The following is a 288,358-nucleotide window of genomic DNA, read 5'->3' on the forward strand; positions in this document are numbered from 1 at the left end:
TGTAGTTAAAGTTAAATGAAAGTTAAATGAAAACTAGAAAGCGCAATGTATATGAAAAACTAACAGCCAACGTTGTTCAAATCCCGTGCCTACTGCTAGCGCATGCAAAGACCATGAATGAATGACTGGAGCGGGTTTTCATATCACAACTCTTAATTGGCTTTCTGATGCTCACCTTCGCTCTAAAGAACAATATATTACCGACAACTATAGTGAACTAGAAATCATATTTCTAGCTGACTGTGCCGGCAACTTAAGTCAGAATTTCAATGAATAAGAACTCAATCTTTAAGTTCTTTGTAACATATTCGCCTTTAGTGCGCGCTGCCAATGTTTTATCCTGCTCGATTAAAAAGACGTTTGACGTCTGTTTCATCGTACATACGTAGCCACGGTCATTCAAAGGTTAATAGATACATGAAGGCCCGTAAGAATGTTCTTTTTTTTTTTTAGGGGGGGGGGGGGGGGGGGTCTTTAGGAGAGGTGCACGAACGGAAATGCAACGTTCTCCATGATCGCTTGCAGCGAACTTTGCACGATCTGATAAGCTTAGTTTTTTTTTTTTTTAATTTACTTTGAAACTGTTTATTCAAAAGTGCGTCATCTTATCTGCTTATTTTGCACCCCACATTGCCGATTACTCTTTGGGACATTAAATTGCATGTACCATATATGCCATAATTAAATATATCCTGCTTGATCAGAGCTACGTTGTACGTGGATATTTAATTCGTTCGTCAAAATATTAATGACCTTAAGAAAGAAAGTTTCGAGAAATGACGCTGCGTGTCTTTGCCCGGATCCTAACAATGTTTACTTGCTTTCTATAGGGCCGGTGATGAAGTCACATCGTAGAAACTCGCGAAAGTGATATAAGAGAAAAGCTGCTTCACAAGTTCAGGTCTGTTTCGGCAATATCGCGCTGGAGTGACCGGTCAAACTAACAGCAGTTACCTTCGCAGCTACTTTTGTGTCCTTTTCTGTACGAATATATGCACGGGCACAAGTGAATGGAATTCCTCACAGGGCGGGCGGTGTCTTAACTTGATATATTATGTAGAACAAAACGTGCACGAGCTGCAGTCATTTGCTATTGCGCTATTCATCGTGCGGCCGAAAAGCAGTCACGACAATAGAGAGTTGCAAACGAACTGATGGAGTTTCAGTGCAGAATTGTGCAACGCACGTTAGCCGCAAAGGCAATCCGTCTACTTGTCGCGCTCAACGCTGCTGCCCATCGCTCTCATATTTGTCCGACCGCAAGAACATGTGAAAACAGGTGCTATTTTCCTTTTTGTACCTCGTGGCTCAACCGACCGCACCACACATCACAGGAATATCGGGAATTATGCTCGAGAACGCAGCAAGCGCCGCGTATCCAATGCAAACGGCCTATGCTTTTGCCTACACCACGAAAGTCACTGCTGTCGCCAGCGCCGCCGCATCTCCACTGACCTATGCCACTGACGTCACAGGCTGACGCTTAGTCGGACACGACTGAACTGAACGCCATGACTACGCCATTGAATACGCTGTATTGGGTGCATTGGCATGCATTGGCATAGTCACTGGAACATGGAGGAAGGAAACAACTTCCATACACTGGAAAAATTATATTGACAATTGACAGCGTTAACAGCGCTATCTATAACACCGCCCCTACCGGCACACAGAAATAAATCGCGCTTTTCTCGCCGCTCTACAGGCGGCGCGCGCGTCACCAAAAGACAGCGCGCGCGAGGAGTCTGTGAGCGAAGGCGAAGCAACTAGCCGCGTCCGAAAGCGTTCGCTCTCGCTATGAAATCTCAGTAGTGCTGCGGTTGTGTGATGTTTGTCAATACGGCATCATGTGCCCGTTGAAGACAGCATGAAGGTTACGCGGCTACGCTGCGCGTGGTCACTGCTGGCATGCGGCTACCTCATCGTCGGCGTTTGGCGTAAGTGCAGCTCCATTTCTGGTTGCAGCATTCGCTACTGCGGGTAGTATACCTGGGTAAAAGGGAGCAAGGCATTAGCACGCTTTTCTCATTCGTTATTTCTTTTTCCATCGCCGCCGTCGTTTTGTAGCTCTCGCGCTGAGAGCGCGCGGCATAAACAGTACCAAACCTTCGAGGAGCTGCTGTAGCAAAGGAGAGGGGGTTGGCTCCATTTGTATGTGTGTAGCGTGCACTTTCCGTGGGTCCAGCCTTGCGACGTGTTTTGACTCCCGCGGCGTTCCTCATCGCGCCATGAGAGCAGAGCGGCGTTGCAATGCACAGTGCGCTTCTGCAGGCACCAGTACGAGCCCGCCTCGATGGCACCTCAGTCGACGAGGAGAAAAAAAGGAAAAGAAACTGAAAGAAAGCTATCGATTCTGAGCCGCACCGCCTCTACTTCGCGTTTGACCTCCTCTTGGGCTCGCCTTTGATATGATGGCCCGTTCTCCTCACGCTTTTCGACCGCCTGAATGAAAGTGTCGCCTCTTCCTCCCTGCTATCTGCTGTTTTCTTTGGGCAGCGCCTTTAATGTTCGCATGTCCGGCCGAGGCCAGTGAGAGACAATGACTGCCTGTCCCTGCATGCGAGATGCACTTCGCTGCCCGTGTATACTTATCGTCCACAGCGCGCAGCTGTTGTGTACGCGAGTGGCCGATTCATGTGGCGAGGCTCCATTAACGATCGGGCTCGCAACAGTGCGCTGGCCCGAGTCGATGACACCTGTTTTTTCTGCGTAATTCTGCCGGCGACCTGCGCGGCACTCCAGTGACGTGTGTGCATTATCTTGCGATGAAAACAAAGCCGTGTAAGGAAGCTAAACTCGTTAATTTAGAAGCGGCTGTATCCGTGCTTCCGAGCTGAGCGAACCTTCGTACTACAGTTTAGAACGACGCGTCCGGAAACCGCTGCGGTAGCGACGAGCGGTTTCGTTGCTTCACGACACGCTCGAGCGTCACCGTAGCTTGTCGCGCGCGACGCCGGGCTTTCACGCTTGGTCAAGTGTTCCACTGCTTTCGTTCATCCCCGTGTATGTTCAAGGCAGGATATGACGCATTTGGGGTGTCTGTTTTGCCAGCGAGGGCTTGCAATAGGGCACGCTAGTGCCGTTTTTGGCCTTCGCGGATTAACTTGCCATACACTCACGAAGCTCAGTGGGGGTACCATATCTTGCCATGTTATGAGCGCAAAAGGTTTCTGTTGCTTGCTTATTTGACCTTGCACATGCTCTTACAAACTCCTCCCTTCACGCCTGAGCTGGTAGATAGATGAAGCAGTATTGTACACGTGTATCACATTACTTTTCAGCCCGCTTTTACTTCTTGCAGTTTAATGCCTTGTCATTCTGTAGGGGCCCGTGTGATATCCCCCGAAGTGTCATTGCCGGTGGTGACTGGTCTAATGGTTCTAAGAAGGCTCATCTCTGAAGCTTCAGTGCAAGGAGGCCTCGTGATATGTGCAGACTTCTGTCTTGCAGCCCTTTTGTCTTACTTGGTTTTTATATTCAGTAGATCCAGAGCACTAGTCAGGGTATTCCATGCACTGCTTCTGCGCCATCACATCATCTAGCCCAGGTTGTGCACAGGCTTGTTCTTCGCATAACTCAAGGGTGTCCGAAGCAAATAAACTTCACACACCCTTGTAATTTTGACTTCGAATACGGGACTAGGCATATGAATGTTATTTCACAGGCCATGTTTGCATGTGCCTGTACAACCTTTACATACTTGTACAAGCTTTGAGCAAAACAGATTAAAGATCTTTTGTGTTGAGCAATGCAACTTTCAAATATGAAATGCTCCCTCGCCCTGCCAAAGTGACTCAGCGGTTTGTACATAGTCGATCGACCCAGTTTTGATCCCGGCCTTGGTGGCTGTATTTAGTGGAGGCACAACTCGAGGCACTCTTGCTAAGGGATTCTGTGATGAAATTACGGGAACCCTCTTCTGTAGCATCCCTCATAGTGTGGATAACTTTGGGATGGCGAACTCTATGAACTAACCAAAGTACTCTTCCCTTCGCTCGCTTAAGCAGCATTATGACAGTCAAATGCTAGACAAGTAGTGTGCTCTTGATGCGGGTAATTTTCTTCTGTATGTTTTGGGGAGGTTCAAATTGGGTTGTGGCTGTCAAAGAAAAAAATACAAAAACTGCAAGTAATTAAAAAAGAGGTACTGTCATAAGGTGAGCACTGTTGTTTTGAAGTTTTTATACTAAACACTTGAAAGAGAACATTATAATGCTTTTAAAGTATAGATGTGGATATTTTAACCATGCCTAATTCATTCTATTGTTCTTTAAAGCTGTTCATCTTTTCTGGCCCAATTATTACACTAGCCCATGGAATGGCTTTGTGTGAACTTTTGTGCCTTTGTTTTGTGCTGCATTCGACATGTTAATTGTCCACATACCCTAAGAGTTGAAATGGCACCACGCTGGCTATGGGGAAAATGCTCAGCTGATGACGAGAAGGTGCTTTCCAACATTTTTTACTACTCTCTCCGTGTATTGTGTGTGTTGCAGGTGTTCGTCCAGCGATGAAATTGTTTAAGTGGTTTGAAAAATAAGATGCCTTTGAAATTAATTTTCTGGTGTTTAGGTAGGAAACCTACTATTTGTGAGGTGTTAAGGGAATTTTTTCTTTTAGGAAAGTTGATGGATGCACAATGTAGAGTTAACATATTTACTCTCGTATATCTCAAAACTTCATACAGGCTAATCCTTTGGCTTTGGGAACCATACATTTATTAATAAAATATTTGCCCGCCGGGGTGGCATAGTGGTTACGGCGCTCGACTACTGTTCCCAAGGACGCGGGATCGAATCGCTGCCTCGGCGGCAACGTTTCAATGGAGGCGAAAAGCAAGGCGCCCGTGTGCTGTATGATGTCAATGCACGTTAAAGAACCCCAGGTGGTCAAAATTTCCGGAGTCCTCCACTATGGCGTCTCTCATAGCCTAAGTCGCTTTGGGACGTTAAACCCCACAAACCAACCAATAAATTATTTGACAAGCAGAGGCTCCAGCCTGCCATTGGGAAATAAAGCAGCTGAAACATCTCACTGCATGAGAAACTTGTCACTGGCTAGATGCTCCAGCTGCTTACCGCAGTGCACAGTTTTCTGCAACATGGATGTCACATCCTATTGCTCAGCTTGTTTCATGTCTGCACTTCATATCAAATCTGGATTAAATGCTGCTAAAAATGGTAGCCCACATTCGAGAGGCAGGACTTACTAGTGACCATTCGACGGAGAAAAGCTTTTTGTTTTTACCAACACTACTGAGATTGACATGGCGGAGCTTCATTCCTATATTCATATCAGCCTTAGCTGAGTATCTTTTTGTCAGACTTGCTTAAAATACAAAGGCGCGTGTTCAGCTTCAGCTCATTAGCAGAGGCCGCAAATGCTTTAATTGGTGAGGGCTCAAATGTGACCAACTTTTCCAGTAATGGTATTGGCAGTGTTCTCTATTTCTTCACTATCGTTAGCTAATTAAACCAGATAACCAGTTAGTAGCTTATCAACTGCATCTAGGACACTGATACAAAGTGGAACATAGACGTCACAAAAAGATTTTTTTGCTCTGGCTACCACAACAACTAAACAGTGGTTCCATCTCTGCCATCTAAGTGCAGACCATGCCTGCCTTGTCGCTCAGCCCAGTGCAACAACCCTACGATAATGTAGCGACCAAGTCCTTAGAATTGTTTCTCGCCTTTTTCAAATTGTATATATTTAATGAAGATTGCCAATCCTTATGCTCAGCTCCAAGTACTGCGGTTTGAATGTATATTACTGGTAAATAAACTGTTCACGCTGACAAAAACACTGATCTAAACGTTGCCTGACTTCCAACAACATAAGACTGCCACATTAAATCGCTGATAAAAGTTGTATTCTTTTAACGTAGCAGATCTGGGCATGTTGTTTATTCATGTTTAAAATGTACAGCGCAAAGAAAGGCAAGGACACACTGAAGACACGTGTGTCCCTGCGATTGTGTATCCTATGTGTCATCAGTGTGTACTTGTCTTTCTTTGTGCTGTACATTTCCATCACATATTCTTTTGTCAAGCATGCTTGCAAAAAAAAAAGTAACATGCTTTCCGAACGAAATGCCAAAAAAAGTCTGTTGAATTAAAAATATATATATCAAGGACATTTAAGCTCTGGTTTTAAGGATGTGACGCGTTAGCATAGGCTACCACTCCACACATAAAGCCCCGCTTTAACCAAGCCGTAGAACTTGCCTGTGTGGCTTAGGCATAATGTGTATGCAAGGGTTCTGGCAGGCTGAATCTGATGTCACCCTCCCGTATGAAAGGAGAGACTGAGTTGGTAGCCCCTGCCAAACGTGATATCAGGCAAGCCTACGCTCACTCAGTGCGCGGCCACATCAGCTACCAACTACCACTTGCCAACACCATGCTTGTGAGTTTTCATTCACAGTACCAGCACCAACGCCAGATTTCTGGTTCACGGGTCCTTTAATGCAAAATGAAAACAGAAAGATTGGACACTTACTCAAACACAAATCTGCGGGTTTTTTGATGGTTAGCATCCCGAGCTGAGACATCATTAGCAGCCGCTGTCTGTTACCAATGAGAAAGTGAAGTAATGTGGACTGGTGAAAAAGTGCTGCTAAAACTATATGTCACACGCATTGAAACTGGCAGCACTATGTAATTCGAAGAAGCTTGTTGCCATGAGGGTTTCAGGCAGGGGTGTCAAGGCTACCAAAACCCTGTAACTACTGCTGCAATGACCACTGTATGTATTTTTCTCAAAAGGCCCCGTGTTACTGCATGAAAAGAAGCACCGTTTCATTAAAAAAATGTCAGTGACCCTCTAGAAGAGGATGCATGTTGGCACACTCAGCAACATATAAACAAGGTGGCTGAATGAGTAAAAGTAGCTATTAGCATTATGTATGCTACAATGGTGATCGACTTAAATGTTCCATGCCTATTGTGCTTGGATAATGTACTGTGGAAACTCATTAAATGCAGTTTGAAAACATGTTGAGCAGCACTGAGGTTCGCAATGTAAGGAAAATCTCTAAAAAAACAAAGGTGTGTAAAAATAGAAATTATGTTAAAGAAAAGCTTAAACACCCATTTTTTTCTGAGAAATTCTTCTTTGTTCTAAACAACAGGCGCGCAGTTGACAGGGTTTGCCTTTTTTCGGCGTCCAGTCTTGTATGCATGGTATCTGTGGAAAGGGTTGATGGAAGCAGGTAATGGATAGTGTGCAATATATGGTTAAGTTTTCGAAAGTGGTGCTGGAGGTCATGGACAAAACAGGAAGACGCAAATAGGGCCGCACTTATTAGTTCCTTGTATGTGCCCCTTGCATCTCTTTAAGAATGGAAAACCAGCTCACCCAACAAGCTACTGCAGTCTGATCTGTTTGGCTGAAATTATAAATGTGCACCTGAGTACTACATCCTGAGTACTACATTTGTTTACAAATGAATTATTTCTTTTGAGATGTAAATTTCTGGAAATAAGCAATATTTTATTAAAGCTGTTTCCTAATAAGCTGCCTGGAAGGGATTGTGCTGTAGCAAGCTTTGAAAGCAGGATGCAAATTGTTAGCACTGTGGCCCTGCATAGCGATGTCATGCAAGTAGTAGTGTGTCTGCAGCAGTGGTCAATTTTCAGACTAAAGCCTGTAATATATTCAAGAGATGTGTATTAAGGCCTGGCTGATTCTCATAAATGAAAAACTATATCCTTTAGGGCATCACATAGGGATCTCAAGTGGTTGGACAGCGTCATAGCTCATTCTCTTAATGTTTTAATGCAGTAACATCAGACTTGTGAGCCAAAAAATTGAGCTTGCTTCTGGCAGGTGCTGGTTGGCAGGTGACATGACTGGGCTCTGATTGGTTGGCTGGTTGTGTGACATCACGAGAGTACAACATAACTGAATTGGCAGCAGCTTCTTTGAGACAAGTGAGATTGGAATCAAACTCTTGGCTCCTGAGTCACACACACTACTCCTAATCCGCTCATTTTCATACGGCTTGTTAAAAGCGGGGCTTTGTGCCTCTGCCAGGTTCACATAATGTGGTAGCTCATGAATGTATGCTGATGAGCACGTGGGACCTACTAGAGGCACAAGTTATGGAGTAGAGAAACCAAAAGTAGTAGTTGCTGTCTCAGGACTGATGTGCAGCATATTGCAAAGCATGAGCATCCGTAGGAATTGCACGAAAAAGCGGTGAAAATATGATTAAATTTTTTTTCTCATGCAGTTTCAGTTCTGGTTTCAATAGCCAAATGCGGCTGTGATGACACTGATGAGTTCTTGGTCATGTGGGGTATGCAAAAGCTGCAGTATGAGCACTGCTTTTCTCATTTTAGTCCACATCAAACTTCACAAAAACCTGGAATAGGAAGAAAAAAGTGAATAAACAATGATTATATCACAGTTTCCTTATGACCTATGTGACCTAAACTTGTTTATGACGTCACAGCCATGTTTCTGCGACTGAAACCGAATCATTACGAGAAAAAAGAAAAGTCAGTTGTAAATTATTAAGCTGATGTAAGTGATCCAGTTAGGTGGCCGGATGAGGTTAAGAAGTTCGCAGGGGTCAAGTGGATGCAGCTAGCACAGGACAGGGTTAATTGGAGGAATATGGGAAAGGCCTTCACCCTGCAGTGGGTATAGTCATGCTGATGATGATGAAGTGATCACCACATCATGGATTGTATACACTACTACTGTACACAAGGATCCACAAGAGAAACCATAGACAGGAGCTTGAGATGTTGTCAGAGCTTAAATGTCGACCACATTTTTTAATTGATTAATAAAATTTATGTCTGAACTACTCTTAGCCACGGTTGGCTTTAGCAGAAGTGCACGTGTCTGCAGCCACCTGATGGTTTATGGCCTCTAATTTCAAAGTTCTGCAATGAGTGAAAATAATGTCGCATGACACACTACTTTCACTGGGCCTGAGGCTCTGGAAATGGTAATTAAATAGGAAAAGTTGGCAGTATTTCTTCTATTTTATCCTAATTTGCATGGGACAGGGGGTACGGGTTTACGCTAACATCCGAAGAAAACTGTTGAAGCACGGGCTGTGCAGATATAACCTCCTTACTGACCTTGCTGGCTGTACCTATAAAGTCACTGCAGGATAAATGACTTTACTTGTGAAGTCTCGCATCCATCTGGTTGCAGAGGGACTTTATCCATGTGGGCCCCTAGCCTTGGAGGATGCCTGGTTTGGAATTGGGATGCACTTGTTTGAAAGGTCATTTTGGGGCTGGTGCTGCAGTTTTTGTTTTTGCTACCTTGTCCCAGAAAATGGCAAAAAAGAATGTTCTTTTCTTTTGGTGCGGCATACGGTGTTATGCTTAATCAATTATAATGTTGTGTCCATCAAAGCGCTGTAACCAAGGCCACTTATTCAAGCTGATCTAACAAAGGCCAGAAAAGACGTGATGCGGTTGGTGTGTTGAAGCATCGTGTTATGTTCCTTGCACATTGCATTTCAGGAACCCTTTTTTACTGGGCATGCAGTCGTCTTGAGGATGGGTGATACTATGCATGCACCTCTTTTCATTGCCACTGAATCAGGGCCGAGCACTATGTGCTTTATCCTTGGCTACACACCCTTGTACTTGGTCTGATCTTTCACTGCATTGTGACTGCATATATGGTCATCACCAGCTTGCAGCAGGTTTGGCACAAGGTAATATTTCTCCATTGAGGTATCCAGAGCTGCTTTAGTTTTCTTTTATATATGTGGTGCAGTACACCTTGCATTTTGGGAAGTACACGAGGTGTGGTGAAGATATGGCTTGTATTTGGGGTTTGTATGTCAGTGGGTGCCAATTCTAAGGTTCCACACCCTTGAATACAGCCTTGAAGCGGGTCCCCGTGTGCGTTGATGAATTATCTTCTAGTTGTGCTGGTAAAGTTTTTTCTAGGAGATGAAAGCATTTATGTTGCAAAAGAAATCGGTCTCTCTAGCGTCCCCTGCTGCTTTACCCTGTACTTCGACTGATGTCATGTAGTGGCGAATGATTCGTGGGCAACGCAACGCTCGCAGACTTAAATTTGCACCGAGCGTTGCAGCCTGTAAGCATGCTTTCGGCTGATACCTGCGCGTGACTCACACATTGCAGATGCACCTCGTGATGCAATGCTTGCTGAAAAGATGTCAGAGCAGTGACTCACATGATGTCTACCAATGATGGGAGTTTAAGGCTAAAGCAATTACTGCAGGTGGGCTGTTAGTAGTTTATGAGGTTTTAGCCTGGCTGAAACGCCATGGAGAGGAAAAGTGAAATTGCATTGTGCACTTTGTATGGGCCTTCATTTCAATGGTTGCCATTCATCTCGGGGCTAGTCAGGGAGGAAAGAAATCAGGAAGTGAATTTATTGGCTTTACAACCACAGAATGAGGATTGCCACCATAGGTTTGATTTAGACTAGTCAGTTTATTGTAAACAAAACCATGTCACACATTGCTGTTACTTGTTCCGGGACCGGTTCGCTCCCAAAGGAAAAGCAAAAGGCTGAAAGCATTCTGAAGTGGTGTTGTGCAGTAGTACTGTTTATGCACTTAGGATGTTAATTACTAACTCAAACTGCATGGGGGGTTTGTCTTCATTGTATATATATGCACTGATGTAACGACACAGTTTACACTTGATTCAATTTTCTTTTTTTTTTTTTTTTTTTGTATGAGCGTAGCTTTCTTTACTGTACTTTTTCTGTTTTACTGTTTCTTTACTTTTGCTTGCTAAATGTAATAAATTTCATGTAGTAGTATGGAAGCTGTTAATGTGAGCAAATGTTGGTGAATATATTGCATTCTGGCTGCATATAATCGTTGTGAGGGTATGCAAATTAAAACAAATTGTTTTCTTGTTTTTTGTTCTTTTTAACGATAGCATTAAAAAAACAGAAATCTGCCATTATGGATGCCAGCGTAAGCCAAAAATTACGAGCTTGACACTGGGAGGTATTAGGTGGAAGCTGACATGATTAATTATGCACTGATTGGATGTAGAATCGCCTGGCGTTATGTTTACCAACTCGGGGATTCTCCTTTCACATGAAGGATGATATCAAAATCTGCATGCCATGATCATTGCATTCACATTATCCCTAGGCCACGCAAGCACGTTCATTCTGGCTTGGTTAAAGCAGGGCTTTATATGTCAGGTGGTAGCCTACGCTATCACGTCATGCCCTTAAAGGCGCAGCTTAAGTGTCGTTCATAACTTTGTGTATGCTCGAAGTAGGAATCCACTCTTCAAGTATAAGGCATATAAAGAGATTACCAAGGGTAACCCTGAAGGAGTACATCTTTGCAACAGACGTATATCATCAATCAATTATATGCAGCTGTTGCAAACAAGCACTCCTTGAGACCTGTTTGGTTGTTTAGAAATTAGTTTTGTTTTTGCCTGTATGAGGCCATTCTTGTAAGGCAAGATCTCTGCTGTCACTGTTCAGCTATCTGGGTCTTCTTTCATAGATTTTGTGCAAGGCTTCACTTTCTTTGCTGGACATACATTAGATAAGATTCTTTGGAGCACTGGAATCATGTTTATTTTTTTTTTTTTTTTCGGGCCACTTTGCACTCAGCTTGGCTTTCTTGATGCTTTTGTGGGTAACGTTACTTTCTGGTTGGTAGGCTTGTTTAACTGAACCTTTACTGCAAATAACCCAGCATTCCATGTTAGTTTGCAATGTGTTTGTTTTCCTTATGTGTGATGCCTAAGTTAACCAGCTGGCATGAGTCACTTTGCTCTTTATCACTTTCGCTTCAATCCTTGTTGCTCTTTGGGCTACTAAAGGCAGGGGATGCGAAATGCACTCGTGATGTTGTTTCTGTGCACCCTAGCTGGGTTTAATTTTTGTATAAAATTTCCTCAAAGTGGAGTCAAGGAACATGGTAACATGGCACTCGGCACTGGAAGTTTGCTGCATATTGTATTCTGCTGCCGTGTACAGCTGTGTTAATGACTGGCTGCTTTTTGTATGTGAACCGTTGATTATTTTCAAGTGTCACTTTGGTCAGCACTAAGTGTTGTGTAATTTTTCAAATTCTACGTACAACCTATTTGGTTTCCTGTTTTCCATAATTGTTCAAGACTTGAAGGTCATCACGAAAGAGGGGTGAGACGCAGTGCTTTCATGGGAGATCTTTCTGGGATTGTGATGTCGGTAATGACAGTCTAGCCCTTTTGCTGCAAAACATTTGTGAGAGAAGCATTTTGTCTCTTATTTTATTTTCATGGTCTCCTTTCATTATCTCTTTCCATGCACTGTGGCCAGGTAGAGGCATCCGGCTTTGGTATTTGGTCTAGAGTTATATTGCATTCGCAAGTAGGGACAGTTATCAAAATCTGCTGTGCTTGCATGATTGGCGTACCTGTGTCGCAGTGATCACTTTACCGTCATTGCTCTCACCTGAGAATGGCAAATACTCTTCGTTTTCCTTCTCGCTTATCTTCCGTCACTGTGACAGCAGCTTTGTTGTAATCTTGCTACCGGTATTCTTTTTGGCACTCAGGCCTTTTTTAAGCCTGCTTGGTTGGCTCACTCGGCATATTTGTTTACACTCACATGCTGCTTCATGCAGTGCAATCCAGAGGTAATCTTAGTGCCTGTTTGCACAGTAGTTTGTTGAACATGCCATTTAACTCTGCTTCTTACTGTTTTGTTGAGTGCTTGCGCTTACATTCCTTGTCTGCTCGCCACAGTCCCCGACTCATCGCTGGCTGGCTCACTGGCTGGTTCTTGCTGTCTGCAGGCAGTGATGGAGACGTTGCCTGTCAGTAAATCCCCATGGCTCTTTTTGTGGGCATATGCATTAAAACAAGCAGCAGACTCTGCAGTGGCTCGGTGCCTTCATTGTGACACCGTTTACACTGCAAAATGCAAATGCGAGCGGGAATGCTTGGTCGTGCAAATCCCGTTGTTCTCTTCCTCTGTGCAGCTGCGGCATGTGCAGGCATTGGCAAGAGTGGAGATGGCCCCTGGCTGCAGAGGCTCCGAGTTGATAGCGGCACATTGACCTCAACGACCTTGGATGACCTCCTCCTGGGGCCTGAACACGCTGAAAACGTGGTGGGTGCTTCATTTTCTTCGGGACCTCACTGGGACTTAAAGGAAGGAGCTGTGGACATTAAATAGCATTGCCAGCTTTTTGTTAGGTACCAGTTCTTCACTTTGAGCAATGAGTACTTGTGTTGTGAATAAAGGCTGGTGGGTGGACAGTTTCAGTCCAGAAGCAGAACAAAGTTTAAAATGCAAAAGATTTGGCAGTGCTAACACAGGAGTGTTGAAAGATGAGCCAACTAGCATTGCGGTGTAATATACAACATGTTAAAGGCAAAGTAATGCTTGTGAGATGGTGGCACATGCCTCGACAGTGATTCCCTGCTTTTAGCTGCTGCGACAGTTGGAACCTTATGTGACATTGCTGTCATTATCTTCACTGTGGTGAGGTGTACTGCCTCAGATTAGTGTTGAACCCAGGTAGTCTCGTATTGTACCGCCCGTGCATGCAGCCATTTGCTTGTCTGTAGTCACAGTGTTGACGGATAGCAGGTCTACCTTTGCAAGCTATGTAGTGCTGTGCTGACTGCACTGTTGTGTTGGCATTTCTTTTAATAGAGCTTACACTCTCTGTCTCTCAGAACTTCTTTCCTCAACAGGACGAGGAACACTTAGGTTTATTTTCGTTGTGTGTAAAAGATGATGTTGCAGCCTTTTCTGGTTATGCTAATGTTGGTCATAAAATTGCATTGAAAATTTTCTTGCCACATTTTCAGCAATAATTGTACCTTTCATACAGTGCTATAACTGCTTATGGACAGAACTTTCAATACAGGAAAGCCTGCTTAATCTGAGTGAGTGCTCATGTTGGGCTGTCTTTTGATTTCAGCTGCCTCGCACTGTAAAAATAAAGGCACATTAATTGGCATTGCTGATACTTAGCAATGGCACTATTTGCAGTTGGATTCAGTCGAGCCATGTGCACTTAGCTAATCTAATTGGTTCACAGGAAGGGAAAGGCGCAGTATCTGTCACACTTGTGTCTGTGGACACCTGAACCGCGCCGTAAGGGAAGGGAGAAAGGTGGAAGTTAAAGTGGAAAGAGAGAAAGAGGAACCGTAGTGGAGAGCTACAGAGTAATTTCGACCACCTGGGGATCTTTAACGTGCGCTGACATCGCACAGCACACGGACGCCTCTTCGTTTCACCTCCATCGAAACGCAGCCGCTGAAGTCGGGTTCGAACCCGGGAATTCCGGACAGTAGTCAGGTGTCTTACCACTGTACCTCTGCACTGTGCACACATTCTGCACTATGGGAAAAACTTGTAAAATCTTCCATTGCAAATGTCTCAGGAAAGCAAACCTTGCTCATTTTCTCCAAAATTAAGTACTCGATCAAAACACTCAAAAATATTTGCAAAATTAAATGCTCTGAAGGATACAGGCATGTGAAGTGCGAAGAGAACAACCTTTATTGCACTGAACTCAAGTTCTTGTTATCACTGTCACCACACACGTTTTGCTATTCTCCATCATTGAAAGAAGCATCTCTATCATCACAAACATCACTGTCACTACCACTTTCAAACACAAGGTCAAGAATTCGCTCCGCCCCATCACACCACAATTTTTTCCTGACCCCATGCCTTGTGCAAGATGGGAATGTGGGGCATACTGCAATTTCTAAAAAAATGATAACCCACCTCTGGCCTGTCTAGTAGGAAACATATCAAATAAAAAAAATATATATATATATATATATATGCCATTTTAATTGTGCTGCTATCCATGAAGTATTGCCAAAAAACAGCCATTCTGTAAACAGGAGCTATTATGCATAACATGCTATATATGCTATGTGTGGTGCAACTTTCTATATGTCAAGAACAGCTTTTAGTCATTGCTGAGAACATATATAGCAACATGTTTTGCTACCCGTGAACATAAGGCTCCTTTCCGCTGATAACCAGTGCCGACTGACAAGCTTCTCTTATCGTTCCCTCTGTCATCGAGGTATCTGTATTGCTGCCAAGACATTTTACGCAGCGATGACCATTGCATTATCTAATCTGGAAGCGGTGGACTTTGTTGATCTCAGGGGTGTAGTTTTACTTCTTTTTTGGAGTTGTGAGAGCAACTTTGATGATTTATCTTTGCTGCATTTGGCATTTGCGTACTCACTACGTCGAAATAGCTTGCATGCGTGGGAAAACAATTGGGTAGCTGACCATGGCATACTTCATTGTGAGAGTCCTACATTGTTCCAACAACCTTCAGGGGCATATGCCCTAGTTTCTTCCTTTAATCTGATGGCTAGTACACCACAATGAACCTCCTTATTGGGATGTTGTGGGACCGTGACTGCCTGTGCAACCAGTCGTTCAGCTAAACACAGAAAAATCATTCTATGAGAAGTTCAGCCAGTGAGCACAGAGCTGGCTTTGGTTAAATTGCGACCTGCAAACTACACTTCTATTCTCTTGAAACACTTTGTCTGGAATAAGCACAAAAGGCATCATCACAGAATCTGTATCAACAAGGTCTGTTTGCTAAGCAAGATGCTGGACACACAAGCCTGGTGTGCCATTTGTGACAATTTAGTAAGCATTTTGCTCTCCTAAATGGTCTCGCACGTTCTGATGAAAGAAATAGCATGCTAGAAAGTATGTTTCCGCTTGCATTAAATTCTCAATCTCAACCTGTGCACAGTGTTTGTATCCTTTGTTCCCTAAATTGTGACACCAAATAGCCTTGCGAAGGTTGTGCACAGCATTAGTGAAAACACCAGCGGGGAGGAGGCAACTACAAATTACCATACTGATTGAAACCTACCATGCCTGAAACACAGAGGTGAGAAAGAAGTGATTGACATGGGGCTGCTCCTAGTCTGCAGTTTTTGCAGTTTGCTTTGTAAGAGACCTAGCTCGCGCAAAAAGTTGTGGACTGGAAACGTTTATAAATGACTTATGTTCCTCTCTCCGAACTGGTTTGGGGAAGTGCTCGTGCCCAGTTTGTTCTTACACTGGGACTGTTGCGTGTGTGCACCAGTCCGCAGCCCCATCGGACGATGGCTCGGAGAATGGGCCGGCAGTGTTTGTGGGGGCCCAGCGAGACATCCGGCCCACGCCCCCTTGGGACACTCCGGCTGGAGCTCACCCATCGGCACGGACTGCTTGGCTCCTGGTGCTGGGACTGGCTGCCGTGCTACTGCTCCTCTTTGCCGGACTCTGCCCTGTGAGTTGGGCACTGGCTTCTTAAAATGGTGGCGGTGGGGGGGGTCCATGTTCAGGCGCAGTTAGTTCGAGTGTGATGTCACTTTTGCTGCACACCCAGAAGCTACACCTAGAGAGCTGCATAGGCAGGCACCTTTCTTAACTGTATCAGATAGAATGCGCATTTATTCACTTCACCATTGAACCAAACTAGTGTGTCTCGTGAGCTGTGTGGTCTTTACAGTGCTATGGCTGAGGAGATAGCTGTGTTCAGACGTGTGCAGCTTTGTGCCAAGGTGCCCGGAGACGAGAGTGCTGTTGTGGGAAACTGCTGCACACCTCTCATGGTGTAGCTAACACTTTTGTCAGCTTCAGCTCCACCTGCGTTCAAAACATGGTCTCATGGTGGAGTCAGTCTTTGAAAACTGATGTTCTTCATATGTGTGTTTTCGAACTTCCACAAATTTTTTTTCTGCACAGTCACGCACCAAACTAGTCAGCCATGTTGGGATACTCTCGCTGCCGTCAGAGCCTGCCAAGTGTGCCCGCACTCCTTAGTCCAAAGGGCGCAATGCATTTAAAGCCCTTTTCAATAAGGAGTGCGGGCACAATGCATTTAATGCTTTTCATGAGCAAAAAAATAAAAAAATAGAGACTTCCACCTTGTCTAGCCTCAATAGTTTGCCTTCAGCCACGTGGCTGCAGTCAGGCAGAAGCCAGTTTTTTTTTAGGGAACCCATCTTTATGTGTTTTTTTCCCCCGATTAACATATTTAGTGAACAAACTGCATTCAGGTATCTCTTTCTTACAAATGTGCTAGCATTGCATGTGTTGGCAGTAAAGCCGTGGTGCATTTGCTGACTATGAGTTGACATCTATGACTTCAGTCAGTTGTCCCATAAGCACCATTTGTACAGCCCTTTTCCTGCTGCTTCGTAAACGACAGTAAGAACAAGCACTTAAGATTACACTTTCTTATGCCAGGATTGGAAATGCTTCGCACATGTATTACGCTGTTTCATTTAACAGCAGGGGTTGGGCATTTACTGAAGCCGTGAGGCCCAGTTTGTTTCAGATCATTGCAGTGCAATACTACCTGTCTGTACAGTAATGTTTAGCCCTAGAAGAAAAACATAAATAGTATAGAAATATAAAAGTGTAGCCATGTAGGTTTTTTTTTTTTTTACCTCGGGTAGCTAGGTATTGCCCCAGAATGCACCTTAATTTTTATTTTTTCCGAATTGTTTTGCTTCTATTCGTGTTGATTTAGAATGGATTTCCGTAGAGGCTTACTGACCTGCATGGAGCACTGTTTCTTTGGAAGGGCATTGGTAGTGGCTGGTTTTTATGCTGTGGTCATGTGCATGGGTGAAGCTGTCACAATCTGGGGCAGCCAGCATGAAAGAGAGCAAAGGAAGAAACGTACAACAGTGGACGTCGGAAGGAAGCTAACATGAGCTTTCCCAAGTGCTAATTATTTTTCTGGTCCTCATGTACCCATGTTTTCACTCAACGCTGCTTTCAGACGCTCAGTTATACGCTTGCTTTTGGCTCGTTCCTGTCGTGTAGTTGCTACATGCACATTTCAGACACTTCAGATTGGCCAGGCAGGCTAAACTAGCAAGCCACAGCACACTTGAGTTACTAGGGCTGTCATAAAACATGGAGCTTTCATTCACTTTGAAAACAGTTTTTCTGGGTACATTTTTATGTCTGACAGTGTGGTCAGTTTTAATACCAGATTTTTCATATTGTGGTATGTGATGGTTTGATAGTGTTTTTTCCAGTTGTGTCTACAAACTTGGCACAGCACCTGAAGGAGATATATTGTTGGGAAACAGTGCTAGTGTGTGCACTGAGCTGTATAGTAGGCACACGGCAAAGTACGGGTCAGAAGCCGTCCCATTTTCCTGCGAAAGATTACTTTGAGCCCTTCTTAAGATGAAAGCATGGTTTCTGTTTTACCACCACGTAGAGCAGTCCCTTGCAGAGCAGGGAGCAATTTAATCCTCTGGGGGTGGTCGCAGCTTCTTTGGTGGCTTCAGCGTGGCAGTCGCATCAAGTCACCGGGGCTCTTCTTCCAACCGCTAGAGCCACTGTCATCTCACTGCTCACCGGCTCTGCCGCCAGAGCGGGTTATCTGCCAGCCGCTACCCGAGCCCAACATTGTTGCCGCAGAGCAGACGACCATCGAGCAGGCAACACCGCCCTCTGCCACTGAGCACACAGCTCCCATACCCATCAACGGCAGGTGGCCACCACCCTGTGAAGGCAACACTGCCGAAGTCATGCCAGCTGCTTCGCCGAATGCGAACTGTGCGCGCGAGCTGGCTAGCTGTGTGCCAGTGGTGCCACTGTGCCCAGCGGAGACAGCATCCAGTGCCCCTGCGGCAACAACAGCGGCGGTGACGACAGCTGCAACTGCTGCACTGTGGAACAGCTCGCTGTCGGAGACTGACTCGGACCAGGGTCTGAGCCCCACACGTAGTCCACTGCGACGCAAAACACGACGTCTACTGGAGAGGCAAGTGTTTGGAGCACAATTATTTATTGCTTCATTACTTTTTTTTGTTGTTATTGTTGTTCTTAAATGTCTGAGCTGTTTGGCACAAAGAGTCTACTTCTGTACAAGGTAAAAACGCACTGACTCACTCTGTAAGGGAGTTCTAGTAGTCATCGCGTACCGCTGATTCCTTTAATTGGCATGCTGTGATGTGGTGCAAATAAGTGTTTCTCTATTATTGGGGGCTTATCGGGATATGTGATGAAACCAGTGTATGCAACTTTGTGCATCATCACGATTGCATGCAGTTCAGCATAAAAGGAAATGGCTGAAAATTCGATGCACTTAAATAGTATTGGGGATCTAAAGCCTGGTGCCACGAGCATCCTTACTGGCTGGTCTCCCATTTCTAGTGCACTTCTTGTGTGGAACGTGTAGACCAAATCACACTACTTGGGTCTGTTAAAACTCTTTTTCACAATTCCTCATTTTTGAAACGCTAAATTAGGCACCTTGCAAGTCGCACTAGCAGGGTAGGGCCAAATGTCGGCAGCTAAAACATTGCAGCCAACGTCGCTAAGCAGTCAAGCTCACTCTCATTGTTATTTACCTGCGGTGACTAAAGCCATATGCTGTATTGCCAAGCCGAGCCATGACGAATAAAAAAATAGATGCGTTTCTGCTGGAGTTTATTAAGCATGGCTCATGGGGGCATATTTCCAGATAATTCAGTGGCATCATTAGCACCAGGGCAAACATATTTTTTCAGAGTTATTTTTTAGTCAAATAGAATAAGCTAGAAATGGAAGGAAAAGGTGCTGGCAACTACTGCAATTGCTAATTGCAGTTGCTGCCATCAACACAAATAAAGGGGACATGGCCAAGGCCATTTATGTCAAAAAGCTGGTATCTGTTAAAACAGGAAAAAAGTGCCGACGCTGTGCTGCCACCAGTTAAATGCAAATGAAAGATCGGGGTGAGCCATGGCGTGATTCTATGCATGCCCAGCCAGTCAGTTGCACAGATATACATTTATCTTGTGACTGATAAGTTAGGTGTATTCTAATCTGAGTATTACCAGCTCGCCTGTTTGGCTATAGTCTTGCTGAAGGCTCTGGAACAGCTTTCCTGTTGGGAAACCATGCCTGGCAAGCAGCTTGCCACCACAGGTGAGCGAGGCAAAATTTAGGCAGTTTCGCTCAATGTAGAGCGGACACATAGGGACCTCGCCATATTGAAAGAGTTAGCATCATAGGCTAGCACACTAGTTCTGCAGTTCCCGTTTGCAGGGCCATTTATGAAAACTTGCATATTGCCTGCACACTCTTTCATTCCCTTTTTTTTTTTTTTTCAAGTGCTTAGACACTGGAGAAAAATTAGCTGGGGTTTAACTTCACTCAAGGCCGATTAAGATGTGTGAAAGCAGCGTTTGTTATGATTGGCATCGTGCAGCTTGATGATTTAGCATTAAAGAGGCTGGCACAAAGCTTGAAAAAGTGTTAGCTTGGTTTTGAGGGGAAGGAAAGACTCAGTATCTGTCTCACTTATCTGTGGACACCTGCACTCACAATTAACAGCATGCAGTTGGAGGTACATACATTGTCAGTTCAAATCCCTGTCACAAGCCAGTCTCTCATTTGTCTAGCAGGTGGGTGCTAGACGTAAAATGGTATGACACCACCCTGAGTGCTGCACAAGAAATGGTTGCATCACACTTTTGGTACAAAATTATGTCATAGTTTTGTTGCCACTTGCTGTCCACACTTCATGCCTACACTGCCACGGGGGACCCAGTCCTCTTCCAGGGGGTGCTGCAGAATATAACTCTCCCAGTGCCTGTCTCCGAGATAACCAGCCAGTTTTGGTGGGTGCTGTGCAACAAGGAGGGTTAAGTCATCCACAGCAGCGTAAAGCTCTTTCGTAGCAGAGCTTTCTGGGAGTCTGCACTGTTCGTGCTTGGAGGGGTTTCATTATTGGGCCTGTGTGTGTAGTTTGGCAACATTGAGGATTAGTTTCCCATTGCATTCCAGTGGTCCTCCTCACGAAGAACTACCTTGGGTCTTTTTTTATCTTTCCAGGCGTGGCTCAAACGCTTCCTTAACACTGGATCTCAATAAGGCGACCCAGAATGGCCGCATCAGCCCCACTAGTGGCAAGGACAGGTGAGTAGTGTCATGGGGTGTCACTCTTGTTGGTTGGGTCGGTTGAACTTGAACAAGGCAGTGCGAGGTGATGGTTTCGAAGTTCTCGCTAACCCTGTCTCATGCTTAAAGTCTGGAAGAATAATTACTTGTGATGGTTACTTACCTGCACTCTCCTTGCACATGTCATTTAACATCCCTCTAATAAGGCGCGAGTTAGTTGTGACAGCATAGAAGACACATTGGAGCAAAAACCTGGTGTCCGCTTTTGTTTCACTGGTGCGGGGTGTGATGTCCCTCCTGCACCACGTGATAGGTACGCAATAAAAACATGTCAGAAGCTGCGTACAAGTCTCAAACTCACACAGTTGGTAGTATTGCACTCATAATGTAGACAATGAATGACATCACTTTAAAGCCGTTTCAACAGCTGATGTGGTTAAACATTGATGTCAGTAAATTTTTTAATTTTTTTGAATGCATTATGTATCCTTTTTTTCACTTTTTCGACATATAAGAGAACTTGTGTAAGAACCAAAAATTGCTTCAATAAGTATTATGAGGCAGCTGGCTGATGGAAAAGGGTAAAAATTGGGGTGGGCGAATATTCGACATTTTGAATACTATTGCCAAATTCAAATTTCAAATATGTCCATTATTCGATTACAGTCTTGCCCTGTTAATATGGATGACCCGAATTATGGACAGTTTTTCTGGGGACGAAACATTCTCAATGTATTTATGCCTCGTTAATATGGAAACTTGCTGTTTGGACAATGGACAGGGGAAGGATGCACGCACCGCACTTGGGCCCATGTATTTTTGCCTCGTTAATATGGACAGTGCTTGGAAAAAAAAAAGCATAGGAGTCTGAACACAAGTTAGAGCAGGGCGCGCCGCCCGCGAACCTTCGCGACAGCCGATACGGCGGGATGCCTGAACGAGTCCTGTGGGGTTGCAAAGAACCAAAGCGGGCGTGTCGCCGTTCTAAGGGAGGGGGAGCGCAAGAGCAGAGAACGTACACAGTAAACCGAGGGGGGAATCAAGAGATTTCTGGGTGCAGCGGAAGTGACCGCCGCAGTCGGGAAAACATGTGGTTGCAATAAGAGAGGCCGGTAAAAGCGTAAGAAAGAAATGACAGGAAGAAAGACAAGTGCCTACAGTGGCGGTGGCAGCTGAATTTTTCTTTCCCAAAGCGCAATGTTTGTCCTGTGAAGCCGTTAACGCTTTTCGGTGAGAGTTAAGACACACTCGCAAAGTAGAGCGACAAAAGAAAGGCAACGTACGAACACGCAACCGGGACCGGGCGTCCCGTCCTGGACGCGCTTCCCTATCATGCTCCTGGTTTTCGTCCCTGTTGCGCTGCCGAACTGCCAAAGTATGCACACTAGGCGGTCCGTATGTTGGCTTCGCTTTGAGTCAACGATGCGGCCTTGGCAATCTCTGAGCTCTTTGTAGTCAGCTAGTCGTCGTTCTAAACTGTACTTCAGCTTGCAGTGTTTGTTTTAGGGGAACACATAAAAACGGCACCAAGAAGATGGGATGTTCGATAACCCTCTGCATAGCAGCTTGCCAACTTGACTCCCTTGCTTCCTTACAGAAGCAGTACATGGCAAAAAAAGAATCAGAAGAACGAAAAGGCAGAAAAGTTAACTAGGCAAAAAAGTGCACAGCATGAGGAGCCTGTAACTCTAAACTTGAGTCTGGCTTTTGGCATGGCGGGAGTTAAACGCAAAAGAATAGAGCTGAACGCAGGCGCGAAGAAATCTGTGAATATAAGCGGCAAAAGCCATCTCAGTCAATCCAAGCTGCGAAGGACTATAGTATCGACAGCTCAGCTGTTTCCTCGCCTCAGGAGAATCTCAAGCTGCTACTTAGCGGCTACTTTGCTCAGTGAAGAGGCCATTTTGGAAGGGGCGGCGGTGAGTAGAGAATCAGACGCTGATTCATCAGCCAGTGAGGAGTTCGTGCTCGAAAGTTCGACCAACACAAAGCCCAACATCACGGGTGTCATGGTAAGCGAGTCGCTTCAGACTGCACTACAATTTTTTGAAGACAACAAGGACAAGGCTAATGCAGTCAAAATTGCCGGTGTTTTGTGAAATTTTGAGTCCAGTGCGCACCGTTATGTACAAAAGCAGTCGTTAATTACAATTCTCTTTTCTCAATAAAATCCTTTTTGTTTTTATTCATGACTCGTTATTATGGATGACTCGCTCTACGGACAGTTTCGGTCGGAAACCAAAGTGTACATATTAACGAGGCACGACTGTATATGTATTCGAAAATTACCTAATACATCAAAAAGATTTGAATTCACCGCAGTTTAACCCCACTATGCACTTCACCGCAATGCTTGACCCCATTGACTGTGCAGTGAACCATCCTCAAAATGCAAAATGGTCGTTTTGTGAAGAGGAGCTTTCTCTTTTGAAAAGATGGCCTTCCCGACAGTGCGCACAAAACGAAGTGCTTGATGAAATCATGCAAAAATTATTCTCACTTCAGGTTCATCTGAAATGTAGACAACCATAGTGAAGGTGCTCTCCATATAAAATTTACTGTCATGGAAACGAATTACAGTAGAATCTCGATGATACGATTACGCCTGGTACGAATTTCGGGATGATACGAATTTTAAGAATGCTTTGAACGGACTACATTGTATAGAATACGTAAAGATTCGGGGTGATACGAAGAGTTTCTGAACCTGCCGCGGTTGATACGAACGTGCAAACCAGTCGTGCATGCGAGCGGGCCGGCGCGGCTGGCCTCAAGAGGGTAACATAACCGACGCGGCCGCCGCCAACTCCCTCCCCCCCCCCTCCCCCCCGCCGCGAATGATAGGAACGAACGTTGTACAAAGGCACAAAGCCACTGAGCAGCTCAGCGCAAGAGCTCACAGGGGGAGAGGGTACCCACCGCGGCCGCTGCCTCTCCTCTCCAATGCCTCTCACCCCACTAGCCACCCTACTCCCCCCTCCCTTTCGTAGCAAACCGACGAGCACTAGACAAGGACGGCCAAGGCGAAGCACGTGCCCAGTCGTGTACGTCACTCATTCGCTGGCAGCTCATTGGTCTATCGAAAAGTTGTCTCGCCGGCTGTTCCCAGGACGACTGTGACGCTGGCTGCCGCTACAGTAGTTCTCCGGTTCTCCATTTGCCACTTCTTTCTGTCGTTCGCTGTGACGTGAACTGCCCAAACGTTAGAAAGACGCAAGCGTTCGCTGCTGCCGAAATGTCGCGGAAGCGTAAAGCCCTTTCTTTTAAGGAAAAGCTTGAAGTGCTGAAGAGGGTCGACGAAAACCCTAAGAAGAAGAGTGTCGACTTAGCAAAAGAGCTAGGGTTGGCACCGTCAACACTCTGCACCATTGTTGGGTAGCGAGATGTCATCTTGAAGAATGTGCAGCACTTCGGTGCGAACGTGAAGCAGGCTAAAACAGCGACCCATGTCAAGCTGGAAGAGGTTCTGCTGACTTGGTTCCGCGAAGTAACAGCGGCCGGCGTCAACGTGGACAGCAAGGTGCTACGTGAAAAAGCCGACACCGTCGCGCTTTCGCTTGGAATTGAAAATTTCCAAGCGTCTGGGGGATGGCTGCACCGGTTTAAGGAGCGGCACGGACTTGTCTGCCGGGTCGTCTCAGGTGAAGGCAAGAAAGTGATCAGTCAGCTGTAGATGAGTGGCTGAACACGCTGCCGGCGCTGATTTCGGAGTACGCGCCACGTGACATATTTAATGCCGACGAGGCGGGCCTCTTTTTCAACCTTCAACTAGAAAGAAGTTTGTGCGTAAAAGGCCAGGCATGCCAGGGCGGCCAGAAAAGCAAGGAGAGAGTAACAGTACTCTTTTGCTGCAACTCGGATGGATCAGAGAAACTCCAGCTTACCGTCATCGGTAAGTCGAAGAAACCGAGGTGTTTCCGATCGGCGGAGCGTTTGCCTGTCTTTTACAAAGGCAACCGAAAGACGTGGATGACTGGAGATTTTTTCCGCGAGTTCTTGACAAGCCTTGATCGGAAAATGGCGTCAAGAAACCGGAAAATTTTGCTTTTCGTGGACCAGTGCTCTGCCCACCCAAAGGAAATGACATTCAATAACGTGAAAGTCAGGTTCCTGCCGGCGAACACTACCAGCCATCTTCAGCCACTGGACGCTGGGATAATTAGAAATGTGAAGCATCATTTCAAAGGACTTCTAGTGAGGCGTCTGCTGGCAAAAATTGACCGTAAAGAAGCAAACTTGCGGATCAGTCTCCTAGATGCTTTGCACTTTCTAGCAATGTCGTGGGATAGTGTAACTTCAGACACAATCTCGAACTGTTTTAGAAAGTGCGGATTTGCCATCGGACTTGCTGCGGCTTCGGCAGGAGATTGTCAAGAGCCAGACGAAGACCTCACGATTGATGGCTGGGACAATCTGGAAACTGAAGCTTCGGTTCGGGACTTCGTTACCGCGGACGACAATGTCGCGACCTGTGGGCTGAGGTCTATTGAAGACTTGGTCAATGAAGCGAATGATTGCGAAAGTGAGCCTGACAGCGATGGTGACGCTGATGACGAGTGTGATCAGCCACCGTCAAAGGCAGATACTCTTCACGCTTTGGACGTTCTGCGCTGCAACGTAAGTGCCAGCAGCGTGAGCGACGAAACCGCGGCACGGTTTTATACCTTTCAGGCGGAGCTTGTCCTCGACATCAACAGCAAAAAAGTGCAGACAAGCATTACGGACTTTTTCGGCCGCAAGTAGTTCGCCATAATAAACTTTGGTTCATTTTCAATTCATTCCCATGTGGATGTTGACTTGTTTTGAATCATACGAATTCGGGATGATACGAATATTTTGCGTGCTCCCATGCAATTCGTATCATCGAGATTCTACTGTATGGATATTTTTTTTGTTCTGGTCCCTTGAAGGCCGAATTAATGAGAATTTATTGAATATCGCAGCTCCACCTGGTTTCATGCAGGTCCTTCCTCTACAAAAGAAATGGTATATCGAATCCTGCATAAACTATATACTGTTTTTTCTTTTTTTCAGTATGTTATACACTTCTGTGCAATTCTGGTTTAAATATTTGCAAATACCATATGAATTTTGAGATAAGTAAGAAGAAAAATGTTTGCTTTGTTTGTTTACTTCTTTTTTTTTTTAGTGATCACTTATTCAATATTTGGAGGCATTTTTCTCACCCATTTTCGTATTCAACATAGGCTTGAAAATTTGCACATCCTTACTAAAATTTAAATTTTCCAAAATTTTTTCCTGCTAGAGTGGTTCTTATCACGAACTGTACACCCACAATTCTCAAAACGCAAAGAACATCAAAAATGCCCACTAAAAAAAAAGGAAACAGAAATTTAGAAATACTGAATGGTTTGTTTGATATCTCAATGGTATTTTTAGCATGCAAAAAATTATGGCTCCACCCTTGTTCGTCTGGTGGCACCTGAAACTAGAGAGGCAAATATACCCTGTTGTCATATAAGAAGTAAATACTTTATGGATGTAAGCAGGATTCAAACAGGAGAGCTTCCCTGGCTGCTGCACTAGACCGCTATCCCATTGCCTCACCCTAACATCCTACATGTTAAGCTGCTGGCCTCTCGCTCTGTGCTTTGAATGCCGCCGTCTTCATCAACTTCCATCTGTGCGCATGTCACTTGGCACTTGGGAGAACCATCCTGCTAGCGTACAGACAATCGCACAAAATAACAGGAGGCTTGAACCAGCTACTTAATTTATATCACCGGTGTGCATTAACTTAGTTAAAATATTGTCACATAATGGGGGCAAGGCCGATGACAGAAAGGAACAGTCTGGGAGTGCACTGAAGAAACTCTTTATTGAACTGACTTGTGCCCGCAAAAGAGTTTCTTCAGTGCATTTTCAGTGGGTAGTGGTAATTAAGCAACTGTGGGTAATAATTATTGTAGCTTAATAAATATGTATTACCTCTAAGCAGGTAGCAGAGTATTACATGACCGATATTTAAGTTTTCAACTTTGAGTGTAAGTATATGGCTGGAGGCAAAATGCAAAAACACTCATTGTGCTAGGGGTTTTCCATTATGGCAGTACATGTTGGACAAACCCACTTAATCAAAGTTGATCCACAGCCCTCCACTGCATTGCCTCTCATACACCTCTGGAACACTGAACTGCACGCAATGAACATGATTGATGCACCACCAGGTTCCTGGACCCGTACCTGCGACGAGCGAGTCGACGCCTGACCCGCGCACAGCTACAGGCCTGCCTCTCCAATGTGGCTGCCCTCCATTCGGAATTCTGGGTGCGTTGCTTGCCTGAAGAACCTTGATTTTCGTTTCTTTTCTGTTAACCCTTGCACATTGCATGAGTGAGAGGCTAAGAGCACACGGTTGCTTGCACTAAGTATAATCTCGGTGATATGAATCCGATCGATACGAATTTTCAGATCATACAAATTTTTAAAATTCCATAACCGGAACGCATTTCCGAACATGCTCCCACGCTGTTACGGACGATACAAACTCATGAACGAGCCACGACTCGTGTGCTGGCCATATATTGTTGACTCCACAATTGCCTACGCACTGTGAGCAGTTCGCAACAGCACGTGGCCTGCACATTGCCGTTGTTGCAGTTGCCTGTTGCAATCGCCTTTCACACTATATGCGCAAGGAACAGTTTTTTACACAGTGTGGCCCGCACATCGGCTATGTTGCAATCGCCTGTCGCACTTCACATGCTGCAAAATGTTTGGCAGTGCAAGCGGCAGCACGTCGTTCACTTTATGATCGCTAGCTGCGCTATACGAACAGGGATCAGTTGGTGGTGGTGCGCAGCCAGTGCATCACCAAAGTTGCGATCACCTGTTGCTCTAAGCACCGCGAGAAATTTGTGGAGACGTGTAGCCCGCACATGGCTGATGTTGCGATCATCTTTCACGTATGCGGCGCGAATGGTGAGCTGTGGCCGCACAGTCGTAAACATGCCTGTGTGAGTGCCTTTCTCGTGCTCCTGCATGCCGATTCCTGTTCTGTTTGATGATACAAATTTTCCCATGATCCCACAGGATTTATATCACCAAGATTCTACTGTAATTTGTGTACCGTACTCCCAAGACATGCTTGGCACCAACAATAGTGCTGCTGCTACTGCAGCGAAACAATTCCAGAACTGATGACTGGTTCAGAGCTTTGTGCCTTGGTTCAGTATTCACCATTGGTAGTAGTATTCTGTGCTCCTCTCTTATTTCCTTTCTCATGATTGTGCAGTGAATTGATCTCCACATCTCCCAGGGAGTGCAGTGCTATTGCGTATGGCTTTTCAGTATTTACTTTTTGGAAATTTCGTAGACCTTTCTCAGCGTTTATTTCAGTTTTAGAAATCAACTTCTCTGTTGCTTTAGAGAGTATTTTTCTAGATGCTTTTTTTTTTTTTTTTTTTTTTTTTTTTTTTTTTTTTTTTTTTAATGAGCCACATGATGTTCTGTTCAAAATTGATGGTGTATCTTGGCCTCTTCTCACTCTCATACCATTTATATGCGGTTTCAGAAGTTTTCAGTGTCCTTACTTGCAGTAGTGGTGGCAGCGAAGCAGGAAAGTAAAGAGCAGAGTGAGAACAGAACAGCGCAGGGGCTGCTGACATGGCCAAGATTGCACCATCATATAAATCAATGTGTCTGTGCGCGAGGACAACATCCCTTCTTGTGTGTTCATTCTTGCTCTCCAGCATGAAACGAAAGATAAGATTTAATGTTTATAGCAAGTTTCTAGTACCATATTTTCTGGTTTATAACATGCACCTTTGTATAAGACGGACCTCCAATATTTAGAGGCTTTAAACAAAAATATTGGTGTATAAGACACACCCTTGTATAAGGAGCACCTCGATTTATTCAGAATAGGGCAATAGGACTTGACTATATACACTTGCCCAACCATCGGGCGATATGTGCCTGAAAGGAAATCTGTTACATGCACGTCCAAGTGATAGAAAAAAAGATGCAACTCTTATCCACAAAAAATCTCTAGCTCAGTGAGAGCAGGAACATTTATTTTTGCTCAGAGCCTTGAGAGGCTTCATTTTGGTATGCGGTGGCCGATTTCTCGTGACAGCGCTCAGGCGTCCTCTTTGCGCTCATAATTACTGTGCTGATCATCGCTGTGTGCGAGCGCTCTAGCGCACGCGGCAAAGTACATGTAGGAAGGAGAAAACGCACATGCAACAGCCATCAAACAATGTTATAAATCGTAACTGGAAAAGAGATTCGGCTCTATCTGGCTTGTCTTGGCAGCGTGGAAAGGGTGAGGAGCATGAACGTAATCACTTTTTGGTATTCTGCCAGTGAGACAGCTGTACAAATCTAGAACACCATAACGACTGTAAATATTGTAATTTCAGGAGTCACTACTGCTACCGTTTCACGATAAAGTTCGCCTATAAATATTGCACAGGACGTAAAAAAAAGACTTGCATCAGACACCTTGTTGTATAAGATGCACTACTGAAAATTTTGTCAAAACACCGCATCTTATACACCGAAAAATACAGTAAATTTTTTTTTTATTTTTTGACCTTTTTGTGTTTATGTATTAGAGTGCCTTTTGCTTAGGGTTATTAGCAGACTTGTTTGCAGGAATTTGTGTGCATACTTTAAGACATATTGGCTGTTACAAATTTTCATGCTAAATCCAACTTCGTTAAAACGACGTTCGACTGCACAACCAAATCAAAATCATGATGCTCATAAATAGGCTGAAACTTGAAATGAATTGGCATAAGGTTGTGTCTTGGCTTTATGGAACTGGTTGGCCAAGTATTGTATTTATGGACCTTGGAATGGGCTGTGAGTGGAGAACAATGATATTGGTTTGTTTTAGCTAGAAGGATAAGCGTTCATGTTTTTACCTATTATTGAAAGCACGAGCATGGGATAACCCATTGGACGTATTGTTCCCCACAATACATAATGTTGGTTTGGCTGACTAGCTTACCTTTCACTAAATTCTTTTTCATCATTAGTTTGCTCAGCTGTGCCTGCTGCATGTGGTTGGTCACTCTGATTTACATGTTTGAATGGCCAGTCTGGTATGTAATGCCTAATGCCGAAAGGTGCGGTTGGAGATATGCTTGGGAGCTTGGACACCATTGTATTTGTGTGATCTGTTACTGTGTTCATTTTCATGCTTCTTTTCTTTCTTCCTTCCTTTCTTTTCTTTTTTCTTAGTATTTGCCAGTTCAGTTTTTCTTTTTCTTCTCTTCTGGAGGTGCTTTCCACTATCGTGCTGTCTGCATCCTCATAGTTCCATTTGTGCAAGCAAATGTTGTGGAAGGAAAAGCAAAAAATAGCAGCATAGTTTTGTACTTAGTTGAATAAAGGTTGCGGCATTTTCGATGGTATGGGATTGGCTACTCTTCTAGTCTTAACAGTGCAGCATACTACTTATAGCTTCTGCCAGCTGCTGTAAAAGGGGGGCACCTGTTTTTATGTGCCCATGTGTGTGCAAGTTTCCTCATTTTTGGCTCAGTCTGCCACCATTGTGGGCCCTTGACCGATGGGACAGACGAGGCATGATTAATGTTGTAGCGTTTTTGCTATTCAAATAAGACATCATCCTTCTCCTCTTTCCTAAACATTAGGCAGAGTATTACGAGGATGCTGTAGTACACCGATCTCACTGATGTTGCTTCCACTCACTCGCACGCAGGACATTCCCATGAACCACCCTGAGCGTGCTGAAATCGCTGGCTGTGGGGCCAAGAATCGCTACAGGAGCATATTGCCAAGTGAGTTTGGCTAGGCCACAACTAGCCCTGGGAAGCTTAGGTTTGGTTCTGCACAAAAGGGTGCTGCCACTTCTTCTTGGTGCTTAATGCTTGCCTTGCATTCTTGAAATTTTCGCTAGCGCCTGTGGTTTTTCCACTTTTGAGCTTTCTTTTTCTTGGGAAGTGAAGCAATGGTTTTGAAGAGGTTTGCAATGCACTTCCCTCCCTGCAGTGGTAGGGAAAATGCACTGGTGCCAGCTCGAATGCTGCCACATTTGGTGTGTGCATTACAGTCACACTGCTATCGCACTGGGGCCGCCTATGTTTTACGTGAAATGGAACTCTGTAGTCACTGTTCATCTTGAGTGGGACAGGATTGAAAGCACCAGTCTTTCTATTTTCTTTATTTTTGGCTCTATGACAATCCTGCATTGTTGGCGCACAAGCAAGGCTCTTAGTAGTCTGTCGTACTGGTACTGTTTTGTTGTAGACCACATGTAAAGTAAATGAGGCAGGTGCATAATTTCACAGCCCTATGTTGGCATGTCCACACCTCTTCATGGCTTAATCGCAAGCGGCTTGTGGGCTCTTGCTTTGAGGTAGGTGAAGAGGACTCAGGGGGGGCCATGGCTCCAGGGTCACTCTGTGCACATTTTGAAGGCTCCCTCTGCTCACATTGGCAGTAGATTAAATGGCAGCTTCAGTCTTCAGTTTTCGCAGTGACAGAAAGCCTGCTGGCATGCAACCTTCAATGTAACGAAGCAATTGCTGCGACCTAAGGATTCACAGGCGTCTTTTGAATCCATTCATAGCGAAGTCTGGATGTATTTTGCTTTCTTAGTACAATGGGCTGACCTGTCCTTCATAGAGTTGTGTTAAAGATATATATATATATTTTTTTTTTCGTGGTGTCTTTCATGTTGGGTGCAGTGTCGAGAGTTCCTAAGGGGCACTAAAGAGTAGTGTTAATCAAAGCAGCGAGTGACGCAAGCTTGTTGAACCACTCTTTGTGCCTTGAAGCTGTCCTCCCGTTGTGACCCCACCATTTGCAAAGAGCATGAACTGTGTGTACCTTACCTGAAGTTACATCAGGAAAGTCATGCTGGAATTGGTGAATGGCATCGATATGTTGTTCACTTTTACCTACTTTTTTTTTTTTTTTGCATCTTGAAGCCGAGTTCTTGGAGAAAACAAAACAATATGTTTGCAGTCCTGTGACTCTAGTTCCAGTGGGAGCCTTGGCGCCGTCTGCTTTTGTTGCTGCCGTAGACGAGCACAGCCGGGTGCGCCTCCTGCGCGGCACAGAGGAGGAGTACATCAACGCCAACTACCTGAGGGGTTACGGAGGTGCGCCACGGGCCTACATTGCCACCCAGGGACCCCTGGCCCACACGGTGGCAGACTTTTGGGCCATGGTGTGGCAAGAACGGGCCCCAGCCATCGTCATGATCACCAACCTGGTTGAAGATGCCAAGGTGAGGGCAACACGCTTCTTTTGTAGCAGAATCTTATTAACACCTGTGTGCAGAAATTAAACCACAAAAGCAGCCCTAGTTGTGAATGGCTATTTTATCCCAGGGACAAACGCAGAAGAGACGTGTTTGTCTCTTGTTCCTTGTCCTGTCGTCAGTGCTATTTAGATTACTTTTCGTTATATAATTTTTGTCCATAAGCAAAACCAAATATATATTTGATCCTGGACATAAACACCGTACACCCGCCAGGCACCTCCACTGTTGACACTGCGTTCGGCGCCACACTAGTGGCCAGTTTTGCATCCTGGTCAGGATGGTGCCTCATAGGAATGCGTGTGAATAAAAATTACCAAAGGGTTTTTATAATTTCACTGCATGTGCATCTGTGACATCATCCCCACGTGAAGAAAAGCTGGGTGCACCCTAGAACAGATTCCAAAAATATGAATCACCATTTCAGAGGCAGCGTACATTTAGAACACTGCAATTTGTGTGCATCACAGCTGCCCTCAGCTGGAGGTATCGAATTGAAGTGTGATTCTTAGAAACATATGTAAACAAAACTTTCCAAACTATATTTCTCATTTTACCGTGTACTCGCAGAGGCAGCCATTCTTTAAAAGGTTGCAACCTCTGTGAAGAAGGTGGTTGCAGAGTAACTGAGCTCACCCCTTGCTCAGGAAGGCAGATGGTGATCTGTTGGAAGGCATTCAGCATGCTCTGCCTATGCAGAACAATTGCTGGTGCCACAAAGCTTTTGCAGGCTCAAAGATCATAGGGTTTGCTAAAAAATTTTTAAATGCTGCTGACAGTGGTGTAAATTTTTTCGCATGGTTGCTTGCTTCTCACTGTGTGTACGTCTCATTGGGCACGTTCGGCTGGCACTGAAAAACATACCAGAAAGGTTTTCCTCTGTTTCGCATTCAAAAAGAGGCTCGCTGCAGTGTGGTATGTTGACTGCTTAGTACGCAGAAGTTCGTGGGTTTGAGACACAATTGTAGCCTTTGGCAATTTCCTGTAATCACTACAGACAGTAAAGGAAAGGTGATGCTAACCAAGGTCTACTTTGAATGATTGGATGGGTTGCATTTTTCTTGCCTGCCTGTACTATGTGTGGCTCTGAACTGATGCTGTAACTGAAGTCTGTGTGCGCACCTATTGTCCAAAGTGCGTGCCACTCAACGTTCAGCTCTAATTTCTGCAAGCAAGGCAGCATTTCACAGCCTGCTGGTGCACAGACATCACCACGGAGTGTGAACATACATCCTGGATGTATCCAGCATTTTGTGTTTGCGCAAGTGTGTCTACATCATGCAGCACCCATATAGCAGCGTGATGTGTGGCAGATGGCACTAGAAAAGTGCGGAGCCCCAAAGTTCATCCTAGGTCTTTGTTTTCCAACTAGTACTAGAACTTTCTGACTCAAAGCAAGGTTGTGGCATGGTTTGTTCTTAGAGCAGTTCATTGCTTGGTGCGTTGATCTGAACTTCCAAGAGTGTTGAGTTATTATGCATTTCCTACTCTTTCCTGTATATTGCACAATTTGCAAAGCACCAGAGGAGGTGAGAAGTCTGAGATGCTCCCTTTCTTTTTGCAGGTGAAGTGTGAGAGGTACCTGCCAGAAGTACGAGGCACATACGGGCCCTTTGTGGTTGAGGTGGTACGGATGTTGGCACGTGATGGCTACACCTTGCGGGAGTTGACTTTGCAGGTACATTGTTCTCTACCTTGAGGGCAGACCAGCACAACAGCCCCTAACTAAGGCAGTGTACTATTCAGTTTTCAAAGAGCCACTCTTGTTTTCTGACGCAGTGTTTCACTCATCTTAGAGTGAGCACAGGGCGAGTCAAGGGTATATGCCAGCCAGTACTGGCTTTGGTTATTGCATTGTCAAGCGCATAATTCCTATGCAATCATCTTTGAAGAAGTGCGAGACAGATGCATGCAAAAGGTGGGCGAAGCAATGCAAGTGCTTTCTCACAGTCTTAAATTTTTTTTTATCAATGCAAACCAACTGACACTGCTACACCTAAACGTTACTGTTTTTGTACCTTGCTCACGAAGGCTAAATTTGTGCCTTAGGCTGTGTTCATAAACGCTGGCACAGCCTCTATGAGAGGCTTGTATCAGGATGTTCTTCTGGACCACTTGGTGTGGCTAGTGTGCACTTCCAGTCTCACCACACTTCCTGTCGGTGAAGTGCGGGGTGGTGGGGAAGCACTTGTGGCATCCTACTATGATAGCACCATAGTTTTTACTGCACTCGGTACATGGTTGCTGTCTGTAAGTTTCTGTGGAGGCCTGGCAATTGCTTCTGAACTATTCAGACTGTGGTGCTTGAAAATTTTATTGGACATTCCGTTGCACATCGCGTGCTGGCAGGTACAGTAAAGCCCCTTCATAGTAAACTCACTGGGACCAGCGAAAATCTTTACTATATCAGTGGTTCGTGATGACATGGTCCTGAAGATGCTGTCTGGTAGTTAAATGGCCACTTACTGACCACGTCTTGTTGCTTAATGAAAAAGAAAAATCACTGTGATATAGCTTCCATCTCTCTCTTATCATCCTTTCGTGCAATTTTTTTCACTTATAAAAATTTTTTACATCTAGTGGAAGTGCCTCTTAATCACGAGGACAACATGAAATATAACCGAGTGATTTCATGTGAAAATCAAAGCCTTGCATGAACACGGTGTCACTTTTTGCTGTTTTTGTTTTTTAAAAGACAATAAATGATAAATGCGCATGGCAGTCAAGTGCTGCAAGACCGTACACGCCGCACTTCCACTTGTTGTCTCCGCTGCCTCATGCTTTGGGCTGCACAGTACTGTGAATATTTGCCTGTTTCTTCCCCTTCCCTATTCCTTGCTGCACTTTTACTCTCCCTTAATTTCTGAATGGACTGCGCCACCTCGTTTCTATGTTTGCAGACAGCTTTACTTTTTTTTTTTTTTTTTTCTTAAGCACTGCATGCTTTCCCTCACGGCTTCAAGGTCTCCGTAAAGTAGGCTTCTCCAGAACGCTGCTAAGCCTAGTGGTAAAGCCACTTAAAAGGACACTCAGTGTTATTTTTCTGTTTTCAAATGCAAAAAAAAATATTTTCCTCGCGATTCTAGGCAGTGCGTGGGCGGCAATGTCATATTGTAGGAGTCGTCGCCGTGAACAGGTGCACTTTACTATAACTGATTTTTACCAAAAGTGTATTTACTCTAAGGGAGGGGGGATATACAGTTGTCTATAGAAGATGAACTGGGACTTTAGTTTCACTTTACTATATCCGAGTTTATTATAGCAGGGTTGTATTGCAATAGAAGCACTGACAGCATACTGGCATGTTGTGCGACATAGGTAACAGCGCACGTCTGTCACATCATTCTGAACTGATGTGACAGAGATTATGACTGCTTCTATTCACAAATGATCATGGAAGACAGTTGGGCTAGTTGGTGTGTATTCGTTAATGACTGCGACATTGCAACTAGTGTGGAAAAACACAAAAGACAGCGACAAAAGGTACCGATGGGACAGCGTGCTACCTTTTGTCGCTGTCCTTGCAATGTCGCTTCTATTCACAAATGGCAACAATATGGTACACCAGAATTTCTACTGGCAAGGGACTGAGGGCTCTGAGGTAGCATTGAGTGTAGGAATACGTTAAGTTTTAGGGCTCAAAAAGCAACAGTATATGTTGTGCCAGTGCTGTGCACAGGCATCAAAGAGGTGCCGGGATATGTGCCATTCGCAGAGTGTTTGACTTGCCTTCCTTCTCAGACACTGTGCATCTCAGCTAATGATTTGAAAACCGGCTTCCCCGTGTGGAGGGCCCTGTGTTTCACTTGCTCCCTCCTTCTTTCTCGTGCAGAAGAGTGGGGAGGAGCGGGTGCGGCACGTGCAGCACCTGTGGTACACGGCATGGCCCGACCACCGGGCGCCCGAGTCTCCCAACCAGCTGCTGTCGCTGGCCCTCGAGGTGGAGCGCTTGCAGGCCCACTCCCACGGACCGGTCGTCGTCCACTGCAGGCAAGTCTCTTCCTGGTCCATGGTTGTGGGCAAGGGCATGTTTTATGCCAGAAAGGTGCCAAACAAAATGGAGTAGAGTCTCGATGATACCAATTTTTCAGGACTGCAAAAAATATTCGTACCCGAATTCTTTGATCCAAAACAAGCCAAGCTGAATATGAAATGAAACACAGTTTGTTTGGCACTATTATTTTTGGCCGAAAAAGTCAGTCAAACACTTGAACCTCGATATAATCAAGTTGTAGTTGGTAGGAGAAACTTCTTTATATTATAGTGAACTTGCTGCACCAAGGTTTTTGTCTTCCAGTGGCGCAAATGGTATCGCGCATCACTAAAGCCCTCCTGTTGCGCTTTTTTTGCCTACATGCACTAGCAAAGCGATTTTAGAAAAAACGCCTAGAAAAAAAAAAGTGGAGAGAGTAGTACAGCTTCATTGTTAACTCGAAATCGCATATCTCAAAATATTGCATCAACCCAGGTTTTCTATGGAGCCAAGCAGCTCACCACTGGCGCTGTGCATTTAGTGGAGAGAATAGTACAGCTTCATTGCTAACTCGAAATCGCATATCTCAAAATATTGCATCAGTCCAGGTTTTCTGCGGAGCCAAGCAGCTCACCACTGGCGCTGTGCATTTATATATAACCTTCGAAGTACTTTGCGACCAAATTATGAATCTCGAGATCCTCATTCTTGGCTATAGGTATAAACGCCATCACTGAAAATATGCAAATATGAAATATGAAACCAAGCAAATATGAAACCAAGCGATACTGCCAGAATCTGTTGATAGTGTCAAGCAACACTATGACCCGTCTTGTGCTCCCGCTAAACAGCGCGGCTGGTTTGGCTAGCTTAGTCTATCCTTGTGGACTGCGGGCTCGCACACTGGACGTGATATAACAGCCGTCAACTGTTTGTACTGTTAGCGGGGCCAATAGCATCACAATGAGACGGGCGTGGTGGCCCAATTTTGTTTATGCTAGTTTCTAAATTTGTTTGCAAACTTGCTCGGAAACACCACGGCAGCACCGCTGCTTCGTTCACTATTGCAAAGATAAGTGGCCCATGTGCCGCAGTGGTCACTGCGGCACATTCTTACTCTTGCGCGTGCACTGTGCAGTGCTGGCATTGGGCGCACGGGTTGCTTTGTGGCCAGCAGCATCGGCATCCGGCAGCTGCGCGAGGAAGACAGCGTTGACGTGTTGGCCATCGTGTGTGCACTCCGCAGGGACAGGTAAGAAACAGGCCATTGCACATCAAATTCCCGTTTATAAATCAACCGACGACTGCGGTACTTGGTATTCTAACACTGCTCTTTACGTCGGAAAACCTGATGCCTTCGTCATCAGCAGCATAAGCAAAAAGTGTGCATCTGCTCTGTTCACAGTTACAATCCTGCGGTGCTTCCATTGGAGCAGCATCACATAGGGGCCAATTAAAGAAATTTATCTTGGATTATAGCACGGTTCCCACAGCTGGCGGCAAATTGGATAAATTTTACAAAAACAAATGAAAACACAAATACACACACTACTTCTTGGTAGTGTTGTGGCACAGTGTATTTTTCGCTATGTTCTTGAGCAAAAAAGTGGTAGTTTGAAGCCACTTGTAGCCTTTCCGTCTTCTTTTCTTTCTTATTTCCTGTTGCTGTGCAAATATTTTTCTGAAAGTGCAACAAAATTTGGAATGACACTTATGCTTTGCTTTTAAGGACAGGTCCTGAGATCTTTAACCCTTTTAGGGTTTTTTTCCGTAAATGTACGGTAGCGGGTTTCAGTCCCGCTAGGCCTTTGCCATACCGGTATGGTTCCAATCCTCTGTTTGAAATTTCGCACCCTAATGACGATACATGCTCACTGGGAGGTGCTGCCACCTCCTAGGACTTGCAAGAAGTGTTTGAAATTTATTGCAATGCTTTTTTGCGATCATTAACAAAAGTGATTTCTAGTTGCAGCGTGTTCAGCTTTGCCGCGTGATCGCAATGGAGGCGCATGAAACTTGCTTTTTATCTTTATGATCAAACCTGTGCAGAGGCCACAGAAGCCGATTTTCATCTTTAGTGGGGTTTTTGTTAGCTTGTTTATCATCGACGCTCACAAGGTATTCCTGCTTTCCTTGTTTACTGAGTTTCCTGAGCTTCCCGAGTTTGCATGTTGAGCAATGTTGACTCCAATATACGGTTCCTAATATTTTTCTACAACTTTTCCTTGACTTTTCTCATATTGAACTTTCAAAATCTGCAATAAATTAATTTCACCATCTGGGAAAGTTTTCTAAAAAATCTGACCCTCAAAGGATTAAGGCGTCCCTCAGGATCGCTACGATGCCGTTCACCAAACTGCCCAAGATGTGCTGTCGGCTGAAGCCGAGGCATGAAGCAAATATGGTGTTCCCTTCATGCTTGCGCTAGAAAGGTGCTTGTCGGAAATGTTGAATGCTAGCACTTCCTTGCGAGGACGTACCACACCGGGCTAATTTTATTGTTTGCTAGTGATTTTAACACGCAACGTTCATGGGCTCGTGTTGTGCATAAGTATTAATTACCGTATTTACTCGCATAATGATCGCACTCGCGTAATGATCGCACCCCTGAATTTTGAGGTCAAAATTCCATTTTTTTAAATTCCCCGCGTAATGATCGCACCCCGAACATGGAGCCGCCTGGTGGTTGATCTGCAGTCATCCCGCAGCGAATGCATTCCGACGAGTTCCCAACCTAGTCTAGTATCGTTGGAGTTCCCATGATTCCATGCTTTGCGGCGTTCGCCATTTTGCAATTCGGCAGCGTCGTAGCGTGCTTTGTGTTTTTGTGCGAGTTTACGCCATTTCACCATGGGGCGGTATGCCAGTTACACCGCCGCGTTCAAGCTGAAGGCTGTCGACTATGCACTGGAGCATGGCAACCGCGCTGCTGGTAGGCATTTCGGCGTGGACGAAATGAGGATACGCTATTGGAAGAAGCAGCGCGAGAAGCTGATGGCTACGAACAAGACATGGCGGGCTTTCCGTGGACCCAAAACGGGCAAGTTCCCTCGTGTTGAGGAGGCGGTCCTAGAATACGTGAGGGACCTGCGCAAGGATGGTTGTGCAGTGTCATTAGAAATGATACAGACGCAGGCGCGCACAACTGCTAGGAAGCTGGGAATCGCCGCAAAGGATTTCCGCGCTAGCTTCGGTTGGACGACTCGCTTTATGTGACGGAATGGACTTTCCCTGAGGCGGCGGACGTCGTTGTGCCAGCGGCTCCCAGCCGCGTATGAAAGCAAAGTGATAGACTTCCATCACTTCGTCACTAGGCTTCGCGAAAAATGCGGTTACCTCATGTCGCAAATTGGAAACGCCGATCAAACTCCGCTGATGTTCGACATGCCCCGGAATACAACTGTGAACGAGAAGGGTGCTCGGAGCGTCCTCGTGAAGACGTCTGGCGCAGAAAAACAGCGATGCACAGTCATGCTTGCTGTGATGGCCGACGGGCGGAAGCTGCCACCATACGTGATCTTCAAACGGAAGACTATTCCGAAGGGAAACTTTCCCCGTGGCATCCATATACGTGCACAGATGAAAGGGTAGATGACTGCAGACCTGATGGTCGACTGGATCAAGACTGTTTGGGGAAGAAGACCAGGAGCATTTCTGCTTCCCTCGCTTCTGGTTTTGGACAGTTTTAGGGGTCACCTTGTGGACAGCGTGCGTGCCAAGCTGAAAGAGCTGCGCACGGACATTGCAGTCATTCCTGGCGGCCTGACTTCGCTGGTGCAGCCTCTCGACGTGTCTTTGAACAAACCGTTCGAGGACAACGTTCGACGACTTTATGCTGAGTGGATGGCGATGGGCCAGCATGATTTGACGCCGAGCGGAAAGATTAGAAGGCCATCCGTGGAGATGCTGTGCTCGTGGATCACAGAAGCGTGGAGCAGTATCCCCGACGAGGTAGTGGCTAAGAGTTTTAAGAAGACAGGCATATCTAACGCTTTGGATGGAACGGAAGATGACTTCCTGTGGGATTGTGAAGATGCTCCCAGCAACGACACTGCCGTTTCCGATGAGTCGTGCAGCAGTGAAAGCGAGGATGGCGAGGATTCAGACTTTGATTAGAGTACTGACGAAAAAAAAATAAATGAGCATTGTGCACTCCATGTGATGCTTAATGTGCGTGTTTATTGCGAAGGTAAGCCTTACTCAGCTTTTATTTTTGGTTGTAATCGAGATATATGTTCTAAGACGTCTGACTTGCAACTTGTTTGTGTTTTCGGTGCTCAAAAATTTTTTGTAGAAAATTTACCCCGCATAATGATCGCACCCCGAAATTTGCGTCAGTATTTTAAAAAAAAAAGTGCAATCATTATGCGAGTAAATACGGTAATTATTAGTAATTAGCTAATTATGATTTATTTGAACTTTACTGTATAATCAGGTCATATTCGTTGGATAGCTTATGTCGAGGACAGTTTAACTAATTGTAGGCCATAATTGGTTGCATAAGTTGTTAATTTTTTTATTAAATTGAACTTTATGCTGCAGATTTTGGCCTGTATCCTTTGATATTATATGTCTCGTATAATTGCACCGGACTATAATTTTAGGAGTTAACTATAACTGTCGTGAATTAATCTATATTTAACATTTCGCTAAAGCAGTAGTCATATATCATTGGTGAGTTGGTACTGAGTATGATTGCACTGCACTAATTGTATGTCTTAGATACGATAACTGTACTGAGTATGATTGCACTGCACTAATTGCATGTCTTAGATGTGATAAGTGTCCATTGTGATTAAAGATGGAACTTTAGGTTAAAACATCGTCATATTGTTGAAAAGGTCTCGACGAGCACAATGTAAATTTTTTTCCCAACACCTTGTCAGCACGGGGTATTGCTCTCTCCCACTTCACAAGGTGAAGCGGATTGGCGGTGGAAAAAAAAAAGTGTCTCTGTGTCTCAGTGTTGCTCCGGTACTTGCTGGTACATCCTGGAACAAAACAGGTTGGCATACCATTGCCCCGTCCATTGCCCCGTGCATTCTGTATACGATACTACACACACCACCCCATTTTGAGGGCAATAGAATTCAAAGTGTTGCGCTTGAGAACTGTCTGGGTTGTCATTAACACGGCAATATCAGCGCCTGGCCACATTAAACGCACCAGACCACACATCAAAAGTCGCTGATGTTAAGCGCACTACTCTCAAGGACGCATAACCATTCACAGAAAATAAACTAGGTCACTGGATAGTAAGGAAACGCAAAGCAAATGCGCACAGCTGCTGCAGAACCGACAGGGTCTCTATACCGCATTGTAGCCTGCGTGGCTCAAACTTCAACTGCAGCATCATCTCAGTGCCTAGGCACAAAGCGCGGCCCCTTTTAGTGGTGCAGTGCCTGAACTGAAAAGGATCTATAAAGGATCTATGACCTCATGCAGTTGCTCTATGACCTAATGCAGTTGCTCTTGGAAATGGCAGAAAGTTGGTTCCTTTTTTTATTATTCGCCAAGAAAACCATGGCCTCTGTGAAGACTGAAATGAGCAACCATAGTGGTTAATTGCAAAACCAACATTGTACGCCAGTTAGTAGCTAGTCGTATAATCCTTAGCGACAAGTTTGGTTAGAAAGTGAATATATTCCTAATTACTCTACGCGATCATCACTTCAGTGTCTTTCTTGCAGTATGTACATACCTTGTTCTTTGCCGTTTGTGGCTTATGCCTCCAGTGATGGCCTGCAAACATCATCTCCCTTCGCCATTCATGCCTGCATGCATAACATGTATCAACCATGACATCGTCTTGCTCTTCTCTTCATTCTGAACCCAGTTTTCTACGCACATTGCTAGCATTTCTTTCTTGCAGTGGATGCATTTGCGGGTGCCAAAGAGATGTGACTAGGAAACACGGCTCCATCTGATTTGTGGCAAAATTTAAGAGGGAATGGAAGGACCACCATGTCAACACCAGTGATGAACTTGCCAAATTTAACAAATTTCTAATCTTTTTCTTTTTAAAGAGCATTCCTTGTGTATATTACCGGTTACCGGGCAGATTGTGTGAGCCCTCCACGGATCTTCTTTCATTTGTACATACTATGATCTTCTTCTTCCTCTTGTACATACCATCATCATCGTCCCGCGGCGCCGGCTCCGGCATGCGCTTGGGTTTTGTGCATTGGAATAAACGCCAGACACGAAATTCCTTTCCTTGCCGTCTCGACCTGGCCTTCCTCCACAATATTCAGGACAGCCACTTTCTATTTATAACGCACTCTAAATTTTGTGTTTTGTTCTTGGTTGCACAAAATGTGTGCCACTTTGAAGATCAAACAACTGTCAGATACAGACTCGCTCAAGTCTGACCCATGACACAGAATGTATGCCTATCAGTGCTTTGCAAGATACTTCAAAAAAGTATCTTCGATACCGATACTCAATAACCTGAAGAATTGTATCTCTGATACCGATACAAGGTATAGAACCGAAATAGCTTTTCGATGCAGATACTCACTGCTGTATTGTAAATACTTCAATACATCACTTGAAATCCCAATATAATAAAGGCGGTGATATTATTAGTGAATTTAGGAAATTTCACTGTGATTTCTGGAGCATTTAGTGCATTCTTATGGTGCAGTTTTTTCCTGAAAGGGCTTAAACGAATCTGACAGCACGGATTTATTGAACCTGCACTGTCTGGGCAGCTGGCCTTGTCAGAACTTCACATTGAATGGAAGTTGTGGTTACAATGAAACGATCACTTCCACAAGCAGCCTTGCAAAAAATTTCTTCATGCGAACCGACCTGCGAGCACTTGGCTACATGCAAATAAATCTGGAACTTTTTCTGTTTCTTTTCATTTCATACACTACACATTAACTTGCCTGGGCCCGTATTTCGAGTTTGCGTCGTTATTGAAGTGTCGCTATTTCATGTGACCTCGAGCCATCTGATTGGTCGAAACGCCGGAAACGGGTGTGGCCACTACGGAACCAGAAGAGGCGGCAATGTCATGTTCCGGCGTTTCCACCAATCTGACTGCTCGAGGTCATGTGAAATAGCGACACCGATAACTACGCAAACTCAGAATATGGGCCCTGGTGGCCCCTCCGTTTTCTCAGAGATAAAATGCCCGGTGCTGCATGCACTCGGGGAACTGAGCAGTTATTTTGCCATTAGTGCAATAGCAGGCTTTTGAAGCTATGTATTCTTTGTTAAAATCTAGAGAAAAGCCACAAATGCAAAATGGCTGAACGTTTTTATTAGTTACGAAAGAGCCCTGTGATATGTCCGTTCTATAAGCAAGGCAAAAGAGAAAAGCCTCTCTAAATAAGTAGATGAGCACGCCGCATTGTTTATATTTGGTGAAGGTGCCTTTTATCAGATAAGAGTGAAGCATAGCCACATCGACTCAAGGATCCTGGAGGTAGTAAAAAAGTCAAGTTTCACTAGCGTCGCTTGAGAACTACGCCTGGTGGTAGAAAAAATATAGAAGTGGTCTTTTTTTAACAGAGAGTGGCTGATGTGACATCAATCAATTCGCATATTTCAAAATGATTGTAACAGTTTTTTGCTTTAAAATACAAGAGTATCTTTACGAGCTTTGCTCAAATGTTTCTAAATTACTTGTGGCAAGAAATTGTTTTACAACACATTATTTGTTATTCAAACTTATGCGCTGAAAAGGTAATTTACATGATTTTCACATCGTGTATTCCATAAAATTTTTAAAATAATGTGTTTTCTAGAAAAAAACCTAGTGGAAGCTCCTTCCCGGCGCAATTACAGAGAATGGGTGTGTCTCCAATCAAACGTGAACTACAAAAACGGTGGTTAGCCGACTGCACTGTGGACGACTGAGGCTTTAGAAGCTCGTTTTCTTGCCGCCATGCAGTTGACAAGCAGAGAGTTAACCAATGTCTGGCTCACAGTGGCTTCAGTATTTGCAGTCTCTCTTTCTCTTTTATATATATATATATATATATATATATATTTTAGTGTCAAGTATCATTAAAATACACAATACTGTAAACATGTATTTTTGATATCGTATCTAATACTAATACGATACTGCCAATGACTGTTGCCTATCTTCATTGCAGGGGAGGCATGGTGCAAACGGCAGAGCAGTATGAATTTGTCCACAGGACGCTTTGCCTCTTTGAGCGTGAACTGCCACCTAAGGGCGCTCGCTGAGCAGTCCTCAAGACAGGATGCCAGTCCTGGCGGGACTGCCACTCACCCCACCAGCACGCATTGCTTGAGAGGCGCACTGGGCGATGCTGGCCGGACGTAGGCCTCATTCGGCAGCCGATGCATTGTCCATCCAGCAACATGGTGTCAATGTCTCCTTCAGGTGTTGTGCAGAGGAGATGCGCTGCTGGAATGGTGCCACAGTGCCCTCAAGTTGAAGTGTGGTATGAATGAACCTTGCTGCATGAACTTGGACCTTCTCTTGCTCTATGCTTGGAGCGCACTGCAACTGCTCAGCGTCATTTTTGAGCATGCGCCTTTTAACCATTTCAGCCACATCCACTGTTGCGCTTTTGTTTTTTGTTGTCTGTACGGCATGTTTTTTATGGTGTTCATACAGTTGCTGGGGCAAGGGGTTGTTGGGCTGTTAGTGATCGTGGGGTTTGACAACCTGGAAGGTTTTGATTCATCATTGTGAGCTGTATCATCCTCACCCCATCACCAGCCTGACCACACCCACTGTGGGACAAAGGCTTCTTCCATATTCCTCCAATTAATGCGGTCCTGTGTTAGATGCATCTCCTCAGCCCTCACAAACTTCCTAATGTCATCGGCCCACCTCTCCCACCCCCTCCTAGGTCTACCGCCCCTTGGAGACTAGTTTCTTGCCCTTAAGGTCCGCTGTCCAGGGCTTTTTTATTCGATCAGATATCAGAGATACTCTTTACAAAATACTACAACAGTGCGCACAGCGGAAAACATCAAAAGCACAAATCAAAGCTTTCTCATGCTCCCGTTCGGAAAGCCAGCTTCCTCATTTTCTGCGCTGGCCAGACAAGCCATGGGGATGATGTGCAACCGGAGACGGCATCGATTGGTCCTTCTATCTTACTGAGAGGAAAAGAGTGGGCATAGGCCACTAATTGTGTCAGCCACTTGCTACGCGCTTTTCCATTATGCCTTTCATTTTCACACAATCATACAACCGCACAAAATGAATGCTTTTAGTTTCTTTTCCTAGTCTGTGCACGCTTCAGAGTGTTCCGAGACATTACGTTCACCATTCAGATTGTTCTGTGACCGTGAACACAGAAAAGGCAGATGCACACACACGCACAGGCACAGACGTGCACCTGCCTGCTTTTTTAAGGAATACCGGAGAAACCACGATAGGAGGGGAAAGGGCAAGCTCCCTTCTTGGCTTTTGACTAAAGGTCACCTGGAGGTCCCCCTATACATTGAAGACTTGGCCCATCGTGCACGAGATAGGAAAACAGAAGAAAAAAAAATTCCTCAAAACGTGGGGCCACGACGTACACAAGTGAAATACTCCACCAGACACCACGCTTCCTGCCAAACGCTGAGGAGGAAGAGGAATTTACTTTGCAGAGGTTAAACAGCCAGGCAGGGGAGTAAAAAAAAAAACCACTGAGAGGGAACAGAAGGAGGGAAACCTGGCAAAACTGGTTGATTTCATTGGCTGTAACTGCGCTATTAATTAGTAATCTTTTGAAAAAATGTTTGCAGCCTTGCAATCTGGCAGTGAAGGTTCACAGACTTCTCCGAGGAAGAAAATATGTTGGGCCAGAGGGTGGACAGTGGTCCTTTTAACGGCATTTGCTTATCTTGCCTTCTCATTACATTTCCTGCCCGTGCCCAGCAAAACTGACAACAGACAGAAGAAAGAGAAGACACTATGAACACTGACTCTCCTCATGCAACGTGTTGTTAAATTATATTTCTCCTTGGTATCAACTAGAAGGTCAGAAGCTCAAGTTAGTTCACTGATGCACTATGCATACTCCCTAATCTCTTAGCATTGCACCTGTCATTTCTCATTCCATAGCTCACTACATTGCCCCTGTTTAAGTTGGACTCTTTTTGTTAGCCTCCATGTTTTTGCATGCCAGGTGAGTAACGACAAGATCCAGCTCTTGTATAGTACTTCTGGATATTATCTCAGTATTATAGGAAAGCCTTCACCTATCAGTGTCTGGGATGTGCAATATGTTGAGAGCTGGATACCTTTTTGTTGCTTTTTGACATTCAGTATCCTGGGTTGTTTTCTATTCCTGTCCCCCCTCTCCTTTGAGGAGGAGTCACACTTGTGTGGGTTGGGATGCTCTTAGCATACAGAGATTCCATATTGATCATGCTCCTTCCTGCATCTCTGGCAAGCCTTCTGAGTGCAATGCGACAGATGCTCTCACTTGGAAATGCCACTCTGGTAGGCCACCACATCTGGATTGCCAGGGAACAGAGGAGGGAGTGGATGGGTGAGGGGGAGAGAATATAGCACTGCTCTGCACCCTTTGTGTACCAGTTACATTTCAGTATCTCATCTTCCATTTGAGTGGCAACTGGCTGCCATGTAGAACTAGTGTGCAGATTTACAAAGCAATATATCGTAAAGTTGTAGCCCATAAGCATCATTACATGTGGCTGGCCGTTGACTAAGCCCAGCTTGTTTGGGATCCTGGTATATTCCAAGTACAGCCTGGCATGCTGCATTGAAAGTTGAAGAGTGCACATCGCTTCGTGGACTGTTCAGCTGGCTGCTAGTGTGTAGTGCAAATGTGCTGCAACCTGGGAAGTGCTGGGTCATTCAGGGGCGTCTAAAGGCACCGTTGGGTTTATTTCAGGCATTGAATAGAAACTATTGAAAACTGCGCACTAAAGTGTGAGTGAAATCACTGGAAACCATTGTTCATGCTCCTGTAAAGGGTTTTGGTAGAGGTGAGCATTCTTATTTTTGAACTTTCAGTGAGATCGAGGTCCCCAGATGTAGATCAACTAGTTGGAGTTGTGATGCTTGGGCTCTTGTAGTCAAGGAAGAGGAAGAATCGAAATGCAGGTGAACGATACTGGAGGTCTGACAGAGTATCTCCACCTGCAAACCATGAAAGGGCGGATGCTCTTGCTAGCATAACCTAATTTGGTGTGCAAAGGGCATTTTGGCTTCCTTCGTAAGGCTTATCAAGCACAGTGGCTTCATCATTTCACTCTCTGCAATCTGGTTTTTGACCTTTCTGTGGGTCCCTGCACATTTTTTTTTTCTTCATCTTTTTCTAGTATTACAAGAAAGTGACCATGTGCCGTCTTGCTGATTTTCCGCAAATCTTTTGAAAGGCAATCTTTCTTTCTTACTGTGGTTCGCTTAAGGCACAGTTGATGTGTTGCTGTGCGTGCTGCTTTGCTGCTTCTCTAAGCCATCTTTTAGCTATTGCTGTATTCACACCATTGCCCCTTTTGTGAACCTACTGTCTGCAGCATGTTTTGTTCTTGCACATGAATCATCTTGAGGAAGTATCTCATAACCAGCTAGGGCAGTTTGGGTGGTTCGGGAAGGCTGTTAGGGACAGGATCTGCCTAGGTTTTCTGTGCTCGTTCGTGTGCTTTACTGACAGTATATTTTTGGTCGCAACCCTAATGCCTTATCTCCTGCCAGTGCCATTGTTATGGCAAACGTCTTCATTTTTTTTACAAGTGTTCATTGTGCACGCACACCATTGTTCTGGGCCAGGCAGTTTTAGGCTGTACATCCGTGCAAGCTAATCTGTATTGGTGGTGAAGTGTATTTTGTGTTTTGCTAGCTGCCAGAGAAAATTTTCATCTTGACATGCTTCTTCTTGAGTTGTTCCCTCTCAGCAAAATGTATACTCTCAGGTTTGTGTGTGAATATCGAAGCAAGCAGCTGGTTCGGTGTGGTTTAGGGAAAATAATTCACAATCGATTTTACACCTCATTTTGCGCTTCAGTACTACTGCATTATTTTATGCCTTAGTAAGCATTCTCTTTTTTTCCCATGTTATAGTTTTACCTGAGGGGTGTTTTTTCATTTCCAAGTATTGTCTGGCTGTTTTGCTGCTGTCAATGATGCACCGAAGTAAAGGAAGCTGCAGGGTATGTTTTCATCAGATTTGTAAAGCAAGCAGGGTAAAATATGAACATTGGCAGTGAAGAGTGAAGCCTGATTGTCTGAAGAGTATAAGACTGTTGTGCAGTAATTAGTATATGTAATTAATTTGACGCACATCTGTCTAGCCAATGATGTTTCCTTTTATTGTCGTTCAAGTGTATGCGCAGTATTATCCTGCAGGTCTCTAGTCGGACTTGCTTCCGGTGCGACTTTAAGTCATTTATCGTTGGGAAACTTGCCGTAAAGTAGAAACCTGTCTATGACTGCCTGAAGTTCTTTAGGTACTTTATTTTTATTTTATTTTTCACTTCTACTGTTATACTGCCCGGAATTAGAACTGTGGGCATGAAAGCTTATTGCAGTTTCCATTATACATGCATATATATATATATATAAATATATAAATATATATTCTCTTCTTTTGATTATTGTGCTCTTTAACATGTATAATGTCTCATCCAAAAGCTAGCTGAATGCCTCATGCAGCAGCTGTGATGCATATTGTTCATCAGGAAAACCATGTTTTGAAAGGGGCCTTCTCATTAGGCCTCGCCTTACTATCATTCAAGTCACCTGCATACCTTTTGCCATCTATTGCAACTGCATCCTTTATTTCTTTTGTTTTTTCTGGAGTGTGATATGGGTCGATTTCATAAAAAGCATTTGTTCATCAAGGTCTGGATATGGAATGCATCCCTGAAGCCTTCATGATCGCAACACGAAGTGTGTTACTTTGCACATGCACAATGTTTAGTGATAACCACATTTTAAAAAAGAGAGAGAGAGAGAGGAAGGGGACCTGTAGATTCTTTTTCTGAATGTTTTTATTCAGCGTGAGTGAACCTTGTAAATTGTGAACATTTCTTCAGGGCTTGTTGGTGAAGTTCTCTTGTATCTGTGTTGTGTTCTATATAGAGATTCTATTTCCTCTCGGAGATCTTCACTTCCGGATTACTGCATTGAATGTGTTTGCTTGCTTGGCTGAATGGCATGGATGAACTTGGGAGATAATAATGAGGGGACGTTGACACATGCAATCTTGGGCGCCCAAGTTTTCACCTGCACAAGGCGATTTTAATAGACCAGTCTCTCGCTGGCGTTTTCCATAGCTGCAGCACAAATACGCAGTGGGCCAGAGATAACAGTGTACGAACTGTCATTTTCTTTCTGAACATTGTCGTTGCCACCATACAGTGCAAGAAATGTGCTAGATGCGTGTTGGTGGGTGTCTTTGCAGGTGTATCTGAAGCATTGTTGTTTATACCACTCCTTATGTTATTGCGTTATTGCTCCGTCTTTTGTAACCTATTCCTGCCTTCTCATCTGTCAGCTGTGTTGTTGGAATTGCACTGCCTTTGTGCATTCAAGGAGCAGAGTGGTTTCAGGATGGGAAAAGAAGGATGCGCAGTGTATGTTGTGTGGCTTTTTCTGCCACAAAGGAAGAGAATACAATACTTAAGGAAAGTGGCTGCATCTGTGTGTTAAAAGAAGCGGTGCTTGTGAAGGTTAGGCGATCAGCTGGTCTGCATTCATGGCATTGTACTGTCGCCATATTAAGGAGAGCATTCTTGTTCGTTGATGTTAACTATGCGCTTTACAGTACTTGCCCCCTACTGAAATGAACGCCTGCCGTCGACGTCTGCTTTCTTGTGCTGCAGAGACTGTGACAGCATTTTAGAAGAAGTTGGCTTTGGCTAGCCGATTGTTGACATCACTGTTGAGATGTGTTGTTGCAGGCACGAAGAGACAAATTTCTAAGCCTTTGGGACATTTGTGATGTGATGGATGCATGTGAAACTTGTAGTGATGCACTCATCTTTGAAACCTTACAAGTACAAACCCTGCCCTGTTGACAAAATGGAAAGGTTTAAGGGAGGCTGTTTTACAGACGTGTCACAGTTTCACTGTGTAATGGTGGTTTTAGCCACCGGTTTGTTTTTGCCCATTGAGCAGTGAGGTTGTGCAGGAGGCAGGTCAACGACCTTATGGCATGACATCCCGGCTTTTCCCAACTGCATCACTTTCATTGAGCCTCAGTCATCGGTTCTTCGCACCTCTGGATTAAAGAAAGAAGTAATTAGGCCAGTTCCGAATTGCATGAGGGATGTTATTTGCTAATTTCTATGTTCATCCTGGTGTTCTCAATTCACTGATCAGAGCACCATTTCAGAGGGATTGTTTTTTGTTTTTTTTTCTGTTCAGGGAGGTTATGTGAGAATCAAATTTTATGTTTCTTTTTCCCGAAGTCTAAAACATATGGTGTGCCTTTTTTTAGTTGAATATAATTAGCAAAAAAACAACAAAATACTCATCCAAACTGTCCAACCTGGATTGGTTCGTGTTACGAAGATCACATTATCTCAGTCTGTTAACCATATTTATGATTTAGCCTCTTTTGATGAAAAGGGCATAGGAACTTCAAGCACCACAAGTAACCTGTGAAACACTTCTTCCCATCAAATGCATGTCTAGGATAACGCTTTTCAGTCTCAGTATGGGATAGCTTGTGGTGCATAAATTAAGCTTTTTTTTTTTTTTTTTTTTTCTTCTGTTCACCTTGCCATGTTGTTGAGCGAACACAGCCCTACACACCACAAGGAATTGCAGCATTTTGAGGTCAGATGAAACTGGTGCATCCTGCCTTCTGACACCCGCTGTCAGATTGTGCCATAGCTTATTTTCAGTATGCACTGATGGGAGAGGGCACAAGGTCTTTGCCAACTGGAACAGAAGTGATTGTAAGTGTGGAGTTTGGAGAAGTATGCATCGCATTTCAAGAGAGAGTGGCTGCGTAGAATATCTGAACATGTGCTTAGTCTCATTTGTGGTGCAGCCAAACAAACACATGGCTACGGTGCCTAGTTAGCAGACATGCATTGTTGCTGTAGGTAGCGATTAACTATCTGCAACTTGTACAACTCGTCACATTTTCTGAGGCGGAAGCTTTGCTTAATTCTGCAGGTAACTGCAATCTTGTTGCAGACCTACCTCTTGTGGAAAAATTAACATTAAATGCCAACTGCAACGAAATTCTCCACTTCGTATAGGAGGGTTTTCTAGTAGTGCGGCAAGAGAGAGCGAAATGTAGCATTTGTAACTGAAGCGAGTGTTTCAGGAATAACTCACAAAAGTTGTTTCTTAAACTGAAACTGGAAAATGGGCAGCCATTACTAAGAGCTGGAAATGACGTAGAAATGGGTGCAATAGGGCCCTTGGGTGCTTTAGTTATTGCATACTGGCGGCATGTTGCTCCTTGCAGAAATCTCACCGAATGAGCAGGCGCTTTGTTTTGGTGTTATGGGAGATGTGAACGTCGATCGTATGAATTTATAACACTGCGAATGAAAGCAGACTATCGGTATGGACCACAGTTTGTTTTGCCCTATGTTTTCCATACTTCTAAAATGCATGCTATGCACGCATTTCTTGCATTCCACATGCATTCGTGCGCCTGACTGCCACACACTGCATGGTAATTATGATGAAAATTATAACTTTAACACTGACAAATCTAGCCCTATCAAGCCACATCACGTTTCAGCCTCAGGCTCTTGATTGAACGCAGTCCGCAGACTGTTCACGCAGATTAGGCCCAGGTTGAGGAGGCTTCTCGAGTGCCTGTTACTACGTCATATCCAACTCAACATGCTGCCAGGCACACATGTCGTCTGCTACACAGATTTAAAACTCTTGTAACTGCGGAAATAGTTTCCTACGACATATGAACTTCACCTGGATTAGTTTTAGGGCTCTCTGATAACATTGCAGCCAAAATAAAATTTTGTGTCAGTTGGCATTTTAGGTACCAAGGACGAATTCAGATTGAAGCCACCAACGTGTGAACTAAGCGTGTCATGCCTATGAGGACAGTTCATTGGAAGAGCGGCATTGTGGCTTTCTGCGATTGTGCCATCAAGGTTTGAAGTGCATGAATGCGTGCGTGTTTGTCTGAGTGCACAAATGTGAAGACTTTTATGCTAGTCAGGAGGTTGAGACATCCTTGCTTTTACATGAACCACTGCCCCCCCTTCCCCTCATTGTCTTACGTCGTCCTCGAGGCATTGTTGGCAAAGCACAGCAGTTTTTGCACGGCGAAAGACAGTTGCTCAAGAAAATAAAACATGTTCAAAACAAACCAGATGTTATCTCCTCAGTTACTTGTTGTTGTTTCAGCGTGCTTGCACAAACTTGGTTGATGCACCTGTCAGCAGCTGAAGTTATTTTGCTGTTCCTGCTTCTAAGGGTCAGCATGTGTGTGAACATTCATGCACTACTGAGGCCTGTACAAACGACATTGCTTAATCTTGTCTTACAAAATGCCAGTTCAGAGTTCAACCATGTTTTACGAGCAGTCTATCTCTAGCAAGGTCCTCAGTAAATAGGCAATATTCTGTTCTTGTATCAGCCACTTGTAATTGCCAAAAAACAGCTGTTTTGTGTGCTGTGCAATGTCAGTGCAGGTTAAAGAGGTCCAGGTGGTCCAAGTTACTCCATAGCCCTCCACTATGGCACCTTTTTGTCATTCTTCAGGTTTCCAAGGAGGGGTGTCAGATACTGCACATTTCCTTTCCTGTAAACCAATTTTTTAAATATCTCGGCATTTTACAATTGCTAATGTGACTTATCCTGCCACATTTAATTAACATACACCTTGAATGGCAGTCTCCACAATTTGTCATTCACAAAATTAGTCCTTTATGTTGGTGCATACTGGATGTGAACAAACCTTAGGATATCTTTGATAAGCACAGCACTTCATGAATCGACTGCAGTTGGTTCTACGTAAACTAGATGTCCTTGGCTCAAACATTAACTGTATGCACCTTGTTGCAATAGCATGCTGGTGTGGTATCCTTAAAGGATTAACCAGTTGTACAGCTTCTGCTTTCATGCATTTGGAGAACATTACATGCAAATCAATGATGCAGTAGATGTTGGATGCTGTGCCATTTGACTTGACAGCTCCACCTTACCAGCCACAGGATGTGGTGTTGTATATTGTCACTGTGTTCTATCTCGGATATAACGGCACAGTAAGGCATGCATGCCACAAGTTTTAATTGTGTAATCTACAAGAAGTTCCCGTGGAATTAGAAGCTCATGCTGTGTGCATCCACATAGCTTTCACTGCAGGTGACTGCAGGCAAATAGAAACACAATGCTCTCAGGATTCCTCCACCGGGTTTGTGTGTGTTGCTTTTGTAAGCCTGGAAATATTTTGGATGTGAAAAGTGTAAAGATTTCGGCCTCTACGAGGGTTCCAGTGATTTAAGATCTACGACTGCAGTTCCTTACCTGCTTTCAATTCCCTGTTCCATGGCTATTGTTGCTACTTTGCTGAAAAGGCTTGCAACTGTGTGTCATGCAAATCTTGAGGGTCATGCAAATCTTGAGGCAAGATCACTTAGAACAGAAGTGTGCAAGGAAGAGCTTTAATGTCAAGAAAATGGGCATGGATTACAACCACGCCAGTGTGCACTTTGTGTACAGACTTCTTGGCTTCAGGTCGTGGCTATGGTTATCACAGTGGACTCGTAAAAGGACACCAACAGCAGTTTGCAACAAGGTTTTTCTCTTTTTCAGTGTTCTCAAATGTGGCTTTTGATCACACAGATTTCTTTTAAAAGGCCATCCAACTTGCAAAGAGGGAAACACTGGCCAGTCATGTTTCTAGATGAAAAAAAAAATAAAGATACGTGAAGAAAAAAACCACTTCTAATAGTTCACAGTTCATGGCTCTAAGCCCAGTTCTTGAGCACAACTTTTTCACCTGCAGGAAGCTAGAGAATGTAGCCGCTTCCCCTTTAATGCCTCTCCTCTTGTATGCAACGCTGAATTTTCTTGTGACCTGCATCCTTAAATGCACACATTGTAATTTGGAATACAGTAATTACACTTGAGTAGTAGAGTTGAAAATGCCCACGTAGAGCCTGATGTTTGATGTATGGAACTGCGACGACAGGTGTAAAGACGTTGGCACATGTCAAGGGAACATGCCTGCTCAGCCCTTGAGCTGCATATTATAGGCAGTGATACCTTTTTGTTTATTCTAGCCTCTAATTGTAGCTGGGCAGTGTTTACAGGGATAGCCTGCTGTTTGTCAGAGGTACATATTTTTCTGCAACTTGAAGGTATGAATGTTTCACTCGTCCTTTGGCACCCACCCACTGTAGGGCGACTGATCTTTGGAGAAGCTGGGAGTGCCAAGAAATGAGATAATGTTACACAAAGAAAAAAAAGCAACATGGATTAAGGAAAAAAAGAACTAGTTAATGATGTCCTATAAATGTCTTGAGCAGAACCTGAAGCACAGAACATATGGCAACAGTTTACGGTAACGGGCTGGACTCTTAAGCGCGCATGCAGGACAGGCAAAAATAGAAGTTTACTGACTTGGGTAGCTGACCTGCTGATGTGCTTACAAAAAGAAAGCAAGGACCTTCTTCTGCAGACCAAGCTAGTGGGAAATAATGAACAAAACCAGGCAGGCAAGGCAAATTGTACCTGCTCACAGAAAGTGGCACAATAGTCTGGCATCAACGGTGTGTTTTCTGCAATTTTTTGCAGACATACTCTGTGATGGGAAAGGGGAAGCCCGCTACACGCCAAGCTTGCTAAGCGACACACCAGCTGCACCAGGAGTGTTGCTCTATGATGTTCTTTTGAACTGCGAATACATTTTGCATTGGCCAGACAATTCGTTGTCACAATGACAACTCTCGAACATGTGCACGTGGTAGAGAACTAATCTCGGGGGACATAGAGCAGAGTATTGCAAGAGGTGAGAGTGTTTGCTGCTTTCTCTAGATGCAGTGTTCCGTAAATATGTTCCGTAAATGGAGCACAGGGTTGAAGGCTGTGCTTTATAAAGAAAGCAGCAGAAGTGCATGACAGCCGCAAGCATTCTCAACAGTAAGGAATTAAAATTGTAATCAGTGCTAGCACGTACAGTTTCGCTGTATACTACGTAAGCAGTTGCAGAAAGGGGAACTGTAGCAAAGAAAAACAGCTGCCAGTTAGAGCATTGTGTGTCATGCATGTCCGTAGTCCACTGTCCATTGTTAGTACTAATGAGGCATATTTAAGCTAAAATCAAGCACCCTCGAGACTGGCCATGATTCGACCTTGCAAGTCAAAAGGTAAGCGAGTCAACTTTCAGCGAGGAAGATGCAGCCTCTGGGCAACCATGCTTGCAAAAAGCCCTCTGAAATGCTTCAGATTAACAAACAAGATTTTGATGTAGTGCATGCATTTTTTCATATGTGCTTGTTTTCTATGCAGGACTATGGCCTTGAGTTGAAGAATTTTTCCTTCCACAAAAGTGGACGTTGTAAAAAATCACGTAAAACTTGGGCCTGACCAGAACATATTTAGGAGTGAGTTTTCTAAATGCAGCATGAGCTTTGTAGATCTATTATTATTGTTTTTGCATATTTATATATATTCTATTTTCCTTGCCACTTGCAATTCCTGAACTTCTGCTACTGTTCTCAGGAGAACAGTAGCAGAAGTTTAAAAATTTCAAGTTCCACTCTGAAGCAGTACTCTATGAAAGTGGCATAAATTTACTGTAAAATTCAGCCTACAGAGACTTTAAAGTTACAAAAGTTATTGTGCAACACATTTAGTGGACACCTAGATACTTAGAGCAACAAGCAGATTCCAAATTCACGCTATTACTAATCATAGAACCACAGCCAATATATAAAAATTGGCTTCTCCAAACAGTAATTTTTCTGTAGTCGGATACAACTTAAGCCTCCTGTAACTACCACACACAATTGCTCCATAAGACAAAGTAATCTGCTGTTAAGGATTTTCTGATTATTTAAATAAAAAGCTAACCACAAGACCAAATTAAAAGCTAAAAAATTTTGATGCCTCTGGCTTGTTCTGTATGTAAAATATAAGTAGTTATAGAGATTTAAAAGCTCATTCATCTTGTCAACAAGTGTTAATGCTATTGTCTGCTCTTGGCAACCACCATCACTGGCTTCGTTACATTCCCACAGTGTGCGGCAGTTATATTCATCTTTTTTTTTTTTTTTTTTCTCTTGGCTCATAGTACATGGGGCATCTTGAATGTAGAGTGCTCAAATTCTGAGATGTGTAACACAAAAATTTCTGCATAATTGATTTGTTCAGCTTGAGGTGCGCAGCATATGTGAGGTTCTTGCAACTTAACCAAAAACTGAAGGTTGCACTGTTACATTGACTACACAGCATTATGTGTTCCCTACAAGTACAAACACTGGATAATGTTACCTTTACATAAACGCTAGGCTAGGCACATGAGAGGCCAGCCGATGAAGGGCAGAAAAAGTTGAGCTTCCCAGGCAGCGCTACAAAATGGAAAGATGTGCTGCCTGGGTGTACAGCTAATATAACTATTTGTTTTTTTACTTCATGGGCACATACATGTTCACCTAAGGCTCTAAGGTAGTACATTAAATATCAGTGCCCCATTTGAAAGTCAACATGATAGACCTCTGGATGCACCGTGAATCTGGCATATTTACACATCCTACAGCACCAAACAGTGCAGCACACCTGTAGATGACAACTGGCTAGATTTGCAAAATTCCAGGAGTCGAAATAACAGTTGGCCTTGCGGCTATTGGAGGTCAGCCAGTCTAGGTTCATAGTCACACAGCAATATCAGGAAGGCCACACACAGTATTTAGTTGCTGATGCCAATATACTTGGATCGCAATTGATGGACTTCGGTGCTAGTGCATTTGCGTGTCAAAGTAATGATTTTACGCAGCTCCAACTCAAATATATATAGTGTGCTCCTATATTTAGCGTGCAGATATGACAGTTCATTCATTAACAGCAGACTCTTTCCAGTGCATCTGAAATGAGCAACCCAGCTACTTGCATCACTGGCCAGGATCGATCATACACTAGTGTGCCATAACACTGTACGTGCAACCATAGCGAAATCTAAACTGCTACACAAAGAGATAAACCTCTATAGGCACACAGCATGCTAGCTTTTAAAGACTGACTCTCCCACATTATGCACTCAGCAGTGTGCTGTAAAAGCAAGTTAAATGCTCACACTATAGCTGCCTTTGTGATGTGAAAGGAAGGATGTGATCCTCTACTTAGTGTTCGCTCCACTCTCGCATCATGTACTGTCCTGTCTGCAGTTCAGCCTTAATCCTGACCTGTCAATCATGGCCCTATACATGACACTGATGAGTGTTAAACCACCAACAGCCCGCCAAGCATCTCATTTTGGTACTGCCCAATATATTTTCCTGTTGCCTGTTTATTTGGCCACGCACACCTGCTCAAGTCTGACACAAAAATGTAAACACAACAACAGCCTTCTGTGCTCTTTTCCACGCAATGCACAATCACTCGCATTCGCAACCTCTGAAAGTATGGACACAGTCTATAACACAGTCAGGCGATGCACAGCATCGCTCCTTAGCACACATCGAATGGAATGAAGAAAAAGCACTGCGATTTGTGTCACTGCTTCCTTATCTCATGCACAACCATTCAATGTGAAAACGCACCAAGCATTCTGCCACTTAGCACCTCCTAAAGCAACTGGAGAGAAATCTCAGCTACTTAATACAAATGCACACTGCAAAAAGCAACTTGAGGAAGAATGCATAGGCAAGTAACAGAATCAAGAGCTAGTAAACAGGTTTTACTCCTCCTTTTTCTAGCAAAGCAAAGCATGCTGCTGCTTCTATATTCATCGTCTCCATTCATTCCTAAGCCACTTTACAAGAAGTGCAGTGTAATTTGCATCAATGAAAGACAACATACCCCCTTACCCTGCTGCTTGCTTCACTGTGTGTTTTTTTTTTTTCGTGTTTTTTTATCTTTTATGTAAAACTTCTCTGCTAATGGTGTTTTGAAATGAATTTATCCATCTCTCTACATTCAAATGGGCCATTAAATTTCATTCTTCGGCAGTACACAGACTTGCGTTAGGCTCCAGTGCTCAAGTCTGCCATTGTAATCCTGCCAACTAGCTAAAGCAGCACCATATGTAGGCACTCTCTTTCCACAAACATGAAGCCTGAACGAGTGGCAATGCAACTAAAGTTGGATGCGCTTTCACAAAAATTCTCCTTTCTTCGTGCTGCGTTTTTTACTCTGAAAGTATGCATTCATCGTACAAAGACCAACTAGCCCATCTTTCCACATTGACAATCTCAGTAGTATCTCTTTTAAGTCAAAGTGAACGCTCACTTCCCACTCAAATTACAACAGCTTACAGGTGGCACTATCAGTATCAAGAGTGGATTAAATAAAAGAAGGCTAATGTGTCAAAACATTGTGTTTTAGTTTATTGATTCTCAATCGCAGATTCATCTAGAGGTCTGAAAAAATATTATAACCACTGCAGCACGCACAAATTTGAATCACTGGCCACTATGACATCACAACTATGACATCGCTTTTCCTGTAGGCCCCATGCCTTAATCAGTTTCTGCCACTTAACCCTTCACATAGAGGTGAAATGTTTAAATTTCTTGTGTGCTAGTCCTACCTACCCCAACGTCTTCATAGGCATTACACAAACCTGGACACTTCAGCTTAGACAGAACTTTGTGAGCTGTGTTACCTAATAATAATAAATAATAAATCTTTCTACAGATGCACACTGGTATTACTGTGATTAACTGCACCTCCATACTAAATATGGTTAAATGTTTTGTGCCCAATAGGAGAAACACTAATCATTAATTTGTTCCCTCGGCTGAAATAGACTGGTGGTCTTATTCCGAAAGGTTGGTGTAGCTGAATGGCAGTAGCTAGGTTCAACTTCAAACACTGTTTGCTAGAAGGTCTAACTTAAATCAACTGCAGTCGACTACTTTCTATTAGTCCTGGTGCATATGTAGAAAACATGCCTGCACTCAGGCCAACACTGCAGTACGGGACACATTTTGCTGTGCTGTTTGCTTGACTTGTCATCACATTTATTTTCCATCACTCACTAGACAGTACTACACACAAGGCGTGCTGCTGCAAACAATCTTGTCTTTCTCACAGTAATTCCATTCAAACTATAAAACAACGCTTTGTAACAGCCACCAAAATGAGTGCATCTCTGCAGCTGCAGTGAACCTCTCATCCATGAACATTTATTTAACCGGTATGCACAGCCTTCTGACAACTGCACTGCTGCACCTCAAAACTAGTGCGCGTGCACCATGTCATGCTAGGACAAAGTCCAGAGTATTGCATTGACGTGCCTTTTTTATCTTGACTGCTTCTAAATGTATTCATGGCCATGTCATTCGGCACAAAAAACAAAACCATAATATACATCTTTCTACAAAATGTGGATATATCACAGCCTCTGAGGCTTTCGAGCGACACTGTTTCACACGCCATTATAAAAAACAACTACATGACTGAAGAAATAAGTGCAAAATACTGTAAGGTTGCACCAACATATAAACTTATCAAGTACTGCACTTGCGCACGCACATCTAAAAACAGGACGTGTAGAGACAAAAACGGGATCCACTTGTCATTTAACAAATGAATGATGTGCTCAGCAAGTGCTCTATATGCTGGTAAACAGCGACATCCTGACCAGACAATACACAACACATACTAAATGAGCAACTCCCAAAAAGACGGGGAGATTTCAGAGCAGATTCAGTTCATAATTCTGCTTTCTACCTATCCGTCATAAGGGCTCTGAACTATGTGCAATACACAAACAGGATGTCAACAAATAGTACTTCCCTCTTTTGCGCTTCAGTATTTAGCTAAGCACAAAATGCTTGTAGCACACTGCCATTCTGAGCTTAGCAGCAAAGCCCACTGAATTCAGATTCAACGAAGACTGAAGCACAGAAAGGCTGGAGTGTAGCAGTGCCTGCTGTGTTGCATGTTGATCTGAGCAATGCAATACGACCTGACCTTTTTGGCTAACTTGTGTGAACAGGTCAGTGCATGTCGCGAAACTTTCTTGACATAAAGCATAACTGATGAATTTTTCAAATGTAATACTACAAGAAATAAAGCTGCAATATTATAATTTAAAATACTAGAAAAAATATTCGGGTTAACCATATGAGAGCAAAAGACATGTCTTAGAGCACTGTGCCTAAAGTGCATTCAATGCAGCCCCACTGATGCTGCTGTTTGTAGCATGCTTTGTCAGTCATAACAGAACCTAGCAGTAGAAATTAAAAAAAAAAAAAGCATAATTCATTCGGCAGCTTTTTCACAGGCTCATTCTGTGAAATTCCTGTGCTTGTCGCACTGTGCTTTAGCCATCAGCGAATGCGAGCAGCTGCTTGAAATATAAATATTTGTGGACATCCTGTTTTTTGCACACAAGGAACTGAAATAAAACACTGGTGGCACAAAGTGTGCACAGAGAATAAAAGTTTGCACTTGGCAACATGTTCAAAATAAAAACACGCAAGAAACCAGCACGCATGGCCCATTCAATTCACTTGGTCTTTGCAATCGAAGCTTCTGCATACCTATACACATACTGCACGACAAAAAAACCTTCATGAAGAACTCTGCAAGTCCCCTGAAAGCAGAGAGAGAGCCAGCCCTCTCATTCTAATGACGCGACAATACTGTGCAAGGAACACTGGCAGGTTCACTGTGACACGCCAGCGCCAAACACCTCCTCCACTATGCTCTTGACTTTTCAGGCATATGACAAAGGTTTGCTATGAGAAGAAATGGTTCACAACAAACACAAAGAGTAACACACTGTTTCAAGTTGCGATGCCAGTCATTTGGCCAAAGTGAATCTAACAGATCAAGAAGGTGGTAACCACACGAAAATTCTGCGTGTGCCTGAGTAAGGACGATGCCTTTGTGGCATGAGCAAGATTGATTGACCTGGCACACTCTTGCATCTGACACTTTCTGCAGCTCAAAATCCACCTTGATTCGTGACATTGAGCAGAAGACATCTCCTTGGCTTATGGCCACGCTGGAAGGTTTGTTCACCGAAGTGGAAGGAGTTCCCATTGCGCAGTTCCCTGTCACGTATGGCTGTCATTATGGACGCGCGTGAGATTAGCACACAGGGAAAGTGACAGCTCTCTGACACAGAGAATAGTATGGCCTGCTTTGCTGCTGCTGCCTGCTTAAAATACACACAGCAGGTGTGCAGCGTACAGCAAGGCTTGTAGAATTTAATATACAGCACACTTCATCACCGGTAATCAGCGCTGAATCAGCCGAAAAATAGGCTGACCTTTCTTTTTTTAAACCAGCAGCGAGTCTGCATGGGTCCTGTTCACTGGCTGCATCCTGTCAGCAAACTGCAATGTAACACTGAAAGCATCTAGTAGATTCAACCGTCACCAGCATTGGTGGCTGAGTCAGCCATATTTGATGCTGGGCAGACAGTGACAGTCCATCTGCCAAAAGGTATACACTGATAATTTTGTTCATTGAGAAGGAACTGTGCCCCCCAGACATGGTGAAGTACAGCAGCCACTAGTAAACTACTCTATTCTAGCCTTGTCTTGGATGTGCCCGGCAAATGTGCGGCAGACGACGGTGGTGGTGTGAGGGCCGAAGAGCAGGGGCCACCATTACGGCAGGGCACCTGCTGCTCGTTTGCGGCACTGATGGCTGCTATGGTGCGGCAGTCTACGACAGACAACGCTATCCCAAGCTGTGCTGCGTAATAGGAGATCATGATCACGTGCTGGATGTATGTGGGTGGTGCACTCAGGTAGAAGAGGTTGAACGCTATGAGCATGTCGGAGGCGGCGAAGAGGATGCCACCAAAGCAGGAGCACAACTTGGTCCAGGTCCAGAGTTCATCGAAGAACCGCACTCGTGATACACCCCGCCACACCATGACCATGAGCACGAAGCCATATAGTGGCACGGCAAAAAGATATATGCCTGCGATGAAAGAGGAACACATTCAATTACTCAGCTGCTAGACCACTGGAAGAAAATGGCTGGCCATACACTACAGATTGATGATGGCAATTAACTGTAACACTCACATTAACTTGTTTACTATGAACAATATGTGCTACATTGGATATGCAGTGCTACCTTTTGAAGCGATATGCTGCTAATGCAGAATTATGGTCATATAATTACTTTACTCAATCCAAATTAATGCAAGGAACCAATATCCTATCATACCAAAGAAAGCTGAAGGATTTGGCCAATACAAGCAATACAAGATTACTTATACAGTATCATACCAAAGAAAGCTGAAGGATTTGGCCAATACAAGCAATACAAGATTACTTACACAGTCTAGCAATAAACTTGCCACAGAATGCTCACCTGATGCGTATAACAGTTCCGCACAATATTCATTTTCACAACCAAATAGCAGCCAGACCTTTAACGAAGCCTCACCTGTGGTCCTCCCTATACGAGATACTATGTGCATCCTACCAGAGTGCATGTAGTTCATACACCAGAGTGCATGTAGTTCATACCAACTTATTTATTAACCTTATTTATTAACCCTTTCTCTACTGTGCCCATTGAGCATTATTCGTTAGCGCACTAGCATTAATTTTGCACTATGATTTGGTACCATCTGCATTATTTATGAACACGCAGCCATTTGCATGTAGTTAAACAAATAAAGTTTAGTTTTCAATGCACCTTTATTTTTTTCTCACCACATCATTTTTTTTTCAATGCACCCCAAAGACATGAGTCCACTAAGATTTTGATGCATTCCGCATTGCTAATGGACAGGCTGCGCCATTTCGCATGTAATCAAACATCTGGTTTCATTTCCGATGTTTGCTTTTTTTGCTCTCTTGAGGCACCATTTTTTGAATGTGTTCTGAAGTCACAGTAGTGTCCAAGTCAAAAGCAAGAAAGGCTGGCTTGAATAAATTGCAAATCTTGCGACTTCACCTAATCTACCTTTAATTTAGAGCATGAACTCTACTGTTTTCACTGCAACTAGCAAGGTTGCACATTTGACCTTGAGACAAGTTGTCGTAGTGGAGGGCTCATTCAAGGTCATTAATTTGGGCGTCTCACCTTGCGCCCAGAGATGCCATAGTGGAGGGTTCCAGATATTTTGACCACCTGGAGTTTTTTAACCTGCATTGACTACACGACTATAGGTGGGGGCTTAACTGCTTCACCAGCGCACAACTGGGTGCTCAGTCTTGCTGGGGATAAGGTGCATGCCAGTCCGAGTGCAACAACACTTTGGCATTGGCTGATGTGTGGCCAAACAAAGCTCATGCTCGAAGAACTCGGTTCATCATCATCATCATCATCATCAGCCTGATTATACCCACTGCAGGGCGAAGGCCTCTCCCATATTTCTCCACTTAACCCGGTCCTGTGCTAGTTGCATCCACTTGACCCCTGCGAACTTCTTAATCTCATCCGCCCACCTAACTTTCTGCCGCCCCCTGCTACGCTTTCGGTTAAACCAGTATAAACCTTCGCAAATTTTATCCGCACCCTGAGCGGCAGTGAGTCTGAACGTGCTGCCTCCGTTGTCAGAATTCAGTTATGACAGCAACGATTACGGAAACCAGGCTGAAACATCGGCTGCATCGGCGTCCGCACGCTGGTTAATTTCATTTTCACTGTCGGATTGTTTTGCGTGTCCAGTTATTCTTTTACCAAAAATACTATTCAACTCAAAACTAAACATGCTTTTACAAATAGTGCGTAATAAGAGGCCAAACATTTTGTCGTTCCAGAAAAACTGGAATCTTTTAAACTTATTTCTAGGTGCAAATGTGTTTTTGTAACTTTAATTCAATATTCTGTAAAATTTTGCTTCTGGCAATTAAAATTTTGTGTTGCAACACATATTTTGTCATTCAACCTTATATGCTTAAAAAGAACGTTTATTTAGCTTCCATTTCATGTGTTGATAAAATATTAAATGTACAACTTTTGCGCAAAACAAAATACTATATGGTGATACCTACAAAAAGTCAAAGGATGACTGAACATGTCGATTCATGACAGTAAGATAGTTTTGCCTTAACTGCATGTGTACTCATTTACTGCAGTTCCACTAATAAATATATGCTGCATTCATTGTGACTGCTAGCAGTATCACAATGAGTATTTCTATTCAAAATTTGAAGCCAAGCATATACAGCTCGCTTGGCCAAAAATAGAATTAAAATTGGCTTACAGGAAAGGAAACATGCAGTATCTGTCACTTTTTCTGTGGATACCTGAGTCAAATGAAGAAAGGTAGAAATCGAAAGGGAGATGCCATAGTGGAGAGTTCTATAGTAATTCTGACCACATGGGGATCCTTAATGTGCACTGATATCCACAGTCGTTTCGCTTTTCAGCTCCATGAAGCTCAGCCGCTGACGGTCATGTTCGAATCCGGGTACTCCTGAAAAGTAGTCGACCATCTTAAACACTGCGCCACCATAGCAGAGTATGGCCGAAAAGCCGTCACCATTCTCCGTAATCAAATAGAGAATTTGCACCGCCACAATATGTTTCAGTGGTTAAGATGTCCAGCTGCTACACGCAGTACCCGCCCTGATTTGAACCCTACCGCCAGCGGCTGCGTTTTGACGGAGGCGAAATTGAGATGGATCCTCTGCTGTGTGATGAAAACTGGTTTACAGTATCACACTTTTCCGTGGACACCTGAACCGCGCCATGGGGGAAGGAAGTTGGGAGTGAAAGCGAAAAGAGAAAGAAGTGCAGTGGAGGGTTATGAAGTAATTGGGAACACCTGGATATTTTAATGCGTGCACAGACATTGAACAGCCCATGGACGTCTCTCGATTTCCTCTCCATCGAAACCAGTAGCGGGCGTTCAGGTCCGAACCCGGATACTCCTGGGTTTTGGGTATTTCGTCGGTAGTTGGGGCAATAGAGCGGCGGTACCGTCAAAAATCCTCAGGCGGGAGAAAATTTAATTACTCTGTAGACTTCCACCACCTTTCTTTCCACTTTCACTCTCATCCTCCTTCTTTCCGCCCTGCCGCATTTTTTTTTCTTTATTGCCTGGTCTTGACATGAGAACAAAATCAACAAAATTAACTCAAATGCTATTTACATAAGCTATTTACATATGACACACTAAAATTCACGCATACACAACAAAGGCTCTAGTCTTGAAAGCCACCAGGGAGGTTCTGCTGTAGCTTTCTGGATTGCCAAATACCTGTCCACGCTTTCCCGAAAATAAATTCTGGCAGGCCATGCATCTTTATCGCAATGGTAACCTGCCATTCTTCAGCGCCATATACAGTGGAGGCCCAAGAGCATAATTAAATCAAATGGTACTCCATCCTCACTTTCTACGATACCGGGGCGGTGCAGTGGTCAGGGCGCTCGACTACCGTGCCCAGAAATGCGAGATTCAATCCCGGCCGCGCTAGCCATTTTCCATGAAGGCGTTAAAACCCCAGAAACCAAATCAACCTCCCTGGCCAAAGTGGCATCCGTGTGCTGTGCAATGTCAGTGTGCACGTTAAAGATCCCCACCGCTTTCTCTCTTTCCACTTTCACTCCCGCTTTCCTCCCTTACCTTACGGCGTGGTTCAGGTGTCCACAGAAAAGTGTGAATTCGTTCGCATGAAAGGAAAGGCGTGGCATTCGTCAACTGATCTGTGGACACCAGAACCACACCAGGGGAAGGGAGGAAGGTGGCACTGGCATCGCACAGCAGGGACGCCTCTTCGTTTCGCCTCCATCGAAACGCAGCCGCCAGCGAACTCACTGTTTACGTTTCCATGCAACGCCGGGGGCTCCACCCTCAAAGATATAACGCACCCTGGACAATGTTTTTTAAGGCGAAAGCCTTTAATGGCTCATGCTCTCGTGGACAAAGTGTGTCCCGCTTTTGCGGCGTTCTGACTGGCCGAGGTGGGATGCATCCCTGCCATCTGCAATGTCACACTTGAACGCAAGACAAGGAACGCCACTCGACAGGAGCGATGGTGTACCGTCCAAATGCACACTTTGACTGCGCTTTCCCTTTCCTGTAAACCAATTATAATTATAAGTAGTACTTCTTGCTGTGGCTGTAGGAAGAAGGAAAAGAAAATGCACGGGCCTGTTACGCCCGACTGCTGTGCCGGAGTACCCGGGTTCGAACCCGACCTCGGCGGCTGCGTTTCGATGGAGGCGAAACAAAGAGGCGTCCATGTGCTGTGCATGTCAGCGCACGTTAAAGATCCCCAGGTGGTCGAAATTACTCCGTAGCCCTCCACTATGGCTCCTCTTTCCACTTTCATTCCCACCTTCCTACCTTACGGCGTGGTTGAGGTGTCCACAGAAAACAAGTGAGACAGTTACTGCTCCTTTCCCTTCCTATAAATCAATTACTTTTTTCCCTTTCCTGTAAACCAATTATAATAATAAGTAGCACTTGTGGCTGTAGGAAGAAGGAAAAGAAAATGCACGGGCCTGCTACTGGCTCTGTAGCTGAGCCACCTCCGCTGCTTGATTGATTTTTATCATGCGGACAGAAGAGAAAATAGAGAAGGAAAAAAATTGGTCTGGCTTAGCTTATGGTTAAGCCTAGGATGCGAAGCATACTAGCATTTCTTCTGCACGCTGCTCCTTTCGTTTCTCACTTTGCTTCTTCCGGTAAGCACGCTCCTTTACAAGCTGCTGTTCAGGAGTTTCTTCAGCACGCATTTTCCGTTTGGTAGCATTTTGCCGCTCGAACCGAGTTGAAGTACTCGAAGCTCCATCCTTCACCTCTGCATCGGTTGTCGAACGCTGCCGTCTAGCTGCATACTGTGCATGTCGCTTGGTAAGCCGTACTTCTCGTTCTTCTTCCGGCCGTTTCCGTGGCTGTTTGAAACTTGCGCTTTGCAGCCTGGTGAGCCGCCCTCTCCCTGGCCGACATCTCGCTGCTCAACTGACCCAACGAGTGCGTCGCCTTTTATACAATTGCGTGACGTCAGTATCTCCTAGCGGTAGGAGCAGGAGTTAGGCCGCCGGCGGAGGCTGCGCGTCCGCAAGCGAGCGCACGAGTTGAGCCCCAGCTTTCACATATCACGTGGTGCGCCGATGTAGGTCAAGTGGTAGCTACGCGGCCGCGCGCGGCGCAGCAAGGAAGAGCTCGGTTGCGCGGCTAGTAAGCTTCGCTTAAAAGAGAGGGAAAGAAAGACGAGCACCGCAAGAACAGTCGTCGTCCACCACCGAAGCAGTGGCGGGTGCAATGACGGCCTACAACAGATAAAATTCGGTGGCTGGCTAGCCCCCACCGCAAGCGGCGTTGACCTACCGTCCCAGCCCCGTAGGGCCGGGAACTGCCACCCTTCAGCCTAACTGCAACGAATGCCAACAAGAGGCTAACGATGGGAGGCAAATTATAGGATAGGAAGAGTAGGCTTTCGTCATTCTCCTCTTAAGAGACATCTGAGAGACCCTTAATTTTTGACTTTTTATACCTAATTTTTAGCTTTTATTTTTTATATGGAGATACTTGGCATCAGACACATTGGCTTTCCATGACACCTTTGTATCTTCTTTTTCAATTATTTCAATTGATTTATCAATTACACACACTTATTTTTTCTTAATTAGCATCATCAAGCATTTGAAATTCTGAGCATTTTGACACCTTTTATTAATCCTTTTCTAATTTTTCATTTTTATTTCAATGAATTAAAATATTACACACTAAACTTTTATAATTAGCCTCATCAAGTACTGGCTTTTCATACTGAGCATTTCACACCTTTCAACCTGCCTTCTCCAAATTAATTTGTTCAATGATTTCAATAATTAACTGATAAATTGACGCACCAAATTTTCTCAATTATCATTGAGCATTTTGACGCCTTTGAACCCCGTTTTCCCAATTTTTCATTTGTATTATAGCCCCGCCGCGGTGGTGCAGTGGTTAGGATGCCCAACTACAGTTCCGGAGTTTCCGGGTTCAATCCAAGGCCAAAAAGCATTGGTCGAGCGCGCTCGGGCAGCGGCCGACGCCACTGGGGTCTTGTACAAGGGACCCTATCTAGTATCTGTAAGGGCTGGATCTTCAAAGATCCGGCTCATGCGTACCTCCACTCCTTTTAAGTCATTAAACATCACCACCACCACCTGGCATCGAGGCACCCTAATCCCGACAGCCGGCGGCTGCGTCTCCATGGAGGCGAAACGGAGAGGCATCCTTCCCTTACGGATGCGGCTGGGGCAGGCACCGCCGCTTGCGGCGGGGGCTAGCCTGCCACCGAATTTTTATCTGTTGTAGGCCGTCATTGCACCCGCCACCGCTTCGGTGGAGGACGACGGCTGTTGTTGCGGCGCCGCGTCTTTCTCTCCCTCTTCCTTTTCTCTTCTTCTCTATTTTTTCTTGTCTGCACGAGGCAGCGAAGGTGGCTCAGCTACAGAGCCAGTAGCAGGCCCGTGCATTTTCTTTTCCTTTTTCCTACACGGTTCAGGTATCCACAGAAACAAGTGTCACAGATACTGCGCCTTTCTCTTCCTGCAAACCAATTATCATTCATTTGTATTAAGCTCTCCACTATGTCTTTCATTTCTCTCCCCTTGTAATGCGAAAGCAATACTACTTGCACTTTCAAGCCTTCAGCGTAGCGAGGCAGTGCATACTATCGACCTTTAGCTTCACCTCTGGTGTGACGTCATGCCATCTGCGGCAAAAACCGGGGTAAAGTGAATTATAGATCACTTTAACTGGGGTCCCAACGTGCGCCGTCAGCCATGCGAGGCGGTTCACACCAATGCTGCCAATGCGGCCTAACTACCGCTCCTTCCGCGAGGAGTGCTACAGACGGAGTGACGTCAAACCATCTGCCGCAAAAACCGGGGGCCCAACTCGCGCCGTTAGCCATGCGAGGCGGTGCACACCAACGGCGGCCTAACTCCCGCTCCTTCCGTGAGGAGCGCTACAGACGGAGTGACGTCATACAGTTGGATAAATCGGGCCCTGGCTCACGCCGTCAGCCATACGAGTCAGAATCAGCCTGCTAGGACCCTGGCATTCACGGGTGTGTTCATGCGGCTCGGTTGAAGTGGGGCTTTATATGTGGGCTCAGGAAGAGGAAAAAGAGAAGAAGAACGTTCGGTCTCCCGCAGCTGATGCTTTCGCTCAATATTTGGTTCAGCAGCGCTGAACTCTTGTAATTTTTTCTACACTTTCACTCCCACCTTCCTCCCTTTCCTTACAGAGCAGTTCCAATGTGCAAGAAAGCGTGTGAGAAGCAGTAGTGGTGTTACTCCGCTGATGGGGCTGGGACAGGTAGGTCACCGATGCTTGCGGGGGGGGGGGGGGGGCTAACCTGCCACAGAATTTTTATCTGTTGTAGGCCGTCATTGCACCCGCCACCGTTTCGGTGGTGGACGACGGCTGCTGTTGCGGAGCGTGTCTTTCTCTCCCTCTTCCTTTTCTTTCTCTATTTTCTCTTCTGTCTGCATGAGGCAGCAGAGGTGGCTCAGCTACAGAGCCAGTAGCAGGTCCATGCATTTTCTTTTCCTTCTTCCTACAGCCACAACAACAAGGCGTGTGAGATACTGCGCTTTCCTTTCCTGCAAACCAATATATTATTATGTATTATTATTTCAATTAATGAATCATTGTCTAATTTGCACTGGCCTTTTATTCGGGACATTTTGACAGCTTTGAACCTTCATTTTTCAATTTTGTTTTCATATTTTTTATTCATCAATTAATCAATTGCAATGATTTCATTTACTTGTCATCGCCTATCATACACCAATTAATCGTCAATCACATGAACCACGAATTACCATGATACATCTTTTACGCAGACTCCGATTATTCTTGGCTAGAAGAGGCATGATGCAGACTTAAATTTATCTGCAGAATAAATATTTCTTGGTTATTAATACTTTTCTTATTTTCCTGCCCAAAATGCATGGATATATGAATAGGGATTGGATATTACATCCATTGTATAACTTGTATAAATTTAGAATTGAGTGCCCCCCACTCCTCCGCCACTCCGTAGAGGGCGCGCGCACCGAGGCGTCCTTAATAAGCCTTCGATGTCGCCGCCCGCGCGCTCACTTTCCGGGCATCAGCCTCGTCTCCTACCGACCCAACTCTGAACCGAACCCCCCTACACTTTGAAAGAAATAACTCAATTCTATGAATCAATTTGATGCCCAAATTAGGAAAGCATATAAGATCGCGCTAGGACTCCCCCCCCCCCCCCCCCTTTTTTTCCGAGCATCGACACAAAAGCTCATGGAACTAGGAGTATTCAGCACCATAACGAACCAGCGAAGTGGCCACATTCTTTCAGAAAGTCAGGCTAGCACAATCCAAGGCAGGAAGGCACCTAATAACGAGACTTGGCCACCGAGACGCAATAAGATCGAAAATTCGACTGACATACCACAAAAGATTAGGGAAACGTTCGTGGTCAGCCCTATACCAAAACAATGAGCCTCCTGCACAACACAGGGAGGAGAGAGGCTAGGGCAAGAGCTCTAGGCCGAAGCCTGGCAAAGAAATCTAACGTCCTCTATGTGGATGCTTCCAAGTACAGACACGGAAAAGCAGCGGTCGTAGCCGTCGTTAACAACCAGAACAAATAAATATCCAGCATGTCAATTAGGACCGGGGACATAAACACGGCGGAGGAGGTGGCAATAGCTTTAGCCATCACGGAAGCAAACAGAAACAACAAGAGCTACAACAGTAACAGACTCACAGGCCGCATGCAGAAGCTTCCTAAGGGGAAGGATAAGCAGGCATGCCAGGCACCCTCCTCAGGGAGGCGACAAAACTCAAAAACAAGCAGAATGCGGTATGGGCACCTGGGCACGGAGGAGTGAAGGGAAACCTTGAAGTCGACGCGATAGTTCGAGGTTACACCCCTTCCCACTTTGCGGGATAAAGTTTTATACTACTACTGGCTAGTTTGTTATTGTCAGATATTTAAAACTAATTGTGGTTACTGTTCAACGGAGTAATGCACACGCCGCGTACCACTGCCTTTAATTAGCAACTGCTGTTGCGATGAATAGTCGCGTTGAACGAAATTTCTTGCTCCTGATTTCTGCTCCACAGGCTGAACGCCAGAACAGTAACATGTGAAAATATGTGAACTTTATTTTTACTAGTTTACTCTGGATGCTGTGTTAACAGGAAATCTTTAGAAGCAGATAGCTATGAGGCAAAAGTTACGCACGAGCTTTGCTATACAATCATGCTAAAGGCACAGGCTGATTTCCCAAACGATATGTACCCAAGGAAACCGAGCACAAGACTGGTCCGTGGCTTGTACCCATTTGAAGAAACCGGCGGGTATCAGGGTCGCTAGAGTGCTGTGCACGAGTAGTTGGTTCGCCATGGTAAAATTCATGTGAATTTCGTTTTTACTCTGAGTTGCATATCTATAAACAATGCGGATTTATACAGTCAGTCTGATACGTACTACATCATAGCATTTTCTGTACTTTGACACCCTCGCCCACATTGCACCAAAACACAACCCCCCCCCCCCCCCCCCCCTCGTGTTTTGTTTCTTTTTCTTTTTTTTTTTTTTTTTCGAGTGAGCGGGCCACGTGTGCTCACCGTGAAGGTTTGGCAGCAGCAGGGTGGCGGCAGCCGCGATGCACGCGAGGCAGACGGCCCCGGCCCACGGGTTGAGCGGCCGCGTGCCGAAGGCGGCGATGTAGAAGAGGTGCGCGGCGCCGAAGGCGGCCATGCCGGGCAGGAAGCCCCAGGGCCACACCAGCAGGGCGTCCCCGAGGCACGAGAGGCCCAGGCCGAAGAGGACGCGGCGCGAATAGCAGTGGCGGGCGTCGCCCAGCGAGATGCCGTGCAGCACGACGAACACCATGAGAAAGGCCACGGGCAGGCACTTGAGCAGGCAGCCCAGCCACGAGGGCTGCCACGAGATGGCCACCACGAAGTACAGGGCCACCGTCTTCAGGAACGGCACCAGCTTGGGACCCACGCATTTCACCTGCACGCACAGGCCCGCTCAGTCACTGTCTCAGAAATAAGAGAGTAAACGTACAGTGAATTCTGTGTAAGATATTCGCGACATCAGCAGACGTGGTCAGAAAATATGTGAAGGACAGCGGGGTGCACTCTAATAGGCGCAAATACTCAAGGCGATGCATACACGCGCTGTGTCAAGATACTATGCGTCGGGGGAAGGCTGCGACAGCTCACATTATAGTTCCTAGTGGTTAAGCTATGTGTCAAAAAACGCCCTGAATACTCTTGTTATAACACAGATGCGGCGGTCGCATTTCGGTCGAGGCGAAAACAAACAAAAAAAACTTTAGAGGAACAATTCTATCATTGAACCAAGTTTCACGATCGTTATCCATCGGCCACAGCCGCAGTCGCTGCTGCCGCTTCGATTTTGGCTCGCTTCCGCGCAATGGTAAGCTTCCCTCCTGGATTTTACATTACGAACTTTGACAGCAACTCATGTAGCGCAAGATGACAGATTGTTTGTCATCATATCCAGAAGCATTGCGTCGAATGGTGATGCACGCAGTAGAACTTATGCCTTAAAAGCGCCCGTGTGCTCTGCAATTTCAGCGCGTTAGAGCGACCCGTGCAATCGCAATTACTCCGAAGCCTCGCCTCTTTCTCTGCCTGATATCACTCCCTCCACTATTGCCCTCACGGTGTGGGCTGATAGGGGATTAATGGCCTAGGGCGACTGAGGGATGTGAGGGAAGCGCCGTAGTGAAGGGCTCCGGACAATTCGCCAAACCGGTTTTTTTAACGTGTTCTGACATTGCAGTGCTCGGGAGCCCTGCATTACCCTCTCCCAGCTACCAGCTGTCCCACTCCCAACAAATCATCTGCAGGCGTCTCCAGACCCGAACTGCTATCACCCCTCAGCGCACGCTTATCTACTACCGACCCGTTTCCCCTGAGTTGTACGCCAACTTAGAACATATTCTCTTCGGCTGCCCTCATCCCTCGCTGGGACAGCCCGCCATTGGATCATGGAAGGAACGGGAAGCCCTCCTTGCGTCGCAGGACCTGGACATCCAACTTCGCAGTGTGAGGTGCCAATGTCGTGGCCCTATGTGAGCGAATGTGAGGTCTGTGCGGTGGCTCTGAAGGGTGCGAGCTAGCTTGCTCGATAGTTTTTTTCCTCCTCCTCGGTAAGACGCTGTTGCGGTAGTCGGGTGTTTAACAAGAGTGACCCTTCCGAAGCAATACGCTCTCACCTTTGGACCTTTAGAGCAATAGCCCTACTCCGATCGAGTCCAGTTCAGTGGTTTTCTTCTCTGGCTCTGCAATTTGACCTCTAATGAGCCACAGGTGTTTCTAGTCACGTACGCCGCGCGTACACCATCAGCTGTGGAGAATAGGAGTGGAAAGCTTAGTCGAGGAAGTCTCCATACGAAAGCCGTTGTTAGGTGGTGCCAACTCGAATAGGAGTGGCGAACGCAGGCGCCAGATTTGGTGGATTAGCCACACTGTGCGGACAGTGGCCGCTAAATTTAGCGCCCCACAGTCATTTTGTTTCACAAGATTGATTTATAGGTATTCCGCCGGCGGCGGCGTTTCGATGGAGGCGAAACGAAGTGGCGTCCGTGCGCTGCGTGCGATGTCAGTGCACGTTAACGAACCCAAGGTGGTCGAAATTTCTGGAATTCTCCACTACGGCGTCTCTCATAGCCCGAGTCGCTTTAGAATGTTAAAACCTACAAACCAAACCGAACCCTCTTGACTTCAATAACAGCGCAGGTAGAAAGAAGGGACGGGAAGGCACAAGAGAATAGAGCGCTTCTTTCTGCCTGCGCTGTAATTGAAGTCAGATTAACCAACTAACCCAACGAGCATCAATCAAACCTTCTTTCTTCTTACACTCCCGCCTTTCTTCCTGCCCTTACGGCGCGGTTAAGTGTAGCAGAAACGAAGAGGCGTCCGTGTGCTGTGCGATGTCAGCGCACGTTAGATCCCCAGGTGGTCGAAGTTACTCCGTAGCCCTCCACTACGGCTCCTCTTTCTCTCTTTCCACTTTCACTCCCACCTTCCTCCCTTCCCTTACGGCGCGGTTGCGGTGTCCACAGAAAACAAGTGAGACAGTTACCGCGCCTTTCCCTTCCTATAAATAAATCAGTTTAAATCAGTGTAGCAGATACTTCGCAACCTTTCCAATAAATCAACCTATAGTTTTGTGAAACACGGTGGTGTCTCGCAGCGTGAAAGAAATTCATAAAATAAACCATAGAGACAAGCATTGCGTCTTATATCCGGATAGCTATCGTTGATATAAGAACTATAACAGACCTATCGACGCGAGCGACAAAAAAAGAACTACGGCCGGTAGGTAAAAGCTGTCCGCAGAGCCAGTAATAGTAATCTTGTCCATTCCTTCCCACATCTCCTCCCTCTTAACCGTCAATCCCCTGCCTAAAAATATGCATCCCGAACACCATCCCTCCCAGAGAGAAGCGTCAGCCTCCGCGCTCTGGAGTGAGCACGGACGGCAACGAGTCGTGGCTTATGTGGATGCCGTCCCGTATCGTTGCCACCCAGCCCACGGCCTTGCAGTCACTGGAAATACTCTCCGACCCACGCTAACTGCATCCTTAGCTATTACGCAAACTTCAGCGGAATAGATTTTCAGTGACTCAAAGGCTGCGATCTACAACTACGTAGTTGGACGGGTGGCACCCCCAGCCATTGGTATCTCGTGTTCCGGTATCGTCCCTTCTCGTCCAATCCAAATCATCTGGGCGCACGCACACGCGGCCCACCCTGGCAACGAAGAGGCAAATTCCATCACTCGCGATTCGACTGACCGAGCAAGCCCGCCGGGAATGGGTACGCGCTCCTCACGTACCACGATATCACCTTACACTACCGCCTTTCTCGCCTCACCTTACCCCCTCGGCACAAATCTCTTTCACAGCATCACCATAGTCACTACATCATCAACAATTGTGGCGCCACCTTCAGGCCCACATCTTCCAGCTCGTCTTGCCCTCCTCCACCCTGGGACGCAGGCATGCCGTTTATGCGACAGCTCCCGCGCCAATTATTCTCATATCCTATATTCCTGCGCGGCCCACTTGCCCTCTGCCTCTTGGCACAATTACCAGTCCGCAGCTGTGGGAGGCTGCTTTGTCCAGCACTGGTGACGTGAGCGGAGGAAGTCGCGGCTGCGCACCCCCTAGACGCCACAACCGGCATGTTCGCATATTTCTGTCCACAGACCGCGTCCGCAAAATCGTGTCCGCAGCAGTTGCAAATAATTGAGCTATGATAGAGATTAATGAGTGGTGTAAATCGATAGAGGCTGACCTAATGTTGCTGCAGAAAATATAATTAGGCCAATAAGATAATTAGGTAATTAATTACAGGCAAGAAATGTAAAAGTTGTCCGTAGCAGTTGTAATTGAGAAGTCGTACAGGTTATTGAGTGGTGTCAGTCGATAGAGGGTGACGTAATGTATGCGGAAAAATAATTAGGCCAATAAGTTAATTAGGTAATTAATTAGATGCATAAAATGGAACAGTAAAAGCGAAAATGACCTCATTAGCGAATGGCTTGGAGCCACATTTGAATGTATCAAATACCAAAATAGTTAATTAAATCAGTCAATTAAGGTGACGTCAAGGATTTGACGTGACGCAACCTGAAGTTGAGCCGAAAAAGGGCATAGGAAGGGATTGACGCGCAATTTGAAAGTACCAAAGACTGAATTGAATAAACAAGTGAATGAATGTGACGCAGAGTATGTGACATCACGCAACCGGAAGTAGAGCCGAAAAAGGTGATAGGAAGGGATTGGCGCGCAATTTGAAAGTACCAAACACTAAAATGAATAAACAAGAAGTTAATTAATGTGACGTAGATGATTAACGTCCCGCAACCGGAGGTAGAGCTGAAAAAAGGCATAGGAAGGCATTGGCGAGCAATTTGCAAAACCGTGTCCGCAGCAGTTGTGAGTAATTGAGAAGTTGTAGAGGTTAATGAGTGGTGCCAACCGACAGAGGGTGATTTAATGTGTGCGAAAAAATTATTAGGCCAACAGGTTAATTAGGTGATTAATTATAGGCAAAAAATGAAAAAAGCGAAAATTGTCTCATTAGCGAATGGCTTGGCGCCACATTTAAATGTATCAAATACTAAAATTGTTAAATCATTCAATTAGGCTGACATCAAAGGTGTGACGTCACGCAACCTGAAGTCGAGCTAAAAAGGGCATAGGAAGGGTTGGCGCGCAATTTGAGAATACCAAAGACTAAAGTAATTAATTAAGGCAGTCAATTAGAGTGAGTGACGTCAAGGATGTGACGCCACGCAACCGAAAGTAGAGCCGAAAAAGGCCATAGGAAGGGATTGACGCGCAATTTGAAAGTACAAAAGACAAATGAATAAACAAGTGAATGAATGTGACGCAGAGTATGTGACATCACGCAACCGGAAGTAGAGCCGAAAAAGGGGATAGGAAAGGATTGGCGCACAATTTGAAAGTACCAGACTAAAATGGGTAAACAAGAAGTGAACTAAGCAACTAGAAGCAACCAACAGCAGCATCAGTGCTTTTGGATTACTCCAATGCTGATTCTGCAGTGCTCTTTAATTTTTTTGTAGTTTTTTTGCCCCCCGCCGCGGTGGCGCAGTGGTTAAGATGTCCGACTACTGTGCCGGAGTGCCCGTGGCGTGATTCCGTTCCAACGGTAAGGTCCTCTGAGCAGCGTTACCTGGCGACAGATAGCGGAAATATTGGTTTAAAGCGTGCCGTATTCGTTGCTTCAGTGGCGCAATGGATTGACACTACTTACCTCAGCAATAAGCGATTAAAGGGTCTGTTCGAATTTTGTAATTTATTTTTTCGTTTATTTTTTTTTACCGCAACATTACAATAAGTTACCAAGCTCATTCCTGGGGAGTGTACCCCTTTAGGCGACAATATGTAGTGTTTTTTTTTATTTCTTAATAGCCGCTAAACCAGCCTTGAACAGAGCCACGAGGTGACGGCATGACAATGGTAACACTAATCAATTACCTTCACCGTAATCATTTCCTGCTTTCAGTGAGTGTATGTTACCGTTAGGTTGCGTTCAGAGACACCTTTCGGTAACTATCGCCGTTTAACCCGCTAAGAGGTAACCAGTGAGGAGAAAGAAGTTGCGGGACCCAACCGTTGAGGAGACGGAATTACGCGTGCCCGTGTTCGAACCCGACCACGGCGGCTGCATTTATTTATTTATTTATTTATTTATTTATTTATTTATTTATTTATTTATTTATTTATTTATTTATTTATTTATTTATTTATTTATTTATGGCGCTGAGTTTGCCACACGGCATAAAAGGTGGTGGTATAGCGTCACAGGAATGTGTGGAGTGCAGCCATGTGCAAGAAGTCACACAAACTGCGTGCATAAATGTTGTTTGTTGTCCATAAGTGGAAATGAGAGTCATTACTTGGTGAAAGTCCAGCTTTTTGTAGAATGGTGTTGCGCATATGCGAAGTTCCTGGGCATGTCCATATTAGATGCCGTACAGTGGTGTCGCAAGCCGGTTCTTCGCAGTGTGGGCATTTGTCGGGAACTGGAATAGCTGCTGCATTTCGATGGAGGCAAGCGTGTGCTGTGCGATGTTGTTGTGACTGTAGGAAAGAAAAGAAAATGCATGGGCCTGCTACTAGCTCTGTAACTGAGCCACCTGAAGGTCCTCCTCTGATGGGGCTAGGACAGGTAGGCCACCGCCGCTTGCGGCGGCGGCCTCCCACCGAATTTTTATCTGTTGTAGGCCGTCATTGCACCCGCCACCGTGTCTGTAGTGGACGGCGGCTGTTGTTGCGGCGCACGTCTTTTCACCCTCTTTCTTTTCTTTCTTCTCTATTTTCTCTTCTTTCTGTCTGCACGAGGCAGCGGAGGTGGCTCAGCTACAGAGCCAGTAGCAGGCCCGTGCATTTTCTTTTCCTTCTTCATACCGCCACAACAACTGAGCCACCTCCACTGCCTGATTGATTTACAGGAACCGAAAGCCGCGGCAACTGTCTCACTTGTTTTCTGTGGACACCTGAACCGCGCCGTAAGGGAAGGGAGGAAGGTGGGAGTGAAAGTGGAAAGTGAGAAAGAGGAGCCGTAGTGGAGGGCTACGGAGTAATTTCGACCACCTGGGGGTCTTTAACGTGCGCTGACATCACACAGCACACGGACGCCTCTTCGTTTCGCCTCCATCGAAACGCAGCCGCCGAGGTCGGGTTCGAACCCGGGTACTACGGCACAGTAGTCGGGCGTCTTACCACTGCACCACCCCGGCGGGGCTGTGCGGACAGAAGAGAGAAACGAGAGAAGAGGGAGAGAAAGACGCGCGCCGCAACAGCCATCGTCCATCACCTAAGCGGGGGTGCAATGACGGCTCACAAGATAAAAATTCGGTGGCTGGCTAGCCCCCCCCCCCCCCCGCAAGAGGACCAGTCCCAGCCCCGTAGGGCCAGGAACAGCCACCCTTCACCCTGCCAGCGCACGTTAAAGATCCCCAAATGGTCTAAATTACTCCGTAGTCCTCCACTACGGTTCCTCGTTCCCTCTTTCCACTTTCACTCCTACGTTCTTCCTTCCCTTACGGCGCGGTTTAGGTATCCACAGAAACAAGTGTGACAGATACCGCGCCTTTCCCTTCCAGTGAACCAATTAATAAATAATAACAATAATTAATAATCAAAATAAAAGTTTTTCACCACCACCACTACAAGTCCGCGCAGGCTAGGGGCATTTTGCATCAGAACGCTATGCGGAATGCGTGTACCTTAAAGGTTTTGAGCCCGCTAAGACTGCGTTCAACAGGCATTTGAAGCGGGTCCCGCCCGTGGAGTCAGCCACTTGAACGAGGTGCAGCTGTCAAGAGGGAACGGACTATGTTACACATAGAAAAAAGAAAGCTCGGATAGAATATGTCACTTCAATCAGTACTGGCCGTATACGGTGTGGGATTCGGGCTTGCTGCGGCTGCCCTTTGCGCGGCCGCCGCCCGCTTCCCAGTTGTTCTCCCCGTTCCCTTTCTCCCGCCTGAGGCGGCGGAGAGGGGCTCGAGCGACTTGTCACTGTCGTTCGGGCCACAGCTCCGCCCTGGCGTCCCAGTGGCTGTTCTCATTGGCGCCTTTTGGCGGGAACACGGCACCGCTTCGACAGCCGCGCTCGCGCGACTGTCCGAGCGGAGCCAAGAGGGAGACCCCTCCGAGACATCGCAAGGTGCGTACGCAACTGTTCTTGTCTGCCGGCCTTTGTCCGCGCAGACCAGTGTGTACTCGAGTTCGTCTGCTGCGGGTCTTACCTGAGAGCGAAGCTCGAGCCTGTCGATCGTGATCCAACGATCCGCGACAGGCGTACCTTGCGGTGGTTGCCCAATCTCTCTCAAAGGAACCCTTTGGTTACTGCGAGAGAGAGATCACAGCACGCCCTTGCGTGCTTGCGGCGCGCACTCCGTGTCACTTCGTGCGCGCAGGGGAGCCTTGCTCCTCGCGCGCTCCCTTGACACGGTGACTGCGTGTGTGTGTGTATGTGCGTTTGTAAATATGTGTATGTGTGTGCGTGTGTGTGTGTGTGTGCCGCTGGAGGATGGCGTTTCAATAAACGTCTCCTTTGTGAACTTGGAGGTTGGTGTCCTTGCAGCGAAGTGCTCTCCTCCCGGTGGAGGTTGAGTGCGCGCTGCAGTGTTTCAGTGCGCGCGCGGTGACGGCTGATCGGGGCTTCGGCTCGCGCGACGCTCGAACCCGCGGTGGTTCGTGGCCTATGTCCACGTGGAAACCACAACTGGCGCCCAACGTGAATTGTCCCTGGCTCCATGAGTCGTTGGACAGCACATCGGCCGAGCCGGTCGCCTTGACGATCAAGCTCATGCGCCATGCCTGCCGCCCCCTGCGCGGCACTCGGCAAAGGCACTGAAACACGCTACATGGTTCTTCGGACCCCCTTGCGGTGCGAACGTTGGCCATATGCCTCCGCTGTTTCAGCTTTACGCCGTTGCGGAAGCAATGTGCGCGACGCCGCCGCTGCCGGCATCTCCGCACAACAGCACCCGTACCCCGCTTGCAGTCATTTCTGTTCGGGGAACGGCGAGGCGTCGGCCGGGCTCCCTCTGGAAACCGGACCGAAAGCGCGCTCAGTTGGCTGATGCGGCTACTTGAACTTGCGAGCCGGCTGGCGCGCCATTCTCTCTTGGTACAGCATTTCGACTTTTCGGTGCAGTATCTACAGGGGAGAACGAACGTGGTAGCTGACGCGCTATCCCGTGCCCCACTCGCCCGCGGCGGCGTCTTTGCGGACGGCGGGCGAAGGGGGCGAAACAGCGGACGAGCCGCAGAGCGGCACGGAGGGGACGCCCGCAGACGGGTTCCCCATTCCGCTATCCGGGTAAGCAGCGCTTCGCAAAGCAGGCGAGGGTGAAAGCTCTTTGTGAGCACATCTGAGACGCCGATGCTAGCGGAAGTTTTGCTGCGAACCTGCGGGGGGACGAAACCAGGCTCTCCTTTGAGATGACTGGGATCGTTTTCGGCCATGAAGAGCTACGACGGTCCAGCAAAATGACCCGTTTTGTGTCGCGATGTCAGCGACGGTCTCTGGGAGACGAAGCGCCGTTGCGCTGCTTGTATTGCAGCGGGCGCAGCGCCGTTACGCTACTTGTATTGAGCGGGCGCAGGGGGGCACGAGCCAGCGTGTGTCGCGGCGTGCCCCGGGGATTCATGTTTGCTGGGCCATGACGGGCTCGCGCTGAAATACATAGCCACGGATGATGAGTCCATGAACCATTTGAAGTGGCTATTCCCCAATGTCTGGGCGGCGCTCTGTTGCGTTTCTCTCATGACAAACCATTGGCTGGTCATCTGAGTGGCTCCAAGGTTTCAAGAAACTGAGTCAATCGGTGACTGCAGCCCGGCATGAAGCGCGACCTTTTCCGCTGTTGCCGTTCCTGCCATGTCTGTCAAATGGATAAGTCAAGGGGTGGCAAGCCACCGGGCATGACGACACCAACTGACAGTGTGCGTCCATGGCAGATGGCCACCTGCGATTTCATGGGGCATGTCCTCAGTAACAAGCAGGGGCTCATTGCTGGAGAATCCCCCTATGGGGAATGCCAGCCGTGCCTACATTGCAGACCTGAAGGCCTATGCGTAACGGTCTGACAAGCTTGCGCTGGTGCCCATTGTCACCACAAGCAAGCGCCGAGGCACACCCGATGCGGTGGAACGCAGCCGTGCCCCGCACCGGTACAAGGTGAGGCGACGTTCACCTATGTGATTGATGCCGGACGGCGGGCCTTTTCCGCAACCGAAGGCATACCGCTTCACCGAGCGAGCTTGCTCGTTCAACCCTACCCGGAAGCAAGGTTGGTCTCTACCTTTTCTAGCTCGCTCAGTTCCAGCCTTTGTATTTTATTTTGTTTTTGTGTCTCTTTTCCCATTTTTCGCTTTCTTCTGTTTCCGTTCATGCTTCTTATCTTGTAAATATTGTACAGTGAGTGCCTTATTTTGTACAGCGTGTCTTCACTCATCTTCTTGAAATTGCGAGGGCTGCTCATTAGGCAGCCCCGACGCGCGGTTTTTGCTGTGTGTGTGGAAATGAAGTTGGGGCCGTTTGGGGACGGGGAGCATGACGATGCCCCTTTCACCCAAGGCCGCCGCGGTTGCGAAGGTGCTCGGGACAGGTTCGCCGCTGAAGGTCGGCATCACCCTTTGTTTGGTGTGTGAGTGGCTGTGCGTGTGCGTGCCTGGGCGTGGAGGCGACGACGTCGCGCCATGTGTGTTTGCCGGCGTGTGCGGAGCGTGGTGGAAAGGAAGCCCCGCGCGGTCTTCCCATGTGCGCCTTGGATCGCCACGGAGTCACGGACTTTCCACACCCGGGGCCCCTTCGGCGTGTTCGCTGTCCCTGCACCTAACCTGTACCACCACCGACCGAGATCGTTTGCAGCCAAGGATGAACGTTGGCCACCCAGAAGTCAACGAGCGGTGAGTCACCGCAGGCTCCCTGAGCTGCACCTACGAACTTTGGAACTTCTGTACAAAGTTGTGTTTGTACATAGTTATTCTGTACATAGTGGTGTTCTGTACATGATTGTGTTCTGTACATAGCCGTTGTTACTTAGCCTCCGGAACTTTGTACATTATTCTTCATGTCATCTTGTTCATTTTTTTTTTTTTTTGTGCGCCTTGCTAATGTTTGTCTTTCTTGAGTGTCTGTCTTTTCGAGATCTTTCTTGCTGGAACTGAAGTGTAGTTGACTTGTTGCGTGAGGATAGCATTCTTTTCCTCATGCTGGGGACCTGCCGCGTGCTTTCACTGATGGGTAGGAGGGCAATTAAGGAGAGGAGGATGTGGGATTCGGGCTTGCTGCGGCTGCCCTTTGCGCGGCCGCCGCCCGCTTCCCAGTTGTTCTCCCCGTTCCCTTTCTCCCGCCTGAGGCGGCGGAGAGGGGCTCGAGCGACTTGTCACTGTCGTTCGGGCCACAGCTCCGCCCTGGCGTCCCAGTGGCTGTTCTCATTGGCGCCTTTTGGCGGGAACACGGCACCGCTTCGACAGCCGCGCTCGCGCGACTGTCCGAGCGGAGCCCAGAGAGAGACTCCTCCGAGACATCGCAAGGTGCGTACGCAACTGTTCTTGTCTGCCGGCCTTTGTCCGCGCAGACCAGTGTGTACTCGAGTTCGTCTGCTCCGGGTCTTACCTGAGAGCGAAGCTCGAGCCTGTCGATCGTGATCCAACGATCCGCGACAGGCGTACCTTGCGGTGGTTGCCCAATCTCTCTCAAAGGAACCCTTTGGTTACTGCGAGAGAGAGATCACAGCACGCCCTTGCGTGCTTGCGGCGCGCACTCCGTGTCACTTCGTGCGCGCAGGGGAGCCTAGCTCCTCGCGCGCTCCCTTGACACGGTGACTGCGTGTGTGTGTGTGTGTGCGTTTTGTATATATATGTATGTGTGTGCGTACGTGCGCGTATGTGCGTTTGTAAATATGTGTGTGCGTATGTGCGTTTGTAAATATGTGTATGTGTGTGCGTGTGTGTGTGTGTGTGTGTGCCGCTGGAGGATGGCGTTTCAATAAACGTCTCCTTTGTGAACTTGGAGGTTTGTGTCCTTGCAGCGCAGTGCTCTCTTTCCTTTGGAGGTTGAGTGCGCGCTGCAGTGTTTCAGTGTGCGCGTGGTGACGGCTGATCGGGGTTTCGGCTCGCGCGACGCTCGAACCCGCGGTGGTTGGTGGCCTATGACCACGTAAAAAACCACAACGGTAACAATAACGCCAACGCAGGCGTTCTTTATTTTCTCTTCTGTCTGCACAAGGCAGCGGAGGTGGCTCAGCTACAGAGCCAGTAGCAGGCCCGTGCATTTTCTTTTCCTTCTTCCTACAGCCACAACAAACGTTAATGCGAACTGCGCCACAAGTCGCGCGCTATATTGACGCATGACAAAATGGAGAAAGAACAGCTTATCGCTGAACCACGCGGGCGCTCTTCTATGTATAGATAAAGATTTTCTTCAGCCGCGCATAAGTTCATTCCCGTTCATGCGCTTGCGCGGGCTTTACATTTTTCCATTGTTTTGCATATTACGTCATCATGCAACCAAATATTAGTGGTAGTCTAAGAAAAAGCAAGGTGATATATAATCCCATAGATATTTTTTTTTCGAGACGGTGGCATTTATTGAAGCCCCGGTGCCTATTATCTGCGTAGTATTTGGCAATATACTTAGGAGCGCGCCCTTTCATTTCGCCTATTGTTCGTGGCGCACGTACTTTCTGTTTCTGAGACAGTTCGTGCTGAAAACCGTCAGAGAAACGCGCAGCTGCGCGATGAACAACGGGGACAGCAGTAACAGCTGCTCAGCGGGAACACCACTTTAACTTTCGTTCAGGCGGTCGTATAATAAATAAGCGAGCACGAAATGACAGGAGTGTTTATCTCTCCCAGTTTAGCCTCTGGCTTGCGAAAGACGCGTATTGTCGCGCGAATCTGCTGGCTCTCGCGGCGTTGAGTCGTATGCATGAAGGGCGACTCAACAGATCTGAAATCGTGCAATTAACCACTTTCCGAAGACTCATGGGAGTCTGGGAAGCCATTTTCTGGTCTTTCAGACGTGTTGGCAGAAGCGCATAGCGCGATATACCGGGTAATTCAGACATCCGAGGGACTTGGGCATATCTGCACATGAAGCTACGCGATCTAACCCATGATTTCAAAGCCGATATCACAGACTAGCTTCGGTTTCGTGGTTTCGGCTCCGAATTTGAGTTTTTTTTTTTGTGACTTTATTTTTCAATTCACTATTCCGGACTGTTTGGAAAATTTCCGTATTGCTAACACATCCCATGAATTTCTTAAACTCGAAGAGGTTGGAAAGCCACAGGAGTTACTCTTTATAACATATCCCCACTCAGGCTAGAACGTGTCTGTGCCGTCATTGGGCCATAGCATCATATCCGAACTGAACAAACACCACTACGCCGACTTGTCCCATGAGCTTTCTCTTACGTGTGGCATGCTGCGGAGGATTGGAAACAAAAAAATTAAAGATCAAGGAGAAGGACCACCCTCGTGATCCCCAGACAGACCGACAGCCAGCCGTATATCTCTCTGCGACTGGAGAGAAAGAAGGGAAAACCGAAGCGAAAATCACAAAGGCACACAAGATCACTCTCGGTTTACCGACATCCGCCCCAGACGAAAGAGTCACTGTGCTGGGCGCTTCCGTGACGCATAAATAACACGGAGAGGCCATCCCGTTCTTCCAGAGGAGCAGGCCAAAAAACATCAAGGAAGACGGTCTCTATAACACCCAGGATATGAAGCCGAGTCACCAGGAAATCAAAGGAACGCTGCAAGCTCAGCAGACCGAAAGAAAAAAAAGAAAAGAGTTGATAGCAGGGTCCCACATATTCCTGTAAAATACGGATCCGAAACATTATCACGGAAGAGAGGCTCACAAAAAAGCAACAGAGGAAAACTTAAACGAGCTGGTGTCCAAACTCTTCAAAGACGCTAGAAAATGAAGAGCTAGTAAAATGCCGCAGTAGCAATTCTTGTGAACGAGAAAGGCGAAGAAATAACAGACGCAACAATCCGGACTGACCAAACTGCGGCAGGAAGAATAGGTCACAATCGTAATCGTAATACAAATAAAAAAAAGGCAAATCGAATTGGCACAAAAACAACAGTCATCTATGATTCTTAGTCTGCCAGCAGAGCCGCTCAAGGAGAGAAAATTAGGACGTAGGTCTGCCGGGTAATGCAAGCGAACGTCAGGGATGTCCCTGAGAGGTCCTGAATACGTCCTGCAGCCATAAACTCACCCGAAGGAACGATGACGTGCCTTCAAATGTAAAGGAGATAAATACGGCCACCCGACGGAAAAAGCAACAGGGATCAAGCAGCGGCATGGAGGGGCCTATACAGGCGGGCGCCGACACCAACTTATCAAGAAACCACGCAATTTGGAAAGAAAGATACAATAGGTTACGCCCGTAATGCTGAGAGGTCTCGAACCTTTAGCACGCAGACTGGGCATTCAGCGAGGCAAACTCAAATATTGAGGAAATCGAGCAGTGCGAAGCGGTACATGCTCTGACCCCTCGACCCAGCTTCAGCAGGTGAAGAGGGCTTGGCAGGCAACAGCCACTCTTGGACTCCTAGACTTGGGAGAGCTAGTCTTCCAAAGTGAAAAGATTAAAAAAAATCCCTCTCTTTGAATGACCATCAACCGTATAGAGTCGCGACAGTATCCCTAACCAACGCCTAGTTGAAGGTGTTCTCATCGCACCAGCATCTAGATCAGCTGGCCATAGTGAAGAACTTTGCGGCTGACACAAAAATTGCGTAATAAAGTACTCTCTCTCTCTCTCTCTCTCCATCACGTGGCGGCAAATGGTTGACAGCGAGCCAGGCCCAGAGGCACTCGCACATTATCGGACTGCGCTCAGACCACGTTAATCACCCCTGAGGACACAGTCAGCGGGACAATAGCGCCTGTTCCTGCACGGCATATACTGCATTGTTTCGGAGAAAGCTTGTGCCGCGCTATCTCTGCGCACGTTTATCGTACTTTTTTTTTATTCGTTTCTTCCCTTTTATCAGCAAAGTTTGAGAGAGCAAGCTCGTTAAACCGAAATGGCGTCGCGGGCGGAATCTGCGTGAGGCGTGAACAATGAGTGACCGCAGCTTGAGTTATGCATCGGTACGGTACAAATGAGTCCGCTTTTGGGACGTTAAATTTCAGTAACGTTGCGTTTAAACCGTCTCACGAACGGCCTATAGGCAACGTTGCTATAGGCGTATACATAGGAAAGCAGGAAACGCAAATTTTGTGAAGTTAAAAGAAAAGCGAGATGGAAAGTCATATATACGACAGTTTTGAATCCATGTCGGGAAAATAAAAGGAATAAAGTCGGCCACATGTGAAAGCCCCTCGCGCAAAGTGCAGTTTTCTTGGACATCACTTTCAATTGTGAATTAAAGGACTGTGGACATGGTTTGCACGTTATGTCGCTCGCGCCTAGCGCCTGGCTACGGCGACTATAATGCATGCTGCCGCCGCAGCCTATATCGTCCGTGCTTTGAGCGCTGTGCCGCCCGACTGACACAGAGACGCTTTCGATTAATCTGCCCTCTTTTCGGAAGTGATGCCGCCTTCACGAAGGGGCGCTTACGTTCACTACATGACGAAAAGGTGCGAATGTGCGAGGATGTGAGCACACACACCGCTGGAAGTTGGCACGGCGACGGATGTTGCATGTGTTCCCAGACTTGAATGCAAGGAGACGTCGCGAACTGTCTCTCTGATCGTCAGGGTTCGTTTCAAGACCCGGCAGTAGAAGCGGTTTGGATGCCTCTGATTTCGGCACGAGACAGTGATGGGAGCCCCGCCCAAAGTTTCAACACCTCCTTAGTGTTCTCCCTTTAGGTTGCTTAGTTGCGCTCATCCCGGGCTAACATGTCTATAGATATAAGTGACCCTTGTTACCAGAACCCTCTCTATAATTCTAAAGTTTGTTCATAAAACTCCTCATTCTGGTTCTTCAAGGTAAATGTTAACACGCTAAGAAATCTGTGCTCTCGGCTTTGGCCACATGCATGTAGATATTTATGTATACAGTCGTGAGCAAAAGTGGTATACAGCACACAGCCAGTGACAGAGCTCGAGCAAACTTCATCGAAATGCCATCTAGCGATAGCGTAAGGGACAGCGACATCGACTCAAGCATCTGGATAAAATCGGGCACCGCTTGTCTCGATTTTAGATAGCTGTTGCTAGATAAAATTAGGATCCAGTTTTCTCGAGTTCCGCCATGGACTGAGTACCGTATACCACTTTTGCTAACGACTGTACATAAAGTTGTTTTGTTTAAACCAAAATAACACCGGCAAAGGTGAGGGATTTCGACGACGGAGAAATGCGCATGTCCACGAGTACATACAGCAAACTAAGCTGTACGCACGCGGTTCATACCCGCTTCGTCTACATGCTGCATCATGTAAACTCCATTTGTGAAAAAGTGAAACCTCAGTTTACAATTCCCCAGAACTCGTTGAGTCAGCGACCACTTAGATGGTGGGCAGTTTGTAAAAGTGCAAAGTGCATGTTTGTGTGCCGGAAATCTGCTTTCGCAGAGAAACTGTTCAAGTACGCTCCGTGTACAGCTATATAAATTATAAATTGGTTTACAGGAAAGGAAAGGTGCAGTATCTGTCAGACGTGTTTCTGTGGACACCTGAACCGCACCGCAAGTGAAGGGAGGGAGGCGGCAGTGAAAGTGGAAAGAGAGAAATTGGAGCAGTAGTTGAGGGCTAACGGAGTAATTTGGACCACCTGGGGATCTTTACTGTGCACTGACATCGCACAGTACACGGGCGCCTCTGCGCCTCGCCTCCTGCGAAACGCAGCCGCCGGGGGTCGGGTTCGAACACGGCTACTCCGGCACAGAAGTCGGGCATCTTAACCACTGCGCCACCGCGCCGGGGGTTCCCTTCATGCGACAATATCATTTCTGGGCGTCACAGCTAAAGTCGGGTACAACTCAAGTATGGAAAGTGAACATTTGGGCAGACATCCGCCCGGTCAGGAGAAAAACAAAAGTAGGGGGACATTCCATTAATTTTGGTCTAAATTTGTGAATGCGGGGTGTGGGAGTTTGAAACTCCCGCGCAATGTCATGTAAGTGACGTCATGAGGTAATCCGACGACCAATGGACTTAACAGGATTTTGTTTCATGCTCCACCGCGACACTCCGATCAAAGTCTCGTAAAAGAACCTACGCTTTGGTGTCGACTCAGCGCTTTCTAAAACGCGTTGTAAGCTTCACTGCCAGTATTCAGGAAAAGGGTGCAGCCGCATGAGTCACACGGGTTGGGCAGCAAACAATGGATCATCACAGGGTAGAAGGGGCAGACTCAAGGCTACAAGTGATAAAAGTTGTGTCGTTACAAAAAAAAAAAAAAAAAGTTCAAGTTTTTCTTGTTACCTAATTGAGCAAAAACTGACTATCAGACGAAATTAAAAGCGCGAATATATTGGTGCATCTGGCTTATTCGATAGAGTGAAACACCATAAAGCTTATATCATTAACATGGCTGGTTTGGTTGGTTTGCAGCGATTCAGAATATGATAGATGCCGCAGTGAAGGACTGCATGGATACCGCGGATCACTGTCCACCAGTGGCGTAGCCAGAAATTTTTTTCGAGGGGGTGCTGACGTTGCTGCTCAGCCTCCTCCGTATCGAGATACATACCTGTCACCAACCTGTCACCTCTCAACTGCGCCATAAATTCTGCATGCCGGGATGCAAAGATTGCACGGAAGAATTATACTACTGTCCGGGGCTTTCGTTCCATCGAGTATCCTGTGCATATATTGTTTCAGGCGAAAATCATTTGTTTAAGTTTTACAGAACAGAAAACTCATCATAGCCAGTTTTCCAGCCATTCAATTAACATTAGTTTGAATACGTAATCTTCCTGCCGAACCCGCAGATGAAATGGTTGCCTGCACTCTCTCCAGTGTGCTTTTAACTTTGATTATAATGCAGCATCTGCACTGTAAAAAACTGCATTTATTTATTTATTTATTTATTTATTTATTTATTTATTTATTTATTTATTTATTTATTTATTTATTTATTTATTTATTTATTTATTTATTTATTTATTTATTTATTTATTTATTTATTTATTTATTTATTTATTTACATATACTGCAGCAGAGTGGGTCAGAGAAATAACTCAAGTTACCGACATTCTAGTAGAAATTAAGAATAAGAAATGGACATGGGCAGGACATGTAGTGCGAAGAGAGAATAACTGATGGTCGCTGAGGGTAACAAACTGGATTCCAAGGGAAGGAAAGCGTAGCGGGGGGCGGCAGAAAGTTAGGTGGGCGGATGCGATAAAGAAGTTCGCATGGGTCAAGTGGATGCAGCTAGCACAGAACCGGGTTAAGTGGAGAAATATGGGAGAGGCCTTCGCCCTGCAGTGGGTATAGTCAGGCTGATGATGATGATGATGATGATGATGATGATGATGATGATGATGACTGCAGCCCCATCAGTGGCTATTTCAGGAGTGGGGAAAAGTACAGCATAATCAACTGTTAACAGCAAGCAAACAGTACAATGAGTTAGCGGTAGAGTCAGGAGTTAGCAGCAATCAAACGATCAACAGCCGAAACAGTCATACAGCATAACAATAAACGGCATAATCAGAAATTTCTAACAATGCTCAGAAAGTGTTCTAATGGCAACGAGCGGACATCACCGGGCAGAGAATTCCAGCTCTCAATGACATGAGTGAAGAAGGTAAACTTTAAAGCGTCTGTGCGTACATAAATGGGCGACACATTCAATGAATGGTAGTTCCTTGTAGATGAAGGCTTTGAAAACTGTAAGTATGCAATAATGCAAAACGGGATGAATTAACAATATTGTAGAAATACTTTAAACACTCCTTGTGGCGACAAGTACTCAACAGAGAAAGATTCAGGTCAGGAATAGCAGATGATGGAGAGACGTTCCTATCATACCTTCGGCACATAAACCGCACTGATTTCCTTTGTACCGACTCAAGATTATTGACGTCGGTTTGTCTATGAGGATTCCAAATTATTGACCCATACTCTAAAAGTGGACGGATTAGAGCTTTGTAAGTAATCAGTTTAGTTTCTTGAGAGGCAACAAAAAGAGACCGTTTCAAGTACCCTAGCCTCCGCAATGCATTGTTGCATATTGTGTTAATGTGTTTTGACCACGACAAATTAGATGTAAAAAGAACACCTAAGTATTTGTATGCAGACACCCGTTTCAGGTTCGCCATTGAATAACAGTAAGGTAATGTGGCTTCTCTGTTACTGAATGACATGCAGACAGATTTACGAAAATTTATTTGCATTTGCCGTGTTTCGCACCATGAGCAGAATGACGAAAATGAAGCATTCAGTCGCTCGTGATCATCAGGTGAGTTAATTGATCCGTACACTACATAATCATCTCCATACAAGCGTATTTAAAAAAAAAAATATTTTGTGGCAAATCATTGATGTATAATAAGAATATCAGTGGCCCCAGCACAGATCCTTGAGGCACGCCGGATGATACGTCAGCAGTTTCAGATGAACACGAGTTGAAAGTGACGTATTGCTTCCGATAAGGAAGAAAACTTGATATCCAGTTCACTAGTGAGGGGTTATTAAGTATTGCATTCAGCTTACACAGAAGTTTAGTGTGAAGAACCGAAGAAATAAAGCGTCAACTTGAGAGCAGATGTTAAAACTAGCAATGTCATGTGCGAATTCAACAAGTTGAGAAATGGTGCTAAACCCGCGCCGAAAACCTATACACAAAATGTTGTTAGCTTCAAGAAATTCTGAAATGTGCTTATGAATTATGTGTTCAAGTAACTACGTGACTGCGAAGTTAAGGATATTGGGCGACAGTTGGATAATATCTGGGGACTTCCAGATTTGAACAATGGAATAATATTTGCGAGTTTCCAGGCATCGGTAACAGTGGCGAATGATAGCGATTTCTGATAGCATGAAGTGTTACGAACAGACGAGGAGTCTCAGCAGACCACTTCGACATTTTCCACCGGAGCATACATAGCGGCTAAAAACACCGAGATTCAGTGCAAATAAGAGGTCCGGGAGAGACAAGACGGCGCGGTGTCAGAAGATCGAGTTTGGCCTGCGGAGACTTCTCATGTGGCGCCACGCTCCCTCCTAGATTTTTTTTTTTTTTTTTCTCCACGCATTCCATCTCTGCGTGCTTTGTTAGCTTCTCTGATAGTATGACTTGTCTCCTTTGTACGGTTCGATAACCGATTTTAGAAAACTAAATGCACCTTTCTCTCTTTTTTATTCCCGCCGAAATCTCTATTTGAGCGTGAAAATGACATACTGGAGACAAAGTCCAGATTGATTTCCGGCTCCTACGGTTGTTTTGGTCTGCGGTGTATGACAGTAGAAAAAAATTTCGTGGGGGCTAAAGCCCCATAAGCCCTCCCCCTGGCTACGCCCCTGCTGCCCACTGTGACCAACTCATTTTTTTGTTTTTGCTTTTTAAGTTATGCACAATAGAACTAATTACCAAATCATTCTTTTTTTATTATTCATATTCATTGTAAAACTAATGACAGGCTCGGAAGCACCGGTAGATGTGGCACTATCGTGGGGTAGCATTATGAAGTACGTATTACTCGGAGGAACACGTACGTGCAGTAAAGAAAATAAGCTACTGTAAATAATCGGGCCATTTTGTTACACTGTGTAGAACTCAAGGAGCGCGCGTTCGGGCGAAAAGGAGCCGCCGCCTTCGGAGGAGGAGGAAAAAACTTTATTAAACGAGCGAGTCTGGAGGAGCGAAAACAGGAGAGCTGTTTGAGCCCTTGCAGGCGCGCGGAGGCAGATCGCTCGCGCGCGTCCGCCACATTGATCAACAACGCTGAACAAAAGCGTCCTCAGTGCGCAGCAGAGGCCGCCTCCTCCTCTCCGCGCACAGCTGGGGTTTCGGAAGGCACCGCGTGACGCGCGTGCTAACAATTCCCCGAGCGAGAAATAAACGAAGCGGCTGCCGAGCAGAATTGCAGCAACCGGTGTCGTCAACGGGCGCGAAGGGGTTACTGTAGTCGCGCATGCGCGCCAAGGCGAGTTATCTTCCCGAGAAAAACGAGCGGAGAATTTCCGGCCGCGTCCGCGAGCAGTCATTCCCAGAGCTGCGAATGTATTTCGTCCCCAGCTGTCATGGCGCAGATAAGGCTCAACGATCGAAAAAGAAAAAAAAAAGTAAATAAAGCTTGTGAGGCACAGGCGAGCGCAAAGAGAAACGTTCGCAACTAAGAGGAAACAACGAGAAAAAGTCGCACACCGAAAGCTGGACGATGTTCTTGTTGTAGAGGGCTATCCCGAATGAAACTTTTTCGAAGAGATGATATTTCGACTGAATTCGAGCCCGCGGAACACGTAATCGTATAAGCACCTAAACACTGCATAGATGATATCCCAGCTAAAAAGGACAAGTGAAAAAAACAAATTAACTGATCATCCGTTAGGGTTAATGTACAGGGTATAGACAGTTCTGTTATTTTGTTCCGCCTACACGAACAATTATAGTCAACGATAACTGTAATTAACTTTCTAAATACAGCAATTTGAACGCTCAGGTATGATTAGGGAAGTTGTCGAGCGCCGCGAAAATGGTTCGAGCAAGTTTGTTCCGGAGAGGTAGTTTTTGCGCATGCTTTTTATTCAACAAAAATTAAAAGCCGCGAAGTTGAAGAAATACGACGTCACATCGCATTTTTTTCAACGTGCGCCCGAACCGGGCGCTCTCATCCCCGACATGTGGTGAAACGTAGGCCTTTGGGCTTCGCCTTGCTGCTGGTAGTGAAGCAAGCGTGAGCACACTTTCAGGTGCCAAGTCTCCCTCCTTTCTGACAATGGCAAGGGGCGTCGGCTCTTTCCGGCGGCCCCACTGCACTGAGCCATTACCTCATACAAACATACAACTGAAGTGCACGGTAACCGCCGAACACGATTCATCCTCTCTGATGGGAAGTAGTCAGCTGTTAAAGCTTTTCTTGTTACCTAAATAAAAGGCTAACCACCGCATACCACGTTATAAGCTCAAGAATTCCAATGCCCCTGTTTTGTCTTGTGTTGTCAAATATCAAAAACTAAACTGCTGTTCCTCTAAATTGTGTCCTACTACAGAAACGATTGAGCGCAACGCAGCGGCGGGCGGTTGCGGTTTTCCGGAGCAGATTTCACGACCAAGATATATCGGCATCAGAGGTTGTTGAAGTGAATTTCGGTTACGTTAAAGTAATCTAGCTTATCTGCCGAGCAACTCGGCGCCTTGCGGGCAGTCGTAGTTTCGGGCAACAAAGAACGCAGCATATTCCTTCGCGATTCGTTGACCTCGGCAGTCCAAGTTCCACCTGCCGCACTCTTCCTTTGTTATGCAAAGAAAAGGCGGAAAATTGGGAAAACAGAGTTGACAATGAACTCTCTCTCTAGGAAGACGACCTAATTGTTCGCCCGCCTTCACCTCTCTAGTTCGGTCAATATAGCTAACGTGTTGCGAATCTTGATGTAGGGTTTTTTTTTTTTTTTTTTTTTTTTTTTTTTTTTTTTTTAAGCGCAACAAATACAAATTAAAAAATAATCACAATTATAAGCATCTTGTTGCTCACGTAAGTAAATGTCATGCATGTGTGGCCCGGTTTGAGGAGACGAAGGTTCTTAGCCTATCACATTAAGAAACTTTGGTAACGAATGCATCAGCAAACCCTCTTTATCTCAGTTCGCGGCTGAGATTTTTTTCCAACGCTACTTACTACCTGTTGACTTGTCTTTTCAAGTGTAACGCACGCCCATCCGCTTTTTTTTTTCTTTTTTTTTATTGTTATTAGGTTTCGTTTCATTATCTCACACCCTTTGATCTTGCCTTCCACGAATAAAGTCAGTTGATAGCACTTGTGTGTGTATGTCTCGCCTTTCTTGTCCTTGCATTTGTTTACGCTAAAAAAAAAAAAAAAAAAAAAAAAAAGCCCTACATCAAGATGAACTATATCAACTAGCCCTGAAGAGAAGTTTTAATGAAGTGTTGCGAATGCCACGCTTGTGTTGCCCGAAGGACGGGGTAACGGACAGCATGCTTTTCACGGCTGTTACTGATTTACGCTCTTGTTGGAACCGATTGCTGTTAATCGATATTTGCGTACGCTTCGACGCTGATCTCCACTGTCCATGCTTAAGGTGCTCTTTATGGGGCGATGTGAATAGGATATATCAACAAATGCTCCCAAGTTCTTGGCGGGCTACAGCATCGCAGTTCTTGACAATGCTCTAGGCTTTTCTTTGAGTGACCTAAAACACTACAGACGTATACGCCACGTTTCGGCGTATCTTGCCTATTCTCGTCATGTGGGAAAGCGAATTATTTGGAAATGACAGACGGGCCGCCATCTTGGTCACCAGCGTGTGCCCTGACTGCTTGAGGAATATCGAAGAAGCAGCAGAGCGTCCGCCTGCTGAACACGATCGATCGTTTAGTTTAGATCGGATAGCTTACGTCGAATGCAATTGCGCTTGACTGTTTTCGTCTTAATTATAATTGCCGTTATTGAACTGTGATTGAAAATTTAACTTCAGACTATAGCATCAAGTCACATATCATTGGATAGCTTATACCGAGTACGACTGCAATGCACTAATTGCCGGTTTTCGTTAATAAGCATTACTTTTTGATTAAGAATTGAACTTTAAAATACTATGTCGTCATATATCAAAGGATAGCTTATGTTGAGTACGAGTGCAATACACTAATTGTCAGACATTGTTAACAGTTGTTAATTATTCAATTATGATTAACACTTGAACATTAGACTACAATGTCAAGTCATATATCACGACACAGCTTATGTTGAAGCCAATACTAGTATACTAATTACCAGTCTTACTTAATACCCGTTAATTTATTTATAATTAAAATTTCAATTTTAGGCTACAACGTGATGTCGTATATCACGGGATAGCTTATATCGAGTATGATTGCAATACTCTAGTTACCAGTGCCAATAATAGCCGTTAATTAGTTGTTGTGAGCAACAATTGAACTTCAAGCTCCAATGGTAAATCATATCACGGGATGGTTTAGGTCAAGTACGATTCCATTACGCAAGTTACTGGTCTTACTTAATAGCCGATAATTAGCAAATAATTATGAACAGCATTAAAACTTTGGTTTGCTTGGTTTGGTATGTGGCTTTTAACGTCCCAAAGCGACTCAGACTATGAGAGACGCCGTAGTGGAGGACTCCGGAAATTTCGACCACCTGGGGTTCTTTAACGTGCACTGACATCGCACAGCACACGGCCGCCTTGCTTTTCGCCTCCACCGAAAAGCGGCCACCGAGGCCGGGATTCGATCCCGCGTCCTTGGGAACAGTAGTCGAGCACCGTAACCACTGCGCCACCCCGGCGGGGCACTGAAACTTAGTCATATCATGCGATAGCTATTATCGAGTACGATTGCAGCACACTCATTGTCGGCCTTTGATTATACCCGTCAGTCAGCTAATCATCGCTAACAAAAAAAAAAAAAAAAAAGTTAGAGGGTCTCACGAAAGCCTACCCTTCCTCTCCTTACATTTGCCTCTCATTTTTTGCCTTTAATCGGCGTTCGTTGCAGTGCTATACATATAATTTTAATTGGTTTACAGGAAAGGGAAGACGCAGTACCTGTCACACTTTCTCTGACAAGTGTGCGTTCGGACAGTACACCATCGCTACTGTCGCGTGGCGTTGCTTGGCGCGCGTTCATGTGTGGAAGTGCTTGGCAGGAACGCTAGACAAGATGAGGCTTCTGGTTGGTCGCTTCGAATTTGTCGGCTGGTGACGTCACTTTTCTGTCGACCAATCAGGAGCGCCGTTCGCGAGAAAAGCTTTTGTCGACGGCCGTATATATGAGCCAATAAAAGGGTTTTGCCTTAATACGAGTCATGAGTCATGTTTATGTGTGAGTTGTGATTGCACAATTATACTCCACTAGTTAGAGTATGCTACTTTCCTAAGTGCTGTGTTATACGCTATGTTGCATGTTGCAAATTAGGTGCCAATCGCAGTATCTGTCACTCGCGGAATCCCGCTATCATCCTCACAGCAGACAAGCAGAATTATGAATAGCGTTTCACGACTCGGAGCGTGGAGCTCGGCTGGTGATCCAAGAGATGAAGGTTCGATTCCCGGATAGAGACTAATATATATATATATATATATATATATATATATATATATATATATATATATATATATATATATATATATATATATATATATAATTTTAATGATGAGTCGCATACCTCTTATGCATTGCTAGGCAACGCCGGCAAAGCTTCGCGAGGGGGCTGCGCAGCTGGCCTTGGCTGTGACGTCACGGCATACGCGAAGCCCGGCTCCGACCCTCGTAGTGAAGCTTTTCGCTTCAAAACTGCACGTTCTACAAAAAAAGCTTTTTCCGCACTGTAGAAGAAGTAGCACTATTACACCATACAAATTATTTTTTCGTACAACACAAAATCTCAGTCCTAAACCTCATACTACGTTTTAACTCGTAATTACATGAAATTTCAAACCATACAGGTTTTATGCAAACAATGGCAAACCTAGAAAGCCTAGCACGAAACGCGCGCAACCCGCAACTCCGATCCACGGAAAGTTATAATTCACAGAGCGACATATGGACAACATACAGAGAACAGATTGCCTCGATTATTCAAACATCACTCCAACGAAACTGTCGTTTACAGGACGTTTTGAGTATTTTCTTAATATGACATAACATTGAGATGGCATGAAAAAAAAAACAGCGAGGAGAAATCAATTTATAATGAAAATTTATACCCAATTGTATGCCTTATTATTATCGTGTGTTGTATTTTCTTCTGTGAGCGAAGGGGTGTTAATGTATTTTGCACACGATTTTTTGCTTATGTATTGATGTAGTTTTTATGTTACGTGATGTAAACGGTGATAGAAATAAACGTATTATTATTATTATTATTATTATTATTATTATTATTATTATTATTATTATTATTATTATTATTATTATTATTATTATTATTATCTTTAACGTGCGCTGACATCGTACAGCACATGGACGCTTTCACTTCAAAAATTGTAAAGGTTCAACTATCCTTAAACCAAGTTCACGAGCGTTAATTAGCTTATCGGCCGCAGCCGCAGTCGCCACTTTGATCTTAGCTCGCTTCCGCGCTTGGTAAGCTGCCCGGCCAGATTTTACATTACGAACGAAATTTTGATTATTCCGGGGCCTTCCACTACGGCAGTTTTCTATCTTTTTTTCACTAGCACCTTCCTCCCTTTCCTCACGGCGCGGCTCAGGTGTCCACAAAACTGTGACAGATACGGCCCTTTTTCGTATGCAGACTCCCAGGACTACCAACCGCCTCCACGTGACCTCCATCGCAAAGTCCCGTTGCGGTTGGCCATGACGCGTGCAGCCGGCGCACCTGCCATGTCACGTGGGATCCATGACGTCGCACGCCTCGGCGACCAATTGGCGAATGCCATAAAACGCCGGAGGCCACAATATATATATATATATATATTTTTTTTTTATGTTTCTCCTACGGCGGTTGCAATGCTACCGCGCTAATGAGAGCTCTGTGTCAATACACTGCAATAAAATTAAACTATTTTTGCATAAATAAATGCGCACATTCTGTAGCCAGTGTGGATGCTTGTGCCTCGACTCGCCTCGACCTGTGCCACAGATGGTGCTCCTGCATCACGCTGCACAGCGTATATGTGTATGGGACCGGTAAACTACTGCTCGCATGGGCCTGTGGCGCAACGGATAACGCGTCTGACTACGGATCAGAAGATTCCAGGTTCGAATCCTGGCAGGCTCGGGCTTTTTTTTTTACCCATTATTTATTCTTTTTTTTTTTTTCGTTACGACATGGGACGCGTACATGTGCACCTTGCTAGGGCCACCGACATGGCCACGACCGTTTATCGTGCCGCCGCTGCCTCGTCTCGTATCGCAAGGGGATGCTCAAGCTTCGTGTCGAATGCCTTTTCCTTCCGCGATTTCTTCGATATATTTTTGTTTGGATGATTTCTGTGGAAGGAAGGTGCAGTATCTCTATCTGAATTCTCAGTGGACACATACATTAAATTAGGTCAAGATCACACACCCTTTTCATTCCGTGATCGCGATATTAAGAGATGGATTATACAGCTGGTTCGTAGGAAAAGCCGTCGGAGTGGTGGTGGTGGTGGTGGTGGTGGTGGTGGTGGTAGTATTAGTAGTGGTGGTGGTGGTGGTAATAGTAATAGTAGTAGTAGTAGTAGTAGTAGTAGTAGTAGTAGTAGTAGTAGTAGTAGTAGTAGTAGCATAGTAGTAGTAGCATAGTAGTAGTAGTAGCATAGTAGGAGCAGTAGTAGTAGTAGTAGTGGTAGTAGTAATAGTAGTAGTAGCATTGTCGTAGGAGTAGTAGTAGCATAGTAGGAGCAGTAGTAACAGCAGTGGTAATAGTAGTAGTAGCAGTAATAGTAGTAGTGGTAAAATAGTAGCGGTAGTTGTAGTAGTAGTAGTAGTAGTAGTAGTAGTAGTAGTAGTAGTAGCAGCATGGCAGTAGTAGTAGTAGTAGTAGCAGCAGCATGGCAGTAGTAGTAGTAGTAGTAGTAGTAGCATAGTAGGAGCAGTAGTAGTAGTAGTGGTAGTAGTAGCATAGTCGTAGGAGTAGTAGTAGCACAGTAGGAGCAGTAGTAGTAGCAGTAGTATAGTAGTAATAGTAGTAATAGTAGCATAGTAAGTAGTGGTAAAATAGTAGCGGTAGTTGTAGTAGTAGTAATAGTAGTAGTAGTAGTAGTAGTAGCAGGAGTAGTAGTAGTAGCATAGTAGGAGCAGTAGTAGTCGTAGTAGCATAGTAGTAGTAGTAGCATAGCAGTATTAGTAGTAGTAGTAGTAGCATAGTAGTAGTAGTAGTAGTAGTAATAGCATAGTAGCAGTAGTATTAGCAGTGGTAGCATAGTACTAGTAGTAGTAGTAGTAGTAGTAGTAGTAGTAGTAGTAGTAGTAGTAGTAGTAGTAGTAGTAGTAGTTGTGGTGGTGGTAGTCGACACCACGTGTGAAATAATTGGGGATACGTAAAAAAATCCTACCATGTTAATTTCCGGTTCCAGTGATTGATGAATGATTGGTGTGTGATAGGCAATGGCGATGTTAATGAAATTGTAATTTATTAGTTAGCTGATGGTTTAAAGAAATAAAAAAAAATGAGAGAGGGGATGAAAAGCCAGTGTTTGATGCTAATTAAGAAAGTTTAGAGTTTGTCATTGATCAATTAATTAATCAGAACATGAAAAAGTGTTCAAAGGTGTCAAACTGCACCGAATGGAAAGGCAATGTTTTGCTGATGCTAAGCATCGTTGTATAAAAAAAAATTAAATTGGAAAATAACAAATTAAAAACAAAAGCAAGAAATTGAAATAAACATGATAAGATATAAAAACAAATAAAGGAGATAAAAAAGCAAGAAATTGAAATAAACATAATAAGATATAAAAACAAATAAAGGAGATAAAAATAGAATAGTGATAAAAGAGCATCAGTGTGTTGAAGCGCTATCGCGTCTGCCCTCAAATATTTTTAGTATTTTTAGTTTTTGTTGAAGTGGGTTTTGGGGGAAAGGAAGGCGCAGTATCTCTATCACTTACCGGTGGGCAGATACTCAATTAGTTCGAAGCCACTCGGACAGAGCGAAGCGAAATCCGGAGTTGCAAGGATTTTCGTATCAGCCACAAAATGAAGCCGTGAAATCCTATGAGACAGTTTCCTGCTGCGCTGAGAAATCATTTTCGTAACAATTTAATTTTCCGTTTTCCTTTACTAATAGCGTGATGGCTCGATTTTTGCGGCTGAGACGAAAATCTTTTTGCTCCAGGGCTTTTGACCAATAGCGTACCTTTTCGCAGCTTTATTGATGTGTAAAACAGAAACGCTCCATTGGTGTCATCTGCTAGCTACTTACGGTTCGCGCCCTGTGTTCGCGTATCGGCAAAAACTTGCAGGAATGTTTTCGGAACTAGACAGTTCGCAAGTGTATGTTCAGCAGTCATGACTACATATTTACGAAGTAAATAACCTAAAGTCGGTCACTGTCCCCAGTAATTGCCAACGACTAACGACAGCGCGTGCACGAAGCGGTAGCGGATCACGCTATGCTTACTCTCTCGACATATGTCGCAGGAACACGCTTAATTTGAATGTGTGCTGTGTCACATAAGCAGTTGCATGCGTTGTTGTTGTCGTTGCTGTTGTCGAGGCTGTAGGAAGAAGGAAAAGAAAATACATGGGCCTGCTACTGGCTCTGTAGCTGAGCCACCTCCGCTGCCTCGTGCGGACAGAAGAGAAAATAAAGAAGAAAAAAAGAAGAGGGAGAGAAAGACGCGCGCCGCAACAACGGCCGTCGTCCACCATCACTGAAGCGGTGGCGGGTGCAATGACGGCCTACAACCAATAAAAATTCGGTGGATGGCTAGCCCCCGCCGCGAGCGGCGTTGGCCCACCGTCCCAACCCCGTAGGGCCACGAACTGCCACCAGGTCCTGCTTATACAGAAATTCGGTGCATTTCTGTCAATGTCACTGCAAGACGCGCGTGCTTCGTGGGCTGCAGACCATATGCGACAGTTTGATAAGGCAGCACACGTACAGCCTGCATACAGCGTTCGGGCAGCTATTACAAGCGCTACCTGGAAGCATGCGTACTGGGGTCAGGGCGCTATACAAAGTTGCGCAAATGGACGACCCTGTATCATGCGCCGCGGACCCCCCACATTCCCCGTCGCCAGTGAAGCAGACTATCAACGGTACTCATTGTCATCTGTTCGAAAGCCGCTCGGATAAATGTCACAGTCGGAAAAGACGTGTGGCAACGCGACATTCCAGCCTCCGACGCCGAAGCACTCGGTGCTTTCCGTCGCGTGGTTCTACTGCGCCTGCGCGCGTAGCTGGAGCTCGGAGCCGCATTCGCGCCCAAAACGGGAACTCCGCGCGAGGCCGCACAGTGCGCGTGCACCTATTTCGTCCGAAACGAACGGCCCTGACACTATGCCGAGGCAACCGGTTAGCTAGCACTGGCGCTCACAATAATGCGATCGAGCGAATCGGGAAGCCAGCCTCGGCTGCTGCAGCCTTATCAGCGCCCGCGAAACAGACGTCGTCCTATCGATCGCGCCTTCTAATAATGGACGAAAGCGAATTAAGTGCGCTTCCATATCCCTCACGGAGAGCGGTCACGGCAGCCAATAAAAGGCGATAAAGCGAGTCATGTTCATTACCGTTATGCCGCTCGGTTGGAAATTATCGGGGACGCGTCCGGCACGATACCAAACCGTGCAGCTGCTTTCTCAACTGATGACTCAATATCATACATAAGGTGCCACAAGCCAGGCTCATATGCAGGCTCTGCCAGCACACTTTCCAGCTGTGTGCCGTGATCATTATTTTTCTTTTCCATTTATCATTTTTCTTTTCAGCAGTTAAACACACCTAATCCGCGTTCAACAAACGATTCGTCGCGAAACAAAGATAAAAATTACACTCAGTTTTCATTGTTGTAAACAGTTTTCAGTATGGCGCATAACGTTAGCACTTTTAACGACGGTGCAAAATAAAACGGAACTCCTTCTTTCGTCCAAAATGATCAAGCGTTCCCTTTTATACTGGATCTGTGGTGCATTAAAAACATGCGAGCATGCGACGCCTCACACTAATAAAAAATGAGTGTCCAGAAGTGGCCTTAATTCGCTCGCAGCTTTCGCCCCATTGCTCGGTCGCGCCGGCCTTCTTCGGAGACTGGACATCATCAACCTCACCAAAACCATCATTATCATCAGCCCCATAAAGGTCCACAGTAGGACATGCATGGGTTCTCTTGGTAACTGTTACGACCAAGCATCCGCAATTGCGCGCTCTATTGTTCGCCTGTGGGCATGGATAAGTTTTGTGAATATGTGGTGATGGTCCAATGGCTCTAAGTGAGCCTGTTTCCAGGAATCCTGTTTTGTAAGCATGTTTTGCTTTGTGGACAACCTGCAAATGCCAAATTGACCCTGTCAAGAGAACGTCTGGAAAAACACAAAGAAACGTCCCCCTGCGGGAAATAGCAGGAAGTGCTTTCTTTCTTTTGTCCACCCTTCCAGTCGAGAAGTGCTATCCTCCAGTGATGAATGCCTCCTATCCAAAGGAGACGACAGAGTGACATGTCCGCTGACGTGCAGGACAAGAAAGGAGCATGACTCATACGGCCATTAAGTGATTTCCCGGGAATGCAGGAAAGATTTGCAATTGTCGAAAAGGGACCATGTTGGGAGCCCTATGCGGCGCCACGTGCACTCGGGTTTCTGAGAAGTAAAACCCCTTGTCAGAACCAGCTTGTGGTTTCTTTGCTGAAGAATAGAAATGTACCTCCTCTCCTCGCCGTTCCCAAGCTTTTCCCGCCAACAAGTGATCACGCCCAACGAATGAATGCCGGACCAGTCAGTGCTTCAGACCATCAGTGCAGTGAAGTGTTCGATTGGATGCCGATACCTGAGGGGCGTGCCCTGGATTTGGTTGGTCAGCATCTTCAGAGAGGGGCTGGACATAGGGGGTTTTTAAGGACGCTGCAGAGCACGAAATGGCTCTGGGCCCTGGGTAAACGGCTCATCCAGTCGCTTCTCGCTATGAACTCTTAACGCTTGTCATTTTGCTGATGTACCCTTCTTTTTCATGTAAATATTCTTGTAAATACGTTTTCTCAAAGTGCCAGTAAACCTGCTTGTACATATTTCACCAACTTCGAAGATTCAATCCTACTTCAACCCCGAGTCTCTGCACGCTACCAAGTGAAGGCCGGGTCGACGTAGCCCCAGCGTCACGACAACTGGTGTCCAGCGTTGGGATCTGAATCTACAAGCCACAACATCTGATGACTGGAGGTGGGATCTGGATCTACAAGCTACAACATCTGGTGATTCGAGGTGGATCAGAATCTACAAGCCACATCTTGTGATCGGAGGTGGCATCTCAAGCAACAAGCAGGCGCAACAATCGGCCAACAAGAGAGCAGCTCGGAACATCGATCGCATGTGTGGGTGAGTGCTTGGCTTTTCTTCTGATGTGGACCAGGTTCTAGAACAGGGTTAGATTTTAGAACTGGTAAAAAGTGGAAACGCCTTTAGGTTTGGTAGTTTGCACTGTTGTTTTGGAAGTAGCCGACACTCGGAGCGATCATGGACCTACAAAAGCTGCAGAAACCGGAACTGTTGCAATTGTGTGAGGAATTGGGAATTGATACAAGTGGTTTGGCACGAAAACCCTTGATTATAAAGGCAATCACTGATCTGGGAACCGATGATGAGGAGCTCAGTGAAGCATGGAACCTCATCGGTCAAAAAAAGGAGCAGCTCAGACAGCAGAAAGAGCGGGAAAAAGAGGAAAAGAGGCGTGAGCGTGAACTTGAGAGGGAAAAAGAGGAAAGGGAGCGCGAACGTGAGTGGGAAAAAGAGGAAAAGAAGCGTGAAAGAGAAGCAAAAAAGCTGGACCAAGAAATTGAGCTCCGGAAATTAGAACTAGAGTTGAGCAAGAGGTCGGGCAATTGTCCCCAGCTAGCGGTACCTCTTCTCAACAAGGAGGCAGATTTCAAGATGTCAAAGTACATGCAGCCATATGTGATATCAGGGGATATCGGTCTGTATCTGGCTAACTTTGAGCGAACCTGCGAAAAACTGTCCTTCCAGCGAGACACTTGGTCTCAGAGATTATTGACGGTTCTGCCCTGCGAGGCAGCGGAGGTTGTCGCGCGGCTGAGCAAGGAGGACGCGGACAACTACGAGAAGGTCAAAACTTGCCTTCTGAGAAAGTATAGGCTTAGCGCCGAGGCGTTCAGACAACGTTTTCGGAACGCTACTAAGTCCAGGGACGAGAGTTACCCTGAATTCCTGTACAATTTAAGAGTAAATTTGGGCGAGTGGCTAAAGAGCACAGATTCCTACAGTGATAGGGACGCTGTAGTCGAGCGAATTCTTTTGGAGCAGTTTTATAACTGCCTCCCAGAAAAAGAAAGAAATTGGTTACAGGACCGAGGCGAAATTAAGTCGGCAACTGAAGCTGCCGAACTTATTGAGGAGTATGCTTCGCGCCGACAATTCAGCAACCCAGCAGTGGATAGGCTCCGCAATCCCAAGTTCAGTGTGAATAACCGTCAGAAAAGGCACTTTGCTAGATTTGCAAACGAAGAAAGGAAGGCTTCTTCAGGCAAACGCCCTAGAAAGGACGGCAGTGAGAAAAGTGGGGAAGTGACCAACGCGCAGAACACAAAGAAAAAGCTTGATGCTAGGAAGCCGCTCACATGCTTTAGGTGTAATGAGCAGGGTCACATTGCCGTCAACTGCCGGAAAGAAAAGTTTGCTTTCTCGCATGTCAGTGACTGCGATGAAAATAGGCAGCTTTTGGAACCTTACATGCATGACCTAGTAGTCAACGGGAAGCCATGCAAGGTACTGCGCGATTCGGCCGCAACAATGGATGTTGTCCATCCGGCGTATGTGTCGCCTTCCGACTATACAGGACAGTGTGCATGGATCCGACAGGTAGTTGAGGAACAGAGTGTGTGCTTGCCGATCGCGAACGTGGTCATCGAGGGCCCTTTCGGCGAATTAACAACCGAGGCTGCCGTTTCAGGAAAGCTTCCTAAGTGCTATCCGTATTTGTTCTCCAACAAATCGGACATGCTGCTGCGAAAGAGGGGCATCCTTTTCGGAGACAGAGTTGTGCAAGCCTTAACACGTTCAAAGGCGCGAGAACTAGCTACACTGCTCATTCCAGAAAAATCCACAGCGGAGGAAACGGCAGTTAAAACAGTGGTAAATGCGGAACATAGCAGGTCAGAAAACTTTGAGAGCGAGGCATCTCAGATATTTCAACTTGAAAGGGCGCTTGATGAGACGCGGAATGAGGACGTTCTTGAGAATAACCTCTTGCCGCCAGTGTCTAGTAATCTCACGAGACTTTTAAGTGGAACCCGAGAGGACTTAGCTATGGAGCAAGCCGTGGTAAATCTAACGTTAAACCTTCCCGAGGAGATGGGGGACAACTTGATTTGCCTCAGCGGAAAAGGAAGCAACGCTCAGGAGCTTCTCAAAAGGACGGAGCAGAAAGAACTAAAGAAATCCCAGCTGTCCGATCTGGGCGAAATAATAACAGAGTTTGAGGCCTGCTTCGTGGACAGGCCAGGCAGGACTGATTTGACTGAGCACGATATTGAGCTGACTTCAGACGTGCCAGTGCGATCAAGGTGCTACCGATTTTCTCCAAGGCAAAGAGAAATTCTGGATATGGAAGTAACTCGCATGCTGGAATTAGGAGTAATAAAACCCTCGGAAAGCGATTATGCTTCGCCTATGATCTTAGTAGAAGCTCCAGGTAAAGACCCTAGGCCTGTGGTAGACTACCGAAAGCTAAATTCTCTCACCAGGGATCAAGTGTATCCTATTCCGAATATTGAGGAGAGAGTAGAACAGGTCAGTAGAGCGGCATATGTGACTACGCTGGACCTTACTCGAGGATATTGGCAAGTACCGCTCACTGAACGCGCCAGCAGATACGCGGCTTTCGTCACTCCGACGGGCAGCTACCAGCCAACAATGATGAGTTTCGGGCTCAAAAATGCTCCATTTTGTTTTTCACGACTCATGGATAGGGTTTTAAAGGGGTGTGAAACATTCGCGGTGCCTTATTTAGACGACATTGCGGTTTTTTCCGACTCATGGGCGGACCATATGGTACATCTAAGAGCTGTACTGAGCCTTTTGCGTCAAGCTGGACTAACCGTAAAGGCCGAGAAATGTTGCCTGGCAAGGGCGACCGTGGACTACTTGGGTCACAATGTAGGTCAAGGTTTCAGGAAACCCAGCGAGATTAAGATTTCTGCGGTAGCAGACTACCCGCGGCCGAGCACGAAGACGGAAATTCGAGCATTCCTAGGTCTGACGGGATACTACAATCACTACATCCCTAACTATTCATCTTTGGCTAGCCCTCTGACCGACGCTCTCCGCAAGACAGAACCGACAAATGTAGTCTGGGACGAACAAAAGGAAGCCTCCTTCGTAAACCTGAAGGCTGTGCTGATTAGCCGTCCGGTATTGCGAGCTCCAGACTATGGCCGAGAATTCACGGTCCAGTGTGATGCCAGTGATCGAGGGTTAGGTGCTGTTCTCTGCCAGAGAGATGACGACGGTAATGAGCACCCTGTGCTCTACCTGAGCAGAAAACTGAGTTCTAGAGAGAGGGCTTATTGCGCGTCAGAGAAAGAGTGCGCTTGCATTGTATGGGCCATTCAAAAATTGCAGTGCTATCTTGGAGGGGCCAAATTCACCGTAGAGACGGACCATTGTCCCCTGGCTTGGCTGCAAACTGCGACATCGAAGAACAGTCGCCTTCTTAGGTGGAGCTTGATTTTACAGCAGTACAATTTTGAAATAAGATACAAAAAGGGGAAGTTAAATGGGAATGCGGACGCGCTTAGCCGCTCTTTCTAAGCGGTCCGAGATGTTCCTCACCATGTATCCAAATTGATAATCAGGTTTTTTTTTTTTTTTTTTTTCGTGCGCTTGTATATGTGTGACTATGTAAAGCAGCACGTTTGGTTTTCTAGGAATACGTGGGTCCTGAACGTCTTGAGAGTGGGCTTTTCTCGAACAACAATGGCAGTTTTCTTTTGACCTGGTCTCTTCAGACGGGAGCCGAGTGCTTGCTTCGACATGTGGTTGAGTTTCAGACAGCTCGAGCAATTTGGCCTACAACAATCAAGACAACGCGACAAGCAACAGCGAGCTTCAAGCGTTCACGTGCAGACCATTAAGTCGTCTCTTCATGCAGCAGCTGGGACTGCTGCCCTCCGAGACTCTTCTGGCGGGGGAGGAGGCTGTTACGACCAAGCATCCGCAATTGCGCGCTCTATTGTTCGCCTGTGGGCATGGATAAGTTTTGTGAATATGTGGTGATGGTCCAATGGCTCTAAGTGAGCCTGTTTCCAGGAATCCTGTTTTGTAAGCCTGTTTTGCTTTGTGGACACTCTGCAAATGCCAAATTGACCCTGCCAAGAGAACGTCTGGAAAAACACAAAGAAACGTCCCCCTGCGGGAAATAGCAGGAAGTGCTTTCTTTCTTTTGTCCACCCTTCCAGTCGAGAAGTGCTATCCTCCAGTGATGAATGCCTCCTATCCAAAGGAGACGACAGAGTGACATGTCCGCTGACGTGCAGGACAAGAAAGGAGCATGACTCATACGGCCATTAAGTGATTTCCCGGGAATGCAGGAAAGATTTGCAATTGTCGAAAAGGGACCATGTTGGGAGCCCTATGCGGCGCCACGTGCACTCGGGTTTCTGAGAAGTAAAACCCCTTGTCAGAACCAGCTTGTGGTTTCTTTGCTGAAGAATAGAAATGTACCTCCTCTCCTCGCCGTTCCCAAGCTTTTCCCGCCAACAAGTGATCACGCCCAACGAATGAATGCCGGACCAGTCAGTGCTTCAGACCATCAGTGCAGTGAAGTGTTCGATTGGATGCCGATACCTGAGGGGCGTGCCCTGGATTTGGTTGGTCAGCATCTTCAGAGAGGGGCTGGACATAGGGGGTTTTTAAGGACGCTGCAGAGCACGAAATGGCTCTGGGCCCTGGGTAAACGGCTCATCCAGTCGCTTCTCGCTATGAACTCTTAACGCTTGTCATTTTGCTGATGTACCCTTCTTTTTCATGTAAATATTCTTGTAAATACGTTTTCTCAAAGTGCCAGTAAACCTGCTTGTACATATTTCACCAACTTCGAAGATTCAATCCTACTTCAACCCCGAGTCTCTGCACGCTACCAAGTGAAGGCCGGGTCGACGTAGCCCCAGCGTCACGACAACTGGTGTCCAGCGTTGGGATCTGAATCTACAAGCCACAACATCTGATGACTGGAGGTGGGATCTGGATCTACAAGCTACAACATCTGGTGATTCGAGGTGGATCAGAATCTACAAGCCACATCTTGTGATCGGAGGTGGCATCTCAAGCAACAAGCAGGCGCAACAATCGGCCAACAAGAGAGCAGCTCGGAACATCGATCGCATGTGTGGGTGAGTGCTTGGCTTTTCTTCTGATGTGGACCAGGTTCTAGAACAGGGTTAGATTTTAGAACTGGTAAAAAGTGGAAACGCCTTTAGGTTTGGTAGTTTGCACTGTTGTTTTGGAAGTAGCCGACACTCGGAGCGATCATGGACCTACAAAAGCTGCAGAAACCGGAACTGTTGCAATTGTGTGAGGAATTGGGAATTGATACAAGTGGTTTGGCACGAAAACCCTTGATTATAAAGGCAATCACTGATCTGGGAACCGATGATGAGGAGCTCAGTGAAGCATGGAACCTCATCGGTCAAAAAAAGGAGCAGCTCAGACAGCAGAAAGAGCGGGAAAAAGAGGAAAAGAGGCGTGAGCGTGAACTTGAGAGGGAAAAAGAGGAAAGGGAGCGCGAACGTGAGTGGGAAAAAGAGGAAAAGAAGCGTGAAAGAGAAGCAAAAAAGCTGGACCAAGAAATTGAGCTCCGGAAATTAGAACTAGAGTTGAGCAAGAGGTCGGGCAATTGTCCCCAGCTAGCGGTACCTCTTCTCAACAAGGAGGCAGATTTCAAGATGTCAAAGTACATGCAGCCATATGTGATATCAGGGGATATCGGTCTGTATCTGGCTAACTTTGAGCGAACCTGCGAAAAACTGTCCTTCCAGCGAGACACTTGGTCTCAGAGATTATTGACGGTTCTGCCCTGCGAGGCAGCGGAGGTTGTCGCGCGGCTGAGCAAGGAGGACGCGGACAACTACGAGAAGGTCAAAACTTGCCTTCTGAGAAAGTATAGGCTTAGCGCCGAGGCGTTCAGACAACGTTTTCGGAACGCTACTAAGTCCAGGGACGAGAGTTACCCTGAATTCCTGTACAATTTAAGAGTAAATTTGGGCGAGTGGCTAAAGAGCACAGATTCCTACAGTGATAGGGACGCTGTAATCGAGCGAATTCTTTTGGAGCAGTTTTATAACTGCCTCCCAGAAAAAGAAAGAAATTGGTTACAGGACCGAGGCGAAATTAAGTCGGCAACTGAAGCTGCCGAACTTATTGAGGAGTATGCTTCGCGCCGACAATTCAGCAACCCAGCAGTGGATAGGCTCCGCAATCCCAAGTTCAGTGTGAATAACCGTCAGAAAAGGCACTTTGCTAGATTTGCAAACGAAGAAAGGAAGGCTTCTTCAGGCAAACGCCCTAGAAAGGACGGCAGTGAGAAAAGTGGGGAAGTGACCAACGCGCAGAACACAAAGAAAAAGCTTGATGCTAGGAAGCCGCTCACATGCTTTAGGTGTAATGAGCAGGGTCACATTGCCGTCAACTGCCGGAAAGAAAAGTTTGCTTTCTCGCATGTCAGTGACTGCGATGAAAATAGGCAGCTTTTGGAACCTTACATGCATGACCTAGTAGTCAACGGGAAGCCATGCAAGGTACTGCGCGATTCGGCCGCAACAATGGATGTTGTCCATCCGGCGTATGTGTCGCCTTCCGACTATACAGGACAGTGTGCATGGATCCGACAGGTAGTTGAGGAACAGAGTGTGTGCTTGCCGATCGCGAACGTGGTCATCGAGGGCCCTTTCGGCGAATTAACAACCGAGGCTGCCGTTTCAGGAAAGCTTCCTAAGTGCTATCCGTATTTGTTCTCCAACAAATCGGACATGCTGCTGCGAAAGAGGGGCATCCTTTTCGGAGACAGAGTTGTGCAAGCCTTAACACGTTCAAAGGCGCGAGAACTAGCTACACTGCTCATTCCAGAAAAATCCACAGCGGAGGAAACGGCAGTTAAAACAGTGGTAAATGCGGAACATAGCAGGTCAGAAAACTTTGAGAGCGAGGCATCTCAGATATTTCAACTTGAAAGGGCGCTTGATGAGACGCGGAATGAGGACGTTCTTGAGAATAACCTCTTGCCGCCAGTGTCTAGTAATCTCACGAGACTTTTAAGTGGAACCCGAGAGGACTTAGCTATGGAGCAAGCCGTGGTAAATCTAACGTTAAACCTTCCCGAGGAGATGGGGGACAACTTGATTTGCCTCAGCGGAAAAGGAAGCAACGCTCAGGAGCTTCTCAAAAGGACGGAGCAGAAAGAACTAAAGAAATCCCAGCTGTCCGATCTGGGCGAAATAATAACAGAGTTTGAGGCCTGCTTCGTGGACAGGCCAGGCAGGACTGATTTGACTGAGCACGATATTGAGCTGACTTCAGACGTGCCAGTGCGATCAAGGTGCTACCGATTTTCTCCAAGGCAAAGAGAAATTCTGGATATGGAAGTAACTCGCATGCTGGAATTAGGAGTAATAAAACCCTCGGAAAGCGATTATGCTTCGCCTATGATCTTAGTAGAAGCTCCAGGTAAAGACCCTAGGCCTGTGGTAGACTACCGAAAGCTAAATTCTCTCACCAGGGATCAAGTGTATCCTATTCCGAATATTGAGGAGAGAGTAGAACAGGTCAGTAGAGCGGCATATGTGACTACGCTGGACCTTACTCGAGGATATTGGCAAGTACCGCTCACTGAACGCGCCAGCAGATACGCGGCTTTCGTCACTCCGACGGGCAGCTACCAGCCAACAATGATGAGTTTCGGGCTCAAAAATGCTCCATTTTGTTTTTCACGACTCATGGATAGGGTTTTAAAGGGGTGTGAAACATTCGCGGTGCCTTATTTAGACGACATTGCGGTTTTTTCCGACTCATGGGCGGACCATATGGTACATCTAAGAGCTGTACTGAGCCTTTTGCGTCAAGCTGGACTAACCGTAAAGGCCGAGAAATGTTGCCTGGCAAGGGCGACCGTGGACTACTTGGGTCACAATGTAGGTCAAGGTTTCAGGAAACCCAGCGAGATTAAGATTTCTGCGGTAGCAGACTACCCGCGGCCGAGCACGAAGACGGAAATTCGAGCATTCCTAGGTCTGACGGGATACTACAATCACTACATCCCTAACTATTCATCTTTGGCTAGCCCTCTGACCGACGCTCTCCGCAAGACAGAACCGACAAATGTAGTCTGGGACGAACAAAAGGAAGCCTCCTTCGTAAACCTGAAGGCTGTGCTGATTAGCCGTCCGGTATTGCGAGCTCCAGACTATGGCCGAGAATTCACGGTCCAGTGTGATGCCAGTGATCGAGGGTTAGGTGCTGTTCTCTGCCAGAGAGATGACGACGGTAATGAGCACCCTGTGCTCTACCTGAGCAGAAAACTGAGTTCTAGAGAGAGGGCTTATTGCGCGTCAGAGAAAGAGTGCGCTTGCATTGTATGGGCCATTCAAAAATTGCAGTGCTATCTTGGAGGGGCCAAATTCACCGTAGAGACGGACCATTGTCCCCTGGCTTGGCTGCAAACTGCGACATCGAAGAACAGTCGCCTTCTTAGGTGGAGCTTGATTTTACAGCAGTACAATTTTGAAATAAGATACAAAAAGGGGAAGTTAAATGGGAATGCGGACGCGCTTAGCCGCTCTTTCTAAGCGGTCCGAGATGTTCCTCACCATGTATCCAAATTGATAATCAGGTTTTTTTTTTTTTTTTTTTTTCGTGCGCTTGTATATGTGTGACTATGTAAAGCAGCACGTTTGGTTTTCTAGGAATACGTGGGTCCTGAACGTCTTGAGAGTGGGCTTTTCTCGAACAACAATGGCAGTTTTCTTTTGACCTGGTCTCTTCAGACGGGAGCCGAGTGCTTGCTTCGACATGTGGTTGAGTTTCAGACAGCTCGAGCAATTTGGCCTACAACAATCAAGACAACGCGACAAGCAACAGCGAGCTTCAAGCGTTCACGTGCAGACCATTAAGTCGTCTCTTCATGCAGCAGCTGGGACTGCTGCCCTCCGAGACTCTTCTGGCGGGGGAGGAGGCTGTTACGACCAAGCATCCGCAATTGCGCGCTCTATTGTTCGCCTGTGGGCATGGATAAGTTTTGTGAATATGTGGTGATGGTCCAATGGCTCTAAGTGAGCCTGTTTCCAGGAATCCTGTTTTGTAAGCATGTTTTGCTTTGTGGACAACCTGCAAATGCCAAATTGACCCTGTCAAGAGAACGTCTGGAAAAACACAAAGAAACGTCCCCCTGCGGGAAATAGCAGGAAGTGCTTTCTTTCTTTTGTCCACCCTTCCAGTCGAGAAGTGCTATCCTCCAGTGATGAATGCCTCCTATCCAAAGGAGACGACAGAGTGACATGTCCGCTGACGTGCAGGACAAGAAAGGAGCATGACTCATACGGCCATTAAGTGATTTCCCGGGAATGCAGGAAAGATTTGCAATTGTCGAAAAGGGACCATGTTGGGAGCCCTATGCGGCGCCACGTGCACTCGGGTTTCTGAGAAGTAAAACCCCTTGTCAGAACCAGCTTGTGGTTTCTTTGCTGAAGAATAGAAATGTACCTCCTCTCCTCGCCGTTCCCAAGCTTTTCCCGCCAACAAGTGATCACGCCCAACGAATGAATGCCGGACCAGTCAGTGCTTCAGACCATCAGTGCAGTGAAGTGTTCGATTGGATGCCGATACCTGAGGGGCGTGCCCTGGATTTGGTTGGTCAGCATCTTCAGAGAGGGGCTGGACATAGGGGGTTTTTAAGGACGCTGCAGAGCACGAAATGGCTCTGGGCCCTGGGTAAACGGCTCATCCAGTCGCTTCTCGCTATGAACTCTTAACGCTTGTCATTTTGCTGATGTACCCTTCTTTTTCATGTAAATATTCTTGTAAATACGTTTTCTCAAAGTGCCAGTAAACCTGCTTGTACATATTTCACCAACTTCGAAGATTCAATCCTACTTCAACCCCGAGTCTCTGCACGCTACCAAGTGAAGGCCGGGTCGACGTAGCCCCAGCGTCACGACAGTAACCTCAAACTATCCCTGCCCTGCGGACGTAGCAACCCTCTAAATCAAAATTTTTTAATATCAATTTTACGTCCGACTTTCGGCATCCCTACGGTTGCATTTCACTTCCTCTGCAAATGGGATTCCTGTTAGAAAATAAAGATATATTTCTGTTCTTTAAGCTGCAAGACTTTTTTTTTTTTTTCGATTAATTTGTAGAGCTAGCAGAGGATTCCCTGCGCAGAAATTTTTATGTTCGCAGATTCTTCATCCGTATATATTCGAAATTGTATTAAATTCTTTCACTGTCATGCGCATTTCATATATTTCCATTTAGATGTCTTCTCATTGTAAACTTTTCTTGATATGTATCAACATTTCATTTGTATCGTTATTGTGTTGCATTTTCTTATCCAACAGCGCCTCAACATAGTTGACACTGTAAGCAGCACATCTGTGTTCTTCGCTTATTTCTCACAGCAATTTTTCTTTAGTTTGCAAATTACTTTTCGTGCTGTTAAAGATGCTGTCAAACATTGACTTTTTGTGTGCGTTTTGTGCCCTGTCTGCAGAAATCCCGCCGGGATCGACAGTATTTCTAAATTAATAAATAAACATTCGAATACCACTCAAGTCTGCAGTAACCGCTACACATATTTCTGCCGTGACAGAAAGAAGTCCTCTATCTGTTAAAAGATTTTCTTGTTATCGAAACAAAAAGCTGACAATCAGACGAAATTACAGGATACAGAATCTCGGAGCACCTGGCTTGTTTGATAATATAAAACACTGAAGGACACGGATTCTACATGAAGTGGGCCACAAGGGAGGAGGATTTCTCCAAGTGGCTAGCCGACGACAAGAGCAGGAAGCCTCTCCAGTTCTCGAAAGAAAATGTCTTGCACAATTTCCTGTAGTATACAGTGAACCCAAATTATGCCTTATGTCAAGATGCGGAACACATAAAAAAAAAAAAATCGTTTACTATTCACCGGAGCAAAACAAATTCCTCATGACACTGGCCATAGTTAGCGACTGCTGTTTGTTCTTTACGTTTCTTTAATATTGTATGTTACTGCAGTAATTCCGTTTATTGCGCCCTTCGTTTTCGGCTTTAATTATTCTGTAAATAGGGTACGAAAACTGGCCGTCAGATCTCACGTTAAATATGCGTTTCTATAACCGTTTGAATAACAATTCGAGATCCATTCGCGTTTATCTACGAAAAACGCTTCTCTGTAGCGGGAGAAGAACACTTAGCTTACGATTCGTTATTTGCCACACACAAATTAAAAAAAAAAAAAAAAAAGACGGCAGGTTGCGCCCGGAAAGCATTAACTAGGTCACAACCGTTTCGTTCTTTTTATTATTGCGTACGCTTACAATGTCCTGTCAGAACCGAATCAGCAGCATTTTAACGTCCACTCACGTTTACCCTGCCCATCATGGCAAGTTGCTCGTATATAAAGCGTTAATCTCAAGGCCACCGCTCAAAGTGCAAAAACTTTATTATAGCAGAGTGGCACTGCTACGCCTGACATGACTGCTGATATCAGGTCAGCTTCTGTGGTCTGTAACCTTTAACTGCCCGCAGGCACTGTGCAAACTTGTCTCCAAATGGCCGCGGCAACGCCAGGGTGCGCGCACTCAAAGCAAACAATATATTTTGAACCCTACGGAAACAATTACGCGCTCCGAGCCACCTCCCTCGTCCCTGAGAGTTTAAATAAGCCTTCCCGGCCAGTTGGGAAAAACACCCGAAAAGGGGTCTCCCGGAGCTTTTTCACATACACGGACGCCGTTCAAGGACCCGAGTATGCGGCAAGAAGTGTTATGCGTGAGAAGTGAGAGAGAGAAAAAAGAGGACGAGACCGGAAGTAGGCTGCGAAGGAAATACCGACAATTATAGTCAATTTGAAAGATGTATGCAGCGATGTGTGGGCCAGGCATGCAGAGTATAGTTGTATAGTAATTCATATATGATATGCGTAATATGTATTTATACAGTATGGACCATGCACAGAAACTTATAAAGGTTCTTATGTGCTATCGCACTGCTACAGCTAGCTGTATTTAAGTCTCCTCTGTGATTTTATTTTTTTCATAACAAACTTTCCTTCAATTCATTCATATATGGTCACTGATTTGGTTCAACCAGAGGAAATCCGGAAAGGGTTCGGACTAGGGGGAACGTGTCCGCTGCGCTGTAACCTACAGCGCGAGGAAAGACGCTCGCCTGGCCTCTTCCCTCGGGCGTAATCCTGCGCGCCTTGCTGTGATTAAGGAATCAATTTAACGGTGTTTTTATGCTAGGAAATGTTAAAAGACCTAGGGGAGAAACTGCTTTCAATAATAAATTACCGACTTCCGGTTAATTATCGGGCAAGAGAGTGTTAAGATATTTTAACAGCCGACAATTAACTGCAGAAAGTGCAGCAAAATTGTTCTATATGATACCTCGTAGGTCACTCACAACATGCACTTTCGACAGTTCGAGCTGGAAATTCGATACACTTTGGGTAAGGGCAGCTTTTCGGTCATCATGTTCAGCACAATACAGCTCTTTGCTTCTCGGGTTTTTGTCCACATATATTTTAATTTGATTTAGCAAGGGCTCTGTGTCCTATATGCCAAACCTGCACGGTGTTTACACGCATCGCAGCTGGTAGATTAATTATATGTCGCAGCTGCTTTTCGGAATACAAAAAAAAAAAAATAAAAGAAAGGAAAACTGTCAAAGCGCCGCTTGCCAACAAAGGATGTATAGTGCGCGGTACGGCCATGTCAGTACGGTATATGAGGTCAATTCTGGTGGTATGGTGTGTATATGTGAGGTGATGGGGGGGGGGGGGGGGGGGGTTTGGTGCCGCATTTGAAAGCAATCTATCAGAGCGGATGGACCCCACTGACCGTACTTTCATCTAATTTTCGCGAATAACTAAGACAGGCGGTGGCTCAGGATGGGGCAGACAAAAAAGACTACTATATATACTTTCGACAGCTCCGCTCGTCGAAGCCGCACTGAAGGCAACTTCGGCAATCCATATTATCAAGCAGCAGTCAAGGGGAATGAAGCCTGTTTTCGTTTCCTTCAAAATTGGGAGTGCGACCCATGTGTAGTGAAGGGCAACCATCTACTGTCCAGCGCGTTTTCAACAAGGAGCCTTTTCGGTTGTGAAACCTAGCTCACCTCGATTTTCAAAAAACGTTCTCGAGATACAAGAGTCTGGTAAAGGCCGTTTTTTTTTTTTCGTTTTTACCAGATCACGGTATCGTTTCACTACAGTTTAACAAGTTATATATACCGGGCAGCGGTGGCTCACTGGTTAAGACGCTCGGATAATGAACCGCAGTATCCAGAACTGGAACCCGACCGCGGCGTCTGGATGCCTCAGGGGGTCGAACTTTCCGGAGCCCTCCACTACGGCGTCGCTTTGGGACGTTAAACCCCGTAAGACAAACCATCCTTCTACCAATCCCACCCGAATTCCCTTACGGCGCGGTTCAAGCGTCCACCGAGAAGTGCATGTGTGAAAGTTGATGCGCCTCCTTTCCTATAAACCAATTTAAATCTTCCACAAGCTGTTTGCAGCTCTCTTGAAAACAAGGGCGATCTAGGCCTGGTCAATCAGAGTTGGCCCTTATCGCTATCGCCATCCTCACTGAGCCAGGCCGTCCTAGCCTTGCGTAGTGCTGCACACATCTGTCACCCTTCCAGTGACCCTCACTCATTTCACTCCCCTTCCCTTAATTCGGCGCAAAGGCGGCGATCCCTCGTCCCTGAGGAGACAGTTGAACGCGCCGAATCCCCTTTTCCCCTGTTCCAACTAGAAACACCTCTCTGCACACATCTTGCGAGACAGAGTATAGGTATAAGGCGCGTCAACGTATTTCGATTACCAGCGACATATACAGTGGAACGCGCTCGCGTTTCTTCGCACCTATATGACCGACACACGAGTGCGACGATGTCTCACCATACGAGGCTGACTCAGTGTGGAGCGCTCTGCGTGGCAGTTTTCAGCCGCGAGTAGCGCTGCCGACTGCGCGCCCGAGTCACGCGCTTTAATTTGATGCGCCGTCGGGACCCCGGCTGTCACTCTCCGTAGGGAGCCGACATTTCAATTGCGATGCCAGCACGTGACTTGGCGGAAAACATCGGGAGCATGTGCGCGGTTCGCGCTACGCTCCGCAGTCGGTTAGCGAGCCTGCATTCAGTGGGGAAAAGCCGCGGACCGACGGCTCGGAACCGCACGGATTCTGTTCAGCGACGCGAAGCTGGTTCCAGATGCTTAATCTATAATATATGCATAGAGATTCTCTTTTGGCGCTCGACTTCTGAACCCTTGGATGCGGGATTAGACCCTGTCGTGGGGCAGTTTTTCGATGGAGGAGAAAAAACACTCAGTGCACTGTGAGGCATCAGTGCACACTAAAGAACCCCAGATGTTCGAAATTTACAGATTGGTTGCCATAGCAACTGTGACGCTATCCGTTGAGCCGCGGAAGCAGCGAGAGGGACCCCACCCGTACCTGTCTAAGTGGTGCTGCCCCGTATCGCCACTGGCGCACCTTTTGCTCGTCGTTACGGCCTTGCACACTTTCGCCTCTTTTACGACAAAACTGTGATGCAAAAAACCGTCCCTCGCGCGGCATTCAGTGTGTCTAATATCATCTCCCTTCACATATGGCATCCATCTGCTAGTCAATTTGGATGCTGATTTGCGACAGGGATTCGAACCCTCCAACTGTAGGTCACGCAATAATTAAAAACGTTTTGCCAAACTCTAAACAGCAAAGAAATACCGGGCCAAACCATGCCAAACAGTGCTTTAGCACGTCTTAATCGCATTATATCAGCCAGACTTATATCAGCCAACATTTATATGTTGACTATACGTGTTTGACACACACACACATCCGCCCACCTAATTTTCTGCCGCCCCCTGCTACGCTTTCGATCTCTTGGAATCCAATTTGTTACCCTAAAAGCGACCATCGGTTGTCCTCTCTACGCACTACATGCCCTACCCATGCCCATTTCTTCTGCTTGATTTTCACTACAATATGTCATTAACTCGAGTTATTTCTCTTACCCACTCTGCGCGCTTCCTATCTCTTAACGTTACGTTTACCATTTTTCGTTCCAAAGCACTCCTTTTCGTCAGCTTCCAAGTTTCAGCACCATGCGTGAGTACAGGTAAAATGCAACTGCTGTATACTTTCCTCTTGAGCGCTACTGGTAAGCTGCTGGTCATAATCTGCGAATACTTGCTAAATGCACTCCATCGCAATCTTATTCTCCTAGTTACTTCATTTTCAAGGTCAGGATATGCGGTTACTACCTGTCCTAAGTAGACATATTCGCCTACTACTTCCAGTGTTTCGCTACCTAATGTAAACTGCTGTTCATTCCCGAGGCTGTTCAGCATTACCTATAGTCTTCTGCATATTGATTTTAAAAGCTACCTTTCTGCTTTTCCTGTACAGGTCATCAAGCGTTCTTTGCAGTTCCTCCCTTGAGTTACTTAGCAAGGCAATTTCATCAGCGAATCGCAGATTACTGGGGTATTCTCCATTGACCCTTGTCCCTAACTGCTCCCATTCCAAGTCTCACTTCCTCCAAGTAAGCTGTGAATGGTACATGGGTAGATTGTGTCTCCTTGCCTAACATCTTTCTTTATGGGAGTAATCGTAATGAATGAATGCTATGTATAATGGCTGGTTATATTTCGAGCATTTTTCTACCACCTAGTTAATAGTATGAACATGATCGATATTTGAGTAGCCTTTCCGAAGGCCTGCTTGATAAATGTTTTGATCGCCACTGCGTCGTCGTTAGAATGAACGGCGTAGTTTTCCTCTCAAAACGCCTATCGTTCCGGTCATGCCTATTAGCCCGCGTCACGGGATTTTACACGAGCTGAGCACTCATCGGCTTCAGGGGTTTTACATATATTATTGAGGGAAAAAATAATATAACATGCGTTCAACAGCGACTGACATCACTCTAGTGCGTGTGACCAACGCACGTTAAGCATGTGAAAACGACACGTAAGGAGAGATGCGAATTAAGGCGCGCACTCGAAATGGGACAGCGCGCGCCACATATCCCGCGGCGAAATGCAGCATGCATGGTAACTGGAAAAGAGGCTGCGTCACCGGAGCGGACTTATGTAACAACCCTTGACGACTGCACCCTGATCATACATACATGACGTCAGTGCAGTGATAAAGAGAGACTTTATTTTATGCTTCACTTACGTTCGAGCCACCCCTCTCGCGATGCGCACCGCAAGTTCAATGACGAACAAAAGTAACGAGTTATCTCAATCGCATTTGGCACTAAAACGCGCACTTTCAAGCTCTGACGCGCGCATGTACAGAAATGTAAAAATCGGCGTATGCAAATCTGTGCATGCGCCGGCTCGTTTCCACGCCACGGGCCAGCGCGCGATTCGAAAGCACTCCAATTACCGCCTGCGGCCGCTCGAGAGTCTACGCACTTCCAAAAAGGAAGGGCGAGAGAAGAAAAAAAACAAACATATATTCGCTTCAGAATTCGACATGTCGAAATAATAGATATGTTGCAGTTTTTTTTTTCTTTTTTCAGTTTCCTTCACTTTGTTTCATTGTTTTTTCGACCGCTTTCCTTTCGAAATACAGGGTTTTGAATATTTGGGGGCTGGGATTTAAACCATTCCTATGCAAAATCTACTACACCATTCGAGCTGAAATAACGTTCACAAAGCAGCAAAATATCGTCTATGTTATGTGATAAGTTATTCAACATCGGTACTTGCCTAGATTTTCCGAAATCGAGAAAAAACTGCTCTCGGCGGCGTGCACAATTTTCGCAGAAGCGAGTTGAAAAGCTATTTTACCATGGTGCGTCATCTGTCGGGCAGCGAGGCAAGCGCGCCAACGGCCGGGATGGAGCTTGTCTCACTGCTCGACAGATGGCGCATCATGTTAAAATAGCTTTTCGACTGTCTTCTGCGAAAATTGTGCACGCCGCCGAGAGCAGTTTTTTCTCGATTTCGGATAATCTAGGCAAGTACCGATGTTGAATCCCTTATCACATAACATAGACGATATTTTGCTACTTTGTGAACGTTATTTCAGCTCGAATGGGGTAGTAGATTTTGCATAGGAATTTTTTAAATCCCAGCCCCCAAATATTCAAGACCCGATACAATGGTTAAATTCCCTAACATTAGAATCCCGAATTTGGTACGCGTTTCTCCTAAATTAATCCAATGCATCACAGCATAACCTGCAGGCGAGGAAAACAAACACATTTTTATGATATAGGCAAAAAAAAAAAAAAAAAAAAAACACCCGACGATTACGAAACCGCAAAACAACGATCACGAACTGCACATCGTACACTGTCGCACGCGAACTCGCGAAAAGGGAGATGTCAAAAGGAAGACGCGCGAGCTATAGCTTCCGTATAATATGAGCAAAAAGAGCAAACGGTCTATCTTGGAAGGAAGCTGAACTCAAGAAAAGCCCGCAGGCAAGCCACAATAACACATCTTCGTGGCCCGCTTATGATATAAGAGCTTTGTGTCATTCCATTCTGAAGTCTCGTGCAAACCGCTGCGCAACGCTTGGCTGCGTCAACGCATCTCGGAACCGCAGCGTCTCGGTGGTGGTGCAAGCAAACAGTGCACTGCGGTGGTGGCGAACGCGCTGGTTTCGTGCGAACAGCTGACAAGCTCGCTGCATACAACATGCAGCACAGACTCCTTATGAAAGCGCAGTCAGCCGACCGTGACCAGACATCGAATGTGGAACAGGCCGATCGTCGCGAACAAGTGCAGAACTGTTGCCTTACCACGACTTTCGGACTGGTCCAGTAGTCGGACAGCTCGTCGTCAATGCCGTCATCGGTCGACATCATCACGCCGTCGTTGTCCGAAGGAGCGGATGCGCGCTCACTGGCGAAGAGTGAGCGAAGAGCGTTCAGAGCGAATGCAGGAGCAATCTCGACTGCTACAACGGCACTAGCAACAGCGGCGGGGAGCTGAGCATCATCTGTTCGAAGAGGAGCGATGATGATGGGCCCGTCCAGCCTGGGCCTGGCTCGCCTCCAGCTGCGAGATCGCAGCTACCATTTCCTAGCTACGCCAGCGGCACCCGCGGATACGCGCAGCAGGTCGCGATATCAGCCAACGTTTTTAGATCATCAGCTGCGCTAGCTGCGCGTTGCGTCGAGCGTGAGACCAAGGTCGTTTCTCCTCGATAGCAACGCACTGGAGTTGCCCCAAGCCAGAGTGTGCGTCAGTAGTGCGCTCCGAGTGTAGCATGGAGTGGAGTGAAGCTGGACTTCGGTGTACTTCTGGTGCACTCCTTCTCTTGCGCTTGACACCAGTGATTAACTCTATGTAAGTGGAAAACTAAAAGAAATTCGCTCTCGCTCCCAATAACATGCACAAAAGTAACCGCTTCGAATGCAGATTCTATGCATAAATACTCTATGAATCTTTAAAGATGGTGGCGTTCTCTAGGAGTGACAAAAAGAAGCTTTTACCCGTTTAACCTCCGAGTTCTGTTCATGTACTATTAAATCATAAATTTTTGATACTGCATTTTTTTACTGATTTTTCTTACCTAGTAGTGGTGCGTTTATCAATCATTCCAAAGTTTTAAATTCAACAAAGTTTGTAACCTGAGGCGCCGCCACAATCCGTAAACAAGTCGAACTCGGACCGCAATTTCTTAATACATAAACCTTATTATATGGTACACCTAGGAGGAGTTTCGCCACTGCCAACACGTGGCGATTGATGCCACTATTTTCTGGACAACTGTCTCTATTTTATGAATGCCGCTGAGGTAGGCAAGTAACCTAGCACGCAGAGAAAAATCTCTCTGCCAAGTTACCCGTTTGCTTGTTCGGGCTGAAATTTCGCACTAATATTACATTTAGTGGCAATGTAATTGTTTTGTTTCATTAGATTACTGCGTTGCTTGCCTGTTTCGATCAAAATGAATCGTTAAATCATCGTCGTCTGCAGCCACTGTGAGCGAGCCAAAACACATTACTTTTAGCGCCATCTCACGTTCATAGCGAAAACAAACCTACATCCTGTGATACTGCGGCAAATGAGGATTCGTTCCTTTGAGGAGCGCGAAATGGCGCCACAAGTACAGCAGCTGTAGAGTTACTGAATATGCTACCAAAGCTACCTTTGGTAGCGTATACAGTCACTTCAAGCAGCTGCAATCGCTGCAGATCGACAACGAGGATTTAACGGTTTAGTCTGAAAAATGAGGCAAGCGCTCCACTCTACACACCATGAAGTGAAAAATTACATCTAAATGACACATCTCTGCGAGGTTTGAACCGAAAGAAGAAAACGGTGAGGAGCAGCGCAACAGTCGGTATGGGCCACAGTGCGAATCACTGGCAAGTTTTCAGCCAGGAGCGTCTGCTAGCGCGCTCTACAAAACGGAATTGCACCAACGTACGTCGGTCTCCACATTTATCAACAAAGAACATGCGATGTTCAGACTAGGAAGCGAAGTACTGTGTGTGGAGCAAGAAGAGCAAAAGGGCAATCCTGTAGCTACATATTTAACCAGAACATTAGATAGAATGGCTAAAATTAAAACTGGCACAATCAAACTCTTAAAAATTTCAGACCTAGAACACTTCTCTTACGCGGACGATATCATATACGAAGTGTCTAAAGGTACGTCCGACGTATCCATTCGATTCTCGTAAAGATACGGCGGACGTCGATATACAGCCTCATGGCTATATGCACGTCGAACGCGGCCAAATTCCGCTTGCTACGCCTGAATGAATCTTATCCTCTATGATATCAGCTAGCCGGACTCTCGATGAGGTGCTACGAAGAGTGCATCCGTTCTAACATAGAATACGGTCTTCACTTAGGGTTGTGTACGGCAAGCATCGCTGTCACGCACATTAGCTGCAGGCGATGCTACGTACTGCACCAACTCCACCAGCTGGCATCGAGATACGCACATTCACGAGCAGCTTTCGCTTCGCACTAAACTATCACTTCGATCTGCCCGTAATGCGAGCGAGCTATTCCTAGCATTTACGCTGTCTTAGGTCGTGCATCGACCTCCGAAGATCTAGCGCTGGCACAACACACACGCACCTCGCCGTGCAGAACATTCAGCAGTCCAAAGTATGTATGTGAAATGGCATTATGCTTGTTCCTCACATGCAGACCGAGGAAACAGGATGTTTCTAGCTAAATTCTTCGTTTAAATTCTACCTCAGAGTCGTGGCAGAAGACATGCCGAATCTACTAGAGGCCTGCGCTGCTACTGCGGCGAGCTGCACATCGACTCGTCGAGGCGAAGACCTACTGCACCGCACCGCAAGAGTGCACAACCGGAAAGACGGAAGCGCGAATGATCCGATTTCCATGTGAACAGCAATGTTCTTTGTGCTTAGCCTGCATCTTTTTCTTGTCGTTAGAATTTTGCGTACATTTAGTTTAAACCTCCGCATGCTCGAGGTTAGCGTGACCCGACTGAACGGCCGCGCAGCTTTGAAACGATCGGGATCGATATGCATGCATCGCCGGACTTAGGTACGCGGTAGAAAATGTGCGCTGCACATTTCGTTGCAGAAGCTGACTCTTGGAATTTTGCAGAGTGTGCCATGCAAGTGATCGTTGCTACAACCACGCATCCATGTTCCAACGGCTGGCCTACCCCGAGGCGCATAAATGTTCAACCGTGGACGTATCAATGATCGAAGAGAGGACAGATTTTCACAATATTGGGCGCGAAATCGATAGCTACCAGTGCTCAGTGTTAGAGAAATTCTGCCTTGATCATGCGCAATTCAGTGTTTCAGGTGTGGTCTGTAGCTATAAGTTTGAACAGTTCGCCTGTCAAGTCAGCGGCGCCAGCGATGGACCGGCGGAGCGATTTTCCACGTTACACCGCTGTCTAGCTAGAAAGCCTACCTAGGCGGCGTTTGACATTCAGCTGGTTTTTGTGGGCCCCGTAATTGAAAGCAACGCCTTCAGAAACGCGTTAAATGTTAAAAAATGTATTCTCTTCAACAGTTTCACTCCAGGCTGTCAAAGCAGGCGGACGTAGATAAAACAGTTGAGCACTCCAGTCTTTAGAAATCTGTAGAATCGCCTTCAGTTTGTAGAATTATTGGAATAGGTCACTTTCCGATCGCTGGGACATAGACCCTCATGACAGCGCTGTCACGTGAATAAGGACCACACCAGACCGAAAGCTTGTCTCATATAAAATAGCTAACCAAGGTATACCTTACAGCATTGTATTGATTTTTATGGTGCATAAGCAACTAATCCTGCCATGCACCAAGAACAAGGTTTAATGTATTTATTTTGTGTGTAATGACTAAAATGTTCTTTAGGATGTAGCTTGTTTAGGAACATTTTAGGAAACCAAAAATGCAGGAAATTTGCACGTCTCTCCTAGAATCATGCTGGTATGGAAAAGGATCTGTTGCAAAACTGTACAAAATGTTTCCTCTTATTTTCTCGACTCTGGCGCACGTGTAAGATATGGTTTATTGTTAGTTCATCTCCACACTCCTTGCATATTGGTTTGTCCTCTTTCATAAGTATGAAGCTGTGTGTGAGGTGTGGATATGTGTTTTATGAAGATGACCTAAAATGGCCTCCGTGTTGTGTTTTTGATTACTGCATGATTTCCATTCCTTAATGACAGGTTTGACAAGTATAGTTTGTAGTTTATTTCATTGTTTCAAAAATCCTGCCATTTCACTCTCACTTTTCTTTGTACAAGCTTCTTGGTACCTTCATGCAGCATATTCACCCTCTGTAATTTAGCATTGCGTCAAGGTAACCTAGTTATTTCCTTTCATCACCTTTCAAGACAACTGTCCCGATTTCATAAAGTGTAGGGTTTCTGACGACAGGAACTCCTTGGAAGTCATAGAAATAAATGAGATTCACAATCATGAGCTATCTAGGGTGTGCATATACATGTCCATCGCTCAGTGGAATGGTGTCAGTACGCTGTTAGAACAGGTCTTGTGGTAACAACAACCATTGTCTGAGGTGGTCCTTTAATGGGCATTGAAATGCTATGTAACTACAGCTACTGACAGAACTCTTGATCATGTTATGTGATGGTGCGATCCTTGCATGCATATTAGGTATACATTTGAGAATCTGCAGTGCACCACTTGACCATTTGCCACCAGTTCGTGTGAAAATGTATTTGTCATGCATGTTAACCAGTATTTAACAGATGACCCCTGTGCACAAGCCAAAAGTGCCACGAGCCATATGTCACGAGGCCACACAACATGGCAGGAGCTGTTAAGTCAAGCTTACAAAGTTATATTTGAAATATGTTCTGCGACGTTTCAGCTCCAATTAAGAAAGGCTGAGGCTTACAGAGGTCTATGCCAGGTTGTCTATCACCTAACAGGGCAGCCTACGACCGTATGCTAATGAGTATATCTGAGATAACAGAGACATGAATTAAGGAATTAGTAATTATGTTTGTAGCAAAGGGCATGTAAATTAACGGGAATCCACAGTGGGATCTGCAGACAAGAACCATTAATGCTGGCACACCATACCCTTACAGGTGGAGATTAGGAGTCTCCCTAATTTTTTTTCTGCTCAACACTTGTCATTTCCTTCGTTCTTCCAGATGAGGAAGATGTGAAAATGATAGCATCGAAAATTCCAGAGACCATCGTTAACAAGGATGCTGATCCCAACAGCGTAAAAAAGGAATTTCAGAAAAGATGGGTAACTAGTAATGCTGGCAACAGTTGAAGCTAAGTGGAAAGGCATGAAATTGAAATGTAACATATGCAGAGATATGTTGCGAGACGACCAGTCTGTGGTGTGCGACATCTGTCTCCGTTAGTTTCATCAAGTGATTGGCCAAAGCAGATGGGGCTTGTGGTTTTGTGATAAGTGCAGTGTAGTAGCATAGATGCAACCTTGCCCATTAATAATTGGAGTGGAGTAAGTGCATTGTTTTGTTTTTGTAAGATGTTCATGGTTTCCATGCAAACAGTATGAGAAATTTTTTCCTAGAGAATGTTTGCCGAAATGTGAATATAATGTGCAATAAAACTAGTGTTTTCTTGCTATTTACTTTTCCTTGTATACATTAGTTCTGTGAAGAAAACCACAGGCTAGAAGGAAATGTAATGGCATGCATTTTGATACTTGGCCTCGTTGCGCTGGCTCAGTAGTTAAGAGTGCTTGGCTGCTGAACCCAAAGATGCAGATTTGGTTCCAGCCACAGCAGAGGCATTTCAATAGAGGCGAAACAATAGGCTGTCATGCACCGTGCGGTGTCAGTGCATGTAAAAGAACCCCAGGTGGTCGAAATTATACCGGAGCCCTCAACTATTGTGTTCCTCATAGCCGTAGTTATTTTGGGATGCTAAACCAGATATATATCACATCATACTCTGAGTAAGATGCTATTCTTGGCCAGTTAATCATACACTAAATGATCAATTTTTTTCTGCATGGTACAGCAGCTGTTGTACAATTTTACTTTAGCCTTCATGAAGAATATCACACTGGCTCCACATGGCTTTCTGTTGACCCTCGATATGCGTCACAATCACACACCTGAGTATGTATTTGTCTAAAGGCACCTATGCATGCAAGGAGGGGACCATTACTTTCCACTTGTCAGAACTGAAATGCATGATCCACATCATTTCTGTTATTCAACTGCTTGCTATTTGAACTGTCCAGCATTGATGCAAGTTTCAAAGAACTGCAATTAGCAAATTAATCTAAGCAGCAAACCATGCCAAGAACTGCTTCGGTTTCATCTTTAGCAACTGTTTGGGAACTAAAATTAGCCAAATGTTGCAAAACATAGATGAGAGGTTACAAAATCTAAAAAACAATGCAGCCTAAAAAACAATGCAGCCTACCTGTGGCATGTAGGGTTTCACATCCTAAAGTGACATATGTAGCTATGAAGAATACCGTAGTGGAGAGCTCCAGACTAATTTGACTGCCTAGGCTTTGTACTTTGCATTGACATCTTGCAGAAAACAGAAGCATTTGCATTTCACCTGCACCAAAGTGCGACTGCCATCACTGGTATCAAACATCACGACCTTGGGGCAAGTAGCCGAACGTGCCACTAAGATGTCGCAGCGTGTACGTACATGCTATACATGTCAACTTTTCCAGCATTAAAGCTGTCACATGCATGGCAGATATTCATGTTCAGCTTTGGACTGATAAGTTTAAAAGTGTACTATTTGTGTTTTTCTAGCATGAAAAACAAAGGGAATTAAGGAAAAGCGAAAAAAGAAATGAACATAATATGTTGAAAAAACACTAGTCATTAACACATAAAGCATATTCGTTCCTTTATTATGATAAAGTGGCCTTCAACAATAGTACAAAAGCCTGAAAATTTCGAAAGGTGCTGTGCCAGGCAGCTATTTTACAGAAACCTGAACCATTTCACCTGTAGGAATGCGCGTCCCGGCGGTGTGGGCTGGGCACTTATATTTCGGTCCACTCCAACATGCGAAAACTGCATGCATCATGTGCATTCCCATTTTCCAAGTTTTGAGCTCTGTAGTGCAGGCTAACAAATTGTCGATGACTTACTTTCGTCTGATTATTGCACAGTGCGTGTAAATAAATTACCACTGCACCAAATAAACACTGACATGCACGTGCAACACCGCCGATCATGAACGGACACACTGATGTCCGTCCGGACATCGGCGCACTCATCACAGCACTCTTCGTAGTCTCACACAGCACTCTAGTAGGACGTAATCCGTAATCACAGCATCTCACGGTAAGCACAAACCACACCTCCAGTTGTACAACAAACACGAATGACGCGATGCTTGGGCTAGAGACACGCCGGCGGTGCCCAGCTTTTTCAGCGCCGCTTGTACTACGTAGAACTTGCAGCACCAAACCTCAATGCGAGCAGGAAGCGATGCGTTACGTGACGCATCTCATCACATATGGAAGTGAGGAAACTTTGAAGAATCAAAACTACATAATTACATAACTACCGTCGTAGACGTTAATCCACATGATAACGAGGACCAAATGAGCGGGCGTGCGGGCCGCGGGCTGGCCGTCAACACCGCGATTACATGCGCTTGCGATCTGGTCGTGCTTGCCACCCTGCCGCGGTCCAACTCACGTAAACCTATCATCATGCCATCACGTAGTATATCACCCATTCTAGGCACTATTCTTGCCACTGTACTATTCTTTGTAATTTCACATTTCACGCATACAGTATGTAGTACATATACTTCTTGCACCTCGCACGTACACCATGCGTACACCTCATACCAACTTCGATTTGGCTACATATGGCTACCATGTTGCTACGACCACATCTCTAGGATCCGTCCGGCTTTCCCGACGGATCCCAAGTCCCATATCGGAGAAAAATGCGTTGGGTCCGTCGGAAGAACCCTACCGATCGGGTCCGTCCGCCGTACCTCTAAAAAATATTTCCCGGATCCGTCCGACGGATCCCGAAGAAAAACGCGCCGGGTCCGTCGGACGTACCTTTAAGACCACTGATCGGGTCCGTCCGACGTACCTTTAGCCACAGCCTATCATATATGCCTTGGACTACGTACCAGGCGGAGTATTTCTACGATATAAGGGATGCTACAAGTGACAAGTAGTGATAGAGGAGGCACAATATAGTCGCGACTTCCCACAACTCTCACAAGAGCTCGCAAACTGGCGAAAGCCAGTGGTGCCCTGGACTGGGGGCGCCAATTCCGCTCGTCAGCCTCGGTTGAAGAGGCGAAGAAAAAGATCCCCGAGCAGTCAATAAAGTTCACTCACTCACTCACTCCCACAACTGCACTCGCGCCTGCCCTGTCGCCAGATGAAAAACTATTACAGTCAGGCATTCACACCTTATAGTACAGGGACTTGAATATTTGGGGGCTGGGATTTAAAAAATTCCTATGCAAAATCTACTACCCCATTCCAGCTGAAATAACGTTCACAAAGTAGCAAAATATCGTCTACGTTATCTGATAAGTGATTCAGCATCGGTACTTGCCTAGATTTTCCGAAATCGAGAAAAAACTGCTCTCGGCGGTGTGCAAAATTTTCGCAGAAGAGAGTCGAAAAGCTATTTTGACATGATGCGTCATCTGTCGGGCAGCGAGGCAAGCGCGCCAACGGCCGGGATGGAGCTTGTCTCACTACTCGACAGATGACGCATCATGTCAAAATAGCTTTTCAACTCTCTTCTGCGAAAATTTTGCACGCCGCCGAGAGCAGTTTTTTCTCGATTTCGGAAAATCTAGGCAAGTATCGACGTTGAATCACTTATCAGATAACGCAGACAATATTTAGCTACTTTGCGAACGTTATTTCAGCTCGAACGGAGCAGTAGATTTTGCATAGGAATTTTTTAAATCCCAGCCCCCAAATATTCAAGTCCCTGATAATGGAAGCACATCTCACGGCAGAATATATGTATATATATATATATATATATATATATATATATATATATATATATAACTATTGGGGGGTTAAAGCATGGCTTGAACCTAGGATAGAAACAAAGCTGCGAGTATTGCAGCGATAGCCCGTTTTCCAATCTGCGATTTTTCTTAATCCCCGCCGGGGTGGTGCAGTGGTAAGACGCCCGACTACTGTCCGGAGTTCCCGGGTTCGAACCCGACCGCGGCGGCTGCGTTTCGATGGAGGCGAAACGAAGTGGCGTCCGTGTGCTGTGCGATGTCAGCGCACGTTAAAGATCCCCAGGTGGTCGAAATTACTTCCACTACGGCTCCCCTTTCTCTCTCTCCACTTTCACTCCCACCTTCCTCCCTTCCCTTACGGTGCGGTTCAGGTGTCCACATAGCAAGTGTGACAGATACTGCGCCTTTCCCTTCCTGTGAACCAACCAACCAACCAACCAATTTTTCTTAATATTTGTATAAATTAGCTTTTGTGGAATAAGAATTGTAATGATATTATTCCCCGAAAGCTAATTTATATCAATATTAAGAAAATCGAGGATAGGAGCCTTATACTTTTGAGTGGACTCCACGGAATTGTGGACGCCTACGCCTAACAAATCAGGTACACGTGCGACAGATACTGCGCCGTTCCTTTCCTGTGAACCAAATATTATCAATTATTATCATGTTTCCATATTTTTTATTGTATATTGTAGATTAGTTTAAAAGAAAGGAAAGGCGCAGAGTCTGTCAGACTTGAGAGAAGGAATAAGAGAGTGGAAGCGAAGAGAAAGGGTCGCGATTGTGGAAGGCTAGGGATAATTTAGCGATGGGCCTTTAAAAACGTGGGCGGATATATCGCAACCCAGGGTTGCCTTTCCGTTTAAGTTAAGTTATAAGGCGAAAGCCTTTAATGTCTTATCGTTGTTGGCAGAAGGTTGTCAGCAGAGGTGTCACGCTTTCGAAAGCGAGAATAAAAATGAATTGTTTAAATCTTGTTTCCACCGAGAATTGAACCTCCATGCCCCCCCCCCCCCTAGCTCGGGAGGCCTCCGTGTGCTGTGCGATGTCAGTGCACGTTAAAGATCCCCAGGTGGTCGAATTACTTCGTAGCCCTCCACTATGGCTGCTCGTCCTCTCTTTCCACTTTCTCTGCCACCTTCCTCTCTTCCATTGCAGCTAGGGTCAGGTGTCCATAGAGCAAAATGTGGACGGCTGTTGTTGCTGCGCGCGTCTTTCTCTCCCCACTTCTTTTCCTCTCTTCTCTATTTTCTCTTCTGTTGTTGTGGCTGTAGGAAGAAAGAGCCCCGCCGGGGTGGTGCAGTGGTAAGACGCCCGACCACTGTGCCGGAGTACCCGGGTTCGAACCCGACCTTGGCGGCTGCGTTTCGATGGAGGCGAAACGAAGAGGCGTCCCACTGAGCACAGAATATCTTGTAGCTGTCTTGATATGTCTATATTGGTCACATATATCTTGAGCTATCAAGGACATCTACAAGACGTCGCTTGGTGCTAGTCTAGAAGACATCATCGGCAAGATGTCTGGAATCTGTCTTGTGAAGAATTTTTATGTCTTCAGCTACGCAAGACAGTTATTAGCCGGCTTACGCCAGATGTCTTCTAGAGTTCTGCTTCAGAAGTCTACCATACTTCCGCACAAGACATTTCAGGGTCACATATGCGCCTATAGTGCAATATGTACACAATTTAACTGGACGACACTGTTCTGCATACTCGAAGTATAAATTGTCGAAGGTTTGTTCTAGCAATTTTTCAGCTTGCAAAATGCTGTATCCAAAGTGCCTGCGCTTTTGAATTAAGCATGCAATCTGGGCTGTTTGGTCCAGCATGCAGGACCAATATGGCACCAAGAAATGCTGTTTAGGCGATGGGTATCTGAACATAATGTACAAATGCCGCTGACACCTTCATTTCTGCATCGTTTAATTGGTGCAGCCCATAGCCACACGCGTACTGTGTTCGACCTCGCTGGGTGCAGTCCAGTCCGTCGGAAGACTCCAAACTCCGAGTGTTCGCTACGACAAAGTAAGCTAGCGATGTATCCGTGTGTGATAAAAGCCAGTAGTTCGCACAGAGGAACGATTTGCTGCGCCGATTTTAATACGGAACGCCAGCTATGCACGATGCGCCATTCCCAAACTTCGCGCGCCGTGGCCTTTTTGCACCCCTCCTCTTTACAGCGAGATAGAAAATAGTGCGCCAAAATAATTACGCAAGACGCAGGTTGTATTTACCGTTTTGAAACAAATACGTCATAAGCAACAGTTAAATTGTACTTGTATAGCTTGTTTTATGAAATATATTTCAGATTTCTATTGTTTTTAAAGTTAATGTATCAATGCGCTGCTCGGCCGCTGGCCATTTCGTCGTGTCTAGTCGTGTCTGCACGTGAGGCCGTTGGTTTGTGACTGCGTTGATAATGTATCCCGCACAGCGGCTGCTACTTCTGGCTGCAAGGCAAGCTTCGCTGGGTGAGTAAGAAACTGTTTCTTCTAAATTAATCACTTAATGGAGCAGTAAAGTGACTGAGTGTTTTCTTTTTCCGATAAAAATGCTGCCAGGACCGTTGTTTGCATCCGCCGGCGCAGGCTGTATGGGCAAGCAAGATAGCGCGCGCGGACCGTTTAGTCAGTACGAAAGGCGGTGTTTTATGGCGCATTTATAGTTTTGTGCATGCAGGAAGGTTTTGCGCTTGTAATTCCACTCGCCGCGTTTCGTGAACTGCCATTGGCGGCGGAACCTCGCGATGTAATTTAAAATGAGCTTGGCGATCCGACGTCTTTCGTTGATTGCCGCTGGTTCTAACACTTTCCCAGGAAACAACTGAGCACGAAAGTCTGCATGCTTAGCGTGGCCTTCACTCTGCAGCAAGATACAGAAAATACGCACCGTCGAGTGGAAGCCGTGCATTGTTTATGGCAGCCTGCAGAGCTCTATACGCGCGTTATGCCGCGGTTGCGAAAAAGAAAAAGAACGATCTCAACAAGCCGCCTTAGAGGGGAGGGTAAGGTGCATTCTGGCCACAGCGACTCTCTCAACTGCTAGCAAAACACTCTCGGCCTGTTCACAGGCACAAGTTGAAACACATGGCGAGATAGGAACGGCGTACAAACATTCTGCAGTGATTTAATTTTAATAGTTCATAAAATGTTTACAGTCAGCCATTACATTGCCACAACAATACTATAGTCCGTATATATTCAGCGATTAAGTGATTTTACATTTTCATATGGTCAGAAAGCACAATTTAGTTCTTTTTAAGTTCCTGAACTGTATGCTGTGTGATGTGCTGGTGCTCTATTTGCTTTGGTCCTCGGGTTTTTTTTTCTTTTTTTTTTTATTGGAGGAAATGTTTTAAGAAATTAAGCTTCAGTTCAATTGGTACAGAAAGAAGTCAAAAGCAAATCTTTCGGAGGGACCTCGTATAACGAAAAGCCTATTATTAATACACAAAAACATATCAATTTCATTTGTTTTCTTGCTTCAGGGCCAATAGACTCTTCCTATCCAGAACTGGGAAAAGAAAATAGAGTACTGAATCTTAACTTACTTTTAAGGCATATAGAATGTAGCCATGTTATAATATGGGTTCAGTGTATGCCTTCTGGCTGTCCTCAACAAAGCTGTGACTCTACGCAAACCTTTTGATAGCATATGGACTCCCGAAGTGAAGGTGTTTGGCATCAAAGGCGAAATGCCTTCATTTAATTTAATGCTCTTTTTCACATTGTGCTGTTGTGTTTGTGTTTGGTGCTCTTGTTATTTTGTGTCTGCGCGAATTTTCATGTAAACAAAACACTTACCCAACAGCTCAAGCAAGTGAGCTATGCATTCTTTTTTTTTTTTTTTTTGCTCTGGGTGCATGCTCACTGTTTAAAATATTGCTTTCATTCTTCTAGGAAAAACTGGTGATGCATACATACATAGGTACCTACATATATACATGCATAGATACATACATAGGTAATGCATCCATACATAGATACATGATACATAGATTTATTTCTTCTCTACATATGTCGAATGAAACACTTGGCAAACTCAGAGACAGAAACCTTACCCAGCATAGAAAGTGACTCTCAATAAAAAAAAAAGGAATGTATAAATCAGGAAAATGTGGTTCTCTTCAGGTGTGTCAGTTGGTGAAGACAAGGAAATGTTTTAGCCTTCGAGGTCATCAAGGAGTTGGTATAATATACATATATTATACTCAGCACTATTTTGTGCTGCTAGTGCGTGTCTTGGTTAAAGATATTTCTATTGTATACTCAGTACTCTTAACCTTATGTGACATATTTTGAGGTTAAATTCTTATCCTATAGTGGAATTTGTGCCAGTGTTTTGTAGTCAATGATTTGCTTTATTAAACTTCACAAGAAATCTTTAAAGCATTGAACACCTTGCAGGTTGCCACCACCTCCACGGCTGCCTAGCAACTATCCTTTTCCTGTCTGTGCTGCAAACACAACTTAGCGATGAGGGCCACAGGACTGACATCTCACTGGGCAGTCGCGGGCTACTGACTGAATACACAGGTATGGTTTGACTGTGCCAACAGTGGGACTTTTTCCTTCTGTTTGGGAGCTCATATATCTAAATCGTGCTTTTGATTTTAATCCTGGCAGGTGTGACATGGAAAGCCAATGAAACTTAGTTTTGCCGACGTCACAAAAGAGTGGTTGGTGTTTGCCTTGTGACAAAGACCAAGTCCACATCTAAAGGCGCTGCGCAGCCACCATGAACAGTGCCACAATAGCAAGCAGCTGGGATCAAGGCACCTTCTGTACTCATTTACAACTCAAGTTTGAAGCTTTGTAATTTTGCAAAGGTAGGCCTCCAACAATTGACAGAGAGGAGCCTCCCAATCAACTGAGCCACAAAGGAATTCCCCCTTTCATGGCAGTAGGTGACAAAAAAGAGGCAGTGCAGCTGGTGTTCAGTACCGATAAAGAAAAAGCTGCCCAGCCTAGTTAGCTGTGGACAAGGGCTGGAGTGGTACCGGTGTTGAGAACGATCTGATTGGCAGAAAAGCCTCCTTTGAGGGGTGTTCGCCCCTTCATTTTTAATTTGTAACTGACTGCAGTGGATCTGATAGCCCCGGAAGTTTTTTTTTTTTTTTTTTCAATTTTCTCTGCCCTCTAGGGGTTGTGCATTATAACAGATGCACAACCCATGCCAGCTCCCTCATTTTACAATGCTTTCATGCCAGAATGTTGGCAGTGGTATTCAGACCTTGTTTGGTTTTTTTTTTCAATGCCTTTTCTCCATGCACAATAACAGGCTATTTAGCATAACACAGTCGCACACAAGACAGAGGACACCATCAGCACTTACAACTGTTCAGCAAAAAGCAGCCGATATACATAGCCTACCCAGGTGATGCGCACAGGTACAAGGCAACATGAAAACAGCACCAATTTTGTCAAACTATGCATGAGAAATTTTTCTTCAGTCTCATATGAAAAACCAATTTGCTGCTGACACAGCTGTAACCTGCTTTTTTTATATGAAGGGCTTCTAGTGTTTCATGAGCCGTTACCCACAGTTTTCACAATTGGTGCAAACCCTACGGTGCAAGACAAGTCGCTCACCTTCATTGTTAATGTCTTTTGCATGTTCCCTAAGTTGGCCATTGACGCAGAATTCTGCCTGTGCAAAATAAGATTTTTCTACATGACAGTAGAATTTTATAGACGGTGGTGCACTTTACGAAATGCTGGCCATGTCTCTTCTGACAGCCGACCCGTTTGCTTTCGTAGCTTATGTGATGGCTTAGCTGAGCAAGCTTTCAGGGAGCAGAGGATACCATCTATACATTAAACAGGTTTGAGCTATGTCAGCGACACTTCCGCTTTTCTTTGAGGCTGAACAGATATTTCTCATATCTGGTTTGATAAGATTGGTGCTGTTTTCTTGTTGCCTTGTACATGTGCACATCAGCAGTGAAAGCTATGCATCGACTGTTTTCCCCTAAATAAACAGTTGTAGTAAGTACACGTGGTGTCTTCTTTCTTGTGTGTGTCTGTGTTATGCTAAATACCTTTTTTATTTCTGAAAACCAACTATCTCGGCAGTTAACTTCCTTCTTTTTATACCAGCAGAATGTGAAGAGCAGCACCGTGTGCAACACTGAATTTTATTCTCTCTTTTTTTTTTTTTTTTTTTTTGCTGTGCCTTCTGTACTCCTCGAAAGCTGTTTGCTGCACTATAAGGGCAGTTTGTGCCATCATGGCTGGTTCATGCTGCCCTTATCTTTTGTAGTGCTGCAAACAGCTTTTGAGATGGAATATAGTGGTTGGTATGTACAATGACAGGGATGCAAACCTTTTGCTCCTTCCTTTTTTTTTTCTTATGGTGCCTACTAGTGTTTCTTGTAGTGTGATGTATAACCCTTACCTGCTACCTTTTCCTTAGTGCTTTTTAGTTATGATAGTAGAATGTAACTATGACAGGCATGCAGCCATTGCATTTTTTTTTCCAGTGCATTCTAGTCATGCTAACAGGAACAGCAGCAGGGAAGTAGTCTTGGCTTCTTTTTTTTCAGTGTAGATTTTTTAATGGATTTGATGTCATGCCTAATGCTCAAGTGTTTATGCAGTTTCTACAAGATGTATGTTTGACCAGCATTCAGTTGGTGACATGCGTGCACATATAGTATTATGAAATGCAACACTGGTGATGATGGTCCTTTGTGAAAGAACCTTTTTCTGTATACTGAAGCTTTTTCATTCGAATTTGTTGCTTTGTTTTATTTTGTACAAACATTATGCAGATAGTTTGTTCAACCACTCAACCAGTTTTGTACACTTTTGCATACCTATCCCTGTTTATTTCTAGTCATTTCCTGTTCTTGTTTGGAGTATGGATGTTTTGATTGTTTTTGTAAACAGATCATTTTAAGCTTGGAGAGAACTGCATTATTATTTTGTCATTTTCACACCACTTGTAGTGTCTAGTTTCTGTGCTTTCAACTTCGTAGTGCATTGTTGAAAAAAATCAAATATATGATTTACACATTTTGTTTCCTAGTACCTTTTGCAGTTATTGCCGAATCTCCTAAAGAGCACCCAACCATGGCTGTCCACCGTGCAGTGTAGCATGTTTTGTAACAAAGAATGTGTACAGATCTCACTGTTCGCAGTTTTAAAATCTGTGAGAATGAATGACAATGTGCATCATTCTTTACATGTCATGTGTTCATGAGTTGGCTCTTTCTGGTGTTTTCTTCCTTGGTACAAAATTAGGCTTCAGAGAACCACATTTTTTCATTTGCATACTGTTGCTTGTGGCTTTCCTTGCTTTTAACATCCGTGGGATTGTTTAGGTTGCCTATTTGCAATGTATAATGTTGAGGAAATTAAAGAGTTTTGTAGTTTACTCATGTCATTTTCTAGCATTGGGTGCAGTTACTACCAAACTTTCCAAAGAGCACCTGATGGCCATTAACAGTGAAATGTGGCACACTTTGTAATAAAAAACATACAGTTCTCATTACTAGACAACAGTTGTAGTGCGTGAGAATTAATGATTTACAATTGTACATCAGTTTAGCTTGCATCATAACTGAATGTGTGAAAGAGCACTGTGGGTGTGTGACGGCAATGCAGCTTTAGTTGTAGCATCTGACGAGACTATATTTTATGTCTGGCAGTGGTGTTGAAAACCTCTGCAAATACATAAGCATTTCAGATAGTTTTGCGAAAAATAGCAGGGAATAAATAATTTAGAGCATTGCAGGAGATTCTAGAGCTCAATTAAGACATTCAGAATCTATTTTAATGATTTCTAGATGATAACTTGCAAGACGTCTTGCAGCTTAAAAAAGTGGGTGCATTAGCTGAGCTAGAAGGCAGCTACAAGATGTACCAAGACATAAAAAAAGTCTTTCGTATCTTGTCAAAGCATCTTTTAAATGTCTATCAGCTGTCTTGGGTGCCACTTCAGATGTCTATAAGTTGGCTTGTTTATCTTGGGCAAGATGCCTTATAGCTATCTGCTAGACTGACTTACGTTTAGTATGTTATTTGTCTTCCAGATTTCTAGGAGATATCTTGCAAGACGTCTTGTAGCCTAAAAAAGAGGGTGCATTAGCTGAGCTACAAGATCACTACAAGAAATATCAAGACATCTGGCAATGTCTTGCATATCTTGTCAAGACATATTATATACGTTTAGTAGCCATCTCAGAGGTCTACTGAGACATCTATCAGGCATCTTGCTTGTCTTGGCAAGACAGTTTATAGCCGTCTCATAGATGGGTTGGTGTTTACTGGGGTCCGTGTGCTGTGCGATGTCAGCGCACGTTAAAGGTCCCCAGGTGGTCGAAATTACCCTGTAGCCCTCCACTACGGCTTCTCTTTCTCTCTTTACACTTTCACTCCTACCTTCCTCCCTTCCCTTACGGCGTGGTTGCGGTGTCCACGGAAAACAAGTGAGGCAGTTACCGCGCCTTTCCTTTCCTATAAATAAATCAGTATTTTTTTAATCAGTAGGAAGAAAGAAAAGAAAACGCACGGGCCTGCTACTGGCTCTGTAGCTGAGCCACCTCCGCTGCCTCGTGTGGACAGAAGAGAACATAGAAAAGAAAGAAAGTGTAATTGCTATGGCTCAACTTGGTTAAGCCCGGGAAATAACGAAAGCAATCGGTGGACACGATCGTGCGGTTTGTAGCAGAACGTGGACTTACATGCTCGCCGGAAAAATCAGAATTCTTAATTTACAATCCACGGTGCCTGCGGAAAGAGCGTAAAGTGACATCAAGTTCCCCAGGTATCGCAGATCCGTATATTAGGTCTCCTTCTCCAAGATAACGGATACAACGGAGAAACTATTAAAAAGCTTGAGCGGCATGTATCTCAAACAGTTAGCCTCATCCGCCGAGTTTCGAGTAAAGGCAGAGGACTAAAGGAAAAAAATCTTCTGCGCGTAATCCAGACATTTATCATTAGTCGAATCAGCTATTCTACGCCATACTTACCCCTTAAGGCAGCAGAACGACAGAAATTAGAGAGCCTCATCCGCACAAGTATTAAAAGAGCCCTTGGACTCCCGCGCTGTACTTCCACCGCTAGCCTCCTGCAACTGGGCATCCATAACACATGGGATGAAATCGCGGAAGCGGTACGCACTTCACAGGTAGAACGGCTCCGCCTAACCGCCGCAGGCAGATCCATTCTAGAAAAACTGGGCATCGACACTTGGGGAGGCGCTCAGACAAAATCTGAAATAGACATGGCTGTACGGGACAGGCTATGGATACCTCCGCTGCCAAAAAACATGCATCCCGAACACCATACGGAGCGTCGGGAAAAAAGAGCTCAAATGCTCAGTAGGAAATTTAGCCGCTTGCCGCCGGAGGAAGTAGCCTTTGTAGATGCTGCCGGAGGGGCAAGCTCCTTTATGGTTGCAGCGGTATCGAATGGGTCGGGTAGACCGATCACCGCGGTCACCCTGAAAACTAGATCTCCTGAGGCAGCTGAGGAAGTGGCTGTAGCTCTAGCCTGCGCCCAGACAAAGGCGCGTTTCGTGATCTGCGACAGCAAAACTGCCATACGAAATTACAGTCGTGGGTTTATTGCTCCCCAGGCAATTCGAATATTACAGCAATCACCAATCTCGAGAACTATACAGCTGATTTGGACTCCATCGCACACTGGCGTTCCCGGCAACGAATCCGCCCATGCCATGGCTCGAGGGCTCTACCACCGAGCCGGTGGCAGAGAGGGCGGACTTGGAGCGGGGACCATAGAGTGTGCCAAATCTTACACAGAAATTCTGCAGCATTATAGACTCAGTAGACGGGTGGCTGCTGCGCCAGCCCCTACCCTAAATTTCAGGCAGGCCGTCGCCTGGCGTCGCCTTCAGACTGGGACATTTCCGCACCCGCTCTTGGTGAGCCATATGCTTCCAGGAGAAAGATCTGAATTGTGTGCAAACTGTGACTCGAGAGGGACCCTCGAACACATCCTCTGGGACTGCCCCTTTTCTCCCGGGAGGGGTCTAAATCTGACGCCGCAACTCTGGGAGACCATGCTGCGCTGCTCGGACCCTGAGCTCCAGCTAGCCGCCATCCAGCTGGCCTGGGACGCCGCCGGCCAACAACGTCTGCCGGCCTGCGTCTGAGGCGGGGCACCCGCCATCCATCCCAAGCGACGGAGGGCCGGAGCCTCTTCATCCGCTGGAATCAATAAAAAGTTCTGCTCTCTCTCTCTCTCTCTCTCTGGTCATGCTTATACATAGACCAACCAGTTCAGCTAAACATTCAAGCTACGCCTAGTTGAGCCAAGCGTAGCCAGGTGGTTCTTCTGTTCAGCACAGCGCCAAGCGGATCGCTCCAGCCTCGTATCATCCGACATACCGTAAGGCTGCGCCCCGACTACTGCGAGGTTCTTGTTGTTGTGGCTGCAGGAAGAAGGAAAAGAAAATGCTCGGCCTGTTACTGGCTCTGTAGCTGAGCCAAATCCGCTGCCTCGTGCATACATAAGAAAAAATAGAGAAGAAAAGAGAGAGGGAGAGAAAGACGCATGCCGCAACAACAGCCGTCGTCCACCACCGAAGCGGTGGCGGGTGCAATGATGGCCTACAACAGATAAAAATCGGCGTTGACTTACCGTCGTTGAGCGGCGTTGACCTACCGTCCCAGCCCCGTAGGGCCAGGAACAGCCACCCGACCTCACTCTTCTGTCATTACGAGGCAGCGGAGGTTTGATTTGATTTATAGAAAGGGAAAGACGCGGTAACTGTCTCACTTGTTTTCTGTGGACACCCCCACTGTGAAGGCCAAGGGAACGATGTGCTCAAACGAGTTAAAAACATGACTGTTGCACCGGGCATAAAAACATTCTTTTTTAAATTGCATACAGGAACCCTCCCAGTCAAAATATGGATGAAAGAAAAGGGCCTTTTTGTACCTTGGGGCTCAAACTGTCTACTATGTAGGAAACCTGAAACAGTTGAGCACGTGTTCCTGGATTGTTGGGATTCGGTGTTTTACTGGTATGTGCTACAAAGGACACTTAAAAAAGACCTGCCATTGACGCCACGTGGAATTCGGTACTTGACAACTATTAATGATGATTTTCAGTATGACCTCATCATGTTATTGGGCCTTCACAGTGTTTGGAGGAGTAGGATGGCTTACAGACACTGTGATGTCGATGCACGATCTGTATGTGATTATTTTGTTGAACAAGTGTATAAACTAAAAGAAATTTTGAAGCAGCAAGACGCTGCGGAGGAGGTCTTGAGTCTGATGGGCGAACTTGTGGTAATGAAAGTAAATTAGACACGGTTGTCAGCTAAGGGGAATGGCAACCACGATCTTTGACTGATGTATTTGTACCAATTCATGCAATACAGAAAAAAAAAGCCGAGGTGATGCAGTGGTCAGACGCCCGACTACTGTGCCGGAGTACCCGGGTTCGAACCCGACCTCGGCGGCTGCGTTTCGATGGATTCGAAACGAAAAGGCGTCCGTACGCTGTGCGATGTCAGCGCATGTTAAAGATCCCCAGGTGGCCGAAATTACTCCATAGCCCTCCACTACGGCTCCTCTTTCTCTCTTTCCACTTTCACCCCCCCCCCTTCCGCCCCGGAGATGGCTCAGCTACAGAGCCAGTAGCAGGCCCGTGCATTTTCTTTTCCTGCCTCCTACAGCCACAACAACGAAGCAGCGGAGGTGGCTCAGCTACAGAGTCAGTAGCAGGCCCGTCCATTTTCTTTTCCTTCTTCCTACAGCCACAAAAGGCAGCGGAGGTGGCTCAGCTACAGAGCCGGTAGTAGGCCCGTGTATTTTCTTTTCCTTCCTCCTACAGCCACAACAACGAAGCAGCGGAGGTGGCTCAGCTACAGAGTCAGTAGCAGGCCCGTGCATTTTGTTTTCCTTCTTCCTACAGCCACAACAGGCAGCGGAGGTGGCTCAGCTACAGAGCCTGTAGCAGGCCCGTGCATTTTCTTTTCCTTCCTCCTACAGCCACAACAGGCAGCGGAGGTGGCTCAGCTACAGAGCCGGTAGCAGGCCCGTGCATTTTCTTTTTCTTCTTCCTACAGCCACAACAGGCAGCGGAGGTGGCTCAGCTACAGAGCCTGTAGCAGGCCCGTGCATTTTCTTTTCCTTCCTCCTACAGCCACAACAGGCAGCGGAGGTGGCTCAGCTACAGAGCCGGTAGCAGGCCCGTGCATTTTCTTTTCCTTCCTCCTACAGCCACAACAACGAAGCAGCGGAGGTGGCTCAGCTACAGAGCCTGTAGCAGGCCCGTGCATTTTCTTTTCCTTCCTCCTACAGCCACAACAGGCAGCGGAGGTGGCTCAGCTACAGAGCCGGTAGCAGGCCCGTGCATTTTCTTTTTCTTCTTCCTACAGCCACAACAGGCAGCGGAGGTGGCTCAGCTACAGAGCCGGTAGCAGGCCCGTGCATTTTCTTTTCCTTCCTCCTACAGCCACAACAACGAAGCAGCGGAGGTGGCTCAGCTACAGAGCCGGTGGCAGGCCCGTGCATTTTCTTTTCTTTCCTCCTACAGCCACAACAACGAAGCAGCGGAGGTGGCTCAGCTACAGAGCCAGTAGCAGGCCCGTGCATTTTCTTTCCCTTCTTCCTACAGCCACAACAACAACAGATGCCGAACTACCGAAGCGGTGAGTGGGACGACGGCATGCACTACATATACTCCTGTGACAAGCTCCCCATATCACCTCTGGCGCATCATTCTCTCACATGGCATCAATAGCGGACATCAATGTGGGGCGATATTTTCTCTTTCTTATCAAACTTATGACGCAACCACTTCTGCATAGCGTTCAATTCTGTATAGTGTCACATCATTCCACTACCAGTTTCGCGCCGATCTGCTAGTCAAGTTGGAGAGTTTGCGATAGTAATTAAAACCGACCATTAACCAGCTGTATATCGTATGCAGGCAATTGTAAGTGTAGGTATTCACCGAGATGCGAGACAGTATGAGCACGGCCGCTAAATAGAGGCGCACTCCATTGAGCGGCCGTGGTATGAGTATGAGGAAAGGCATGTTATGGTGGCAGTAGTGTCAGATGAGCAAAATCTAATAAGCGGCTCCGTTAGGACGTGTGTAGCCCACACGACTGAAGAGGTGGCGATTGCACTTGCAATAGCAGGGACAATGGCTACTACAATTATAAGTGATTCCAAAACAGCAAGATGCAACTTTCTCAAGGGAAGGGTCTCTCCACAGGCAAAAAGGATACTGAGAACATGTCAGGATGATAGAATAATCCGGCTAATATGGGCACCAGCCCACTCCCAGCTTCAGGGAAATGAGGGAGCTCAGGCTTGCCCGCGGTCTCACCTTCCGGGTAGGCTTTGATCCTCAGTACACTCTTAGCAGGGACAGGCTAGTCAGCACTACCGACTAAACAGGTTAGAATAGCCACCGGCAGATAGGACACTAAATAAGATCCAAGAAAGCATTTGGAGGCGCTTACAAACAAGGACTTTGCCGAACCCAGCTACTTTAAGTCAGTGGTACCTGGAGCAATTCTCAGATAGGTGCAAACTATGTCAGGATAAGGCGGATCTGGTACATATGATATGGACGTGTCCAGAAATAAAAAAAAATATAAATGAACAGACAAAAACGGAAGAATTTCGGGAGACTATACTGTTGAGCTCACACCCTGAGACTCAGCTAGGTGTAATCCGACTGGCCGAACACGCTGCCCGGGTCCAAGGGCTCCAGGCCGTCGTGTAGGCGGGTAGATTGACGCCTACCCTGTATCTGTTGGAAATTAAAGTTTTTGCCACCACCACCACAGATACCACGCTTTTTTTTCTCTGAAAACTGTCAACTAAAGACGTCCCACCATGGCACCGAAATATTAAAATAATGTAAAAATATTTTTTCGGTCGAACGTTGTTTCGATGTTCCTAATGTCCCAGCTTTTTTTACTAACGCTTTATTAAGGTCACATATATACTTTAGAATAACACTTTTGTGTATAAATTTAAAACATACATCTATCATATATGTATGCAACATAAGTTTTACGTTCTTGAAAATGGGAAAGCAGCCCTGCACGAGCATGTAGGCCCACCTTTGGTAACGGAACACAGCTTGAACGGGTTGCAAAGAGCAATGGGGGCGACACGAGCTCCACACTACAGCATATCATGCAACTGTTACATTCACCGCTGAACGAACAGCATAGAATCAATCTTACATATATATGTCTCCTGAGTAATAGCGACGAAAGAGCAATAAGGAAAGCTTTCTAACAAAATAATAGGTAGGGGCGCGCATTCTATGTTACAGGTATTGCCTCAGAGATTTGGTTGCAACGATCTGTTAACTTAGAAACATCTTTAATGGAATAAAAAAAAGGAAGATAGTGCTGGGACTTACTGCTTGAAATGTATTTGCCGTGTTGTGTAATGATTCAAATTAATTGACTGAATGTCCTTTATTGAATGGGAAGGCTCGTAGCCATGGATGGGGATAAAGGGGAGTAGACAGAATCTTCATTGTTTAGGTCGTCACTCGAATCACATTGCTCTAATTAGGCCACTAAGCGAGCCATACTTGGAAAATATCATCTGGGTGTTAGCATCAGTTTCTAGAAGGGAACGGCAGTTCAGGCGGTAGGGTTTGATCTCGGAGCGTGCAGTAGAAAAAGTAGGGCAATCCCAGAGTAGATGAGATATGCCGCCGCGAGTTAGAGTCGTAGAGTGGGGGCACGTAATCATTATCTCTGTATACTTACGCCAGCGGGCCATAATACGTGGCCGCATAGGCGATGAGCTTATTAAGAAAGACTTCTTGACTTCGGGTGAGGTGGGTTTTTCTCGTAAAAGGTGGGTCTGGTGTGGCCACCTGCATGCGATGTTGACTGAGGCTACGAAGACTGGTCTGAGTATAGTGCATAAGGGCAAGAGAAGGGGGGAGTTGCCCGCCCAAGGTCGAGTAAGGATGAAGCAAGGGGGCTGGGGAAGTAAGTGTGGACATTCCACTTGCCAAGGCAGCCGAATATTATTTAAATGTGTAGCAGATTATAACGTTCATTTATTAGATTAAAATAAGATTTATAATGCAATATGGTACATTATCTAATTGACATTGGATAACCAAATTGGAATAATTTTTATTTACGGTGCTCACTAGTATTTTTTTTTGGCACACAAACTTTATGCAACATTACAACATTTTTATAATATTATCCTAATGTTCAGGGCTTCCTGAGATTTAACAATTTGCCAAGCTTTATACATGTGACTGTTCAATTGCTAACTGTTGATGCTAATTGCTTACTGAAAGCATTTACAATGCGTTTTTATAGACGACGTGATTAGAGGGGCTCCGCTCAAGAAATGCAGTCATCGCTGAAGAGGTAGCAATTGCGCTAGCCTGCGTCGGCACAAAAGCTAAAGTGATTATAAGCGACAGCAAAACAGCCATTTGGAACTTGACAAAAAGAAGAGTGTCATCCGCGGCTAAGAAATTTCTCGAATCCAGGGAGATCTCACGGAGGATCACAGTAAAATGGACCCCAGGCCACGAATCGGTGTCTGGAAATGAAGCCACTCACGCGCTCGCCCGAGATATCTACCACCGGACGAACGTCGAGCAGGTCGACAACCCAGAACCCGAGGTGAGGTTAAACACCTACCACGAGATCTGTGAATACTACAAATTAAACAGAAAAACATTCTCCACTCCACATAAAGAGCTAAACAACGAAGAGGCCAAAAGTCTTCGCAGACTACAGGCCGGAAATTACCCCAACCTGGTATGGCTGCACCATTTAAAAGTAGATGACAGACAACACGAAAACTGTAAACACTGCAGACAGAGAGGTACACTAGATCACTGAATCTAGCAATGCCCCTTTTCGCCTGGCTCAGTGGCCAACATTCATGACACGGAAGCTTGGGAATCCCATCTCCAAAGCGAAACCCCTGAGACCCAAAAAGAAATCGTCCGCCTGGCGGCTGAGGCCGCGATGAATCAATGTATCCTTGCGCGATTCTAGTCGCGGAGTCTCAGCCCCCTATTCGGGTCTGCGTACCTGGGGGAGGGGGGAGTAGGGGAACCTCCTGTATCGGCGGCAATAAAGTTTTGAATAATAGAAATACAATGCGTTTAAAAATTATTGTGGAATATTTGTTGTCGCCGCTCGCCACATAATCCTTTGTTTTAGAGAGGCACCATAAGTATGTGGAACACAATAATGTTTTTCTGTTAATTCACTAAACGATATATCAAATCGCATTAAAAATATATATTTCAGCTCCTTTTTAAAGGAAGTCTCAACTGGACTGAAGTGTAGGACAGCTGTGCTCAGAGCAGCAGACGACGCGTGATGTGAACTAATATCACATTTTCTTATTCTTTTCGGTGAATAAAAAATAATAATCTGTAAATGATATTGCGCGCTTGAATTTCTTTTCCTTTCTTTTCAACCTTTGCGAGAAACAGAAACTACAAAAAGCCGCGCACTTGCATCCAGACATTGCCCAGCCGTGTCAATCCAATCTTTTTTTTTCTGTCAGTGGCGGAGTGACACAAGTGATACGTCTCTGAGCGCTTTGTTTACAGGCGCGCGTTACTTCTGTCTTTGCATCGTTACGATGTTAAATCGCCGAAAACATATTATTTCACGATAATGCTGTATTTTAAATTTGTTCGAATATTTCCACCGCCCATTCGGGGCGTCGTTTCTTAGAACTATTTCGTTAACGATGGTCGTCGAGAAAGTTGCGGACGGACCGCATCACGCTGTCGGCTGAGCAGCAAGCAGCGCCCGTTGGTTACTCTGAGATCGCTTGTGTGGTGTTTGCAAGCTTTCAAAGTGCAAGAGAGCCGTCCGAAATGCTTGATGTCGTCGTGGGTGTCTCCTAACCGCTGTACCTGGACTCTGTCGGATACCTGACAGCAGCAGTGGTAAGTACGGCCACATGGTGCCCCCAAAACGCGCCTTCTTACCGTCCGAATTGACGGAACAGGTGATGGGGCGTCGATGGTTGCCTGTGCGCGTGCTACCTTTATTTTTATTTATTACTGTCTTCCTCCCTCTCCGCTGTTAGTATCCGCTGTGCCACGATGACGAGTAGGGCGGCTGTGTCAAACTGGGATTTCCGAAAACGACAGAAAGTGTTCTGATTTCGCATGAACAAAGACTGCCTCGATGTTAACCGGTTTGTGTTAGACCACTGCAAAGCCGCTCGGCCACCGTTTTGACGTTTGCGGCCCCCGTGGCTTCGGCGCAGATCGCGAAAGAATACGGCTCGTAAACCAGTCGAACAAGCGCTGGCGAGCGGCTGTGGTCTATCGGCTGCTTGACGGCGGGCGGCGACGCAAGGGGCACCCGAAGAAGCCTCTGCGGAGTGATTTCCATTTCCTCCGCGATTGGTTGCGTTCCACTCGGAACACTGCCAGCAGAGACTCTCCTGTATTTTTTGTTATTTTTGATGTGGCATGCGCGAGCACGTTTTTGAAGTAAGCGGTCAAGGTAAAAAAAAAAAAAAAAATCCATGTGCCGCGTGCGTGAATTGCGTGAATCTCCCTCGGCGATGGCAGCCTCGTGGAAAGAATTGGCGTGCAGTTCCCTCTACAGATTTCGCTTTTCCTTCTTGTCCGGACTTCGAGGCTGACTGTCGGCGGATTTATTGCGTGAAGGGAAGCAAGAAAGTCCCTACAAATCGTCGCGCTGTGTGACATCGCTCTCTGTGCCAAAAGCAGGGGATCGAGCTGACGATCATCGAGCCTCGTAGTGGTGCGGTGATCGGGAGCGGAGAATAAACTCTCGACCTCGTCGTCGGGGTCGTATGGACACAGGTCATTGCGTTTCGACTCCATACCCAGCGCGCCGCGTGCGTTCTGCAACAAAAGGAGCCACCCCGGGAACAATGCAGACCTATCAGGGCGCGCTTTTGGTGCGTTGCCTGCTCCGCGAGCTCCCTCTCCCACCCCTTTATTTCTTCTCATGTTCACGCGTGTTTGTGTTGTTTATCATTCTTACCCTTGGCGTGTTGCTGCAATGAGTGCGAGGTGCGTGCACAGCCTTTTTCTTAGCGGCTGAGTGCGCCGGGTAGCATCAGGTCGGCGCATGTTGACGTTTTGGTGCGCCTGTTTCACCCTGAAGGCTTCGTTTTTCGTTGGCGTGTTTCAGTCGAAGAGCCTGCTCACTCGCTCATACCCGCATCACGTTCCGACGTCGCGGCTGCGCGAGCGTCGGAATCTGAATAAGTGCTTTGCAAATGCGACGACCGGGCCTGGCTGTTTAGACGGAAAACCGACGCAGTGATTCACGCGCGGGCGTCGTCGTGATTTTCGTCGCGCCAGCCGCTACAGCTGCAAAAGTGGGCCGTTGGCCAGGTTTGCCTTTTAAGCCGCGATGGCAGTGGTTTCGATCGTTGTCCGTTTCGTCGGCCGTAGTGTCGCGCTTGTAAAAGTCCGTTTTTCTTCGAGTGCGTTGTTTTTGCGCTCTTGTCGACTCATTTCGACACCACAGCTTGCGCGTAATTGGCTCGATGCGCCAGAGGCGAGTTTGGAAGGCCGAGCGTGTGGGCGGAGGCAACTGTAGCCGCGACAGTGGTTTGGCTGCCACTGCGGCGCACAGCTGATCCGTAGAGTGTCTTGTCGTGCGGAGGGGCTTCAGCCACGGAGAAAGGTCTATGCTTCAGCCCTTCAGCGGCTCACGACAGCATAAGCGGAAGTGGAAGGGAAAGGAGGAGGAAAAGAAAGAGCGAAGCAAGCAGCTGGCCGTTTTTTCCGCGCTAGCCGCCGCTGGTCAAGCGATAAGGTCGACGAGGAAGTGTGCGCGGGCTAGCCAGCGCTGAGGACGTCGACAGTTCGTCGACTCGGGAAGAGTGTGCGGCCAGCCGCGTCGAGCTGGTGTTGCCGGCCGGCGCTGGGATGTGTCCTCTCGGTGGGCGCCACTCGTCAGTGCACTGTCTGCCGTCCATGGGTGGACACATGCATGAGTAGGGCGCGATATGCGAGCATAGCGCAACCCTGCGTTGTGGACACTGTCTTTGTTCACCGCTCAGCTTTGTCTGCCCGCGAGCGTCGTACAGTTTACCAAATGATGCATCGTTGATATATGTTCAAAAGAAGAGCTTACCCTAATGGCATACCATTTTCCAAGGCAGTTCACCGTCGCTTGTCAGTTTTGCACGTTTCTTTTTTGTTTTGTCCACCTTTGATTGGAGTAACCCGCTTTATTGTACGCTTCTTGAAGGGTCGTCCCTGAAATGGTCTGCACTGAAGGTAAGGAAAGCGAGGTAGATTGATTTTGAGTTACCCTCCCCCCTTACACACACACGCACGCACACACACTTTCGGATTAGCTCATGTGGCCCCAGCAATATCGGAGGTAAATGAACGACCGTCTTCCTTTTTCCTCACAAGTGAAACACTGCAGGGGGCCAGAAAAAAATGAATAATGGTTGCGACCTCGATCCTTACCTTAGGCATGATAGTTAACCTTTTTTTTTTTTTTTGTCCACTCGCTCCATCAAGGGAATAGAGCGGAGACAGGTAGGGAGCAGGGCATGGCGCCGTCTGCAGCTGACCGCACCTCCTTCAGCATCAGCGTCCTTGTGGTTTGCAATGACCTTGGTTTGTCACAAATATTGTGCTGTATAGAGAACCCAGTCTATCGGAAGACCCACAATCAGTCTAGTGTCACTGGGACAGCAAGGAGCAGCTGGCAGTGCTTATCCCAGGTGTAGAAAATCACTGTTATTAGGGGCTCCACTGGGGTTCCCGCGAATGTAGCAAAGCAAATTTTTAGCAATCCCTTCAAGCAGCTACTGCACAAGCTCATCAATGCCATGCTGGAATCTTTGCGTTGCCATGCTAGGCCCTGTTCGCTGCAGAGAGTGTCTTCTTGTTTGCATGAAGTGAGTGTTTCCCAGAAAATGTATTTTACCTTGTAATGCCAGTAATCTGTGCTCCTGTTAGTGCTCCCTTTAGGATTGGATGTCTATGTGCTGATAGCGCCTGTGCCGCGTCTGAAACATTGTCTGTCCGTGACGTCACTGGTCACATGTGTGCTTGCTATATAAGATGCTGTTCGCGTGAAATAAAGGGTTGTTGTTATCGTGCCGGGATCGGGGCAAGTCTCAGTTCCTTCCTGCCCGCTGCCCGGCCGCGCTCGGCGTCCGGCCAGGGACCGAACGAGACAGTCTCTGGCTGGATCTTTTCAGAGTGGAGGCTGTCAGTGTCTAGTCATAATATAAAAGGCTTTAGGCGTGACTTAGCCTATGCTACTTGCAGAACTTAACACACGTTTAACCGGACGATTAACTGATTGATAGTACTAATGGTTCATTGCAGGAAGCCGCGAATCAATCCTTCAGCATGGATGATAGCAGTGAGGCTGGATCACAAATTAAAAGCAAACTATTTGCTAAATCTTAAGACAAGTTAAGAAGAATCTGCAGAATCGTATGGGTGGATGTTTCTGGTGCGTCTCATCTGCCCGGTGTCTGCACTTCGTCTCATCTTGTTCCAAGTGCTTCGTTCTGATATATCGAACCTTCCTGTTCCAAGACCTCTGCCATACTTACGAACGGACAAGACGATTGAGGTCGCTCTGCAGTCATCTGAGGCCAACAGTAGGCGAAAAGCATGGGAGCGCACTGACGCCAAGTCTGTCAAGGCGCGTTATTGTGGTCTGAAGACGCCTTTTTGGGACGACGAAATATCCATGTGCTTAGGCATTTATCAGCCCTGGATAGGATGAAAAAGGATACCTCAGGGGGCTTTGGGGTGCATTGTGAATAAATTAAACTGGATATGTACGAGATAGGAAGCGCAAATGTCATACCCTTTCATCTGAACTCCAAATTAGTATTGCTGCTAGAGCACATCGAAGTGGTAGACTTGACATTTGAATATATCAAGTCAAAAATAGGTAAATGCATTAGGTCAGACTAATGTTCAGTTATGAAGTGCGTTTGCTGCTAGTCTGTTCCAAGTTTTCGGTAAGGTCGGCGTGTGTTGCATATCTTTGGCCGTTTGTCTTGTTGGAGATGAGTGCGAAGTTGGAAATGCATTGAACTTGCATAAAAAGGAATCAGGTTGGAGATTTTATATTTCAGAAAAAGAAAACTGCAATTATCGAAGTCATTTCACCTTAGAAACGTGCTCGAAAACATAACTCAAATGCTCTAAAGCTCTTGTTTCATTGCTCCCAAAGCTGCTCCAAAATGCCCGAGCCTGCTTCCACCCCTGTATACTTCGGCAAAGCGCAGAGTTAGAAGCGAGGGGAACACATAATTCAGGCAGGGTTCTCGTTAGTTTGCACGAGTTGAATCATAATGTAGGCATATAGATACACAGGGTGAGCATTGGTGATCTTCTCACGGTTCACTGTGTGATGTGCACTTTCTCAAGCAGTGGGAGTTCTAGGATAGTTGGGTCTTATGTCGTATAGGTGAGGAATAAACAGTGCTTGACAGGGCTCATAATCCTTCCCTGAAGAAGGGAAAATGTCAGCATGCATTCTCTGTCTGAATCTAGCTTGGTCAATTGAAACAGCACACCAGTTTCTTTTGAGTTCTCAAATTTGTAGGGAAAAAAAAAAAAAAAAGCTGTTGTGGTTTGGTACTCGGCTGTAGGTGGGTGGTTGTGCTGCTATTCGGCACTGTTAAGAGCAGCATAATTGATACACGGGATGAAACTTCAGTCGCAAAGAGCGATTTCTTGGTGTAACCTGTGTGTAAGACATATATCAATGTAGTATATTAAAATTCTATCACTGCAAACCCTGTCATTGTCAGAGGCGTAAATCCCTGATTAGTTGAGAGTGATAATGTCATTGAAGTCATTTGACCACAAAGGACCATTTACAGAGCGCCATCGACAGTCGTTCTGTAAAAAAAAAAAAAAAAAAAAAAAAAAAAATAAAGGCTCCTTATTCCTTATCTTTTGAGAGACCACATGACCAGGAAATGCCAGTCACAGAGTACCGTCCACAGGAGCAAAATTCAAACATAGCCGACGCAAAAAAGTTAGCCCTACCTTTCTGCTACACCAGACCTTTACTGCCGCCAGGGAAATTTCCTAAATGGTCAGTGAAGGGATGATGTCATAAAAGTCAGGTGATCACAAGGGCCAATTTCAGAGCCCCCCCCCCCCCCCCCCCTTTTACGCCAACCACTGGTGGGTGTTGGGTGAAATGCTGCTGCTTGCAGCTACGAAACATTTAAAAACAGAGGTAAGGCAGCAAAGACATTAGATCTTAAGGAGTCATAAGTGGCCTCATAGATTTTGGAAGTCTTTTTTGTTATTGGGAAAATATTTGCAAGCTACTTGGCTCGTGTAAGGGGAAGCAAAAACTGTGCAGCAAGGTCGGGAGAGTAAAGAAAATGAAAATAACACTACAGGCACAGATCTGTTTATATTCAAGGGTGCGAGATCACAAGCTGTATTATATCAGCAGAGCAACCAGTGTTGTGACCTGGGTCCCAGTGCATTCCATGGAGGGGAAAAACTACTCTGAAGGGGACAAGTAGGGGAGAGGCACACATGCATGTTTCTACCTACTGAACATTTGAGTGCTGTCAATGCATACTTTATACAAGCACCACCTTGCTCTTTTTAGTCATTCATGTCCAGATGAGTATGTAGAAAAATTGCACCTTTTAGTAGGAGAGTGGTACAGCTAGCTGATTGTTTCATGTTAATTTGGGAAAAGGTCAAATAAACTGTTGATATAGTGCACACACATGTCATTCTCTTCCTTGTGTCCTGTTGTGCCACTGTTCTTGTGCAGTATGCACGAAGTTTTCCTACAGTCTGTTATTGTAGATTGATGGTTTGGTTGCTTTGGTTTGTAGGATTTAACCCCTACAACCCCTACAATTTTAGCCTAAGTCGCTTTGGGACGTTAAACCTCACCAACCAACCATGTCTTGAGTCATTGTTTTGTGAGCATTTTTGTCACCTGTATTAATACCTTTTAATTATGGACTTTTGTTTTGTGAATCTATGAAAATCTGTGTTTTGTAACATAGGCAGTCGGTTACGATTCAGGCAGCGAAGAATGAGTAGTATAGGAACTGGTCCTCAATTCATGCCCCCTCTTGGGAATACTGGTCTGCAGTAGCGGCAGTGCCTTAGTAAAGACTGTGACCACCAGCGCTGTTTCTGCGGATGTTCATTGTTTATTTGACGAGGCTTTGTGTTTCGATTTGGCGATTTTCGATCACCATTGCGTTGCTTGAAACATGGTACAGGTCTGCTGAAAACGTTTGCTGTTTTTTGCATCGCACATGGAACGCCTGCGCTAACTGTCTAGCGAGAAAATTTTTTTTTTGTAACATTATGTAAATAGGAGGGGCACGCGCGGCGTCTCAACATTTATAAACGGGAGGAAGGAGAACAGAACGGCGACATCAGCTTGACAGGAACGCAATTCCTTTTGAAAGCTATGCCGGGGTGGTGGGCGAGGACACAATTGTTTCTGCGCTCGTAGAATTTGGGAACACTTGTATAGTCTTTTTTTTTTTTTTTTTTTTTTTTTTGTAAAGTCCAGGCTTTTAAGAGAAAGGTATCTGGCTTTATATTTATTTTAGTTATGGTGCTACCACTCATTTTACGGGTATGTTGCATGTGCAGAATTTGAGCGCGTACTCCAAACAGTATAGCCGCGAAAACGAATTAAAAAAAAAAAAAAATTGTAGTGCCCTTTATAAGGCCGTCAAATGTCACCCTGATAGGCAGTTTCACACACTAGCACAGCGCCTGTGACGTATATCGCCCCACCCAGAGATATCGTCACTCCGCTTCCATCAACTGGGAGCCAGACGGACGTACGGTCAACTTCGTTTCGACTGCGGCCTTGCTGATAGCGTCGGTACCCAATACGCGCACTTGCTCTTGCGGTCCGGCCTCAAAGCGCGCATTGGCCGGGCAGTCTACGCCGGGCGCTGTTATCGGGTGAAACCTCCTATCAGTGTAATATTTGTGGGCCTTGTAACACCTGCTACAATTTTTTTATGAATTTTTTTTTCGCGGCTGTACTGTTCGGATGATCAGGCAAAATTCTGCAAATGCAACAGAGCCCCTCAAAATTTAAAAAAAAAGAAAGATTAGCGCATTTAGTTAATTATCCAACTAATTGAAGCCTTCTGCGTCTTAGCTGGCGTCCGCCGCAGCCCCCAATATCCGCAGGGCTAAGCTTAGTCTCGTCAGTTACCTTTATTTGTTAAATTTTGAATAAAAAAAGAAGTAAACACCTGGCTCGTGCCTTTCGTTGAAATGCATCGCTTCCATATTTGACATTCATTGAGAGCGTGAGCAAACCGCTGGCAGCTGCGCCGCCAGGTGTAGTCCTTCCCTTGTAGTTCTCCTCCGAGGCCGCCTGTTCGCGCTAAGTGGTCTTTATTGTCGTGGTTGTAATATTATTAGGTGACCCGTCCTGGCGATTGTTTCATTGAGAACGGGTCGCGATCGCGCGAAGCGCTGAATCGCAAATCTGGCTCGGGCTTGTTGGTCAAAGCTTGCCGCGATATTGCGGGAACAGATGCTAGCCGGCACTATAGCTCGTGTCGTTCGTGTTTCCTATTCTCTTTTTGCCGCGCAGTCAGCATCACCGTCCGGGAAGTTGCGAGCCGTGTTTCCATAGAGCACGGCAGATAAGTAACAATGTGTCCACGACAGCCCACTGCGCTGTCTGTCTCTGTCGCTGCCGCGTATTGCCGTTCCCCGAAAACTGCAGCAACGGAAGTGCCGGGTGCGTGGCTCAAAACACAACCTTACGTTTTTTTCGAGCATGAAGCGCAGTATGGAAACTCAAATGCAGTATTAATAAAATTGTTTTATGGAATAAAATTACTTACTGTAAAGAGCGTAATACATCGGTGGCGTCCGTCGCGCCATCTTTGCGACGTTGAATAAGTTTCTTTGAAAAATCGTCGCAGCGTAAATCCGTAAAAAAGAGATTAAAGCATGCTAAAAGGCGATTTTTGCTGAGAGCTGTCCCTGAACGCAACCTAAAGGTAACATACACTCACTCAAGACAGGAATTTATTACGGTGAAGGTAATTTTATAGTGTAACCGTTGTCATACCGTCACATCCGGGCTCCGTTCGTGGCTAGTTTTGCTGCTGTTAAGAACAAAAACATGGTATTATGCAACCTAAAGGGGAACATACCCCAGGAAATATGGTCATTTATTTGAATGATGGGAATTTAAAAAAGTAAAAAATTGAAAATTGAACCTACAGGATTCGAACACGTGTCTTACAATTAGGTACTACATGGTGTTAATCCATTGCGCCACAGAAGTTTTTTTTTTTTTCTTTATTGCCTGTTTTGAGTTCACGTCAATTCAAAAAAGATCCACGATAATGGTAAAACTCGCAACAACCAGACTTCGGCTGTCACGAAAGGTTTAAAATTTTTTGACGGGTAATGCTGTCTTTAAATGCTTTCTTCTTCGTTTTCGTTCAACATACTAAAGATGGCGCGACGGACGCAACTGGCATGATGACAGGATTATTGCAAACAGTTTTAATCCAGCAGCCTATTTTATTGTGTATGCATTTTAGTTTATGCACTTCATTGTATACTAAAAAAAACATATAGCTTTATTGACTTCCTTTTTGTTGTGTTTTATTTTTTAATGACGCCACCCGGCATTTCCGTTGCTGCAGTTTTCAGGGAATGGCAATACGCGTCGCCGCCGCGAGCTTCTTTAGCATGGGGTTTTGGGCGCATGTACATGTACTCCTCATGAGCTTCAAGTTACAAAACTGCGCGCATGCATGCGTCCTCGGAAGCATTTGTCACTGCCACGTGAAAGTGTTCTTGGGCGCTCTGCCGAGCTGCACACACACCTCGCGGCTTTCATTGCTGAATGTGCGCGACGTGCGTCAAGTGACGGGCACTGCCTGTCAAGCATTAAGGAACGCACTAGCTGACCATCCCATTAAGGAAAATCATCGCCATAGTCACTATCGTGCTGTTAATTGATTACATATACTACACGAGCAGTATGTGCTTCTTTTGCTTTGTTGTAAATTATTCTGCCCGCAGTTCTTGCTCAGGGAGCACAGTTTGGATAAAAATTTCGTACTTAGCTCTGCTGAGGCAACGGCTAACTGCGTCGGTTTGCAGCATTACGTGATTCGAACTGCTTCGATAACTGTTGCACTTCACGTTGGCCGCCGTATTACACCCGATGTCAAACGTTTGTACAGGTAATTGGTTTATAAGAAAGGAAAGGCGCATGTATCGGTTACACTTTCTCCTTAAGATCTCCTCCATGTTTACAAACAAGGTGGTCGAGGTGGCGCTGCAGTCGTCTGCGACCCCACAGTAGGCAGAAACCACGAGAACTGCACTGGTTTGGTTTGGTTTTGTTTATGGGGTTTAACGTACCAAAGCAAATCAGGCTATGAGAGACGCCGTAGTGGAGGACTCCGGAAATTTCGACCACCTGGGGTTCTTTAACGTGCACTGGCATCGCACAGCACAAGGGCGCCTTGCTTTTCGCCTCCATCGAAAAGCTGCCGCCGAGGCCGGGATTCGATCCCACGTCCTTGGGAACAGTAGTCGAGCGCTGTAACCGCTGCGCCACCCCGGCGGGTACGAGAACTGCACTGGCGCCAAGCTTGTCAAGGCACATTATTGTGGTCTGAAGGCGCCTTTTTTGGCAGACAAAATAACCAGTGCTAGGAAATTTATCAGCCCAGGCATAGGATCAAAAAGGATAATGTAATCAGGGGTTTTGAGGTTTATTCTAAGTACATAGATATTCACAATATTGGGAGCGGAAATTAAATATCATGCCCATTAATCTGCTCCAAATTAATATTGTTGTTAGAACGCATCGAAGTGGTAGACTCGACATTTGAATCTATCAAGTCAAAGTAGGTAAACGTATTAAGTCAGACTATGTGTTCAGTTATGAAGTTCGCCAGCAAGTGTTCCTTTTGCTGCTAGTTAGTCTGTTACAAGTTGTTGCTAAAGTCAGCCTGTGTTATAAGTATGATTTTACATGCTTTGGTCGTTTGTGTTGTCAGAGGTGAGCGCGATGTTGTAAAGGCGTGGAACTTGCATAAAAAGGAATCAGATTGGAGATTTTGTATTTCAGAAAAAGAAAACGGCAACTACCAAAGGCATTTGAAACGGGCTCCAAAACATGACTCAAGTGCTCCAAAACTGTCATTTCGTTGCTGCAAAGCTGCTCCAAAATGCTCGAGTCTGCTTCCACCCGTGCCTTCGGTACCCGAACCGCACCGTATAGCGAACGGAGGAATGTGAGAATTGAAGAAGGGAGGAGGAGGTGCCTTAATAAAGGGCTGCAGTATAATTTCGACGGATTCTAACTTGCCCTGACGTCGCACAGCACACGGACGCCTTTGCGTTTTTCCTCTATCTAAACGCCGCTTTCGCGGTCTGGTTCAAAGCTGAAGCCACCGACTTGTAGAGCGCTTAATACCGCGCTGAAAGAATAGTGATTCTCTCTCTTACCCACTGAGCTACCGCGGCGGGTAAGTGTATATAACTAAAAAAAAAAAAAAAATCAGCTTCGTTAAAAATTCTGGAAAATGTATACACACGCCAGTGGTATACATATGTTTTAAAGTTGCGCAGTCCATAACTAAATCGCCTTTTTCACGAGGCGGGGCGCCTTCTGAGGAGTGGCGAAAACTCGTCTGCTTCTGGTTGAAAACAAACGAGCGTGGGAGACGCCCACGAGGCGCGAAGTGCGCCTTCGTAGTGTCAAGAGTGTGCTCGACGGCCGTCGCAGTCTGTCGTTTACACCTATCGCTAACATTAATTGCGTGTGCGCAGAGCGGCCGGGTGGAAAAGGCTGAAGATTAGGCAAGGTGCTTTCGATACAAACAAGCAATTCATTTTTCCTGCATAGTCTGCTTCCATAGACCAAGTGCGGCTGGAGAGGGTGTGAGTTCATATTTACTTAGAAGAGGTGGCTCTTAGGCCTAAAGGGGGCGAGAAGATGGGGATGATGGGTCAGGGGATGATGGGTCAGGGCACTGGGTCAGAGACGGCACGATCCTCGCGTTGATCCAGGTCTGCTACGTTGGCACTAAGGTAAATGCGCTCCCTACGCGCGGCGTTTCCAGGTAGGTGAGATGCATTGGGCCGTTCAGCGATACCTCAGTCCGGCAGCAGGACCCCGCCATGGGGTCTGTCCGCGGGGCCGCACTTGCGACATCAGGGTTCGGTGCCTCGAAATCAATGGTTGAAGCAGTGCGGGCTCTTTTTCGAGACCTGTACTGTAGCCGTAGCTCAGCAGCGATGTCTGAGGGCGAAACTTTCGTGAGGGTGTATCAGAAGAGTACGCCTTACGAGCCACGCAAGGGCAATGCCAGTAACTGCCAATAAAGAGGCAGTTAAAATATGGAGGCGTAGTGTCTTTATAGAGCGCAAGGGGCTGTCCAAGTGTTAACCGCGACCTCAGAGAGCGTGCGATCCACGCCATTGTGTAGGGGTGTGTTCCTTGAGGGCTATTTTCCGCTAGTCGTGTTGTGCCAGTCATAATACACTGAAGAAAACTAGCAAGTACAAAACGTAACGTTAGGGTCACCAGTGTGTAGCTCAGCCTTTGTAGTCTTCGAAGAGGTGAAACAGGATGAGATGATCTTCTCGGGCAAGCGCACCTTAATGACGTTTTTGTCGCTTAATTAATCATGCGAAATCTGCTGGTCTGTGTACTTAATCAGGATTTTTACAAAATGATGAATAAAATTGTTCGTAGAACTACCGAAAATTATCTAATGTCTGTTAAACAGCCTGCTAAGTATAGGTATGGAAGGACTCTGTTGTACAGGGAGAGGACGCTTTCACATGCTCCTTCGTGCTGGCAATGTTTCTTCCGCGGTGCCCTTCGCGGCTATTTGAAGTCGCACAGGACCTTGAGTGGCTCATCTCTGCACGAAAATGCTGCCTCCGCATGCTTAACCGTTCCTATTGCAGCTGTGCTTTGACGCGAACCCGGAATGCCCCGCGAAGAAATTGGTAACGGCCTCAATTGTAGCCAATTCTGGAGAACTGAGACTTTAGTAATACCAAATGCACACTCAAAAAAAGAAATGATATTCAATGTAAATAATTCGAGGTAAGCTTCGGCCCGGCCGCGGCAGCCGCGTTTCGATGGAGGCGAAAAATGGGGCGCTGGTGTGCAGGGCACTTGAGAACCCCAGGTGGCTTAAGGTGGCGGTTCTACGGTCGCCATCTTGGAAGTAGTTCATATTCTGCCACCAGGCTACGCCACTAATCCATGACTGAGGAATTGAGTATCCAGCCACTCGGCCCTCTCGACTTGAGCTGCCTGAACGCTTTTCTTGTGTTGCTGCGTGGACTTTCAAAGACTTTTGCGGCTGCACAACAGTGTCCAGGCAGAGAAGGGGAGGATTTTTGTCCCCGTCCTGAGCAGCATGGGCTGCCCCCCATTGAACTCCCCTCTTCAACCCACAGCACCACTACTTCGAACAATACGCGCCCTGACAATTGGACAAGAGGCTTCCCTCTCTTGCCTATACATCGTCTCACAAGATGTTTGCAGCACAGCGAAAAGCAGAGGCACCCCAGCAGGTCCAACCAGGATCACGCGTACAATAGGCAATTGTGCTTCTAAGCGCCTCTCACCCCCCCCCCCCCCCCCCCCCAAATTGGCGGGGGTGAGAGTAGGAGCACAATTCTCTATTATAGTGCGCACAGGCTAGAGGCACTTAGGAGCACAATTGAAAGGGCTCCTCTGCCTTTCGCAGTGCTGCAGATATCTTGTGAGACGAAGTACAGTTTCCGCTGTAGAGCCACGAACATTGCTCCTACCCGCCGAGCGTGAGGGGGTTGGACTGGACTGCAGTAGGCTAGCTTGACTGAACACAAATAAAACAGGGTGTCAACATGATTGCACAGTGCAATCTTAGTACGAGTGAAAAGGAAAAGCGAATGGCACTATTTCTGCACACTTCGTCAATGAACCTTAGTTGAAGTCGGCGCCTGTCTTGTGTTCTTTTGATCCTCGTCTTTTGGGCTGTGCAATCGAGTGATCATTAGCGAGCTTTAGAATACGGCGACCCTACCCGTAAGTGGGATAGAGTAATAGCGGAGCGTGCGCGCTATAATAGAGAATTGTGCTCCTACTGTCACCCGCGCTATTGCCCTGTCCCCCTAAGCGGTAGGGGTACCATATTCTAAACCTCCCTATTGTTGATGCCATAGATATAGTAAGGATCGGAACACTCCTTGACTGTAGTGGAAGCTGTCAGCTCTTGCGGTCACCAGAAATTTGCTTTATCAAACGTGATTACAAATATGATAATATAGCTATAATTAGCTGAACTTCAGTCAACAGTCGCCCTTGTTTATTTTTTGTTCGTGCTTGTCCAATCTTGGAAACTAGAGCTGGTAAGTTACAATGTGCAAATAAGTGAATGATTGCGAAGAATCGATATTCCGAAATAGATGTGAAATCCACCAAGAGGCTATGTATCGCGCAGGAGGCCGGCATGTATTCATGCTCTCTTCGGCACTGAGGAGGCGCATTCACACTAAACTATGTGGGAAATGGGGGAAGGGGAGAAGGGGTTGTAAAGGAAGGTTGTCAGAAGAAAGGACCTAACGGGGACAGTTTTTTAGGCGCTTATGGCGGCCACTTCCCCACTCCCAGTTGGATGCTCCACAGTCTTCATTTTATTTTACGCGCGTGCGTGCGTGTGCGTGCGTGCGTGTGCGCGCGTGTGCGTGCGTGCGTGTGCGCGCGCGCGCGCGCGCGTGTGTGTGTGTGTGTGTGTGTGTGTGTGTGTGTGTGTGTGTGTGCGTGCAATTAAAGGAACACAGTATTTTCAGGCAATTAGAATAAAATTTGAACAATCAATCCCCTAGAAACATTTTTCTCCTGCAGAATTTCACTCGACACTGAAATATGATGTGAAAAGTAGCATGCTATGGAAGACGCTGACCTGTCCTGCTGCAGCTTCCCGTGATGATGTATGCGCTTTCTGAACCAATATATTGGGTGGACTACTGTAGCTTGTAGCCTACTTTATTGTACTCATTTTACAGGGCGCACACACGTATGCAACAAGTATACTTTAGTGTTGAGCCCGCCTTTTGGCTTCATATGTTGGTAGTAAATGATTTCGTGATGTGGCACTTGTACATTCACACATTTGCAACATAATAATCAGAGCCCAATTTTTACTCCATGCAAGAGCGCCCATGCTTACCAAATGTTTTCCTGCAAATGCCAAACGATTAGACGCATCGATCAGATCGCGTTCGGTCAGATTTGGCATGTGCTATAATTTGTGAATTTGTCCATACCAATGCAGTACAGCGGCTTTGCTTCATGTGGTCAAACGGAAGCACGTTCTTTGTATGCTTCGAAATTCTCACACGCTTCTATGTCACTTTTGCTAACATGATCGGATACCTTTCATAGCACAGGAAGTCGAGTTGCTTCAAACAAGGTTCAAATATAAAGTCAACAAATTGGGCGTTGAGACGGCGGGTGAGAGGACGCCTGGCTGACACGGTATCTACCTTACTCGAGATAAGGGCCCCATTCTTTTGGAAACGCTCTGCCTGCCGACGGGCTTTTAGAGCGTTAGCTCTGTTGCTCACTTGCGCGAGTGGCGCGTTTTTCTAAGAATCGTAAACAGAGCCATCACCATAGCAACATCACCGTCTTCACTGTGCCCAGGCAAACTAGACCGAACTCTCCAAGCCCACGGCCACAGCGGCAAAGCGCGGTAGCAGGCGATGCTAGGCAAGTATAGCATTATAGCAAAATGAACGCCAAACCAGCTTCCCTGCCGAATGCATCAACGGTTTACCCTAGACGCCGTAATGCTTCGGACAATCAGCGGTATATCCTCCTCCAAGAAGCGGAATTACCTGGGAAGAGGACGGGACATCATGCACGTATAAAATAAATAAAGTAAGCGCAAATAAAAACATCAAACGGGAAACCAATTCAGTGTTTTCTCTCATATATTCATATATATATATATATATATATATATATATATATATATATATATATATATATATATATATATATATATATATATATATATATATAGGGCCATTGATCAAGTCAAAGTATTTGAAGAAGATATAAACGAATGCTTTTTGTCTGGTTTCTCGAACAAGGAAGCTGTAGGGCTGCCGAAACGATAGTACGTTTTCATGAAACTTTGACTTGGTCAATGAGCCTGTATATTTTTTTATGCCACCACCTGATCAGACTGCATTTCGTCGAACTCTTGATTACAGTGGTTTCTCTCATTTGAGCTAAGCTCGACATTCGGTTCAGCAGCGTTGAGCCTTATCATTTTTTTTTTTTAATTTTTAGTGAGGGGAATGACGGAAATGCAGTGGCAAAACCCGATTCAACATCACATTTTTGTATTGGAGAAGCTTCACATGGCTGTTTCCTACTTGCCCATTCACCGAAAACATCCCCGGCAGCTACTGCGGCACCTTTACTATCATCACCGGAACGCAACATTCGGAAAAAAAAAAAGGAAAGAAAAAGAAAAAAAAACATGACTGAAACGCTGGTGATTATCTTCGGCTGCCCACTATATCATTTTTGCTCCTTTTCTTTGGAGCCTGCACTGCTTGCGCTATATTGGAACTTCAGTGGGAAGGTTGCAGAGGCATGCTTGTGCATGTTCAGGTTTTCAAGTTGTACTTGACAGACTGTCGAAACATTTTATCTGTACCAGTAAAGTGGCAGAGGGTACGAGTGTTCGTGCAATTTCTCCTAGGGAGACGCTCTTTGAAATTATATTATATTAATTTATGCAGTGTTATAGTTCCGTGCCCTACTATTCATTTTATCGTAGAAAGGGGACAATATTTTTCCTTCTTGCCACTGGAAAAAAAAAAGTCTAAATTCCACATCCTCACAATATATGCTAACACCGCGAACATCTGAAGATAGCTTTGTGGCGGAGCTAAGACGAGGAATAACCAGCTCCGACAGCGTTCGGGTTCGAACTGTCTTTTTTTTTTTTTTCGCTGCTTTCACTGAGACGCTTAGTGCCAAATTCTTCTTTGTCCAGCGCCGTGCCGTTGTTTGTGATAAAAGCGCGGCGCGAGGGGCGCTACAAGGCTACAAAACAAAACCAGAAAAAAAAAATTCAATATCTCCGCCACGATTATATCTTGCTGAGTAAGTAGAGTAAGTAAGTAGCGCGAGAGCCTTAGCTGGCAACGTTTCGGCACACAAACAGTATGACACACTTAATTCGAGGCGATAAATAAATCTCAAAGCAAGCAAGTGTACATTTGTCAAGGGACTATTTTCAAGTAGCGCTACTGTGCATGCGCGAAGCACCTGAGTGCGCGAAGCACCTGCACCTCAGTTCGACCCGACCACTCGATCGGACTCGCCAGTGTTTACCTCTCTCGCCCGATGGAAAGGAAAGGGCACAGGGAAAACGTTGTAGAAGCACAATACCCTCTCGTAAATACCCCTCGATTCAGGGTGTTTGTGGCGCCATCCTCGTAATTTTTCTGAACTGCGATATTTTAGTGCATATGAAATTTCATAGATGGCGCTACCTACTACGTTTATCACACATGGCTCTGTTATTTTACTATTATTTGACTTTGTAGTTGATAATTGTTACCGGTTGAATAAGGGAACGAAAGCCCGAACTTTTAAGTTATATTCGCCAGAAACAAACAAGCCATGGAGCATTTCAATCATGCTTAAAATATTTCATGAAGAGCTCGCGCGCTTCAAGTGAACCACGAAAAAAATAGCTGAAATCATCCTGACAGTGCACATTCCTCGAGAGTCGTAGAACAAAACCGATGCTTATCCTCTGACAGCGAGGTGCAAAGTTTTTCCACGCGAAATTTCAGCACAGATAAGAGCTTATTACTTGAACAGTTTAGCATATACTTTAAGCCATTTTGCAAAAAACGCAAAGTTTGATCACAAATAACTTTTACACTAAATGAAGCAGACAGATGATATTTTCAGGAAAAAGCGAACTATGTACGACCTCCAACTGCGCAAAAAATCTCCGCAGCAGAATGCGTATCTTGAAAGTTATTGTATGTATAATTACCTGTTTTATACACTTTTCACAGGCGCGTGGCTAATAAACTATGCGATACACAGTAATAAAAATGCTTAACTTTGTTCATTAACATCTAATCTCAAAACATCTCGAACGGTGTTTCTCTAGCTGCAAAAGATTTTGTACAATTTTGCTTTTCCCGAGACAAGTAGAGCTGAAAAGCCGTTTCTTACCTTTGTGTTTTCCTTTACAGCTTAAACATCGTTGCAGCTATTTATAAACCAAATGCACCATTAGAAAGGAGAGGAAATAAACTTTACAAATATATCAAAGTCATATTTATAAACTAAACTAGTGAGGCGCAGTAGGCGTATGAATATCGCCAAAAATGTCGTCTCTTCACCGCTGGAGTGGGACCGCCACCTTAAGCTTCGCGTTGAAGGCAGGAAGCGAGAACGTTAATGGGTCCTTTCAGCCTCCCAGGGTCGTCTTTGTGTATTGTGTGGGGGCTCTTACTAGGCCGCTAACTCCCGAGCTCCCGCGATCGCACACCACGTGCAGCCGTTCTCACGTCTGCAAATTGGTCATGCGAAATACGACACAACACAGAACAGGACTTGTCTTGGGACCAGACGTTTATTGGGTGTTTGCCAAAAACCGCTGGCGATGATCTCGCTGAAGACCCTACCTGTATGGATGGGGTCCTGACTCTGATGTTTGACGGGGCAAGATGGCGACAACAAGGAAGTACAACAGGGAGGTGCTTACCTTGCGTCCTGTCATTGTCGCAGCTCGCTGTCGCCTTCTCGGCGCATCTTGCTCGTTGTCCTTTTTCGGCCAATGAGCGTCGCTTCTGGGACGCCTAGCCGTGCACTTGCGCCCGGCGAGGGAAGAGGGAAACACGGCGCTATGTAGCAGCTATTTTGGATTACTCATCATCCGCGATCGCTACAATATGTCCTCGCAGACACGGAGTGTTCTCTTTTTTTTTTTTTTTCTCATTACATCTTAGTTTAATGTTCTCATTTGCTGCTAACCATGCGGTATGCGGGGGTCGCATATAGAGCCCCTAAACCATCGTACTCGACGAACTCTTCTCAGTGACACAGAGGTAGCGTGTCCGGCTGGCAGCCTAGGGTTCGACTCCTGGCGTGAGCAGTATTTTTTTTCTACGCAGTTGCTTTCTTTCTTTTTTTTTTTTTCTCACGGGGTAATGCTGGTGTAATGGCGCCGCGCCCCTTCCGTGTAGACCAATGAAGAATTGTACTGGATGAAGTTATAGCTGTGTTCTTGTGGGCTGTTTGAGATCCTCTGGAATAGTCTGGAATTTCTCGGCGCTGTAAAGCTGGCAACTACGGCGCCGGGATTTCCGCCGAACTTGCTCTGCTGTACCACGTCCGGATTCACGCGGCCGCAAGGGTCGGCCCTGGGCCGCAGGCGTGTCGGGGAGATCGAATCGAACGCCCTTGCGTCGAGGCCGCAGATGTTACGTAGGCGTGCGGACATGCGCGAAGCGGCGGCATTTACGCAGCCGACTTGGGATATTCTGCGCATTGCCACTGCGATTTCTGGGACTAAATTTTCCCCCACCCGTGTCACTCGTGCGTTCTGCAGCTTGTGCATTGTGTGGGGATCGAAGCGGCGCAGGTCAGCGAACGAAATAGAACAAACAAAAGAGGCCTATACATGTCATAGGTCTTTTTTTTTTTTTTTTCTATTTCGGTCGCTGACCTGCGCCGCTTCGAGACCTATGCGTGTGTTTTCGGTGGAGGCGAAGCGAAGAGGCGTCCGTGTGCTGTGCGATGTCAGCGCACGTTAAAGATGCCCTGTTGGTCGAAATTCCTCCGGAGCCCTCCACTACGACACCCGTTTCTCCCTTTACACTTTCACTGCCTGTTTCCTCTCTTCCTTTACGGCGCGGTTCAGGCGTCCACAGAACAAGTGTGATAGATACTGGGAATAACCAATTATTATTATTATCATTATTATTATACATATGAAGCGCCATCGCAGTGATGTCATCGTGTTTCACTGTCGTTTACACTGTGTGCAGCCAGGCGAGTCAGAATTTGCGTTCTTGCGCCAGAGCAGTTGGCGCTCGTGCTCCTGAGCCATCTGCGGTGCGTTGGCAGAGAATTCCGGGATGACGTCGAAGCGCATATTGCACGACGTCATTATTGCGGTTCTCTGGTCTTCCCCGAGCGCTGTACTTTATTGCTCGAGGCAAGGCAGCGGCAGTTGTTTGGCAGCGTTCTCGGGACTGAGTGCAGGCGTGATATATGCGAGAGGCGTCGCCAGATCGCTTTGTAAACAGAGCGGGGGCCGACGAGTCTTCGGGGAAGCTGGGAATAATCGTGTAAACGTGGCCTCTCTAATCGGCCATTATTCTTCACTCGTCTTCGTTCAGACGCACCCAGTGTCTCTAGCGTCACGTTTTCCAGAACGTGATTGCAAACGCGGAGGGCAGATTATTCACCACTCTGACCTGACGCAGCGTGGCCTGGATGTGTCTGCCGTTTTTCGTACATTACGAATGCACCCGGAACGTGGTGTCTCGGAGCATCGCTAAACTTTCTGCCGGCGTAAAAGAAAAAAAAAAAAACGCGTTTTATTGGCTCCGATATATTACGGGTATTTTGTTTTTAAATTGATTCTTGGCTTGAGTTCTGACCTCTTTTAGAGGTCAGAACTCGGTATTTTGAAGGGACTGTCAACTTGGCCCTCGAGAATTCCTTTCTTCCAGTGCAGTGGAATGGTTAGGTCCCATGGCCACCATGCCCCTGGTTTGCTTGGCGCCGCTCTTTCGACCGGAGACTCGGTAATGGAATGAGCGTGCACTCGTGTTTCGCGCCATCTGTCGCCAATTTGTGGCGTCGATCGTGGCGTCACTTATTTGGGTTCCATTGTACTGAGTCGCTCGTTAGGTCCAGTGACATCAGCAATGGTCTCTTCATCGCTTTCTTTATGGGTTCTGGGTTCTTTTAGCAGGAAGCACCGAATGTGCACGTGCTGCGAGGCACAAAAATAATTGCGTCTTATCTCGTTCCGAGTGTCAATTTACGATACGTCTGCAAACTCGGCCAGATTAGCCTCGGGAGAAGTGCCCCCAGATTATACCCATTTGAATCTAGGGACGAGTGCAAGTCAGTGTGGGCGTCTGGGTCATTCTTACGCTACTCATTGTATTGTGTCATTTCTTGTTTGCACTTCGCCACTGTTTCTTCGTCCCTCCCCTCTTGGCCCAGTGTGGAGTAGCAGGGGTCACTTTTCACCGACCCATACACACGTACTCGATTGCATTTTTGAGGCGAAAGCCTTAGTCGGTTATGTTATGTTCCCAAAACCTGTCACCAAATATGTCGCCGCAAACCAACGTTTTTAGATGTCCTCACCTGGCGATGTCATATTGCACCATTGGATGGTAATAGTAGCGATTAATGTTGATAAATAGGTAAAAATGATTACTAGGGATTATAATTTGTGATGAAGATAATTCGTGATATGTAGTTGGAAGTAAATAGTGACAAGATGATTACTGCAAGGTAATTAGTGACACGATGATTATCATTCTCCGAATGAAATTTCTGCTGCGACCTTAAAGTTCTCTCAGTATTTACCGGTGCGTTTCAGAAAATTGCTCGCAGCACAACGGGCGTCTGGTCCAAGAGCTCTGACGTGCCACATAATCCTACCAATCGAGGTGTGTTCGACACCATCGAGCCTCTCGTGCGAGATTGTGGGCTTCCAACCACATTTGCAGTCAGCAGCTCGAACTGCGTGGGCATTCAGCGTGATGCAGATCACTAAAATCGTCTCCGATGGTACAGTTTCTGTCATATGTTTAAGAGTCCAGGTGGCTTGCTTCTGAGTGTGGCTCGTAATGCATTCCAGTTCCATATCTCCTGTAGGTAAGAATTTTTGTTCTGCCATCTCCATGCGTTAAACGCAGACCCGTTGGGATCTTAAACTTTTGACAAAGACTGCGTCTTTTCTCTTACTTTTGTCGATTAGTGTCCGGAGCCTTTTGACGATTGTTTAGCCAAGCTGTATCTATCTGTAAGCGGCGCGCTCTCGGGCTGTTGCGCGAGGCGAAAAAAGCTGACAACCGGTTGCAGCGAGCGAGTCGCCTTGGAGAGCGCGGCGGCCTTTTCTGTCGGCGCCTGACGATTGTCCTGGCGGCCTCGTGCAGTTTGACGTCTCTGGTCTGCTGCGCATTGTTGGCTACTTTGCGTTGTCATCCTGCACGTTCTTCCCTTTCTCACGCCGATGCAACGCTGTGCCTCTGCTCTGCGCACATCCGTTGCACATTCGAAACTCGTCTCTGATTTCTGGCGGCACTCAAAAGTGTGTCTCAGACTGATCTTGTGTACACGGACGGCAGGCTTCGTTTTTTTCCGTTGCCTAAAAGCGAAACGTTGAGCTTGCGAAGGTGAATGAGGGGAGGAATTGACCACCCTGTATCGTTCGCCACATGAAGCGTGTTTAGCCGTTGACTTTCCGTTGAAGAGACGGTGAGCAAGCTGCCGTTGTTAGTGCGACTAAGATGGAAATTGAGCAGCTTGTTACGCTGCACTTCTGGTCGAAACCTGCTGGGCTAGCAGGCAGCGGACTCGAGGGCCGCGCGTGTTTTGAGACCGCTGCTCGAAAAGGGCTTCTCTGTGTGTTCCCACGTTATCCTTGTAACGCGGGCTGTTTGCGATCCGAGTTTACACCATATTGTAGGTCGCTGTAGCCATTGATCAGTCCCACCCACCCACCCTATTCAGCTAGCAATACACGCCTTGAGCGTATTGGTTCAGCTACCTTTCAGCGCCCGTGTGCTGCTTGGGACCGAGTGACAATTCGGGTCTCTCGTGTGTGGACATGCAGTTGACTCTCTCCCTGCGAGTGGAGGAGGGGTAACTACTGCTTCAGTTTTTGTGGAGCGGGAGAAGTGAGGAAGTTCCATGCTTCAGTCTATGCTTCACCGACCTGTTATCGCCCTTTTATTTATTTATTTATTTATAATACCCTCAGGGTACAGTTGTACGTTACAGAGGGGAGGGGCGCATACAGGATATATATATAAAACAGAAGGTTAACAAAAACGTACAAATCTGAAAAACAAAGCAAATAAAAAAGAACAAGGTACATGTGCAATTTAGGAAATTTAGGAAAACGGCATAGGTGTTAAAAACAACAATATAAAAATATAATAAGCAACAGTATACAATGATGTTATGCAAATAACCATACAGTAAGTTTTAAAACTAGGCAAAAAAGAAAGATTGCAGCGCGGATTTAAATTTTTGTTCTTCAGTTATACTTGTTAGTGATGCAGAGAGGTTGTTCCAGTCACTACAGGTGCGGGGAAGAAAGGAGTTAAAATAGGCAACTGTGTTTGTGTGCGGAATGTTTACCTTTTGACTATGGTTACGGCGAAACGAAATGTAGGATGGTGGCTGAACCCATGAGGAACGCAAGGTGGAGTTATGGTAGTATATTTTGTGAAAAAGTGAGAGGCGGGATAGTTTTCTTCGAGTAGATAACAGCGGGAGATGTAAGTATGCTTTCATATTAGTAACGCTGGCTGTCCTTTGATAGTTATTTAGCTCCGGGAGGTGGTCAGTTCGAAACCCACCGCCGGACACCCACCGGTAAAAATGGGTACAAGCGTCCCCCGGCCTGGTGCTCGGCTTTTACAGGGGTGTGCGTTTGGGAGAAGCTCCGTAAACCCCGCTGCGCGCCCCTCCTCCGCAGTGGGCCCAAACCCAGTTTCGAACCTTGCAGCCTGAAAAGGTGGTTCTGTTTGTCTTGCAAAGGTACTTCCTTTGACCCTCACCTGAAGTGCTCCCTTAGAGCCTCAGCTGCAGCAGTCATAAAAAAGGGCCACATAATGGGCTGTTGCCGCGCAAGGCGGACTTATTGTTGTCCGATGACGGAACGAATCACTGCCACATCGGCGCAACTATTTGGGCCGTGACCCCTTTTCCCAAGCATTTCACCCCAGAAGAGCCGAGCACCAGGCCGGGGGAAAGCTTGTACCCATTTAAAAACCGGTGGGTAACCGGCGGCACCAGGGATCGAACCCGGTACCTCCCGAATGCGAGGCGGATGCTCTACCACAAGGCCACCGCTTCGGTAAGGCCATTGCTGTACTGGTGCGGAGTGTAAATGCGAATTTTAATTTCTGCTCTGTGAACTAGACGAATGGATAGCGTAATTGCAAAGCTATCTTTTTTTTTTTCGAAATATTTATCGCAGGAGGAAAAAAACTTCATTTTACGAAGAATTTGAGGCAGAATAGTGGGTAACTTCTTGTGGTCGTAACTCTTAATGCTGCATAGGAAAGAGGTGGACGGGGGCTCTGTTTTGAATTTTGCTCTTGACGACTGCTGAATCCGTGTTAGAAGTTGCGTGCAGTTTTACGCTCAGAAAATATCAAAACCAGCTAAAAAGGTTGCAGCGTAGTCACGTTCTCCTTAATGCCCTAGTTTTTACACCTCTTTGATGGAAGGGACCCATCGAAATTATATCCGACGTCGTCTGTCTCCGGAGATAGTGGCGTCGCATGCTGTTTCCTCGTAATCCTTCGAGTACACGCTTTCCAGAACAGGTTCACGTGAACAGCGTATAGCCCGTGGCACAGATGCGGAACGCTTTCTTGCGGTGGCCTCGTGGACAAGCTGTAGAGTGTTTCACGTATATGGCCATTTGGTGCATCTGAACCTTGTTCTTGTCTATGGAGAACGTGTCATGCGATGCAATCTGTGAGAAACGCCGTGGTGGAGGGCTCCGGATAATTTCTGCCGCGTGGAGTTCTTTAAACCGCAAAGTTCACGGGCGTCTTGCGGTGTTCCTCTATCGATACGCGGCCGCCGTAGCCGGGGCTCAACCCGGCTCAATCTTGTGTAGGCGTTTGCGATGTTGGACGGGGTTTTGCAGCACCACAGGTCCCTATTATTCTGGCTTACTTTTTGCCATCGCCGTTAGAGCCTATTCCCCAGGTCCTGCCGCCCAGCGGCGAGTGGCTTTTCCATGAGCTCTGTTGCGCGTTTCCGAAGCGTCGACGCTCGCACACCGTACGTAGCTCCTTCCGTGTTTGGTCCTCGACGTGGCCTTGGCTGTCGCGACGGCAATCTGGCGGCCCACGCACACTGCCGGTGTGGACGATGCGTTGCTGGTGGAGATGGACTGCGCGCGGCTTCCCCCTTCACTGTTCAGGCGCGCCAGCTGTCCGCTGCCCATTCGAGCAGGGGTGCTTCCTGCGGTGGCCGTCGCCTCGAGTCCTTCGCGGGCGTCGTCGACTTGGACCGCTTCCAGTGCGCTCGCCTAGCGGTATACCCCGCTCCTCCGCGTCGGCGGTGGGTCGTTGCCGTGTACGCTTGGCAGCCGGCCCGAAACTGTCCTTCGGCCGTGTGAGCCGTCGCTTTGTCCTTCTTTCTATTTCGCGCCGCCGGTGGCCTCGTCGCCGTCATATCTTCTTCTCCGGTTACCGAGTGCCTTCGTGGTCGCTCTGCTGTTTTTTTATTGTGCAACGTACGTCCTCGAGTGCGTGTAAGCGGAGCTCGTCACAGTTGCTGCAACAGTGCGGTTCATTGGCACGCCCTATGCTTGCAAGCCGAGGTACTCTCTGTGAAAACGGGGCTCAGCTGCGTCCTGAGGCGACAAAAGTACCGCTCAGACCGACCAAAAGATAGCTCACGCGAGTGCGTGGCTTTGTGACCTGGACGGAGAATGTACCTCATGAAGTTACAGGTATGGCCACATCAGCGAAAGATATGGCCCCGCCCCTTCGTGCAGCGTTGCTTTCGCGGTCTGAACATGAGGCACAGAGCCGAGCGAATTGCCCGTTCTGGCGCCTGGAAGGCGGCTTTGCGAACGACGTCCCGTGCGAGGGTCCCGTGTCTCGTGAGACCCGTCGCACGTTCGCTTATGCAGCTCGGGTGGCCTCGCACTGCTCCTGTGCGCTGCTTAGCCCCCTTTTGTTGTACTGTCAATACCGAAATAAGATGGGCGTCATGGATGGATTTTACGGGATATAAAGTTTCTTCATGCCGACAAGGCTTACTGCGTGAATAGGCGGATGAAAGAACAGACACACAACCTGCGCCCACGGTGTCGTGTTTCCTGTCGTTGTCTTAGCCGCGCAGTTAAGACAGGCCTTTAAACATGCGAAACTTCACGCAAAGAAAGCGCGTTCACATGAATGGTCGCACACGAGCGGGCGGTTATACCTGAAGTGTCACGGACCTGCTGAAGACTGATTGATTTATAGGAAGGGAAAGGCGCGGTAACTGTCTCACTTGTTTTCTGTGGACACCTCAACCGCGCCGTAGAGCGTGCAGGACAGATATATCCATCGTTGGTCTCCCGTCAGCCCCGTGAGACGCCAGCCCTGGCTGGCTGCTCAGCGTTTCCACGACTTCCGTTACCCTACTTCGGCTGCGTGCTTTGTTTTCCTGCCGGTTGCATTGCAATCGGATTTTTTTCTCACCCCCTTCCATAATACCTGGACACGGAAGAGTGAGGTGGAGTGGCATCAGCGTAGGGCGCAACTTGTACCCTTTTCCTCCTCGTCATCTCAGCGCTAGCTGCGGCTGTGACGGGACACGATTAAAGTCTCGTGTGCGAGCTCACGAAGTAAGCGCTTGGCTGTAAAACATAATAATAATAATAATAATAATAATAATAATAATAATAATAATAATAATAATAATAATAATAATAATAATAATAATAATAATAATTGGTTCACAGGAAAGGAGAGGCGCAGTATCTGTCACACCTGCTCTGTGGACACCTGAACCACGCCGTAAGAAAAAGGAGGGAGGTATGAATGAAAGTGGAAAGAGAGAAAGGGGAGTCGCAATGGAAGACTACGCTTCGTTGACATCGCTGCGCTGCCATCGCACAGCACACGGACGCCACTTCGTTTCGCCTCCATCGAAACGCAGCCGCCGTGGTCGGGTTCGAACCCGGGAACTCCGGCACAGTAGTCGGGCGTCTTACCACTGCACCACCCCGGCGGGGCGGGCTGTAAAACAAAAAGTAATATCTGTGGGCAATTCCGCGCTCTGTGGCGCAAAGCCGTGCGGCGACTGATCGCTCGACGCGGGCCAAAGCCGGCCAGCAGGTGGGGCCTCGACGGCCACCTCGCCTCAAAGGCCGGTCAGGGGAAGACAATCGCCGCTCCCACCCGCCGCCAAGGGAGGAGCCGCGCCTGCTGCTGACCTGGCCGCCGCCGTGTGTGTGAATGGGAGCAAGAGCCGCCGATGCGGCCACTCCTGCATCTCTCTGTGTAGGCGCGAGCCTCCATTACGGGGCCCACTTGGCCCGAAGAGGCAATGTGAAACAAGGCACAGTTTTCCGCGGTGCGTGCACCCTCCTCCCCCTCTTTTTTACACAGCGGCAGGTCGCCGTGGTCAAGAGGTCGTGCGGCGCGCGCCCTAAGCGTGCCTTCCATGAACAGCGCCGCCTTTTGCCCATTCGCCGGGTGACGCTTGGCTCGGGTCAACTGGACTTTCAAAGGCCCCATCGATGTTACTTGACCACCGACTACTTACGTAGCTTGCACTTGCGACGGCGTCGTATTAGCGTTCTCTGCTCGAGTGTCTCGTATCTTCACCGTGTGGTTCAACCGTGGTACGATCGAACGAAGGCCAGTGCCCTCTCGCGGACCCGCTCTGCTTTTTGCGTGCACGGCAATCGGTGTTCACTCCTCTGTATGTGCGCTACGGGGCCCTCGCTGGAAACGCGTCGATGTTTGTCCCCTTCCTGCCAGCTTTCTGGTATGCTTGGTTAAAATGATCTAAATATATTCTAGAGCACTTTAGCTTGGCATTTAGAGTCGGAATTCGTGGCTGTGCTCTCTGCGGTAGGATGCCATCGAGCGAGCTCCGAGGCCTATCCGTATATACCGCCAAGATTTGCTTGCTTGGCTGCACAGTTGACGCAGTGCGCGGACACCGTATCGTTTCGAATTTCAGGTCCACAGTCCTCTAAATTGCAGCAATGGTTTACGACGGCGGTGCTCGCTATGTACCGCTACACATTTGATGATGCGAAAAGAAAGTTCCGAACCAACCGTTGTTGACGTCGTCGACTTCACTCAAGTTTAACCCACCCCTTAAATATTCTCCCAGACCCGTTCGGAGGTGGCATAAACGTGCTTTGCGCTCCAGAGAGTCATCCGGAGGTGAAGGATGTCCGTCGTCAACCGTCGCTCTCACGGCTTCCTCGAAACTCGTTCTCTGAATTTCCGGTTCTGTCAGTACGCGCTGTGGCACTCGGGAGGCAATCCGGTGTATCGACGATCCACATGCACCACCCACACTTGCTGGCATGCACTGAGGATAACGACGTGCTATAGTAATCGGAAATAACTCATGATCATCCGCGTGCGACCACCCCTGTGTATACTGGGCGGACTACAAAGTTGTCTGTTGTGCTACCATAGTTGTGCTATTCCGAAAGCGAAGGGGACCAGCGCTTTTCCTGTCCGGTTCTGTCGTCCCTTCAATACTTGCGTTTGAAAAAAAAAAAAAGAGAAAAAAAGAGAAAAAAAAACTTGGGTTGGTAGATTCTATCTTCGTGAGGAGCATGCCGATAAAGCAAACACGCTGTGGCAGTGGCGCCGCCTGGTCAATATCTTGCGCCAACAAAATAAAACCACCATCTTTTTCAATGAAACTGTTACCACGCTTTTGCCTGTTGGAACTGCATCTCTTTGGATTTATAACAATTGCCACTTGCAAAGTCCTCCCATCCTATTGTTTATGCGTCCAACCTCACGAATGAATGAGTGATATTACTCATGTATTCGCTGTTTGCGAGGCAGTAAAGTTGCACATATTGTTGAAGTGATTGACACCAGCAATATTATGTGACATGTTTTTATGTTACGATACTGGAGAAAAACCGCCAATTTTTTCTTTTTATCGCTGTAGAAAGTTTTCGTCTTGCTTCTTGAAACTTGTGCCATAATGTTTACCAGATATGTTGCAAATATTGTCAAAGTTTGATTCGTTTAGTACATACTTCCGCATATATGTATAGTAGAATGCCTTTTTTTCCCTAATCATGAACACCCTCGAAGACAGCAAAAACAAAACAAGCGCCTCGCTTCTCTAATTTTAGAAATGAATTCTAGAAATCGACAAGAATGCCCGGGGGCAGTCTGTAGCATTCACAAGTTTTCCGTATATTATTTCAGGCATCTCCGTGGAACATAATTTCTTCGTATTCAAAGATTGACAAAAAACGTAGTGCGCTTCGACGCGGTAGTCTACCCGTACGACATTTCTAGCAGATTCGCTATTCCCAGTCATTGGGCTGCGCCGTATAAACATATTTTGGTGAATGGAATTTGGCCAGCCGCCTTTTCTGTATGCGGGAGAACAATTAGAAATCTCGGTTTCTGAGCAGTTCGGCCGTTAATTCAGGGGATCCGGTGAAAACTTCCCATGAAAAAAGTCTCTGGAGTAAATGTCCCCGGAAAAAATATCTCTCAAAAGAAACGTGCGCGGAAAAAATGTCCCTATTTGCGAAGTAGGAAAAAATGTCCCTGAACGGGGCATGAAGTGTTGCGCTATAGGACGTAGACTGCGTTTTCTTGTGGCGAGCTGCAGTGATGAATGATGTATGTTAACTTTATTACAGCAGTTTCACCTGTCGGCTTGGAATTGACCACGAACATCGAACTGATGCGGGCATTCATAAAAAAAAAAAAAAAAAAATGACAGCGGTAATACACTGACAGTGCCTCATCTTTGCTTGTTTACGGGGAAAAGGCGAGCTGACTACTGGCTTTACCGGACCAGCAGCTTGGAGCACTGCTTTAGGGTGGCTATGGTGGACGACCGGTGAAGCTTCGTCTTGCTTACATCGTCACCATTATCATCATTCTACACAATCATCAAAAGAGCGAACCTCGTCACCAGAAGGTCTGGGAGGTAATTCTAGTGATCCCCTTCTGCTTTGGGTGGTTTCCCAAGACTATATATTACCGCACGCTGATCCGCTTGTACCTTTTTCAGTGGGCAGTATTACCAAGCTGATTAGACCTGTCTTAGGGTATTACTTAATGAGCTGCGGTGCTCGGAACCCCGCAGCGTATAAAGAGCCAGATGGCTCTTTCACCATGCTTTTACGCAGTCCTTGTAAACATGTCGGCTGTCCAGAAAACGCAGGTTCCAAGTGATGATTACATTTAACTAAAAGGCAAAAAAAAAAAAAAAAGGCATAAATACGTGCTTTTTTCATGCGAGTTCCGGAAAAAAAAAATTAGGACGTTTTTGCTTTGGGGACGTTTTTTTGCTAGTTACCGCATCTTCAGGAGCCGTTTCTTCCGGGGACGTTTTTACCTACACCCGCAATTCAGCGAGGACATATCGCTTCGATAGCGTTCAGGTTTAGAACGGCCTGTAACATTCGGAAGTTCTGCGTGCGTCGTGACAGCTGCGTTATATATCCAGCTGTGGTTTACGGACCGAAGGTCCGGACGCCGCTTTCTCTGTTCCAGAGGTCCTCACAGTAGCTGACAGCGACTGCGATGCTTCAATAGTATAGTATAGAAGGCGCAGTTTTACAAACTTGTTTCCCATTTGGTTTTTCGCGTTGCTGCCTAACTTCAGATAACGTAATCCGTGGACAATAATCGCGTGTAAACCCTTCGTTGAGTGGTTACAGCGGGACGTTCTGTTAGAAGGAACGCTTTTCATAAGTTGTGCCGCGTTTGTTCACGCCGTGTGAAACCAAACGAAAGTGCCAGCAGGCGGTATTTGTAACGTATATTGACGTATTTGGTAATGTATTTGATGGCACTGATCCTGCAATGTATTTGATGACAAAGGTTTCGATCCTGGGCCCCCGGCACCAATGCCACCGATGTGTGCACAGCGCAGCCGCATACAACGCCCGTCTGAGCATGCGCCCAACAACAGGCGGTCGAAGACTGTCGGCACAGAGCGGTGTCACCTAGCATGTCTTGCGAATGGTGTAGAAATTGCGCGTACTTTGTATATCCGTTGCCTGTTTTCGTTTGCTGCGATGCCTTTGGTCAGTTTTAGTTCGAAAACTAGTCTGGCCGACTCGCGAAGCTGCGCACGTGCTTTCGTAGCAACTCATAGCTGACATTTTTGGAGCCGGCGAGCCGCATCACACATCTCCGTGGGCCGCTCGTTTGAGGCCCCTGGTGTACGGAGAGGAAACGTCTACTTGCGAACCTTGGGAGTGTAGCGCGAAACGCGATGGAGAGGGGGAGCGGAGAGAACGAGCACTGGACTAAAGGATTGCATCAGGGCTCTTTGTCACCGTGGTCGTCGGCGTTATCTGGAAGGTCCCCAACCACGTGTGTACACATCTTGGGTGGTGCGTGTTTGCACATACGCGCAAGAAGCAGCCCGGCGGACCGATACGGCTCGGAAGCGAGCTGCACTGCGTTCGGGGACCACCCTTTTGCCTGATGCAGCGCTCTTATCGCTGCAGCTCGGTAAAGAAGGTGGCGGATAGCAACGGATCTAGTCTCGGGAACTGACGCATGTTTGCACTAAAAGGAGTGCCGGAAGCTTGAAGGGCAACTTAGGGTTTTCGAAATTGTAGGTTGTCCTCCCCGCCTTTTACGCCAAATTGGTCCATTGTGCGGCGTTTTGTTTTTTTGCTCGAGTTGCCGTGGAGGTTGGCAGTTTTTATGACACGGGTGGTTTCTACTACGGACAGCACTGTGTTTGCTACGCCTTGCACATTATCCAGACGTTGATAGCCGTTTTCTCAGCGAGAAAGAAAGGAAAAAGAAACGCTCCATAAGTTTGGGCGTTGTTTGAGGTCTCAGACACCGCATAGTGGATCGGTCAGCGAGGGGATTGTTTTGAACTTTTCTCTTGCACCAGGCGTCGGAAAGAAGCGCATCTGCTTGTGCCTTGCATGCTGGCGCGCTTCCACTCTCGCTTTAGAGTCACTTCAAGGCCCTCACGGGCCTGATTTCGTGGTATGATGTTCTTTTGCCTCAGTGGTTGTCCCAGGTGACCTCCTTAAACATCAAGAGGTGAAGGCAAAAGCTGTTTACCAGACTAGAAACCTGCCTTTCTTCCAGCATGGCAGCAAGGGACCACGACGCCCACGCCACTTGTCTCGCCAGCGGCTTCGGCGAAGCGCGGCTATAGCGCAGCGTATTAACGAGTGCGCGCGGAGAGATCGGCAGTCGCGAAGGGTTGTACACAGGGAGACTAATCACCGCTAGCCGGAACACCCTCCGCGGTGTTGCAGTGGTTAGGGCTCTCTACTACTGTGTCCGAGGATCCGGGATCCAATCCCGGCCACGGCGGCCGCTTTTCGATTGAGGCGAAAAACAAGGTGCCCGTGTGCTGTGCGATATCAATGCACGTTGAAGGACGACATGTGGCCGAAATTTTCGGAGCCCTCCACTACGGCGTCTTTCATAGGCTGAGTCGCTTTTGGACGTTAAACCCCACAAACATAACCGCTAGCCCTAACACGGCAGCGCCCGAGTGGCCACTCTTGGTCACGCGCATTGCGCATGCGCGCTCGCTTCTTGCGTTCCCGTTCCAGTGCTCCAACTGTACGCGAGGCTAGCTATAGTGTCGTTCAGGAGTTCCGGGAGCCCAAACCGCGATTAGTAGCAGGTTTAGCACTCCGCGTGACACGTACGTGGCGTCTCAAAACGGTGTAGTCTTCCAAAGATGGGGACTGCGCATCCTGTTTTGCGTGGAGTCTTCTTTGCTCAACTGCTGCGTATGTCGCTTGCCGTAAAGGCACAGTTGTCCCCATCTTTTCGCGCACGCGGAATGAATCTTCTCGAAGTGTTGCGTCGAATCCCCTTTTAAAACCTGCATGTATTTTTATGCCTTCTGTTCTTCTGGCATATTGATCCCGGCGCATTTTTTAACTTTCTTTTGTTTCTAAACTTAGAGGCTCCCCCCTTTCCCCCCTTTCTTCTGCTCCAAGGTGCTCTTGCACGAAGAAAAGCTGGGTGGCACATCAGTCAGTCGCAGCGGCCGGTGATCGCTATTTGCGACGAGCGTATAAGCGGAACTAGTTCCCACGTCGTACAGTTCTTCGGTGTGCAGTTACGAGACTCGAATCGGAGTGCGGGCTACTGGAGACACGGCTCTCCCTCGAGACCGGCCCTGCTGGAGATCAGGAGATGGAGGCGCCGCCGCTCGCGTCAGCTGCGTGTAGTCAGCTAGTTCGCAGTTCCTCGTCAGCGCTGCGAGCTTTTCTGTGTTTGCTTCGGGTTCCTTTCTCGTTTACACGTCTGACATATCTCGACAACTCATGCCAGTGTCGATGTTGTGGCGGGATACTTGTGTAAATCGCGAGTTTTCAGCGGATCAGAAACGCTCGAGTTTCAAAACCCGCACTGCCAGAGGGTTCTGCTTGGACATGCGACGTATACTCAAAAAATTACGAGGGACTTCAGCGACTAAAGTGGCGAAAGGCGAAAGCCTGAGTGCCACATTGTGCTACGCAACTGGCACTAATTGGCAATTAATTAGTAATCGATTATCAAGTAACTAAGCAGACAGTTAATTGATTACCTAATTGATAAATACATAATTACTTAATTAGTCGTAATGATTGATTAATCAGTTACATGTTGTGATTGATCATTGATTGGCATATGGCCATATAAGGCACGCATTTGCGTATACTGTGGTGGTGCTCTGTGATTGGTCGAGACCTCTATGACGTCATCCCGCCTCGGCCAATCAGAGCCGGTGCAAAAGCGGGACATATTTTGTCCACGACAGCATGAGCCATTAAAGGCTTTCGCCTTAAAATGTGTGTGGTGTCGACGCTGGGTGTCGGCTGAGAGCCGCATGCCCTGTTTGCGTCTCGTTGCCGTGAACTACTGTTGCGCGTTATCCGCGCCTGCAACCATTTGTATATTTCCCTATACGAATTATCTCCTGTAATGCACTCAGTGCGAGCAGGGCATTGGAAATTCACGAAACTAAGCGGGGACTCCGTCGTTTCCGACCGCTGTGCACCAGTGACGGCGTTTGAGGTGGCGTCTACTGGGCCGAGCGATCGAACTTGTGGCGCCGTTGCCCAACACCGCCTCGTGATTGTAATCGTGCGCGCTGGCGTGGCTTCGTCGCCAGCGCGCCGCGACTGGCGCCGGTGGTCGAGAGATCGAACGCGACCTTGGGCGACGTCGGGGCTCGAGCGGGAAGTCGCCGTCGACGTTACTGCTTGACTGCTGTCAGCTGCTTCGAGAGAACGATGACCCGCGTAGCCTACAAATTTCTTTAGAAGCGTGCTTTAAACACGCGGATGCGGGAAGTAGAGTGTGGCTCTCAGGTCGGTTGCGATTAGTTTCCTGGAACGCTGCCTTCGCTCTTCGTTCACGCGAGCCGCTCGCATGCGGCCCGAGCTGGTGTCGTCGGCCGGTAGCCTCGCTGCTGACTGGCGGTCAAGGCTGCGCAATGCTCGCTAACGCTATTCGTGGCTTCGTGCGTGACCCTTCCTTCTCTGTACGGGGTCGCGATTCCGCACGAGAACGTGGTCTACAGGAGGGGAGGGAGGGAGCAGCGGTTCGAGCGTTCCTTATTCAGTTCCGCAGCGCCGGAACGCGGGAGTGACTACTACTACTACTACTGCTACTACTACTACTACTGCAGCCACCGTCACGTGACTGCGGTGCTATGCCCTTGATTCATGTAGTGAATCAAAATTAAGAAGAAAAAAAAAAAGCTTAACACGTTTGAAGTTCTACGCGTCTGATGCATGGCTTGCTTATTGCAAAATGCAGACGGATCTTGCGACTGCTGTTCAGGCTGAGACGCTTACGACACCGTTTCATCGTGTATACATTAGCGCGCGCTCTCGGAGAAAAGGCGGCCGAGACGCGTTGGGTCAGGTGTCATGGCTGCTCACTCTTGCTAAGAACAAAAATACAGAAACAACAAACACGGGGAGCAAGAGCGGAAGGACAGGACAGCAGTTGCCTGTAGGGGACTATTAATTCCGAATGAGGATCATTCCGCGATTCGCTGGCGGATGCTCTGTTTCAGCGTGCCTGCCTCCTGCTTTTGACAGCGCCACTGTGTGTGTGTGCGTGCGGTGTCGCGAAATTCTCCGAAAACCGACTCGCCGTCCGGAAATCTGCCGAGGCGTCGTGACCGGCGTCGTTGCCTCCCTCTCTTTTCCCGGCGGCCGGATGTGACGTCGGGGGTGGAAGTCGTGCGCCCCGTGTCCTTGGCATTGCTTCGTAGCAGTGCAGTATTGCGTGGTGCTGTCGTGCTCGACCTTCGTCTGCGCTCAGCCGAGCGCGTCTCTCGTTCTTTGTCTTTTTTGTCTCCCTGATATTTCGCGGTAAATGAAGGACGAAACGCGTGCCGAACAGTACATGTGGAAGATGGTCAGTAGGCGGCCGCAATTTCTTAGTGGTGCTTTTGCTGCTTTTGCCTTCTTAGATATAAAAAAAAAAGGGGAAGGGGGGGGGGGGGGGGACTTCAGTATGGCTTTTCTGTGTAAGAAGGTTTCGCTTTCGGGGTAGGCGGCTGCTCCTTTCTATTCGCCCCTTCTCAGCAGGGCTAAAAATGTCGGGTCAAAGTTTCAACTTCACCCCAGCAGCCCGTTGCAGCGAGTATGCCTTCGTTGTAGCAGTTTGGAGCCTACATGATGAATAGCACCCTCGTCCTTATGCGTCGGAATGGCTTAGGGGCCGTACTGAAGCTTATCGGAGAGTTCTCCACGACGAAGCGCTGCCAATTGATGCACAGTCGTCGTGGAAGTGATTTGTCCACTTTATTCGCGAAAGGAGCTGTTGCCTCGAAGCACGAGACATGAAAATGGGAGTGGTCCATTGACCATTACCGCGAAGTGACGCGGCAGGTAGTGAGAGGTTGGGCCTCAAGTTCGGCTCCCTGACGCAGTGTTCTGGAGTCACGCAACGCGCCACATATGTTACCAGTGTCAGGGCTGTTGAGAAGGATATTATTTCTGGCGGGATCCTGGATGCTTTCGCAAAATGGTGTGACAGGTGGACGGACTCCACTACTGCTCCCCTTTCTCTCTTTCCACCTTCCTCCCTTCCCTTACGGCGCGGTTCAGGTGTCCACAGAGCAAGTGTGACAGATACTGCACCTTTCCCTTCCCGTGAACCAATCATTATCATCATTGGACGGACCACGCTGCACTTTTTTTTCTGCTCCAAAAAAGTATCTTACAATAATAATAATAATAATAATAATAATAATAATAATAATAATAATAATAATAATAATAATAATAATAATAATAATAATAATCGATTGCTATCATCTTTTCCACATTTGTTTTTACTCGACCCCCCTCCCTCCACACCCCAAGAAGTCAGATATTATAGTGTGGCGCCTTTCCGGCGCAATACGACCTAGAAATAGCACTTTAGAGGGACCCTTCTTTCCCAGCTTTCCCGTCTGACGGTGACGATATCAGCGGAGCACGACTGTGTCACGTGTTTAGGTGCCTGAATGGGGAAGTCATTTCTCAACGTAAAGGTGTAGCGAAAATTGAGCACATTTAATTAGCGCCGCGGCACATGGCTCCCCCTTTGGAACCAGGAAAGGATCGAAGCGAACATTTTGTGTCCGAGTGAGACAGCGCGGACTGGACGAGGAGAGAGAAAAGCTGCCTATGGTTCAGGCGGAAGCCAGCTCTCCTCTTGTCTGCAAGGTGCGGAGAAGCCGCGGTGGCCGCGACCTGCAGCAGAGCGTCACGGCGGGAGAGCTACTATACGCCCTTCCCCGTGTGCGGTGGTACTCACGTGAAATGCAAAGTGCCCGGTAGAAAAGTAAATTTAGATGACACCTACATTACGTATTGGTAGCAGTAAAGTCTGAAGTCCGCTCGATCCACTTTTTCCGGTTCACTGCTAATCGCAGCATACAGGCTTAGTCTTAATCAGCGACATACTTTCGCTATCACTCTTTCCGCTTTCGGGGATTTTGCACGATGGTTATAGGCATAGACACAGGCGGCATTGATTCTATTCCATCCATCCTGATACACACTAGAGTCGATCACTCGATACACACGACCAAGCGCAGCTGGCTCCTAACCGGTCAGCCAAGTCCACTTCACCTGCCTATACTCTGCCATTTCTCGTGGCTTCGTACACGCCGATGACCAACCAGCGAATTTCATGACAGGACGCCACCGGGTTTTCTTCAAAAGAATACAGCGGAAGGGAGCGTCTCGAACAGCAGTGAAGCCGGTGCCTTCCAAATTTTGGAAAGGTCACCGCCAAGAACACACCACTTTCGGCCATCCGAGAAAGCAAGCGCGACTGAGCGCACGACGTAGCATATTTTTCAAGTTTTATTTTAACGGGCGAAACAAAGGCCGTTGTCCTCGCAGTGTCGTCCTCGCGCCGCCTGTGCACGCTCTCTTTTCTGCTGCAGCCGCTTGCCTTGGCAGACGATCGTGAAACTTCGTGGGAAAATGTATATGGTGTAATGTGGACGCCGCCTGTCTCGTCGGGAGAAACAGGAAGCCACCCTTGCTCGCGCATTTACCGGCGGTGGCCATTACCGCAGCGTTTGGGAAGGAGTGGTGCGCTGCGCCGATTACGTGTATTTTACACTTGCGCTGTCCCTGTCCGAAGCAACTGGTGAACTTTGGCAGAACGAATGGAGCTGGTTCCTGCTGCTTTTATTTTTATTTTTGTTTTAGTTACCGGAGGAAGGGAACACTGCTGGCGCGACTTCGCGGCCGGGCGTTTACCTAATTGGTTTGTGCGCGCTTTTAACCAGCTTTGTTCCCGGGAAACGGGCTGGCCGTCTTACGTTACGGTTTGCAGCTACAAGGAGCCGTTCGTTCCGGGGACTTCCGCTGAGACGCCCGTTTTGTCGCTGGCTTTCAGAACCCGTCGGTTCGCAACAATTAGCGAACGTGGGTACACTATAGATGCAGTGCCCATTTAGAAAAGCAAGCCAGCCTGCTGGTTAGTATTGGGCAATTCGAAGTTTCGGTTCAGGTTAGCCTATAGATTGGAGAACAGAGGCGGTTTGACGGTGTATTCTGGGCGAAACGTCGGTAGATATAGGCGGGCAGAAGTGGAGCCCGGTTTTTTGGAAGTAGGATTCCCGAAAGTTCACCGCTGGGCCTGGACACGACGGAGCAGAATCGCCGTTGCCTTTCCACGAAAGCAAGTTGGAATGAAGCGCAGCCACTGACGGCCCTGTGGTTAGAGGCCACTGAAAGCAGTACTTTGTCCGGCACCGAAACTGATATTATGGATGATAATGATTATGGTGATGACATTGGCTATGACCACGGATTGTCTTTCCAGTCGTGGTCTGCTGTGAGGAGTGTGCGTGTTTGGCTGTGTAGCTCCGCGTGCAGCGTGAGGTCTCTGTTTTGGCACAGGCAAGTACGCTGTCTAGGTGAGGAGTTTCGAAGCGGAGCTTTGCATAACTGGTTAGTTCTGTTAACCAACCACGCGTCTTAAACTAACCCGGGATATTTTTTTCTTACACCGATATGAAAAACTAACTTCCTTTGGAGTCCAGACGTCGCTGTCTCCAATGGCATGATTACTCTCGCCTTCTTTTTGCCCGGAGAGGTCGCCATTCCAGTGAGGACGGGTGCTCTTCAGAATGTGCCGTGTCTGCGTTCACGTGACCACGGTATAGGCCTGGGAAAGGGAGCACTTGCGAGTAACGCAGCTGATGGCAGTTCTGCTCAGCTGTAGCCGGCGAAGGTCTCTCTCAAACATGTTGGCACGTAGCATTTGGATGCCAACATGTATCCGTAGTGAGTGTGAATGCAGTGCGGTTATCACTGTCGCTTCTTCACCCCGAGGCGGGGGCAGAAACGGTCCCGGTCTTCAGCGCGGTTCCTCTCGCGGGCTTGCCGACCTGCCGGAAGCCGGACGACGTGGCGCCCGCAGTCGTGACTGCGGCGACTTTTCTTCTTTACCGACGTCGCGCACGTTCCTTCCCCTTGCGCAACCGACTTGTTGTCCGTCTGTTTACCCGGAGGAGGAAGACTCCGTGTCGCCGTGTTGCCGGGGGAAAGCCCTTTCCTGCTTGGTGGTCGTCGCCCGCCCTGTGACGTGTCCATGTTTCGCCTCTTGCGGCAACGTACGGCGCCCCTACCGAGGCGGTGCGGCCGTGCTGCGCCTGTTTCGATCGCTTGTTAGGCAATAGCGCTCTGATCGCGGTGGCTCAGAATATGACTTTTGTTTTGACATCGCCTCCGTGTCTGTTCTCCCGGCCCGGTTCTGTAGCTGCTGCCACAGGATGGGCTGCCGAAGTACTAGAAGATCTAAAGAAAGGAATCAAGTACATTTGGCGAGCCAGAACAAGCGCAGTTTTGAGACACGGACGGGCGTTACGACATTGTATGGACTGGCGTTAAACACAGATGAGAGGCGTGCACTCCGCGCGACTGGTTTCGGCCGGTTATTTGCGCCGTCCGTTTGCTCTGGGACCTAAACCAACCGACCGAAATCGGTCGCATGACGTCTACGGCCCACATGTTATCGTGTTTTCAATTACCACCTCCAAATCGCAGTGCAAATAGCTCGACTGCTGATCCCGAGGATGCTAGATCGAATCTCAGCCGCGGCGGCCGCTTTTCGGTGAAGGCGAAAAGCAAGGCACCGTGTGATGTCAGCGCACGGTAAAGAACCCCAGCTTGTCCAAACAGCCTTCAGTCCTTCACGCTGGGGCTCCCATAGCTGTTGGCGTTTGGGGAGCTTTAAATCCTTCAAACAAATGAGACCAAGAACTACGGGGACCCACATGCATACAAACCCAAGCTCCGATCTTCACCTTAGACGGTGAAGATCAGAGCTTGGGTAGTTATAATCAAAACTATTCTCTGCTGTAGGTCTTCCAAGAGGCTTATCGTATAGGCCGTTTTACCGTAAAACGCGTTACGAATGGAGGCTCTTTGCAGAATTGCGTACATGCAACTTTTTGTGGGCTTGGTCACTGGCCTTTATTGCCATCTGTGACAAACCTCAGGTATACGGAGGAAAGACAAAGAGAAATCATCGTCCCTTCTGTTGCTGGTATTTCAAGTTCGCACTGTGCTCCGCCATTCGATGGAAGGGACAGGCAGTCGCCTTTCACGGCCGGCCATATAGCACACATTATTGTAAATGCCCGATCTCGAACCCAGCTGAATAAAGTCCTCCATGGCCTGTGTATTGCTCAGGGTATGTTTTCTGACATCAGAGCAGTCATGTGCACATCACACCTCTGATGTCAGGCGTCGTCCGTCTCGAAGAAAGGGCCACGCCTAGCTAAGAAATCCTGAATGAACTATAAGCCCACCATTTTATGTACAGTATGTACCGTATAGCCTCTGTCATTGACAGCATGCTTCCATTTATGACGCTGTCACCGACACCATGACAGTAGACATTACACCTGAACCCGTTCGAACCTGAGAGGAGCACATTGGGTTGTCATGCCTCAGCATTACTGAGACACATGCTCTCGTTGTCTCCCCGCCGGGGTGGCGCAGGGGTTACGGCGCTCGACTGCTGTGCCCAAGAAAGCGGGATTGAATCCCGGCCTCGGCGGCTGCGTTTCGATTGGGGCGAAACGGAGTGGCGTCTGTGTTCTGTGCGATGTCAGTGCACATTAAAGAACCCCAGGTGGTCGATATTTTCGGAATCCTCCACTACTGCGTCTCTCATAGCCTGAGTCGCTTTGGGACGTTAAACCCCACAAGCCAACCAACCAACCAGCTCTCGTTGCCTCCGCAGCTCGGTCGGGCTGGGTGCAGTGCCCCGGGAGAGGCGCCAGCTAGCTGGAAGTCAAACGCGTGGCTATAAAGTTACCTCAGTGGAGAGGGAGAGAAATACCCCTGCTTGCTCAGGGGCGCTTAAGCAGGCGTGGTTCGTGGGGGGCTCGTTGCTGCGTACAAGCGACAAATTTCCGGCGTTGTAGCCTGGGGCGTTCGTTATCTCGTGCAGTGAAGCTGAGGGCGGACTGAAATTGCTGGGTGGCTAGGTACTGCAGTGGCTTTAGAAACGGCCAAACTGCGGGCCAGTTAACGCCGTTTAGGCGGTGAATTTGGAGGCTGTGGCAGCACTCTGACGACGCCGCTCGCAGTGAGCACACGGAGGAGTCGCTTCTGGTCTCGTCTGTGGACTCCGTCCACCGGCTTGTGGGGAGGAATTAGAGCGAGACGACTCGTACCCTCTGTCCTGAGCGCCTTCGTAAGCTTCCCGTTGGCTTCCATCACACGTCAAGGAAAGCCGTAAAAGCTTGGGTAGTTGTCATGGAGAGCGCACCCGACATGACGCTTCGACGACATCCGTATTTGGACCTGGTGCATTACATGTTGTTGATGAATCCACGTCCGCGTTTATTCGCGCCTTGGCAGCACAGGACGTTCCGTCCGCTCTGTTGGGTTCATTTCGGGGTGCGCTGAATCCCATTTGACAGTTCACCCACTCCCCCAAAACATCCATCCGCTCTGCTACCCAGCTGGGCGAGAAGCCAGAGCCGCGGTGTTGCCCAAACACTATCACGCAGGGACCAATGTATGTGTGGGCGGCGCAGAATATGCTCCAAAACATTTTTCCAACACACTCCGTCCCATAGTTCCCGGTTCGACTGAACCTCCATCCTCCCTAGAGGCAGTAGAGCCGCAGTTGCCCTGGCAATCGCCTCAACCACTAGCTGTCACACTAATATTGCTTCAAAAACCGCCACCCGCAATTCTGTACGAGGCAGGGTTCACACGCTTGCTTTCAAAGCTCTTAATGTTTTTCAACCCCCGACCACATATAAGTTCAACTCCTATGGGTGCCTGCTCATTCGGGCAACGCTGGTGATGAAGCAGCCCACAGTACTGCTCGAGTGCATGTCAACCGAGCAGTGCCAGCTACAGATCCAGGCAGTGCGCGGAACACAAGCTCCCGGCCGCACTACTCTATATCGAGCCGACCCGTCAGTATAGGCTGTGATGATAAGGCTCAAGAATCAATAAGTGTTTTCACCACCGCCAGCGGTGACTGAGGACAGCCACCTCTAAGTCCCAGTTCCATGTCAGTGATTCTCTGGTATATACGCAACCGTTAACGCTTGCCGAAACCAGCCTTGATACATCCTGCGTGCATATTTGACCTTCCTAGCACGGACCTTGCACCCGTTCAGTCGGTGTTGTCGCTGCAAGGGTGCAATCCAGGCATTTTGTTTTGCCTCTAACCCTGTGCAGTCGCAGCTCGACACAAATACATCGACTCTGGATGCATTGTGCAACGCTGTAAACAGTTTTGTCTACGGCGCAGTCGTGTTTGGCTCTCGTGTGAATGTGACTAACTTTTCTATTCTTTTAACTTTTTAGGAACATCACGCATACACCTAGCGATAAGCTTTTAAGCTTCCTTTTTTTTTTTTTTTAAGCCTACAACGTACGATAGTATTTCGCATAGGCATAATTTCATAACCCGAAGACGCATCTCTCTCTCTCTCTTTTTTTTTTTTTTCCGGAACGAAATGTCTTCTGCAAGAATTCGGGAAGCTGAAAGTAACAAGTTCGCGGAGACGTCAACACAGCACACACGTAGTGCATCTGTGCATTCACATGCCTGTAAACTTATGTGCTGATGCTTATACTCTCTATGAAAGGTGTACCATTTGCTATTAGTGGTTAGTTAACCGCAGATTTCAAAACGAATTTCAGTGCTATTTATGCAATCTGCAACTGGCTCAAAAGGTGAGCCTTAGTGGACGAACAGAGGAAAAATAAGTATAATCCAGTTCTTGAAATCAATGCTTGATGCACACTTGTACTTGTCGGGAATGTTTTTATACCCCTTTCCTCCGATGTTTCAGTGCTTCAAGATAGTGTTTCACAAGTGGTGCTGGATCGTCCAACCCGTGGCGCTACTAGTCAGCCTCTTATTGAGAGTTATGTGAAAAAAATCAAGCTGTAGGAAAATCGTTGTTCAACGAAATTAACCGAGGTTCACTTGACTCGTGGGAAATTGGGTTGCTTTTGGAATCCTATTCAAATGAGACTCAGCTGACCCGTAACCTTTCTGTTGACTGATATTATTAGTAAACGTTTTGACGTCTTGGCTTTCGAGCTAAATAAATTTCGAGTTCTTAATAAAACATTTTTGAAATGCCATTTAAATGAAACAAAAACGAGAGGGTAGATGGGGGCAAACAGAGGGCGTCGTCTCCCTGACTTTTTTTTTTATTTTTTTTCCTAAGGCCTCCGCTGTGCATTGTTCAGGGCTTTAAAGGTTGCTTTTGCGCAGATCGGGCCGGACGTTTAATACAAATCCGATAATTTCTTTAGTGTGGCTCCCATAACTTTTTATTTTCATTTTCCCCGAAAAATCTTGATGTGCCTTATCCAAACACGCAAGGTCGCAACAGCTAGCCGCACACAGGTGGTCGCTACCGCCTTTTCACCTCGCAGGACTGCGCGGAACCGGGCGTTTTTTTTTTTTTTTTTTTGCTTTATTGTGACTTATTGCGACCTTCTGTCGTACAGCCTCCGTCTCCTCCTGGTCTCGTCTGTAGCAGCGTCCGGCTGTGTAGTGGCTGTCGCCAGACAATGGGAACAGCCTCCATCCGCACCGCGGAGTCGGGCAGGCGTGACATGACTGCTGGATGTTGCCTGCTGGACAGCGATTTTGGGGAAGGCCACCGCAGGCAGCGGTGCGGCGCGGCTTCGGTTTCCGCCAGAAAATGTAGCTCCTCAAAACTCGGCTCGAAGAATGAGGAGGGGGGACGACAAAAGGAAGGGGAGCGGTCCTTGTTTAACGTCTTCGGATCAGCATTAGTTGTAAGCAGTGCCTCACCTTGCTCACGTGATTGAGCCAACTGCGGTGCTTCCATATCTTCTGTCTATGCATGGCAGGCTATATGATACCCTCACTGACCACCGCGAAAACAAAAAAAGGAAACGAGAGCACAATGAAGCGGCACACTCCACTTTATCTGGATGTGTATATGGTAACCATATCCATCAGTGCTCATATCTTAAAGGCTGAGGGCCATTCGGCCCTCCTTGTTTAACTGGAAATCTCGCATTTCTTTCTTTCTTTCTTTCTTTCTTTCTTTCTTTCTTTCTGTTAGGAGGAAAACTGCTTCGCATGTCTGCAGCTTGGTTGTATAGGGTATATCGAATGCAAGTCTCACGCCCATCGTTTTACTTCTCTTACTTTTTTGCCCGGTCGACCGTATCGATGAAGATTCCACACACCTTTGCAAACCGGGTTCGTCAAAATGGAGGCGTATCGGCCGGCGCCCTCGCTTCAGCGGTGCGACCTTCACCCGCTGACGTTGTTCGTGGGAATTAAAGTGGCTCACTGCATAGCCTTCTGGTTTTCTTTCCGCCTGTGCGGTTGAGCGTGCCGGATCGCGGCCAATCACGCGCGTGTGCCGGGACTATCTGCTTTGGTTGGCTCTAGCGTCATTAGGAGGGAGGTATTGTGCAAGGAGCGCGGTGCTGACTAGCCGGTCTGTGCGCTGGTTTGTACGCGACATCGTCTGCGTCGACCTGCGAGGGCAGCGTACGTTCTGCGGTTAGGCTTTCGAAGAAAAGAGAAAGAAAGGAGGCGCGGCGGGCAGCGTGCTCGATGAGACAGCTGGCAGGTTCAATCTCCGCCACGGTGGCCGCGGCGGCGATGAATAATCACCGGTGGAGGCGGCGTTAGCGGCGCGTCCTTGTCACGCTCCAGACTTCGCGCACCTCTCCGGAGTTGCTAGCGTCAACTGCTCGAGCAGACGATAACGAGCGGCGACGGTGGCGTCTCGACGCGGCCGCGCCGCCGCGCTGCGCGCGTCTCCATGGCGACGGCTGACCGAAACGTGATCTGTAGCGAAGGTGTGTGCGCTGCCGAGGTCCCCGCGACGACCGGTGATGAAGGTTTTCGCGATGCTCGAGGCCCGGAACCAGGTAAATAGCGATATTCTAACCCACGGGTTTCCTAACCCCCGCCCGTTGTCGTTGTTACCGCTGCTCGGCGCGTGTCTGGCCGCCCGATTGGGCGGCTGATCGGGGCCGAGTATGAGCGCGCCCCGATAACGCCGAGCTTTTTCGTCCACATCTGGTGTGCGCGGTCGTGTGCGTGTTTGCATGTTAGATGAAAAGAAAAACTGAAAAAGGCAGAAAAGGAACTGTGATTTCTTCGGGCGTGTGTTAGGCGCGTTACTTGGCAGGCGACGGGCACCGAGCGTGGGTCTTCGCCTGTCGTCTGCACTTCGGCGGCGGCTGCTGCCCTATAAACAACCTTGTAGACCAGCTGCTGCGTCCGCACTGATAGGGGCTTGCCTTCTCCGCTGGCGACTGCTGCTTTGACGGCGCATCACCGTTACGTTAAGCCGCAACAAACGGTATCCTGTGTTCCGTTAGCCTGCCAGCTAGCTAGCTAGCTTAGCGGAAAGCGCCGCTCGTCGGTTTGCGGAGATGTCTCGTCTGCTCGCACGTTTTTGTGTTTTTAATTTCGTCGTCGTCGTGCGGCGCTTCGAGTGGCACGTATAAATAACGCTCATCCCTTACGGGACACGGCACCAGCTAGATCCGCCGGCGTCCGACCTCGCATGTAGAGTTCTTTGCGCTGTCCAAATTGATGAGCCGTTTTTCGAAAGTTGTAGCGTAGGTGTAAAACGCGCGACGCGTCGATATGCGCCTTCAACGGCCGGTTTCTGCCTTTCTCTTTTCTCTCGTCGCCTTGCAGCGCTCGTATTCGCCGTCGTAGAACATATCCATCCACGCGGTCTTTTCACTTGTCGATACTTGTTCCCATATTTCTCTCTCTCCCGCCTTCTCATTTTTTCTTTTTTTTCTTAGGTTCCCTCTTGGCATGCATCGCCGGTTACAGTCGCCGATCGGCATGCATTGCGGTGTTTTCCGCTTCGGAAAATCCGAAAAAAAAAAGAAACGAAAAAAAAAAAAAACAAAAACAAAAAACCGCACGCGCCGGTGAGCAGCAGCAGCGCAGACAGTGTGTGGGGGGAAGGTCCTTTTGCTTAGCATGCGTTCACCCGCGATGACAAGCGGTGGGAGAGAGAGGGGTTACGCGTTCATTCGTCGCTATGCTGTGCTCGGCATGTTTTTCCGGCTGTCCATCTATCTGCTGGTTAGGAGAGACGCCGCTCTGCGGCTGACGTAGCTTGCCGCATGTCGTGCTCAATTCGCCGCGACGGCGTGTGAATGCATGCTGCGCGGTGTGGCAGCATATTTTGTTGTGACAGTTGCTGCCGCGCCGGTGGCTGTTGGCGGTGATTTACAAGTACTAATATTTTCCTTTCCCTCGTCGTTTCCGAGCGAAGTAGCGGCGATTAGTCAAGCTTATCGCAGGAAATGCGACGTTTTCGCCAAGTTTGCCGTTATTTGATAGACGATGCTCCGAAGCCCCGAGTTACGAGCACTGTGGCGGTGTGCACTTGTCGCTTGCAGCTGCGACTGCAGATATCGAGGTCGCGTAAGGAGCTAGCTGAGCGCCCTCGCGGGGGGTGTCGCGTTGCTCTGTCGACCACCGACACGCGCCCGAGGCGGATGTGTGTGCGGCGCGCCTCTCTCGCTTTTTTCTTTTTTGCCTTTTAAAAACATATCCGACCAGAGGTTTGGAAGGTGGCAGGATGCGGCACATACGCCGCTTCCAGGCCGATATTTGTCGCGCACCCCAGGTGGCAAGGCCGCCGCACCGGCAGGAGGAGGAGGACGCGGTTATGTCGGCGTGCTATCGCGCCTGTGCTGGTGGGCGGTTGTCGTCACTATCCTGCCCTCGGGCCACAGTCGAGCACTGGCTCACAGGGTGTGCTGGGGACGGTGATGGTGGCCGGCACGTGACCAGAATGAGTTGTGCTAGTCATTTCTGGAAACAAAAGTTCTAGGCTCTCGTCCTGTGACGTGAGTGCATCTGGAGCCTTGTGGTCGAAATTCGAGGCATATACCGTATGGTCAATCGGGCAAGGTGCACTGGCGTCACAGGAAGGGTGCAGAGGCCTTTTCTTTCCAGAAAACACGGGCACGGCTCATGCCAGTCCGGCCCCATAATCCTCCTCGGTACTTTTTATATAAAGAGCTTGGGTAGCAAGTTTGTGCACCTGCAGATATGCTTGCGCGAGCAGTGCCACCTAAAATGCAAGTAGCTATCAGTGCACTGGAATCTGCAGTAATGTTGCTGGTGCAATTTTAAAAACCCTTGTGAAATGAAGTGCCTTGTAATTTTTGAAAAGCATGCATACAAGGAAACTGAGTGAGACTGTTTCCAGGACATGGATCTCCTTTTGAGGCATCTAATAGAGCTTTTACGATACCTGTGAGCTACAGTATAGTGGAAGAGTCATTCTCATAGAACCTCGGTAGGATTTACAGGCATCTGATGGGCTGAAATATACTTCTGATGAGCAGGCCCTATGACATGGGAACATTCGACATGCTGTGTAGATGTGTACATGGTAGCTTGATAAGTTGATTGGGGAATAAGTTATATTTGTCAGTTTGTTATGTACAGCTTCCATGATGTGCCACTGTTGCCTGATTGCCTCCTGAATTATTCAGCCAGTTTCCAGAGGGAAGCCTCACTTTTGTATGTCTTGAAATTTATTGCCTGGTGAAGTTTGGGGATTGGTCTTTAGGCTGATGTGTGTGTTTATGTGTTGGCGTGACAAAGATTGCCACTAGAAGAGTATGTATAGAAGGGGTTTCATATGTACCTGGCGTAACTCCCTTCTTTCTCGGATTCTTTCAAGCGTTACTAAAGGCTTACTGTGCCACAGGAGGCAACATGCTTAGTTAATTGCATACTCTGCCCAGGCCTTTCTTCTTTGACTTTAATTTCTCATGCAAGGTTCTGTATTTGACTGTTGACAAGCACATAATTTATGTGTTTTGAGCCAGGCCTTGCGCGAAAAGCAGTTTTCTGTTCCCTGTCGTTCTCTGCTGCTTCAATTTTTTTCATCCTTTGTGTCTCTCAAAGCCCTTGCGTGCCTGCGCCCTTGTGTCTTGCAATTTCCTCATTGTGTTAGTTCTCAAAGCTTTGATTGACGAGCAGCTCTTTGTTTGAAGGGCTTCTGTCTTGGAAACGTGGTGTTGTCAAGGTAAAGTGTGTAAGCCTTGTCATTATGCTTTTGCAACCTCCTATGGCTACCTTCCTGCCGCTGCACAAGGCTTGCTGTATTCAAGTTCCTTGAGCAGCACTGATATCTGAACAAGAGATCCTGTCTCAATCTGCAATGTACCTATAACACAAATGCTCACTTATCTAGTTTCCACATTTGTCTTGTGTAAGCTGTGTAGAGGCAAAATCCCTTTATGAAAGTCCTGCCACTAGTACACCTTTGTCTGATGTGCATTTCTAAAGCCTTCAAATGTGGCATCAGTGCTCTCCCTGAACGTGGGTTCAGAGCTACTCGCTGCCATAGCACATGTTATGTTTCAACTATTGATGGAAAAAATAATTGGAACAGTTGCAAAACATTGCAACTAGGAACCTCTGTTGCCAGTATTCCATAAAAAAAAACCCTTTCACAAAGTTGCAAAAAAACAAAACAAAACTACAAAGTAGCATTGCGATGTATCTGAAAATGTTGTGTTGATAGTAGGGCTAATTTAAGTTTCTCTGTGAAAGCAGACCGGGCACTTTTCAAGTTTTGAGTGTCTTTGGCTGGCAGGCTTCAGTGCTACAAGACCACCTTTGCCAGCTGATCCACTATAGACACCTAATTTTTGGGTTGGTATTTTATGATTTGCAATGATACCTAGGATATTACTGTATACGGATTAATACATCGCATTCGTCTACGATTGCTGAATAATTTATAACCGGATGTCTGCTCTCACCTGTTTCGGTTTCAGCAGCAGAGCAATGACTGTGATGTCACAGTCAAGTCTAAGTCACGTGAGCGATGAAGATATAACAATATAATCATTGCTGTGTTATTTGATTTCACTACAATGATAAAGCCTGCCTGTTTCAAGAACAGGAATCGCTAGAAGTGAAGCATGAGCGAATATATCGCTGTTTTTTCATACCTGCATCAAGACATGACTGTGATGCCACAGCCATCTCTTGGCTGTCGAAACCGAAATTGGTGAGAAAAGAAAAATAATTTGTAAATTAGGCGAAAACTGCGTGCAGATCGATATACGGGAATGACTTACGTGTCATTAACAAGAAGAAAAATGTCACCAAAGTTTGGTGTCTACAGTCCTTTATGTCTTGCGATATTAGCCAGCCTATTGATGACTATTAGCTTTGCCTCTAGCAGAAGCAGCTTTAAGCATGGTCTAGCATGATAACCTGGAGAGCATTTCAAAGACTACAGGAAACAGTAGGAATGTAGCTGAATCCCACGACATAGCCGAGCGATGCGAAGCCATGACTTCAATTTGTAATAGTAGACATGGTCCAGGGGGACCCACGTTGCTCAGTGACATGCCCGGCTCTGCCTCCTCTCGCCATCTCTGTTATCTGATCCAGTCTCAACCGGTGGTGTGACCTGCTGTCAGTGTTGACGCTGCAATCGAGGACTGCCCTAATTTCCTCGCATCACTCTGTCCTCCTCTCCCATCTGCTGCCGTGTGCTTCCTGCATGCCTGCTGCGGCAGTGGTGTGGGTGAAGGGAGCGCTGCGAGTGGGCTCAAGCTCGCAGTCGCTCATGCCAGCTGTCACTGACGACAGGGAGGTGACAGGCGGCAGTGCATTCTCTACCCGAACACTCTGCGAGGAGGCCAGCTGCTTGCTGATGGGGAAGTGGGCAGGTGGAGAGGGTGGAGGAGTCTAAGCCGTGCGTTGAGGGCGCGTGGCAGGTGTTTCGCAAGGTACTCGACAATACACTCTCGCCCCTTCCCTATTCCTGCTCTCTCAGTCCTTCCATGCTGCTGCTGCCGTTGCTTGCTGTCGCCTCCGCTGCAAAACATATCCATGCTTGTCGGTTGAAGGAAGCGAATGGGCGTGCGTCGTCGCCGCGTGTGCGAGCGTGCACAACAATGGATTGCTGGCACTGCCTGCGCTACTCTCGGCAGAAGGCCGGCCGCTTGGGATATGCCATGTTTGCGTCGCCTCCAACTTGCCTTGTGAGGAGCGTGTCACACTCTTTTGTCTCGCTGGGTCTTTGTGGCTACGTGGGTCTGCACTGCTCGCTTTGGAAAGTGTGTGTGGGTTCCCATATTGTGAGCTTGCGTCCTGTTGTGTGCGTGTGAAGCTGTGCAGCCACCTCATTGCCATGTTCTTCGGCAGGCAGCTTGGCAGTGTAGGTGCCCTTTCTGCTTTCTCTTAGATGCTTTTGCATTAGCTGTGACTCGGGTGCTAGTAACGTTTGTTAATGTGGATTACAAGAGCAAGATGCAGATAGTGTGGTGCTGGAGACTGCTGGGGGCAGACTAAAAGTGCTCTGAATGCAATGGGCAATCATTGTTCGAGGGTTCCTTTCTGTCGAAGAAAAAAGTGCAACAATTGGTAGATCCAGAAGGGCTACTGAATTTTACTGGGGATGAACTTGTGGATGTGGCAAGCACTTGTTTACAGTTGTGTTGTACGCGAAGCTTTGAATAGTTCCTTTTTTCTTTTACCTGGGCGGAGTTTTCACAGATGTGCCAGTTCTCGGTAGCAGCAGCTTTCTTGACAAAATGTGTTTGCTGGAAAATAATGCGTTTCGATACAACTGCATGGGGAGATATGGGGAATGGGTGGGTTGCAGGTTTCATTATCTACAGAGTCCTTGTTAGCAAGAAACTGTTCGGGACTTCGCAGTGGTATGCCTGTTTTGCAAGAAAGGGTTTCTCATATTCTTTTTGATGCCGTATATAGGGCCTAGAAATTTCTCTTCTTTGAAAACTTTATTTGGTGAACACTGCTTTTTTAGTGTATCCCTGATTCTAAGAACCCCTCACTGAAATCATTGAAAAGAAAAACACATTACAATTTTATCCTGTTCTGTTGTGAGGGCAAATTACTGAAGCTAAGGCAAAGTTTAAAAATAGATTGAGGACATCCTGCAGATGCTATGGAAAGGGAACTAACTGATAGGGATGAGGTTGTGAAACAGAAAAATAGCCAAGTGAAGTTCATGGGATCTGTTTTAACAGGCTAGCTGGTCCTGTATTTAAATTGATACACACGGCACTACACGTAGAAACATGCAAAGAGTGTATCATGAGGGGAAGAAAGCTTAGCCTGAGGCTAGACTGGGAAGCTTTTTATGAGAGGTGGCTGTAGCTGGCATAGGGCAGAGCTGATTGGAGAGGACTTGGGGGCACCTTCATATCTTAGCCTAATTTGGCTGTCACGATGAAGAGGAAGCGATGGGAACTGACCACGGGGTTCTGTAACACCATCATGTAGCACGAAAGGAAGGCAGGGTGCTTGTCTCACTTGCTTCCCCCTCCTGGCGAGTAATGAAATTATTGGCATTTAACATGAAAATTGCCTTTAGAGATTACTCCTTGGTCCTCTTGAATGCTACTTAACAGTTAAGAATTCTCAAGTGTTAGCACTGAGGAGGTTATGTGCATTCTTTAAGCATGCACACATCTTTTTCAAGTGGCAGTTTTTGCCCATTTGGGGAATGTCTTCAAATTTTGAGGTTTCTTAAAAGTCTCGTAAAGTTAGCTTGCACAAGATCTGGCCCTGCCTGGCAGTCACTTGGCTTCTGTTGCATCCTACTCTCAAGGTCTCAATTGTACTTCTGTTGACATTCCTGTAATAAGATATTAAGTTTGAAATGGTCATGCAGTTAAAACATGCAGTTAAAAGAAGGCAATGAAAGCATGCACTCACCGGAGCTCTGCTAGATTTACTGAATGTGTGCAGATGTGTTCATCTTGGAACACAATATTTCTTGTGTATTGTTTCGCATGATGCCTGGCTTGAGATGGCTCTTCGCAAGGCTTTTTTTTTTTTTTTTCTTTTCAGAATTCATTTTATTTTGCATGCACACATATGGATGATGCTCCTGCTTTAGTGAGGCTCTAACAGTGTTTAAGTTGCATTCACAGGCATGGAATAGGTATGTTATGATTGTATGTATGGTCGATAGATAGGAATGTAGATGGAAGGCAGGGATGCTAACCAGAAAGGCCTCCGGTTGGCTACCATTGTGTGCTTGTAGGAGTCTACCTACCAAGCGTGTCATTGACCGCTGTGTCGCAAACAGGGAAGTGCGCTTGGGTCTGTTGATTGCATTTTAAAGCGCTCGCCGAGGTCAGCTGCGCTTGATATCTATCCATGCAGCTAACATCATGGCCTTTTTCTTTTGTGTCTGTCTGCGTTTACTTTGCTGGCTGTCATCCAGTTGGTGGGCTGCCAGTCAGCGTCAGTTGTTGTGGCAGGTTGGAACATTGTTGGGGGACACTGGATTCTCGGTAATGAACTTATCGGAGTGGAGGAGAAAGAATTAGCTAGCCTTAGTGCAGGCTTACAACTGCTTCATTCATTTTTAGTCAACCTGTATTTGCTTATGCATGGCATTACTGTGTCATCATTTTGCACTGTGATGATGCAGAGCAGCAAACGCAGAACGAGATGAGTGAAGCAGAGAGAAATAAATGCTCAGAGCTGTAGCTCTTAGGTGCAGTGGTGTCGAAGTACAGCAGGAGGAAATGTAGCAGTGTAATGAAACAGCTTATGCAAATAAGAAACAGGAGTAAACATGCGTATGTATTGATTGGCCAAATTTCAATGCACCTAGTGGATGAGATACCTAAAAATGCAATTAATATTTCTGTGCAAACTCAACAGAGTTTGAATAAAACATCCTGAGACTGAATATAACTTTTCTTTCCTTTCGTGGTAAAAAAACAACAAACAAACAAACAAAAAACAACAGCATATTAAAGGGGTGCGAAGACAAATTAATGTCTGCCATTATTGGTAGATTACTGCACTTTAATTATTTATGGTGCTACCCTCAAGAAATGACAGGTCTGTTATAAACTGGAGAAAGGACCTGATATCGCTGCCTCTGGTCGCTTTTGCAAGCAAACTGCTTTAGGAAATGACGGGGCATTTTGTAGGCATGGTTTTTTGAGGTTAGGCTACACATTCACCCCTGGACGAAAGTCAGAGTCTGTGTTTGATCTCGGCAGGGTCATGAGCGAGAGCGCCATAGAGTAGATTTCCACTAAGAACAAAAATTCAGGGCAGCTGTCTTCAGCGCTCGTTTAAGAGACACCCTGTAACCATTTGTGATGCCTGCATACTTCGTAGCCATCTCAGCTCCTCGTTTGCTAGTGGGCACTTCAGGGCCACCGGAGTGTTTAACTTGCTCAGTGGCAATTTAATTACAGGGCTAGAGAAGAAATCAACATAAAATCAACAGTCAAAAGCATCGGTGGAAAAGTGTCGCAGCGATGTGTCACTCGGGCCACAGGTGCTTGGGGACCTGCGTTGTATGGTGAAGCAGTGCGTGACTCACACATAGCATGTTCTTTGAACCTCCTGTGACCCGGCAGATGTTTCCATTAATTTGGCAAGCAAAAAGAAAAACAATGCCCCATACCACGGTGTGTGTGAATTAGCAAAAGGATGTCCGTACGAATCTCGTTTCTGGCTGTTCAGATGGCAGTTGTAAGCTTGTTAAGCATCCTGTGTTAGTAGTAGTAGTGATGGACTCAAGATAGCAACTTTTACAAACCAAGATGTGTAAGGTGAGGTTGGTATTGGTATAGCATTTAATATTGCAAAAACTGTCTTACAGTGGCAATCCTTGCACCACATAAAGCAAGAAAAGTCGGAGCAACGCATAAAATCACATATTTGTGAAGTTGTCACATATCAGCTCCAGTCAGTTTACAACATTTTTTTTCCCATTCTTAAGGGCAGTTTAGCAAGAGACTTAGCTTTGTGTTACACACTGTCTCATTTTTGTGCTTAGGTAAGGCTTTCATACCAATGCAGCAAGGGCAGATGTGTTATATTTGATATCAACTAACAAGGTGGTGAAAAGCACATCAAGATACTTGTTTTTGGAAGTTTCTTTTAGCACGACGTCTTCACCTCAGTGTGAATGCTTTGGGAGCATCAATATCTGTCGTTATGGTAACACAATGCTTGAAGGGTTGCACTTTCTCTTCAGGAGAGGGGGGACCCTTATCTATTGGCCTTCTGTACAGGGAAGTACAGGGAGGAGGCTACCGTTGAAACGCAGGTTTTATCTCGTCGATACACTCTCTCGAAGGGCTGGAGCAGGGGAGTGTGGTGTAAGACCAAAGTGTCATGCGACAACTTTGTTCACCTCACTCTTCGAAGTCTCAGTCACTGTGCTAGTCTTTGTGCTTTCTAAAAGCTGAGAAGACATATTGATGATCAAGTTTATTTTCTATCCCTCATGTTAGATGTGGCACGTAAGTACTTGCTCGAGTGTCTTTCTTTTTTTATGGTTCACTCCTTCTTGTGGCATTATAGGGCTTATTGCATACTATGATCAATGCCTATTAAGGTGCAAGGGGAACAAAAAGAAAGGTAATCTCATTTAATTGCACATTTGCACTGCTTCTTGGCCTGTTCTATGCACAGGCCATTTCCATTATTTAAGCTGGGGATTTCTGATACAAAGTTTGCTGACTACCTAGTTGTACAGCAAACTACTGAAATAATTTAATTGAAATCCATTTTGATCATTTGCTTCTTTTTTCCATGTTGTACTTTGGGTGTAATTTTACTCCCGAAAGCTTACACTTGTTCTCCTGTTTATTTGTTGATTGTTTTGCTCTGAGGCTTCTAAATTCGTATGTGCCAAAAAGAATATTATCATACTGTGGTGTCAAACAGGGAGCGTTGATTATATTGCACGCATATGTGTAGCCATCTGGTTGGGCCAAACAGGGGGAAGTGTAGCCTTGTAACTGGCTCCCTGACTGCTCAATGGACTGGCAGTGCTGTCAGTTGCACATAACTGGAAAAATGGAGCTCCAAATGGCTTTAGTTTGAACCTGTCCGAAGGGGTCACAGTCTCGTTCGAAAGGAGGATTGGCCCATTAGAATTTTGCTGCTATTTGGTTGTGATGCCTCAGAGAGGGGAGGAGATGGAATTTTGCTTTTTGTTTAGACTACTGTTTGAATTTTCACAAACAATCTAAGTTACCATGGTTACTTGTTTATGATGCTTTACTTTTTACTCTAAGGGTTACACATTACTTCAGTGATATGTTCTGGATAAAATTTGCTTTGGTTCAATTCATGCCGGGGTTGAAGCTAGAACTAAGTGTTCAGTGCCCCCCTCCTTCCCCCCCCCCCCTCCCCCCTACATACACTTTGCGGGTTGATAAGCATCTAGGTCACTATTTTCTTTATTTATTTACTTATTACTATCACGCAAGGCTGCACAAGTGGTATAGAGGAGAGTAGGTGAAAAAAAATGCCACAGTTGTTAGAGTGCAACTATGGAGATTCATCTGTTAAAAGGAAAAAAAAGGTCTTTTGTTACGTGTGTTCACATGACTTCAAAGGTTGCCCTGGTGTTTTGGAATAAATTTGCATGCTCACAAATTGACTCTGATACGACAGTGTTCTTTCAGTGAAAGCATTGTCTTGCTAACTCTGTGTAGTATGGGTGAAGTAGTTGATAGTTTGGTAACTACACTTGTGGCAGGGCTGTTGACAATTTTCTCCCGCGTGTCGGTGTGTTTGGGCTTTGTTTGCTTGTGTGATAAAGGGGGTGTGCAGTGAGGCCGACCTGAAGCTTTTATGTTCACGGACACGGCAAACTAATGAGTAGCCGGAGATTTTTGCATTCTGACTACTATAGCATAAAGAATACAACACAAGCATAATTTCTATGCTTGCCTGTAACCTGTATTAATTTTAATAGAAGGCTGTGTCGTTAGGATTGCACTTTAAATCGGTTTTCAAACTTGATGCTCTTTGAAATGATACGAAAAAATGTCATCATAGTAATTAGCTGCAGCAAGCAGTTTGGAATTGTTGCTGGTTGTGCACCTGTCATTTGTGAAAATAAGCGCACAGTAATACTAGAGTTTCATTGAACTTGCTAAGTGAGAAGCTACTTGTCATGTTTATGTGCCACCACTACCTCAGCTATTAACAGTAAATGGGCCACAAGAAGTCTTGGAGTTGTCACAGTTCTAGCCTATGCTTAGGGCATGTGTCTAAGAAGCGTTTTTTAAAATACTAATTCATTCTACTGTAAGTTGGGGGTGTATTTGAAATGGCTTGGGGGCAACTGAAGCAGGCATACAAGCAGGTGAGATCCAAGAGAGCAGCCAGCCGCATGCCCAAGGTGATGACCATGCGACTCTAGCGTTAGCCCATCTTCTTGTTTACACCGGTCTACCAATGAGAGCGGAGTTGAGTAATGGTCGGAGCCACTTCCTTCAGCATGGCATAGCGTGCAAGATTTCAATAACTTCCGTGGGGTGGTGGCTGCTTTTCAGCAACTACTATTGGCTGCTTCTGCTGCTGCACTGCAATCTACATTTGTATGTGATGAACAAAGAGGAGGTTTTGTCAAACTTTGAGGGGAAGAACGCACATCTTTTCAGAGATTTCCTTTCTCTACTGCAAACTATGCTTAGACTTGACATGCACATCATTATAGCATTCAGTCTACTTGTATTTTCTATATTAAAGTGTTTCAGCCTAGTTTTGCAGATGGACTAAAGGTTAAAACAGTTTTTCGCAGTGCTAGGCCTTTCGAAGGGTTGGTCTTGAGGATTTATCCAGCGGAGTGCTGTGTACTTGGTGTTGAACACCATTGTAAAAGGAGAAGAAAGCTCAGAGTGCCCCGGCCAAGGTCTGCTTTGGGACAGTTGTCTTTATTAAACCTGTTGTTCTGGCTCAGTTGGCTGCGGTGCCTCATCTGTTGATCCCACTGTTTGGGGTTTGTTCCTGAGCTTGGTGGTTCTAGCTTCGCGGAGGCAAAACAAAAAACGCCTTCATGTTGCGAGATGTTTGTGTAAGTTAGAGAGGCCCAGGTGGCTTATGTCAATCCGGTTAATCATCCACTATAGTATCCCTCGTTACTCATGTGTCGCTTGAAAGAACCCTGCATCTTATAATCTTCTGTTCACATTGCCTTCCAGTGTACTGCGCATCAATGTGCTGTCCCATTTGCTTCATTGACAGTTGGTCCCTCTGTTTCTCTCTATGCAGCGGCAGCCCAGCTCGGGTCCCCAGTCTCGGCAGCAACAGCAACAGCACCGCGGGGGCATGGCCGCGGCCACCGCGGACGGGGGCGCGGGTGTCCGGCTAAGCGGCCACACACTGGACAAGGCCACCAAGGCCAAGGTACACCTGGAGAACTACTACTCGAACCTCGTCACACAGCACCTGGAGCGGAAGGGTCGCCATGAGCGCCTCGAGGAGACCATGCGCGAGGAGGGCCTCTCCGAGGAACAGGTCAGTGAAATAGCACTGCTCACACTGGGACGCCAGGGGGTGGGGTCTCCTTTTTTGGCTAGAGCTTGCTGGGCATCCAGCTCTGCCAGCTGCAGGCAAGTGCTCCAGTTTTAGTTGGCGGATATGCTCAGTGTTAGTTGAGGCAAATAGGGTTGCTGGGGACACTAGGGGGTGGGGTCTCCTTTTTTTGGCTAGAGCTTGCTGGGTATCCAGCTCTGCCAGCTGTAGGCAAGTGCTCCAGTTTTAGTTGGTGGATATGCTCAGTGTTAGTTTAGGCAAATAGGGTTGCTGCAGACACTAGTTGAAGTCTCTTTGGGGTAAGTGGTGAGGAGCGTGTGCAGATTTAGAGTTTGCAAAGGATTTGAGATCGTCATATGCGGCATGGGTGTCATGAAGTTGGGGCATTTTCGTCTTATTAGAAGCATCGTGTTACCTGCTTATTAGTCCTCGGTCATCCCCATAACCAAGCTTGGACGGGGGAATGTGGATGCCTACTCATTTAGGTTTCCCTCAGTCTGCTTGACCTTAGCAAAGGGTGACATTAAATCTAGGTCCACAGCATATTTGGTCCTTATCGCATGCGCCTAATTTGTAAACAATATGGATGAGGTGCAAGGCTAAGTGGTTTGTGAGGTAGCTTCATTTTTTTTTTTTACGCAAGCTTGCCATAAGGCATATTATATAAATTCATGTAAATGGTTTTCCGTGAGGAACTGGAGCAGGCTCCCGCTCCTAGCGTTGTCGGTGAGCCATTTAGAAAAGTCCTCTTTCCTTGTTGTGGTTAGTCCCACTTCGCGCAGAATCTGTGTCCTTGATGCCCTTGTCCCTGCACAAGTCCATAGCAGGTGGCGAACATCCTGTTCTGCAGCTGGTGTGGAAAGGTAGCATGCTTCTCTGGAAAGGTGTGGAAAGGTAGCTTCTCTGCATAGCATGCTTGATGGCTTGTTGGTTAATGGCAAGGACAGGTTCCACATTTTTGTCATAATCATTCCCACTTGAGTACGGATTATGGATGCTTAGGAAGTGTCTTGACTGCATTGTCAATGGCTGGAGGCCTTGCATTACTAATGGCTTCTGGTGGTTGAAGAGATGGATGTTTCTTGTGCGCCTGTCTTTAAAGGGGGCTGGCTAGCTGTTAATTTGATTATTGATTGGAAACACTTGCGCAGCTACTTAAAATCTATGTCGTCTTTCATCGCTGCTGCTGTGAAAAAATGCAGGAGGCCTGCATTGAATGCCGCCGGGCACTGTTCAGTAATGTGTTTTTTTTAGCATCTTTTCTTTATGGGGTTTTGAAGCGCTTTAGTTGGCATTACCGGTTAATGACCAGTAGCTTTCCAGTACCTCCCTAAAGAAAAGTACTGTTCGGTCTGATGTGCATATAAGCTGCTGTCTTTTTTTTTAATTTTTTGCTGGTGCATCTTTTGCACTGTGCCACTTATGTACGGAAAAAAGATGTCATTGCATGTCATCTATTGCCATACAGGGTAACCATGTTTGAAAAAACAAAATGCAGTTATTCTTTTGTATGAAATTTTATGTTCCGAATCGCACAGTCAAACCTTGTTGTAACGAACACCGATATAGGGAATTATTGAATAGAACGAGGTAAAAGCAAAGTAGTTAGTCCGTGCTTTACTTTTATAGGAGTTCTGTTTGTATGAAAAAACAAAAATTAAATATTTGCGACACTCAGTCAGTTAAATGAAGCAAATTTTTGCATTCACATGGCAAAAAAAAAATGCGTAAAGGAGCTATAAAGGCATCAAGAAATGCAATATTTCGATCATTTGAATTACCCACCGCAGAAATATATTTAGTGTAAAATGGTGAGCAAATGCCCCTCCTCGTGCAGGTTGAAAGTAGGGGTGTACTTTCCCGAAATGTACTGAAATGCAAAATGGTGACAATATTTCCTCGCCAGAAAAGAGAGATAGAGCGCAGAGCACCTGGAATAAAATTTTTTGTTTATCTCTGATTGGGTTTAGAGATGTCCACCAAAGCATCGGTGCGCCACCGCCGCAGCCATTTTCTCTTGGCACGCCATTTAAATATGTTACCAATCGACCTGCCTAGACTGCAGCTATCTTTTCTTTGGCACATGCACATCAAATGTCTCACTCGTGGTGGTCAACCGGCACCCTCCATCAGCTTTGGGGCTTTGGGCATGTCCCTTTATGGGCAAGTCGGTACCATTAGGACACCATTTTTGTTTGTGACGGTTTTGAAAGTTGAGATTCAATTGGGATCTTGGACTGGATGGGGAAGCCCAGGGATGTTGTCTCGGCATGATGCGTGATAAGAGCGTTGTGTAAGGAAGTTGAGCTTTCCCAGAACGTCGCTAAAATGCGAAATTAGCAGTGAAATTGGGGTGGGCCCTTGCACGGGTAGGGGCATTTGCTTGGACTTTTACGGTAGATAGCCTGTGCATTAACATGCCGCACCATCATGGTGCAGAGACACTATAGCAACAACAGCTTGAGGGGCGAGCTGGTGCTGCATAGTACCCAAAAATGTGGCGCAACAAACACAATCACATGAGAAGAAACACAACACAGGTGCACACTATCAACTGTAATATGGATCTGAACACACATTCCCTCTTCATCACTCATCCTCTTCTACACCCAAGTACATCTTCTTCACATGCCTCTTCTTTCTCAAGGAGATAGTAGCACTTTCTTCCTCAAACATCGTCCAAGCATGCCAGTCACAAATTCTACACCCAATTACATCTCCACACACCTCTTCTTTGCCAAGCAGCTATTATCACAATCGTCCCTGTACAACACAACCATCGTCTAAGCAGGACAGTCACAAAGTCCACCACATACACACACTAGCAAACAACCACTACACATGTTCTTTATAAACAAAAGGAACTGTAACTTGCTCAGCATGTCTAAAAAGCGATGCAAGCATTGAGCACATGTACTTGAGGTAAAGTGAGATCAAAATACAAAACATGGCCACAATACATGCAAGGTGTCTCCTGGAAAGCCGGGGACTCAATTAAGGAACCGTGGTGAGAAATGCGTCGTCAATTAAGCTTCAATTTTGCATCCATGGCGACACTTGTTTTGTTTCGAGTAGGGGGGGGGGGGGGTGCACTGTGGTGAATCTTTGCTCCCTCTAATGCAGAATCCTGCACACGCCTATGGCAATGATAGATCGGCGGGAGATGTCGAGCATACATCTGCCACATCGCAGGCACAGTTGACGCCTCATAGAATTGGATCGTGCCTGCGTCTGACAAACTTTTGTTTTGAACTGGTTGCAGATGAATTTAGCCACGCTTCAAAGGGCAGCACATCTTGTGAAAAAGGCAGATTAATGTCTTTTGATATGCATGGGGCCCCATGTGCACTGCGGAGAAGGGATGCAGGCACAAGGCGTTTACTACTAACATTTTGTCTGAAACTGCCTTCAATCCCAAAAACAGGTTGCAGGCACATATATGCTGACCCCCTCCTGTAAAAGCGTCTACAGTAGACTCCCTTTAAGACGAACTCCAAGGGACCATGAAAATTGTTCGTCTTATCAGAAGTTCGTCTAATCAGGAGGGCTTCCAAAAACGATGTTTGAGCATGCAGAGTGTCCAAATACCTCGTATATGAGAACAAATGAATAAAATGGCCTTTCAGGAAAATAAACTGCAATACAAGCATTTATTGGACTAATGATTGTGTACTACACTTTGCAGTAGTAAGGCATCAGGCATTGTTGACTGTTACCCAGTCTGTTATTTTTTTGTGTGTCTGTCGTGAAAATCGACGGCCTGCTACAAAAGCAGACATCTCGCTTAACTTTTGAAGATACCCTTCAGTGCTCTCACACTGTTAAAAAAACTGCACTAAAGTGTCTAGGCAGGCATCAGCTGCATCACAGGTAACTAGTGCAGATTCAGGCATAACATTCAAGCTGTCATCTTCAGCAGCAGTTTCCGATGGTAGGTTAAGCACTTCTTCAATCAGAGCGTTCAGTGTGTCAGCCCTACACGTTTCCACACTTTCGTCAATGCTGACATACGCACTGATGTCAATGAACACACCCTTACTGCTCAGTGCAGAAACAATGCTTCTATCCTCCAAGTTCGCAGTGTGGTCCTCATTCGTAGTATCGCAGTCATTCTGCACTGAGCAATCACAAGCGCCACAAATCCTGCATGGCAGAAGGTGTTTGCAATAGTGGCTTGAGTAACCTGCTCCCAGGCGCTCGTCAGTAAGTGGACAGCACCTAACAGGTTAACTGTGTACTCTTTACTGCTCTCCATGCAAATCAGCATCCTTTGCAGCAGAGAGCGACGATAGTGCCTCTTCAAGCTACAATTTACTCCTTGGTCCATAGGCTGCAGCTTCGCTGTTGTATTCGCTTGTAGAAACTCCAGTCGGATGGCATGAAGTCCGGCGACGTGACCGTGTCCGAGACAGTTGTCAACAAAGAACTTTTCTCTTCTGTCTCTGGAAGTGGCGATCCATCTCTTGAAGCCACTGCTCGAAAAGTGCCTGCGTCATCCACGCTTTTGAATTAGCCATATACGTGACCGGCAGCGTTTTTATGGTTTTAAAGCAGCGTGGTGCTTTAGATTTGCCAATCACCAGCAACTTTAGTTTGTCAGTCCCAGTCATATTTGCGCCCATGAGGACCGTTACTCGAAGCTTGCTCCGTTTGCCCGCCACGCAGTCATCACCAGCAAATGCGAGAGTTTTATTTAGGAGTAGCTGGTAGAAAAGCACAGTTTCGTCCACATTGTATATGTCTTGAGGGTTATATTCGTCCATGAGTTCATTCATCTTGTTCTGCCTCCAATCGCTGCAGACCGCTTCATCCACTGCAGCAGCCTCGCCGACAACACAACGAAAGGCCAGTCCATGCCTTTTTCGAAAACGGTCGAGCCACTCATCGCTGCACGCAAACTCGACATTCAGTCTCAGGGTAATTTCTTCCGCCTTAGCTTTCAGTAGCACTCCATTCACTGGCAAATTCGCACTTCGCTCTCTCTGCACCCAGGCAAGCAGAACGTCTTCAAGGTCTTTGTGCATAGCTGTGCGCATCCTCTTCCGCTTCGGCGCAAGCTCACCATCTTCCAAAGCACTGGTAATCCGCACTTCGTCCTTCACGATACCGCTCACGGTACTTTTCGCAATGCCGAACTTGCGCGCTATTTCAGTCTTTGAAAGCCGGTCGGCGCGAACTTCGGTAAAAACTTCGGCCTTCTCACGAAGCTCAAGCAGCTTTTTTCGAGTTGTTGGCCGACTAGCCATAGTAGCAACATGGCGAACACGGCGCGCACGAAAACAAACAGCGCACACCACGAGGTGACAGCGTACAGCCTGGTAGAAAATTGTGGGACACGACGCGCACACCCGCCACGAACAATGGATCTGTGCACTTCGTAGTAGGCGTCGTTGGTGGGCAGCAAAGGCGCGGAGCTCGGTAGCACTGGCATGACGACACTATCACGTGATTACCATTGGGAAACATCATAGGCTGCTTTTTCTTCTCACCATTTTTTTTTCTGCGTTTCGCTAGTTTTGCTGGCCGGGCCGCACATGCTCTTTTTTTTTTTCTCTCTCTTCCTCCTTGCGCTCTGTTTCGTTCTTTCCCGAGGTCGTACCAAGACAGCCGGCGCGACGCGAAACGCGAACCTACTCCTACTGCAGGGACAAAAAGGAATGAGCGGGGGAACGGTGGGAGAGGATGAGCAGCGGCACTCTTCCGCCTTAGTAGAATCACATTTCCGACGCCGACGTGCTTGGGTCTGCGTGCGTCGGCGGCACGGATGGTCGTGGCACTGAAAAGCTTTTTCTTTTTTTTTCTTTCCGCTGAAGTGCTGCTCGAATGGTCGAGTAAGCTGTGCGGGTGGGGTGCAGCCGGCCATGAAAATTCATCTTAACCGATTAGCGATTGCAAAGTGTTCATCTTAAGCGGATTTTTTTGCATTGACTCTATGGGGAACAAAACAAACAACCTCCACTGTTCATCTTAACTGAGGGTTCATCTTAAGCGAGTTCGTCTTAACGGGAGTCTACTGTACTTACATGTGCCAATATATCATATGTGCCTTGCAATTAGTTCAGTGTTTTTTTTTTTTCCCACAGTTGCATGTGTGCAAAAAAAAATGTCTAAGCTGGAAAATTTGTCTTACATAGCAACTAAATAGAGGGAAATTTCTATATGTATTTGTGCGTAGTTGATGAATCTGCTAAGCTTCCCGAGTACATGAAGAGATGCTCGCACTTGTCTATCTGATGGCTGCCATTTTGTCTTCCCATGAGTGCAGAAGAAAGAGAAGCGGATGCAGCACTCGTTGAAGGAGACGGAGTTCCTGAGGCTCAAGCGCTCGCGGCTGGGCGTGGAAGACTTTGAGCCGCTCAAGGTGATCGGCCGAGGTGCTTTTGGCGAGGTTCGGCTGGTCCAGAAGCGAGACACAGGCCATGTCTACGCCATGAAGATTCTCCGCAAGGCTGACATGCTGGAGAAGGAACAAGTACAAATGCTCGCTGTTCTGTTCTCGATGCAGTGTAAAGGGGTTCCGGATGGAAATGATACTGATCAACTATGTGCTGCCTTAGAAAAATCTTGCATTCAGAGTAATAGGTACCTTTTACTAGAAGCTAGTCATGCAAGCAAAGCTTGAATGTTTCGGTCCACTGTTTCATAATTGCGATGAGAACAGGGCTACAGGAGAAGGAAGTTTCAAAGAGCATGTGCTAGCTTGCAGTTAAATTTGTTATTAAATATGAATGCAAAAAAAATACTTTAGTGCAAAGAACAATGAAAGCTATATTGAAACATACTGCATTTCTGTGGAGACGAAAGGAAATGGCGGCGTCCGTGTGCTGTTCGATGTCAGTGCAAGTTAAAGATCACCAGGTGGTTGAAATTACTCCGTAGCCCTCCACTACGGCTCCTATTTCTCTTTTTCCTCTTTCATTCCCACCTTCCTTCCCTCTACAGCATGGTTCAGGTGTCCACAGAGCAAGTGTGACAGATACTGCGCCTTTCCTTTCTTGTGGACCAATTACTGTTCTCACAAAGATAAAGGGTACTGGCTTATATATATTCTTTCAAGTTTTTATATATCTGGTGACTATCTTGATATTTTGCAGGCCAGTTTATTTTTGTGTAATCATAATATGGAACGGGAGCTTGCACCTGCATGTGACAATACGCAATAACACGAGAAATGTGCTGCTGTCTTCAGGAAGTTCCTGTGTGTGGCTTGAGCATAGCATCTAATCTGCTGAATGTAAAACCTTTTGCATTATTTATTGTGGTGACTCATGTGCTATAGCATGCCTCCACGACACAAGTACAGATCTGTTTTACCATGTATCCTTCAGAGATAAATTACAGAAGTTGGGAGATTAATTGCAGAAAAATGGAGTACCAAAATATATAATAAGCTTCACCTAATAGGGAGCTTGCATGAAGTGATGCATGCTGGGTAATCCGCCATGATGTCGTTGGCAGCAGACGACACAGCACAGCACTACCACACAGCCTCGTCTACATGGTCGCATAGTGCGCGCAGACGATGCTGACGCGATCAGGTAGGCTGACTGCGGGTTATTCACGATTCCAAAAGTATGTCTGCGCAAGGGCAAAAAAGGCAAATGATTCCTCTAGAGAAGCCGATGCAAATGGCTCGCATGAACCATTCACATGCTAGATCGACGCCAATCTGAGCGAGTATCAAACTCCTCGCCAGAACTAGAATACATGAATATCGGCGATGTCGACAGGTGGCCAGGTCCAGATGCATAGTGCAGTCAGACGTTCACACGTAGCTTGAACAGGTGCGCATAGCACTGCTTTTCATTTCATCATGGCGCGCCCGATTTTTCGGGCACAACATCGACGCGTACGTTCCTCAGAAATCTGCCGACAATTGCACGCACGTGAGGGCAGCACACGAAAATCTACGTAGATCGTCGAAAATGGCATGGCATTTGCTCATTTGCACTTGCTCAATTGTACTTGCGCTGCCTGCCGTCTGCTGCCAGCGGCAACATCATGGCAGATTACCCAGCATGCATCATTTCATGCAAGCTCCCTATAAAGCCTGTCATAGGTAAACGGAAGTCATGCTCACACCAAAAACGTTTTACATTTTTGTTGCCTTCGCGTCGGACACATTCGCCTTACACACAACTTTACTCTTGTAAAACGAGACACCAAGTGCCTTTTGCGTGGAGATGATCGTAAATCACAATTCATGTTCATGCTGTGAGCTGGAGATGTTAAGGTAAAAATTAGGGGATTTAAGCATGGCTTGAACCTAGTGATATGAGTGAAAGCTGTGTTAAGCATGGTTGTGCTTGGTTTGACGGTATGAATTGGGGTAGTGGGTGGGAGGGGGGCTCAATCTTTGCCTCGAGAGTAGTCGCGAATAGCCGTTGTAACACCACCTTTTCAATCCACAAATTTGTTTTTCATATTTAATATTAATAATACAGTAAAATTTCGGTGATATGAATCCAGTTGATACGAATTTTGGGATGATACGAATTCGCGAAATTCCCCGGCCAGAGTGCATTGTGTACAATGTGCAAAACTTCGGATGGTCCGAACACTCTCCTGCGCCACTACGGATGATACGAACTTGCGAACTGCGATCGCAACCTTGATCACTACGCACTGCCTGCACATCGTTGACTCCGCGATCGCTAGCCGTGCTGTATGTATACACATCACGAGCAGTTTGTCGCGAGTTTGTCGCCGACGTCGCGATTTTCTGCCGGGCTCACGCCGCGAAAAGCTTCCAGTGGCGTGCGGGCCACAAACGACAGATGTCACAACCGCCGTAGCTGGCAGCGGCCTACGAAGCAGGTGCGCACGGACCAGACATCGTTAACTCCACAATCACGATATGCGAGCAGTTTGCGGCACCACACGGCCTGCACGTCGCCATCCCCGCGTTGTGAGAAGTACGCAGAGGCGGGCGGACCGCACATCTCTGGCATCGCGATCGTTTTCCACGTGGCAAAAGGTTTGCAGCAGCCATCAGTAGTAGTCGGTGGTGCACGCGGCAACGGGCGCGCATTGGCTGCACATCGTAGACTTCGCGACAGCTGGTCGTGCTGTACGCGCCGCGAGAAGTCCACGGAGGCACGCGGCCCGTGCGTCGCCGATGTCACGATCGCCTGTCGCGCTGTGTGCGCCTTGAGTGGCGAGCTGTGACCGCGCGACCCTAATTAACTTTCTGTGTGACTGCTTTTCCCATGCTTCTGCATACTTATTTTCATTGGTTTTGACGACACAAATGTTTGGATGATACAAATTTTTTCACAACCCCGAGAGATTCGTATCACCGAGGTTCTACTGTAATAATAATTGGTTTGCAGGAAAGGAAAGATGCAGTATTTGTCACACTTGTTTCTGTGGACACCTGAACTGAACTGTGAGGGAAGGGAGGAAGGTGGTAGTGAAAGTGGAAAGAAAGAGAAAGAGGAACTGTATTAGAAAGCTAGCGAGTAATTTCGACCACCTAGGGTTCTTTAACATGCACTGGCATCGCACAGCACATAGACACCTCTTCATTTCGCCTCCATCGAAATGCAGCTGATGGAGGCTGGGATCGAACTGGGTATTCCGGCACAGTAGTCTGGCATCTAATGACTGCACCACCATGGTGGGGCTTCATATTTTTTGTTGTAGTTGGGTTTTAGGGAAAGGAAGGCTCAGTATATTTTTGAGTGGACACCACGGAATGGTGGACATTAAAATTGATGAGGTCAAGGCATGGCGGTGCGGCGTCATATTTTTTGTTGTAGTTGGGTTTTAGGGAAAGGAATGCTCAGTATATTTTTGGGTGGACACCACGGAATGGTGGACATTAAATTTGATGAGGTCAAGGCCACATCATCTTTTTGAAGGCCAAGCAACTAGATGGGCTGACTGGGCTGATACATGACGTAGTGATGCTTTCTCTTCAAAAAACTTCCCAGTATATTATTATCAGCGCATCCAATTCCATCAAAGTGAAAATTCACTTGTTGAAATTTCTTGTGTTGTTTCGTTCTTAAACGATGCAAGAATTCTAAATCAGCCATAGTGATTTAAAAATAACCATTTAACTTCCTCACACCATACAGACTTAATAAACCTTAAGTTTGATGTATGATGGCCGTAGTTGATATGTACCATAAGACCCAACATAAGACACAACATAGCACTTTGTCCCACAGCTTTTGGCACAAGTCATTGATGTTTGTTGGAGAGTTAGTCTGTGGGGCAAATCAAGAGTGTATAGTATCAGGGTTAACCTTTAGTCCTGGCTAACTTAGGCACAGGCTGTCATTGTAGAATTCCAGCCCTGCTTAGCGTAGCAACCTGAGATGCAAATGTTTTGGATATCAGATGGTGGCAAGAGTTGGCCAGAGCAGCATGGAAGCAAATTAGTGTGCTTTTCTGTACTGTGGTTACCGCTTTCAAGTGACAGAGGTGGCATAGCAATATTCAACAGTTCGTGAGCAGTAATTTCCAGAGCAGATATGATCAGTTCGAAAACTCAAGTTTGAGGTATGCGCACTGTAGTTAACTGTTTCTTGGTGGTTCAGACATGAAGGCAATGAGGCTGAGGCCATTATCTCTGATAGTTTTAAGTTTTTGCAGCACATTGAACACAATTATCTTGATCAATTAATAGTTAGCTAGTCATTTTTTATCTCAAGAGTTAATGAATAGTGAAGCTAATATTCTCTTATGTGATTGCTTTGCCAAGACCTGAAAAATAGTGCTCAAACACAATTTTTTTTTTATTATTTAAAACGCACCAAAACCAACACAAGGAACATTATGCAAAGTGTTCGAAGTAAACAGAAAACTGTTTTTAAAATGGACACTTATGTTTTACAACATGATAGCTTTCATACAGTGGCAGTGGGTGTGGGTTTTCATTCTCTTATTTTGCATTTTTCAGCTGTGGGTGCTTTAAAGGACTATAGACACCTCATTTTTGGGTTCATGTTTTATCATATGTAATGATGCCTAGGACATTACTGTACATGGATCACCACATCACATTTGCCTATGACTGATGAATAATTTATAATCGAATTTCTTTTCTCACCTGTTTCGGTTTCGTTTCGTTATTCTTGTGGGCAGAACTGTTGTTTCTGAAGTCTTCAGTTTGATTAGAAGAATGTGCCTGTTTTGTTATTTCCTTTATCAGCTTTTTGTTTTTAGTTATGCACTGAGTGGTTTTGATGCGTCCCTCCTCCTTTGTTGGGCCTGGACAGGTGGCGCACGTGCGTGCCGAGCGGGATGTGCTGGTGGAGGCTGACCACCAGTGGGTGGTGAAGATGTACTACAGCTTCCAGGATGCCATGAACCTGTACCTCATCATGGAGTTCCTTCCAGGGGGTGAGTAGCTCTGCTCTCCGTATCACTCCAAAAACTGAACAGGGGATGTGTGGTTGAAGACACCATACTTGCACTGGTGGGTAAAATGGCTGTTCAGCAGGCTCTCGCAGCAAAGCGCGTGTAAGTTGGCAGTGCGGTGCTGGCTGGCATTTACATAACTGCCACAGTCACTTTTTTTCAGCGACTCTCTTGTCTTCTCCTCTTGTTGATGCCAAGCAGAGCTCGCAGGAGGGACAAGGGGCATTTTGGGGCTTGGTTACAACAGCACTCAGCCCCGACGACCTCCGGCGCTGCATGGTTATACACAAAAAACAATACACACACAAGAGAATACACGCACAGATGATGCATTCCCTCCTGGTTTAATTCGCTTGTGTGTGTATTGTTTTTTGTGTATAACCATGCAGCGCCGGAAGTCGTCAGAGTCGTATAGCCTACTAGCCCGCTCGCAAGTACTACTGAGCACTCAGCCATACTAGCTGCTTCTCATTAGCCTATGCCTTGCTTGGAGAACCGAAAATTATCATACAGAGATGGGTTGCATTGTGCTTTGGTGAGACGCGGCGTTAAGAGTTCTGCATAACGTCTTGTGAACTGCTGAATGGGTCTGTCTTCATAGCTGAACATGCATGCCTTGCATTAGTCATGTTGAATGCCTCTGATTAGGAGATTGGCTTCACTGGGTCGGTCTGTCGATCCCAGGGGACATGATGACTCTGCTGATGAAGAAGGACACTCTGTCGGAAGAGTGCACGCAGTTCTACATTGCGGAGACGGCACTGGCCATTGACTCCATCCACAAACTGGGGTTCATCCATCGCGACATCAAGCCAGACAACCTGCTGCTGGACGCCAGGGTGAGTGAAGTGGGGTCGGAGAGCAGCCATTCTTTTTTCACGTTTTCGCGTGCTTGTGTAGCTTGCAGTCTCTGTGGCAGAAATGGGCTGTGCTCTTGTACAAGCAGCAAGTGAGAGGATGGCGGTAGACTGTCTGGCTCAATTTAGCTTGTGATGGCCAAACCAAGATTTCACTTCATTTTGTTGGCTGCTGGAACTGCGAGTACTGGTTAGCAGGGAGAGCATTGTGCAATGTGTGATGCATGAATGGTCACAATTGCTAACGAGATGTTGAAATGAGTTGGCACTGCCTAAAGCTCTGTTCTTTGTGTATACTATTTTCCAGGAGCAACGGCGTGAGGGCACGAATGCATTTTTGGTCCTCACCTCTCGCTTTCAGAGTACACAAAGAAGTCTTGAGGCTTTATATTATGTTTGCCCATTCGTGCATGATGCCAAAAGTGCCTTGGCATTGACTGTGCACTGCATACATAGCAGTACTGTGGTTTTCTACATAATTACATGCATATCTGCAACCTGCAGCATAACATGTTGCTCTAGGCTGCGGAAGGCAGAGATGTGCTCGATGAAGACACTCTGTTGGCCATGAAAACCTTCACATTAATGGCAAAGGACCTAAAATGCTGTGATGATATATGAGATCAACAGGCTAATGCAGCAAAGAACGACATTAAGTGATGCTTGCAGCACGGGAAAAGGGAAGAGCATGGTTGAGCAAAGGAGCCCCAGCACACAAAATAATCAGATAACAAATAAATAGTAAAGTCAGTTCAACCAGATCTTGGATGCAGCGGCTTTGACAGTATGTGAGACTTATTTCGAATGCCCAACCTTAATTACGATGCAGACAAGTTTTTGAAACAAAATTCTTTCCAGGATTTCTGCAGTGCTGCTTGTGATGGGTGTGACCATTCACGGCTTATCCAATTATGGTTTGTGTCGATGTTATAATTCACTGGTTTTTCATTGAGTTTATGAATGGTTTTTCTAGCGAGTCAGGCATCTTGGCACACTGTGTGTTCTTGCTAATAAGATTGCGTTAATGTGAAGGTGCCTACATTTTCACTCGCAAATGGGTTCTTATCAATGCGTGGGCATAGGTCGGCGCACTCACTCATGAGTGCACTCATATCGCCTCACTCACACTCACGCAGTGGTCGTGAGTGTGAGTGGTCATGAATGGGAGTGGCCATGTGTGTGAGTGCGAGTGAGTGGCCGGGAATGGGAGCGGTCATGAGTGTGAGTGAGAGTAGCCATGGGTGGTCATGAGTGTGAGTGTGAGTGAGTAGCCGTGAACAGGACCGGGCATGAGTGTGAGTGCGAGTGAGTGGATGCGAGCGTGGACGGGCATGTGTGTAAGTGTGAGTGAGCAGCCGTGAATGGGAACAGGCATGAGTGTGAGTGAGTGGACGTGTATGAGAGTCGTCGTGAGTGCTAGTGTGAGTGAGTGGCCATGAATGAGAGAGGGCATGAGTGTGAGCATGAGTGAGTGGACGTGTACCAGAGTGACAGTGAATGTGAGTGTGAGTGGACGTACGTGAGCAGGAGTGGCCATGAGTGTGAGTGCGAGTGAGTGGGGTCGAGTGTCACTGGTCGTGAGTGTGAGTGAGCCCCTCTTAATGGTGCCGACCTATGTGCGTGGGCCATGTGATTTACCTCCTTTAGGCTGCCATCACAGAACATCCTGTGATCTTGCACCAGATGTTGCTACATCAGTAGGCTTCAGTGGAGCAGAAGCCAGCAGGACATTTATTGGAAGGTACCCTGGTGTGCATAGTGCCCTCATTGTGACTGATGCTGCTAGCACTTTGAAAGTTTGCTGCAACTGCTGGCACCCAGTGACGTGTTGTTATGTTGGCTTCAAGGCTTTCTTCGTTGCGTGTGTGTTCCAGGGGCACATAAAGCTCTCGGACTTTGGGCTCTGCACGGGACTGAAAAAATCTCACCGAACGGAATTCTACCGGGACCTCTCACAAGCCAAGCCATCGGATTTCAGTGAGTGCTCCCCTTGTGTCATTCAGCTCAACAGAATCGTCGTTGCTGTGGGTGCGGTGGCAAATGAAATGAAACAAGATAGCAACTTATATACCATTGCTGTGGGGCAAGAAATGGGTTAACTCGCTTATCAGGCATTTCATTTGCATTGAGATTCCTCACTTTCACTGGCGGCTGACAGCAGCATTTAGTGATTTGTAACGATGTGAACTAAGTCGATCGATATTTCATCAAGGGCACACAGTGCACACAGCATGTGCTTAAAGGAGTACAGACACGTCATTTTCGAGTTAGTGTTTTATCATCTGTAATGATGCGTGAGACATAACTAAGCATAAATCGTCTTACATTTGCCTGCGGCCGCTGAATAATACATAATCGAATTTCTTTTCTTACCAGTTTCGGTTTCAACAGTCGAGAGATGGCTGTGATGTCAGTCATGTCTAGGTCAAGTGAGAGATGAATAAAACAGCGATGTAATTGTTCCTGTGGCGTTCTAACCACCAGAACATTAAAGCCAGCCTGCCTCAAGGACAGGAATCGCAAAAGGTGAAGCGTCGTCAATTATGTCACTGTTTTTTCATGCCCCACGTCACCCTGGACTTGATTGAAGTCACAGCCATCTCTCGGCTGCTGAAACCAAAACTGGCGAGAAAACAAAAAACAATTAAAAATTATTTAGCAGTCGTAGGCAAAAACCACGTGGTGATCCATATATACAGGAATGTCTTATGCATCAATAACAAAAGGTAAAATGCCAACAAAATTTGGTGTCTGTAGTCCTTTAAACTGGTCACTTTCAGATGCCCTGGTGCCAGGCCTGGTGCAACACAGTATGCACTTACTTATGTGCTCGAAAAATACTATGATTATGGAGTTGCAGGTTTATGCTTACTTGCCTTTGTGGTTGTACGGCTTCAGTTTGAGTAAATTGCTGAAATTTTCTGTTCATGGATCTCAGTGCTATCTCAGCTCTTCTAGGCCTTGCTAAATCCTTCCACATGTGTTGCCAGAAAGCACAGTGCCATGTCATACCTCTCAGCCATCAGTTGTGGTAGCTGAGAGTAGGTCAAATAACTAGAGTACTGAAGGGCAGTGTATGCGTGAGTGTAGCACAAATAAATGTATGGTAGAAACTATGGCATTCAACATTCCTTTCAAATGTGCCCATTTGAGATGCTTAGTTGAAGCTTTATTTCTGGCCATTAGCGAGTGAAATAGTGCTGCAATGTCAGCGTCGTCTATTCGTGAGGTCTGGTGGCACATGCTACAGGATGGGTGTGCATTGCACTCCACTACTGGTCTCCACAGTGTCGTGTTGCTGTGCACTTGTCTTGTGCGCACCACAGCCGAAAGCATGGCATTGAATTGCATGATTGACGTGCATGATTGACGACCAACCAAACATGCGGCACTGCACAAGTACGATGCAGAAAACTTTGTGGGTGCCGTCAGGCAAAGGCACCTTTAATTTGATCTCATAGCTGAGGAGCACAAATTTGCAAATCATTTGCCAATGTGTTCATGAACATGCAAAAAAGAAAAAAAAAAAAAAGATGTCAGCATAAGTTTTCTGCTCCTTTTGTACCAAGGTGGCGTCCAGCTTTGCAGCTGGTCACCTGAGGCCACCATTGCTGCGGACGGCAGCTTGATCAATGGCACTGGTAATGATGATGCCCTTGTGAAATGGCAGTTATCAACTTGCACAGATGGTGCTGCTACCTTTTGCAGTTGGTATATCCTAGTTGAAATTGCAGATAAAAAGAGTGCATGGGCTTCTGCGGAGAACAAATAGTCTGTGAGGGTAACAAAGTCGGGAGTAGATTAGTCTAATACAAATAAAATATGTTATTCGGTTCATATTCGATTGGAAAAATTGTTATTCAGAGTTTTCAGAACATTCAGAAATTACCGCAGTACACCGGGAATTTTCGGATATTCTAGCTCTAAGGATTAGTCTAAAATTGTTGGGTAAACTTTCGTTAATTTAGCCTTCACGGGACCTGAAAAAAAATGTTAGAATTGTCAAATGGGTCTGGAAAAAAAAAACTGATGGAACTAGTTTGCATCACAGTAATTTAATAAATGATCATCTAGTGGCTCTAAAGTTTTTATTTAATGCACAATTCTGCAGGCCTTCATTTAGATTCATTATGATGTTTGTTTGCACTTAGAATTTATTTGTCTATTTAACCTTTAGGTGGTACCTGTTCACAAAACAGTCCAGTCTTATTTTGAGGATTCTTCACTGCACAGTCCACATTGGTGTAGTATCGCTGTGGAGTGCACTGTGTGGCGAAACTATTCAACCAGTGCACAATTTCAGCATACTGGAAATGGCATGTAGATGCATGTGAGGGGTGTATACTGAGGCTTTAGAGCTACATGAAGCCATTGCAAAGTAAAACTAGAAGAACAGTGACGCTGCAAGCAGCATCTGAAGCGGCGTGATTGGCCGATGTACCTGTCTGATCGCAGCTGTGGGTTGGCATGAAGTAAACGACAGCAAAAGCAGTTATGCGACTGAGCTATATTTTGGAAATATGGAACTTCCTGCCTGCCATAGCGCACACTTCGTGTGGGGGCATCAACTGTTCTATGCAGTTCAGGTTTGGGGAGGTCAATTTCGGCGATAGCTGGTTGTGTGGGTTATTCTTCAACGCGATCCTCCATCTGGATTAACTGGGACAAGTCTGCCCATGTCTGAATTCCATAGATTTACATGAGTGTCACCAGGGACCGCACTCCTAGTCCTAGTTCGAATTATTCAAATATCTGAATTAGCTGGTGCTAATCAGATTTAATGCACCATGGGCAATCCTGTAACAAAAAAGCTGAACAGTGATTGCTCTTCTCTATTTTTCTATTCATTCTTTCTGATTCAGTATTCGATGTTTGAAAGCATTTATTTATATTTGATTCATATCTGAAAATTTCAGTATTCACATACCCTTATTAGGAAGTTTACATAGATAAGGTGACCGCAGCTAGCACAGTACAGGGTTTTTATTTCAGAGATATGGCTTTCAGACCTGCAATAGACATATAGTAAAGCCTTGTTAACTCAACCCCTGCAATTTCGGTAATTTGGATACTTCGGATTGCTGCCAGAGTCGTGCTAAGCATTCATGCAAGTCTGTGGCATAGGTTGGCAGAATCACTCATGAGTTGACTCACTCGGGCTTGCTCACTGTGACATTTTGCCCTCATGCGCTTTTTGTCCATTTATTGACTGCAAAGAGGAGGAAAGATTTACCGCCGTGACAAAGAACAGGGCACGGTGGCTTGGCAACATCTCTCAGTGTCCGGAACAGTGAAATCTATAGAAAGTCTTCCTGTGTGTGCTCCCTGCTATATTTTGTACATTTTGCACATGATGAATGTTGCCACTGATGCTTTTAAAGTGGTTAAAGGCCTAGTCTAGTCCTTTCTGACGCTGTTTATGCCTGTTGTCATGCTGTAACATTAAACTCCAATTATTTGATAACAAAGTAAAATTCAACTGTATTGCTTCACTCTCATGACAAACGATCAACCAAAGCACAAAAAACGAAGCCTCCTACATACTTGAAGGTAAGTTTCAAAGAAATGTACCTTCAAGTATGTAGGAGGCTTTGCCTAAGGGTAAGTTTCTTTGAAACTTACCCTTAGGCTAGTATAGTAAACTTAGCCCAGTAAAAAGCTCTTCTTGATTAAGGGTACGTCTTTGTCAGCGCTACTTGGAGTAAAGAGGTTGCTTAGCTCTGAGTAAACTCAAGTGAGCGAGTCCTGATGAGTCGAGAGTCAAAATGAGCGAGTGAGCCCATGTGAGTCACTTGTTGAAGTATGTCGTTAGTCGCAATGAGAAGTTGACTCTGATTATGTTGCACGTTAGAGTGAGTATAAGTGCGTTGCAAGTGAAAATGAGTTCACGGGTTTGATGAACCCGAGCGTGTGTGGGTCTGAGTTTGAGTGAGCCCACAGGTTGACCAAAATTTTGAGGGAGCTTTCATTATTTTGCGAGGTATGGTCTGTTGCATCGAAAGCTTGTACATTCGGAACCACTAAATTATTGGTTAATTTTGATGGCCTATTGAATTATTGCTGTGTTGAGATGTGACCTGCCTGGCAGTTAGTATTGTCCAGATATTCATGCTGAAACCTGAACTGCATGTTACATTGTTTCCTGCGCCCAGCCGTGATTGCTGTGGCAGTTGTGTTACACCGCATTGGCAGCGGTGCATTGCTTGCAGCATGCTGGAGGCACATGTTCATGCCAAATTGTCACCATCAAAGAAAGGTAGCGACTGACGCCACTTTCTCTGTTTGTGGGCTCAGTAAACCCTGCCTTTTGGCAGCTTCACACTGATATATATTGTTTGTGAATAATTATTTCATTTGGCTAATGAATTTATTTTTCAGCACAGAGTTTTATTTGTCGTTAATCCTTCCGGGCTGAGCAGCTGGTTCATATTTACGGTAGAGACACCTAATGTGCCTTTTTTACACTTGTGACATACCTGGAGACATTTGCGAAGAGGTCACTGTTACCATTTTTGTTTGCAGCGTCAAATCCGATGGACTCCAAGCGGCGAGCAGAGAGTTGGAAAAAGAACCGGCGGCAGTTGGTAGGTCCAGCCTTCACACCTTATTTTGTCAAGGCAACAGTGAATTACTCTGTATTGGGGAACTTGGATGCAGTCATTGAGAGAATGAGAGAAGCAAGCAACACACCATCATTGGCAATGCATTGTCCCTGTTCTGCCTTTCATTACTGCTACCTTCAACTGCAAACTCTGGAGGAAATGGCTGTTAGCCTTTTGCACATTCTGATAGTTCTGTGACCACACCACCACTCGAGTCATCAGCATGCTTCTTGTACATAAAGTACCGTATTTACCCAATTCCAACGCACACTTTTTTTGGGAAAACAAGTCTTAAAATCGCATGTGCGTTAAATTCGGGTACAAACTGAAACTGCCCCATAGCTGCCCATCGTCATCACCATAATACAATGTGGCAGCTCACGTGTTGCTGGAAACCATGGGAGCACGTTTGCTTGTCGTTATCTGCGTCGCAGGAGCCATTTGCAACCGGTGTGGTGCTTGTCACTACTTGTCATTCCTCTTAGCGAGCATGGCACAAAAGAATTCACAGGACGAACCGCCTCGCCTCGCTTTTGCTACGTTTATGGCGTGAGCTCGTCATCCGTAGCATGACTGTGGTATTATCCAGCAGCCTCTCCATACGATATAGTTTTTGAGAATAGATGCAGTGGCTATGAAGACAAGTCGTGTCTGCCAATAGAATAGCTTTAAGCATGAAGTTATTCTGCACGCAGAAAAGAGCAGCAATAGGCATGAAGCATGTCATTTTGGTGTGCCAGAGACTTGTGTTCGCGATTGGCGAAGACTGAAAACTTCAATCTTAGAGTGCAAAACGTCAAGAGTGGGGAGGTTTCCTAACCTTGAAGATGAGCTGGCCGACTTCGCAAGGCAGCTGCATGTGGATCACGTGCCAGGCACCACCAAGGTGCTCAAGGTGAAGGCCCTTGAGTTTGCGCTTAATCGAGGCCTCTCAGGAAGCCAATTCAAAACAAGATGGAATCTGATAACAAGACTCGTGAAGCGCAAAGGATTTTCACTTCGTAGACAGACTGGTGTGTGCCAGAAGCTTCCGGAGGCTTTCGAGGAGAAGCTGATTTTCTTTCAGCGATACATTCTATCGTTGCGACACAGCAACACGTATCAACTTGGGCAGATCGGGAACGCTGACCAAACTCTTGTCATATACCCGCCAATAACACAGTGGAGTCGACTGGGGTGAAACAGGTTCGAGTGATTCTGTCCAGCAACGAGAAGACCCGGGTAACCGCAATGTTGGCTCGTACTGCAGATGGTAGCAAGTTGGCTCCTTTTCGCGCAAGACACTCCCCAAGTTTGTGAACTTTCCACGAGGCATTATAGTGCATGCCAATGAGAAAGGATGAGGACACGGATCTAGTCAGACTAGATTGACTGTGTGTGGCGCAAGAGGCCGGGTGCTAGCTTGGGGCTCCGCTCCGTGCTTGTTTTGGACGCCTTCAAGTGCCACTTAGACCAGCGTGTCAAAGACAAGCTTGCAGTTTGCCAGACGGACCTTGTGGTGACACCGGGTGGGATGACTTCCCAGCTACAGCCACTAGATGTACGTATTCAACAGGTCCGTGAAAGACCGCAGTCGCGCAGTGTACAGTCAGTGGTTAATAAATGGCTACCACACTTTCACAGCAAGCAATAGGCTGAAGCGTGCCTCAGTCGAGGAAATGGCCAGGTGGTGGCTGAAGCTTGGCTTGGAATTTCATCAGTTATGGTTGTGAAGGCATTCAAGAAATGCGGAATTTCTAATGCCATAGACTGCACTGAAGACGAGATGTTGTGGTCGGAGAGTGAGAAGGAGATGTCCGAGAGTGACAGTGAATAAGTTTGAGTGAATAAATTGCCTGTTTCTACCTGAAAATATAGAAATGGTTACACATTTTTTTTGTTCGTGGAAATCACATTCACGTTAGAAGCGGGGCTTGCAGTTTTTTTTTTTTTCGATCCCCGAAATTGGGGTGCATTAGAATCTTAGTTTGCAATTTTTGTTTTGTTTTGTCGTAAATCGGGTGTGCGTTAGGATCGGGGGCGCATTTGAATAGGGTAAATACGGTAAACAGAACAGCATTGTTTTATTAGCTTGACATCTGAAGAGGAAGAAACAGCTTTATTAATGTAGTAGCATTAAATGCCCCGTTGTGCAGAAAATCCGGTGTTGCAAGCAAAGAATCACAGGCTTGGTTGGCACTGGCAGGTGACATGGCCAGGCACACCCTTTGTCAAAAGTTTAAAGCCTAGGGGGTCTACTTCTGAGCCATACTATGTCACTCATGATGCATTCCCAGGTTTCCACATTTGGAATATTTTTCCTCCTGCCCTCTCCAATGGCTACGATTTCCACGATCATTAAAGAAGTCATAATATACGGTTTAAAAGCAAACCTCCTGGACTCTTTTGACAAAGGCTGTACATAGTAGTTAGCATACATCGTGAGACCATATCACCTGGCAGTAGCTGCCAACTCGGGCAGGTGAGCACTCCACAGCTGCTGCCGTGTGTCACCTGTGCCTGTCACTAGCATGAATGATGCGTGTGCATAACGGGTTGGTAGTTTGTTTCCAACCAGTGGAGCTCAAGAAGGAGAGGCTTGCATGTGCAGAGCAGGTGTGTGGAAAGGGTGGTTTTTGTTTTGCTGCTGAAAATTTATCCGTGTCTCTGCATCACCAATAGAGTCAAGCATAAATGCATCAACAACTAGCTCGTGCGTGTTTCAGCTTGTACTTGCTTGATGATGATAGAGTTTACTTAACACACGCTCTGCTCACTCACACTATGTGTCTGCTTTGCCTAAAAAACAAATGAGCTGTGGACTTGAAATCTCTGGTATTCAGGTGTGCTGTGGGTGGTGAGCCAACAGTTGCTCGGAAAGCAGTGCTGAAATCTTGCTTACTGGTGAATGTTTGACCTTCCTCTCATTGACATGTAGTTTGGCTTGTCAGAGAGCTTAGCATTTGCCAAAGGCCTCTCTTTGGACTAAGACAGATGGGGTGGGGTGCCTGTGTGCTGTGCTCTGGTTAGTTTACACCTGCACTAGAGGCAGAGTTGTAGATGGACCCTCGTTGGAGCGTATGCGCATGCTGAGTGCTAAGCTTAGTTTGTGGTGTTGCCAACATGTCACTGTGTGCAGGCATACTCCACGGTCGGCACACCCGACTACATTGCACCCGAGGTGTTCCTCCAGACGGGCTACAGCAGCTCCTGTGACTGGTGGTCCTTGGGTGTCATCATGTACGAGATGCTCATCGGTACGTCTCACTTTCAGCTGCTGAGCAGAGCAGTTAGGGCTGCTGTCAGTGTGGGCAACAGTAGTGGGTCCATATGCCTGGCGAGACTGTGCTCCAGAGAACCTGGCATCTGCATTGTGAGGTGGTAAAGTCGAACCCAGATATATAGAACCCGGATAATTTGAATTTTCGTTATATCGAACTCACGGAATATCCCTTTAAAAACCCCATGTAAAAGTATAAGAAAGCTGTGTCGTATATCGAGCTCCAATTTCACCGGTCATTCAATATGTTGAACTCTACACCATATAATGGAAGGTGCGCCTTTCCCTAAGAAAGTAGCATCACCCTCGGCCGTTTGCCACATGACGTGTTGAAACCACACGTAGAACGAACAAGAGTTACCAGTTCGGCGACAGCTGGTCTAGAGCGGCGCCGCATGCATCTGCGGTGATCGTTTGCTGCTCGCCAGCATGTGATGTTTGCAAGCCATGTGCGTGAAGGAACGAGAGGGAACCGGTTTGGCAACAGTGGGTATGGAGCAGATGCAGCCAATGCAGCCAATGCAGCCATTGTGTTCGGAAGAGGGGGAACAGCACGATAGAGCAAAGCGCAAGGGTGTGTCCATTCTTCTGCCGAGCTTTCTCTCTCCCCTTTCTCCTCTCTTCTTCCCCGGTATTCGTTCGCAGCAGCACGCACTATGCATGCGCTGACAAGCCAGCCTGGCCCGTGGCAGACAGAACGTCGGACGCTTTCTCCAATGTATGTTGTGAACCCTCTGTGCACGGCGTATGACAAGCGATGCGCATCCTGTGTAGTGCTGAACGTGCAGCGTAGAAACTCTATGGCGGCTGCGGATATTAAGAAGTGGAAGATTTTTTTTTTTGCGGGAGTCGTTCATTCTTTTTGTCGTGCTGAATGTGCAACGTAGCGTAAGCTATGTTGGCTGCTGAAGTTAAAGGGGCACAGTGACGTTTGTCAAGCTGCTAAATCCAGCCAACTTCTAGGTTCTTTACACCGTGCCGACGTCAAAGAAGACTACGAGAATTGGCGCACGGATACGAGAGTTATTCGGTTTATAACATTCTTAATGCAAGAAAAAAAAAGAACAGTGCGTCTGAGTCAGTGTGAGAGAGAGCCCTTCTTCCATTTCGCTCGCCCAGCGCTAGACTTGGGCGGAACCTATGAGAAACGCAGCTTTCTGCTGACGTATCGGAAGCTAACCACCACGGTTGCCTGTCCAACTCAACTTTAGCTGCACTTTTTAGCAGCGTCGTTACCATGGTAATGACGTTGCGAAGGAGCTGTGCTATGGGGACCGGCTTCTCCGTCGTCCCAAAGCTAGTCTAGCCCACCAGACGCTGCTCCACACAATCTTTGCGGGCGTGTCAATGAGGTAGACCCGATGGTTAGCAAATCTGCGTCACCATTTTGGCCTTCCGCCGGCGTTCATCGCTGCTGCTGCTGCCATGGCTCACTCGAGCGCTACTTGTGCGAAAGTTCTAAAACAATTGCGAAAGGCGGCAACGGAGGAATGACGTACAGGTGCTAAGGCAAAGCCTACCCTGTACCTGTACAGGGCCAGCAAGGAGGTCATTTGCCGGGAACGACTGTATTACAACTCCTTGGGCAGTGGCCTGCTGGCGGAATCCCGCTGCGGACTCTGATGTGGCGAGTGCGCTTCATGAGCAATCTCGACAGTGCCATCTGTGGAACGTCGGCAGAAATAATCAGCCATGTGGTTTTGGATTGTCCAGCATTCTGCCGACAGCAGAGATCCAAGCATTGTCACCTGCCTTGGGATCCTTGGGATATGACGAGCTTGCAGGAGTGACCTTTGTACTTGTGACCGTAGTCTGGACAGCGAATTGGCAGACTTTTTTTTTTTTTTAATATTTGGCTTCACTGTGCAATTAGGCAGCACTTCAAGAACAGACACGGAATTAAAACACCTTTTATTTGTTTTCTGCTTAGTAACTTGAAGAACAGAATGTAAAATCTAAAGTGCTTGTTCAACCAATCAGCGAAGCAGCGCCCAAGTGAGAAGGAAATGTCGTATCAGTTAACGAACTTCGTCGTCGTGTGTCGCTCACATCGGTGCCAAAACGCTGATTGTTTAAGCGGATTAAAATATTAGGCGCCACGATTTCGCCGTTATGATTGGGCTTTGGGGCATCGGGAAGGTGTAAAAAATCTAGAGGCCGGCTGGAATTAGTGGTCTGGAGAATGTCACGGGGCCCCTTTAAGTGGGGACACGGGTCTTTCGGACCAAAAAATCATGAAAAAAGTCACTTCTCAGAAAATGCTATTTTCGAAATCAGTAGCTCTTTATCTACCTATCTGCTTTTTTCATCTCTACGATCAGTATATTAGTCACTGTGCCAATTTATATAACTGATATTGCCCGAATTTGGGCCGTAAACGGCCACCGAAACAACCATTTTTCGTGAGCATAGCTCCCACTTTGTGCGCGGCACCGGAAAGAGTCGTCTTTCATTTTCAAATTGCCGCCTCTGCCGTTTCCATTTGCCTATTTGTCACATAGGAAATAGCAAGAAAGAAAACGTGGCATTCGCAATCTCATTGGCTTTTCGGGTGCACGTGATGGCAGGGCGTCACTGCATTGGTGGAGCTGGCTGGCGGCAATTGCGGAGACGTGACGTAATCCATCTCCCTCTGTGCACACATATGCAGGCTACCCACCATTCTGCTCGGAGACGCCCCAGGAGACGTACCGGAAGGTGATGTCGTGGCGCGAGACCCTAGTGTTTCCTCCCGAGGTGCCCATCTCGGAAGATGCACGGGCACTTGTCCAGGGCTTCTGCTCGGAGGCTGACCGACGTGTTGGGGCACAGGGGGGCCTGGCCCAGATCCAGGCACAGCCTTTCTTTCGCGGTGTGGATTGGGAGCATATTCGCGAGCGGCCTGCTGCTATCCCCATGGAGGTCAAGAGCATCGATGACACCTCCAACTTTGATGACTTTCCCGACGTGGACCTCAAGATCCGTGGGTGTCTCTTCCATCTCCTCAGTTTTGCTCGCATGTGCACATTGGGTTGCTGTGCTGATTTCTTTGCTTTCATTTACACAAACTCTGTTAAACTCTGTTATGACGAATTCTTCGATAACAGAACATTGTGAGAGCATTCAATTAGTTTCTCGTAGGATTTGTTGTAAAAAAATATCCGCCTATGACGAACTGTTTCACATTTCTTTGATACAAACTTTTGCAGCAAACGCGAACCACTGTGACCCTTTGCAGGTGCTCATGAAGCATCCGAGTTGAGGAAAGGAAAAACGGACTGGCAGTCATATGATGTGATACAACAGATCTCCTTAGCAGCATTGATTGTGTCCTTGATTTTGCACTGGTCATCTTCTCATTTTGCCCTTGAATTTGATTTTCGTGCTGTTTTTTCATTCCACTGCTGTGTGTTAGGAGGAGGGTAAAGGTCTCTGGGTGGAGGCCTTTTCGAGTGGAGGTATAGGGAGGTGAGTGGTGTTTCGTAGGTGACAGATGCATTTTTATTTGCTGGTGGTTGGAGGTATCTTCTGGGTCCGGTGGTTGCCTGGAAGGTGCCCAGATCCCTGATCGGAACTCGTGGGAGGAATGCTTCACTCATATGCACACATTGACTAAGAATTGACTTTGAGGTATTACTTGCATTGCGTATGTGCTTAATGCGGAGAGCAGGTACAGTCGAACCTCATTATAATGAAGTCTCATTTTGCGCAGAAATTCGTTCGTTATATCCGATATTCGTTGTAAAAGTACATACAAATACCTACAAAAAAAAATTCTGTTCATAAACCCAAGTAAAGGCTACCCTAAAATGGAAAGCACAGAGCTGAAGAAAAAAGCATTTTTTTTTCTTTAAAGCATGGTATAAGCACGCGAAACCTTACCTTTCATTTTGCACTGCCAAGCAAAAATGAGCACACAAATCGGGATTTAGGCCATGCAGAACTGATTTATTTAAAAAACGACGTAATCTTCATTTGGCGGCACTTCACACTATTCATAAATTTCTCAACGAAATCGACACTGTGCAGCGCTTTCCCAATGTCAGCTGATTTGGCCACAGGTAGGTTCTCAAGGTACCTTCTCAATTTCTTCGCCATATCGGCGGCCTCGGTGCTGCTGAGAGCTCGCTCTTCGCCTTCTTCTTCACTCTCATCGCTGCTCGTAGCATCATCTGTAGGAAGCAGCTGATCGACAATTTCTTGGTCTGTCAATTCGGGCGCCACAGCCAAGTTGTCATCGGCAGCAATAAAGTCCTCGAACGTAACATTCGGAACCGCCAGTTGACGCCATCACGTCTCGTCGAAATTGTCCGCTTCACCTTCAGAATCGTGGGCGTCGTTGGGCTCAGTCTCGCTGGTGGATGGGGCTAGGCCAGCATCAACAAAGCAATTTCTTATTGTCGACTGTGCCACTTCGTTCCATGCACCGTACAGCATGTCCAGCGTAGTTTTGAGGTTTATGGCCGTTGATATGCCCCTGTCTACGTCAAATACGAGCTGCGTAACCAATCGCTTTCGGTAGCAGCATTTTAGTGAGCGAATGATGCCCCTGTCTAATGGCTGCAGCACTGAGGTCGAGTTTGGCGGCAAAAAAACTAGGCGGACCGCTTCAAGTGATACAGACACCTTATGGGCAGAGCAGTTGTCCAATATAAGGAGCACTTTCCTGCGCTGCTCTGCCATGTCTTTGTCGAAGGCCTTCAGCCATGCTTCAAAGAGTGACGACGTCATCCACGCCTTTTTGTTCGAGCGATAGTCCGCTTGGACATTCCGGGCGTTGCGCAGGCACCTGGGGCGAGCAGATTTACCAATAACAGTTAGCCGCCTTTTATCTGACCCGTCCATGTTGACACAAACAACAACGGTGACGCGGTCTTTGCTTTTCTTGCCTCCTCGGCACAGTTTGTTCTTCGCAACGAGTGACCTTTCCGGGAGCAGCTTAAAAAAAAGCGCAGTCTCGTCCACGTTGTAGACATTGCGCATCTCGTAGCCATCCAGTTGCATGCGGAAGCTTTCTGCCCACTTCTCGCAGTTCTCTACATCGACGGCTGCTTCTTCGCCCGACAAGGTGTGGCAAACAATCTGGTGGTGGTCTTTAAATCGCTGCAGCCAGCCACTGCTTGCATAGAAGTCATCGTGGCCTGAGACGCAAGCGAGACTTCTTGCCTTCATTTGAAGCACGGCACCAGACATAGGCAGGTTGCGCGCTCTAACGTCCTTGAACCACGCGAACAAGGCATCTTCAACATCCTGGTGGTGACAATACCTGACGCGCTTCCTGTCGTTCTTCACGGCACCTGCAGAGTGCACATTTTCTATCTTCTGCCTTGCGCTCAGTATGGTTGACAGAGTGCTAGGCGCAACGCCGAAGTCTGCGGCAATCTCTTTTTTTTCTTGCGCCTGCTGTCGACCGCTCTGAATATTTTTATCTTTGTTTCAAGAGAAACTGCTTTGCGTTTCGGCGCCGCCATGCTGCAAGATGACTGCACGACCTTGAGGAAAGTGAGCACACGCGCGGGTCGGCAAAAAGTAGGGGCAGGGGCACGCGGGCGGTGGTTCGATCACGTGCAGGTCACATGCCAGGCAGCCGTTGATGCTAGATTCACTCGCGGTCCCTACATGGCGTGGCGTGCGAAAGCGCGGGTGATTCAAACACAATTTAGGTGGAGGCAACGCGGGCGGTGGTTCGATCACGTGCCGGTCACATGCCAGGCAGCCATTGATGCTAGATTAATTCGCGGTCCCTAGATGGCGTGGCGTGCGAAAGCGCGGGTGATTCAAACACATTTTAGGTGGAGGCGATCGATAAAACTGAAATTTAGCGTTTTGAAAATTTATTTTTTTTGCTTCTTTGCGGATTTTGAGTCGTGAATACGAAATATGCTTCGTTATAACCGATTTAGTGTCAAATTTTCAGTTTTTCATTTCGTTATACAGATAGAACTCCCATAGAAATAAAGCACAACTTTGCTTTTACTTCGTTATATCCGATAATTCATTGTATCCGTGTTCGTTATAACGAGGTTCGACTGTAATTGATGGTCTGCCAGGATACAGAGCAACCTCGGTTACACATCCCCTAGTTATGTGATGACCTGTATTTTACGATTATTTTGTGCTGCTGTGACAAAACCCCCTTGAGATAATGTATTAAAAAAAACCTTGATTATACAACAATTTTAGATGGACCCCGCTTCATACAACAGCTGGCTTGTGCATCCGACAAAAAAAAAAAAAAAAAGACTTTTCAGGAAATGCAGGCCGTCATATAGGTGCACTGCAGCCAATCGATAACAGGTGCACTTTAACCCTTCCACCTGTAAAGATAAGCACCCAAGGTGCTGGAAATAAATTTTATTTCTTAGATACAAAACAGTCTCTGTTCGACCACACCGTACCACCACTCTGTGCTGACCTGGGCCATTCTGCTGTGCGCTGAGAGTGCTGTGTATCCAAACTTGATCAATATGTTGCGAAGCGAATGACATTCTGGGTTGTGAGCAGTGTGGCTCACCATGTCGCAGAGTCTAAAATCGCTGACACTGGGAAATAAGCTCCGAGTAATTGAAGAAGCCCAGAAGAGAATGGGTGGAACAAAAGCCAGTGCCACTTGCGACCTCTGAATTCAGAAGTTATTGTTGAAAATAATCCTGGCCAAGGAAGACAGCATTCTACTGAATGCAAACAAGTTTGATGCGAAAATGAAAGCTGCGAAAACTAGTTTGCAACCGTTAGGCAGCTCTCGTGAAATGGTTCCATTACGTTTAATTTTTGCTGGTTGGAGTGTTTCACCATGGTATTGTGTTCAACCGCTGCTGTGGAGAAAGCACTTCTGTGAACCCCTGAACGGTCAGCGAGTAGACTGAGTTGCTGCTAGATTTAATAATTCAGTACTAACAACCTGATGTTTCAACGCTGATGAGGACGGCATTTTTTATAACATGCAACAGTAGCGAATGCTGACCTTCAGGGGTGAAAGTTGCTATAGCGATAAGTGAAGCTAGGGGTATTTCATCGTGATATTTTGTGATAATGAAGATGGGCTCTGAGACACTTCCTGCTGTAGTGATCGGGAAGATTGAGAAGCCGCAAAGCTTCAAAAATCTGAAAAGGCTGCCTTGCCAATACAAACAGAAAGGCGTGGATGGCAACTGCTATTGTTTCATTTCTGCAACAGCTGGACTCTGAAGTGGGTACTAGAAACAGAAGTATCCTCCTTTTCTTTTGAAAAATGTCAAGGTTGTGTTCCTGCTGCCAAATTGCAGCAGCCAGCTGCAGCCACTTTATACTGGCATTATCAAATGCGTCAGACAAAAGTATTTGAAGTTCCTGGTGCAATGCTGGTTGAAGTTTATGTTGATACGATCACACTGTGCCTTTAAAAAAATCCATGGCAGTGAAGCTGGGCTGCAGGCAAAAGATAAAACAGGCTTTTTTGCCAGTCTGCAGCGGCCACTAACTTTTGCCAAGTTGAGGCTGATGACAATAATTTCGGCCTGCAGTGCAGCATCACTGAAGGGATATAATTTAAACAATGTGCTTCGCTGCTACTAAAACTTGTGACAAGGAGCAGTTTAACAATGATACAGAGGTTTGGATGCCAATTCCAACTTAGAATGTATTGCAGAGTGTCGACAACACCCAGCACTTTGCTTGCATGCACGAAGATGTTGGCTATCTGCTGCTAGTAGATGCGCCAGCGCTCGAAAGGAAATAGGTGCATGAAAGTTGCACAGAGGTGCAGAAAAAAAAGATTTTTTTTTTATGATGGTAATAAAGATTTTTTGCCAGCCTGTTCTAAACATGCTTGGTTTTGTCTTTGTTAATTTAATAATAGAGTAGGCTATTTGCCACACGCTTTCCAAGGCGGTCAACACTCCCTTTAAGCACAAAGCCAAGTTACCCTGCCGACATTTCTTTATGTGCAATTATGACCCCTGAATTATACAACGGTTTCACGGAATTCCCTGAAAGTCGTATATGTATAATCGAGGTTCCAGTGTAATAATTAACTGAGTATATTCGAGGGAAGCCAAATGTGAATATTATTGTGAAGTATGTGCACATGCTTATCTTACTTGAGGTACTAGCAGTTACCGGCAGTAGCTGCGATGACATGGCAACCTTGAATAAAGCTTGTTCGTTCTTCACTTGTCGGTTCACTTTAGATATACAGTGGTGTAGCTGGCACTGAAATTCACATCATCGCAAGGGCTGACAGCTGATGTATGATTGTCTCCTTGTGTGCAGCATGTGCCCCTCCTGCGACGCCCAACAAGGAGCATGTGGAAGCTGGCTACAAGGACTGGGTCTTCATCAACTACACCTTCAAGCGCTTTGAGGGGCTCACGCAGCGTGGCGTGAAGCCTCCCAAGAAGTGCTGACCTGTGCAGCCGTGCGACGACGCATTGGGCAGCGTGCACGAACACTCAAGGAAGAGTGGTGTGTGATGGGTGCACTGTGCGACTCCCAGACATTTACTGCTGCGCCTCTATTGCTCCTGCGTGTGTCGTCGCCCGTCTTGTTTTTGCTTGCCACTCGTGGATCTGTTTGTTGTGAGGGGGACGCAGAAAGCGTTTGCATGAGCGTCCCTCTGCAGAGGAAGAGGAGGTCTGTAGTCTGGGACGCGTTTGTGGAGGAGGTTGTCTGTGCATGTGTGTGTGTGTGTTTGTGTTAGGCAGGGTGATGTGCGGGTTGGCCACTCAACTGTGTTTACTAGGGTTTAAAAGTTGTGGGAGAGGAGCTACCAGTGGAAGATGTTGGAAGTCAACACGTGCGCAAACTTCGGGTCTAGCCTGTGGCACTAGTGTTCCCGCAGGGGCGTTCGGTGAGGGGGAAAATGGATGTTTCAAGGTAGGAGTGGTCTGATGAGAAGGCACCTTTAATGGGTAATGAAATTGTAGAAGTGCTGGTGGGTAAAAGTTGCATGAAAATTACGGGTTGAGGAGGGCTGGACTAGGCAGTCACGGCTGCCTTCGCTTGTGATGTGGACAGGAGCACGGTAAGAGCGCACGATCTCTCGACTCGGCCATGCACAGCCCTGCATTCCTTTAGCATAAGGGTGTTTTTGTGGCACTGTTAGTGCAAAAAGGGATTTGTTTGTGTGCACTTTTGTATTGCTGCACCGTTTATAGATGCAGGAACTGCAAAGCGGCAGCTAGAAACAGTAAAGAAATGTGTGCAGCGCTTGAGGTGAACGGAGTCTATCCCCACGCAGTGCACTACATACGATGCCTGTCACAAAGTGCAATAAGCATTGTCACATGCCCATAGGCTAAGACTATTTCGTTTTAATGAAGTCTTAAGTGGATCAAGCCTGAGCTTTGGGTGTGTGCTGTTCACTCTAATGTTGGCTAATCAATAGGCAATGGTGCCACAAAGAAGGGTGTAATGTTAAAGGTTTTGAGAAATTGGATTACATCATTGCCATCAGGCTCCTTTTTCTTGTGAGGGGTGCGGCAAATGCTTGCCACCCTTTTGTGCCACGTTTGTTTAGTTGTACCAGCCAGCTTATTTTTTTTTAAGCAGCACTGGCGGTTAAGGTGCATCTATCCTTGCCTCTTCCATTTGAAGCCAACCCTTGCCCTGCGTTGCCTTTTTTTGTCGGCTGTCAAGAGCCTATGTTGACATTGTGTCTCACTTGATGACAGTACTGCATTTGCCATTTAAGTCTTGGCTTGACATCACAAAGTCACTCTGTGTTTTACTGTGGATGTCCTTTGGCGATTAACTGTGAGTGACACTGTGACATCATGTCACAATTTCTAGTTTATGTTTAGCAGCAAAGGGAGGCATCCCTTGAAGCCAGCAAAGAGGTTAGGCTAACTCATGATTGCTTAGCTAGGTCTGGTTCTTTTGATCCGTGAAGGTCTATAGGCTGCACGGCGGGTTAATCTCATCTCTGTGAGCTTTCAAAATTAGGTGAACCATTTCGAAGTCGTGGGCTTAAACAGCAAAGTGTGTACCGTGAGTGCTTTGCACAGTTGGGTATTAGTGCCTCTTTTAGGGATTTACTTGCATTGCTTGGTAGTGGTGTAATCGTGCAAGCATGCTTTCCCATGAGTAAGTTTTCATTATGGCATCAGTGCTTCATCTGGAATTGCCAGTGCAGTGAGGTGCGATGCCTGCATTTTTCTTGGGTAGCCATTGCACCTCAGTATCAATTGTGTGACACCACCATCAGCAGAGCACAATACGAAGTTATTCGTTCTGCCATCTGTCACCTTTTTTTTTAACTGTATGCAAGGATCAGAAGCTAATGCTTGGGTAATGCAAGTGCTGTTTGGGTATGGTCTTTATCTACAAAACGCTGTTATCTGCTTTCCACAGTTTCTTTTTGTGCCGGCTGTACCATCATTGTTGTGGCCTGGTGTTTAATTCTTGCAATGATTATGCTGCTCAGTGCTTGCTGAATGGCTCTTCAAAAGATGCTAAACTCATTTATACTCTGCCTGGAAAGTCATCATCAAAACATGGGCATTCAATATTTTATTTATGAAATCTTGCATGGTAGACTCATTGTGGCTTGGCATTTATGTATCAAAGGAATTTCTTTAAATACTAATATTGTGCCCCGCAGATTGCAGCTCTGAAATCTTTTTCAAATTTTTCTTTTCCAAGGTGTGGATATGTGTATCCTTCCTGCGAGATCTTTTGCGTTCTTTCTGCTTGCTGAATGGCACTACGATTTTCATCTTGGCAAATTGCTGTTTCAGCATGTCCTTTGACTATGTCCTTTGAGCAACAGTGCCATCTTTTTGTTGATGGAAGGAATAGGTAGAAAGAAAAACCAAGATGTTCCATTGAGTAAGTGGCAATTTCTCCAGCTGGCCATTCATTGCATATAGGCTAAAGTTGACTATGGATTAGAGCTGTGCTGGCCTGGATATTTGCTGCTGCTGCGAAGCTCAAATCAGTGTGACAGAGGTACCAAGAATTTCATTAGGTCACTTAGTATCAATATGCTTAGTAGGAAAACTAATTTCAAAGAGGCTCTAAGTATTGCTCTTCAGTAGTTGTTTGCATTCAGCTTAGCTGCTTTTTGCAGTTGCTACTTTGCCTGCCTGGACTAGCTTCTTTGTTACTGCTGTTCGTCATGAAGGCTTCTTTCCCGTCGTGTCCATTCCTGCATGTGGTTCAATAAATTTTTAATCTTAGCTTGGTGCGCTCAAATAATCATGTAGCTCAAACGTGGATTGCATCAAAAGAACCAAGGCAGCAAGGTTGGGAACTTGTCGGATTTATGTTAAGCGCCTCATGCAGCCTATGAAATGTGTGAATCGGTCAGGAACAGAAGGTACCTTGAAAATGATTTAGGGCGCTTGTACTCTTGCCCAATTGCTTAAAGGGCATCTAAATTAGCAACAGTAGATTTGAGATTACTAGTCTCTACAGACTTCTCTCGCCATTATGCTATCATCATTAAGGTTCAGCAGTAACTTGTTAGGAACAAGAATGTTGCCGATGTTGAGAGCCTTGCAGGAATTTCAAAGTGGCTTCAAGTCTTGCAGTGGCTTTTGTGTTTTGCACTTCGTAAGCTGCGGCGAGACAGACCACGTATCCTGCTAGAGAGCCAGATCTGTTTTAGGACATGCATTTGTGGAAGTTCTCAGAGGTTGGGTCAAGGAAGGAGGACTGCTGGTGTGCCGTTGTGGACCTTCTGATGCCCTGGCTGCTTTCTGAAGATTCCTTTTATCAACCAAAGTTTTGAAGCGTTAATAAACTGCCGCTGGGTGCATGGAAGAGTTGTACATATGTTTTCCCCTGGCTACAACTCCTGCTGGTTGTGGTTGCAACGTGTGTTTTCCCTCTGTGGTGGTATTATTTATTGCATCTGCTCTCGTTAACATGATTTCTCTTTTGCTTCTCCAAGGTAGTGTGTTTGAATGTAGCCTTGTGTTTAGGTGTACCTTGCAAATACGAATCTTTTTTGATGGTTTTTGATGTACCTAGTTGCAATTGTTTTCTTGCAAATGTGTGCTCAGACGGTTGCCTGATGAGCAGTGCTACTTAATGCTGCTGTATGCGCTCAGTCCTTTCTTGTTTCTCTGGTGGCACTGCTGTGGCTGCAGCTGACTGGAGCAATCCTATGCTTTATTTCTACACTGATGATAAATGCAAGGTCTTGCTGGATCAACCTGCTTACTGTGCCGACACTGCGATGTGAAAGAATAGAGCCGGGTTGTCCACAACTGTACTTTCAAATTGCCATGAAATCTGGCGTGCAAGACATCTGCAAATGTTCGACAGCTGTGTACGAATTCCATGACCTTTAACAATTGCATTTGCAGTCTCTTAGGTGGTGCCACCGTGCAGTATTTGCAGCATTGTTGATTTAGCATCCGTTGGCATACAAAGTTGAGTGGTGTTAAATGTATCTGTGAATGTGTAAATTCTTCTTTGGCTGTGCCGAGTCGTATCGATTTTAGCGCGTTATAGCGTTCAACTTGTTCCCTGTGGCTAGAGAATTCAGCCATGCTGTTGTTATTTCTTTATTTTTCCTTTTTGGTGTTACAAATTTTTACATTGCGCATAGACTGTGTTTACTGTTTTTTTCCCCCATACACTTCTTTGTAAAGCGTGTCACTTGTTCCTTTATTTTGTGTGGTGTTATGTACAGTACCTTATCCCTGAAGAGATTTTTTTCTTCCATTTTCTGTCTTTAAAAGCAGCAGTCAATGTAACTGGTTTGCTGTGGCACTATGTATATCTGCGAGGTAGCGTTGCTTGTGTAGCAGCGTGTTGAACTTTTCCTTTACAATACTGGTTGTCTTGAAAACTGCAAGTATAGTTGACTATTAAAATTATGATTGCTGCATAGCGTTCTAGTTTAGGAGAAAAGAAAATGACAATAAAGATCATTCATGGAAGAGTCTGCCATTGCAATGGTTGTCATTATTGATATCCTGCATGCATAGTTGATGGGCCACTTATGCTATGTTGGCTCTACTGCAGGTGCCAAAATTGATATGCTTGGACTCTTTTGATATGGCTCACTCGCCCGTGATAAGTTGAGAGTGGCTTTTTCACAAACAACTATGAATGGGATGTATAGAATGATCTAATGGTACTGCTAGTGTTTGCAGTTAAATTGTGTTTTATTACTCCACATAGCTATTACATTGAGGCCATCAGTACTCTTAAGGCCGTTCCACTGGTGCTGTGCAGAATTTACTACTGTTATATGCCGTTTACCATGGTTCCATAAAGTTAAGAACACAATGCAGTACGCTAATGGCTCTTGTAGGCGGGACACTTTGAGGATTTTCATTTGTATGCATGCAGGTGCTCACTCGCACATATTAGTGATAAGGAAGGCGCTGCTGGCGCGCGTAGCGTGCGTACGCATGGAACATCGGATCCGGCGATTTTCGACCGTAGCGGTTGAACAATGCGTCGGATGTCGCAAAACTATTGGACGTTGAAGGACCATCAAGTCATTCGGCACGCAGGGAGTCCACACTCAACCCGTTGGGCCGAGTTTTCGACTTTTTGGAGCACTTCTGCTTCCATCCATTGTGGAGCCATGGCTCAGCCTATCGCTGAACGCCCGCGTTCCACGGCGGGGAGGCCGCTCCCGGCGAACATGGCAAACGCCAACCAGCAACGCGGCTACGACTCGGAAGGCATGAAATGGATAACTTTGCCGCAGACCAGCCGAGAGCAAGCCTGCAGTGAAAATGTGACCCTTGCTTTTGCAAAGCGAGCCGAGAAACTCGCAAGCCATCGCAAGGAAGGCCACGTCAGCACACGGAGGCCGCCACGTGCAATCCGACTCGATCGGAACCCGGTGAGCGCGCAGCCGGAGGCCCAAGAAAAGTCAGAGCTGCTGCATGGAAGCCCAGGTTTCTGAGAAAATTCACACCAGACAACGTGGTGCTAATCATCAAACCACTAACGACAACAAACTTGAACTTGCAACACGGCGAGTTGGCCTAGCACTACAGCGAGTCGGGGAGGCCGAAGAGGACAATTTTTATTTACTTCATGGTGTCCCCAGACCGAAACCTGATCATCGTCAGCACGTCGAGCATCCACGCGGCAGACAGACTGGTCGGGGACTTTGCAATCCGTGCGCAAGGGCAAGACCTCTATCTGCGTGGACACGTAAAGCAAAGTGAGGACAACGTGGTACACGGAGTCATCACTGTGGCCAATCTGGAGACCACCGAATCCCTGCGAGGGAAGGTGAGAAGCTTTCGCGGAGAGAGCAAAATCCTGGAGATCCGAAAGTTCGGCACTTCGAACAAAGCTATAAGGTCACCTTCGAAGGGAAGTACAAGCCCACAGCTGTGCTGTACAACGCGCAAGCTATACCGGTAGCCACTTGCCGTCTCACCGTACCAGCGTGTAACCTGTGTGGCACGGTGGGACAAAGGGCAGGCGCCTGCCCGACACCGAGGCAAGAAAACTGCGGACTCTGCGGAACGCAAGCTCCGTTTGTGGAAGAGGTGCGGACCCCTCACGAGTGCAAACCGAAATGTGCGGTATGTGGCGGCGAACACGCCACGAACTCTAAAGACTGCACTGCGAAATTCCGAAGGAACTAGCAGCAACAATCCAGCAACAAGAACAAAAAGAAGAAATATAAGAAAAATAAAAGAGGGAGCGGGAATCTCCCGCCCCCTTCGATTAACATGGAGCCAAATTCTAACCAAAACAGTCAAGAGAGGAACTGGGCCAGCATGGTCAAGAAGGAAGCAGCAGGGGAGTGGGGTCGCCCCTCGTCCTTCCAATGCTACCTCTCCACCCACACCCAACTCGGTAGAGATTGAATTAAGAAAACAGATAGCAGCCCTAAACACGCAGATAGAGCTGCTACCAGCCAACTAGAAACTGCACTAGCTAAATATCCCAGCCTCCTCAGCAAGAGGAGGCGATGGAAAGCGACGCAGAGCCTAGCATGGAAAGCAAACTAGAATAATTATGAGAAATATACAAGAATTCATTCCCTCCATAGTATCACGATAGACAGCGAAAGCGATCAATCTCCCCTAAACCACACCCACAACATGCGTATGGTGCTCAGTGAGGGCGAGAAGCGTCGGTAGCTTCCCCCTTCAGAATAACAATCTCCAGGCACAACATGGCGGGACGAACTAAAGAGAACCCTATAATTTCAACACAGTGGAATAGTCGAGGCTTTAAATGAAGGACTAATAGAGGGGACCTTAGGATGCGCCTTTCCATGTACGAGCATACTTCGGCAGTGGTGGTCTTACAGGAGCCAGGTTGGAACGCGAGCCTTACAAACTACAAAACTTTCCAACTCGACCCCCTAATGCATCATTCGTGCACAAACATTTCACATCTGGAATTACAAGCCAGCTTTCACACGCCATGGTGGCTCTCCTGCCCATAAAAAGATCTCCTAGGGACGCACTTGCGTGGCCTAGGAGTAGCGTTCCTTATTCATCAGCGACGGGCACTGGAAAGTTAGATTTCTATCTCATCACCAATCGCAAGAAAGAAGCCCTAGTTCGCAGATGATGATGATGATGATGATGATGATGATGGTGATGATAACAACTTTATTGTTCCACCAAATAAGGAGGCCCCTGATCCCCGCCCCTGGCGCACAGGCCTAAGGGATGGGAGCCGAGACGGTCATGGTTCTTTGCGGCTTTTTCCGCCAGGCGAATGGCTTGTTGCTGTGGAGCAGGGACCTCGCTCCGCAGCAGGGTTTCCCAGGCTTCTCTACAATTTATATTTTCTTTAGCCCCTGGGGAGCTAGCACATTCCCAGATTATATGGTCGAGGGTCCCTCTCTCCCCCCAGTGCTTGCGTTTATCGTTTTTTCTATCGTCTATCTGGGCAGAATATGTCCAGACCGGGTTTACAAAGTTCCCAGTTTGCAGGCGCCGCCATGCGACTGCCTCCCTATTATTTAGACTTTTATCCGGTGGTGGCACCAGTCTCCTGCTTAACCTGTAATTTTCAAGAATCTCCGTATAATTTTGCAGATGCTCGTCCATGTTCCGGCAGTTGGGCGGCTCCACAGTTACCCGGAAGTAGAGAGCTCGGGCTAACTCGTGGACCGCTTCGTTGCCAGGAACGGACGCGTGTGCAGGGGTCCAAATTAGGCGAATGTTCTTGTTTAGTTGTTTACTGGCCAGAATCCTTGCCGCTTTTGGCGAGACTCTACCCTTTCCAAAATTCCAAATGGCCGTTTTTCTATCGCTGATTATGAAATTGGCTTGCGTTCCGACGCAAGCGAGCTCTATTGCAACTTCTTCAGCCGTTTCCATGTTGCGGCTTCCAATGACGGCGGCTGATACCGGGGCACCTCGGCCGTCGACCACCAAGGCGACCGCCACACCCGGTTTGCCACTTGTCGCGCCCACGTACGCAACCGACTTGCTGTCCATCGAATGGAAGCGTCTGATTAGTGCTTCTGCTCTCTTCTCTCTCCTCTCTGTATTGAATATGGGACGCATGTTCCGAGGGAGGAGGATAATGATTAGACTTTCTCACTAGTCCTGTGGGATGCTTGCTGTTTTCGTAGTCCCCTATCTGTCTGCAGGCCTTCCATTTCGAGTGTAGTTTCTGCCCGTGGTTGTTCGACTTAATCTTTCCAGCTGCGAAACTCTGACAGCCTCCGCTATTTCGTCCCAGCTGCACTCCCATAGAAAGGAGCTTCTCTGTGGATGTGGTAATTGGTAAGCCCAGGGCCGTCTTTATGCACCGTTGAATGAGCGAGTCTAATCTCCTCTTCTCCTCCGACCTGATATATAAGAACGGCGTGGCATAGCTCACGCGACTTAACACGTAAGCTTTGGTTAGTTTAAGCCAATAACCTCCTTGGTTTAAGCAACCTTCTTTCCTTCAGACCTCGTCCTTTCAACGCGATCCTTCTGAATATGCTAATGGCTTGCGTGGTGAATCACTCTAGCTTGATTGTCCCATCATTATATCAATTCTCCCGAATGAATAGTCCTAGGATTCTGATTTGATCTACCTTTGGAACTGGTTTCCTTTCTACTTTGGTTTCGAATTCCCAGCTGCGTTTGCATAGGAGTGACTTTGGGTTATATGTTAATAGTTCCGATTTTTGCGGCGAGCATGATAGACCCCTACTGGCTGCGTAGTCTACAACAGTGTCCGCCGCCGCCTCCAGGCGCTCCTCAGTGATCGCATCCCTACCCTGGTTAATCCAGAGATTGATGTAATCAGCACAAATACTGAAATTTAGCCCCTTTATGCTCCCCAGTTCTTCTGCAAGGCCTCTCATCGCCACGTTGAAAAGGAATGGGGAGAGAACCGAGCCCTGCGGTGTTCCCCTGCTCCCTAACTTCACTGTGGGGGACTGAATGTCTTGAAACTTCATGCAGGCAGTTCTGTTTGACAAAAAGTCCTTGATGTACTCGTATGTTCGTGCACCTACTCCGATTTCTTGGAGACCGCGGAGGATCGCTTCGTGTTTAACTTTATCAAAAGCCTTTGTCAAGCCCAGGTCGAGAATCACTTTGGTGTCTCTAGAACGCGAGTTGATTATGTCGTATTTGAGTCGGAGCATCACGTCCTACGTGCACAAACACGGTCGGAAGCCAACCATCTAGTGCGGCCACAGGTTGTTTTTCTCCATAAAGCGCTTCAGTCGTGTCTGGACAAGTGCTCCAATTTTCCCATGCATGAGGTTAGAAAAATAGGTCTTAGAATTTTCTAGTTTCGGGGGTTTGCCTGGCCTTGGGATTAGAATTATGTTTGCCGACTTCCACTGTTGAGGCAGGTGGCCTTTAGTCCGAATTTCTTGCATATACTCAGTAAGAGCACTGATGGAGTCATCATCCAGGTTTCTTAAAATTTTATTACCTATCCATTCAGGGCCCGGAGCCAATTTCGTTTTTAGTCCCAATATTTCTGCCCTGACCTTCGCCTCCGCGATGGGTGCGTCCAGCTCCTCGTTGGGAGCTCCGTCATACTCTGGGAGAGGGGTACTATGAGTATCGCCAATGTACATGTTGATTAGTGCGTCCATAAATTCTGCGTCTGTACCCTTAAACGTGCGCCTGGCTTTTGATAATCTAATTCCTGATTGGGATTTTGAGTTGGTCGGATCTAATAGGTGCCTCAGCAGACCCCACTTTCTGGAAAGACTCATGCCCCTTTCCATCTCGTCGCATCTGCTGCACCAATTCTCTTCGCATAATTTGACCGCATAATTTTCAATTTCTTTGTTATGTCTCCTCTTAGATTACGGCTCCACTTTTGCTTCTTTAGTCTGCGCTCCATACCATGTTTTGCCTCCCACACATATAGCAGTTTGCTATCAGCTATCCCAGGGACATCGTCCCCTTCATGAGTCTTTGTTGCCTCTCCAACGTGACGCATGAGGGCCTCCGTCCATTTATCTATGTTTGTAATCCTCCGTGTGGCAGCCAATTCTCTCGCTTTTCCTTATATAGTTCCCATTGCGTAACCCTCGGTTGACACACACGGCGCGTCTTTACTCCTTTTTTAGGATCAAGGTCAGAATGAAATGGTCGCTGCTGAAATCTTGCTCCGAATTTTGCCAGTTCAGATCTGGCACATTTTTGAAGAAGGTCAAGTCAGGGAAGCGTCTACGCAGACGCTGTTATCCACCCTGGATAGAAAACTAGGGTCCGTGTGCAAGGTGAGTCCCAGCTCGTGCGCGTCCTCCCATAACTGCCTGCCTTTAGGATCTTGTTTAGTGTAACCACATTCCGGGTGCGCCGCATTGAAGTCACCGACTTTAGCAAGGGGTTACTCCCGGCTGTTATTATCACTTTGAGAAAGAGAGCCCTGAATCTCACCTTTCTCTGCTGTGGGGTACTATACAAATTTAAGAGGAACACGCTTGGCTGCTCTTTTTGTCCCGTAAGAATTTCCAAAAGCCCTGCCTCAATTTCTTTCCAGTTGATTTCGTGCACGATTGCCGCAATATTCCTCTTAACCAACGTTGTCACACAAGATTTCTCACCACTGTCACTTGAAAAAGATTGGTATCCCGAGAGCTTTGCTGCTTTACCCGTCTCTTGAAGGGCTATAGCTAGTGGTTTCTCATCTAATAGCGTCAAGTACTGTTGCATTAACGCCCGCCTGCGTTGGAAGCCGCGACAGTTCCACTGCCAGATTAAAGACTGTCTTGGTGCGCCCCTGGCCATTATGGAGCTGGTCCTATTTTTCCTCAACTTTTTGCTGACATTCTTCGATGGCAACTAATTCTGCCCTTTGCAGTTCTGCTTCGCCCGGAAGGGTTTGGATGTGGCTTTGAATCTGATTAATTGCTCCCATAGTTTGGGTCATGAAAGATTCGAATTTCGCTTCGATTTTGGCTTCTAATCTTTTCTCTAGTGCCACCAATCGATCAGCGTCTTCCCCTTTGCGTTTAATTGGGGGCGGTCTAGCCGATTCTACAATAATCTCTTTTCCTCCGGTGCCGCAGGCTGCGTGGGAGTCGCAGCCATAGGGGCCAGGGCAGTTGGCTTCGATAGCAATTTCGGTTGCGCTCTATGGGGGAGTGGGACCCAATACGCGCTTGCCCTTTTGATCTATGCAACTCTTGAGCGACCTTATTAATGATATCTTTAAGTTCCTCAACTTCTTTCCTTAATTTAGAGATCTCCTCGTCCTTCTTATCATTTGCCTGGGAAACCCCACTTCCAAAGCTTACATTTTTATAGTCCCTGCTCGGGCTTCGCTTCTTAGTCCACCGGTTCTCCGGGTCCCTGGAACTCGATCTCCTGCTGCGTCTGGGTCCTGAACGCCCCCTGGAGCGGGAACTGGACCGGACGCACTGCTGTCGCCCTTGGGTTCTCTCCTCCAGCCTAAGGAAGGAGTCGTTTCTGGCGCGAAAGTCCTCGTTTCCTCGCCTGACCTTGGGACGACCTCGGTGATTTTCCTCGACGGTTGCTTCGACTTGTTGCTGCTGCTCCTGAAGTTGCGGCTGCTGTTGCATGTTGACCTTACGTTCCCATTGCCTCTTTTTCACCTCGTATGGAACGCGGTAAAGTTGACACTTTTTGTCACCAAGCAGGTGTCCTTTCCCGCACAGTTGGCACTTGCACTCACAGAAATGGTCTCGTGGAGGTTGTTCCATGCCACAGCCACGGCATTTCACATTTGAGTGGTCCGGGCAGACGTCTTCGCGGTGTCCGAACCGGCCGTAGGAGTTGCAAACTTCAAACTTCTTGCGGTAGAGAACGCAGCGTTGCGACACGGGTATGAGTCTCACCCATCGCGGGACCTCTTTGTGTTCAGACAGTATTAAAACTGTCCTCGAGTTTCTTCTCAGTCGTCGCACACCCAGGACCGGAGGATTCCCGTAGCTCCTAGCTGTGACGTCACACGCCTTCGTGACGTACGTCGCACAAACCGCGGAACAATCTACGCGGCCATGTCACCTGACAATTACCACCTGCCATCGCCGTGCCCGTTCTTTTTTGGCTCACAACGCTAACAACGCCGACGACACCAAATCTGCGGAACGGGGTTTTAGCGCCATCACAATAATGCTTTGTTTAATCAATTTATACGAAGGTGCCTGCGTGGCTTACAAAAGGGTAGCAACTCGGAACGCAAGGGTTGCAACTCGGAACGCAAGGGTTGCGTAGGTTCACCTCTCATGACTGTGTCACAGAAATGCTGTGTCACAGAAATGTTAATACAACTTGCACGAGAAGCTGAAAAGATCGGAAAGTGAAAATGAAGCTATTATTTTGAGTTGAAAAGGCACTTTAATAACTGTTGTATCGGCATTTTTATCCGGATTCGCTGGAAATTGCTGTTCCATTTCCGCTTTCAGCTGGAAGTGGAAATATTCCAACTGAATGCGATTTACGATTTCATATCGGTGCTGGAAATAGGAATGTTTTCATCTGAAGTGCCTGGATCTAGGTACTCAACCTCAATCCATGAGACAGCTAATGGAAATCCCTACGGGGCGATTCAGGTGTCCAATAAACAATACCGAAATTCAATTTGATATTAGGAGTGCGTTAAGACGCTGCCTAATTGTAGAAAGGAGGTTTCATGTTTTCTTTTAACTTTCCTGCAGGATTCGGATCTGGAATCCAGATGGTGACAGAAGTAGTGATTATTGTCTTTTCCATGTGATTATATGTGTCCGACTTGTGAACACTAGTTATTATTTAAGTGGCGCTACGGTGGAGCAGTTGCCGGCATAACCCGCCAGTCGTGTATCGAATAAGCTATTTGCTTTCACATCCAAACTTCAGGCTCTAACATTTGCTTTACACACTTCTAATTTTATTTTTTTGTGAATACTAGTTTTGAGGGTAGGGGAGGCACATAGTAAGTGTCGCGCACTTACCGCTTGGCGCCTCAACTACAGTGCATTGGGAGGCAAGAGATGAGCGAGTGAGAAAGAGAGAGGCACCATGCATCGAGGACTCCCTGTTAAAATTGTTAACGAGGCGAAAAAAAAAAAAGAAAACTAGCAGCATATGCTTACTTATCTTTTAGGCTTTGGCTTTTGTGGTGCTCTTTTTCTACTTACTTCTTTCCACAGCTCGTCCATCTGTTAAGCCGGCTTCATCACATCATCTTTTCGTGCACGTGTGTGAGTGTTTGCTTCCCGGCCGCAGCTCCTTTATTCCGAGCAAGCTAAAAGCACTGTTCCTCGGTGGATTTCAATTACAGTGAACGATAAAGATCCTTATGATTTATACTCTAGAAGCTAGCCCGAAGCTCTCAACGTTGTACTGCACACCGGATGACTGTGTGGCACGCAAGCATCCCACGGCTCACTCAGTTTCCCCAAACCAAGCCCCATTCATTTCCCTCTGCCGTATTGATGGACGGGGGTATGTCTGCTCAATTATAACGCGGTCATTATGCACTGCTATTCATCACTTTATTTGATGTTAAAGCGAACATCGTCGACTCAATACCGCGCCGACCTCATTAGCCAGAGGAAGCTTATCCCGCCCATCCGGAAGCGTATTATGCCTTTGGCCAATGTGCGAGCGCCTTCTTTTCAAACCACTAAGGCAACTTCGTTTTCTCGTCTATCGCGAACTTCACTATGTATGTAAACCTCTTGTAAACCTTTAGTAAAATTTATTTTAAAAGTTGATAATTAGGGTTATTTCTGTCTTTTATTATTTTTCGCCTAGAAATCTTTTTCCCTCCGACTTCCGCACTCCGGCTACATTTATTTTCATGATGTAATTTTATTTCGAGCAAGTTTTATACACTGGACAAAAATCTGCTGCAGCTTCGTCTTAAGGCTATAATAATTGCACAAGGAATACACGTACACACTTATGCCTTATTCCTTCACTTCGATTTGCTGTAGACGTCCGGAGACGTCCGCGATTATCCGGTATTCGGGGCAAAATACTCTCTCGACGTCACTCTTCTGTTGTCTGATACATTTATTTCTGCGTGTAAATCGCTTCCCATGAGTACCAGACTGCCAGCGCAAATGACTCCCTTGGCAATAAATTCTGCCTCTTGCATGCCTCCCAGGGCAGAGGCATTCTGCTCCACGACTGCCGTCCTCACTTACGCTCCGTTGCTATCGAATTTTGTATTTGATTTTAGGCGATAAGCTGCAGCCAACGAACGGTCTGTCGAGTCGCCTTCACGCCATTAACACGAAGTGTGCTGCCATTAGTTAATTCTGTTTTACTTTCCGCAGAGCCGATCTTGTACGCCCACACATTATCGCACAAATGCTGTTATGCGATTATGTCCAAGCGAGCATGTCAGGGCGCCGTGGAAGTTTAATGAATGAGGTAGAAGACCAACTCTATAAAAGCAAAATGAACGTAGCGCAGTTGCCGCAGAGAGCAGAAATCCATTGAGCGTGAGCATCGTATCTGCGGGAAAAAAAGAGCGCGACGAGTAGGCGCGGCGAAGGCGACCGTCGTTTGCCCCGTCGCTCAATGAATTTCCGTGAAAGCAAAGAGCAAGGTTAATATAGAACGAAAAGGCGACAGTGACATAAAGAAAAAAAAAGCAATATTTAGACGAAGTAATTAGGAGCACGCAGGTCCTCTGATCCCCGCACAACCCCACTGCACTCAAGTGTTTTTGGCTCTAAGGTTCATAACACTGGCAGCCTGGGGTATGGCGATGGTCTGCACGGCCGGGCCTTCCGAACGCAGCAGGGTCTTCCCCACTAGGTCCCGTGGAGGAGGGTCTGCCGAGCTGGAGGAGAGAATTTGGAGGGAAGGAACAAATGGTTCCGGGCATAGGGTACAGGCACGAGTGGGGAAGGAGACGTCGTAGTGGGAAGGGTACTGGGTGGGGGAAGAGGGCGTGTATGTAGTCTGTGTCATAGTGTGGCGTGATTGTTATCCAAGGAATTATTGGGTGCGGAGTAAACCTGACGCGAGGCTGTGTAGGTTCGCGCCAGATCACTGAACGAGCAGAGTGTGAGGCAGTGACGCAAAAGAAGCACTGCTGACCAATGAGGACGATGAAGAGCACCGATTTCTCATACGCCGAGCTACAATGGCAGCAGGGAAGTCCGGCATCTTGGTCTGAGGATCGGCCACTGCGCAAAAGTGACCTGAAACGGTCACGATTCGAACACCTCAAATCTGTAGAAAATAGTTTTTTCCATCCATACACTGCTGAACGGATGCATGAGCTCTATCGTGAATCCCTGATTAGAAGATACCTGAGCTATATACTGAACTTTGGGCTAAAAGGTTGGAGGCCTCGTTCCAAGGATTCTCGGTGTGCACAGGCACCCATATCAGCTACACATGGCTGGGAGGGGGTGCATCGGGAGAGCCCGGCATGCCTCGGCCTCGTGCAAAATTTAGAATCGCAGTTTTCGAATGTTAAAATGTACTGGGCTTCCGTGCAGGTTATGTCTGGTGCAATGACAGCTTCCTCTGGGGAGGCGTCTCGGGAGAGGGGAGTGTGATGAGCGGGATGGGAGGAGGGATCTACCGTGGCTGCGTTCGCTTCGTCACCCGTGCTGACAGAGTCCACACATGCATACGGTTCGGACTCATAGTCGTAACATCGGCGGAGCGCCTTTGCAAAGGTTCTCTGTTGCTGGCCATGGTAGGATGGGTGCATATATTTCTTGAGTGGCTGGATAAGCAGTTCTCAATGGCTGTACGTGTCAAGGTGCACAAAGCCCTTGCAAAGACACTCTACTGATATTACGGCGATGAGCCCGAACCGCATACGAGTGGATTTAATATGCATGGGTGATGAAGCGAGCGCTGCCACGGTAGATCCCTCCTAATCATCCTCGTCACCCCCCCCCCCCCCCCTTTCCTCGAGACACTATTCAAGAGGAAGCTGACATTACACTAGACCTAGACATAGTCCTCACGGAAGCCTGATTCAATTTTTAATACATTCGCAAACTGATTCTAAATTTTTGCGCGAGGCCGAATCAGTTCCCCTGCCTTTGGTATACCGGGCTGTCCTGACGCACCCCCAGCCCGTCATGTGCAGATGTTATGGGTGCTTGCGCACTCCGGAAATACCGGGAAACCGATGTCCTTTCAACTATGCTCATGTGATTTTTGATCCGGGATTCGCGAAGGAACGCATGCACTCGTTCAGACTGCTGACACAAGCTCACACAGCCCAGCGCCAGCTCTCCCTCCTCCCCCCGCCATTCCATCGATAAAAATCACGCAACACTTCAGCGCATACTAAGGACACGCAGCCTTCCCTCACCAAGTGCCCTGTCCCACTACCACCTCTCCTTCCTCACTCATGCCTGTACACTACGCCCGGAACTGTTTGGTTCTTTCCTCTACCTTTTCTCCCGCTGCCTGGCAGACCCTCCCGCGCGAGGCCTAGTATACTTCAAGACCCGGAAGAGTTTGCTGGGATCGGAGGAACCGGTCGTGCGGACCATCGCCCCGGACCGGACTGCCAGTGTTAGGAACCTTAGGGACATAGACACTTCAGTACACTTCAGTACACTGCGGGGATCCGGGGACCTGAGTGCCCTGAATTTCTTCGTCAAAGTAAAGCTCTTCTCTCTTTCGGTCGCTGCTGCCTTTGCTTACATGTGGTCATGGTCATAATAAGGTGGGTGCATATTTTTAGAGAGTGGCTGGAAAAGCAGTTCACTGTGGCTGTGCCAAGGAATATACGAAGAAGGGTTGGTGGATTATACGGTATCCTGATTCTAAGGGAGTCTAAAATATAACGACTATGGAGGTCTGTACGGGCCTGATGTATTGTGTGCCTATCTGTGGGCCTCCGCGAGCTCCCCGATCGTGTTGTGGAGGCCAAGACCCAGTAATCTGTCTGTGGGTGTGTTGAGCGGAAGATGAAGTTCGACCTTGTATGACTTGCGAATCAAGGCATTTATGTCATGTCTGTTTAGTTGCAGGTATTGAGTAGCGTCAAGCGCGCGGCTGAGGACAAAGGCATAGATGAGGTGACAAAGGTAGCGCTCTTTCAGGCCCATATATTGACCCGAAACTCTTCGAATGAGGTGTGATATCACGCCTGCAACCAGCCGCAGTTTGCTGAGGGTTGTGGCGTTTTTACCATCGGTCTCTGTGTGCAATCCCATTACGCGAAGGATTTAAACCTTTGGTCTGTGGATATCAACGTACCCAGCGGTTTTGATGTCTGCGACACCCCGCAGTTTTGTACAAACTCCCGTAACCTGGTGTATTTAAAAAGTTTTGCGGAGGCAGAAGATATATATTTTCCCTATGGCAGTGGTGTGCAGCTGCGACGACCAAGCCAGCGCGCTTGGGAGAAGACAGATTATGACGCTCCGGTTTAGTAAACATACCTTTAAACTGTTCCTTGACCTTGTAGTGAGAGCAAACTGTACGTGAGAACACGCTACGAGTGATATCACACCTACATTGTAGTTTGAGCGCAGCGACACAGGGAATTGAGCACCGCTTCGATTCGGATATCGCAGCGGTGCGCTCTCTCCTAGTACGCTCAAATATTGAGCCCTCCGCTATCGGCGAGCACATTCTTCCTATAATTTCAATTTGGCGGCTACCTCATAGGTAATAAAAATTTGTACTGCAGTAGTGAGCAGCGGCGGTGATGGTCAAGATGGCGCGCTCGTTGAGGCGAACAAAGAACTCTGGGCATGCTCTGGGGAGGAGCTAGACTGCTAGACGGGACAAACCCGAAACGTCTAGCGAGAATGTGATTGGATTATCCGGCGTGCACTTCCCGGAGAAGAGCGAAATTTTCTATTTCAGCGAATCCGAGTTACGAGGCGAGCGCCACACTTGCCGCCGTCGCTTTAGCGTGAATTTTCGCGTACATGGAACTCAGCCTTTAATGCATTTATTAATCGTGCGTGTGATGCAGCTCTAATTGTATTCTAGTTCACTATAGCTCCAGTTAGGTGCCTGAAATGTATGCTCTTAGTTGAAGAAGGTGACTACGTCTTCACTGCCGAAAACATCCTAAATGTCGTTACTCAATGAATATTATGTTGATAGTTGATTTGAGAGCCATTTATTGAACAGGAAGGCTCATGACCATGGATGGGGGTAACGGATGCGGGTAGAATCTTCAGTGTTTGCACAGGTCGTCACTCAAATCACATTCCTTCGACCAGGCCACTAAGGGAGCCCTACTTGGGAAATATAATTTGTGTGTTAGCGTCAGTTCCTAGAAGTGAACGGTAGTTCAGGCGGTAGGGTTCGATTTCGGAGTGTCCAGTAGAAAAAGCAGCGCAATCCCAGAGAAGATGAGATATGCCGCTTAACGTTAGGGTCGTTCAATGGAGGCAGATAATCGTTTCCTCTGTGTACTGACGCCAGCGGGCCATAATACTTTTCGTGTAAGCCGCGTGGGTGATGAGTTTATTCAAGAAGACTTCTTAACATCGGGCGAGATGGGTCGCACACGTAAAAAGTGGGTCTGGTGCGGCCACCTGTATGCGATGCTGACTGAGGCTACGAAGGCTGGTCCGTGCATAGTGCATAAGGGCAAGAGAAGGGGTGTATTTCCCGCCCAAGGCCGAGTAAGCACGAAGCAGAGGGGGTGGGGAAGTAATGTGGACGTCCTGCCAAGGCAGCCGCGGCGTAAGCCGCTGCTTTGCCGCCTGATTCGTCAGTGTGACCTGGGGTCCACTGAATGAGTATAATTCTGGTCACGAGCTGGTGGCGCTTAAGGAGGCGCTGTATGGCAGTAGCAGTTGAATCTTGCGAACCCGGAGTAGCGATCTCCTTGTAGGCTTCATATGAATCAGTAAGAATATGTACTGAATCAGTTCCGCTGAAAGGCACTCCTCACAAGGCTCCCCAAATCTCGAGCTCAGCATGAAGAGGGCTACCTTGAGGCAGGTGGCAGGCATAAGCGCCTGAGAGGGAAGGGTTTTCATCGCATACCCAGGCCATAGAGGCAAATTTGTTAGTAATTGAAGCGTCATCATATATGTCAGTCGTATAAGGGATTCGATCTTCTCGGTGACGGGCAGCGAGGTGCTCCCGGTTAATTACAAAATCGCTTTGTATAGGTCGGCGATGGAGGGCCGTGACCACTGGCATCTCCTTAGATGCACATAGGGCTGGTGTGTTGTTGCGCTGTTGATCCTAGGCCAGCACAGTATCTTCAAAACAAAGAAGGGCGCCTGAAGTTCAGTCTGCATAGAATATTTGTCGACGTAATCCGCTGCCTCGATCAGTCCAGAGTAGTATCATCGGCAATACAGCAAATCTAGCGCTTGTACCGAGTTCCAGATTCTCGGAAACACATATCATGGCCAAGTTGAACAATATTGGTTCAAGAATGGAGCCCTGAGGTGCACCCCCATACAAGTAATAGGTTTTGGCACCGATCCCCGAGCTTTGCAATGTAGATGTCAAAAATTGCGGATCCAGATTTGAGCACGAGTACTGGGAAAGCGTTTGGCGAGTTCCTCCAGGATAACCTCATGGCGAACATTGTCAAATGCCTTGTGTGTATCGACAGCGAGGAGATAGGCAGGTAGAATTTTACGATGAGATCTATTCAGAACTCTTCGCAAAAGGCAAAGACAGTCAGGAGTCCTGAGGTTAGGGCGGTGGCCGGCTTGGGCTGGATGAAATCCAGGTCTGACGTATTCAATGTAGGGACTAATTCGGGTATGCAGCAGACGAGCGATGAGTTTATAGAGATGTGAAGTTAGGGCGATCGCACGCAGATTAGTAGGAAGACGAGGGGTTTTGCAGGTTTATGGATACGGAGAATAAGAGAAAGCTTGAGATAATCCGGTACCGTTCCGGACTTTAAGAATTAATGATGCCGTGAAGGACATCCTGGGCTGCCGAGTCGAGATTACGAGGTTGGTGCCTACTGACTCGGTCATGCCCATGTGTGGAGTGAGCTCGGCCTCTTCCGAGGGCTGCTTACAGTTCTCCCTTAGAAAATGGGCGATCGAGGTCTCGATCAGGGTTTCTGACTGAGTAAGTGGAAACTACTGGTGGAGGCGTTAAGCTGGCGTATGGAAAAAAAAGGTGCGTATAACTTCATTTTCCACATCAGCCGGCTTGTCACTGGGAGGAGCTTGGCGAGAGGTGGGCCCCGCGTGCCTTGCCATTTAGGCCACGAAAGATACGCCAAAGATGTGATAGGCCTGGTACTTGTCAAAGACGGTCGCATGTAGCGTGCCAAGCCTCACTTTGTAGGTGAAGCTGGTACGCCAGAATAAGCTTGAATTGTCGTCGAAGAAGTACGAGATCCTTGTGACGTTTTCCGCAACTCCGAAAATGTAGCGTGAGGTCATCTGCGCGATGCCAGACGTTAGCCAGGTGAGCATCTATGCCAATTGTGGGGTCGTCACAGGGGATATATTCGAAAGCTTGAGTGCAGGCCTCGCGGAGTACTGACAGGAAGGAGTTAATATCCGAGAAGGGGGTCGCATTATTGGTCCGAAAGTTGTCCGAGTTGAGAAACAAATGTGCTGTCCTAAAGTGAAGGTGTTTACTATTGAGAATGAGCAAAATGGGCAAATGATCACTGCCCTACGAATTAGAAAGGATTTCCCAGTGCAGAATAAGACACGATGATGAGAATGAAATGTGCAGTGTGGAGTCTGCTTGAGAGGGATGGAGACCGATACGGGTCGGCGTGTTAGGCTCGTTGCGTAGGGTAAGAAGAGTTGGATCGAGAGCGTCATATAAGTGTTTACCACTTTTATTAGGCTAAGATGAGCTCCAGGCTGCGTGATGTGCATCGAAATCCCCGCCCATATGAATCGGACAGGGGTGCTCTGCGTTTTCAAGGTCAGGGAGCCAGATACAGGGTTCTGCCACGACTTTGCCTGGCCGGAAAAAAGTCCATGCCACGAAAAAAAGGTTTTGACCAGGGGGAAGGTTTTTTCTGCAACAATTTCCCGAGTGGGAGAGCAAAGGGTTTGAAGTGAGAGCTGAGTAGAGGGACAATAGTTACGGATTAACACGACCGCCTGTCCATCTGAACGGCCGCTTTTGTTGGATAGTAGGTATGTGGTAAGTGCAGTAACTAGGAAGGTAACAAGGTCCGCGCGTTTCTTGAAGGAGTATGAAAAGAGGATGGCGTTGAGGCATAAATGTACGAAGGGCAGGATCGTTCTGAATGAAGTTTTTGCAGTTCCATCGAATCCCATGAGCAAGGGTACTCTTGATAGAATATTTTAGGGAACCCTCCAAGGTGGAAAACATTTGTAATAAGGGAGTAGTTACTGACATCCACCCAAGCGCAGCCTTACGGCTACAAAGGAAAGCTATTATGTCTCAATATACGCATTGCATCATGTCTCAAAAAACCGCTCTCGAAAATGTTCTTGCGTAAACATATCAAGCGAGCAGGCAATCAAAACCAACGACTATCCTAAGATGTTTGGTTTAATGGAAAACATGAGGCTCCACCGGTAAATTTGGGATATTGCAGTGGAAAAGGCGTTTGCGTTGCCACAACGAGACGTCTTCTCTCAATGCTAGAATTTAGTTAACTACGCGATACTTCCAATATGTGGGAAGCTGTTACAAAAGGGTCCGCCCTACATCATTCACAAGCGCAGCATTCCATCATCATCATCATCATCATCATCATCGTCGTCGTCGTCGTCATCATCATCATCATCATCATCATCATCATCATCATCATCCTGACTATACCCACTGCAGGGCGAAGGCCTCTCCCACATTTCTCCAATTAACCCGGTTCTGTGCTAGCTGCATCCACTTGACCCCTGCGAACTTCTTAACCTCCTGTTTTCCTGTTTGGCTAAAATTAAGAAGGCGAAGGCAATGGAGAAGTGTGATCGGTCCAATCCACAATTTCGGTTTTAGCCGTGGTTCACTTCAAGTTTCAAGGGTGGACTTCCAATTTCTTTCTGTGAATGGGCCCGGCCATTCTGATATTTCGGCGGATAACTCCCGAATTTTTGCTCTAACCATCGACCAGTACGGTAGGACAGCCAAATTTCTCGGGTGGGACAAAGTGCCGTTTCGAATTTTGCGCCAGTCCTTGATTGGCTGCCGGGATGATAAACGTCACAGTGCTGCTTAACCAGTTTAAGGCTTTCGGTGCTACGTTTGCTCACATCGCCGCAGCATTTTTTTCTAGCGATAAGACATACGCGCCTTCGGAATAAAATACGAGTGCTTTCTAAGAAGGAATTACGGCGTATTGGAAAACCAATGAAACGGTAGGTGATGTATGGGTGCTTTCAGATTGCCAATAATCAATACTACGTAAGAGGTCTTTTGCACGTCTTTGCTTGCATATATAAGGCAACGAGAACATGGATTTTTAAGGTTTCTAGACGAAGTCTAAATGTCTAGCTTTGTCTGGTGTTTGAAAATGTCTGAAGTACGCTTTGTTTGGTTCTTTAACACAGACTCATCTCAGAAGCGTCATTAGCATTTTGCCTCTCTCAAATTATGGAATACAGGACTAGATTCAGACTAGCGTCCTTGGGTTTAGTAGCCGAACATAGCTACAGTGGCGGGTGTTGAAACATAACTTTCGTAGATTTCTGGTGTTTAAAAATTTCACTTGTTGCCTATGTTTTCTTATATGCATGTTTCCAAGCTACCGCTGAGATCCGAAAGCATGCTTAATTACGACGAGAGCTCGACCTTGGCCAGGCCGCATCGCACTAACATTACGTACGAATAGCACATATGCATATATGTTTAGCTGGTACCTGGGTTTATCAGCGCCTCATATCGAACACCAGCCACGCAGCCGTGGTAAAACGATGAGCTTTATTTGCAGGGCAAAGCTGGAGACAGGGCGAGGGAGATGATAAACATGGCAACAAAAAGCACTACGTGTGGGTATCTGCATTGATTTAGGCGGGTCGCCACGTCCTGCTTTCTCTTTCACTTAAGCTCGACCACAATATACATATGTATTTCCCACAATGGGTGATCACTGACCAGCCGAATCAGCTTCGTTAATTTAGCTCACGGTAACATAACGCCACTACTCGAAGGGTTAATGGAATACAACTGTACACAACTACAAAGTGCTCTGTGGCACTGTGTGACATATCATGAGTGACATATCATGAGTGACATGAGTGACATGAGTGACACATCACTCATGTGACATATCACATGAGTGTTATGTCACTTTTTTGCACTTCCGATAGTGGTGAACACCAAAAACGGAGCAGCGTTGGCAGCGTTCACCCGAGAGCCATGGTCTCGTCATCTGTCTCCTGTCCGTTACGGTGACCTGCCTTCCTTTCGGCTGCTTGGATCCAGGGTATCGGTCGAAGAGGGTGATCTCGCTCGCTCGCTTTTCGCATCCAAGTGTGGCCCCAGTATTTGGGCCGCAGGCAGGCCACCGTCAACTTCGGGCTACAGTACAGAGATGTGGTGCCATGGACTGCCTTGTGCTGCTGCTCCAGCTCGTGCCGGTATGCATGATTGAAGATAGTTTCTGATGTGTAAGAAGTGGCTGTATATACTTCGATCGCAACACACCGGCAAGACAGGAACAAAGGGAATGCGTTTCTTTTGACGCATAACGGATCGCAATGCTGCAGTCATTGAATAACACTCTTTTCATCTTTGAAGTTTTCATAATTTTCCTTTCCTTTTCGTAGTGAGAACAAAAACTCTGCCTGGAAAACGCCTTCAGAAAAGTAATAATATTTGCTACGTATTCTGCTGGCAAACCCTGTGGTCTCACATGCCAGAATCGAGGACCTTCGGAATTCCGAAACAGAGTATTGCTTACTTTCAAGAGCACGTCGTGCGGTGCAGCAAAAACGATGACATGTTTTTGTTATGAAGGTAGCACAAGAGAATTCGTAAGAGGTTTCGGAAGCTCAGTAACGGCTGGCGTTACAGTTGCTATGGCAACCAGTGAGACATAAGCCCGATAACTGCCGAGTGCGTTCTGACTAAAAAGAAAACAAAAAGTTCCCAATGCTATATTTAAATTCGGTGGCTCTTTGCTTCTCACATATACCTACGTTCGTCATAACGGAAATCTCATTTCCCTGCTCTTGTCTGCCTAGTCGGCATAAAGCGTTTTCAGAATGCTTATCTTGACGTACTTTGGATATTACGCGATATGGAGTATAGAGTTCATTCTTTCGGAAAACTGCCGCCGCCTTCTTTAGAGCGAGTCTTCGAGGACGAGTCGGTAACGAGTAAGAAAACAAAAACTGCGCACATGATTCCGGATCAAACTTATGACGCAACTGTTCCTTACGCAGCGTTCAGTGCGGTGTCATACCATTTCGCTTTCAATCTAGCATCCATATGATAGTCCAATTGGAGGCATGTTTGCGATATGGCTTCAAATCGACGACATATTTAGAGTCTTTGTCAAAAGTGTACGGCCCAAGGACTTTTGTTCTAAGCCCAGTAACGAGGCTCCTAAAGCAACTCTAGCGTTCGAAATCTCGTAGATGACAAATATTGCCCTCATTCTCCTTTAGCTTACATTCATATTTCGGTATGGCTGTCAGTAGACGCGTTACAGTTTTTAGAAAAGAACCTCTTGGGCCATATACTTTTGACAAAGACCTACGCGTTATTTGTAGGTGTAGGTGTTCACCCATAATTGAGAGACAGATACCGTGCCCTTCCTTTTCCACAAAACCAAAGCAACTAAAGACGTTTAACACGTTGCCATCTGTTAACCTCTGAGGACCCGGTCCGACAAAAGATCGCCACGGAACGGGCTGCCGACGGCATGGACCACAGGAACGTGAACATTTGATTGTGTGCGATCATGCAGGGACGCAGGGCTTGCGTACCCAGAACTGCCTGTGTTCCAATAAAAGTTTAATAAGCTCGCGTTTGGATGGAGACGGAGCGGAGTGGCCACCGTGTGCTATGCGATGTCAGTGCACGTTAAACATCCCCCCCCCCCCGTTGTGGTCGAATTTTTCAGTCTTCCACTACGGCGCCTATCATAGCCTAAGTCGCTTTGGACGTAAAATTCTACACACCAATTGAAACCAAACCTTTCGGCCTTGTCTCTCTCCAATTGCTGAAATCCAGTAAAAATCAGGAACACTTTTCACATCGTCTGCACTAGAAACCTCATTTTGGTTTGAAACATTATTCAACGAATTTTGTCTTCGTGTGTACGGTCATTCACGCATCTGGCATTTTGACGCTTATGCACCTACCACCCTAGAGGGGAATATTATATACGACAAGAGTGGCCCTAGCAACGAACTTCTTACCACGTTTGACAGTGCACAACATTGGAAACTTGCTTTGCTTTTCTGCTTATGGTTGCAGAAAAGACCACTTACACACCGTGCCGTCATGCCACCTTTTTCAAACTATTGAAAAGACCGTGAAGATAGTGCACTGCTTGTAATTTTGCTTTCTCCAGTACTGCATATTTTGAGCCCTTCCTTGCATTAGCGACTTTGTAACTGCTCGCCGGAAATGATCCGCATAGCCTGCGTCACTTGGACGAACAATATGTTGTCGGAAGCTATCATTCACTGCATAGAAGCAGCTCTTCCGCAGGGCATAGCTCAGGCAAAGGCTGGCTTTCCTCCTTTTGACCAGTTTAACGTGCGAGAGGATAAACGGCAAACGGGCATTTTCTTTTTGTTGTGTGTCCGTAGCTACAGTACATATGGCCTTCGTTAAATATTAGCATCAAGTCTAAGAATCGAATCTAATTGTCACTAGGCATTTCATGTATGAAAGTCGGTGCACGTGTTCAGTAGTTAAAAACATTTAGCACATCAATAACGACTCTTGACAGACAGTTACCACGTGCTAGCCTCAGAATGTTTAAATAATCATCAACGTATCTAAATGCCCGAAGTACGCAGGCGCCAGTTTTGTTTCATCGAAAAAAATTGTCAAGTTTAGCCAATAAGAATTTGGCACAACACCACAGCTACACAAGCACCAAAGGAAACGCTTTTTTTTTGCGGGTAGGTTTTTCTTTCAAAGTCCGCTATAGTTTAGGACAAATAAAAGCCGAGAGATCAATGAAGGAATTTGCATGTAGTGCACTCGTGTTATGAAAGGGAATGGCGCCAACCTGTTCATTTAGTTCACGCACTGTACAAAGCAGTGAGCCTTGTCCGCAATTATTCGGGTGCAACTCGACTTGCAAGCCTAAGTGCCAAACCGAATTCAGGGCCGCTCTAGCCAGAAAAAAAAATTACTTTTTTTTTTAAGGTTTGACAGTTCTCTGCGATGCAATGGCGAGCACGTGCTTTGGGAGTTTAGATTCGCTGAAGACCTTTCAGTCATTCTGAATGTAGCACTTACTGACGCATATGTTTGATACGCATCCGTCATTGACGTGACAGCTTTAGAAGGCGTGTCAGCCGGAAAAACGTTCTTATCGGAAAGCGCACGGTAGCACCCGGAAGCGTTTCTTCTGCTCCTAAACCACAGTGGCAGAGTTACGAACGACAAATGGGTCATCCGTCTTGAGCGTGTTCAAGTGGGGCAGCAGATATTGGCCCACCAGCTTCTGCCAGGATTCTTACTCTGCAACGATGTCCGGAAACGGACAGTCAACTTTGTGGGTTTTGACCGAAATGAAAGCTTCGATTCTACCTCACCCCGCTTCCAACTTTGGCAGGCTGAAATCTTTTAGCATCGAAATAGCCTTCTATAAGTTTCAGGCACGGAAGTCTTTCCTTCGCCACCGCGAAGTTGTTGGAAAAGGCGTCAGTCGCATTTTTTAGAAAGCGCGCCTTCGGGCAGCACCACAAACGCACCATCCTTATCGGATAGCAGTAAGCGAAGAGTACTGTCAACGAAGTGCTTGACCATTTTATCCATTTGTCGTTTCCTTCCCCTGCCAGAAGCAGACTGATACCTTAATAGGTATAGTAGACCACTTCAGAGAGGCATCGCCCTCTCTTCAATGGCTGCCTTGTCCGCAATTATTCGGGTGCAACTGGACTTGCAAGCCTAGGTACCAAACCGAATTTAGGGCCGCTCTAGCTAGAAAAAAATCTCTTTTTGTTTTTTAAGGTTTGACAGTTCTCTTCGATGCAATGGCGAGCACGTGCTTTGGGTGTTTAGATTCGCTGAATACCTTTCAGTCATTCTGAATGTAGCACTTACTGACGCATGTGTTTCATACGCATCCGTCATTGACGAGACAGCTTTAGAAGGCGTACGTGTCAGCCGGAAAAGCGGAAAAGAGAAACCCTTCGATATATTTAGGGTAAGGATATGCTTCAATGACGAGCGAAAAAAAAAAAAAGACATCTAATTACGTATAGTAAAGGCGTGCTTTACCAAAAGATTTACAAGGGTTCAATGGTGCTGAACCAAATATTGAGTGAAAGCATTAGCTGCGGGGGACCGAGCGTTCTTTTCTTTTTCTTCTTCCTCAGCCCACATATAAAGCCCTGCTTTAACCAACCCGTATGAAAGTGGCCTATGGGGGTAACGTGAATGCCAGGGTCCTAGCAGGCTGATTCTGACATAACCGTCCCATGCGAAACGAGAGACCCAAGTTGGCAGCTCCTGTAAGCCCGTGTGTCACCTGGGGCATGACGTCACAGCGTCACGTGGGTAAGACGTAACTGCGGCCGGGTCACGCGAAGGCTTGAAAGTGCGAGTAGTATTGCTTTCGCAATAAAAGAGCAAACAAACATCTAGGACCAACAAGACGTATTCTTTCAACGAAGCAAGCGCATTATTGTTTGTATTGAGGGCAGGTCAGCGCAAGGTCAACGTAGTTGGAGCACAAGCTGGACAATCTGATACTCTTCATCAAGGGCTTGCAAAAAAGTTTCATCGAAGTCTTGAGAGCTGCAATATTATTGAAAAGTGGTGTGAAATTATTAAAGGCTTAAATGTAAAAAAGGCTCACTGTCCCGTATGATGGGATGCCCTGGCATATCCAGTTTTGCACACCTCTGGAAGAAAACGAAGCGGAAAATCGAAAGGAGCCTCTTGGCGGCAGAACATGAAGTGTTCAGTTTTAAGATATTTCTGCTAAAGGATAGCGTACAGCAAAACACACAACGAGTAGCAGATGTGACTGGAATATCTTATGTGCAAAATATTATGGAGCAACACCGCGCCTCATTCTGCGTGGAACTACTGCACGATGTGTACCAAGTGGGCTCACGCTGAGGGCACAGGGCCCGCTTCAGGTGATCCGAGTGCAAGAGCGAGCATTTTATGTTTTTTAAGCAGCAGCTTCACTACGCGAGATAAAGTAAAGGTCACCGTGTGCTTCCAATGACCTTCAAACAGCTGAGATGTCAAACCTAAGCCACAACCACGTTGGGTAGCTATGTTATCACCAAATGACACGATCAAGGTCAAATGACAACTGACGTGGGAAGTATCTTAACGCGTGAACAGCTGCGTGGCGAGACACATCATCGCTGACGGCTGTCATCACAGTGGCTGTCATCACAGACTCTATATCCTTGTGCTCGTTCCTCTCTTCTTCAGTGCATTCTCTAATTGTAAAATCTTTCCTCTCACTGCTCCCTCGACATTTGAGACTTGTACACATCTTATGGGTACCAGGTCATAGCAATGATACTTCAAATTATTTTTCTGGTAGCTTGGCAAAGGCGTTTTCAATGGCCCTGTGTTACTTATGTCCTTCCGGCTACAGCATGCATCCCAGCTGCGAGGTTTCGGAGAAGCATTTGATTAAACCTGCGAACTCGACACATCTTAACGTTTGAGGATTACCTGCATCCCAGATGTTCGTGGAGCAGGCAATTATGTCATTCACAGCAACTTGAAGTCTCTCTAACAAGGCTGCGCTTCCGTATCCCACCCCTAAGTTTCTATTTTCACAGGTCTGGTTTGGCACTTTCTCCCCCCTGCGCAATTAGCGGTGAACAGGAATCATTAGATCCTTTTAATTGTTTTGTCGCCGCTTCACCACGTTGAGAAGGCGGTTGTTGGAAAAGATATTGCAATAGCTTGGCCTCAGTTTAAGTAGCCCGATAGTCTCATAATTTGGTGCCGCTATCCTTGGGCACAGTCGCATGATTTTTACCGCCATGCTAAATGTTTTACTTGAATCACAACAATTGCCTTGCCAAATTTTTCTAATATTACTTGTTCTAAAATTCCAGCGTCAGTATCTGCTGTGCGTTATGACGTTTCCTTTCTTATTTCATTTACTTCACCTTTTCGTTTCTTTTCCTCTACCCGCCCAATAATTTTCCTTTAGACATGTAAGCATACACCTAAAACTCTCTGGGCTGCCCAATTCAGATTCCACTGTGTGGGTATGTGCCATACGTTATTTGGTAAACAGCAAAAACAACAACGACCTCCCTCAACCATCTCCGTCACTGAGGTGTTAAAATTTCTAATATCTCACTTCTACCGCATGCCATCTAAGAAATTGTAATCACCGCCTGGCCATGGCCAATCCCCATTGACGGTATGCGCCATTTTTATGAGGGAAACAGCACAACAACAGCGCTGCGGCGCCTCGAACCCCAACGTTGGCGGAGTTGGTACTTCTTCGCCTTAGCTCCGTCAAAGGTAATATCACTGCGTCCTATCGCATGCGAGCCACTCGTGCCGGGAGCCCTGGAGCGGCGTGCGTCCGAGTGCGACGTAGAGATTAGCCTTACTACTCGCGTGTTTGGCTTACACATTTTAAGTACACAAGGCGGGAAACGCTGCTTACACAAAACCTTCCACGCACCGCGTGCTTATCGAACGTAACTCGGCCACGAATGTAGGCCGACAACTTAAGGCGAAGGAAAGCAAAGAGCGAAAAGTACACGAAACAAAATTGTGGATGACACCTAAGCTCCAGCTTTAAGGGTGTGACGCGACAGCATAGGTTAGCACCCGACATATAAAGCTTTCGCTGTAAACAAGCCCTATGAACGTGCCTGCGTTGCCTATAGAGTATCGGGCCTGTCCTAGCACCCATATAGGTTGATACTTATCCCACCTTCCTGCCTTAAACAAGCAACCCGAGTTATAGTTCCTTCCAAGTTTCTGATATCATGGGGATCTCGAAAAGTCGCACAAACACCGTCGAATAATCAGTGCCCGGTTATGCAAGCTGCCAGGTATACTACCTGTCAGCGCCATGCCCATGATTTTTCGCTTTCAGTGCCGACATCGACGCCAGAGTTTCCGAGTAATGGGGCGTTTCATGCTTTGCGGTATTATTTCGGCTATAACATCATTATTAACATTATCAGGGCTGTGTAGTTGCGGAAGACCACAGCCATTCATTGCGGTAGTCATTCAGCAGAATGAAGGATCTAAAAGCCGTGGGCAAATGACGCAGCTGAGCGCTGCGTTCAGAGGACGCTGCAGTTAGTGGACATCGACCCTACGCCCTGACGGCGTCGCTGAGTGCGCGCGTAATTGAGTCTAAGTGATAATTGTAAATTTTGTCGTTTAATGTTCCGGATCCCACATGGGATATGAGGAACGCCGTAATCGAGGTTCTGGATTAATTTGACACACGTAGTTCTGGAATGTGCGCTCAAATTGGACAGACCGGGAGGCCGGGATTGAACGTGGGCTTAGTAGCCGAGTGCGTTAACCACTGAGCCATCCAGTCATTGGAATCTTTTCCAGTAGTACCAATGCGTACGCCTCTCCAGCGACGCCCTACACCTCGGTGAAGTCAGGCGATGCCTATAGTTTATATTTCCTTCGCAATAAACGGGACGGTGAGGCTGAACTGGAAGTATTAGCATCACAAGTGGAGATGATGAAATTAGCCTCTAGGTGATATTTTTATTGTAATGGTCGAGTGGACTTACAGGCCGAGGATTTTTTAGGTTAGGGCAATGATTGTGAATGCAACACGACACGAGTAACTTACATTTTAATTAAGCGGCACTATAGCTACCACGTATCGGAAAATGCAATGTGCAAAAGACGAGCACTCTTTACGTACTGTGTCGGATTCTTTGGGAGAACACGTCGAGGTTCAGCTAAGCTTTGCCTTTAATACGAGAACGCAGCTGGGTTGCCGAGTCCTGTGTGCACCGTACATTCACCAGGTCATTTGTCGTCCAGGAATGCTGTCTTCCATTATGGTTTTAAATTAGGACAGCTCACTGGCATTTGTTGCGCTCGTAGGCATCCTGATCTTCGGCTATAATATTTTCTAGGTTCCCGTGAATCCGGGTAGCCCCGCAAAGAGCTCTACTTTATAGGCCTTAAATATGTATACCGCAGAAGACACTCCGAGCGGCAGGCGAGTGACTTTGAACAGTTATCGATGCGTACTGATTGTCAGGAAATTGGCTCTGTTACTGTCGGCGGCAAGTTGTTGATAGGCTTGGTTGAGGTCTAGCTGTGACAATACAGTGCAACCAGTAAGGTTCGAAAAAAAAATGCTGATCAATGGTTAGAAGAGGATACATTCCCATTTTGATAATTTGGCTAACGGTGTTTTTGTAATTACTGCCGTTCTTCACTACGAAGACTACCCATGTCTTCCATTGTGAGCATCGTACGGGCTGGTAGATGCCTTGTTGTAAGAGAGCGTCGATGGCTTTGTCTACTTTTCACAATAGAGCCACAGAAACTGAGGTGCCTCTAAGACGATGAGAGTGATTTCAGCCTTGAGGTGCTGAAAGACGATCCCTTCCCTAGCGAAAAAAACCGTATGAGTTACAATAACCTCATACAGATTTCTCATATTAAACTCATACAAATCTCGTACAATCTCATATGTTTCTCATACGCTGAATTATATTTGTATGAGATGATATGAGATTTGTACGAGTTTAGTATGAGTTCAGTATGAGAAGTGTGCATGAGGTTATTGTGACTCATAGGGGCTTTTCACTAGGGTTGCTCCTCTCAGTCCTTCAGCGAATACTTCTGGATATTAAAAGACGCCTTTCGGAAAGGATAGTGGAACTTCGTAGGCGACTGTTCTCCATTATGAACGAGATGGTGACTTCCAATGACCCCGCAATACCTCGGCGTTCCTTTATGTAGAAGCACAGCTGCAGAGAACATGACCTTGACAGCCGAAGTTTCTGTATGATCCTCTCACTGATGCTACATCCGGTGTCGGAGTCAGCTTCCACGGTCAGATACCTGCTCTAAATTAGGCGTTCATGCAGGCTGCTGGTTAGAGCACCACCTGTTCTCTTGCGGTCTTAATTCCTGCGATGAAAACGGGCTGAAGCTGTAGTTTACGTCTTGAGCTGGATCAACTGATTAAGAAATTTCATGGTTGCGTCCATGCCAGTGTGACTCCCTTTCGGTGCTGGACAGACTTGGAAGATTTCCTTTTCACGGTCTTCTTTCGACAGGCCTTCTCGAAGTGTCACGTGTTGCCGCAGTAATGATAGATGGCGAAATGATAGGAGCAAGTGCATGCATCGTGCTCACCGGAGCAACGCCAACGTTGCTGACTCGGAGGACGGTTGGCTGGCTTGACATCCTGGAGCTTGGAATTTCTTCGCAGATGATTCGTTGATTCGTTTCAGAAGAAATGTTTGAAAGGCGAAGCTCTTCTGTCTTGACAGCTGCTCCTTCCACTGCACGTGAAAGAAGAATGATCTTGGACAACTTGAGATCCGCCTCAGTCGGGAGTACGTCTGTGAATCTTTGATTAGGTATCTGACCAGGCCACAGACCTGATGGCCACTGACAGTGGCGGGCAAGTGCCGGAGAGCGGCGAGGTAAGTCGGTACCGATTCGCCAGGTTACTTGTATCGTTTGTTGAAGCAGAAGTCGATTATGATGATGGTGATGGTGATGATGATATGGTCCACATCTGTTCAACGGTTTACACCGTTTACACGGAAACGGTCTACACCGTTTGAAGCCCCCGAAACAGTTTATTGCCTCTGTGGATTAAGGCACCTGCACTCAGTAATATTCACGCCTTGGAAGTTTTCCTCCTGTCACTCCGTAACCCCCCCTACCGCCCCCCTCTCGTCGTGACTAGTATAACCAGGCATCACTGTGTCTTAGCCGAGTCAACAGGACCCTCCCGACTAGTTTTGAACTTTATCTTGCGTCATCTGCCCCTTTTAGAGACCCCTTGGCGCCTTGCATCTTGATGCCAGGAGAATGGTTGTGACTACTGTTGTGGGCGCCACTGACTGCAGCGCCCCAAGCGGCAAGCTAACCAGGCGGACCGCCGGGAGACCCCGGTATGGGCCACCGCAGCAGGGCGAAAACGGGCGTCATTACCCGATGTATAAATAAACAGTTTTGCTCCTTATACCGGCTACGTCTACCACATGGTGGCAGCAGCGGGATAACCAACGCAGCGTGACACCCAGAATGACAGCGAGCTCAACGTAAGCGGCCGCAGCGTTATGCCAGACACTCGCGGCGCGAACGAAGAGCGCGCGAGCGGCACTCCGAGAATGACGTTCAACCCGCTCGCCGTGGAACTGCCGACAAAGCTCGATTTCCGCAAGCCCGAAGATAGGACACGATGGCACCGCAGATGGGAACGCTACCGACTCATCTCCGGTCTGACGGGACAGGACGAGACGAGGTGCTCGCTGCTTTGAAACTGACAGACGAACAGATGGCATCATATACTCCGCCGTGGTGAGTGCTTTTGAAAAGCATTTCCTACCTGGAAAGAATGTCATCTAAGAGAGAGCGCGATTTAACTCTCGGAAACAAGAGAAGCATGGAAACGTCGACGCATTTGCGACTGAACTGTTCAAGATGGCCGAAAGATGCGATTACGGAACTCTCAAAGACGAACTGATTCGGGACAGGCTCGTGGTCGGCTTGCGAGACGTAAAACTCAGCGAGAGCCTGCAGCTTGACGCAGAACTCACTCTCGAAAAAGCAATCACAGCTGCCCGCAATTCAGAGAGCGTGAAACTTCAACACAAGAAAATTCGCTCTATCGAACAGCCAGCTCTCGACATGGGAGAAGTTCGCGGCCAGACAAACGTCAAAACTCGCCGGAACGAAGCGAATGTGCCTCTCAAGTCGCGCCCTCAACGTACACACAAGACGGGAGACGAACGCTTCAAGTGGTGTGGTGGTGTGCGTTGTCGTGACGCTGGGACTAAGTCGACCCGGCCTTCACTTGGTAGCGTGCAGAGACTCGGGGTTGATGAAGGATTGAATCTTCGAAGTTGGTAAAATATATACAAGCAGGTTTAATGGCACTTTGAGAAAACTTATTTACATGATTATTTACATGAAAAGAAGGGTATATTAACAAAATGGCAAGCGTTAAGAGTTCATAGCGAGAAGCTTCTGGATGAGCCGTTTACCCAGGGCTCAGAGCGTCTTTTCGTGCTCTGCAATGTCCTTAAAACACCCTATGTCCAGCCCCCCCTCTGAAGATGTTGACCAACCAGTTCCAGGGCACGCCCCTCAGATATCGGCATCCAATCGAACACATCACTGCACTGATGGTCTGAGGCACTGACTGGTCCGGCATTGATTCGTTGGGCGTGATCACTAGTTGGCGGGAAAAGCTTGGGAACGGCGAGGAGAGGAGGTACATTTCTATTCTTCAGCAAAGAAACGATAGGCTGGTTCTGGCAAGTGGATTTCCTTCTCAGAAACCCAAGCACGTGCGCGCCACATACTGCTCCCAGCATTGTCCCTTTTCGACAATTGCAAATCTTTCCTGTATTCCCGGGAAATCATTTAATGGCCGTATGCGTCATGCTCCTTTCTTGTCCTGCACGTCAGCGGACGTGTCACTCTGTCGTCTTCTTTGGACAGTAGGCATTCCTCACTGGACGATAGGGCTTCTCGACGGGAAGGGTGAACAATTGAACCAAAGCACTTCCGGCTATTTCCCGCAGGGGGACATTTCTTTGTGTTTTTCTAGACATTCTCTTGACAGGGTCAATTTGGCATTTGCAGGGTGTCCACAAAGCAAAACAGGCTTACACAAAAGGATTCCTGGAAATAGGCTCACTTAGCGCCCTTGTACCAACAGCACATATCCACAGCACTTATCCATGCCCACAGGCGAACAATAGAGCGCGCAAGTGCGGATGATGCACGGTCGTAACAGCCTCCTCCCCCGCCAGAAGAGTATCGGAGGGCAGCAGTCGCAGCTGCTGCATTAAGAGACGACTTAATGGCCTGCACATGAACGCTTGAAGCTCGCTGTTGCTTGGCTGGAAAGCCACCGGCTGTGGAGAGTCTCCGTCCTATCTCCCTCACTTCTTGCCTGGGAAAACTCTATGAAAAAGTAGTCCACCTAAGGCTCCAAAATTACATCGACGAAAACAACATCTTTCCTTCCTGCATGCTGGGCTTCCGCAAGGACTCTGCACGCAAGATGCTTTCCTCCGGATTAGGGAAGAGGTAATCAACACCATACCCCGAAAAGGCGAAAATTTCATTCTGGCACTAGATCTCAAAGGAGCATTCGACAACATTGGCCACCAAACCATATTGCAAGAATTAAACAATATCAACTGCGGAGAGAAAATTTTCAAATACGTGAAGGCTTTCCTTTCAGATCGCACAGCCACCATAGGAATTGGAGAGATCCGATCACCAAAAGTACCCATGCCGAACAAAGGTACACCGCAGTGTTCTATAATCTCTCCAATGCTATTTAACATAGCAATGATAAATTTAGCAAAAAAACTGTTGACCCGCACTGATATTGGCTTCACTTTATACGCGGACGAAATCACCATCTGGGCTACTCAGGGATCCTTGGCGCAAAAAGAAGAAGCTCTGCAAGCCGCTATAGACCTAGTCGAGGAATTTTCCGGGGAGAGTGGTCTTCAATGCTCCCCAGAAAAATCCGAACTTATCAGGCTACACAGAAGAAATTACAAGTCCCCAGGAGAAATTCAGCTCTCTCTAGGAGACCAGATAATTCAAGAGAAGGACAAGATCAGAGTTTTGGGGCTGTGGTTGCAAAGCAATTTGAGAGTGGATTATACAATCAAAACACTCAAAACCACAGTCAACCAAATTTCCAGAATGATTAGAAGGGTGACCTGCCACCGGAAAGGGATGAGGGAGGAGGACACCCTACGCCTTGTACAGGCCCTAGTCGTTAGCAGAATTACCTACGGGCTCCCATATCACGAAATTAGATTCACTGATAAAAGGGTCATTGACACTATCATAAGAGGAGCCTATAAAACGGCCCTAAACCTCCCGCCAACAACATCAACGGAACGTCTTTGGGCACTCGGAGTGCACAACAACTTCGAGGAGCTCAAGGAGGCGGTTCTAGAGAGTCAGAAACAACGCCTAACAACAACGCAGGCGGGTAGGGAAATCCTGTCAAAACTAGGGCTATGGCAGGCACTAAGAACTTCTCAGATCAAATCACAAATTCCGACATCCACAAGAAACAACATCTATGTGAACCCGATACCCAGGCACATGCACCATGAGTTACAGAAGGGTCGAAGGAAAGCCAGAGTCAAATCATTGGAAAAACAATTGTCTAAAGACGCGGAAGTTGTCTACGTGGACATAGGGGCTTACGGCGAACCTGGCAAGTTCACAATAGCTGCAGTTGACCACAAGAAGAGGCCAATTATTCAGGCTTCGATCTATGCCAAGGATCCTGCGGAAGCGGAATCACTGGCAATAGCCATCACCATAAAAACACAAGACAACCAAAATAAGTCATCACACGTAGTGACGGACTCCCAACCAGCCTGCAGGGACTATCTGGCCGGAAAACCTCACAAAAGAGCGTGTGCAATATTACGTTCCATCTCCCAGACGCACACAATTACATGGACACCTGGACACGAAGGCCTACAAGGAAATGAGGTAGCGAATGATCTAGCCCGAGCTCTTACAAACCGGGCGGATCCCCATCCCTACCTCACCCCTCTCCTAGGACCCTACGGCGACAGGCTGGAACACCTACGGTTAGAAAGAAGAATTTTCTCACCACCACACAAACACCTTCCTTCCTCGGACGCTATAGACTGGAGAAAAATACAAACAAATACATTCCCTAATCCTCAAATTTTAAATAAGATAAGCCCAACAAAATACACGAGTTACTGTCCTTGGTGCGGTGCAAGCCCCACACTCTTTCACATCTCTTGGGAATGCCAGGACAAACCTGACCCAACGTTAATAGTGCCATGCCCGACACACGAGCAGTGGGAGGCGGCCCTGACCAGCGACAACCTGGACCAGCAAGCCTGGATTATCCAGCTAGTCCGCAAGTCAGCTGCTGCCAGCGGAGCCCTGGACTAGGGGCACCGACCACCCAGCTCCTGCGAATATTTACTGATTATATGCTCATTAAAAGTTTTCTCTCTCTCTCTCGCTGTTGCTTGTCGCGTTGTCTTGATTGTCGTAGGCCAAATTGCTTGAGCTGTCTGAGACTCAACCACATGTCCAAGCAAGCACTCGGCTCCCGTCTGAAGAGACCAGGTTAAAAGAAAACTGCCATCGTTGTTCGAGAAAAGCCCACGTATTCCTAGAAAACCAAACGTGCTGCTTTACATAGTCACTCATATACAAGTGCACGAAAAAAAAAAACCTGATTATCAATTTGGATACATGGTGAGGAACACCTCGGACCGCTTAGAAACAGCGGCTAAGCGCGTCCGCATTCCCATTTAATTTCCCCTTTTTGTATCTTATTTCAAAATTGTACTGCTGTAAAATCAAGCTCCACCTCAGAAGGCGTCTGTTCTTCGATGTCGCAGTTTGCAGCCAAGCCAGGGGACAATGGTCCGTCTCTACGGTGAATTTGGCCCCTCCAAGATAGCATTGCAATTTTTGAATGGCCCATACAATGCAAGCGCACTCTTTCTCTGACGCGCAATAAGCCCTCTCTCTAGAACTCAGTTTTCTGCTCAGGTAGAGCACGGGGTGCTCATTACCGTCGTCATCTCTCTGGCAGAGAACAGCACCTAGCCCTCGATCACTGGCATCACACTGGACCGTGAATTCTCGGTCATAGTCTGGAGCTCGCAATACTGGACGGCTAATCAGCACAGCCTTCAGGTTTACGAAGGAGGCTTCCTTTTGTTCGTCCCAGACTACATTTGTCGGTTCTGTCTTGCGGAGAGCGTCGGTCAGAGGGCTGGCCAAAGCTGAATAGTTAGGGATGTAGTGATTGTAGTATCCAGTCAGCCCCAGGAATGCTCGAATTTCCGTCTTCGTGCTCGGCCGCGGGTAGTTTGCTACCGCAGAAATCTTAATCTCGCTGGGTTTCCTGAAACCTTGACCTACATTGTGACCTAAGTAGTCCACGGTCGCCCTTGCCAGACAACATTTCTCGGCCTTTACGGTTAGTCCAGCTTGACGCAAAAGGCTCAGTACAGCTCTTAGATGTACCATATGGTCCGCCCATGAGTCGGAAAAAACCGCAATGTCATCTAAATAAGGCACCGCGAATGTTTCACACCCCTTTAAAACCCTATCCATGAGTCGGGAAAAACAAAATGGAGCATTTTTGAGCCCGAAACTCATCATTGTTGGCTGGTAGCTGCCCGTCGGAGTGACGAAAGCCGCGTATCTGCTGGCGCGTTCAGTGAGCGGTACTTGCCAGTATCCTCGAGTAAGGTCCAGCGTAGTCACATATGCCGCTCTACTGACCTGTTCTACTCTCTCCTCAATATTCGGAATAGGATACACTTGATCCCTGGTGAGAGAATTTAGCTTTCGGTAGTCTACCACAGGCCTAGGGTCTTTACCTGGAGCTTCTACTAAGATCATAGGCGAAGCATAATCGCTTTCCGAGGGTTTTATTACTCCCAATTCCAGCATGCGAGTTACTTCCCTATCCAGAATTTCTCTTTGCCTTGGAGAGAATCGGTAGCACCTTGATCGCACTGGCACGTCTGAAGTCAGCTCAATATCGTGCTCAGTCAAATCAGTCCTGCCTGGCCTGTCCACAAAGCAGGCCTCAAACTCTGTTATTATCTCGCCCAGATCGGACAGCTGGGATTTCTTTAGTTCTCTCTGCTCCGTCTTTTTGAGAAGCTCCTGAGCGTTGCTTCCTTTTCCGCTGAGGCAAATCAAGTTGTCCCCCATCTCCACGGGAAGGTTTAACGTTAGATTTACCACGGCTTGCTCCATAGCTAAGTCCTCTCGGGTTCCACTTAAAAGTCTCGTGAGATTACTAGACACTGGCGGCAAGAGGTTACTCTCAAGAACGTCCTCATTCCGCGTCTCATCAAGCTCACTTTCAAGTTGACTTATCTGAGATGCCTCGCTCTCAAAGTTTTCTGACCCGCTGTCTTTTGCATTGACCACTGTCTTAACTGCTGTTTCCTCCGCTGTGGATTTTTCTGGAATGAGCAGTGTAGCTAGTTCTCGCGCCTTTGAACGTGTTAAGGCTTGCACAACTCTGTCTCCGAAAAGAATGCCCCTCTTTCGCAGTAGCATGTCCGATTTGTTGGAGAACAAATACGGATAGCACTTAGGAAGCTTTCCTGAAACGGCAGCCTCGGTTGTTAACTTGCCGAAAGGGCCCTCGATGACCACGTTCGCGATTGGCAAGCACACACTCTGTTCCTCCACTACCTGGCGGATCCATGCACACTGTCCTGTATAGTCGGAAGGCGACACATACGCCGGATGGACAACATCCATCGTTGCGGCCGAATCGCGCAGTACCTTGCAAGGCTTCCCGTTGACTACTAGGTCATGCAGGTAGGGTTCCAAAAGCTGCATATTTTCATCGCAGTCACTGACATACGAGAAAGCAATCTTTTCTTTCCGGCAGTTGACGGCAATGTGACCCTGCTCATTACACCTAAAACATGTGAGCGGCTTCCTAGCCCCAAGCTTGTTCTTTGTGTTCTGCGCATTGGTCACTTCCCCACTTTTCTCACTGCCGTCCTTTCTAGGGCGTTTGCCTGAAGAAGCCTTCCTTTCTTCGTTTGCAAATCTAGCAAAGTGCCTTTTCTGACGGTTATTCACACTGAACTTGGGATTGCGGGGCCTATCCACTGCTGGGTTGCTGAATTGTCGGCGCGAAGCATACTCCTCAATGAGTTCGGCAGCTTCAGTTGCCGACTTAATGTCGCCTCGGTCCTGTAACCAATTTCTTTCTTTTTCTGGGAGGCAGTTATAAAACTGCTCCAAAAGAATTCGCTCGACTACAGCGTCCCTATCACTGTAGGAATCTGTGCTCTTTAGCCACTCGGCCAAATTGACTCTTAAATTGTACAGGAATTCAGGGTAACTCTCGTCCCTGGACTTAGTAGCGTTCCGAAAACGTTGTCTGAACGCCTCGGCGCTAAGCCTATACTTTCTCAGAAGGCAAGCCTTGACCTTCTCGTAGTTGTCCGCGTCCTCCTTGCTCCTTGCGTCCTCCTTGCTTGTCCGCGTCCTCCGCTGCCTCGCAGGGCAGAACCGTCAATAATCTCTGAGACCAAGTGTCTCGCTGGAAGGACAGTTTTTCGCAGGTTCGCTCAAAGTTAGCCAGATAGAGACCGATATCCCCTGATATCACATATGGCTGCATGTACTTTGACATCTTGAAATCTGCCTCCTTGTTGAGAAGAGGTACACTAGCTGGGGACAATTTCCCGACCTCTTGCTCAACTCTAATTCTAATTTCCGGAGCTCAATTTCTAGCTCCAGCCTTTTTGCTTCTCTTTCAATTTCACGCTTCTTTTCCTCTTTTTCCCTCTCAAGTTCACGCACCTTTTCCTCTTTTTCCCTCTCAAGTTCACGCTCACGCCTCTTTTCCTCTTTTTCCCGCTCTTTCTGCTGTCTGAGCTGCTCCTCCTTTTTTTGTCCGATGAGGTTCCATGCTTCACTGAGCTCCTCATCATCGGTTCCCAAATCAGTGATTGCCTATATAATCAAGGGTTTTCGTGCCAAACCACTTGTATCAATTCCCAATTCCTCACACAATTGCAACAGTTCCGGTTTCTGCAGCTTTTGTAGGTCCATGATCGCTCCGAGTGTCGGCTACTTCCAAAACAACTGTGCAAACTACCAAACCTAAAGGCGTTTCCACACTCTTTTTACCAGTTCTAAAATCTAACCCTGTTCTAGAACCTGGTCCACATCAGAAGAAAAGCCAAGCACTCACCCACACATGCGATCGATGTTCCGAGCTGCTCTCTAGTTGGCCGATTGCTGCTCCTGCTTGTTGCTTGGGATGCCACCTCCGATCACAAGATTGTGGCTTGTAGCTTCAGATCCAGCTCTAATCACCAGATGTTGTGGCTTGTAGATTCAGATCCCAGCGCTGGTCACCAGTTGTCGTGACGCTGGGACTAAGTCGACCCGGCCTTCACTTGGTAGCGTGCAGAGACTCGGGGTTGATGAAGGATTGAATCTTCGAAGTTGGTAAAATATATACAAGCAGGTTTAATGGCACTTTGAGAAAACTTATTTACATGATTATTTACATGAAAAGAAGGGTATATTAACAAAATGGCAAGCGTTAAGAGTTCATAGCGAGAAGCTTCTGGATGAGCCGTTTACCCAGGGCTCAGAGCGTCTTTTCGTGCTCTGCAATGTCCTTAAAACCCCCTATGTCCAGCCCCCCCTCTGAAGATGCTGACCAACCAGTTCCAGGGCACGCCCCTCCGATATCGGCATCCAATCGAACACATCACTGCACTGATGGTCTGGGGCACTGACTGGTCCGGCATTGATTCGTTGGGCGTGATCACTAGTTGGCGGGAAAAGCTTGGGAACGGCGAGGAGAGGAGGTACATTTCTATTCTTCAGCAAAGAAACGATAGGCTGGTTCCGGCAAGTGGATTTCCTTCTCAGAAACCCAAGCACGTGCGCGCCACATACTGCTCCCAGCATTGTCCCTTTTCGACAATTGCAAATCTTTCCTGCATTCCCGGGAAATCATTTAATGGCCGTATGCGTCATGCTCCTTTCTTGTCCTGCACGTCAGCGGACGTGTCACTCTGTCGTCTCCTTTGGACAGTAGGCATTCCTCACTGGACGATAGGGCTTCTCGACGGGAAGGGTGAACAATTGAACCAAAGCACTTCCGGCTATTTCCCGCAGGGGGACATTTCTTTGTGTTTTTCTAGACGTTCTCTTGACAGGGTCAATTTGGCATTTGCAGGGTGTCCACAAAGCAAAACAGGCTTACACAAAAGGATTCCTGGAAACAGGCTCACTTAGCGTCCTTGCACCAACAGCACATATCCACAGCACTTATCCATGCCCACAGGCGAACAATAGAGCGCGCAAGTGCGGATGATGCACGGTCGTAACAGCGTGACCACACGAAGACACAGTGTCCCGCGATAGACAAGACGTGCAACCAGTGTGGGAAAAAAGGCCGCTACGCCCGCGTCTGCATGTCTAAGCCGAAGGACGAGACTTAGAGTATCCGACCACGACCAAAAGATCTCGGAGAGCTATATCTAGGCGAAATCAAAGTGGGCGTGAACACGCCGTGGAGGATTACTGCTACTGTAGACAACTTGCCTTTTACCTTCAAGGTCGACACCGGCGCGGATGTGACTGCAATCGCACACGACCAGTACGACAGAACCGTCATGGGACCCATCAAGTCAACGCAACAGCTGTTGATAGGCCCAGGCCAGACAGCGATAGCCACTGTTGGATACATCGATGCAACAGTCACCTGGCGCAACACTGAAGTCCAAGAAGCAGTCTTCACCATCAAAGGAATCAAAGAACCGCTGCTCAGTCGACCAGCTATAAAATCACTTGGGATTCTACAGCACCCTCTTGAGCTAGACGAAACCCTCGCACAATCAACTGATGTCCCCAACTTCTTAGCGTCATACCCAAAGCTAACGTCTGGGCTTGGAGTCATGAAGACTGAGTACCGCATCAAAGTAAAAAAGGATGCTGAGCCATACGCAGTCAGTTATCCTAGGCGCGTGCCTCTTGCACTGTTTCCACTTGTGAAGAAAGAACTAGAAAGTATGGAAGACTTGGGTGTCATCCAGAAGATCGAGCGAGCAACCGAGCGGTGTTTTCCAACGGTTGTCGCACAAAAATAGAACAATGAGCTACGCATCTGCGTGGACTATGGTCACCTCAACCAACAAATAATACGCGAACGTGTGCTCATGCCTACAGTGGACGAGTGTCTTGCAAAATTAGCAGGTGCAACAGTTTTCAGCCGCCTAGATGCACGAGCAGGGTACTGGCAGGTGCCACTGTCCAAGGACTGTCGCGAATCCACAACCTTCATCACACCAGTTGGCAGGTTCCAGTTCCTGAGGCTTCCCTTCGGAATCTCCACAGCGCCAGAGTTCTACCACCGAGAAATGCTCCGTGTGCTCGAAGGGCTAGATGGTGTGAGTTGTCTGCAAGATTACATTATTGTCTTAGGGAAGACAACTGAGGAACACGACACCAACCTACTGCTGGTGCTGAGGAAGCTGGAAGATGCAGGTGTTACCCTCAACATCGACAAGTGCTCCTTTCGACAAACAGAAGTAACATTCTTAGGACACGTTGTAAACTGAACAGGAGTCAGCGCCGACCCGGAAAAGGTCAGAGCCATAGTCCAGCTCGACCCACCATGTGATGTGTCAGAAGTCAGGTTTGTTGGGCTCTGCAAACCACCTAGCGAAATTTCTTCCAGAGCTTAGCAGATTTTACGAAACCTCTCAGAGACTTGCTCCACCAAGACGCCGACTGGCACTGGGGCCCAGCTCAGCAGCAGAGTTTTGACAAACTCAAGCAAGCTTTAAGCAGGACGCCGATTCTCACTCACTACAATGCTCAGTCGCCTCAAACAGTGTCTGTGGATGCTTCCTCATACGGTCTCGGGGCTGTACTTGTACAGCAGTCGCACGAAAAGCTCCTACCTGTGGCATATGCATCACGCTCCCTTATGGGTACAGAACAAAGATATGCCCAAATCGAAAAGGAGGCACTGGCAATCACATGGGCTTGCGAACATTTCCGAAAATACCTGCTGGAATCAACCTTTCACGTGGAAACGGACCCCAAGCCATTAATACTGCTGCTGACGACTAAACGACTGACGAGCTGAGTCCTCGCCTTCAACGTTTCAGGATGCGCCTTTTGGAGTACGACTACACCATGTCCCACACTCCCGGCAAAAAGCTGTACACAGCTGACCTTCTGTCCCGGAAGCCATCTGGGAAACCAGCAGACAAAGAAAGAAATCTCGAGAGTGCAGTGCGCGAGTTTGAAGAATTAGCACTTGAACAGCTCCCTGCTTCAAACCAAATGCTGTACAGAATCAGGGCGAGCATCCAGTCAGACAAAACTTTCTAGGGTGGCTACCTTCTGCACTACATCATGACCAACAGTGCATGGGCTGTCACCTGACCTGAAAAGGTACGTCGAGGTGGCTAGTGAGATTTCGCTCGTTGATGGTCTGCTATTCAAAGGCGACAGAATAATCATCCCGCCAGACATCAGAGTCGAGGTTCTGGAAAAACTCCATACAGGCCACTTGGGCACAACGAGGTGCCGAGCGAGGGCAAGAGAATGCATATGGTGGCCAGGCATAGGCAAGCACATTGAAGACTACGTGAAAAATTGGCCAACTTGCAGAGAGCACAGAAAGAAACAGAACCCCTGCTTCTAACCCCATTGCCAGCACACCCTTGGGACACAGTCGGCATGGATCTCTTCACGCTAGAAGGGAAAGAGTATGTTGTAGTAGTAGACTACTACTCCCGATTTTTCGAGCTAGAACAGCTGCCGAGGACAGCTACAAAAAACATAGCCCTAGTCTTGGAGGCAATGTTTGCACGGTACGGTGTTCCACGGACAATACGCACAGACAACGGGCCGCAGTTCACTTACACAGAGTTCAATGAACTAGTGCATCACTGGGGAGCCTCACATACAACCTCAAGCCCTTACTAACCGCAGAGCAACGGTATGGCTGAAAGGGCTGTGCAGACAGCAAAGCAGCTTTTCAGGAAGTCTTCCAACATACACCAAGCGCTGCTTGCCTACAGGGCCACGCCCAGCGTGGAAGGGTTTTCACCAGGAGAACTCTTAATGGGTCGTCGTCTGAACACCACAGTACCAACCACTTCGAAGCTGCTAGCCCCGAAGTGGGACGACAGCGAATTCAGACGAAATAATGAAGCCTACAGAGCTCGTGCAAAACGATCATACGACATCCGGCACAAGGTACGGAGCCGAGAGCGCTTACTACCTGGCACAGCGGTGTGCATCTTCGCTGGAGCTGCATCACACGGCGTGGTAACACAGCCAACATCAGAACCCAGGACCTACGTTGTACAAACCAACAGAGGACAAGCAAGACATACAGCAAGACATCTGCAACCGTTGCAGGACACGAGCACACAAGAAGTGGACGTGTTTGTAAGCGACCAGAACGCCTGGACCTGTGAGATCAAACCTTTCAAGAAAGGGGGGTGTTGTGGGCGCCACTGACGACAGTGCCCCAAGCGGCAAGCTAACCAGGCGGACCGCCGGGAGACCCCGGCATGGGCGACCGCTCCAAGCAGGGCGAAAACGGACCGCATTACCCGATGTATAAATAAACAGTTTTGCTTGTTATACCGGCTACGTCTACCACAACTACCTAATATAGATATCCGAAGTATGTGACTGCGACACAGACGCTGTTCTACTAAATTCTGTCTCTTCTTGCTTATCCGTTACACTGGCATGCGCAGGCTTGCCGGTCGTCGTTCCTCCTTCCGAGGCACTCTACTATGTTGTCTATTGAAAGAGCAGTGGTGCATGTATTTAAAGAAAAGTGACTGCGAAATGAGGTTATTACTTTCATCGTGCGATAAAAATGGCATGCACTTGGTGTCGTACAGTATTGTAGCTTCAAACTGCAGCGTTTGCCTACCGGTATATGGAAAATCAATCAAGACTTGCCTGGCTGGGGCCGAAGCATCCGTTGCGGATGTGCGATCAAGCCGCTTCTGGCACGTGTGAGCTGCACGTAGTGTATTCAGAGTCACCTATCTGTCGCCCTGAAGCCGTCAGTCCGGTGCGACTAGAAACACCACTTGGTTGCGATGCTGAGCTTGTTAAGCGACAGATAGGCATCACATCCAGTCGACCTTGATTTCCTCGCAAATTTTGTGTACTGCACTTTATTTTTCAATGCTTGCCGAAGTCATAATAATGAGCAGGTTAAAATCAGCGAGCTTCTTGGGCAGCTTAAATTGGCCTGTGCAAATGCAAGAAAGCGCACTGTGACACCTTTTGAGTTAGTGGCCAAATGCATTAAAACAAAAACAGAATAGACGCGCACAAGGCCTGTGATACAAGCCCGATACGAGCAAAGAAACCATAAACGGCATCAGCGTGCAGCCGGCCAGACTTGTGGACGACAGAAAAGGCGTATTCCTGAAGGCGCAGGGCCCAACGCCCCAGGTGACCAGCAGGGTCCTTCAACGTAGAAAGCCAACATAAGGCGTGATAATCGGTGATAACGGAAAACTGGCGGCCAAACAAGCGAGGGCGAAACTTGGTAATGGCCCACACGAGGGCTAAACACTCACGTTCTGTGATCGAATAATTTCGCTCCGCCGCAGAAAGGAGGCGACTTGCATAAGCGATGACGCGAGTGCGACCTGTCTACTGTGGGGCGAGAATTGTGCCAATACCGTGACCACAGGCATCTGTGCGAATCTCCGCTGGTGCCATTGGGTTGAAGTGTGCCAGGACGGGCGGGTTGGTGAGGGCCGCAATGAGCGCAGAAAAGGCTTGAGATTGTTCTTGGTCCCAGCGAAAGGAAATATTGTTCTTCAGAAGAATGCTAAGTAGACGAGCCGTCTCCGCAAAGTTGGGGACAAACTGCCGAAAATAGTAGCAAAGCCCAAGAAAACTACGCACGTCACTGGTGCAGCGGGGTGTAGGAAGTGCACTTGCAGCACGAATTTTGTCGGGGTCGGGTTGAACATCACGGACGTCGACCAAGTGTCCCAGCACCTTGAGTTCACATCGGGCGAATCTACACTTCTTCGAGTTCAGTTGAAGGCCAGCTCTTCGGAAGACCCCAAGAATGGCATCAAGGCAATGTAGATGATTCTCGAACGTAGAAGAAAATACAACGACGTCATTGAGATAGCACAAGTACGTCGTCCATTTTAAGCCGCGCAGGAGAGAGTCCATCATGCGCTCGAATGTTGCGGGTGGATTACACAAGCCAAAAGGCATCACCTTGAATTGATACAGGCCATCGGGAGTGACGAAGGCGGTCTTCTATCGGTCCCGTTCGTCGACTGTGCCAATAACAGGAGCGAAGATGAATGGAAGAGAAATAGCTGGCACCGCGCAAGCAGTCAAGGTCGTCATCCATCCTGGGAAGTGGATAAACGTCCTTCTTTCTAATTTTGTTGAGGTGTCGTAATCAACGCAGAACCTCCACGTATTATGCTTCTTTTTAACAAGAGCGACAGGCGACGCCCAGGGGCTGCTCGAAGGCTCTACAATGTTTCTTGCTAACATCTTGTTTACTTCATCTTGTATGACGCGACGTTCAGCAATTGCGACTCGGTAAGGTCGTCTGTGAATTGGGCTGGCGTCTCCAGAATCGATGCGATGTGTACGGGGGACATTTTTCCCAAGGGGCGATCACCAAAATCAAAGATATCGCTGTACGAAGCCAGAAGGCTCGTTAGTGCTGTAGCACGATCAGGGCGCAAGTTAGGTGCAATCATTCCTGATATGCGGGCCTCCGGAGGTGGGGACGGTGCAGGTCGTGTCGACACTCTAGCAGTAAGGTCGGGTAAAAGAGCTGCCGATATGACGTCAGACAGTGGGGTCAGTTCGGCGAGAGTAATGCCCTCAGGAAGAACGGGCACAAAAAGGCCGAAGTTCAAGACTGGAATATAAGCGTTGTTATTTTCTACGTGCTCGATATTATGAGGGAAAGCGATTCTACGCTGCAGAATCATGTCGGTTATGGGGCAAACGACGCAGTCGCCATCAGAAACGGAGGAAAAAGGCAACATGAGCATATGTACATGTAGGGGAAGAACATGAGTAAATGTAGCGGAGCGAAGACGGAGCGCTGAAGTTTCAAAAGCCTGTTTGTCAGGACGGCAGGTCTAAATGAAGCAGTCCAGAAGAGCAGTCAATGAGCGCGGAATGTGCAGGTAAAACGTCGAGTCCTAATATAACTCCATGAGGAAAACTGATGAAGACTGTAAATAGCACGGGGATGTGGCGGCCGGCAATGGTAATTCTCGCAGTACACGTATACAAATCACAGTAGCTGTGTTGCCATCAGCAACACGAACGGTTGATGAGGAAGCGGTTGTGAGGACTTTGTTGAGGCGTCTACGGAACGAGGAACTGAGGACGGAAATGTGGGCGCTAGTGTCAATAAGGGCAGAAACGGAGACTCCGTCCACAAGAATGTCAATGAGGTTACGTCTGAGTGCGGGGCTCAGTTTTGAGTTTACAGTCCGGGCCGGTAATGCAGAGTGTCACTACCGGGCGCTGCACTCGCTAGTTTCCCGAGTAGGTGCCGGCGTATGATGGGGAGGAGCTGCGACGAGGCACCGGTGAAAGGTATATACGAGCCAGTGGGGATGGAGATCGGCTGGAGCGACGGGCAGTGGGGACGGTTTCGTTGCGAAGCTCATCTGTTTGAGGAAGATAATATCCAAGTCCATCATAGGCTGGGCAGGGCTCCTCTGGTTGGGAAGGGAAGCGTCCAGCGAGGGGCGAAGAAGGTACGGCTACGGCAATAACACGATGTGTGGCCGGCCCGACATCTGAAGTGTGCCACTCTGCAGGATTGCGACTAAGGTAGCGACGTGACGAATTGCTGGCAGTAGCAGCAGTCACTAGAGAAACAGGGTGCGATGGTGACGGCGGCAAGGAGCTGGAGGAGAGGCCGACGTTGGCAAGTTCCTGGCGAACAACGGCCTGTATCGTGGCCACGGTGTCGGGCAGTGAAGACGTGAGTGGTGCAGGAGCCAAGGCCTCGAGTTCTTCGGATGATCCGAGTCATGTTCGTTGGATTAGAAGGCGGTTGCAAAGGCGCCAGGTCAGCGCAGGATGATGCAGCCGCCGTGTTTCGGAAGGCGTTCTATCTTGTCACTTTCCGGCATGTAGCTGTTCACCTTGCGGCACAACAAAAGCACGTCTTGAATATAGGCAAGGTAGGACTCCGTGTGGGACTGGGTGCGAGTAGAAAAATATGTTGTTGCTGCTAGAGCCCGCCCAATCGGCTTTCCGAACAAGTCCTGAAGCTTTTGTTTACAGATTTTCTAGGTGACTAGCTCTTGTTCGTGATTGTTGAACCACGTCCGAGCTGTTCCCGCCAAATAGAAGATTATGTTCGCCAGCGTAATAGTCGCGTCCCAGTGGTTGTTTCTGCTGCAGCGCTCGTACTCATCCAGCCAGTCGTCAACGCCCGGCTTGCCTTCGCCGTTTAAATGGTTGGGTGGCGGATCTTCGTGAGTACCATTGGCTGTGCCGATGTTGCTGCGATGGTAGGGGCTACCTCGGAGGTCATAGTGGTCGTTGTGGACGTCGTTGAGCCCAGGTAGGTGGCGGCCACTGCGCAAATCCAGCTTTTTCTGTGCTATTCTGCTATTCTATTCTATTCTATTCTATTCTATTCTATTCTATTCTATTCTATTCTATTCTATTCTATTCTATTCTGTGCACACGGGGATCTTTAGTCCCCTCCACCAAGATGATACGTGGCAAGGTTAGTCCGAGATGACACAGCGCACAGCACACAGAAGCACAGCAGCGTCAACCTAGCACCAACCGTTGCTATCCCTTCGTCTTCTTCTGTGTCACTGTTGCTGATCGTTGTCTTCTTCAACGTCCAGCGAAACAGGTCATATAAGTTACAATATGTTTGAAATTGAATACAGAAAATTGCCGATGCATGACCACTGTTGTTACGAATACAGAAATGCTTCACGAATTTGCGTGTGAAGTCATCTTTATGTTTGAAAATAAGTTACGTTTTCTTGCAAATCGGCGCATATTTTCGCTACTTACATCTAAGTATTGTTTGGGAAATGAGATGATGTTTTATATTCTTTCTTCCGAGGTTCCTTTTCATGACCGCACTTGAATTTCCTGCCATAGCCAAATCTTGCATACAGCTGTTAGCTGAAAGAGATGTAAATGCGCGCACAGAACCACGAAGTGAAGTAAAAATAAAAGCACGATGCACGTTCCTAAACAAAACCTCGATGTAAGAAGTGAAAATGTGCTCCGATGTAGAAGAAAACACCTATTCTATTGCAACATAAATACAGCTTGACACAGGCACTCGTAGACGTTTTTTATATTCGTAACAATGGCGCAACTTGTATCAGCAGTCCTATGACCTTAGCCGAGGAAATACTCGAAATATTTTACCTCTCACCGGTCACTGACATAATCGTTCCTGCTACGTGTGGCTTTTGTTTTCCATGTGCGTCTACTTTTTCTTACTAATAAATTCAGTTAACAGCCAGCGCTTTACAGTGGCTTCATTCCAATCTGGCCTTAATGAGCTGTTTAAGCGCTGTGAATGTATTAAATTATCCTAATTTCAGTTTTACACCCTTCTACATTGATTGTCATGTGGAAGTCTCTAGCCCCGGCCACTTATTGATCATTAGATCTTTTTATCTCTATGTTGTTTCCGTTTCAACAGTTTAGCGAATAATGTGACGCGACAGTCTTGTAAAGGTGAATTTAAGGTCTTGTATTGCATGCTTAACTTTCGATGCATTAGCTTTTTGCTAATTTGTTGACTGAATTCCCGCTGAGTTGTTCAAAAACCTTAAAGATGACGCTGGTAAAGTTTGGACAACACTGGAGCGGCCACAGGATTGGAGGGGCCAGTTTAAGTCCCTTTCCAAAGAAAGGCAGTGCCAAAGAGTGTTCCAATCGTCCACAAAAGGCTCGACGTGGACGACCCGTTTGCGACGAGGGACTCTGCTGTATTAATAGATTACCTTAGGTCATGCGACAACAACGCTCTAACCGCTTTTTCAGTGGATATACAAGATTTGTTTTATTCATTGCCACACGATGGTCTGTTGTCCTGCGTCGAGGCAGTAATTGACGAGTACGGCGCGGTAGACTTTCAGAACGACTGTGGTGTAAGTGTGAGTGGTTTTTTAGAGCTTTTATCTTGTTACCTGACGTTTACTTTTGTTACCTTTGACAAAAGCATTTACCTGCAAAAGCAGGGTGTTTGCATCGGTTCTTGTATCGCACCGATTTTAAGAGAATTATTTTTGGCTCGTTGTGACAAGGCTCTTTTTGAGCGGATTGATGATCTTGAGATTTTAAAAGTGTTTCGTTATGTTGATGATTTTTTAATTTTGTTGGATACTTCTGTTTTTATTGACCCGTTTGACAGCTGTCATTCGGAAGAGTTTATTGCTCTCGGAGACCTTATTGTCTCGCGGATTTTAGCATATTTTCATGCATGTTTTAAACAACTCACATTCACCACCGAATTGCCCGAGCAGAACTGCATTAGGTTTTTGGATTTACGATTGTATTTTAAAGATCACACGTGTTGGGTGTATGAGCCAAGGGCCAACAAGCCTCCCCTACCGTATAGTTCGTCGCATTCTAAGCTGGTCAAGAGGAATATGGTGCTGTCCTTCTTGTCGAGTGCTATTAGAAAGTCATGCCAACACACCGTTGATGAGAGTCTTAGCTCACAGGTGGCTCGATTGGAGGCGGCAGGTTACCCCAGGCACATGATAGTTTCTGTAGCGGAGGCCCTGAATCGCAAACGGAAATCAGAGGCGAGCCTGAGTAACGAGAAGACAGCAGAAAATAGAAAAGAAAGACATGATAAAGAGAAGGTAGCTGTCATTCCGTACGTGCATGGTTTTTCGCACTATCTGAAGAAAGTTGGGCAGCGATCCGGAGTAAAAGTTTTGTTTTCGGCACCAAAGAAGCTGATGAGCCTTTGTAGGTTAAGTTGTCCCACAGGTACACAAAAACCAGCATGCAATATCAAACATAGGGATCCCTTGGTATCTTGCCAGAAGGATGTTGTGTATAAGATCCCGCTTTCGTGTGGTAGACACTACATCGGCCAAACTGGAAGATGTCTGAACGTTCGGCTGCAAGAGCACTCGAAGAAGGTCGGCAATATTGCCATAGACGGACAGCTAGCTGCGCATTGCAAAAAGTGTGACAGCGAGACACCTTGCCAGCCTTTGTTCGACAAAACTATTGCTTTGTATCGCCACCGTACCAGCCTTACTAGGGAGATTGTGGAAGCATCGCAGATAGCACGATCAGGGGATGATTGCGGCAGCAAACCGTCGGTGGCTCTATCAAAAACTGAGCTGGATTTCTTAGCTTAGGCGGCACGTGCAGATGTTTTTCCTTCTTTCTTTGTGATTCTGAAGTGTATATATATATATGCTCCGCAACCGCAATAAACATTTGTTGAAAGTGCGCTATTGTCCTGTTTCCCTCCTCGTCCTTTGTGATTTTGAGCGCTTCGCTGTATTGACGATGAACCAACACGCCCAAACATTTTCCCTTCTGAGGTCCAAACTGAACGCAATATACTTGAAAAAATAAATATAGTGATGGAATAGGCGCAGGTGAAGCACACGAGGTGCGCCAGGCATCGTTAGAAAAACGAGTAATAAAAAAAATCTCACATCGCTGATTATTCAAGTGATTGTAATATCTTGGTACATATTTCACAGAAAATGATTATAGCCTAAAAAATAGGATGACAAATAATCAAGTAATAAGGCTGAGCGCTGCACCTATTTCCGTTTTATCTGAAATAAGTATCGTAATTTTAAACGTACCTGTTTGTGAAAATAATTATGACAAGATGAGCGAACATCTTTGCTTATTAGTTTACGTTCGGAGCTAACTATTCATTTTAAATTCATAGTGAAAACATGGTAGGCGCTACGTTAAGGGAGAGGAGGCCTGCACAGTAGGTCAGGTAAAAAAAAAAAAAAAAAACTCGAGTTACTAACATTCTATTTGAATCAAGAAGATGTCCTGCCCATAAGCAGAAGAAAGGATAACCGACGGTCGCCGGTTACAAATTGGATTCTAAGAGAGGGGAAGCGTAGTAAAGAAGGCAGAAAATGAAATGGTAAGATGATGTTAAGAAGTTCGGAGGGGTCAAGTGGATGCAGCTAGCACTGGATAGGGTAACGCATCTTCCAGCGCATAAGGCGCGTTTTATAACAAATAGTTTATTTGTCCGCCCTGCTCCATCGTACGTCTTATGTAGATTTTTTTCCTTTGGCCCATTGTTCCTAGATGAAGCATAGCAGCTTCAAAGCTGCTTAAGTGAGTTCAAAATGGCTTTATTTCGGCGCCAAAATGTATAAATAAGATGAGTGCGCTTTATACAGTGGAAAATACTGCAGTTGGAGGGATATGGGAAAGTTCGTCGCCAAGAATTGGGTATAGTACGGTTGCTGCTGCTGCTGCTGCTGCTGCTGCTGCTGCTGCTGCTGCTGATGATGATGATGATGATTTGGATCATATTCAGAACCTATTTTCACATCCCTGAAATTAAATTATTGGCACCGATTTCATTTATGTAGTACCATGAGTAACTCACTTTAATTAAAAAGCCGTAGCAAGCTCCTGACAAAAACTGTCACACATATATATATATATATATATATATATATATATATATATATATATATATATATATATATATATATATATATGTATGTATATATATGACAAAGAGCAGCGACAAAAGTGGCTAAAATACAGGTATGCATACATTGGACTTTTCGTTTGTAGCCTGTTTCTCCGTTCTACGTTTTCATGACTCTCGTGTAGTCCTGCAATTAATGAATAACCTGGGAGTATATTTTCGCTGCTAATTTGACTTTCACTTCGTGATCTGGTTTGATTTGGTTTGTACGGTTTAATGTCCCAAAACAACTGAGGCTATGAGAGACGCCGTAATGAAGGGCTCCAGAAATACACACGGGCGCCTTGCTTTCCGCGTTGTGTGATCTGTTCGTTTCCGGAACAGATAACCACCGTTTATTCTACAATATGTGCTGAGAGGAAAGAACAGAGTTTTGAGAAGCAATAACAATGATGACGGAGCATTCATAAAAACTTAATTAAAAAATTGCGCCGGAATAAAAGCACGGAGCATTTCTAAAATGGGGTGTTCGAAACTCGACCGTTACTCGAAAGGCTCCAGCGGAAAGGTGTTCTTTTTTTCTTCAACGCGGGGCACCAGAACAACTGTTGTTTTCCCTATAGAAGATAAGACTTTGTGTAGTTGCACCTATTCGAGGGCGTAACTGCAATGTTTATATTTTCTACAGTTCTTTTATCGTTGCCTTCATGCTTTTCCGCACACGCTACCGTGTGCGGTGCACAATCCCTATAGCAGCAGCTGGAAAAAAACGCTTCCATCATGTATTGAACGGCAGGCTGCGCCGATGCTACGGAGAAGCACTCCCGGCTAAATGTTAAAGTTTTTCGCAAGTGCCGTCTGTTTTCATGGATCGAGTGCGGTTTTGTACGAAAGCTAAGTTTCACCGAAAACCTTACATGAACCGGTTCAGGAACACCCGGAAACGTCAACGCACGCAGCGTGGGTGAGTATAATGCAGCGCACAACATTAGAGTGGCTTTCTTTTTCCGCAGCTAAGATTGTTTTACGCATCGAAGTCGAGGAAGTGGCTGTGAGGCATGCTCTATACACATGCAGCTAAGCGCTGCCTTCGTCCGTGAAGAAGCACCTAGTGTACATTTACATATTCTGAGCTGTTTATAGCTATTCTGGCGAACCGCGAGCGCGCTTCCACGCCAAAAATTAAAGAGCAGCGCGAGAGCGACGATCGTGAGTTGTTTACGTATGGATGCACGGCCACGGACTGCACGTGCGCCGACGAGCCCGAATTGTATGCTTCTGGACGCTGTTAATGGCCTCAAAAACTGTGAACGTTGTACGGCAAACTGGTGAACATGGCACGTAGGCGTCAAACTGTCACCGAGAAGCCACACACGCGATCGCTTCGAGTTCTGCACCATACATGCGCGCAAAGCAATGATTCTAATCGACACCATAACGTCACCCTGCTCGGGTCATCTGCAGCCAGTGGAATTTTCGACGCCGAAGTAACGAAAAAAAAAAGCAAAGGCAGCTGCGCGCGGGGAGAAACAAAACCACAAAAGAAGTGCCATCAGCACTCGGTATTCTCCGGTGGTATCCCTCCCAAGTACTGACAGAGCCAAATGCTACTTAGCTTTGGTGAT

The 288,358-nt window shown here is 46.8% G+C and overlaps 3 protein-coding genes, 1 long non-coding RNA gene and 1 other non-coding gene across 9 annotated transcripts; 4 read left to right on the forward strand and 1 right to left on the reverse strand.

Moving 5' to 3' along the window:
• The first annotated feature begins 1,708 nt into the window (after positions 1-1,708).
• LOC146193183 (tyrosine-protein phosphatase non-receptor type 7-like) lies at positions 1,709-52,360 on the forward strand. The gene is made up of 12 exons (XM_084602602.1): positions 1,709-1,937; positions 12,953-13,083; positions 16,064-16,249; positions 18,255-18,751; positions 20,809-20,892; positions 27,063-27,162; positions 30,566-30,644; positions 31,893-32,098; positions 33,696-33,809; positions 35,964-36,121; positions 37,243-37,356; positions 44,216-52,360. The coding sequence occupies exons 1-12, from the start codon at positions 1,868-1,870 to the stop codon at positions 44,307-44,309; spliced, it is 1,833 nt and encodes a 610-aa protein (XP_084458728.1). The 5' UTR covers positions 1,709-1,867; the 3' UTR covers positions 44,310-52,360.
• Positions 52,361-53,641: 1,281 nt separating this feature from the next.
• On the reverse strand, positions 53,642-121,298 carry LOC146193184 (lysoplasmalogenase TMEM86A). Of its 2 annotated transcripts, none has more exons than XM_084602603.1 (3): positions 120,947-121,298; positions 71,708-72,101; positions 53,642-62,100 (listed from the first exon to the last, which is right to left on the reverse strand). In XM_084602603.1, exons 1-3 carry the CDS (start codon positions 121,010-121,012, stop codon positions 61,697-61,699), a joined length of 864 nt encoding a protein of 287 aa, XP_084458729.1. In that variant the 5' UTR covers positions 121,013-121,298; the 3' UTR covers positions 53,642-61,696. The 2 variants fall into 2 exon arrangements, with proteins under 2 accessions (XP_084458729.1, XP_084458730.1); XM_084602604.1 differs by lacking the exon at positions 120,947-121,298 and adding an exon at positions 72,156-72,268.
• On the forward strand, positions 97,973-98,045 carry TRNAR-ACG (transfer RNA arginine (anticodon ACG)). The gene has a single exon. It is a non-coding gene; the product is annotated as a tRNA-Arg (tRNA).
• Positions 121,299-131,942: 10,644 nt separating the features above from the next.
• Positions 131,943-137,278, forward strand: LOC146193186 (uncharacterized). Its single transcript, XR_014706793.1, has 3 exons — positions 131,943-132,072; positions 134,008-134,136; positions 134,227-137,278. It is a non-coding gene; the product is annotated as an uncharacterized LOC146193186 (long non-coding RNA).
• An 8,858-nt stretch (positions 137,279-146,136) lies between these two features.
• Positions 146,137-237,831, forward strand: trc (Serine/threonine-protein kinase tricornered). Of its 4 annotated transcripts, none has more exons than XM_084602608.1 (10): positions 146,137-146,508; positions 202,627-202,872; positions 209,156-209,362; positions 214,119-214,242; positions 214,945-215,099; positions 216,992-217,094; positions 221,640-221,701; positions 224,838-224,955; positions 227,629-227,940; positions 233,208-237,831. In XM_084602608.1, the coding sequence occupies exons 2-10, from the start codon at positions 202,684-202,686 to the stop codon at positions 233,339-233,341; spliced, it is 1,404 nt and encodes a 467-aa protein (XP_084458734.1). In that variant the 5' UTR covers positions 146,137-146,508; positions 202,627-202,683; the 3' UTR covers positions 233,342-237,831. The 4 variants fall into 4 exon arrangements, with proteins under 4 accessions (XP_084458734.1, XP_084458732.1, XP_084458731.1 ...); XM_084602606.1 differs by lacking the exon at positions 146,137-146,508 and adding an exon at positions 190,306-190,466; XM_084602605.1 differs by lacking the exon at positions 146,137-146,508 and adding an exon at positions 195,435-195,593.
• Positions 237,832-288,358: the final 50,527 nt, after the last annotated feature.

Source organism: Amblyomma maculatum, chromosome 4 (genome assembly GCF_055883805.1).
Source record: "Amblyomma maculatum isolate TAMU_Amacu chromosome 4, ASM5588380v1, whole genome shotgun sequence".
NCBI lineage: Eukaryota > Metazoa > Arthropoda > Arachnida > Ixodida > Ixodidae > Amblyomma > Amblyomma maculatum.

What these genes read in the sequence shown, in the direction of transcription:
- LOC146193183 (XM_084602602.1), top strand. Translation starts at nt 1,868, where the DNA reads ATGAAGGTTACGCGGCTACGCTGCGCGTGGTCACTGCTGGCATGCGGC. An exon ending in CCCACTAGTGGCAAGGACAG is followed by an intron (nt 20,893 to 27,062) that starts GTGAGTAGTGTC and finishes ATGCACCACCAG; the next exon opens with GTTCCTGGACCCGTACCTGC. An exon ending in TGTGCACTCCGCAGGGACAG is followed by an intron (nt 37,357 to 44,215) that starts GTAAGAAACAGG and finishes TCTTCATTGCAG; the next exon opens with GGGAGGCATGGTGCAAACGG.
- LOC146193184 (XM_084602603.1), bottom strand. Translation starts at nt 121,012, where the DNA reads ATGATGTCGACCGATGACGGCATTGACGACGAGCTGTCCGACTACTGG. An exon ending in GGACCAGTCCGAAAGTCGTG is followed by an intron (nt 72,102 to 120,946) that starts GTAAGGCAACAG and finishes CTGTGCGTGCAG; the next exon opens with GTGAAATGCGTGGGTCCCAA. An exon ending in GCTGCTGCCAAACCTTCACG is followed by an intron (nt 62,101 to 71,707) that starts GTGAGCACACGT and finishes CTTTCATCGCAG; the next exon opens with GCATATATCTTTTTGCCGTG.
- trc (XM_084602605.1), top strand. Translation starts at nt 195,507, where the DNA reads ATGGATTGCTGGCACTGCCTGCGCTACTCTCGGCAGAAGGCCGGCCGC. An exon ending in CGTCGCCTCCAACTTGCCTT is followed by an intron (nt 195,594 to 202,626) that starts GTGAGGAGCGTG and finishes CTCTCTATGCAG; the next exon opens with CGGCAGCCCAGCTCGGGTCC. An exon ending in CATGGAGTTCCTTCCAGGGG is followed by an intron (nt 214,243 to 214,944) that starts GTGAGTAGCTCT and finishes TGTCGATCCCAG; the next exon opens with GGGACATGATGACTCTGCTG.